The sequence below is a fragment of the Rhipicephalus microplus genome, chromosome 9 (assembly GCF_043290135.1).
Source record: "Rhipicephalus microplus isolate Deutch F79 chromosome 9, USDA_Rmic, whole genome shotgun sequence".
NCBI classification, from domain to species: Eukaryota; Metazoa; Arthropoda; class Arachnida; order Ixodida; family Ixodidae; genus Rhipicephalus; species Rhipicephalus microplus.
In genome coordinates, this window is record NC_134708.1 from 56,742,598 (window position 1) to 56,964,276 (window position 221,679).

Consider the following 221,679-nt stretch of genomic DNA (forward strand, 5'->3'; position numbering starts at 1 on the left):
ACTTTGCCTCCAATGTCAATTAGCTTGACTTTGAGGTATTTTGAAGCTCTGTCTGGGTCCGGAGTGCTTGCCACCATAATGTTCTGCTGCAAGTTGGAACAGATGATGTCATGCATGGCCTCCTCCTTTTTGACGCGGGCCGCCAGTACTATCACGTCTGTCACGGCTCCAAGGCCAATTCTCGAGATCTTTAATCCTCCACATGGTCGTATCACAATTTTGCGGAAGTCCTTGGGTAGTAACGACATGCGTCCAGCTCGCACGATTGTATGCTTGGTGTCATACCTACTACGACTGGCTCGAGCGTCTCCCGCAACGCCAGCCTTGGTCGAACCCTTGGCAGCAAGAACGCTAACCGCAGCTTGCTTATTCTTTGAGCGTCTCGTTTCAGCTTCCTTCCAACCCATGTCTTCCATGCAATCCTCTGGAGAAATGTCCTCTTCATCTACTCTGTATTCCATTCTCAGTTGCAGGTCCTGGAACGCGCAGAGCGTTGAGTCACGTTAGCGTCGGGTCGGCGCATCGGCCACAATCGCCTCCTTGGTTAGGCTTAAATACCCCGGTGGCGTTGCCGTGTTAAAATGTCCCAAAATGGTGTAAAAGTCCACTCACCAGCACAAAGGTGGTATCGGCTGATTTCTTGAGAACTTAGGCACACGATGGGAGTGAAAACTCGGCGACAAATTTGTGAATACCACAGGAAAGCATTCTTGAAAGCAGGAGCCGATCTTCGCGCGTCCGCACTGGTCAGCACCTAGAGCGTCTCCCCCCATATGGTTGGAAGAGTGCTGCCTTTTCTGTTACACGCGAGGTCCATCAGGGATGTCCATTGTCTCTTGCTCTATTTTTCGTCAGCCTTGAGCATTTTTGTGTGCTCTAGAAGCGGATTCGCGTATCCGGGGTGTTGCGCTTCCGGGTAGCAGTGCCGTGAAAGTTACATCTTTTGCTGATGACATAACCCTGCACCTTTCAGATGAAGATAGCCTTTCACATAGCCTGCGTCTTTCAGTATGTTAACATTTCAGGTGCCACGCTAAACTTCTCTAAATTCCGGTATTTGTTCATTGGCTGTCTGAACTCTAGATTTAACTCCACATTTCTTCATCAGCCAGCTGCATCTCTTCGCATTTTAAGAATTTTGTAGAACCACTACAGCGTTCGTAGTTCCGTTCGGTCAAACGCTTTCGACGAAGTAAAACAAGAAAAGTTGAGAACGCACGGGATTTTGACTTCTCGCTTTTTGAGTAGAGGTACCTTGTGCAGACAGTGTTCCCCGGTCGCATTTGATACCTTTCTCACGTGGAGCAGCCGCCTTTACACATCATGGGAATATTGCAGTCTGCTTTGTGTTCCTTCTTTTGGTCTGGTGGCACTGAGCTAGTTTCTCGTGCGGCGTTGGGCAGCAGCGTTCCCAGGGAGGCGTTGGGCAGCATCGTTTCCAGGAAGGCGTTGCTTTCCCTTCGGTATCAATACGCTACCGGCTACTGGCCCTGCGCTTCCTGTAGCGCCTCTTACAAGGAGAGGAATCCCCCGCGCAAACTCTAGCATAGTAGAGAGTTTTAGTACTGCGGAATGGTGCTACGTACGCATCACGCAAGCGCCTTGCGTTACGTGGCGTCGTTTGCCACTATTCGGCTTTTAGTACGCCGTAGTACCCACGTACGTAACGAGCGTGAAGCGTGTTGCGTCATCTGGCAGAACAAAATAGAAGCACGTGTTGTTGACAGCCAATGTGAGCCAATCCAAGTGTTATAGCCAGATTATGGCCATATTTTAAGCCACAGAGCCAGTCGGTGCTTGCCTTCGATGCCGCCATTTTGCAAAACGAAGTCTCGCGCTGTCGCGAATTTGTTCGAGAGTGGCGCGATCACCTCATACGTACGCACGCACGCATCTCATGCGTGCGTACGTAGCAGCTGCGTACGTAACGCGATACGTGCGCGTTGCGGTCTGCGCATGTGCACTACGAAGAACGTGGCGTCCTTACGTACGCAACGCCGCCACGTACGCAGCGTACGCAGTACAAAAACTCTCTAATATTTCATGGGTACTCACCTTCGGTATTAATTGCCTAATGTGCACCTTAATCGGATCCCACAATCAGTAACACTTCCTTGGTTTTATGCAACAGGTGTCACACTTTTTCGTCCTGTTCAGTCGAATTGTCCTGGGGTAGATATGTTGGACAATCCTATCATTGACACAACAGCCGCTTTATTGTTCCCGTTAGTCCTTCTGGCACACCGCAGCCGCTCGATTCGTGGGTTTTTAAGAGCGCTGATGGCATCATTTCTGTCTCGACACCTCCGGGACTTCACGTGGCGGCTGGGGTGGGGTGTTCTTCTTACCCTTGATCGCCTCGAAAGGTGGAGAATGGTACAGTCAGCAACATGTCCAAACTGCTACATACGGAAACCAAAAAAGTATGTTTGGAGACATTGCGTCGTTGCCCGTGTTTTCTGGAGGGCCATGCATGTTGGATTTGGCAGCCTCGGAGGAAATCGCTTTGTTTTTTTTCTGGGCGTTGTTCTCGGGACCACTTCACCTGCTTTCTTATTGTTGCTGTTGCCTACTGTCTTTGGCGCATTCGCTGTGAGGCGGCTGCAGCTGGTCATCCCCACCGCGCTCTCTTCCCAATTTTGAAGTGGCTGTATAAAGAACTACATTCTGGTTTGTCGGAGGAACTCGTCTTTCTCTGTGAGGAGTAATTGCTTCGACACTGGTACTGCATTTTGGTGTTCGTCAGCGAGAAACATGTAAAGCTTGTTTTCAGGCATGCCTTGTTTTGGTAGGTTATTGTTTCTTTAGTACTCACACAGATACCTCGTACATTCTATGTAGATACCTAACATATATATATATATTTACGTTTCATTTGTGTGTTCTTTGTTTACGATGTAATGTACATATGTAAACGTATTTTTTAAGTGTGAATACACTTTATAAGCGACGCCAAACCATCCACCGCCGTCGGCGGCGTCCGCAGTCTTCTCTCTATCTTCAAAAGAAAGAGGACTTGGCGGGCCGCAGCGCGACGCTCTACCGAATAAGCCACGGACGCGACGCTGATATCGGTGTCGCACCTCCGCTCTCCTCGCTCGCTGCAGCTGCGCGCGCACCCCTCTTTCTCGCGCGCCCACCTTCTCTCTCAGTCTCCCGTCGAGGGCGGGTCGTGCGATGGATGTCCCGGAGGCAACGCTATCATCTGGATATAAGGCGCGTTACTGCTGACACCGATATATATATATATATATATATATATATATATATATATATATATATATATATATATATATATATTTATATATATATACATATATATATATATATAGAGAGAGAGAGAGAGAGAGAAGACTGCGGACGCCGCCACCGGCGGTGGATAGTTTGGGGTGTTGTGCCACAGACATGTTCCTCGTTCGGGAGCACGTCTCACAAGATCGAGCCCTGTTCCGACGAACTGTCTCCCCCCCCCCCTCCCCGCGCCGCCTTCTGTGCAGGAGAACCGTGCAGTCCGGGGATAACGTCGTTTCCTCCGCCGAACCACTTTGCAGTTCCGGGTAGGGCTACGTCTCCCCCTCCGAGCCCGAGAACTGGTCTGAGGGAATGGACCAAAGACGCTATTTAAGGCCGAGCCGGCCCCATGTTAGGAGATTTCGCCCCAGCCGACGTTGTCTTGCTGGCCGGCTCTGTAAAAACGACAACCTGCTACAGTAAACGCTACTTTTGTTGCTGTTTTCCAAACGGATTGCCTCCCTGTTTCACCTTCGGGCTAAGGCTTCAGCGAAGTCCGCTAGACGGCTCGCCGCTCTCCGCCACCGCTACCATCGCGACAGAGCAAATTCCTAACAAGGTTGGCAGCTTCGGGATACAATATCCTGCGTTTGGCACGCCGGATCAGACCCCTGTCCTCAACGTTTTGCTGCTCTGGGACCCGCTACCCCGATCTCAACGGCTGATAAGTTGGATCGGATCTCCGAGCACGAGGACGACCGCCGTGATAGCGTTTGGCTACGCTAGTATACGCTACGCTGTTCTCATCGTTCGGCAAGCTGGGACAAGCAACCCCGGATCTCAACATTGGCAAGTTGGACCGGATCCCTGCAGGCCTGACGACACCCACGGCACTGTTCGAAGGCAGCCAGGAGTTGGACCATCGTCAGCTACTTAGGTTGGGTGAGTGTCCAACGTTTACTGTTCATTTCGCCAGACCTCTCTAGCACAGGCAGATGTTAGGAGAGTGGTTTGTGTTTTTTATTGGTTATAATTCAATATTCACGTACTTTAAACCACGAGATTAGTTTTGGAGTACGGTGAATATCAGTAGTAGAGCATCACGAGGGACGAGATCGCGATGGAGCAGTACCTGGTGCTGGACCTCCTGGAAATTTGTGGAGCCATGGGGATTTCCGCCGGGTCCGCTAAAACAAAGGAAGCGATTCTCGAGGTGATGCGGGCAGAGAATGTGACGGCCGAGGAAGCTGACGAGTTTTGGGAGCTCGTTTGTGAGCAAAAGCGGAAGGCCGAGGAGTGTCGCAAAAGGAAAGAGCATGCTCTCAAAATGAGAGAGCTTGACCTTAAAATTCAAGCACTTAAGTGGGAGCGAGCCAAACAGCAGCTGCACAACTTTCAGACAGGTGAAAACATCGCGCATTTTCTGGATGATTTTGAAGTTGTTTGCAGTAATGTGGGTGTTAGCCGCGACCTTTTGGTGGAGAAGCTCGCCACGTTGTTGCCGAGCAAGATCGCGCACGTTTTGAATTGCTTACCCTTCGAGGAAGCAGGAGACTTCAGTCATGCTAGACATGCCTTGATAAAATATTTTTTCTTTCGAGTCCTGCTGACTGGGAAAGTCAGAGCGATAGAGACAGCGCTGAAGCGCGTCGAAGGGTGCTAAAGGTAGACGCCCGCCGAAAAGAGCGAGAGGACGAGGCGCGCAGTAAGGCGATGGGGGCCCGTCGCACAGCGCTTCAGGATGAGGAAAGTCGCGAGGCATCTGACGTTGAGGCCCGTCACAAGGTGCAAGACACCGAAGTGCGTCAGAGAGATCCGGGCACTGAGAAGCCTCACGAAGAGTTAGGGGCGGAGGCCCATCGGAAACCTCGAGACGCAGAGGCACATCGTAAAGCGATAGAGATGGAGCCGCTGCACAGCGCACGCGATCAGGATGAATCGCGTCAAAGAGAGCATGAAGCCGACTTCGAAGGCCAGAGAATTAGGGCTATCCATGACAGCGATAGACCCCCACAGATCAAAAGCTCTCTAGGCGTGTTTGTTGGCTTTGAAGGCATCGGGAATCCCGTTCTGTCGCAAGCAGAGACAGCTAGCAACGGGCCCAAAGAAAGCCTAGCTAACCAGTCTAGAGTTTTGGCAGAACCTGTCGAAGGCAGCGCACTTGTTAATAAGTGTGTCGGGGCTTCCAGCGATCCTAGCCATTCAAAAAGGAAAAGGCCTCGGCAAAAGCGTAGCGCGGAAGAGACGAGAAGCGTCAGACATGTTAAAGCAGTTGTTAAGTGCCGCGACGTCTTCATTCGAGACGCCAGGTTCAGGGCTACGCGTAGGATCGCGAAAGGGTTCTATAGGAAATGTTTGAGGCTCATACCATCACTGAGACCGAGGTTAGGCGGGAAGCACATCAAGAAAGACCGAATTTCAGGGAAATTCGAACGCCGAGATCCCCGCCTGGTCTTATCCTTTTCACTGCCGCGTAGATGCAAGCAAGTGGGGAAACGTTGTGAACGCTTGAGCGGTAACGCGAGCGGTTGTTCTCCACCATGGCGAAAAGGTCGCTGGTCGAACCGGAGGAGTAAACGACGCAGTGCAGGTGCCCCTTTCTTCGAGTTAAGTGGGTGTACGTCAAAAGACGGTGCTACTAAGTTCGGCGAACAAGTTGGTTCGTCGTCCCATTGTCCAGACCACAACCCTCGAAAGCTGTGGAGTGCGCGACTCCCCGGAGTTCGTCTGAGATAGTAGCCCCGTGTACATGGACGCGACGGGGGCGGGCTGAGTTGAGTGGCGGGTTCAGCTTACCTCGACGCGCCCGAGTTTACATGAACTCGCACGGACGAGTTGAGGTGAGCTGTGATCGCAGCGACGCTTGGCGTCGAGGCGAGCCGAAAGCCCGTCTTCCGGTACCGGTTTCCGCTCCTCCAAGCCGGCGCTCTCGCCGCTGTAGGCTGCGGTTGTTTACGCAGTTGTCGCCCCGCCACCGCGATGGCTGTCTTGGTATTTTTTCTCAGTTTGCACCAGCTGTACTTTATGGTTGTGTTGGTGTCTTGGCTAACACTGCACAACACGATGGCAGCAGTGGTTCTGTAAGCGCAGGAAAATTACTGGCGGTAAGCGCAGGAAAATGGAGCACGAATCAACAAGCCGGCTTTGGTGCATTTAGGAGGCTGCCGAGGAACCCTCGGTGCAGTGAAGTGCGCTTACGGTCCGCCGTTGACAGCCTTGGGGGCAGCTCAATATAAATAATATTTTCTCGCGTAAAACAAAGATTCGTATTGAACATACAGAAATAAATATTGTTTCTGCACCCTTTGAAATGATCCAAAGTGTATATTTTTATATGGAGCGCCACACAGACCAATAAGTGCCTGAACATGAGCAATATTGCAAATTTTTGAAAGTTCATGTGCCAGCGCTTCCAAACTACTGTCTTCGCGACTCGTGTTTTTCCCCCACTTACCATCAACAATGCAAGCAAGCTATGCAGCTGCGTTGTCTCTGGAAAAGTTTAAAAGCTGTAAAAATTTCTGACTTTGGTCAAGAACACTGCATTGCTTCCCCGCAAAGCACATTAACATACACTAGTGGTGAATGCGTTTTAACAAGGAAATGCGGTTCTTTTCCTACCGACTGGAATAGTTTTACCGTGCTGCGTATAATATTTCACTTTTTCGAAGTTTCGTCGCAACCTAACTGCCACCATATTTAAGAAATAAAAATTTTCTTTAGAAAATTGGTTCCAAAAATGAAGTGTAGTAAAGTGACCAACCATTACTTTTTATAGTGTAATCGTAGATGGTCTAGCGTACTGTCTGGGATATTTGGCGTGGAACGACCCTCATCTCCTCCAAAACCCGAACACTAAACCCGAAAACACGTTCGAAATGCCTAAGTCCATTCAGGGATTCATGAAACACGAATTAAAAAGAGCGAAACCAACCCTGGACAACGCTTTTCCTCTGGGGGAAATTACATGTATTAGTAAAGGCACTTAATTTTTTGTGATAAAGTCAATTTACACCACTTGCAAAAAACCCAAAACAAAACTTACAAAGAATAAAATACCCGAAAGTATTTGCCTTTTCATAGTCGAACCTGGCTGTGAAGAACGCAAAATAAATGCAAGCGGAGTTGGAATGCTGCGCATTAGTAGACAATTAAGTGAATTTACGCAAATGTATTCTGATGGCGAGGTGACCAGAAACTTTATTAAAGCGTTCATGTGCACGTATTTGAGATTTCTGGCGCACAAGCCGATTTTCTGCTACGGGCAGAGCAAAATAGCCGGTCGTGAGAACGATAACCAACAAGCTCCCGTAGGACGTGCCAAGCAAGATTTAAACGTAAAAGTGATCTGCATTTACCGCATAACAGAATGATATCCTCGTTCTGTCATGCTTGCTATCGAGCAAATCACTCAGTTTTTCTCGTTGACTAAAACTAGCAACGTCATTATTTCATCATCTGTCCACATGGTGCGTGGAGCCCGCGAGGATGTCCTCGTGCCTAGCGCGCGCGTACCGGCCGACAGAGAAAGAGCAACGTCGGAGTGATGGGGAAGCGGAGACGGCGACGGGCGGGAGAGGTCACGAGCCGTCAACTCAGCGCGACCGGTTATACATGCCCTTTGTGAGCGCGGCGAGTTCGGTGAACCTACCCCCTGTCTCCGGGTCGACCGGACTCGCCGCGACGACTCTCCGCCCCGACGCGTCCGCTTATACATGGGGAGGGCGAGTCCAGAAAAGCAGTTTATTTCGACTCAACGCGCCCTCGTCGGGTCAATGTAAACGGGCCTAGTGCTGCCATACCATAATAACTTTTTCTAAGAATAACTTTTTCTAGTTGTGTTGCTCGCCGATGAGGAAGCAATGCGTTTGAATTTTTGTAGGTTTTACTTTCGTTCTCATAGAAAAACTGACATTGCTATGTTTGTTTCATTATTTTGTTTTCATAATATTTCAAAAGATAACCGTCAGTGTGTTTTATTTTAACAGAGAAGGCTGAGTAAAAGCTCCTGTTTAAAGTACGTTCTGGGTTTTGGATTACGTTTAAGTATGAACGTAAATGTAGGTCAACTTTTCACTTTGTTTTGTACAACGCACGCAAGTTTGATTTTCAGTCTTATTTTCTTAGTTTTTCAAGCATGCTTACTCTTGTCGTGATGATCGTTGGCGGCGCGCATTGATTGATTGCTTGTAGGATGACGAACCTTGTTATGTTTAACAGTCTGACACTTGCAAGCGACGCCAATGTGCGTAATTCGGAATTACTTGGTATACTAAATTGTAGTTTCGATGCTAAATTGAGCAATCCTCAGAAGCTTCAATCGTTCAAACTCTGCCTAAATCACAATTGAGAATCGCTTGAAAACAAAAAAAATTCTGCTTGGTTTAGCGGTGTCATGCACTGACACTTAGCTAAAGGAGTGTCAGCACTTTGTATTCCTCCTCAGATACATTGCTCGTGATGCTATTTTTTTAGCTCAGTTAAATCTCGAGGAAATATTTTCGTTTCTGCTGGTCTGGCGATTTGATCAGCATTTGGGGGGCGCTTGCTTTGGCCGGAGTGGTTCGCCTTTGTGTTCGACTCCGTCGTTCCAGTGAACCTCTGCAGGCCTATGGAAGTCTCAACGGGCGGAGAGAGCGGAACGGCTACCGATGGTCAACCCGCATCCCTCCTTCCGAGCCGCGCTGACGGCTCAAAACTCCGGATGCATTGTCTGGCGGCGGGGGTGCTGTTGTGCCACAGACATGTTCCTCGTTCGGGAGCACGTCTCACAAGATCGAGCCCTGTTACGACGAACTGTCTCCCCCCCCCCCCCTCCCAGCGCCGCCTTCTGTGCAGGAGAACCGTGCAGTCCGGGGATAACGTCGTTTCCTCCGCCGAACCACTTTGCAGTTCCGGGTAGGGCTACGTCTCCCCCTCCGAGCCCGAGAACTGGTCTGAGGGAATGGACCAAAGACGCTATTTAAGGCCGAGCCGGCCCCATGTTAGGAGATTTTGCCCCAGCCGACGTTGTCGTGCTGGCCGGATCTGTAAAACGACAACCTGCTACAGTAAACGCTACTTTTGTTGCTGTTTTCCAAACGGATTGCCTCCCTGTTTCACCTTCGGGCTAAGGCTTCAGCGAAGTCCGCTCGACGGCTCGCCGCTCTCTGCCACCGCTACCATCGCGACAGAGCAAATTCATAACAGGGGTCGCTTATAAAGTGTATTCACACTTAATATATATATATATATATATATATATATATATATATATATATATATATATATATATATATATATATATACTGGTTTTTTGTAACAATTTTTGGTGTCTCTGTGCATGTTGTGTTCTGTCGCGATGTTTTCTTGGATCGTAATTGATGTTCACTGTTTGTGAGAATAAACGTCTCTAAACACAAGATCCATAATTATTTCTAAGCGACCTTATTAGGTCTCAGGTTCACGGGATGGTTTTCAGCCCTCCCATAGTAGAATACCGAGTACTTTAAAATGTTAACCAGTTTTTTCTAAACCCCACGACAGACTTCGTGATATTTTCACTCACAGCTTCATGACAGTGTGATACCGGGATAGCTCAAAGTTCTTCCGTACGATAGTACACCTGTGCTCAAAATCACCGAACATTTGTTCTAAACACAAGACTAAACCTTTGTACACGACAACATTGATTCCGGCATTTACCACTTCCTAACTTTCCTGTCGTCAAACCTGCAGTATGCCGACGTTGTCTCACTGTGGAAAACAAAGCGATGCATCGAATACGATAAAGGCTGCAGAAGACTAGCGCTCTTCTCATCTGTTTTTCTCCTTTCCATAATGCGCATATATTTGGAGAGCAAAAGTCAACGCAGTTGTCGGTATTCAGCGCTAGCCCTGCTTCTTTCTTTTAAGGGCGAAGCTCCTTAAAACGGCACCCGTTTGTCCCTTGTTGTAGTCGTAGTCGTAGTGTGTAACCAGTTTTACGTTTTGACCTGCAAGGTGATGCCGGTGGGAGATTTCTCCTGTGCGTTGTTAAACAATAAAAATTTCGCAGCGTGCGCATTAATTAAAGCCAAATTCTCCTGTCTCTCTTTCCCCATTAGCAGCCATTGGCGTGTACCCTGAGCACTATCTGACAAGAAAGGGTTGCTACGCTCGCTATACTCGCTGGGCGTAACCTCCTTCGTTTTAAAAAGGTTTAGCGAGCGTGGGACCGCAGTGCCATAAATACAGTGAACTAGCATATACCATGAGCTCGAGGTGGTTAAAGGTGGGGAGTAGACACGAAGAGCGAACCGTAAGAAAATAAAAGCCGAATTCTCCTGGCTCTCATTCCCCATTAGCCACCATTGGCATGTACATTGAGCACTATCTGACAAGAAAGGGTTGGTACGTTATACTCGCTGGGCATAGCCTTCTTGGTTTTAGAAAGGTTTAGCGAGCGTTGGGCCGCAGTGCCATGAATACAGTGAACTAGTATATACCATGAACTCGAGGTGGTTAAAGGTGGGAAGTAGACACGAAGCGCAAGCCTAAGAAAGTGTGCGTGTGCCACCTCGCGTTTAGGCCTTGGAATGTCTGCTGGATGGTGTTGCTTCTATATGGGGAATATAAGATGAAAAGATGCGAGATGGTGGTACTTGGTGTTTTGAATAAATGGACGAACGGACGCACAGACAGATGCATGGATGGACGCACGGATGGCTGCACGGACGGATGGACACATGGACGGACGCAGGGGCGGGTGCATGGACGAACGCAGGGGCGGGTGCACAGTTGGACGTGCGGACGCACGGACGGGCGGATAGACGCACGGACGGTCAAACAGACATACGAATCAACGGACGGAAGCAAGAAAGAATGGACGGACGGATGCTTCGTCCGACTCTTCATTAGTCACTCCGTGGATATGCTGCGATTTTTTTTATGTCACGCGTTGTGTTTCGTCGTCTTCGACACCCCCACTGCGCTTGCTCGCACTTTGCTTATCGGGACGCACGCTTGCGTCTCATGCCAACTGTTTCCTCCCCCTCCCCTTTCTCGCCTCGCACGGTCGACGCATGCAGGGTCTGCTAGTAAAAAACCGACAGCTCGAGCTGCACAACCGTTCACTGACACCCCGTATATGTAGGCGCTAGATCGCACTCAAGAGTCCCATCGCTCGTTAAAGAAAACGATTCTTTATTCAGTAAATAACAATACTAAAGACGAAATAACAGCTCGGAATTATTAAGCCATCTCTCGCATCGCAAAGTGGACGCAGGCAGTGTATGCTAGTCAAAATCGATTGCCCGAGCTGCACAACTGTTCACTATCCACCCTGTATAAACAATTTCATGGTCTCAAGCATTGTACCTAAAAAAACATCCGGTCCCCTCATTTGCCAGCTCCTAACGTCAAAACTGAGAGCACGTCAAGTTCTTTTCAAGGATAAGGAAAATCTCTTTCGTTTTTTTTACAAAAAAGAACGTGCGTAACTACAAGGGAATTTTTTATAATTTTTATATAGGGCAAAAGAACATTTTGTTGAATATAATTTGTCAAATTAGGGAAGGATACTGTAGAAAATAGCGGGCAATGTTTAAAAACTTTTGTTGTCCACTGATTCCATTAAGGCACATCGTTGGACAAAGCCGGATATTATCAAGGGCCTGCATTTGTAAACAGTGAAATGGTGTATATGTAGGCACTGGACCGCACATCAGCGTAGCACCACTCGTTGGAGGCAACGATTCTCCTTCATTCAGTTGGTAAGATTATTAAAGACGAAATTACAATTAAGCATTCTCAAACCCTACTCGATTACGTGTGAAGAAGAAGATGTGCCTGCGGCGAGCAGCACCGCCAACGCCCGGCTCTCTCGGCTCGTGCTTCGGCTCGCTGCTGTGCTGATCTCTGCTGGACGGTTCTTCACGCTGTCTTGCCGTTGTCTTTATTGACTAATAAACCTCGTCACATTTGGTGGAGGTGGAGAGTGCTGTTCATCTCCGTCGCTACACCCTGGAACTGCGAAGCTGCACGCTAGCGCCCGTCATGACTGACAACGCCAACCCATCGGCATCGTCGCCCCAGTTCAACTGCCCCGGCCATCCTAGGCTACGGGAACCGAAGGTCTTCAGCGGTGCGGATGGGACCGACGTGGAAGACTGGCTTGAGCACTACGAGCTGGTGAGCGCCAATAACAAGTGGGATGAAGCCGACAAGCTCGGCCATGTCATATTTTATCTCACCGGCGTCGCAGAATTGTGGTTTACCAACCACAAACACAACATACCCACATGGAGCGTCTTCAAGACGTCATGTGTTGAAGTGTTTGGTCGGCCGGCTGCCCACAAGCAGCGGGCAGAACAGCACTTGCGCGTCCACTCTCAGCAGACTGGCGAAAATTTCACCAGCTATATTGAGAATGTCGTCGACCTTTGTCGACGCGCGAATGACACCATGCCCGAATCGGACAAGGTCAAACACATCCTGAAGGGCATTGACGATGGCGCATTTCAAATGCTCTTGGCTAGAAATCCGAGCACAGTTTCTGAAGTCGTCAGCTTATGTCAGAGCTACGACGAGTTGAAGCAACGCTCTCACTCGACAACCTCAGTGTGGTGGTGAGTCGCTGTCCAGTTTCGACACCATGCCTGACAATTCACCATTGCTTCAGCAAGTCCGAGCCTTCATCTGTGAGGAAGTCGCCCGCCAACTTTCTCTAGTGCCTTTTGCTCTAGAGAAAGTTGGCGTCTACCCGCCCGTCTACCCAACCCGCTTCGCACTGCTATATCGGAAGAGGTTGCACAAGCTGTTCCCCTTGCGCACTACGAGCCGCCTCCATCTAGCCATGTCCACAGCCCGGGTGTCGCACAGCCGGTAAGTGCCCCTATCGCCTATCCGCCAGCTATTCCGCCTGCGGCCGCGCCCCTAACGTATGCAGCGCAGCCTGTGGCTCCTCCTGTCGCCTGTTCGCAAGAGATGCAGCCCGTAGCCGCACCGCTCACATATGCAGACGCTGTGCGTAGGCTTCCGCAACCGCCCTACACCACGCGCTCACAGCGCGCACACCCGGCTGCTTATACTGCACCTTGGGCGGCACCACCAGTCGCCAATCCATGGAGGACTCCTGATAACCGACCGATTTGCTACGCCTGCTTCACTCCCGGACACGTTGCCCGCTACTGCCGCCGTTGACCTCAGACGTTCGGCAACTATGCCCGGTCGTCGCATCCCGGCAGCCAACCCTTCGACCAATACGGGCCGGTCTCGTCACCTCGCTATGCCCCTACTGACCACCTTGACTTCCAGCCGCAGCGCGCACCGTCTCCTCGTCGGCGATCGCCCTCCCCTATGCGTCACCGGCCCGGACCTTCCGAATAGGAAAACTAAGCACCGCAGTTCAAGAGGCAAGAACTGCGCCGTTTTCGAACTGTCTAAGCCCTCGCCCCTCTCCTGCTAACGTGGTCGGAGTAAGTGTTGAAGGTTATTGTACTTTCGCCCTTGTGGACACCGGCGCATCTGTTTCTGTTATTGCCGCTAATCTCTGCCGTTTATTGCGCAAAGTCACGACGCCGCTTTTGGGACTGTGGCTCCACACCGCAAGCGCACAGCAAGTAACGCCTCTCGCAGCCTGCACTGCAAGAGTGTCCAACGAAGGCAATCTTTACATCGTGGAATTTATAGTTCTCGCTGTCTGTTCGCATCCCGCCATAATGCCGTCATCGACTGCGCTTGCGCCGAAGTTGAGTTTTCACCCTTGTGTGATGTCCCATTACTTGACGCTCTTCATCAGCCGGCGAAGTTGCTCGTTCATGATGATACCGATATTCCCCCTGGAAATTTCGCCCTTGTTTCCGTTTCATGCAACGCCTACACTGACGCTACATGCCTTTTTATTCCTTCCGATATCTTCAGAGTCGTCGAGCTCTGCCGCTGCCTTTCGCAACAATTGACCTTGCCGCCGGAAGAAGCAATATGTTCGTAAGCAATCCGCTTTCCACACCTGTCACTTTGCTTGCGGGGGAATGTCTTGGCCGCGTGCGGGATCTCGACCCTTCGGCTTTGGTTGATGTCCCGGATGACTACTGCGACCACCCAAAATCACTGTCGGCACTCGTGAGGTCGTTCAAGAATACGTTTTCTAGCGCCATTGCCGACACTCTCACTCCCACCGAACACGCCGACCTGCTGGATCTTCTGCAAGAGTTCAGGAGTTCTTTCGATGTGTCGCAGCCTCAACTGGGCCGCACGTCACAAGTCAAACATCATGTTGACACCGGCCTACACCAGCCACTGCGTCAAAGACCATACCGTGTCTCCGCTGAAGAGCGCCGTGTCGTCAACGATAAGTCGAAGATATGCTTCGTAGAGACGTCATTCAACCATCTCACAGTCCCTGGGCGTCTCCTGTCGTCCTCGTGCATAAGAAAGACGAATCTATTCGATTTTGCGTGGACTATAGTCGTTTGAACAAGATAACCTGCAAGGACGTCTATCCTTTGCCGCGCATTGATGACGCCATCGACACCCTTCACGGAGCGGAATTTTTCTCGTTGCTAGATTTGCGGTCTGGCTATTGGCAAGTCCCAATGGCAGAAGCCGATCGCCAAAAAACGGCATTTATTACACCAGACGGACTATACGAGTTTAACGTCATGCCCTTTGGGCTTTGTAACGCACCTGCCACGGTTGAACGTCTTATGGATAATACGCTACGTGGCCTCAAGTGGAATATGTGCCTCTGTTACCTCGACCATGTCGTGGTTTTCTCCCAAGATTTTCCTACACACCTCCTTTGCCTCAGGCACGTTTTGCCTTGCCTGACCAACGCTGGCCTGCAGCTTAGCCTGAAAAAATGCCGCTTCGCTGCACGCGAGCCCGCCATACTAGGCCACATCGTGTCCAAACACGGCGTATTACCTGACCCAGCAAAACTTCGAGCAGTCGCAGAATTTCCCAAGCCGATGACCATGAAAGAACTTCGCAGTTTTGTAGACCTATGCTCGTATTTCCGGCGCTTTGTTCGCAATTTTGCATCTATCATGTCACCAATAACCCAGCTTCTTCGCGGTGACGTGAACCTCTCCTCCTGGTCCCCTGCATGTGACGTTGCCTTCACTACTCTACGCTGTCTGCTCACCTCCCAACCTATTCTTCGCCACTTTGGCCCGACAGCTCCTACCGAAGTGCACACCGACGCCAGCGGCGTCGGGCTAGGCGCTGTCTTCACTCAACGAAAGCCCGGCTATGCAGAATACTTTGTAGCCTACGCTAGCCACACTCTGACGAAAGCCGACACTAATTACAGCGTGACAGAAAAAGAGTGTTTGGCTCTGGTGTGGGCGCTTGGAAAATTCCGGCCACACTTAAACGACCGCCCGTTCGATCTAGTAAATGATCACCACGCGCTTTGCTGGCTCTCCACTTTGAAATACCCTTTTTAACGCCTTGCGCGATGGGCACTCCGCAACCAGGAGTACGAAATTCGCATCATATACCGCTATGGACGCAAACACTCTGACGCTGATGCCCTGTCCCGCTCACCTTTATCACCAGATCCGACGTGTGGAAACACTCGCCTCGAGACCTTGTCATCGCTAAATCTCGACTCGATTGCCACCGAACAACGTCGTGACCCGTGGATCGCATCTCTCATAGAATATCTATTTGGCACGCCCAACCTTCCAGTATCTCGATCCCTCCGACGTCAAGCTTTCCATTTCGCCATCCGCGATCAACTCCTTCATCGTCGACCTTATGCTCCCGATGGCCGCCGGTGGCTCATGGTCATTCCACGCACTTTACGATCGCAAGTATGCGCCTCTCTTCACGACGATCCGCAATGCGGCCACGCCGGAGTGTTCAAAACATATGAACGCCTTCACCATCGCTATTACTGGCGCGGCATGTACAATTTTGTACGCAAATTCGTGCAGTAGTGTCCTGACTGCCAGCGACGCAAACCAACACTGCCACGTGCTACTGGCGCATTGCAGCCACTTTCATGCCCTGCCAAACCATTTGATCGCGTCGGCGTTGACCTCTACGGCCCCCTTCCATTGACGTCAAATGGTAATCCGTGGATAATAGTGGCAGTTGACCACCTGACACGCTACGCCGAAACAGCCGCTTTGCCGAGCGCTACTGCTCAGGATGTCGCCTCTTTCATTTTACGTCGCTTTATCTTTCGACATGGTCCACCTCGAGAGCTCCTTAGTGACAAAGGCCGCGCTTTCCTCTCCGAGGTCATAGAAACTCTGCTTTCGGAATGCCACTTCATTAATCGGAAAACGACAGCATACCACCCGCAGACTAACGGGCTAACGGAACGGTTCAACCGCACGCAGGGTGATATGCTCTCAATGTACGTGTCATCTGATTATAGCAACTGGGACCGTGTTCTCTCATACGTCACATTCGCATATAACACCGCAGTTCAAACCACCACGGGATTCTCACCTTTATTTCTTCTCTATGGACGCGAGCCTTCCCATACAATCGACACCCTACTACCCTACCCTCCTGATGCTTCCGAGTGCCCACCTGTCTCCGATGCTTCTCGACAAGCCGAAGAGTGCAGCCAGCTCGTCCGTGCGTTCACCTCAAAAGAGCAGCAACGCCAGAAAGAACACCATAGCACCGCCTTTTCAGATCCCAGCTATGCCCCAGGGTCTCTTGTGTGGCTCGCAATTCCACACCGAACACCGGGACTCTCCTCGAAACTTGTCTCCGGTACGTGGGGCCTTACACCGTTTTGGAGAAAACTTCTCCAGTCAATTTCCTAATTGAGCCAGTTTCCAGATCGGACGACATGCGCCGGCGCGCACGTGACATCGTCCATGTTTCCCGACTGAAACCATACCGTGAGCCTCTGCCTGAATCTTCTTAAGTCGCCAGGATGGCTCCTTTTTCAGCGGGGGCGATTGTGAAGAAGATGTGCCTGCGGCGAGCAGCATCGCGAACGCCCGGCTCTCTCGGATCGTGCTTCGGCTCGCTGCTGTCCTGATCTCTGCTGGAGATCACGTTGTCTTGCCGTTGTCGTTATCGACTAATAAACCTCGTCACATACGCAACACTCACGCCATACCCCTACCTTATAAGAGTGGGAGCTTGGGCTAGTTGGTATGACATTACGACAGTTATAGCGCGAGAACAGAACGACGACGCAGAGTCCTTCGTGTCCTTCTTGTCTCTGGGTCGTGCTGTTCTCGTGCAATAACTATCGTTATTGCGCGAGAACAAAACGACGACCCCCCCCCCCCCCCCCCCATCTGCGACTCACTCACTCGAGTTCCCCTCGCGGGAAGATGCGACCCGCACTTTCGTGTTGCCTTCGTTGTACCACGCTGTTTTTCACATTAATACGTACCAACAGGCTTGCACGCTTTGAATTCGTTTTCTGTTGCTTTTATGGAAAACAGATGTTCTTCTTCCCAGTTATTCTCTAGTTTTTATGAACTTTCAGAGAAAGCATGAGACACTTCTTTGTTTGTTCGTTTGTGGCCTTTCAACTCTCCTACCCACATTGGCGCATTGGCCAAGAAAACTTGTTGTAGCCTATGTAGGCTAACTACCAAACGATTGTCTTCTCGTTACCTAAATCTGAAAAGAATAAAGAAGAATATAATAAACATTAGTCTTTATAATAAATGAAGTAAGCGTAAAGAAGTAAATAAAATGAACCAATAAAAGCTAATGAGTGTTAATGCCACAATGAAAGTCGAAAATTTTGAGCTATTTAGACAGTTGAGTTTACCCTACCCGACCAAAAATCAGATGTATACGTCCTATAATAAAAACTTGCCAGCCGGTCTTTCTTTTTCTGCATGACACATTAGGACAAAGTTCTTTTTTTTTCTGTTTATGACACGTATGAGAATGTATAGCGCCCTCAGAAACTCCGTATACTTTGTATTAGTGTTCCCACCACGCACACCGCCAAACGCAATTTCCTACAATAAATATTAACCCTAACTCATTTCAGATGCTTTTTCTTTTTCGCTTTCGTTATAAAGCAAGTTTGTGTGCTGGTTTCGGTTAGGCTACATTATTTTTTGAGCGTTCTTGTGGAAGCAGCCGTAAGTCACGCGAGTGCTGCCAGAACCACGCGAGAAGGCTTTGCTTATTCGTTTTTTTTAACTATATTATTCTCTTTCTATCGCTGAGACTCAAAAGAGCCTTGGCCAAACACTTTCCAGCCATATCGTCTTTCCAAGTAGCTGCGAATCTGTCAGCAGCATGCCTTGCTCCTCTCAGAACACTGGTGCAGAGTGGTTTATTATTGTTTATTATTAGCACTTGTTTGTTTCCCCTCACTCCGTGCTCCATTTACGCTTTCGCGTTGTTGATTTCCGGCCAACGCGCAACAGTGTCGGTAGCAGAGGCCATAGAGTATGCTAAAAGTAACTAGAGGGGACTCTGGCGCAGCGATCATTCAGTGACCACGGGAATGATGGGTAGTACACAAATTTGCCTAGTCTTCGTACTTGCGAGTGGCGATTTGCACTTGTGGCTTCGTCTATTGCTGGTATAGGTTTCTTTCTAGAAAAAAAGAACAAATCTTTTTTTAATTTTGTGACCAGAATTGAAACGGTTAGCCTAAAATACTAAAGTGGTGAAGCGCAACCGCTGAACATTTGTTGATTTCTGTTTCGTGAGAAAACAACTCCAAGCCACACGAAGACACACGGAGCCAGAAGCAGGTCAGAAGCACGAAGATTAGACAAATCTGTTTGCTACCCATCATTCACATGCTCGCTGAAGTGCCGTGAATCGCAGCTCCCACAGACACTAGCGCCAGAATTCCCTCTAGTGTATATTGGGAAACTCTATGGCAAAGGCAAATTGAAAGCTGTAATACTCGAGCAATGGACGGATATAGGTGTTGCTTGAAGTGTCATCATAATCATTCTGCCAGTTGTTCGAGAAACTGTGTGAACACCAATGACAGTGAACTTGTAGTATCAATGAACATTGTGCATAACGGTCGGCTTTTCGAAAACAGGTTCCAAGAATTGCAAAGCTAAGTATTCCAAATGAACGCAGTTAGGGTCTTCAGAAATCAGGATAAATATTTATTTCTTAAACGCCTGTTTAAGCACGAATAAATGGCAAGTTTTATAAAGAGGCATAAACATCACGGATATTGATTACGTAAGCGCGCGGTGCGGATTGTGTTATTTTTGTTGAAGTTTCTATTTATAAGAACGTTAAGTAAGATTCCCTAGGTTTAAGGTTGCAACGAATTGAAAACGAGATAGAACTAACCAGTAAATACAAAAATACTGCATGGTTTACTATTGTCAATAAAAGGAATAAATGACTTGGCCTCGTGACGTGCCACAATAGCACAGCCTTTGTTTAGCATCGCTATCGGACCTGAAATTCTGTCAGTTTCACTGACAAATTTGCTCTTTTCGGGCACGTATTCACAACGGTTACTTTGTTCCGTTTATTGAACAATATTGCAATCGCATTGGCATTGTAAGAATGTCTCATGAATTGCTGTATGAATTACCTACAGGTACCTTTGTCTGTAAAATTTTGCAACGCGTAGGTTTCCTCGACCCACTGTAATTCCCATAGTGTGCCCTCAGGCCACTTGAAAGTAAATAGACGGATTACTCAAAAAAAAAACAAAAACGCCAGGCCTGCGTGGAAAGCGCAGCGCAGTCACAACGAAAGCTAAAAAAGCGGCCATTCAGAGCCTTTTCTAAACATTTATTGGGTAACTGCCGCAAGCATACTTGCTTGATGCCCACTACGGTATTATAATAAATATATTCGTGTAGTAGGCCAGCATTCGCTATGCTATTTCTCATCATTCTTCTGACAAGCGTGGTATCCGCTAAACTATTGCGACGACCTTTGGGCCCATTGTTCATGCAGTGGCTGACGACGATGAAGAATTATGCCTGAAGTGGGTATGTGTCACACAGGCAATAGCTGAACAAAAGCAAGCTTTTGTAATGGGTTGGAGCGATGAACGTCCCACTCCTTACACTATTCACATTGTGCGACTACTGCTTGTTATTTCGCTGTTTTAAAACAGTTTATAAGTCGTAATAATGCGATTGCTTTCCTGACATGAAGCCTGCCTAAGGCAAGTTTGCCAACAAGTCCCAAGCACCGGCGTGGCTCGGTGGTAGGATACTGGGCTGGCACCCAGCTTACCCGCGTTCGAGTCCCATCACTAGTACTAGTTTTATTCACAAACTTTGAACGATGTGGTTACAGACACCAGCGGTGGCGGCGGCGGACAACTGCGGCGCTGAGCGAGAGCGCCGTAGTTGTCCATAAGAGCTTACGCTGTAATGTATAAAGAATACCGACCTCACAAGACATCCGTCGTGTAGATGACCTTTGCGCAGCTAACGGGAGAACAAACGCCAGTAAACATTCTTTTGTTTTTCGCAAGCAGACTCTCGCCTATGTTGCACAATTGCAAAGAGGACGAACTGGCGGGTACATTGCTTTTGCCTCACTCGACAATCGCCACATCTCTGTGGACGGCGTCTGCTTCTTCGGAAGGTCTAATTCTCCAAAACACATCATCGACCTCTTCGGAGTTCCTCGCATGCGTTGATCGGACTCCATTATTGTTTACCAGCCAAACCTTCGCAAAGCCGTCGCTTCTCGTAGAAGCACGAATGCCGGGCCATTGGAGCGTGCGGCCTGGATCTCCAGTTGTGAGAGATACTTAGCTGCTTTCTGTCGATGCCTCGTTGCAGAAAGCAGAACTTTGTTCTCATGAAGCCGTCCTTTGTTTGGCACTAATCTGGGCCAGTCACAATAGCTGTTTACGGTAACGCGCAGGCCATGCAGTGAATGGCAGAGAACCTTGTTGAAACGACTGGTGCTCGTATAGCAACAGCTATGGCTTCGCTTAGCTGCTCGAAGCAACAGCTAAGATACGGGCGTTATATTCTTCCATTAGGCCGTAGCCCACCTCCCGAGAGGCTAAAGACACCAGTGCATAGGTACTGGATGTGAAGGTGGGAAAACGTTTTCGAGGGATGTGTCTGTAGGTCAGTTGATCACAGTGCCTGCTTAATTTTCTTCACACGAGAAGAGAATACTGGGCTTGTTGGTGAAAGCTCACGTCAGTTGCATCTTTATACAACATTAATTGTTAAAGCTACATTAAAAACCTTTAATAAAACACGTGCGTTTGGTTCCCAACACCTTTTTTTTAATTATGGGTGAGAGGGGGAAGGAGTTTCAATGCATCCCCGCTTAATTGCATCCCCGCTTCCATCTTTCAAAATACTAGAATGTCTACTGCCACGTGCCTCAAAACCACAACGTTGGTCCGGCACATAACTTGTCTCAAACACGCTCACAATACATGCATGTTTCTGCTTTCAGATATATTCTTCAGTGACGTTGATAAAAAAACACACAAAAGCAGTACAGCTTTAACCATTCTATCTGAATTTAGTTACTCCAACAATACCCAATATGTATCTGTTTATTGATCTCACGTAATATTAGTTAGCGCATCTGAAGTCATAATTCTTTCTGCTTTGGTCTTCATAGCAACGTTGTCAAACTCGCCATTTTATTTGTCAACTTAGACATCATTATGTGCCAAAAATGAAAAGTGAATATATGAGTGCCGGTCATTAACGGTAACTGACTGGTTTTCCAGAGAAGGAAAGCGGGTCAGGGGTACACAGAAGGTCAGGTCGGCAGGTGAGATTAGGAAGTTCGCAAGTATAAAGTGGCAGCAGCAAGCACAGGACCGAGTTGACTGGCGGAACATGAGAGAGGCCTTTGTCCTGCAGTGAACATAGTAAGGCTGATGATGATGATGATATGAGCGCTACATTGGAAACACTTGGAGCAATAGGGATCTCATCTGTATGTCACAGGCCTCACGCGCGAAAACATTGTTCAACACTTTGCGGCGAGTTTCCCAAGCCCGACCTCTGGGTTAATGAAATTAGTGTACGCTTATATTGTGTTCAGCAGTTCATCTTCAATACTGAAGCCCCGTGTAGCAAACACCACTTCCTAAGAGGTATTAGAATGTCAAAATTCAGTAACATAAAAAGGTTTTTTTTTTTCATCGACAAAGCGCTAGAGTCGTGAAAATTCACTTTATACTGAACGAATTTCATAGCCTGGGAGTGCAGCCACCTTGTGTTAAATTGTTTTCACCTGATGGCACACACGCGTTCGGTAGGTTAGCGCAATTGGCTGAGTGGCCGCCCAATGAATGATGGCGCTGGATTCCGGAGGTGGCACCAGTGGCATGCACCACCTGGCAGAAGCGGTGTTACATGGGCTCACACAGAGGGTAGCTGATTCTTTCATGGACGCTTGGCATGGTCAACGATGGTCGGCTCTCGGTGAAATTTATGGGTGCGATGCCAGGGCTCGTTCCCGCGGACTTCCATTCTTAGTATAACGTCGGTGACACCACATACGTGGCACATCGCGTGCGTCGTGACATTTTTGTGCTATGCTTTCTGTGTGTCTTATTGACATTATATCGAGTGTTAGACATAAGCCAAGCTATTTCTAAGGTTTGGCTAGAGAGCTCACTAATACGTAATATCTGTTAATAAACGTCCTGATGTTCCTTACAATGGCGTATACTATGTCCGTTCGTCGCAACAGTAGCGCTCTTTAGACCCAACAAAGGCTAGCCTAAAATACAGAATCGCAAAACCGGCACACACTGGGTTGGTGACAGTGAAGTGTGGTCACCTGCGTCTCCCTCTTTTACCTCGTATATGTGTGCCGAGAAACCTTTTCAGTGGCTTCCAGTGAGCGCATTTTCGGTACTGTTGTTGTTTTACGAATAGCCGAACTACAAGTCCATGCCATGACATCTGCCACACCATGACGTGTTTGCAGAACATCTTCGTTCAGTGAAAAACTTACGACTTCCCCACATACGAACACGGAAGAGCTCGACACCGAGGCCCAGTCCTGATATCAAAACGAAAGCTATCTTCCTGGCATTCTCGTCCGAAGAGCCAAAACCTCTGAACCTATATATTCAACAGGGTTTTTGTTGTGGTTTAACTGGCTTGCGGTAAAGACGTTGATAACTTTATGACCTCGGCTACTCTACTTCTGTAGGTTCCGCTGCTTGAAACAAAACGAAAAAAAAACAATAAAGTACATGGCTGCACAAAATAGTGTGTGCATGTGCATGTGCGTGCGTGCGTGTGTGTGTGTGTGCGTGTGTGTCTGTGTGCGTGCGTGCGCGCACGCGCTTGCGTTTGATATATAGAGAGAACAGCTGCAAGCGAACTGTGATTTACTATGTCACTTCATTCAGTATGTGGTGTTTCCTTCCTTACTTTGTAGATTCGCTAGGGTAGGCCCAAACTTTTTCTCAATGCATAATATATAAAATTGGAGCAGTCTAGGTGATGTAAACTTTATACACTCCACAAGAAGCCATGCAAAACAAAACAGAGCCAAAAATGAGCACGTGAAGGAGGCGCTCAACATATATATATATATATATATATATATATATATATATATATATATATATATATATATATATATATATATATATATATATATATATATATATATATATATGTATATATATATATATATATATATATATATATATATATATATATATATATATATATAAAATACGGAATCTGGTAATTCAGTTGCACGAGTTCACTTTGGTATAAAGTGTAATAAAAACCTTTCACACGGTTTTGGTAGAGGTATAAAAGTGTTCTAACGCTTTTATAAGGCTGATAAATGAATGTGGGAGAGCACATCACAATTTCAGTTTCTAAAACGATGCTTTCTGAAGCAAATACATTTGGGAAGCTGAAACAACCTGAGCTGATATTGTTGGTTTTATTGCCGCATACGTTCTGCAACAATTATGTAGATGGTAATACCTGGCATTTGTTCGTGAAAGGAAAATTCGGTGGTACACAACGTGCTTAGATATAGACGCGTACACCTGCAGATGAGTCGAATTTATTTATAGCCATCTATAGACGAGGACCATTAAAGTTATGATGCAACGTTAAGGCAGTTTCCTAGCAGCAAGTACCGGTTTGCTGCCGTCTGTCTTGTGCGGATAAATTTGTTATGAAACCCCGGTTCGTGTAACCTCCTTTTATCGAGGTACTTGAAAGAGTTATTTTTTATTGACTGCTTTTATGATTCCGATGCCAATTAGTTCCATCCTAAGCGTCTTCTATTAATGGCAACCAATGTATGGACAGCGGGACGGCTCAATGCTCTCCATACGAAGAACTCGAAATCAGTAAACACTTTTTTTCTAAACACTCTTATTTCGCCGTTTTTTAGGTAGATAAAAAAAAATCAAGTTTTTCATAGCTCCATACGCCACTTAGCGCAAGGACAAGTGGGTCATACATGAAGCGTCTTCTCTTTGCGTGAAGCTTGTAATGAGTTGCAGATTTCAACGGCAGCAGTGGACATTGTACGCGAAAATCCCTGTGCGTGAATGGGGATTTTCAGAATGGGTCTGTTTGCTTGGGCACCATCGAGGCTGAAGCCCAGATCTTTCTCCTATATAATTCAAGACATTCCAATAATTATGAGAGAAAAAGAGAGAGAGACTCAAAACGGGGGAAGGCAGATATGTCAATCTGTGCTATGACATCCCGTTTGCTACCGTACACCACAGGTAATACCAAAAAGGAGATAAAAAGATGAGCGGAGAAGAAGCCAAGCGCTCGAATACAGATAAAAAGGAAGTTTAGAAACGGGCGTACACTAACCTGTCCTTTGGGCGCGGCCACGGCAGAAAAAGAGTTCATTAGCCCTTAACAGACTTCGGACGCGCCAAGAGTTTCAGTCGACATTCCAGTATTTATTTTGCAAGATTGCGAATGTATCCTTGACACACGGCTGCACCGACCCGTCTCATCGACTACAATTCCCGTTCCCTGTGTCGATGCATGTGCGACATGCCTCATATGTATATGTGCGTATATGCCGTTCTTTGTGGCATTTTCACACATACTTTTTACTATATGTGTATTGGCCAATACGACATATTCCAGCGTATTAGTTTTGACAAGGTGATCACGTACGTAGGTTTTCCGATTGATATTGATCGATATGTGGGGTGTAACGTTCCAAAACCACCATATTATTATGAAAGACGCCGTATTGGTGGGCCCTGAAAATTCCGACTGCTTGCGGTACTTTAACGTGCACCCAAATCTGATCCCACGGGCCTACAACAGTTCCACCTCCATCGCAAATGCAGCCGCCGCAGCAGGGATTTGATCCCGCGACTTGGGGGTCAGCAGCCGTGTGCCTTAGCCACTAGACCACCGCGGCGGGGCTAAGTAGGTTTTCTATGTGAAGGAATTGGTAGCAGCCTCCTAATTATGATGTATCAGAACAAAACGTTTGTCACTTGCTAATGCCCGTCATACGGTAATTGTGAGTGTAGTTTATACATTGAAACTTTATGCAGTGAATATCTTGACAATCTTTGAACCCAGAAAAAGGAATCTATGAAATTCTGCAGCAACGCTGAACAGGCAATAAATAAGAGTCACATCACATAGCATCAAGCACTTTGACCTTCGAAAGGCACTTTTTAATAATTCTAAGTTTGAGGAAGCTTGTGTGAAAAAGCATCGATTATTATTTCATTTGTTTTGTATTTAGGATAATGACGGTGGTGCGTCATTGTACGCACCCAAATGACGTTTCTGCGTCCAAAAGTAGATCGAATTGACAGGTTCTGTACGGAAAAAGGAGAAAACGGTGTAGTTGGCGCTCCCTGCTCAAGAAGCGCGAACTTCAAAATCTACATCTGGCTTTTGTTATTTGAAGAGAAATGGACCCAAGTCTCTCTTACTAGCAGCGGCCATAAATTACGGTATTTTGCAAGCTCAAACATCTATCAGCAACAAGGCGACACGATGATCTGAACAAGTAGTTTGGCAGCAATGGCTGTAGCATCACCAAACCTTCGTCTGTGATACGTAGCGCCAAAGTTTTCGAGGGCCGACGAGGCGGCAGAAGCGTGGACGCATTACGAAGCCAACAGAGCCTGAACAGTGCAGTTAGTGCTGCCTTGAAGAGAACGCAAATGCTGCGAGCACATGGCGCCGATTCGCGTGTACTCAATGAAATCACAAAGAAGTCATATATGCTATATTCGAAGCATGGTTTCCTGCGCCATATATTTCTCAACTTAGCCCCAGGTGCCGAAACATATCTAGGTCACATAATGTTCTGGCTTCATTTGCGATTTAATGCTCGATGTCATTGGTTTTTCAAAGAAACTTCAGCCGTCATGTCACACTCATTCTTAAAATGAGCTGAGCTCCGTATACATCTGCTTTTCTTCGCGATAATCTTTTGCATGTCGAGAAAGAAAACGTATTGCTACGCAAACGGCTGCGCTGGATTGAATCGAAGTAGCATTCCTTCTAGTGTGACTGGGCCACGTCAAACGTAACCGTCATGCGCCTTAATAAAACTGATGTAACTATGACACACATATGGCTTTGCGTAATGTCTCGATTAAACGGCACTACCATCAGTACAGAAACACACGCAGGAGATTGCTGTGATTTAGCGGCCGACATATTAGGTCTAGCCATGTAAACGCGGGAAGGAACCCTTTAAAGACGAAGATAGTTTCTATCTATCTATCTATCTATCTATCTATCTATCTATCTATCTATCTATCTATCTATCTATCTATCTATCTATCTATCTATCTATCTATCTATCTATCTATCTATCTATCTATCTATCTATCTATCTATCTATCTATCTATCTATCTATCTATCTATCTATCTATCTATCTATCTATCTATCTATGTATCTATCTATCCACTTAAGTCTGAGTGCTCTCGTGATCACTCCTTGACATGGCGGGAACCAAAAAACGCCAGGCCTGCATCAAACACGCAACACATTCTGAGCGAAAGCAAGAAAAGAGGCGTTCCAGAGATTTTCCAAACACTCTTTGGGTAACTGCTACAAGCACACTTGCTTGGTACCCACTACATCGCAAATAATCATAATTGTAGTGTAGCAAGCCAGAATTCACTGTGCTATCTTTCGCCATTCTTCAGAAAATTGTGGTCATTCGTCATTCTTCAGACAAGTGCTAGGAATTTGGGGCAATGTTTTACGCAGTGGCTGACGACGATGAACAATTATGCCTGAAGTGGGTATGCGCCACACTTAATGGGTGATCGAGGACAAGTTTTCTAATGGATTGGAGCTTTGGGCGATCCACTCGTCACTCTATTCACAGTGTGTGACGCCTGGCTCTTGCTTTGAAGTTGTTAAGTGCTTTATTACTCATAATAACGCGCTTTCTTTTCAGCCATCAAGCCTACCTAAGGCCAGTTTAGAAACAATTCCAAAGCTCTGACGCGGCTCAGTGGTAGAATACTAGGCTGGCACGCAGCAGACCCGAGTTCTAAGTCCATTGTCTCAGTAGCGTTTTTTTTTATTTACTAAGATCTTTTTCCGTTCAATACTGGCTACGGACACCGGCGGCGTATGTGGCGGACAACTACGGCGCCAAGCGTGACCCGTGTTTTGATCTTATAACAGCTTCTGCTGTAAATTAGTATTTGAAAGTAAGATCGTTTGACAATTATAGAGCACTAATAAAGACAATAATAATGTCACAATCACATTTCCTACGTCGTAAAGCACTTCCTGCAAGACAGTTGCGCATACCCGGACCACTGGTATGCGGTTATGTATCACAAGTGATTGACACATAGTATCTACCCAGGAACGACGAAAACACACATGGGCGATTTTAACGCGTTAATGTTACAAAAAACCTGACATCAGCAGCGTTCATCCAAAGAATGCAAATGAAAAAATGTCAGGATCCCAGCAAGAGTTGAACTTAAGCATTCTGCTTGGCAGTCAAGCATCTACCACAGAGTCACGCCAGCTTCTGGAACTACTTTTGAAATTGACCCTAATGTTCGTAATACGTCAGCTTCGGTATGGAATGGCTAACCAATATCAGAAATATTCCGTATGTACTCATGTGATTCAGCTGTCACGTCGGGTTAACGTGAATTGCAATTAGGTGCCTTGCGCTAAAGTTGATTTTATATAGCAGCGTCCAGGGCTACGATTCTGGCAAGTACCAGACCTTCATATCAGTTTATCGCTTTTGGTGTTGCTCATACCCATGTCCCTTTTGCCATTGTTGCGCAAGTGTAAAGAACTGGTTATATAGTCATCTGAAATTCTTTAGAATATGTCTTCGCGTGCCACATCTGTACATATATTCAGTGTGACTATATAAATTGCCACTCTATAAAAATGTTACAACATGGTCATCTCTACTTCGCATGCTTCGAACATCAATTTCCCAGGTACGTGGCAACTGCCTAATTAATTTTTCCTACAATTGAGAGCTGCGCCGTCCTTAACTACGTCCAACGCACGCAAAGCTCCCAATCTTGCTCTCTGCTTGCGGTGCATTCCAGACCACTTCTCACAGCCTCTGACCCGTTTTCCTGTCACGCCTTATATTTGTCTGTCTGCAACATCGAGTGACGCCTTTTTTTTTAACTTTTCCTCTCAAAACGCCATGACCAGAAGATACAACACACTTCTTCAGTTTTTCTATTTATTGTCCAGAATGCGTCTAGGAGCAATTCTTGAAACGTAGCAATACAATGTTATTCACTCTCTCGTGCACAGTGTCTAGTCTGCTTCAAGGGCTACATGTCATTGGATTTTTGTCTGTACAGCAGCGTCGTTGTATTATGCGTCTCGCAAGACATTGACCAAGCTGGGGGAATTCGAGATGGTGTAGCTTAAGAACAACAACGACAAAAAAGAAAACAATGCTGAACAGCTCTTTGAAAAAATTTTTGCGCGTGGGATGTCAACCCTGTGCAACAGCGAGCTTCAGTGGCAAGAAAAACGCAAGACGACGCGAATACCGGAGATATATGCGCGACAAAAGTGATGGGCGTTGTAGTACAAGTGAGGTTCGATGTGAAGTTTCAGATGATGTAGAAAATTTTGGGTCGAGCAGAACTGCTTGTCGAACTAGCTTTGAATTTTCGAGCTCTCATAGGTACGTGTTCTGCGTACCGTTCTCTCGTTTTTAGTAAGCTTTTACTGTGCCTTCTTTTCTCAGTATGAAGTAGCAAACCAGATATTTTAGAGGCAAAGCTCCTTAGGCCATGGTTAGTTCCCTCCTTGTTGTAGTAGTAGTAGTAGTAGTAGTAGTAGTAGTAGTAGTAGTAGTAGTAGTAGTAGTAGTAGTAGTAGTAGTATGAAGTCTTGGTAGTGTTAGTTGCGACATCGTTTATTTGAGGCTAGAGCTCGCAAAACGAACGGGCAGAGCCAGTGCGCAGACGATGACGATGATGATGCCACAGGGTGGCTATGAGGACAAAGAGACAAGCGAATGATGGTGATTATGATCATGCAGGGATTATAACGATGTAGGTAGCAAACGCCCACACTAATTCCCCCACTTGGAAGCGGACACCTTGGCAGCCGTAGGCCAAAGTGACGGGGAACGTCGCGTGAAAGGTTTCATGCGAGAAACGTCGAAAATCTCGGTGTGGCGGTAACGGTGGTAGGTAAGGGCGACAAGTGGTGTCACACGATAATTTACCGGCAAAGTCTGTTTTGAAACTGTGCTTCAAACTATGCATGAAACTATGGCCTGATAAAGCGCGGTTGGAATTCGTCACAGAGACCAGGAGTGCGAATGGGTGTCAAAAGCAGCACCTCGTCATCAGGTTGGAAAGACACAACACGATGGGAAGCGTCATAGATGATTTTCCGCTCGTGCTGTCTCGCTTCATTATTGATGCGAGCCTGCTTGAGAGACTGGGCCAGGCGGGGAATGTATTCTTCGCTAGAAAACTGACATGATTGCCATGGCTGTTAAAGAAGGAGACGTCGAGAAAGGTAGTCGGGGTGCATTCGTACACGAGATGTATTGAAACAACCTTCAGAGACTAGTATCAGTGTCCTATTTTTCAATAAAATTTGCCTTGAATGTCATGCTTACTGAAAAAAAAAGAATAGCAGAAGGACGCACTTTGAGCACTATCTGACAATAAACTGTTGCCACGTTAAACACGCTGGGCGCAACCTCCTTCATTTTAGCAAGGTTTAGTGAGGGTTGGGTCACAGTGCCATGAGCTAGCGGGGGTGAAAGGTGGGAACTATACACGAAGCGTAGGCCCTAGGAGAGCGGGCGTGCCACTCCTCTAGTCTGGCCGTGGCACCTCTCGTTTAGTCCTTGGGATGTCCGCTGGATGGCGGTACTTCTATATGATAAATATATCACGAAAAGATGCGAAATGGTGGCACTTGGAGTGTTCACTAGATAGACGGACGCACACACGGATGGATACATGGACGAACGCCGGCACTGACGCATGAGTGGACGGACCGACGGATGGACGGATAGACTCACGGATGCCCGCACAGACGGACGGACGCTTGGACGAATGAAAGCGAGATTGAGCGGATGGACGGAAGCGTGGACGGACTGATGGACGCTTCGCCCCACTAATCATCATGCTCTCCGTGGATACGTTGTGATGTTTCATATATTTGTTTCTTGATATGGAGAAGGCATATGTTACTACTTAGCGATTTGGCATCTTGCAAAACCTCACAGAATTTGGTATTGGAGGCAGCATGTTAAGTCTAATAGAAAGCTACCTAATTGATTCCACCTGCTGCGTAAGAATAGAAAATGCTCTGTCCAATTCATTTATTCAAGTGAGTGGTGTACCGCAGGGCGAACTATGTTGTACTCTTTTCTTGGTAAAACGAACCTCTGTACGCTCATTCATTCTACGACACATGTTTTATTCAGTTTACATCAATGACGCACTAATAGGCTTTAGATCATGTAATATTGCAGTGTGCGAGTGGCATATAAAGCTAGGTTTCAATAACATGTCAACCTAGGTCAATGAGAATGGGCTGAAACTAAACTGCCTGAAGAGCTCCGGCGTTGTTAGAGGCCTAATTCCTTCCTTAATGCTCATCTACAACGGTACTGCATCCCTCTCAACACAACACGAAAAATCTACGTGTGATTTTAAAATCAAAGCTTACTTTTTCTACTTTTATATGTTGCCTAAACACCTAGAAAAACAAATGTCTGAAAACCATGAACATCCTTAAAATACTGTCACACACAGCATACGGTAGTCATGGAGCATGCCTCATAAAACTTTACAAAATCCTTTTACGGACACACTTCCACTGTGGTTCTGTGACTCCACATTCTGCCACCCCAAGTGCATTTAGAATGCGCGATCCCGTTCGTAATCTTGGTATCCAGCTGGCTACTGCTGCATTCAGGACAAGCTGCGTTGCGAGCCTCTATGTGGAATGTGATGAAAAGTCGCTCCACCAGCAAACTTCGTTTTTAAGCTTTATGCACTTCCTTAAGATACTCTCTGATCTACAGCGTCCCACATACACCACTACAAATGATGTGTGTTTAGCCGCACCGTGTACTCGCCGACCTGCAGTGAGACAGCCCTTCTCACTACAGGTGAGAAACTTAAGTGAGGTAATCTATGTTCCTCCTGAGCATGTAGTAGTGCTCCCTGCGAGGGCATTGCCACAATGGCAGTGGCAGGCATTAGAATCCGACATGTCTTTTGTGGAGGTAACTTAACAGGTGCCACAAACACGCCTACAAGTGCACTGCCAAGAACTTAAGTTAAAGTACTCTTGCACTGAAATTTTTGCAGACGCATGAAAATGCAATGTCGGCGTGTCCTATGCTGCTTGGGGTCCATCGTTCTAGGAATGTGAGAGGCTTCACTCAAAGGCGAGTATTTTTATACCTGAGGTTTACACACTCTTTTCTGCTTCTAATTATATTTATAGTACTAGGTTTCAGAGGACGGTTATCTATACAGACTCATTTAGTGTTGTAGAGGCTTTAAAGTCGCTAAAGAGAGACGAAAAACAAATTCTTGTCGAGCTCTTTTCAGTTCTGCGCAAAAAATACGTAGCAGAACCATGTGTATATGCCGGGTCCCATGTCATAGGGGCATTGAAGGCTATGTGCTTGCGGATAGAATGACAAATTCTATAAGACAAAAATCTAGAAACCCTTCTATAGGTCTTCCTGCTTTATTTCTTAAAATATTTGTGCGTAGAAAAAGGAGGGTCTGCTGGCAGCGTTTGTGGGACACTGTGAATTCTAAGAAGCTTCACCTAATAAAACCACAGATAGAAAAACGTCCTCTTGGTAGTAAAGTGCCGCCAACTGAGGTCACTATCTGCCTACGAAGAATAGGCCATATATATGATGTGCGCACCTACCTGATGCTTGGTAGTGACTCCCTTGTCTGCGGGAAGTGTGGTCCTTCACACTTTATTGGAGTGCCGCAGAATTGACACACCAAGAAAAAAGTACTTTCTTCTAGAGTACAAGGAAATGATACCAGTACACCCACTGCTATTGCTTGGCTCAGACCCCTTGTTTAGCAAAGGCTGCGTTTTAGGTTTCCTGAAGGAATGTCAAACATGGCGCGTTATTGCCCTAAGAGCACCCTATTTCAGCCTCTCAGGCGAGGCTGCTGCTGCGGCAGGTTTTAAGGGGCATATGTCTGCGGGCCCTTGCGGTCAAGGGCCTCGATGAGGCATAGGTGCCATTTTCTTGAAACGAAACTGCAATTTCCTTGCAAACTCTCTTTAATCTATTTGAACCTTTTTATTGCTTTCAAATGTAGCTCATTGCTCTTCCTTGTAAATGCATCGAGAATCCACTTATTGTATATTCGTTTTAGGCCTTCTTACAGCCATAATATCAATAAGACATCGTTAGTTATGATTCATGGTTCATCAAAATTCCAACATAAATCGACATGGCGCTCTTTGGCCAGGTTGGGTTTCTCGCACCACAAAACACCAATACGTCATCATTGGTAGGTTGACGAGAGTTTACGTTAGTTGAACCGAGCAGCGCCGCTTTGCTATTTTAAAGCAATAACTTCCCATGCCTACGAAAGCTAGAGTAGCTGTTTGGGGGCCCTTCGTCGTATAAATGTAATCGAGTTGGCGGGCCCGTTTAACTCGAGTGATTATGCAGTGAATGGTTCCGGCATGTAAACCTTAATGACAATTTTTTTTTAAAAACACGGGACTGAAATAAAGGGGCAAGGCAGAGAGCTTAACTAAAAAGTTCTTGTGGGCCATTTTTTACTACATAATTAAAGAAGAGGAACAGAAGGGCGATAAAAAGATAGAATGGAAAGAAGAAGAAAGGAAAAAAAGAGTGAAAGCCATGCACAGCAAGTCAGAGGCGTTCGCACAAACCTCAAGATCTCAAAAAACAGAAGAGTGTCTTCACAGCTTTGATAAACGTGGGCGGCTGCTTAATAAATAAACACAAGTGGCTTGTATGTGTTTAGAAAAAAGTCAGTAACAATTTAGAGTACTAGGTACTCTACTACGGCAGAGCATAAAGCCGTTTTGTGGGCCTCACACTTGATGGGGCCCTGTTGACAAAAATTACGCCGCGAAGGAGTTCGCATAAGCGCTCCACAATGAGTGCGTTGTGCCTAACAAACCCTAGTTTTCAGCAAACACATAAGCACTTACTCAAGTTTAGCTTGAGCTTTATTTTTGCGACTCATCTCTAAATTTTCCAGGGAAATTACGGAACCATGCCCCGTAATCTGCTTTCATTGCCTTCCTTCAATTTCTGATTTCAATGCCGGGGTAATGAAAGCAGACTGCTGCATAGAGCTACTTCCTACAAAAATAGCTAAAAAAGATGCAGCAAGAAAACTACGAGAAACTTGGGCTAAGTATTCATAACCTCTGTCCCACTAGTGAAGAAAAAAAAACCGCAAGACTGGGCAAGTTTGCTTAAACCTATTGTGCTAACAGAATACGTCTTACGACGCATGCATGTGGGCCGTGCCATTGTAATCACCTTCAGTGTAGGGTGGCTTAAACTGATTATTATAGACTGAGTATCCTATTTTTCTCGGGCTCTAGGGTATGCAAGCTGCTTCAATTAATGAAAAACTTGACTGGCGCTATGAATATAAGGCTGTATAGATTCGCGATTGATAGTCTTTTTTCGACGTTATGAACCAGAATAGCCCTGGTTTCCTAATACAATGCTTTTAACAGATTGGTTTTAATATGCTTGGAGATTCTCTGTTGTCGTCCTGAATCAATTGCTTGAGTGAAGAGAAGTCTTATAAAGAGATGGAGAGCCGAGCCTGGCTGTGCGAACGCACGGAAACAAAAGAAAGGAACATAGACCCTTCAGCAGAGGAGGCTAAGTTTGTGTACGCAGCTTGTTTATGCTAGTTGTTTCTATTCGCGTTCAAGAGAGAGCAAGATGTTTTGCTCAAGTACTGGAACTTCTTTATGTCCATGTGTGTGGACTATAGTGTGCCTCGTATAGCCGTAATCGATGATTTTGGTTAAGGCCCTACGCTATCCGATGGGTCATTGGACAGATCGCAATTCATAACAAAGGTCCAAGTTATTACTTTTTTCCCAAAATAAATAATACCCAGAACTAATTTCAGACGTATTTTAAGCATATGGTTTTTTTTTCCATATCAAACCGGAGCATGCTCGACTACACAGTGTTTAGGTAAATGTCGCCTATTTACAACGACCAGCTGAAACTCATAGAAAACAATTATTTTAATTTTCTTTATTGTAATGTAATACTGCAATTATACTACGGCAATTTGATGAACTTCCCGATAGTGAACTCTAGTTCGTGCATCAAGAGAATAGCATAGTCTTGCAAGGAAGTGGGAAAGGTAAGGGAGGGTGACGAGAAAAACAATGTAGAGGCGAAGGCTTAAGCATAGCATAGCCACGCTTTGTACAGTATAAGGGAGTCAGGGAAGGGAGGTTGATGAAGAGGGAAATGTTTTCAAAGTTAAAGCTTGGGATAGTATTGCATATTATGATGTAGAAAAGGGGGATAAAGGAAAGAGCGGGCGAAGAGGAGGAAATGGAGAAGGGAAAGGCCACCAGCTCAGTTGTTTCCTTAGACTTCGCACCTCTATAGCGTGGAGGTGCACGAGTATTCTTTTTATCTTATCAGTGACTGAATAGTCATTCTCAGTTGATCGATCAACGATCGATGTGAACTGTGATTACAACACTTGACAAGTTGAATAAGAAAAACGAAGCTTAGAGTTTTTAAAATGGCAGACGCAAGTGTTTGAGTAGAATGAGAAAAGACTGCATGCCCTGATTTAGAAGGCCTTGATAACAGCGATCAACTAGAATTGTGTATTAATTCTATCATCCTTCTTTCTCTCCATGGGGGTTTACTCAGCGTTGTCAACTTTACATTGAACCTGTTACAAAGATTTCGCAGTCTACGCCGGCTGTGACACGCAGTTTTCTATTTATGCCAACGAGGATATCTAGTCATATTACCGGGGTGTATGCTTCATGTTACCAGACATTGCGACATTGAAGTCTATACAGAATCCGTATGGCGCGTATCACCTGTTTATTCTGACTTTACTCAATCATTATTTGAGCCTCATTTTGTGTTAGAGGATGGACAATAGAACATTGCTACTACAGCGCGTGTGTGGCATGTCGCGCACTATTTTTTGGTATTTCGAGGGCATTGGCAGTTAGCAGAACAGCAATTATACCTACTAGATAGAAAGTTAGACAGTGTCACATAAACATTTTGTAAATTGATCTGCAGCTTTTTCATTGAAATGTATTACCCATGTTCCTTGCTTTAGAAGTTGGTTAATTAATCATGCACAGTTAGACAATCAAGCTGGACACAAAAATATTCTTCTTACTTTATGCACTTGTAAATGACACGCATTTGGCCTCATCGTCGTTCAGCTCGGTCACTTCGGCATGTTTCTCAAGTTGGGCTACGACTAGCTGCGTCCCCCATAAAGCATTTTCTCAAGAGTGAAATCACACAAAGAATGATGTCACCTACTATGCTCGTCTCTCTCCTGTTCGGTTTGTTCTTGAAGGGAACAAAGAGAAAGAGAGATAGTTAAGTACGTTTATGATAGATGTTTATAAACACGTAAATAATAATGACAAATAAAGACCGACAACATTTTCATAAATGTATAGTAGCATACAGGGGCATATTTCAAGATGGCCTTCATGGCGAGGCACTTTGAGCATTTGAATAGTGGGTATATTCCTCCACTAAACAACAATCTTTAGCGAAATGAAAAGCGTTACGATATAAAAAATTTTAGCCAGTGTGAATAGGCATTTGAACGCCAATTTACTTGCGATGCTGACTGCCGTTATCGTAGTTTCCGTGACTCGATGCATAACAAAACTTGGACTCTTCACCAAACAAAAAAAAAAAGAAAAAAAGCAGAGAAATATTTACGGTGCCAAGGTGCCAGAAAAACGGCTTCCGCGTCGTTTGTAATTAATCAAAGATGCTGTAATTCCTCTTTTCTTTTTTGTTTTAGATAACGGTTTTCGCCTGCTGCTCTCAGACATACCCTTAATGCCATATATCTTGCAGAGCTTCAGTGGCCGTGACACGTCTTGGCACATTTTAACTGCAGAACACTTTTTCCTCGCTCTATTTTTTGGTTTCTAAACTCTCGCATGTGTGTTTTCTCGTGAAGTTTTTAAAATTCCAGGGTATCATCAGAAAAACAGCAGCTCGGAGACACAAATCCTAGACAGCCTCTTCAGCCTGCCTTGGTTGGTACTGTTTGCTTCTTCTACATACATAATCACCTAACAAAAAAGCTCGCTTCACAGTAAAATCAAATATTTATACATTTTGTGCGCTTCGTTGCCGAAGATACTATGTTATAACTTATCGCCGGTTCTACTAATCATGTACTCTCCGCTTTCTTTTGTTTTATTGATCTTCATTGTTTTAGTTTTTGTTTAGCCCGCCTCCCTTTTTTTTCCGGTAAGAAGCGGGAACTAATGATATTTATATTCTAACAGCGAAGCTATTTAGGTTATCGCTAACTTTCTCGTCGTCGTAAAACATCTTGAACTGGAACGCACTCCCCTCATTCTCGTTACTTCAAAGACGTTCAGGTGAAAGGATTGGGCGAGCCCCACTACCATGTAGAGGAGTTGCGAGTGTCAGACGAAAAGGAACACTTGAATATAAGAGCGAGTGAATATGCATATAGAGAAGTAAAACTAATAGAACAAAAAAAGTAACAGAAAATAGAAAGAAAAAGAAAAAAAAATCGCAGCCATTGAGCAGAAGCTGACACGGACAGCGCTGACTTTCAACTAAATTTGTTCCTGGAAGACAGAAGCATACTTAACATACGAACAGAGGACCTCGTTACTGAGCTGGCCTTTTTGTTCACACTAAAATATATGCACTTCGTATCAAAGCATTGCTAAGTGAACAAAACATTTCGAAAATAAAAATATAAACGTTGAAAACACCAATTGACACGTAACGAAAATGCCAACTCTCCGCCAACTCTCCCAATATTCCAACTTGCTTAGAGAAAGAAAGCTCACGGAAATAAATGGACAGAAATTAAACAGATACAAATCAAATAAAGACATAACAAAGACAAAGCGATGAAAGCGTAGAGAGAAGGTAAGAAAGAAAGAAAGAAAAAGAGGTAAAAAGAAAGGTAACGAACAGAAAAAAGTAGTAATTGTGAAAAAATTCAAAATATTTAGGAACTGAAAGAAATCATAAAGTTGATACAGAGAAGACATACGATTAACCGAGAAAAGAAAAAGAAATAGAAAAATATACAGAGTAGCAAGAACGGCCACGACGCTCTACTGTTTCCTCAGATTTAGAAAAACGTAGGTGAAGGTCTCATGTGTTTCCAAGACGCAATTGCTGTTTTCTTCTAGAGCGCAGCCCCTAAGCGTCCATGCCTGCATAGAGCGAAATACCTCATTCGTCGTGGTGCTAGGCTACCTTTTAATCACGGCGTCGCTCATAATTATCTCTTAGATTTGCGACGTAGAACCTCAGGTGATAGTATCATTACTTTGTTGTCCCTTGACATATGCGACTGCCGCGTGCACCGCAAGCCACATGATTTTCTTTATCCACGGCAGGCTCCATCAACACGTTGTGATTAACTAGTTTTTATTGGCGACAACAGTAACAGTGTTATCGTGAAGCGATAAGCCAGTGTAGTTAAAACAATCTTCGACAAGTCAAGATGAACCTGGCAGCTTGAGCCCGCGAGGCAAGTGCCGCGCCACCGACGAAACAGAGGGTCATCGCAGGCGCTGACATGAACCAAGTTATTTTCACAATGAAGTGAAAAATGGGGAGGCACTACAAGACCAAATCGCCTACCTAACCGTCTCCCCGCGGGTTATCTTCGGACGGTTTTCTTAGGAGCGAAGCTCTCAATTAACGCGATGTGTCGTACGTCCCGTGTTTGTAGTAGCAGCCGTGTCTTGTTTAGTCCCTAGAATGTCCCCTGGAATGCGGTACTTGTATATGATGAATATATGACGAAAAGATGCGAGATGGCGGCACTTGGAGTGTTCACTAGATGGACGGATGGATGGATGGACAGACAGATGGTCGGATAAACAGACAGACAGACGTACGAACAGACGTATGGATGAACGGATGGACGGGCACACAAACGTTCACACGCACCGATGAATGGAAGGACAGATGCATGGGTGGGTAGACGCATGCATGAATGCATGGATGGACGCATGGATGAACGCATTGACGGAAGCACTGAGCGATGGATGGACGGACAGACGCACGGGCAAACGGATGGATGGACTGGTGCACCGACGGGAACAACCGATGGACACAACAGATGGACGGACAAACGCACGGGCAGACGGATTAATGGACGCATGGATGCTTCTCCCCACACATCATCAATCACTCCGTGGATATGCTGAATTTTTTTTTGAAAACAACGAGCAACACAACTGATGGACGTACTTTGCCGCTGATCCCTAGTAAATGAGCTGCTTGAAGAGAGGCTGAGTGGGGCCGACATTAAAATCTAGAAATGCGTGCAGTTGAAGCACATGGTAGGCGCCGTCACCAAGATGATACCGAAGTGCACCTGAAATAAAAAGAAAAAAAAAGACTGGTAGGAAGGACCGGTATACCACCCTACACTGGGAAGAGGAACGAGAGAGTTTTTAAGTAGGAATAAGAGAGAGTGAAGAGAGAGTAGTGCCCACGCACACAAGAATTCATACACTTCGCAGCCCTTTTAACCCCGTCAAAGGAGAAGTGAAAAGATTATTCTTCAAGTGTACATCATTGTCTTTCTCAAATTCTTTTTGTTAAGCCAACTGCAGAACAAAACCAACCATGTGGTAGCGCTTCGATTTTGCGCCTGAAAGGGTTGTAACCATCGGCAATTCTTTTTTCAAAGTAGATTGGCTGAAGTTGTGGGAATCCTCTGCAGACCAGACTTACTGCTCACTGACATCGCATTTGAAATAGCACCGCTGAAGAGGAGCACATACAGTCGCGGAGTGTTTTACTAAAAATACTCAAATTATCAAGAAAAAAAGACATTCGAAATGTGCTAGAAAAGTGATGAGACGGAGTTTGTTCTTACAAATGTTTTTTTAGCTTTTTTCAAACAACACTGCTATACCATTGATAGTAGTTTCTTTCGGCAGCTGGAAGAGGTTTTCTTCACACTCTTGGTAGCAACGCTGAAAGTCCTCATCGGGTTAGACTGTTAACTGGCTGGTCACAGTCTTTTGGATGTTCTCCGGAGTTCCAAAAAGATGTCTTTTTAGGACATGCTTGAAAATAAAAAGTCTTAAGGACTCAAATCACGTTAATAGGGGTTTGAGGAACCACAGTAACAAGTAAGTTTGCAGGTCAAAACGTGCCTTGTAAAAATGGCCATGTGAGACGGGGCATTGTCATGACGAAACATCCACTTGCTCGTGACGTCTGGTTCCACAGGAACAACTTTTTATTATGATAAAATTGCCTGTTAAAATTTGATGAATTGTGAAAGTGTTTAAACTGAACTCTTCAGACGTGATCCTTATTCCTAAACGAGGGTGTGATCGCACTAGAGCCCTCCGACGTTCAACCTTTTCGTCAGTTTCTGAGGTTGCAGGTCTCCCTGCACGATGCTAGTTTTCAACGTTTTCTTAGTCTTTCAAAAAGAATTTGTGCCAACAGAAAACTTGTGCCCCTGATAAGCATTTTTTCCCATACACTTAATTACACTCCTCAGAGGTCACCTTCACGATTTATCAAGTTTGACGCAAATGTTTATGTTACATCGCTGCTTTAAAGCATAGGTGCTTCATTTCTGAGCCCCGGGCTGCGGAGTAACAAAAACACAGCTTCCCTTATTGTGCTGTCAGTACTACTGTGTAATCTGTATGAAGCTGTAACTCAAGCTGACGAAGTGGAAGAGATAAACAAATCAGTCTAGCACAACATTTGTTACAGACAACATTGCCTGATCGACCGCAGTGTTGCAAGTCTCATTACTTTGATAGCACAGATAGTTCATGCAAGGGTTCGAAGCGTCGTTTCGTCACTATGTTCCCACTTCCCGTCAACGATCCCTCAAAAAACGAGGAACTTTGAGAATGATGGCTCTTTTCACGTTAAGTATAGGGTGTGTCAAGCAAGTGACACTTCAGCCTGGAAAGCACAACCACAAGTAGTATTTATCATCTTTCCTCGTGAGATAAACGAGCCTTTTCTGTGCTTCTGTTTTTTAAATTACGTATTGCAGTGCTGGAGCAGATTCCCATAACAAGATGGCATGTTGTGTCTGGTTGTGTTTATCCGTGTGTGAATATGCTTCAGCGCTAGAGTGTGTTAGTTACCTATCACTGGTTTGCCCAGCAACGCGTTCCTGTGTTACCCGAAGGCAGAACCTGTGTTATGCTACGAGTGAAAATGTGAACTTTGGCAATATTTGAGCTTCTGCTTGTCACGGTTGCAATTGAGTTGTTCTCAATTTAAAAGTGTGTTGATGGTGTAGTTCTGTATAGAAAGTAAACAACAGGAACGCACTGCGGCAGAATAGAATAACAACAAGGGCAAAAGGTCCCTCCTGTTTCTCGGCGTCCTTCATTTTTCATGGTATTGTTCTTTTGGTCTCCTCCATTGGAACATGAAAGAGTGCCAGTTTATTTTGCCATGTCAATCCTGGACGTTTATATAAACGGTGACATTACTTGTCACCATTAAAATACTTGTTCTTGCTCACAAGGAATGCCGTGCATAACTTGTGCAAAACACACATAAAGTATTCAAATAGTTAACTCACAAAGAAAACGCAACAATATGACACTTCTTCATTAAAAATAAACACGTTGTTATTGTATTCTGGGTGTTTCAAACACATTTACTTGGGCTGCTAATGTTCCTTAGAATGGCGAATGGTGTTTATAAGTTCTCCATGTATCTGTTCAGTCAGTAGGATACAGGAGGGACATGGTGTTGTGCTAATTATATATCTAGCTATGCTTTCTGCGATGGTGTTGGTGTTGGTGGTGATGCTGCCGCAGGCAGGATTGGCCTGGCAGTTTTGGCAGCCAGTTGCTCCGCCTGAGCGATTTTTTCCATCCCGTACATCTCTTTATAGACCACTTGAACCTGTCTCTCATTGAAAACGATCAATAGACATGTGTTTATCTGTTTCCCGCTTTCTTCCTAATCCTAAATTTCGCCACGCTAGTCCATATGAGCATAGAGGGTACTACCATCTGTTTAGGATCCCACTTCCTTCTGTCTTTCTAGCTACCGCTCACGTTATCAAATTACACACTTTGATAGGTATTCTGTTTTCTGACCTCCCCGCCTAAGTAGTGCTAAGCCAAACAGCTCTTAACTTCTTTATAAGGCACCACCTATGAGCTGCAGAATTAGTTTCGGGATGACCTCGAAGTATTTATATTGGCGAAATGTCTTGAATAATATGACCTATATGTATTTTTTTATTCTTTATTGAATGATTGCCCAGTGTAGCCCAAAGGTGGTGACAGAGGGACTACTTGTCGAAAAAAACACGCCTTCATTGGTACAGCATGCTTGCGGACTGGTTAAGTGATTCCATTCCTTCATGGAAAAAACTAGAATTGAATTGTCAAACAAAAATATATCTGATGTGGCATACAAAAATTTTAAAACAAAGACCATTGCACAAACACACAAAAAGACTGTGCAAGAAAATTTTCGAAGTGCCGGTTTTGCTAAGAATTTCTCTATGTGAAAGCTTTCACCGCAGTTCCTTTTTCGATTTTGTGGAGTAAATTCCCATCCTAGTTAATTTTTTACTTCGGTACTAATGTCATTTCGAATAGTTGTACCAAAATCTGAGCCCTTCACTCACAAAGTTAGGCCGCCTTTTCTTCAACCATCAAGCAATACTTTGTTTTGTTTTGTAGTTATAACTTCGATTATTTTTAAGCTTGACCTTAACTGCCCATGAGTCGTGTATAGCTTAATCAAGCATAGCCATGCTTGCTTTGCAAGGCAAGCGCTATCTCATCTTTAGCACGCTAATTGGTAGCGCTCACAGCGTGAGCTATTAGCCTTCCGGCGTCGCGCCTGGCATCATCTAGCCGGAGGGCCTACGTGAAGTTCCGCTAGATGGCAGGACAGTCGGGCACGTTCGGATGGAAAAGGTTCTTTGCAGTCAAAGAGGCGCAGGAGAGAGAGACAGACTCTCTCTCTCTCCACTTCTGATTCCGGAGTGGCGTGGTGCAGCCTGCATCGCGGCGTCACTCTCGCCGGCAGCGCCGCAGCCAACGAAGCAGCAACTTGGACGCTGGATGCGGCCGACGTGAAGGACCGTGCAGAGCGCGCACTTTGGGAACGGCATGCGAGCGGGCGCTCGACAGTTGAGTAACGAGGCACCCACCGGTTGTACTTGGTTTGTCCCTCTAGTGCGAAAAGCTGGAGCGTTTCTGTGTGTGCGTTAGGAAGTGATAGCGTGACAGAGAGTGGCACATCTGTTCTGGAAGCAGGTCGCCGCTATTTGTCTTCGAGACGCCAGCGAAGTAACTGCGCCTCTGAGTTGAGCACACAAGAAGAAGAAAAAAAAACTGCCACTTTGGACGAAACAGAAAAGCACAGGTGAGAATCACGATTGTTCAGCCCTCTTGCTTTATCGAAGAAACACGCTAAAGCTAAACGTTCTTTTTTTATTACTTAGGTATTTTTGACTACTCCTCTTGAAAAACATTATGTTTTGAAGATAACGCCTTTAGCATAGGGCTACTACTTTCTTAATATCAAACACACGATAAACACATAGCGGCAAGCAGTAAATAGAGAATAGAACCCACGACCTACCACATTTGATGTGGCTTGAACCCTTGAATTGAAATCTTGATGGTAGTCAATCGCTTTACCTTCACAGCATACGAAAGTATAGTCTCTAAACATCTAAATGCGTAGAATATGGAACAATCAACAATTCAAATATAGAGAGACTCGAACGCCGAACCTAAAAGTCTATACCTCTTTAACGACGTTGGAGATGAGCTAGTGGTACAACGCCTAGGTATGTTTAAACAACCCAAATGTACATTTTACACACAAAAAAAAAATATTGTTTTTCCGCTTGATGTTGTTGTTGTAAGCCTGTAATGATACAGTTCATATCTGGCATCTTTGTCTGCTCTAAGTTGCAGCAAAAAAGAAAAGTTAAACCCGTCGAGGTTGTAGTGGGTATTACGATAAAGTGTTCTCATAAAAACGCCGTTCTCTGTCACTTCTTTGTCATTGCTGAAGCAATTACAAAGAGCCCCATATCACGAGCCAGTTAATATTAATGCCGTATTTTTCTCTTCTTTTTTCATGTCATCTATTTATGCGACTAATGGCAGAAAGCAGTTTTGTAAAATGCGCTTGATATGCCTGTCACTAGGCGAATCAATATACTTTATGACTAAAACATTCGATCGAAAAGTTAATGTCTTTTGTTATCTTGGAAAAAAACACCTGATTACTTTCAGTGAAACATTTGAATTTAAATTATGGGAATTCATTAAACTCAATCGCATTAGACTTAGAACCGAATTCCCAGCGTTAAAGATAAATACGTACCATAGCTAAACGTTATGAGTCATGTTTTCTTCATTTTGTGGTCTAGCTTTGACCAATTATATAAAGCGTCATATACTTTCATAGCAACTCCTCCTATTAGTAGCTACGATTGTTGGCATGCTTTATGAAGAAATTTGAATGAGAAGCTTTTACTTGTGTGTACTCGTCTGGATGCTCTCATGATCACCACCGTGACTGTGTATACACCAAAACTAGTACGGGAGGGTAAGAGGGTTTGTCAAATACGATTCGCTGGCCAAGACATGAATCATGTTACTTTCTTCTCGCGTACGTCGTCAATACATTCCAAGAAGAAACAGTGGCGCATATTTGGGGGTGGGTATGTACGACGGGTATGCGCTATGTGCCACAAATATTAGATATTTTAAATCTACCCAGAAACGGTGAGAACAAAAATGAGTAAATCTAACAATTGAGCGTTAAGAAAAAAAGCTGTCATAGGCAGTATTGACTAGACGAATGCCAACAATATATGTCAGTCTCCAAACAGGAATCAAACCCTAAAATTCTGTGTCGCCATGCAGTATTCCACCACAGAGCCATGCCAGGCCTCCGGTAGAATTTTCAAATAGGCGCCAATGTTCGTGTAACGTCAACTGTGGTTGCTGTACTGACTATCCGATTTTATAAACATTACATATGTACTCCTATAATACGGCCGTCATGTCGGGTTAACATAAATTGTAATTTGGCACTATCCACTGAAGTTGATTTAGGTAGCAGTGCCGAGGGCTACCATTCTCGCGTGAACCAGCGTAAACACCAGCGCTTCGTTTCAGGTTACCTCATCTGGTGTTGCTAATATCCATATTGCTGTTAACATTTTTACGCAACTGTAAACAACTGCCTATATAAAACATATGTGGATGTTTAACTGATGTGTGTGCGTGGATATGCACACGTATTTAGCGCCATTTCATAATATCTCACTCAATAAAAAAATGACGATCTGCATACTTCGCATAACAAATCCTAAAGTACTTGTGATCTGCCGAAATTTTCACAACATTCCTTCTTTCCTCCATAAAGATGGCACCGGGAGATACACTTGTAGCCATCATTTTCAGCCGTCATTTTCGTCGTGTGAAAGCAGGCGAAGTGGCACTAAGCTAACTCGGTATCATTCGACGGTAATGACGTTAATCTTGTCGTGCGATTGGGTTATTCGGTAGAGACGTGACTTACGTACATAAAAAATATTCCATCGCTGAAGCTTGCTGTCTCTACCACCAGAAGCTGAGAATACGTCGAACAAATGGCTTCATGGGCAAACATGAACAGTCTCAGAACCACGGCAGCGGCGGTCCGAAAAAGGCTAGGCGAGAGAGACGCTAGAGTTAACTGCGGATGTTCATTCACGAACTATATAGGGCCCAATAAACCGTAACTGTAGTCTTTCGCACAGTCCTAGAGTTCTAGTGGGCGTCCGAATCAGCGCTTCATCCCCAAAACTGAAGAAAACATCGTGATGCGAGTGGTCGTAGCGCTGTTTTCGATCTTGCTGAGCAGCTTATGTGTTCAGGCGAGCACGTTGCCAGCATTTGTCAAGTCTGGGGACGAACTGCTCGGAAAAGGTGGCCGAGGCGTCAGCGGGAATTTTGAGAAAAGAGACGTCGATGGTGAACGTTGATGAACGGCCGTACACGAGATAGAAAGAAGAGCAGCCAGTTGTTCTGTGGACAGCGGTTTTGTGGGCAAACGTTACAAAAGGCTTATTGTACCCCATATGTCGTGGTGTGCTTCGACATACATTGACAACATGTCTGTTAATGTGCGATGAATTCTCTCGTTCAACCCATTCGTTTGAGGGTGGTAAGCCGACGTTGTCTTGTGCACTCTGCCACAAGTCCTCAGTAGGTCTTCAATGACGGAGGAGAGAATATTCTCGCCATGATCACTCAACAGGACACGAGGTGCACCATGACGTAATACAATGGCTTTGATGAAGAAATCAACGACGTCTGAGGCAGAACTTCTAGGCAGAGAAGTCGTCCCAGCGTATCGTGTCAGGTAATCAATGGCTGTCACGATCCATCGATGACCTGCTCTCGTCATGGCGAGAGGTCCGACGAGGTATATCCCAACGGTGGCGAAAGATGTCTCGGGACAGGGAATGGGTTGCATTCGGCCAGCCGGACATAAAGTTGGTCGTTTCCATCGTTGGCATACAGGACAAGATGTAGCATACTGGGCCACAAATGTAGAGATAGAGAGGCCAGGCCAAAATAAACCGTGCTTGAGGCGGCTGTGAGTTTTGTTGAAACCCAAGTGGCCTGCACGCGGGTTGTCGTGAAGGGCTTCGACAACCTGACACAAAAAAACGGGGAGAACTGGAACCTACTGGTTTCTATCAGTAGTGTAGACGTAACGGTGTAGCATATTGTTGGCAATCTTAAACTGTCATCGTTGTCTTCGCTATCTGGCTTTAGGAGGGAGTTATCTGCCACCTAGAAGTTCGATAATGCGCTTGCATTATGCATCATCACGCTATCTCGAGGCGAAATGGGCGTAGCAATTTTGAAACCTACTTGTCAGAAACCGACAAGTAGGATAATGAGTGGGTGACGCAGCGTGAGGTTCATATGATCACGATTGACCAAACAATCTTCACGGCGATAGTGGCAGAGGGCAGTGAGAGAGAGCGTCCGCATCTTGTTGGTTTTTTTCAGATTTGTAAACGACGTTCGATTTGTACTCCTGCAAACGGTGTACACAGTGACCCAGTCAACAAGATAACTTTTTGAATGAAGATAGCCAACATGAAGCGTGATGATCTGTAACTACTGTGAAGTGGCGTCCGTAAAGATATCGGCGAAATTTTTGTATGGCCCAGACGAGTCTAGACGAGTGCTAAGGGGGTCCATCACTCAGGCGAGTCCTATACGTCGTACATAGAAGACGTCCTCGCTTTTTACCGCCGCGTCCACAGCTCGATGGCGGAGAATGACTGCATTCGACGTCTGCTCAAAGACATCAATTCTGTGACATTCAACGCTTTGGCAGCAAAGAATCCTACCAGGGTCACGGATATCATCAGTACTTATCAGCGCCTCGATGATATCCATCTAATCCGCTTGCAAGCTGACGTTCCGGCCCCCAGGGCAACGAACGACAGTGAGCTACGTACGTTGATCTGTTCTACTATTCATAAGGAACTCCAACTCCAAGCTGCGTCGTGCTCTCTTGAGCTGCGCACGACACCTCTTGGTGGTGTCTTCCGCACCATCGTGAGGGAAGAGTTGGCGTCCATGGTGTGCCTGCAAGTTTCAAACCCGTACACCACAACCCCACCACTTGTAAGGCAACGCTTAGACCGCAATACACTTTTTTTTACCCACCGAGACTGAGTACCACAACCCACGCCAGCGTGGTGATGATGAGTATATTTACAATGAGTAGATGGAGTACATAGATAGCGCTCACAATATATATATATATATATATATATATATATATATATATATATATATATATATATATATATATATATATATATATATATATATATATATATATATATATATGTATATATATATATATATATATATATATAGGTCGTAATCTTGCTCGTTGTATATTTTTTCTCTTTTTAAATAAATGTATGTAAGAGGAGAGGTTGGTGCCAATGCGTGGTGCCGGCTACTCCTTTCCTCTTGCACAAAAGTCAACATCGCACATTTTGTAACAAACACAAGGCTCTACATACGTACATAGCACTACACTTGCACAATAAGTTCACGTTTTTCAACACTGAGTGTCCACACCACACTGAAATTTCCACACTACGTAGAAATGTGTCCGCACAACACTGAGTTTTTAAAAACACATGTAATCACGCCAATTTAAGTGTTCACACAAAACATGAAAGTTCAATAAAATGTCTAACAATGTTATAGATTCAGCAAGATAACGTCTTATCATTTTCCTGTTTAATCACGGAGTAACCTACCCGCTGCTGTACGGAGATTGTTACCCACCTCAACGTTTTGTAAAAAATTTTTTCTATTCCTACCTCTCTTCCTCTCTCTGTGTGTATTATTGTTCTGCTTTTGTTCTATTTGTTTTCTTTCTATCTTGTTCTAGGCTTTATTCTTTCATGGGTTTGTTTCCTTTATTCTTTATTCTTATTGACTCCACCAGCCTACCTGCTTTATAGTAAGTAGACTGTGCCGAAGACGACAGTCCCATCAATGTGCTAGTATTGGGGAAGAAACACGCAAGATAAAACGACCTAGAACAAATAAAAGAATAACAGAAAGAAACCTAATCAGAGGCACCATGTATATGTAGTATATGTGGCGTATAAAGAATGAGCACAGTCTGAGGGAATAGTCCTTTATATACATCGTGGTCTCACAATGTACCGCAGATAGAGTTCGTACAGATAGATTTCTGTGCACATACATATAACATTGGCAGTCAATTCATGTCCTGTCTTCGATTATTGTCCATTATACTGGTAGCGTGGCTTTCTTCAGAGGATCGATACCAACTGCCTCACCTACATATTCCTTACGTTCTTGTGTGTCGCGAGGCCCTTCACATCAAGCTGTGCAGATGCTGAGACGAATTTTGTGACAGCAGCACTGTTTGCGAGCGCAGCTAATTGAAAGCGACCATAGCCTAGATTGGCCGAACTTCCATTCAAATGGCGGCTACTACCAGTGAAAGGATTCATTACGCCATGGTAATTCCCTGGAATGGCTCACGGGAAGCTAGTGACTGCATTTCCATACTGCATACTTTCGGCCTTTCAGTGTCGCAGTTGGCCGGCGCACTTTCCAAGCCCATCAGCACATTGCATTTGTCGCTTTGAAGGCGGAGAATCGTATGCCACACTACGCGTTGAGTTATTGAGGGTATTATCGGAAGATTGTAAGCGAATTTCTTCGTAATTAATGGCTTGCCCTGACGCCACTTAAGCTAACTTTTTAGAGCAGCGATATAATGAGACACGAAGTTAGTGATGTCGCGTTGATATTTTTAGCATTTTGTTCGCGCGTTCTTTCTCATGAATACAGGCCAAAAGCGTTTCAGCGCTGTCTTTATCCCATTTGAAGCAGAGTAATTGTCACGTGATTAAGCTGTCTCGGCATCAACAAAGCCACTGTGTCGGAGTACCAGATGATTAAAACACTATGCATGACGTAACGGGCAATTTCTCATTTGTAGAAGCAACATTCAAACTTTATTTTATTTTGGAGTAAGTGCGATGGTACCAATGAATTAGGTCCCGCCAACATAAGTGTTTTATTCGCGGCACGTCAAGTTAGAAATTGAGCCTTCTATGTGTATCTCGGATTTATTACCTGCTGGCATCACTTGGCTGCATGTAACTTCAAAATAAATATATAAATAAATAATAAATAAATAAATAATAAATAATTAAACTAGAGGCATGTACAGCCAGGTGAAGTCTGAGCAAACTGTGCAGCCGAAGGGCTGGTGCTGCCATTTCGCAGGCGCTGATAGAGTTCTTTTATAATATTTTTCCTCTTCTTCGTTTGTCCTTCCTTTGTCATCTTTCTTTACCTTTTTGTATATTGCCTTCTCTCCCTTTTTTTCTGCTTCTGTCGGAACTTCAATATCCTGCCCCATGCTACGCTACACTGCACATGGCTATGCTATGGGCTGCCCTCCGGCTGCGGCAGCTGCGATTCCGATGGAGGCGGAAATGTTGTAGGCCCGTGTGCTCAGATTTCAGTGAACGTAATGAACCCCAGGTGGTCGAAATTTTCGGAGCCCTCCACCACCGCGTCTCTCATAATCATATGGTGGTTTGGGGACGTTAAACCCCACATATCAATCAGTTATGGTCTAACCTCTCGCCCTCACCTTCTCCTCCTCCTTTTTATCAGACGAGTCTTTCTGAACTTCATTTCTAATTGCCAGCTCCTTCATATGCTACAGTGTGAACGGCTACAAGCTTCTTATCATACACTTGTTTCCTGTAGCTCGAATTCACCATCTTTTATGAAACGATTCCACGTAGGAAACAGAAACAAGTCCAACAATTATTTTTTTTTCTGGTGAATGTGCTGAAACAAGGTGATAGTTTTGGATGGTTGATTTTGAAGTTTCAGTGCCAAAAAAAAAACGCGAAAAATATGGCTTTATGGCGCCATTTCTGTGTATCTTTATTGCTCTCAGATTGCAGTTTGAAAACTGCAAAAATGTGCAGAGAAAGAAAGAAGAGCAGTGATGAAAAACTACGAAAACTCAAATGATAAGAACATAGGCACACCTAATACCGTACGCCTGTTGATATATTTACAAGGTAGGCAAGTCCACACTCAGTGCATGTTGCTAGTTTTGAAAAAAATATAAGATATAATAGAAGTAACAATATGAAACATACAAAACCACAGTTTTGTTCTTAAGTTGAGCGATAATGAAGCAGTCTTTACGAAAACCAGAAAACAAAACAACTTGCAGCCTCATGTAAGCCCGCATTGTTGCAGGTAACGAAGTGATATTGTTACACTCTCGATCCTTACCTGGTTAAATCACCTGATATCTCCAGCGAGCTAGGTATTTACCGTGCAGCGCGCATTTTATCGAATACGAAGTCAAGTCTGTAGCTTGCTGCACTTGATGAGTTGTCGATGCGAGACACTATGCGGTGCTGTAATTATTACATGGAAACCGATGGACCTAATAGGATTCTTATGCAAACCCTGTCCTTATTACCGCGCACTACATGTCTTTAGGTCTTCTTGCTTTCAATCTGCCACATTCTTTCACCCATGTTGCGTAGCAAACCAAGCGTCTTCTGGCTGCTCCTGCCTACCTTTCCTCCATTTTTTATCTAGATCACTGGGTCAACATTTAAAAATAGGGCCATTATTTAGTTATGGTGTTTCACATAAATTTAACGCACAATTCGTTAGCGTGTTTCCGAGGAACTTCACAATCCACAAACTTAAAAACACGACACCAAACTCTTGATACTTGGAGAAGCACGAAGAAAAACTCACAATGCATTTGCCCAAGGTTCCAACACGAGAGCCATATTCATTTTTTTTTGTCTTCTCATTCAATGTATTCACAGTTCCCGGGCTACTTCTATATAGTTTCTGTACACTACCTTGTCTCGCACAGCCACAAGCATCGGTGACACTGCAAGCTCTTTGCACTTCCTCTGGTACTGCATAGCCTCCATGACTAGCGTGCCTTTCACCTAGCAATAATGTCGTGGAAGAATGTAACAGTGACATCATGAAAACGTCACTGTGAACTGTGTAATCGTGTTTACGTCATATGGTAACGGCATCACGTGATGATGATTTTTGCATCACTCGTGATAACGCCACCGGACACCGACGACACCCACGCTTTCGACCAATTTTTGTGTATGATGAAGCATACGTATAAAGTTTTTGTGTGACCTGTAAACATTTAAGGTTTAACCGTGTTCATTAACGAGCGTTATGTAGCCCTCCTGTCAAACAAGCTCCTCAATAAGAATAAACACTCTTCATTAGGCTTTTGTTATAAGTTTTATTTATTTAAAACTAAGACGTATTAAAGATATTTTCAGATTCAAAATAAAGTGAATAAAAAAGAAACAGTCACTATCGACCCTTTGAGTAACAAGTACTCAATGAGCTTCATTCGCCGAGTATGTCAATGAGCTGACGAGCAGAAACATTCTCCTCGCATATCCATTTCTGTAAAGTGGCGCCGACAGTAAAGCCATCTCCTAAACAACCCTGCCACATCACAGTTCCGTACGTCCAGGTAATCTGCGAGCAACTGGGGAAGATCTTGGGGCAGACAGGTATATCGGGATGGTACATGCGAAACCGCGTCAACTTTTGGAAGACTCCTCCGACCGCCAGAAGACCAGCTACCGAAAACATTTCCTGGGATAGTCAACGAAGTTCCTTCAACTGATTGCAACGTCAGTTACATCAGCAGGAATGAGTGAGTGAGTGAAGCAACTTTATTAGGTCCACAATAGGCACAAGTTAACTCGAGCCCACCTGTGAGAGAAAAACTTTCTGGAAAAGATACGTCATCACCGAAAAGACGTTCGTAGCTTCAGTGCTGCACGAACTGCTTCCCAGAATACAGGGAAAAGCTTGGCCAGCGCATAAATCTCAACGCCACCCCAGTCATCGAAACGCAAAGTAGCCACAACAAAACACAATTATTAGAATATCCGCATACTCAAATGACCCTTGGAAGCATTAGCCAGAAACTGGAACCCTGTTAAGCGTGTTTCTACATGCTTTCTGGAACCAATGAAGAAGACAACGCATTAACTAATGTGACGGGAAAAACGAAGATGGAGAGGTAGATAACCGCTAGAAAACTCTAGCTACGGAGCCGGCCAGACAGAAAGCCCCTCCAGAGACCAAATGCGTCTCGAAATCTCGGGCCAGTTTTACAATTATAAGCTAAACACTGAACAAGGCTGGAAAGTCTTTATTCATATCATATCCAGCAGAGATGCTTCTGCCAAGTATATTTACTTTAAAACTCCTCAGTGTAACTACAAAGGGAAATGGACAAAAGGGGATACAAAATTCATTTATCTACACTCTAGAAACATATAGTAAGAAAAACGTATTCCCCATTAAAGTTGTAATCACTGCAAACGTGTAAAATTTTACCTCGTTCACAGATGCTCGTTGAACAACGCTCCTGTTGAACAATGTTTTCCATGTACTTCCATTTTATGCAATACGAAATTGAAGTGACAAAGATCTATATCTTCTGTGAAAGCGGGACGTTCCCTTTCTGTTGAATTTCTCTGGCGAGCTGATTTACATGAACGGATGTCATTGTATTGCAAAGGAACGCGGAAACAGAACACAGGACACCAAACACCCCAACAGCAAACTCAAATCACCGTGTGGCCGACCGAAAGTCTTGCTTCCAAGCCAAGAGGTGCATAACACGCAAAACTGCCCACTGTGCTGCGTGCTGCCTTTGTGTGTTAAGCTTCAGTTGTTTTGCACCAGGACTTTGCAATTGTTTCACATTCAATTCATGTACCCAATCGCGCTCCTGGTGCCCTGCGCTTCTCGTTGTCTGTGATCTTTACTGCAACTCAGCTTTCAGCACGCGCAATAATAAGTCGCAATATCGGAAGTTATTCGTTCAATAAAGGTATCCCCCTCTAACAGCCGTGAAACGTTTTTTTCTGGATAAGAAAAGTCGTAGGGAAGCATTAAAACCATTCCGGAAGACAGATGCGGCACCGAGAAAACCTCCTAAATTCTAACCTTCGATCTTACGTAATGTACGTGTAGGTAGTCGATCTGCTATATAGCAGACTCTCCAGGCTGTGCCCTCGAGAACTGATAAGGAACGGACATCTTGTGATCCGTTATGCCTCCACCGACGAATCGAAGCCTCGTAGAATGCATTTCACAGGAACCCCGTTTCATGTCGCCGCCGAGGTAGAGTCCGTCAAGAACTTTTCCGCGACTCTTCCATACGCGTCCTAGTTCTAGTTCATCGATTTTCTTGTTCCACCCAAGTTTGTTGTTGCCTTTCAAGTCTCGGACCACAAGGCTGTAACATGTCGTCGTTTTAATCTGTTTTTTTTTCTCCTAAAAGTCTGATTTACCAGTCCTGGCCTCTTTCGAAGCACTCAGCGTTATACGCTCACTTGGATTTCGAACATGATATATAGCTTTCACGGGGGATTGTATAGTTCCGTATATTTTGGGGAACCCATCAAATTTCTGAAGATCAGTATTTGTACAGCTCTTGATTTTCCAATGGTAGATCGAATGGCATGCGTGGCCATTTCCCCGTTTTCTTACTTTAGTGTATATAGTAGACTGTGTGCCCAAAAATAAGAATTCATTTCGGACTACTTGGCACATATTTCTGATGTAAATGTAACAGCCTAAAAACGTATAAGAAGCCCCACTCTGAAAACACTCTTCGCACGCATCGATAAAGTAGTCGATAGTCAGTACTTGAGTGCTTTGTGTCTTTTAAGTGCTGCTGCTTGGAAGTTGCGCTGTTACTCTGACTTCAACGCCAAAAATATAATGGTACCAAACTGCAGGAAGGGCGCACGCAATTGGAAGCTAATGTGTATTGTCCTTTCGATGCATATTCTAAAACGGTAATATCCTTGTTGCGATATCAATTACATGAGAACTTGAGGCACATTTCCGCCATCGCCGTTATGTTTCGTATAAAGTATAAAATAGTAACGCCACCACCCATTTTGTATGCCCTACGTGAAAACAAATAGACAGAGACAGAGAATAAATTGAGAAAAATCCACAGAACTCAACAAGAATCGCAACATTTGGTTTGCTACCCTGCACTAAGAAGAGAGGGAAGAGAGATGGCATATGAAAAGGAAAGTAGAGAGAGAAGTAGACGCATGAAAAAAAGTACAATAGCGGTGATGCTATAGACTATTCAGTAGGGCCACAGCCACGCAGAAAGTTCACTGAGACCTTGATTGATTATCTGTGCGAAGACACATGATGTTGGCATTCGAGCACTGACTGTCCTGACAAGGGTATGTCGTCAAGGCGGGCTAACGCAGCAGCCAGCGGCAGTCTGTACGCCCTGTAACGAGGACAGTGAAAAATGACGTGCTCTATCGTTTCATCGCTGCCGCAATGTTTGCAAGCAAAGCTGTCTGCGTGAATAGTCATTGAAGACGGTATGTGTAAACAAATGCTCGCGAATGCTGCTGACGGGCATGGCCCAAGTGTAAATGGAACACGCCGGCTGGCTCCGTCAGGCTAAAAAACATGAAAGGCCGTCTGGTGTGTACGTGTGAAGTGGAGGAAGGGAGCTGCGTCGCTCAATGCGAATTTTAATCAAACGGAGGTGGTCTAGCGCGCTATGTTGGCAGACATAAGCTTTTTTGTACGTGTGGTTCTGTTCCCACTAACTTAGCGTTTTATTTTTTTTAAGAGGTGGTGATTGAGGTGCAGCTCAGTTTGATCGATGAATGCCTTTTGGAAGCAAAAAATGAAAGAGTTGCGTCTCAGTGCCCGGGATGTTAACACACCTACTTTTATTGAAGGCTTTCCTACCCTGTCACAGAAGACCAGACATTATGTGGCCAGCAAAAACGCAAAATGTTATGTAAGCTTTGCACTGATGCTTCTAAGACTGCACTGAGAGCACAGCTGGATGGCCTTCATTGTTTTTCTTTACTTTCTTTCTTCATACTCTTTTTTCTCCATTTCCTGTATCTCTATACTGCGCATCTTTTTTATTCATGTATTTCTGCCTATTTACTATATTTCTTTCTTTCTTCGCTATTTCTATCCTAAATTGCTGCATTCTCTTTCTTTCTCTCTCTATTTGTTTTTTCTTTTACTTTCTTGCGCTCTATTTGTTCTATCTCTTTCTTGTGTCTGTTTCTTTCTAAATCTTTCTCACTCTGTGGTTTTTTGAGCTCATATGTCTTGATTCCCCTTATTTTTCTCTAAATTTCTCTTCTTATTTCTTCCCGTCTCTGTTTTACATCTCAACTTTTCTATCTTTTTCGCCGGTTGCCTTCGGTCTGCTGCTGCTGAACGCGGCAGTGGAGCTACCAAATGTTCTAGCAGCTACCCATTCGCGGAATTTTTCGGTGAGATCGCGTAGCAGCTACACGCTGGCCTGTAGGTCCCGACGTGTCAGTCGCCGGCTGCCGCCTACCGCGCACCTTGCACGATCTCAATGAAGTTTCGCACTCACTCAGACACCACCACACAAACTGAGGAATGTTCCACAGCTTCACTGCGAAACATTCCCGAGATCCGCATCCTTGACCTACGGGCCCGGTGAGGATGCCAACGTGCCTTCGTATTTGCGTGCCTTCGTGTTTGGATAGGCGCCACTGTGACTTGTCGTACGCCCGATGCGGATCTTGGAGGACACTTAGAAAAAAAAACGCGTGGTTGCCATGTACTCCGTTAGATGTCACAGCGATCTAAACGACACTCAATAAAAAGGTCCGCTTTAAAATACTTTTGTTGAACCTTTCGACGTATCAGTTGGCCATATCTTACGCGAATTTCAGTTCAGTGCTGTGTCTCGGTATGCTTTCTTGCGTGTTTCGTTTATTTGCGCTGGTAAATCTTTCTTAATCTAGAACCAACTCGCCCAAGCAGCAGTACTAAGCTCCGACATCATATGCATCCTATGTAACTCTCAAACCAGAAACATCGATTTCATACAAGTTGAAACAAACTTGGAAAACCAGAATTCGTTGCTTCATCAGAGTTTCTTGAAAAGCAAAAAAACAAAGCGCATTTTGTCGCTCGCGCCACAAAAAAAAAAGCTCAGAGTTCTAGCAGGAACTTTGAAGGCCACCTCAATGCGTTGTGAACAGCCAAGCGAAAGAGTTAGCGTCATGTATCCAGCGCACGTATCATGCGAACCAGAGTGCAACACCCTGCAGGCTTTAACTAATGATCACTTTTGCTCCGGGGAGTAGGAAACTAATATCCTGGGGACATCAGTTGCCGCACTCTGCTTCTGCCGAGTGATAGCTCGCTGATCCAGTTTTAGCACTTACGAGGGAAAAATTAGGCTGGTGGCATAGCGATGTTCTCGCCAGCATGAATGTCACGTCAAACGACGCTAATCTCGTTGTGGACGTGGCGAGGAAACGTGATACAATGAGCTTTTGCGAGAACAGAGTCCCGCAAAGGCGCAACTATCCCTTCGCCGGATGTAGGTCAAAATGTTTCGAAACTTGGTGGAGTAATTTCAGTCTTTCATGAGAAAGCAATGTCAAGCAAACAGATCTTTTGAGATGGAGGAGATAATAAAAAAGCGAAATACACAATACTACGTGTACTTTCATGTGTGCTTCCAGAGTAACGGAATTCGACGTCAAGTTCGAAGGACGTCGGACAATCCGATGATGGGCTGAACAAAGATTCTGACGCACGGAAGCAATGAAGACTAGCGAATCGCTCGACGTCTATAGAAGAAGATTCAGCACCGAATTTATAAACTCGAGTCACGAAGTTTGACTGCGTTTTGTGAGTCGCTTCAGCCTCTCAAATCTTTATCCCAATTGGGGAAGACGGTGAGAGGTCGCCACATAAAACACACTCAGTGATCCTTATTCAGGGCTCCCATCATTTCTCAACAGAGATGAGACATTGACGGAGCAGATTTTTGAGCTATATTACTGGGCCAGTCGCGGTGCCCAATAGCCTGTTGCCTTCGACCAGCTGTCCACAAACAAAGGATTCCCGCATCGATTTGCACTTTTCCATCTATAAAATCGAAGCAGCACTACATTTGTGTGAACCCATGTCGGCACAAGAGCCCAATAGATTTTCATAAAGAGTAATGTGTCATGTCGGTAAACGTGCGATAATCCTGCTCCTGGAGCTGTACAACAAATCCTGGCAAGATGAAGTGCTCCCAACAAGCTGGAATACAAGTCGCCTAGTTCCACTTCTGAAGCCAGGCAAGTCATCGCTGCAGCTCTATTGCTACCGTCCGATCGCATTGGCCAGTTATGCAGGCAAGGTTACGGAGAAGATGAGCCTGGAACGCCTGTGGTGGTACTTGGAGTGCAACGACCCCAACCCAGAAACAACGTAGTCGACCTGGTTAGCTACGTTCAACACGACAAAGCCAGAAAGCATCTCTGCGCATCTCTTTTCCTAGACGTAAAACGGGCATATGATGTCACACATGAAGCAATTCTCACCACCCTCGAAGAGGTAGAAGCAGGTAGTCGGATGTATCGCTCGATGCATATTTATCTGTGCATGCGATCCTTCTTTGTGAGCAACAAAGACGGTCAAAACCTCTCCACATTACAGCTACTTGTTTCCATCAAGTTTGCGTATTCAGCCCTGTGCTGTTGAATCTTACGCTGTTTGCCCTCATTGAGCATCTGCCAAGCACAGTCAAGCGATCAATGTACGCGGATGATATGCGCGTGTGGACATCCACCGTAAGAAGCCTGTAGTTGCGAGCAAGAATTCAAAAAGTTACCAGTAAAACAACACGTTACCTCCGAAATCAAGGCTTGGAGATTTCTTCTCAGAAAAGGGCCCTGGTAGCTTTTACGTACAAATATATAAATGAATACGACATAAGCAACAATAATGAAACTGCACCTACGTTCGATTGTGCAAGTTTTTGGACCTCATAAGTGGCAGAAACGGCTGATAGGCATCTGTCATATACTGAAGTTCCTTTCAGGGGGAACTTGAGGAATGTCACCCAGTGCAATGATTCAGCTGTACAGGGTACCTTTTCTCATCTTCTTGTGGTGCAGCTTACCTGCATTGACCAATGTAAGCAAAACAAGCCTACGAACGGTACGAGTGTTCAGGCCAAGGCACTCCGGATTTGTCTAGGTTTGCCTCGAAGTGCGTTGATGGTCACTTTTCTAGCAATCACGGCCCATATTGACATTTAGACACTCAGTGCAGATATAAGACATATTACTAGGACACAACGCCACCACCTAGCCCCTTGAACAGCCGAAAGACCGCGTTCATCATTTCACCCAACCGTAACCACGTATCACGTCTCTTTGCCAACACGCTTCCCACCCGCCGCCAGGTCTTCGACTCCTTTTTGGTGCCTTACTCAGGTTACGATCAGGCTAACAATACCTGGAATTCACAAAAAACTGTATTAATTGTCAGCTGCTCCTAAGCAACTTGCTCTACTCCTGTCGTATGATATGTACCAAGGCTGTGTATACGTATACGCCAACGGCTGCGTTTTACAGAACAGTTCAATGGTATCTGTTGTAATACCAATAAAAGCCACAACTACAGAATTCAGGACCACCCACCTTACGGCGTCAAAGGCAGTTGAGCTCGCAGCTCTTAGTGTTACATTGCAATTCATTAGTGATGAAAGGGCACAACAATTGACTATTTTCAGTGATTCCATAGTAGCACTTCAACCCGTTCTCCCACCTTTACGCCACGGCCTGTACGAACAACTGGTGTTCTAAATTTCATACGACACACACAATTTAACTGAGCAAGGACACGAAATAACCTTTCAATGGCTTTCAAGTTATTTAGAAATAATTGGCAATAAACGGGCCAATTGAGCTGCCCGTTCTGCCCTTACTGAAAGCAGTAGGATTTCAATTCCGCTCTATAATGAGCTGACGCTGCTCGGAAACTCCACATGCTCGCTCGCTAACGCACTGAGTCGAAATGCAACGAACCAAACTTTTTAGAAACACGAATACATGACCTAGACACAACTCCCAGTCTTCGAGTCACTCCAGGATTTCGCTGAGGTGAAGCTACCTTGCTGTAGAGGTTATAGATGGGTGTGGCACTTACGAATGCGTACGTGTTCCGCATAGGAATGAGCGGCACTGCAGCCCGTGAACATTTAGGCAATGACGAAACAGCCGGGCATGTTCTGTGTGAATGGCCACAGTACAGCTCACAGAAACAGTCACACTGCCATGCACTCGATCAACTGGACAGCCAAACTCTTTCGGTACAATCCTGCGCTATCGAAAAGAATTTAGGTCACAGTAGAAGGCTGTGAATATGCTCTTTCGTTCTCTGCGTCCAACCGGTCTCTCTAAACGACTGTGATCGGAACGTCCTGCTTGTGTGTGCACGTGCATTCTTTTTTTATTTGCTTTATCTCTCGCCTTCTATACTCCTTTGGACCCTTATTTACCCATCCCTGTAAAGGGTAGTCAACAAGTTCTACTAGATTCACCTCCCTGTCTCTCCCTTTTAATTATTATCTCTCTCTCTCGCTCTTGTCTGCTTAAGCTAGCTGCATCTTCAGTACACACTGTGACTAGGGAGAATTTAGTACGTCCAATTCCGACACTCAATGACTGAAATGAGGGCCCGTGGACAAGTCTACCCATGACATATGTATTTCCTAACAACCGTAAAGGAGCTCTACCAAACTTCTCTACGGTAACCCTTTGTTGTTAATTTCTTATGTTGAGCCGGAGTATATCCACTTTTTGAGCTATGTCCAACACATGGTACTGGGGTTACAGTGCTTGGTTGTTTAAGAGAATTTCTTTCCAGATATATCTTACATAACTTATGTGCACACAGAAATATATACAATGATGATCATGCGTATGTACAGTGCAAGCTCTTATGTACAGCGAAAATAAATTATTTGCGTATGCAGTCATGTACAATGCAAAAATTCTACAACAAGAACGGGACATTTATTATCTTCGAGATGATGAAACTTATATAAACAGTAGAGGCTGTATGTACAAACAAGGGGCTCTTTCACAATGTAAGGTGATGTTTTTGCATCCACTTGTGCTTTCTTGCTGTGTGTTTTAAAAAAAGCTGTTAACAATTTGGAGTATTAGAAACTCTAATATGGGAGAGCACAAATCATCCCAAACTGCTGTGTGATTAAAAAAAGTGACTAACGATTTTGAGTGCTTGGTACTCTATTATGGGAGAGCAGAAAGTCGTCCCAGGGTAACAAATTGTGTGTAAAAAGAAAGTAGTTAACGGTTTTGAGTACTTGGTACTCCACTATAAGAGATCAAAAAGTCGTCTCAGGGTAACAAGTTGAACCAGAAGTAGAGGGATTGTTCCAGAATGCGGGGGCGTCATGCCGATGGAGGTGAAATTGTAATGACCAGCGTACTGTGCAATGTCAGTGAAGGTTAAATAACATCATTACGTCTAAGTATCCGGAGCCCTCCACAGTGGCCTGCCCAATAATCATGTCGTGGTTGTGACGCGTGAAATTCTGCAAATAATCATTAATTCAGTCATAAAGTCACACGGGTATTTGAGCATTTTGTTCACTGACTTGTTTCAAAGTGAATAGAACAAGTGAGGCGCCAACCAAAGCAAGGGTCTGTCTCAAAGCTAAGCAAAAAAAAAAAAACGTAAGTCTTAGTATAAGCTCAGAATTGCCGTCATTTCACACAAAAAAGAATAACACGTAAAACTTCCCTATAAACGTACAGATAACACATGAATGTCCGCAGTATACACAGTAGTATTACGAAACACAAAAATGATTCTTCTGGGACTCGCTAGGTGGATTTCGTGCCGACTGGTTGTGCACCCGCGATCTCCGACAACAGAGCAGCTCTGGCCGACGGGGCTCGCCCTACGCCATCTCCTGACGCCTTCAAGAACTCTCGAGGAGTGGTGCCCCGTCCTCGGACTCCTGCGACCATGTCTATCTTTCCTATCTCCTCCTTACTTCCGTCGTTCACTGTCCCTGTGTCTCGCCCTCCCCTTCCTCTCTCTCTATCACTTCACCTTTTAATCCCTCCTTTACCCCCACCCCTCGTGAGTTACTGTGGAGGTGTCTTCCCCCGAGAGACAGTTACGGGGTTCAATTTTCTTTTCATTTAAAATCACCCCCCTTTCTCTTCTAAAAACCTTTTCAATTTTTTTCCGGCATTTTTATTCGGAGACCTGCGTGGTCAGTCTCTCCGCTGCACCAGGTAATTCCATAGGTAATGTCATCAGGTAATTTCAAGTAGGGTGATGCTCGACACAAAAATACGATACGTGCATAACAAAACTGCATGGTGTCGACACACACTGAATATGCGTTCCGTCTCCACTTTGTTTAGCTATACCGCAGGACGCCCGGTTGCACTCACTTTACACATTTGGGCCGTAGCAACTGCAGTGTGTGCAACGTTTCGGCTTTTTCGACGTGACGTTGCCTCTACAGCGCAGTCCGATGTCGCGTCTAGGACGGAAATGAGGGCTTTGTACTCTAACTAATGCCTTCACTGAATTACAGAACGATGAAGCGCCATCGGTGGGACAGCATCGAAGATATAAAAATCCGCTTTTCCACGTTGCGTACTTCGAAAGGCACCTGCAAGTTTCATCCAGAGCTGCGGCCATGTTTGTAGAATAACAGGTAGAGCTGTTTCGTTCATGGTCGACCTGTCACGTTAAAAAACGAGATTACATCTCAGCGACGGTGACACCTTTTTTTGTGGTTAAAGTGCACTGCCAGGACGATTCGGCTACTTCGACGTGTGATTTCCAGCGTGTAAGCGAAACCGGCACTTTAATACTACTACGACTACTACTACTGCATATAATAATAATAATAATAATAATAATAATAATAATAATAATAATAATAATAATAATAATAATAATAATAATAACCATGGGGTCTTAGTGCAGGCGAACGAAAAAATAAAACAATGCAAATATATAATAAAAACAAAAAATAACAATAAAAAATACAAATAATACAATACAGGCACTCTCCAGAAACATCCAATAAAGAGAAAATAAACAGGAAAAAATAAATCAGCGCTAAATGGGAAGAATAAAAAGACAAGAAGAAACTAAAAAAAAGGAAGTGAAAAATTAAGCGGAATACAGACATGTATGCAGAAACCTTCTTGAAAGACAGTAAGTGAATACTTTGTACATTGACAAAAATTTGGTTAAAACGGTGCATAGCTGAGATAACAAAAAATGATGTTGGACAGTGAAGAGCACCAAGATCATGAAAGTTAACATTATATACACTTTGTATTTTGTGAACAGTAGAGGGTTGAAAGAAGTTGGCAGGTACATGACGTGTTCGATTCCTAACGTTGATTTATGGGGAATCCGAAAATTTATACAACTGAGAAGTAAAGGACAGGATAGCATACCGTGAACTAGTTTGTAAAGAAATGATAGGTCTGCGCGATTTCGTCGGCAGTGAAGTGATAGCTATGATAATAATCTGGCAGTGTTAGAACGAGATCCAGAGTTATTTCTAGTGAAACGATGATTGTAAATGCCTATAAGATTTTTTCTAGACTATCTCATAGCGTCGCCGCCAGATTTACGATGCCGTTTCAGATCACAGATGCATATTCGAGTTGAGGAAGACATATGACAGTGTACAATTTGTGGAAGGCTGTAGGAGAACTGAATTCTCGAGAGATCCTACAGCTACAGCCGAGAGAACGAAGGCCACGCATGGCAGCACGTTTATTGTGAGCAGAAAAATTCAGCATGCTATCAAAAAGAACGCCAAGATCACTGAATTCATATACCTTACATAAAGACATGGTATTCACAGGGCATAGAAATGATACGATGAATATTTTGTGAGATATCCTCATTAATTCGTTCTTTGAGGTATTCAGACAGGGGTTATTGTTATCACACCATTAAGAGAAAAAACACAAATTTAACTGCAGCAAGCGTCAGTCGTTGAATGAATGAATTTCTTTAAATATCTTATTATCATCAGCATACTAGAGAAAAGAATAATAATGAATTAGAAAACATAATAATAATAATAATAATAATAATAATACTTTATTGTACGAAACACAAAGAAGCGGGCCTGTTTAATTCCCTAAGACTTGTGTGACTAGGCCAGGCAGAGCCGGTTACAGCGATGTGGATACAAGGTAACAAAACTATTGTTTGCTTACCAATGCACAGACAAACGATTGACACCATTACTTTTTTACAGGAAGTAAATAAGAAAGAGGAACAAAAGAGGGACACACAGCATACGTGGCATACAAATAGACCATGTGATTTTAAAGCTCTGCGAGTAAGTTCTTTGCCTTTTTGAACTCGCTGAAAAAAAATTTGTCGGGTAGTTCATTCAAATTTTTAGAATATGTACACTTCTACATGCTTCTCCACATCTGGTAGAGAACCAGGGTACTATAAACGCTTTTTTTTCTCTCAGGGGTCGACGCGTTACATATGGCACTTTAAAGTCATCACATCAATTGTATCTTAGAACAAATGTCTTGATAAACAAATCCTGGAATACACAAAAGCCCAAACCCTGAAATATAGTACTCGCATCTATCTTACTACCGTAAGCTACACTTTTTAAAATATTTCGAAGTGAACTATCAATGCGTGTTGTCCAGCGTTATGAGCAAAATGCAAAAACTGTTATCCCATACCTCACTGCACTATATGCTAAAGAATAAACTATCATTTTTTCACTGGTAGAGGCACCAAACTTTTTATATTGAAAAGCAGACATGCCACACTTCTCAGTTTGGAACAAATAAATGCCATGTGATGTTGCCAAGACATAACACTATGAATATTATTGGTATAATAATATTATTATTATTATTATTATTATTATTATGAAAAATTTTGTCATTGTCATGAATGGCGGAGGAGACTGCGGGCAAAAGTCGCTTCAAGCTCCAGCTACCTGACAGAGACCCGAGGCCACCTCTTGAATGCAGGCAGCGATAGCACAAGTGCGACTTGACTTTCTTTGTCAAAATTACGTACACTACTGTCAAATATTTAAGGTAAACTGCGTGGCCAATCTGTGTTGCCATTTAGGCTGTGGACTCTTGCGGGATACCGAGGTGTTTGCGAAAAAAATAAAAAATAGAAAAGTATTCCTAAGGCGTTGGCAATGGAGGATAACATGACAAGAAAGGATTGGTGCGGCTACGCACTAGTGGCGCGAACTCTGAGAAAACGGCGCAGCTGGAGTCCTACCCTCCGGCTTTCCTTGCTCCTCATCTTCACTTTCCTTTTTCCACCTCCTTGTTGTAGTATACATATTTATTTATTTATTTATTACAAGTACCTACATCGCCCATTGGGCATTGTTGTAGGGGGGTTACAGTAGAAGATAGAATACAAAACAGCAAAATTAAAAGCAAATAAGTCGTGCATTACAGTATACACGAGAAATCAACACTTGTAGTACAGCATTAGAACAAAAGTACAAAACACAGGATTATACAACGAAAGCAGTAATTATACATATAAAAAAAATCAACAACTAAGAGAAGTACAAAGCCAACGTTGAATATATGGGTTATTTCAGCAGCTCAAAATTCTGTTTCAGTGGCTGTTAGGAAATTAAAATCAGAGAATATTGGTATTTTTAGCGCGTTCCAGTCACTAATAAAATTTGGAAAGAAAGAGTATTTAAGGACATTCAATCGACAGGTATATTCTCTAATTTTATATAAGTGATCTTTCCGTTCGGACATATAACTAGGCGTCTTTATATACTATACTAAACCAATACGTATACCACAGCAATACCTATACTGTACATATATATACATGTCAGTACTCTACACGCATATACTATACCTCTCTATGCCGACCGCGCTTCGGCTGCATGTCTCGGCGCATACCCGCATAGTGCGCCGCTGTGGAGAGTGTGGGCGAGCAGGAGTCGAGCAGCTGGTGACGCGTTTCTACAGGTGACACGCGGTGATGTCATCACCCAGCCAGGTTTATTCTGCGCGAACACAAATGGCCTAACGTTCGAATTAAAGAGCTTCGCGGCTAAAAAAAAAAAAGAGAGAGCAAGCTGCCGACATCGCACTGGAATTTCGTACTGGCGAAACAATAGAGAGGCACATTGCTTCACTGCACGGATTGAGACTCTCTAACGTAACGCTTCCAGAATACAATTTACCGATTTTCTCCCGCATAACTTCAAATAAACGTTCTGTTAACTCTCTCCACACACAAGATTATCGTCTTTCAACGACACTTGCAGTGAAACATGCAAATACGTGGCCGTTTTTTTTCCCCAGAATTAACTCGGCTAGAATGTCTGTGTGTGCAATCTTGCCAAATGATTCAAAACAGTTGAAAATATTCCGTTTTTTTAGAATATTTCCTGCTATTGTAGCATAATTAGCGCTGATGGTGGGAACTGTTCTTTTGGGCGAAGCTCGATCAAAATAATATCAAATATAAATAGGCGCAAGTGGCAGTAGTTGTCACCGTCAGCTATAAAAGTCTACGAGCCATGAAGACGATTTGCATCACAGTTCTTTTGGCAGGCCGTCAATCATTGAAGCCTGCGAGACATGAAGAGAATTCGTATGACAGTTTGTTTGGTGAGCCGTCCTCGACAAAGCAAACACAACCTACCTTGCGTCCTCTTAATAGGTTCACTTCCGGCGCCCACCCCATTATTTGAGTTGACACGACTAGAGAACGACAACCTGTCATGTATGGATTGTCGGGTTGCCATGTCCTAACAGAGACTGTTTGCCTCTACGCAGCTTTGACAGGCAGGCCTGGCAATCGCGTGTGTATTGTTACATTACCCAAAGAACGAGACTATTTTTTCTTTCCACTCGCATGTTTGTTCTTTGTTATTTACTAGCACAACGGAAGGCGAGGTGAATGCGACGAAAAAAAAAAAAACCCGGAGGCAGTGCCCGGAGGTTTCAAAACCAGCCGTGTGGATCGATCATTATCTGTGTGTTCACACTTGTTATTTGACGAAGGTGCATGTTGTAGCTTCTTTGTGCGAACAAAGATCCGTGGGTGTCGGGGATTGAACAAAGCGGGGTGCCTGGTTGCATCGCTCACAGAACTGAAATTCGTGACTATCTTTTATTGGTTTGCAGCTCAGTTGTTTTGTTGACGCTCGATAAAGCGCGGTGTGAAGTATTCGCGAAAGGAAAAGTCATCATTCTGTCAAATTTTCTATTCAGAAAGTGTACTTTTTGGCAAGCCTTATACGCATTAAGAAACTTTTGCCCCCTCGCGTATTGTTCGTGAACAAACTTGACTGACTTAAATGGAAATGTTTGTTTCCGCAGAAGGCACAGTTATTTAGAAGTGACTGAACAATAGAGGAATCTTTACATCTCGTTCACTAGCGCCTTAACAGTACTACTCCCGTGGAAGCTGCCAATATAGCGGTTTCTTCAATGTGGGCGGTTTAGTGGAACTATTGAGTTGAGACTGTAAAAGAGCTTCATATTGTTAATACGTGCTGAATGTGTGCAACACGTGCACATTCGCAAAAACAAGAACAAGGAGCCAAATGACATTTCGACCTCCGATTAATGTGCCGCGATAGAAAATTGCCAGTAAGGCTAGTTAAATTCAAGCGTAAAGAACAAACTAATAAATGGGGACAAACTTCTGGCCGTGAAGATTTCGATCATTTTTGTTAGTTATTGACAAAATGTGTAAGTGCCATTTCAATGGCAGGGAGACAGGGGCGAGGGCCGAATTTTTTTTTTTTTGAAAGGGGCGGGGGTGAGCTCTAACGTTGCTCTGTAGTTTTCAATCTGTTGATCAAAGTGGTTGGAAGTGTGACTAGTCACCCTGGTAGAGCGAATGCCACCAAGAACCGGCACTCGAATGCGTACACTCTCTTAGCGTACTCGTAGCAGAAAATTTCATCCCGCAGTGTCTTCCACCGGGGATCCATTTCACCGCTCCAGTCGCCCCTCCTATCGGCTCACCCTCTCCACCGAGCCACGCTTCTATCTCAACTAGACACGACATCGAGAGATCGGTGCCGGCACCACGCGGACATTTGCAGACGTAGAATGGCCACTTAAGCAGAGCTTCGCATTTGTAACAGGTCACATCATCCCTCGTATAATCCATGAGCGTAGCCAGAAATTTTATCTCATACGAGAGAGGGGCGTTCAATCACACTCAATGTATGTTCGTTCGTACATTCAGATGTGTTCGTGCATATATGCACAAGCAAAATTGAAAACAATTCAAGCGAAGTTCAAACCCCGCGGCCCCCTTCCTGAAACCTGGCAACGCCACTGATAAATTCATCTAAAAAAGTCCGAATACGCAAACCTTCTTCTTCTTGGGTTTTTTATACGTTTGATCGCTCTATGATATTTATACAACCGCATGGCATCTTTGCAATACCCTTCACAGTGGTGTGGTGGCTACTGTGCTCTACTTTTGATCCGAAGGTAATTGGGTCAGCAGTGGATGGAGGCTAAAGTGCTTGAGGTTTATGTGCTTAGATATAGCTGCAGAGACTAAGAAATTCCAGGTGGTTATTATCTCCGGATTTCTCCACTGCGTTGTCTCTGATTATCATTTCAAGGTTTCGGGATGTTACACCGCAATACTATCATGCTTTTTTTTTTTTCGACCACGAGGTTTCCGGACCTCACCTACTGTTGTCACACGTGCGAGATCAACCGATCTTTGACCAAGCAATGACGTCACGTGTTCAGGGTCAGATGACATCATTTGGCGATTTGTGATGCCCTGGCCTAGTCGAAGGATGATGCCGCTGCGTTGCGAAAATTCAGAGTTCTTCCATTGCTGTTCAGATGGAAGTCTGCGAAACCAGCGGCTGCGCGATCCGCGGTGGTGCCTGCACGTAGTTTTCGAGCGAATTCAGGCCTGAGCAAACATGCCCACTGCAGCACTTCAGCGTGGATATTTCTCATGCAGCTCCGCACCCTCTCCCAATAGAGAGAGAGAGAGGGCATGTGGCTACGCGAAGCTGCGCACCCACTCTCTCTATAGGCAAAGGGCGCAGAGCCGCTTCGAAATTCCATGTATAGGCCTCCCAACCTCGGCCAGGGGGCGCTGCGCCGCACGCGTTTCGCCGCCTTTTTAGCTAAAGCTGGTCGCTCGCTGCACCGCTCCCGCCTTGTACCGGTGCTATCTCAGCTAATTCGCGTGCTCTGCAATGCGCTGTTGTCTGGTCGCCCTGCACATGCAGCGTCACCTGTGACTTGCTCCGAAGGTTCAGAAAGATTATAAAAACGTTTTTGCCGTGTGTTTAGACAAAAATGTTTAATGATTTTGAGTACTTGGTACTCAACTAAGGGAGAGCAGTAAGCCATCCCTAAATAAGAACAAGACACTTTGATCGCTTGTGAAGAATCTCAACGGAACCAACAGCGATTTATTGACAATGCGAGACCAAGCAAGTGAAACATGATGTCTTTAAGAGAGTGCTATGTGAATGTCGATGGTGAACAGTCCCTTATTTATGAAATTAAATGTGAGGTGACGGTGCGAATTCTATATGTACGTTACAGTAAAACGTGCATTCGCTGCGGAATTCGTGTCTTATAGGAGCTGTCGGCAAACTACTGCCATGCTTTCGCGTGCGTATGTATGTAGCGTTCAGATTTTTATGGCTTGAATGCCAAGTTTATCACCCCCACCACTGTGGTCTAGTGGCTAAAGTACTCGGCTGCTGACCCGCAGGTCGCGGTATTGAATCGCGGCGGCAGTGGCTGCATTTCCGATGGAGGCGAATATGCTGTAGGCCCGTGTGCTCAGATTTGGGTACACGGGTTAAAGAACCCGTTTGGGTTAAAGAACCCCAGGTGGTCGAAGTTTCCGGAGCATTCCACTACGGCGTCTCTCATAATCATATCTTGGTTTTGGGGCGTAAACTCCACATGTCAATCAATCAAGTTTGTCTCGTGGCTTTCAATGTATTAGGGAATCAGTGTGAGGAGAATAAGCTTGCGTCTCCCCTGTTCAGTTCCTGGCACCATTTCAATGCGATGTGTTCAGTTTCATAAGAGTTTCACTTTTACCAAGCTTTTCATCTGATTTCGAAAATGTCCTATTGTAAGTTCAATGACACTTTAGATTTCTTGCGGGTTCTTTGAAAGTGTAATGATGCCCACAAAAAAAACTATTTGATGTCCAATTTGACCATGGATGTTTCTTGCAGCGCATGTTTTATTTGAGATAATATCCACTCCTGATCACGCCACGTGTTCACTGATTCGAATGTCGATTTTCTTGTTTTGACAGGTCGCTTGGTCGTTGTCTTATCACACAATACCCACTAGGATCGAGCATGCATGATTTGAGTTACGCCGAGATTTGCCCTTGATAAGTGCGTCAAACTTCGCGAAACCATCAAAGATTTTATATATGCCTTGTTTGTTTTTTCAACTCGTTTTCATACCGGCAGCTTTATTTCGCCTGCTTGTCCAAACGATGTTTGGTCTTCCTCTGCACACGTCTAGCAGTCCGTAAACCTTCTATGTCCTTCGTGCGCCGGTACCTTCTTTCAGCTCGTCGTCGCAAGGCTTGAAGCCGCTCCAGCTTGATGCCGATGTTCATGATTCTTACAGGGCATGGGATCGTACACACAGTCTCTTTTAGAGTGTTCTTGATGGCCTCTTGTATATCGGATGTGTTCTTGGCATTGGTCTTCCATACGGAACTGAAAGTTTTCCGGTCTACTCTTCACCATGTCGTGCACTTTAGGAGGCGACAATCCTCTGATCTTGACGTATCTTGGAATGTGATCACTCCCATGCGTTTCTATATCCGTAAACCATTTAGTATGTTTCACTAGGCTTCGCGAAGCAAAAGCCAAGTCGAGACAGCTACTGTATGTGGGGCCACGTAAAAATGTAGGACTGCCATCGTTCAGAATTCCAATGCTGTATCGCTTTCTGCGAGTCACTCGACCCTCGTAAGCCTTCATCTCACATATGGAGGATGGTAAGAGGTTTGTGGTCATCCCCCATTGAGAAGTCACCATTCAGGGTCTTAGCGCTTTACCAAAATTGACCAGATGTGGATGTTGCTGAAGAGTTCTGCGCCGGACTATCAGGGCAAACTACAGCACTTAGCAGCTCACCACTTTCGAGCAGTTGTCCGCCACCACGTGATTCCGGTATGAACTTCACGTTGACCATTCAGGAGCTCAAGGCAGACTCGCTTCATGCAAACGTACCTCTTACCAGGACCTGACGGAATCTCCTACAGAGCCCTGTGTCATCTGGGTGAGCGCGCGAAAATAGCTCTTCTTCAGCTATATAATGATTGTTGGCTAGAGGACACAGTTTCCTTAAGCTGGAAAACTAGTCGTCTAGTACCACTGCTAAAATCTGGCGAATCACCATTGGAACTCTCCTCCTATCGCCCGATCGCATTGGCTAGTTGCGTGGGTAAAGTGATGAAGTGAATGATTCTCGGCCGACTCGAGTGGTACTTGGAGTATCATGAGATCTACCCAAATGCCATGGTTCGCCTTTGACGTGGTCGATCATCGATTGATAGTGTCATCTACCTAATCACGTACGTTGAACACGACAAAGGCCATAAGCGTCTTTGCACCTCTCTGTTCCTTGACGTCAAAGGAGTCTATGACAACGTTACACATGAAGCCGTCCTTACAGCACTAGAAGAGATTGGAGAGGGTGGCCGAATGTTTAAGTGGATACGCAGTTACCTCCAAATGCGGTCCTTTTTTTGTGAGTACGGAGGCCGGGAACACGTCTGCACATTTCAGTTGTCGTGGCGTCCTTCAGGGTGGTGTACTGAGCCCGGTGCTATTCAATATAACATTAATCGCTCTCCATACGCACCCACCAAACAATATTTATCTATCAACATATGCTGGTGACATCTGCATCTGGACATCTATGGTAACTCGCCTGCAGTTACGAGCGAGAATACAGAAAGCTGCTACTGAAACTGCTTTGTATCTCCGCAGTCGAGGCCTGAAAATTTCCTCCGGAAGTGCGCACTTTTGGCATTTACGGGCAAACGCATGTCGAAAAACAGTGTCAATCAACGGTCAAAATATACCATATAGTCGATCTCACGAATTTCTGGGTGTCATAGTAGACAGAGACATATCATGGAGCCCTCATATGTCGTATTTGAAAAAGCGATTGACAGGCACATGCCATCTTTTCAAGTTTCTCGCTGAAAAGACTTGGGGAATGCAGCCTAATGCTATGTTACGACTGTACAGGGTGCTTTTTCTTGGCTTTTTACGATACAGTCTGCCTGCATTATCAAACGCTGGCAAAACAAGTCGACGCATAATATAAAGCGTTCAGGCACAGGTGCTTCGAATATGTCTAGGTCTGCCTCAGGGTGCCTCAACAGTGGCGACTATAGCTTTAGCCAAAGACCACCTCGTGCAGACCCATATTGAAATGGAAGCTTTGAGGACGCACATAAGGCATGTGGGCTGGACTCGCCATCACCACCTAGCCTCTCTACCAGCGGATAAACCTCATACTTCCTTTTGTCGAACAATAACTACACATGGTGAATCTCTACCTATTGGTTTTACGCCCGCGGAGAGACCGTCAATTCCTCCATGGTGCCTCAAACAGCCAGTCATCAACCTGACGATACCAGGCATCCAGAAAAAACGAGATTTCTCAATACCAGCCCTCAAGCAACTCGCCTTACTTCTTCTGTACGAGAAGTACCAAGACTACACCCACGTCTACACGAACGGCTCCGTCCTGCCAAACAGCTCAACTGCGGTGGTCGTTATTCCAACGCACACTACAACGATCGAATTCAGAACAGCTCATGCAACCACAACAACGGCAGCAGAGCTTTCAGCGCTTCGCGCTGCGCTGCGTTTCATTAAAGACCAAAGCACGCGATGGTGGACGATTTTCTGCGACTGCAAGGCGGCACTTCAGTCACTTCTGTCAAATCTACGCCGTGGTCCACACGTTGGTATTTGAAACAGCAGAAATGCTACACCATACAACAGAGAAAGGACACCACGTAATATTTCAGCGGTTGCCAAGCCACAGTGGAATTATCGGTAACGAATGAGCTGATCAAGCTGCCCGTTCAGCCCATACAGAAGACATCATCATCATCATCATCATCAGCCTGACTACGTCCACTGCAGGACAAAGGCCTCTCCCATGTTCCGCCAGTTAACCCGGTCCTGTGCTTGCTGCTGCCAATTGATACCCGCAAACTTCTTAATCTCATCTGCCCACCTAACCTTCTGTCTCCCCCTAACCCGCTTCCCTTCTCTGGGAATCCAGTCAGTTACCCTTATTGACCAGCGGTTATCCTGTCTACGTGCTACATGCCCTGCCCATGTCCATTTCTTCTTCTTCATTTCAGCTATGATATCCTTAACCCCCGTTTGTTCCCTAATCCGCTCTGCTCTCTTCTTGTCTCTTAAGGTTACACCTACCATTTTTCTTTCCATTGCTCGCTGCGTCGTCCTCAATTTAAGCTGAACCCTCTTTGTAAGTCTCCAGGTTTCTGCTCCGTAGCTAAGTACTGGCAAGATACAGCTGTTATATACCTTTCTCTTGAGGGATAGTGGCAATCTACCTGTCATAATTTGAGAGTGCTTGCCGAATGTGCTCCACCCCATTCTTATTCTTCTAGTTACTTCAATCTCGTGGTTCGGCTCTGCGGTTATTACCTGCCCTAAGTAGACATAGTCCTTTACAACTTCGAGTGCACTATTACCTATCTCGAAGCGCTGCTCCTTGCCGAGGTTGTTGTACATTACTTTCGTTTTCTGCAGATTAATTTTAAGACCCACCTTTCTGCTCTCCTTGTCTAACTTCGTAATCATGAATTGCAATTCGTCCCCCGAGTTACTCAGCAATGCAATGTCATCGGCGAAGCGCAGGTTACTAAGGTATTCTCCATTGACTCTTATCCCTAACTGTTCCCAGTCTAGGCTTCTGAAAACCTCCTGTAAGCACGCGGTAAATAGCATTGGGGAAATTGTGTCCCCCTGCCTTACACCCTTCTTGATTGGTATTCTGTTGCTTTCTTTATGAAGCACTATGGTAGCAGTTGATCCCCTGTAGATTTCTTCCAGAATGTTTATATATACTTCATCTACGCCCTGATTCCGCAGTGTTTGCATGACGGCTGATATTTCTACTGAATCAAATGCCTTCTCGTAATCTATGAAGGCTATGTATAGGGGTTGGTTATACTCTGAGCATTTCTCTATTACCTGATTGATAGTATGAATGTGGTCAATTGTTGAGTAGCCTGTTCGAAATCCTGCTTGTTCCTTTGGTTGATTGAATTCTAATGTTTTCTTTACTCTGTTAGCAATTACCTTTGTAAATAGCTTGTATACTACAGAGAGCAAGCTGATCGGCCTGTAATTCTTCAAGTCCTTGACTTGAAGAATTACAGAAGACAACAACCTGCCAATACCTCCCTCAAGGACGGACGCTGCTAGGATGCTCCACATGCTTGCTCGCCAACACTTCATGGCTCTTTGGAATGAGCCTCTCTTTACGCATGCAAGATTACGATCCCTTGATCCAACGTGAAGCTTACAGCTTCTAACAAAAATTCGACGAGGCGACGATACTGCTCTCTGGAGACTATGGTTGGGAGTCGCGTTTACCCGTGCGTACGCGTTCCGCATAGGAATGGCCGATACTGCCGACTGTGCACACTGCGGAGATGAAGAAACAATTCGACATATTCTGTGCGACTGCCCTGAATACAACCTGGAAAGACAACACCTTTTTAATACACTAAACAGGTTAGATAACCAGCCTCTGTCAGAAGAAAGTATACTGCGCCATCGTCAGGACTCATCGTCACAGAAGAAAGCCGCGCAAGTGCTACTTGGCTTCTTGCGAACTACTGGCCTGTCGAAACGCCTCTGAGTGGTTTGATTTTGTGTGTGCGTGTGTATCGGTGTTTTTCTCTTATTTATTTTTTAACTCTCTCTTTCTCTTTCAACCCCCTATTCCCCAACCCCAGTGTAGGGTAGCTTACCGGATACTAGCATCTGATTAACCTCTCTGCCTTTCCTTTTTTCTTGTTTCTCTCTCTCACTTAATTCACATGTGAATCGGGCGCATGCTAGGCTATAATATTTGACATGCCAAAACAATCATATCAATAGGAGGTGCACCATAGTGTGAGACTCCAGAATAATTCCAGCCACCTGACGTTTTTTGTGAGTGAATGAGTGAAGTTGATTTTGTTAAACATATCCAGAGGAGGCCGAGAAGGGGCCATTCCGACCCTTAATTCAACCTGAAGGCTCCTCCTAGGATCGCGCTAGCGGCCGAAGGCTTGTAGCGATGTCCTGGGCCCTCTGGACCATCTGTAGTTGCTGCTTGTATTAGTTGCTCTTGAGGGCGCACTGCCAAGCCTCTTGGGTATTTAGTTGTGCTGCGCTGTGGGTAAGGCACAGCCAAAGCATGTGTTCGAAATTGCAATAGGGATGGTTGCAAAAGCAGCATGTGGGTGGTGTGGCGGGGTCGACTCTGCGTAAAGTGGATGGTATTATGTACGTACGTGTTTGCAATCTTTTTGGAGTTATAGCTTGTTCTTTGTTAAGTTCTGGGTGTCGTGCTGGGAAGGCACATCTTTACCCCGGTAATGTGAACATGCACCTGAGTATATTTGAAGTGGAAGGCACGAGGACAACGGATAGAGGGTGTACACGCACAGATTGTTGCCTCTGTTTACATTGATTGTCGTACCAGCGTACGCTTTAAATATGCAACACCAACACGCCCTGTCTGTCATTTTTGCACCCATTCCCGATGGAGGCGGAAATGTTGTAGGCCCGTGTGCTCAGATTTGGGTGCACGTTAAAGAACTCGAGGTGGTCAAAATTTCCGGAGCCGTCCACTACGGCGTCTCTCATAATATTATGGTGGTTTTTGGACGTTAAACCCCACATGTCAATCAAATCATTCTTGCACCAATGTATGAGCGCATTGTTAATGCGTTTCGCTCCCATAAAAATGCAGCTGGCGTATCCGACAATCAAACTCACAACTTCGATCCTAGCATCGCAACACCTCATCATGCTAACTTATTGGTAGGTGTTGCTTGTAAGGCCTGTACGTATAAATGCTAAGCGCGAACCCACATTACAAATCTGTTTACACTGAGTGGCGACAAGAAGTCTATAGCCATCGGCGGAATAAAACACTTGCAGGGCTCAAAGTAGGGTATGTTAAGTATATTAAACTAGCAAGCTCCACTGCTTTCACACTACCAATGGTTGTCTCGGAAAGCCAGAGCCCAATAACGAAATGTACAGCGTTTGTCTATTTGCAGTTGTTTCAAGGTACAAACACGCTTCCTGTTATTAGGAGCCCAGCCATTCCATTTTAGGTAACTAATAGTTTGTAGTAGTGTGCACGACAAACATTTTTGAATGTAATGAGACCACGGAGTATCGGCGAACTGCCATTATCCGCTCTTGATGCCTTCACATCGCGCACTGCTTGCATTGCAAACGGTAGAGCTTGACGGGCAGTTTTCAGGTCTTCTTCATGTTTAAACTTCTGTAGCAGTTCACATCGCAGCAGTAGTGCGTGCCTGCTTTCGAGAATGACGAACGAGCGCTGCCCATAGCGTGCAAAATGTGAGATAAGCGCCCGAAGGAACACGTTTGCTGGGCGTGCAATGGTAAAAGCCAGCAAGAGTGGCCCGTCCGAGTGACCTCAGCTTTCCCGTCTTTCCGCTAGGGTGGTGCACAGCGCTGCGCAAACTTGAGCCTTTTTTCCCGATTGACACGCTGCAACGAGTACGTGTGGAGAGGCCTTCAGCGCGGCTGCACGAGCTGGCGCTTCAGTTTCCGCTTTTTTTCCTTAGGGCGTACGTCGGTATCCATCACATGGCACATCTGAAGGGCAACTGTTGATAACAGCGCTGATGAGACAAAGGGGCACAACGATTGCTTCGAAGTGCCGCAGATGGCTATGGCAGTACTTGTCGAAGGTTTTCGCGAGGGGCGCCGAAAGCCGGTTTTAGCCATGCACACAATCCATCGGGATTTCGCCATAGACATGTTCACAGTGGATTTTTCATGCTCGCCTATGGAAAGCGTTTTAAAGAAGTGTTAAGCAATTTGGAGCGCTATGATTTCCGCCTTGAGTTTCAATGCAAATTATAAGCTAAAGGTCGATTACGTCTATATAAGTTTCGCGTGCTCTACTTTGGGGGAGCACAAGCCATTCCGGTTCATGAGTGCACCACTGCGCTGTGGAAATAAAATGAAGTTTGTAAAAAAACTGTGTGCGCGTACTCCATGAGATCATCATTGCTGCCCTCGAACAACGCCCTTTGTTTTTTTCCAAATTCGCAAAGCAAATCTGAACATGCGACTAAAGTGATCCCATCGCGCACAGTAAAACTACTCTTTGCGTAAGTCTTTCTCTTGAGATCACATTGCCATTTTATAGGAATAGGAAGAAAGGCAGAATGGCTGCCCAAAAAGAAAATGGAGTAGGAAACATATTTATCTTTATTAACACTCACAGTTCTAACTGTGTTCCATTTTTGAAATAAATATACCTTCTTAGTGTGCAGGGAACGTTTCAGAAAAAAAAACCGACAGGACAGAGCACACTGTTTTTAATATGTTAACTGCGCACTAAAAAAAGTATATTACTTTCAAAAGTGCAATACCCACCAGCTCAAGTACCCACTCTAATTGTGGCACTGGCGCGGTGGTCTACTAGCTAAGGTACTCGGCTGCTGACTCGCATGTCGCGGGTTTGAATCCCGGCTGTGGTGGCTGCATTCCCGATGGAGATGGAAATGTTGTAGGCCCGTGTGCTCAGATTTGGGTGCACGTTAAAGAACCCCAGGTTGTCGAAATTTCCGGAGCCCTCTCCTACGGCGTATCTCATTAACATTTTAACGTTTTAGCGTTAAAGAGCTCGTTTCACAGAAATTTCGGCGGCAGCGTGAATGTCGGCAATGAGGTCGGCAGTGAGGTCGGCGTCGTTTTTTGTGAGCGAAAAATTATCTTATGCGTGACCGAAAAATCGAGAACGATGTAGATAAAATACCCAAATGATAACAAAAATTGCCCGCAGCTTCCCTCGGGGGAACACTGAGGAGGATGCGGAGCATATAATTGGTTAACGGGGTGTTAAAGTGCAACTGACTTGGGTCGATGGCTAAATTGGTTAACGTGGTTGTGAAATGGGGTGTTAAATTGTGACTTACTTGGGTCGCTGGCTAAATTGGTTAACGTGGTTGTAGGAGGGGTGTTAAATGAGTGAACACGTACGACACGTATGCGAAAGGGCGGTGTTTATTTATTGCGACGAACTTTGGGCACGATGGCTTTTTGGTCGGTAAAGTGAAGAGTGAGTGGATCGGGTTGCAGCGGTCGTAGGTCGAAATTTGCAAAGACGTGGTCGATGCAGGTTCCGCGAATGGTGGTCGGCTGGTGGTGTTTGCAGTCGTCGTGCGTTGCGCGTTTCAGCGAGTGTCGCGACGCCATGTATTCGACTATCCAATGCGGTTCCGCCACACTTTGGCCGGCGCTGGTCGAAGGGACGTCGATCATTGCGACCTCGGACGTCGATGCGCCGTACAAACCAACCGACGAGCGGCAACTGAGCGAGCGAGCACCGACCTTGAGTATATATACAGCGCGACGGCGCATGCACTGTCAGCTGTCGAATGTTCGAGAAGGGTGAGAAGCGCAACGGCGCATGCGCGCGCGTCAGCTGCCGATGTTCTCGAAGCGTGACGGCGCATGCGCGCTACATTATACAGCTAGCGAATGTTCGTGAAGAGGAGAAGCGCACGCGGTGTGTAGAGGAGGAAGGGTGCACAGATGGTGGAAGAGTGAAGCGCGCGCGGTGTGTAGAGGAGGAAGGGATGCACAGATGGTGGAAGAAGGAGGAGGAAGCTTGCGGACGGCGCCGCACTACAAGCCTCGGGTATTAGATGCTCCGCATCTAAAAGTCCTGGAGCAGGGTGGGTACCCTACCAGGGTTGTTTGTATTTAGGTGGGGATCGAATTTGGGTTGCTTGCGTGGCTAACGGATCTTTTATGCCAGACGGCCATGCCCCTGCTTCTGAAAATAGTGTAAAAAGCTTCCTCTGCCGGGAAATGCAGCGGAAGTGGCCTTCACGATTCACAAACACACGCCCCCTATATACATGCTTCACACTGCAACATGATATATTGCATTATTGTAGTGCGGTATAAACGGCGATTTACCATGAGAGTCAGAATATGTCTTTATCATAATGGCTCTGTGGTTGAAAGCAGGTACCCCACTACAAAAGGCACACACGAGTCTTTTCCTTTCAGGCCACGTAGTAGGTGCGTAGCAAACTCGAAAAAGTTCTATGCACTAAGTGTTTGACGTACGCAATAGGATTAGGTTGTCGCTATCGCATTCAACTCCTAAAGACGAGGCTTTAGGGTCTCCTAATTTTTACTATACCTCACCAAAACTTTCTGTTGCAGCACAGCCAGGGCTACGAAGCCAAAGCACACATTTTTATTACGCTTCCTGATACTCTTCCGTACGCTATGTTTCATATAATGCGGAGCTTTAAAGGAAACTTAACACAAAGTAGAGTTATTATGTTCAAGATTCATGGCATGGTTACTATAAGAGCTTTGTATGGGCAGTATTCTAGATTTTTGCTGTTTATAGCTTGTTGGTGTCATTTAATTTTTATATGTGAAGGGTTTTTTAGCGAATTTCGGTGACTTTGAGCGTATCTATCTATCTATCTATCTATCTATCTATCTATCTATCTATCTATCTATCTATCTATCTATCTATCTATCTATCTATCTATCTATCTATCTATCTATCTATCTATCTATCTATCTATCTATCTATCTGTCTTGCCGTCTGCGGCTTTTAGCTCTCCTAGCCGTTTCGATAATGATATCGATACTAAACTTGGTATGGCATAGCATGAGTGTATGAAGAACATATTTGACCAGTCATAACATGAAATTCAAGACGTGCATGTCATGAATGCATGATTTACATTACATGGTCCTGCAGCTCTTGCGGTGGTTTCCTTCACATGACATGTTGCAAAACTGATGTGGTATGACATGATTGCGTGGCAAACACAAGTGAGAGACCCTAGCATAAAAATCATGACATTCGTGTCATGTAACAACATGACTACAAGCCACGCTCATGATGCGCTCGCGGCCGTTTCGCTAGCGTCACATATACCAAATTGGGTATTACAGTACGTGAATGAATGACGAATGTATGTGACTGGTGCAAACATGATAATCATGAGATGCGTGTCATGTAAAAGCATGACAACTTGGCACGCTCATGATGCGCTGGGAGCCGTTTCTCTAGCTTCACTTATATAGCAAATTTGGTATTACGGGACGTGAATAGATGACGAAGGTATGATACTGGTGCAAACATGATAAACGTGAGATGCTTGTCATGTAACAACATGACTACATGCTACGCTCATGGCGCACTCGTGGTCATTTCGCTAGCTTCACACGTACCAAACTTGGTATTACGTGACGTGAAAGGACGACATAGGTAAATGACACATCCAAACACGATAATAACGACATGCGTGTCATGTAACAACATGACTACATGCTACGCTCATTATGCGCTCGCGGCCGTTTCACTAGATTCACGTGCACCAAATTCGGTATTACGTGACGCCAATAGATGACGAAGGTATGTGACTGGTGCAAAGACGACAATCTTGAGATGTGTGTCACGTGAGAACATGACTGCATGCCACAGTCAAGGCACCAATACAATTCAACGCGACGCGTTGCGCTTGCTCGCCGGCGTTCATTTCGTCGGGTCACGCCAGCGTTGCCACGCCAGGCGCCGGTCCTGCCATATATTCGCAGGTGCGCGCCGCGCTGCGTTGCTTTGACGCATGCGCGTTTCAGCGCGTCCGGCATCCCTCCGTCACGAAAAGAGGGAGACGCAGTGTTGTCTGGGTAACGCAGCGGCATGTCGCATATCGCGCCTTTTGCCGACGGACCACGCTGACGGACGCTGGTCGCGCTTGGCGTCAGACTATAGAGTACCCGCGTTTTCTTAACGTAGCGTCACTGTGCCCCGCGTGCGCACGCGTCAACGGTACATTGGAGTATATTGTACCCTTCATGATATTTGGGTGCACGTTAAAGAACACCAGGTGGTCGAAATTTCCGGAGCTCTCCACTACGGCGTCTCTCATAATCATATAGTGGTTTTGGGACGTTAAACACCACAAATCAATCAATCAATCAACCCTTCATGATGCGTTCGTGGCCGTTTTAATAGCTCCACATATGCCAAATTTGGTATTACCTGACATCATTAAAATGTGACTGGTGCAAACATGATTATCCTGACACGCGTGTCATGTAAGAACATGACAGCATACCACGCTCATAGCGTGCTCGTGGCCGTTTCGCTAACTTCACATATACTAAATTTCATATCACGTGACGTGAATAATGACGAAGGTAAACTTCTCGTCGTAACATGATAATCATGACATGGAATTCATGTACGGCATCATTTACTTCCACCTCGTAACGTTGTGCTCACTTTATAGTGACATATCGCAGGGTAGCAAACCGGATGTGCGTCTAATTAACCACCCTGTCCTTCCTTGCATCTTTGTCTCTCTCTATATTGACATATCTATGTTTATCACTTTTGCTTCGCATGTCATCGATTCCCGCTGTACGTGGGATCTGCCAATTTTTTTTAAGTGTGAATACACTTTATAAGTGACCCCAAACCATCCACCGCCGTCGGTGGCGTCTGCGGTCTTCTCTCTATCTTTAAAAGAAAGAGGACTTGGCGGGCCGCAGCGCGACGCTCTACCGAATAAGCCACGGACGCGACGCTGATATCGGTGTCAGTAACGCGCCTTATACCCCCTCCCCCTTCGCTCGCTCCTCCGCTCTCCTCTCTCGCTGCAGCTGCGCGCGCACCCCTCTCTCTCGCGCGCCCGCCTTCTCTCTCAGTCTCCCGTCGAGAGCGGGTCGTGAGGGGGAGTAGAGTTAAAATCCGTTGGCATTCGCCAGTGAGTTAACGTAAACTCCCCCGTGCGATCAAATTGCGATTCCCAGGAACCATTACACCATAAAGGCACCATAGTGTGATTAATAAATATAATAGTGCGAATTTATAAATACCCCTCATAGCATCACCCCGTGTGTTCTCACTTAACCATTTTCACCCTCGGAGAAATGCTTGGGAGTTTCTTTTGTAATCATGCGTGTGGTCGTTTCTTTGAACGACAGCCCTTAATTTTTCCGTCACGCCAAAAGGCGGTGAAAGAAGAGGAGGACATCTTCGTTCCTCTGGTTCAAGTGAAGTCCTGGCTGCAGGTCTTGTTTTGTTCGTGACAATACTATAGTGGTTTTGGGACGTTAAACACCACAAATCAATCAATTAATCAACCCTTCATGATGCGTTCGTGGCCGTTTTACTAGCTCCACATATGCCAAATTTGATATTACCTGACATCAATAAAATATGACTGGTGCAAGCATGATTATCCTGACACGCGTGTCATGTAAGAACATGACAGCATACCACGCTCATAGCGTGCTCGCGGCCGTTTCGCTAGCTTCACATATACTAAATTTCGTATCACGTGACGTGAATAATGACGAAGGTAAACTTCTCATCGTAACATGATAATCATGACATGGAAATCATGTACGGCATCATTTACTTCGACCTTGTAACGTTGTGCTGATTTTATAGTTACATATATATATTTATCACTTTTGCTTCGCATATCATCGATTCCCGCTGTACGTGGGATCTGCCAATTTTTTTTTGTAATCATGCGTGCGGTCGTTTCTTTGAACGACAGTCCTTATTTTTTCCGTCACGCCAAAAGGTGGTGACTGGCTACATGCTAAAAAAGAAGATATTCGTGTCCGACGAAAATAACACATCCGCAGCAATGTTTATGGCACCATCGCTAATAGTACTCGCCAATAGGTCAAGTCTACCTGAAAAAAAAGCTGGTAAACTGAGACCCTTGTGTTAGACTTGAGTCAGCAATGAAATGTTTAAGTGCACAGTAAAGTATACGTACATTTATAAATTATAAGCGCTTTTGCATCGGAATGCAAAAAAATAAACGCACTGATGTTGATACTGTCACGACTACGATTAAAAGTAATTGCTTTAGAGCTCATTATATCCACCGTTTAGGGACGAAGTTTTTTTCGCCGTGGTTCGTTCCCTCCTGAGTAGTAGTAGTAGTAGTAGTGTGTAGCCGCGTCTAGTTTTTGAGTTGCTGTATTGACGACATTGTTTGTATACGTCCTTAAAAATAATATAACCAGACGGTGTTTGTGGTTTTCGTAGCATATCCACATTGTGAATGATGAGTGAGGCAAAGCGTTCATCTGTCTGTTCCAAGGAGACCTACATACATACATACATGCATACATACATACATACATACATACATACATACATACATACATACATACATACATACATACATGCATACATACATACATACATACATACATACATACATACATACATACATACATACATACATACATACATACATACATACATACATACATACATACATACATACATACACACATACATACATACACACATACATACATACATACATACATACATACATACATACATGCATACACACACACATATACATACATACATACATACATACATACATACATACATACATACATACATACATACATACATACATACATACATACATACATAGAGATGATTCGCGGTACTGACGCTTCGCCCCACTCATCGTGTTTCACTCTGTAGATATGCTGTTGTGATTTTTCCTCCTTTTTCTTTTTGTGCCATGAAAGTTTGACGAGACACAGCTTGTCTTTTGATAAGTTTTTAAAGTACTAATTTTAAGTCATTTACGCTAGATGGCGTGAAGACAATACCCACCACCACACAGAAAACTAAGCAGACCTCAAGCTGACGCTCAGGCTTCTTCACGTTGGGGCGTACCCTAACCCCACGCTATTGAAGAAGATTAATCACAGTCAACTAATACGCATTTCTTCTGCCATGATATAGCTAATATAGAACGCATGCCCTGGCGGTGCCCCGCCTTACGGCGTGTTGAAGTCATCACGCCTTCTAAATGGGAAGGTGCTTCTACCAGCTCCGAACTTGAACAACTGTCATGGACAGTTAAACCGGCCCGCGACGCTGCAAAGAGATTTCATCTTTCTGTTCCGACGTGGGAGCGGCCCGCAGCGCTTTCCGAAGGACCTAATAAAGTTCATTTACTTATCCATTTAGGCTAAATCACTTTCATGTTAGAAAAGGAGATAGCCAGTTTATCAAGCTGGAGAGAAGAAAGTACTACCGGAAGATGATTTAGTGTGGACGCAGTAACGGTTGCTAGACATTGTATCGCCAGCCTGACACAGACGCAGACCTCGTGCTCAGCAGAAGCCACGACGAACTCGTAATCGTCCTCTTCCTCACTACAATGGCCCCTAGGAGTGAAGAGGAGCCATCATGGCGACTAAGGCACGGGTTGAATCAAAGGGTCATGATATGGCTTGAGCCGGGCAACATTCACCCTATCACAACCACGATGTCTCAGGTAGCGGGATGTCGTCACAGGTTCAACGACGGAGTTTACAGAGAACGTGCGGAAACTTTGTTGAAGGTCCCGGGCTGTGCTTGGGACATCTTTAACATGTCTTACCTTTTTTATACTCTTTCTCTCTCTCTCTCTCTGGCAGTTCTGGGGATATGGAAAGCCTTCTGAGCTGTGCACATAAATCTGACAATCGTCTTCGTCCGAACTGCTATTCTCAAGGCAGGCTGTCTGCGATCTGCGCTAACGACAGCAGTGACGTTTTCTTCGCCTTCGCTAGCCACCTTGTTATCGACATGATGCATTTATGACTTCGTAGATGTGAATTAGCCCTACACACGCGCAAAAACGCCATTAACAACGCACGTGCACTAACTATTACGCCTCCAGCGACGCCCTCATCCAAAATGCACGCTCGCGCTCCTCACCTCGCCCTGCTCACCTGCCGGCAGCCACGTGATTGGCCGGCTTGAGTCACGTGATCTATCCTCTCACTCAGATCGCACCACGCTTCAGCTTCGAAGTCAGAGCGGTCAGCCGCGCTTCAAGTCAGAGGCCGACGCTCTGAAAGAGCCAACCGAAAATAGTCCGAGTGTTCAAATACTACCAACCGAAGGCGCAGCCACTTTTCAGAGCGCTCTAGAGCGCTTGAAAACGCCCACTTGAATGCGCCATATAATATAGCGGGTTCCTGACAACGCCGCGCTGCCACGCTCCTTTGTCAAGTTTTGTTATCGCCCCAGTACATGTGTAAGTGCTGCCTTGCGCAACTACGCTGATTGGCTAAAGAACCGTCGAGATAATCGCAGAGCTTTTCAATGCGATGACGATCACAATGGGAGCCTTACAGATTTTCCTGGAAGCTGTGTGGCCGATAGCGATAGCGCTAGAATATTTGAAGGCACATGTATAAATGCCAACGCTCGTCATCGCCTACCAGTTTACCGACAGCCGACGCTCTGTTCTACGCTCTCAGTGTCAGTGTCTTGCTGTAATGTAACTTTCCGTTTACCGTGTACGGATTGAGGTGATCAAACAGTTTCAACTGAACATCCAGTCTGCTCCCTGTGTCCACTTCAACACCACGTGAAAGCATGAACACTGCATTTCTTAAACTTTGTAGTTTATATTTCAAATACTCTAGCACGTAGGTTAGCTTTACAGCACTTCGCCGCAATGGTCTAGTGGTTACAGCTTTCCAATACTAACCCGGAGATCGTGAGGTCGAATCCCAGCGGCGACTGCATTTACAATGGAGGCGAAAATGTTTGACGCCCATCGACTTAGCTTTAGGTGAACTATAATTAACCTCATAGGGTCGAAATTTCTGGAGGCTACAACTACGGCATCTTTCGGAATCGTCTCGTGGTTTTCGTGCGTTAAATCGAGTGTAATACTATTATTTGCTTTAATAATGCTTTTTGGAGCCATAGCCATTGAACAGGGTCGGTTGTTTTTGTCAGCATTCGACGTTTTCTTGCTGCAGTCGACCTGTTCAACCTGTTTGTAGCATTTATCTGCTACTCCTTTCTGTTGCACGCCGCTTATAGATTCATGTTTTCTCCCGTCATTCCTATCACAGCACGTTAAGGCTACGCGATACGCTCCTCCCTACTATGGAGGCGTGTGCTAAAGTAGTTTTTATTTGCGGCTGGAATTTAAGCAGCTCGAGAACACAAAATATCACACATGCACAAAAATGGCACAGATTTTAAAATGTTCACACCAAAAAAGGAAGACTCACTAAATGTTCAGAAAGGGTGCCAGACATGTCGCGTTTACAATGGAGCCCCACCACATAGCTGGTCGAAGTAACTATAGTGCGTACGCCTAAATGTGTTCCTGCTGCGCTCTAAGTAAACAATGAAGCATCTCCTTTCGGCCATTATACGTGCATTTTATATAGCATCTATGCGTGGATGCAGATGAATACAGTACTGTTGTGGCCAGCTGCTCCCTTCCCACGCCATTAGGCACACGCGAACAACTGGGAGCTGGAATGCAGAATGAGTGCTCTAGTTGGGCGTTTTTTTCTATTGCAGGCAGCAGTAGTATCTCGTGCTCTCTCCTGGTGTGTTCTTGACGTGGACTTTTTTTATCTGGCATGTTTTCGTTTTGTTCTCGGTCATGTTCGTACGTGTGTCTTATGAGAAGTTTTCATCGGGAATGCTACCTACAAGGATCGGAAACATAATTCCCAGTAATCCTCGACAGCGTGCCTTTGTTGATTAGGTTGGCTTTTTCTACATGCACGTTAGTCATAGCAGGCAAAACACGTTTTACAGGAGAAAAAAAAAAGTCTAGGTGTATTCATTGCAGATTCTGTACTTTTCGTTTTCTAACTTCTAATTTGGTTCATCCATCACGTGCTCTTGTCTTCCCTTCACTTTACTTATTCCTACTGGTCTCCCTTTCCTGTACCCTATGCTTTCTGGATGTGAACACGAGGCAACGTATAATAAATGGGTACTGAGACGAAAATCTTGAGTTGTGGCCTTTTTGCATCAGATTGAAGACCAAGCACCCAAAAGCCTAGTAAATGTAGTGGTAAGAAGAAGCACACCCTTAAAAAGAGGTCATTTTGTGCGCTTTTGAAAGATCGTTTTCATTCTTACTGTGCGCTGACGTCACAACATGGTACGAGCTTCTTCTGACTTGGTCACGCAAAAAATAATGGCGTTTCCATGAAGCTTCGCACCGTGGATCAATTGGGGACGCGCGAGCAACCAGTTTGATGTTTTCGTCATACGCAAGCGGTAATTGTGGTAGTTTTTGTACCTGACATCAAAAATGTATTTTACTGTGTCTTTTTACAAGAATGAATCAAACGTTTCAACTAAATAAATAAAGCCTGGCTGAAGACCTCCCTGCCTAGAATACAGTTTCTAAAACCCTCATATTAGTTAAACAATATATCAGCCAATATTGTCTAGAAAATACGTTTCATGGCACCAATTTTTCAGCAAAAAAAAGAAGTACAAAAAAGACACATGAAGTTTGTAGATTTCTTGTTTATTGTAGAATATCTCTGTAAATTTTGAACAAGGGCGTGTCAGGCAGTAGAGCGAGTTCCTCTTGATAGCTTTCGACAAAATAAATGCCTATTTCAAAAGTATAAAACAAGCAAAAATAGCTGCTTAGGCTAAATAAATAAATGTCACATGAATTTCCTCGACGCAGTTACAATAGTTTCGTACGAAAATATTCACTATGTTCTCTCGTGTGCTAACTGCACGGCATATTTTACTAATTGTCTTGTGCCAATTCATCATCGGCAAATGCTGAATTCGTAACTCAAGCTCTTGCTCATAAGGAATCACAAGGGCGCTGGCGCATTCCTTCGTTGATTGAGAGTGGTTTTACAATGCATGCATTGTCTAGGAAGGAGCATATAAATTTTGCCGGATTTACATTTTTCTTATCTATTTGCGTGTTTTTATAGGCGTCAATCATCACATCTCTGATTTGTGTGTTTGTGGGCCTGCTGAGGGATATGTCTTAATTGCTTCTTTATTCATTATCCCCGCTCATTCTCATCTCGATGATATAACTGCATCTTGCTCGCTGCTAGGAAAGCAGGAAAGTTCACTATAGCTACACACAAAAATATTCATGACAGGCCTACGTATGTAAATTGAACGTTTGCACAGTATGGTTTCTCCAAATGTTTGTCTGAGCTGCGGGGCTCTGCTCAGTTTGCAGTGTATTAAAACGCCATTCCACTGAGGTGCTTTGCTTTTTGACACGGCTTTGTTCGATTTTTTTTTCTTGCTATGCTCCCCCTTGTAAATACACTGTATACTTGGGTTAGGGCTGCACTTTGTTTTCGAATAATAGGCCCATTCGTGGATCAGCCGCTTGCAGTTTAGAATCTGACAGCACACAGGAAGGAAAGAAGTAAAAAAGTGGGAATAAAGGAAGGTTAACCACTTCTCAAACCAGCTGGCTACCCTGTGCCTGGAAGGGAAAGGTATATGGTTAAATATAATTGATATGCCACAGAAAAAAAATAGGAGCGCAAATTAATGACAAGGAAAGATTACGACTCTAGCATTGGTCTCCAAGAATAATTATCAGCAAGAACCGCAACGCTTTCAAGGCCTTCTGTGCTAAGACAGACTTAGCCAAGGTTGAAAACTCTTTCTTACGACAAAGGGAAGGCCTTTTGTGCTAAGAACAGACTCAGCCAAGGACCCAGAACCCTTTCTTACGACAAAGCGTGATTACGAAGTACGCCTAAAATACCTTATTCTAGAGTTGTAGAAGCGCACCATATAGCTTGTGCCCTGGTACGCACTTGGCAGCAGTTTCGAGCAGTCGGCAGGAGCGTTTCTCACATTGTAACAGCGAAGCGAAAGTTTATTCTCTCCACCACTTTTGTAAGTACCATCAGCTTTTGGATAACGGCGAATTTTGTGTTTTCTTTTATCCATATGTGGCTTTCCTGGTTCTAATTATTAGATTTTACACTTGTAAAAATCGAGTCTGGCACTAACTGTCGACGTGATCGTTTTCTTGTTCCGGCATGTTTTAGCAAACATTACCCAAACAACAGTACTTGGCTGTGTATAGAACTGTGGTGAAGATTCAACCCGGCAGCGCTTCCGTTTCAGACCGAAAGCCGTAAAGATACTGGAGTTGAAAACAGAGGGTTGAAATTGAGGTACCGCTACTTCACCCGGCTCATAGAATAGCTTAGCACTAGTCTTGAACAACGCGCCGTGCACCAGGCTAAACGCCTTCCTATTGAATAACAGGCATTCACAGTTGTGTGCCGATAGCTCACAAAACTACAATGCTCTGTCAACTACGATTCATTCAGTAGTATTTGCGGCTGCATAAGGAGACTAGTACTTTCCTACATATAGCAAAACTCTTCGCGACTTAGCCCAAAACAACAAAATAGAGAGAAGGCGTGAGTTGGGCGCTTCATGGTGCAGATAAATAAGTGCCCTATTGAAGGGTGGTATAAAAAAAGACTATAATTCAATGCAGAATTACATCTCTCCATTTTCAATTGCCGAAGCCAAGTTTCGTTCTTTACTCTGTATGTTTTTATTTGTAAACAAACAGAAAACGGGAAGCACATTTTCGCACATTGTCGCAGGTATCAAAATTTACGGTAAAACGTTCTCACACCACCTTTACGAAAACATAGGTTTGAGCTTTCTGGAACGGTACTATCACTTCCTGGGGGCATCGGGAGAGAGTCATTTCCACGAGGGTATGTAAGAGGAGGGATTTATTCTATAAAAAAATAAAAAAAGATTGCCATTTTAATATTACATGTACGTGCCTTTGTATTTTTTAGTACTACATTATTTCATTTTTACTTCGTATTTATAATTTTGTAAAATTTTGAAATTATTTTGCTTTGTTTTTTTCTTGACGTTCGACAAAGATACCTCTAAGACCACTAATTTCTGCACTTGCAAAAAATTGTCTTATAAAAGTTTTTATGATGCCATTGCCACAACATTTATGGCCGATCTTTGGTGGGGGTTCGAACTACACATCTAGGTTCTAATTAATCAACCAAGAAGACGATGAGGTTCAAGTGGGCCTTCTGTGCCGGAGGCAGTGACTCTCTTTTTCAATGCTTACCGTGTTTAATGGCATCTGTTGTCATGTAGCTCAATGTACTATCTGAAATGTTATGCCTTGTGACAAAACGCAATCATTTATTTGTAACTATGTTGTTAACGCAAGACAAAAATTGTTGGAGTACGCTGGAGTTCGCTGGATCGATGGAGAATGCAGTTCGCTGGAGTACGCTGGATCGGGCCTGTTTCAGGCCACCCTCTCACTCACTAGCCTCGCTTCATTCCTCTGTGGCCTCTTTAACCGTGCTGCAATGGGACGAAAGTTCGGCCAAGCAATACTGGCCGCGCAACTATATCTTAGAGTACTTACTTCAAGTACAGCTGCCCAATGCCCACTTTTCCATATTTCTTCCTTTTGCCAATCAGTGAAGCATCCACTGTGCATCTGCAGGGCAACACGTGTTATAAAAAAACAGTCGTCTATGCAGGTGGCTACGTTTTGTATGTATGCGTGCTTTGTTGATCATTATAGAGTATGGTTGAGTCACTTCTAATGTGTGTGCTTCTAAACGATTCCCTTGGTGTGCAATGCACATACTTTAACGCTGCGCACAATTTCACGCTTGTGCTACGCAAAATTGCATTTGTTAAGGAGACTCTTCGCAATAAATGATATTCGTGTAGGTTTTTATTCTTTTTAAAACAGTCCCAAGCAATAAAGGGGGACTGTGGTGGAGCACGGAAGGGCTGGGTGCGATTCTCACTGAAATGAAGGTTTGCCTTAATTAATATAAATATTTATTTAGTTAGTTAGTTTGTGTGTTTGTTAGTTTTATAGTTAGTTAGTTAGTCAGTTAGTTAGTTCCATCTATTTCGAATTTTCACTAACAGAGAGCACAGATTGCTTGCTCACTATAACGACGCCACCACCAACGCCACAATTACTGCTAAATGAACTGTATAACTCTGTCGCGTTGTTAGCGCCATGCTTTAAAAAATGGTCGTCCAATGCTGGAACCATCAGTGGAGGTATTGTTTTGCTTGTACTGCTAAGCTTTTGCTGCTGATGCTCGGTTTTTGCTGATACAGCAAGGTATATATGCTCAGACTTCGAGAGAATTCACGAGTCATGTCACGTGACTAGCTATTACATGATGTTGCATGATTTCAATCGTCTGACGTGATGTTGCGAGATGTTGCCATGTTTTTAGTCGCGTAGTAGTTACATGGTGTTACATTATTTGAGTCATGTGTCCAGTTACGTGTGGTTAGGATTTTGAGGCAAATTTCAACCATCTGTCGTTTTAAAGCATGCCCTGACAGTACACGGGCCTCAACCATTCCACCCCTGTCAAAATGGCACCACCGCCACTGGGATCAAGCCTTTGACCTTCGGGTCAGCAGCTGAGCACTTTAGCCACTACTTTAACGCGGCAGACAGCTCGTGCCATAGTTACGAAACGCTAGACAGAGAAAGAGAAAGAGAGAGAGACAGTGAGCTCCACAAACTCCGCACGTTATTTCTTACAACTTTCATTCAAGTTAAATTGTTTTAATTATTCACTTATTGCATTTTATTCACATCTGCTGCCACTAATATTGAGAGGTGCGGCTTTAATGCACTGCACTCTGAGCCTTTATTTGTTTGAGGCTGCGCAGTTCATGGTCATGGCGGAGAATAAACTCGTCGATGCAAAGCGGGATGGATGGAAGAGCATTCGCGACTACCTTTAAAAGCGAGCGGAACCAGCATATTCAAAGTGGTTCTGTGTTGAGCACGCGTGCTTGAGTCATTCAATCAGGATTCAGAAAAAAAAATACTGTCTGATGTATTCGCAAAGGCAAGTAGACACCTTATTAATGCACTTTCCTTCCCGTGTTCTGATATATGGCGTTCATTAAGCATACAGTTCACGTGCGCCTTCAGACATGCTCTCGCCGTAGCTTCTTAAACACTGAGACATGGCTGAAGACTTCTGGACCTTTGGCATGCCGGCGAAAATATCTTGAGTTTCATTTATTCCATACAGTACCGCATATCTTTCATGTAGTTGCATCTGAAATGAGCACCTAGCAACGTGTTTTGTTGCTCTTGCCTCTCGAAGCGTGCACTCGTGAAATTCGAGAAAGGTTGGTGGCATGCGAAGGAAGTGATTATAACGAGGCACAGTGAGAGTGTGTGATAAAGAAAACGAACGTCTGTCTTTTTTACCTGGAGTTAGCGAAAATTGCGGAGTACGACATGATATGCCTGGGATTTTAATTCTCAAAACAACCATATGATTACGAGAGACGCAGTAAGAGAATGGAAGGACGGGAAAAACTTTATTGATTGTCCAGCAGAACAATGGCCCAGGCCCAGCTCTGTCATGTCGGGACGTCAAAGTCTTGCCTCTCCGCCGCTTCACGGGCCTGCTGAACTGCCGAATGTTGGTCGACTGCGAAAATTTGGACTACGTTGTGTTGTTTAACGCGCACCTAAATTTAAGTGAACTGGACTCAAACTTTAGTCTTCGTAGGACGGGATTCAGTTTCATAACCTCCGGGTCAGTATTGAAGGCCCAGAACCATTGAGCCACCGTGGCGCACAGTACAATGCAGTGGACGGGATGGCTTGATATTGCCGCGTTCTTCGGATCGAAAACGCTACTGTTTCCGCATTGTTGTCTGGATCAACAGTCTCGTAAGGGTGTGCTGAAAATACGTCTTTAGGCTTTCAAGAATCAGGTCGCGAAGCTCGGACAGCATCTCGAAGGATAACGGCAACACGAGAGGATTCAAATACGGAGTGTGCGACGAGACTGGTGCTATAGGGAGAACGGAATGTTTACTCTAGATAGCCAATGTTGGGGTCAGACGGAAAGTATATTGGGATACCCACAGTGAAAATGCAGTGACATCACGTTGGGATGAAGGGGGTCTTTAGTCTGCCGTGGTTGGTGTGTTGAGTTGACTGTAGAAAGCACTGTGGTTGTCGTAAATCCCGTTCAATGTACGCGGCCGCCACGTCTGTGACGTGCGAAGTCCGTGTTCATCGACCCACAATAAGAGCATGAATGTTTTCCTGATCATAAAGCTGCACGCCTTACAGTTCAGTCATCGCGTTGCCACAGTGTATCTGACTGCGCGAAGGCACTCGGCACTGGCTGCTCGTAAGTTTCGCAAACGTGCATTGGCCTATTTTTTTTTTCAGGCTGGCCGCTGTTTTGTTTTTAAATCGTTAATAATGCTGTTACAGGTTTATTGAAAACAGAAGTGTTAAAGTTACGACCACTGTTGCGAAGCGTAACGACGGCCAAAGAAAGATATCGTCTTATGTTAGCTACATCGCTCATGAAACAAACATTCAAAATAATCTTTTGAAAATCAGGTAAAGATGCAAACAGCTGGTATAATTGAAGCTCGGTGAACTGTTTCGTGAACGTAACGACGTTATTATATCTTGCTCGTACCAATCGTTCACTAGAGTTGAAGTACTTTTTATAGCTGTAGCGTATAGCAGCGAAGGTAAGTACGCTCGAACGAGTGAAAAAAGTGATTTTGAAAAGTATTGCAACACTGTCTTTCCTGTACGGCATATAAGCTTGTGCAGAAATTGTTCGCGTCATGGCGACGCCTTGTACTGAAGCTTCTTTTTTTTTTCGCTTCATTAGTAGTAGTCCCTTAGATAAAAACAAAATGAAAGAATGAAAATTCCGCGCCTCACCGGTGCAACAATTTACGACTGCTGCGAACCGAAGCTAAACGTTCACGAATGAAACTGGGGTAGCAATTTACTGCTGTGGGCTTGCGATCCTGATGAACACTTAGAACGGGTTGTAGACAGCGCCATGAAACGGTGGGCCTCGCAAACTTCCGCAGCGTGAAAGCTCAGATACACGGGTGCATACGAAGCCTGATCGATTCAGTCTGCGGGCTGTGATATAATTTTCTTTTATATTGTATTCCGTTACATTTTCACTTTCACCTGAAATATTTTAGTGCGGAGAACTGGCTTTTTTTTGAGACCTGTTCACTCTCCTTTCGTTGGAAAAGCTTCCGTCATTTATGGTGCGATTTGAAAATATCGTGGAGGAATAAATTAATGCAACATGTTTCTAACATTAGTCTCGTTTTAGGTTTGTATCTTGCAGACTGAAGCTTTCTTTGTAATCTTGGTCTAAAAATGTGTAGGTACAGAAAAATCAAACATAAAAAAGAAAATAATATCGTAACATTTTTGCAAGCGATAAGTTGGGAGTACGGGGCCGAATTCTCAGAAGTTCACCTTCGTAAAAGATTTTTTTTGTATTTGTAAACCGGCTTCCCTAATAATAGGAGCCGCATCCAGTTGTTCTGAAATATCCTGTAATAGAAATGTCTAGCGCAAAATGCTCTTGTCAAGAGTTACCCAGAATATTGTCATGATAGTTATGTAGTTTTTAACGGTTTATTGGGCCCTACATTAGAGCATGCATTTGGCAATACGTGCGGCGCGCGCACGTCGCCAGTAATGCATTACTACAACGCCGAAACGTGATTACAACATTAAAGGGGACTTGTGGCCTCTAAACACGTACAGGTGTTGTTATGTCACTTGGTTGCTGAATTGAAAGTCACTGATTTTATCTCGGTGGCGGCAGTTGCATTCTGAAGTGATATTTTGACGTGCAGAGAAGGTCCCAGCTCATTATCTGACTGCCTGACTTCATTTTGTATACTGAGGTGCAATACCTTAATTTTCTGTAGTAATAATATATCATGTTGATTTTCATTCGGAAGTAGCTGAAATAACAGAGGCCCGTTTACTTAGATTGAAGTGCGTGCTGAAGAACACCAGATTTTCAAATTATCTGGAGCTCTCTATGACGGTGTTCCTCATAATCGCTTCGTGGTACTTGCAACTAAAAAATCTCAGATAATAATAATAAAGCAACTTGAGATCACACTCCTTCAGACTGCAGGAGAGATGTCATATACATGCTGAACAATAACGAGCCCATTTCCACCACAAAATACTATTCTTTGAACATACCATCTTCTCAGCTTTCATCTTTCGCCTCGATGTCGCTGTATTCAGCCTTCCCGACTGACACAATGACTACAGTGCGCGCAAGCTTCTTACGTGGTTGAGCTTTGCGGGAAGCTGCGCGGCTATCCGGTCATTGTTCCGCTTTCCTAACAATGTGATCATTGTATTAACCGTCCGTATAGGCGGACATTATGATAAGGCAGCGTAACTGTCAATATAGAAGTTATTGTCGACAACGAATCACAAAAAAGGTGGGCGCATTGTGTCACTTCTGAGGGCGCAATGCCACGTTTTCTTTTTTTTTTCTTCTCTTTTTACTGCGTTACGTTCCATTGTACACGAGGCAGCCAACGATATTGCTGCTGCGTTTTTTTTTCTGCTTTCTCACGTCTGCGTGTGCAAGCGGCCGACCTCGTATGCATTTTTGCATATGTCCTTCATTTGCTTGCAAAAAAAAAGACGTGTTCCTTATTACCAATTTTCTTTACCCTTTTGATTCTCTAGCTGTCGGTCTGCTCTTATCTCTATTAACGAAAGCAACAAGTTCGAAGTAAATGGCTTAATATTATCTGGGTTTTACACGTAAAAACCACGATGCGATCATGAGAGACGCTCTAGTGAAGGGCGCTGGAAATTTGCATCATGTAGTGTTATTTAACGTGCACTGATATTCACAAAGGTGGAAAGGTGGGCATGTTGGTGTTCCACGATTAGGAATGGTAAGAGCGCAGTGAATACGAATACACAAACAAAAGACACACACAAACACATAGCGCTATGTGTGTGTGTGTGTCCGTTCTTTGTGTATACGTATTCAGTGGGCTCTTACCATTCTTATGCAATTATATTGCACAGTACATGGGTTTCTATTGTTTCGATTTCGTCGAAATATGACGGCTTTGACCGCAGTCGAACCCGCGACCTTATAGTAGGCAGCCAAGAACCCTGGCCACAGTTCTACCGAGGTGGACCGCAGGCGATTTCAAGACAAATAGTTAGAAACTAGTGTACGCAGCCTTCTGAAGAATTCATTTGCTCGAATGAGACTATAGTTCACACTCAGCTGAAACTTGGTATTCTGTGAAATCTGAAAAAAAAAGAATTGCGACATAGTGCGTAGAAGAAATGTTGAACTATTTCAAGAACTTTGTAGTGAACTATGGTAGAGCATTGAACTGTCACTAAAAAAAAACAATGAACTGAATCGACTGTGAGCAAAGAGCGGTTTTGGCACTTCAGAACTGTATATAGTCGTGGTAGAAATTCTGAAATTTTGTGAAACATTCTATTGTTCTCAGAAACTGCTCATGTTACGTGCATAGACATTAATTTTTGAGCGGACTGGTTCATGTGTCTACATAGCGAAGCTACGCCTGTGAGTTTGAAGGTTATACACGAACGACTTCCAAGTTTTTAGTGTTTTTTAGCCAGATAGACGCTTTTCTATCTACTACCATTCACATGTGCCGTACTGTTGGTGCGATTACGACGCATAGCGTAATAACTTTAATTGCATAAGCTTCCACTTGTGATCGGCCTTTTCTGCTCGAAGGGAAACGTTCTCTGGAATGGGGTTAAATTGACGGGTCACTCCTTTTATCGGCGGTGGCAGCTTGTGTTATCGTCACTACGTACAATCTAATAAAAATAAAATAACGGCATGTCCACGAAGTGACTCATGATGTGAGGTTGACGAAGTGGGATCATTCAGTGTTACCCTAAATCACCATTGACCTGGACCACTCACGCATGTAAGTGAGTGGAAACGTGGTGCAGCGTTATATACATTGTTTAATGGTCATAGCTGGTATGCTATTTCGAGTTGTGAATTTCATTTTGCCTTCATTATGGGTGCTTTGTGGTACCGTATCTAACCTGAAGTTGGCAAACGCGAGGTCTGGGCTCGTTGCTCTGGCAGTTCTTAGTTGTTGTTTTTTTTTGTCGTACAAAATGCATCGGTTAGCACATCGAGATGTCATCTAATGCACAAGCCAGTCGTTGTCCATGATTATCCTCGTCATCAGCGTCATCGTCGTCACGTCTACGGCACGTGCAAACGGACAAACGTCGACCTTATGGAGCTATGTCCCTGAAAGAAATTATTGACTTGATATGGAGATCCCTGACCTGCCACGTGACGTAGTTCTTAAAAAGGACACGTCCCCGTCGTTTGAGATCATTACTCATACTATCTTCGGACAGTAATGCGACACGCAAGGAAGTTAACATGACTCTTTAAAAAAAGTATTTTGCTAGGCGACTCAGGACTACTTGAAAGAAATCACGAGTATCTTTTTTTTAGTGTAGAAGAGGATAACATAACTTATCTCTCAATATGCATGCAACTTTTCAATCAGTTCCCCTTCATCAGTTCTGTGTTTTAGAGCATCATCTGTTAAAGCAGCGCCGTCAGAAAAGAAATCGTGACAAAGCCGTCAAGTTTTTTTGTTTAAATAATCAATTGCCCGCGGTAAAAGTTTTTGTGTCGCTTTAACATTACTTCTTCGAAACGCGATAGCAGAATCGTTTATTCATTTTTTGAAAGGGAGGCAATAATTACTAATTTCTGAAAATAATGAGAACTGCCAAAAAATGATCGAGAAACTTAAGAAGCGCTGTGAAAACTGAAGAGACCTTCAGAACCACTGTGTAAACTAAAGAGACCTTCAGAAGAACAGTCTAAAGAGACCTATTGACGAGTACATTTTTTCTTTTTCTAGTTGTTATTCTTCATTTTGTATTTTCACTCTCCTTTTTCTTTCTATTGCTTTCTCTGTCCGCCGAAGTGAAGCAGGGCTTAAGGTCCACGGCTTCTGACTCAAAGGTCGTGGGCTCGATTCCTGTCACAGCGGTCGCATTTCCAAAGAGACGAAATGGTAGAAGTTCGTGTACTTCGTTATGTCAGCGTGTGTTGAAAAGCACCGTATGGTGCTTCCCTATTTATTTCCCCCTTTCTCTTACTTCCTATTTCTTTTTATCTGTGGCGCCCGTGGCATCGACCGTGAATTTCCGCTTCAAAAACTCCTGTCATATATTCATGTGCCACTAAAGTTGGGTGAATTCCACTACTTGCCTCACTGGTGAAAAAAATTAGTAACAAGCGATCACACGGGTAACCAACACTGATTAGGCATTGCACGACGCAACTTGTCATGTTAAACAGGGAGAGAGAAATGAAGATGCAAGGAAAGGCAGGTTAACCAGACGCACCTGCCTTTCCTTGCATCTTTATTTCTCTCTCTCTCTCTCTCTCTCTCTCTGTTTCACTCATTTACAGAGTGCTTGGGTGGTGACTGAGTGCATGCTGCTTCATGATTATGGACATTTTCTGTTAAAGCGATAGCCTTAGAGAGCTCGTGTCACAGACATTCTGCCGTCGCCTTTGGCACCGTTGGTTGTGAGCTAAAAAATGTCCGTGAGCGAAAAATTGAGAATGAAGCAAACAAAAATAAAGAATAACATCTTCGATTTCATTGAAGATCGAACCCTGGCTGTTTGCGTGGCAAGCAGGTGTCCTATCACAAAGCCACGATGTTACTTGCCGCTGCTTCGGGAAAAAAAAAAAAACACCACATAAATGCCATGTTGTGGAAGGAGTCTCCTTAACGCATTTTGTTCGACAGATGTGACGACAAAAACGAGCCCATTTGGCGTTTTGTAGGCGAATTTGGGAGGCCAATAAACAACGTCGAAAAAGGCCGGAATAGAGCAGCCATTTCCGCTAAAACACGCAGTAACTTTCAAACAGCTCTAAAAATGGGAAGTTGAAAGGAGCATGCGAACAGTTGGTTGGTGTGGCTGCTGCCACTGAACAGCCCTCTTGCAAAGTTTTACAACTGCTCACACACAAGCTTTGAAGATTTAATCAATGATTTGCAGCGCCAATCTTCAGCCATTTAGGGAATGCTTACAAAGTCCTTCCAATCTATAGAAAGTTTCCAGGAAGTTCACGCTGAATACTTGAAGTATGCCATTTCGTAGTTTTGCATAAAAGTGCCTAATCCTCGTTCTCACAAACAGTGCAGCGTCCTAACTCTCTAAAGCGCTTAAGATTTAGAGCGGCATTTGCCGACCAAGGTTCAGAGTTTATCTCTATACATTGTTCCCGAAATTTCAGACGTCTAATGTCAGTACGACAGTGGATTTCGGGCCGTTCTTAAGCCCAGTCGAGCAAAGCTCCTTTATCGCACCTGTCGTGGGAGAGCTTGGCTCTTTAGTGTGCATGCAGTGCATCTACTTTGATAGAATCCTTCGTGCGGGCGTGGCTAAGACGATGTTTGACGCGACGGGCATGAAGGACGCACCCTAGAGCGAAAAAAAAACCCCTCAAATTTTGTTGCCCTATCACCAACATCTTTGTTGCCTTCTTTTTTTTTCTAGCCCTTTCTTTCTTTCAGTTCTTTATTGTTTCTCGGCTGCTGAACCTCAAGTATAATAATAATAATAATAATAATAATAATAATAATAATAATAATAATAATAATAATAATAATAATAATAATAATAATAATAATAATAATAATAATAATAATAATAATAATAATAATAATAATAATAATGTTATTATTATTTTCGCATTTCCCAGTGCTCTCTCTATTATCTTCTTTCATGTCGGGAGTGGCACCGTGATGGACGTGCTCTACAAATTAAAACTTCACTTGCAACAGGCAACCAACCACACTAGTGTTGAAATTGTAGCCCAGCACCACTGAAATGCGACGACGTGAAATTCAGAGTCATATCAATAAAATATCAAAGCGCCATATCCGAAATGACAAATTGCCGACAATCTCGTAGCAGAAAAAGCAACTTTTTTTTTAAACTGCGCATGGCATGTGAATAGGCAAGTGACCAGCCCACTTGCAGAGACACATTTCAGATGCCACGTTTTTCTGCGTACCACCACGATATGAACGTATTTATAAAATAACTGCTCGGTGATTCGTGGCTATCTATAAATAATTGCAAAGTTTTTACAGACAGACCGTAAAACATAAACTAAAACACGCTTCATTAACCATTAAGGCTTTTCGGGTCATTGTTTTGCAATCGAATGAATCTCACTACGACAAGATCATCTTTAAATTAGCTTTTTTGTCTTTTTCAGTGCAGACCACTGCCACGGAATCGCGGCTGAGGGAAGCAAAGAAAAGCGTTAGCATTGTCTCAGAGAATGACACTGAGACGACCGCAGTTTATAAAAAAATAGCTATATTCAAGCCGTTGCACAGGAAATGTAAAGCTTGTAAACCCGTATCTGATGCGCCGAGGGGGTCTGATCACAAGTTATGACCGCTTGCATAGATTTTGCTTATGCGTATATTGTTACTGCTCACAGAGAGCGTAGTACCTTGCGCGATCGCTCAAGTCTATAACCTCGGGAGACCCAACGTTCCGCCGCAGAGAAATTTATGAAGCCCGAAAAACGGGGATGCGAGGAATTCCGCATCCAGGGCTCTCGCAGCCGGCTTCGGAGCTCGTATGCAAATGTGCCTAAAGGGACCAGGCGCTATAGTTAAAACAAACCATTCCTTCGATACTTCGCGATTTAAATATAAATATTAGTAATACAGACAGCGTTCAAATTAAAATTTATTATGCACAGTCCTGGATATTTTTTGGTCGGGGTTTTATAGCTTTGAACTGGGTTTCCTGAGCTCTGTCTAACTGACAAAATAAAGTTAGCTCTTAGACAAAGGCGTATTTTTTGGAGGGAGCTTTTATTCAAAAAGGCACACGCGATCCCTAATGAGACAGCGCAACGCGACTCGAAGTGAAGGTCGTCTACTTTTGTTCTTCGTCAATTCTACTGAATCCCCTCCGCCCCACACGTTTTCTCTTTCCACGACAGCTTTCCGAACTCCTAGTGGTTATGCACTGTATATTTGTTGCGGTGTCTAGATGAACTTGTAGTCTTCAGGTCGGCTTGCCAGAAAAAAGACATGCAAACAGTCACAATGTCTTTTATGCGCTTGCCTAAGGCGGCTGGAAGCTTTTTAAGCCGGAAGTAAAAGCATTGGTGCATACGAACGTGAATAGGTAAGTAGAATACATTAGAGCTCACTCATTCTCACTCAAGGAACATTTTTATTTTGCTCCTAGGTCTGAGACGGACTATGACTCACAAAAACGTTTCTCAATGGGACTTTTTATGACTCAGACTCACTAAACTTTTCCTTAACCTGCCTAACTTGTACTGTAACTTGCCTATATATCGAAGACGAAGAAGTGTGTTTTGAATAGGAGCTGCTTCTGCTAACTCCGGCGTATTTCAGTTGTAATTTAAGTCTGTTGATCAGTTTCCGCTGCTCCCTTGGAGGGGATGGAAGTAGACCACCCCGGGCGCCTGCCGGCACCAGCGGCGTCAGCGGCGACCGCCTCCAGGAAGCGGATGGGACAAGCCAGCGACAGCGACAGTTAAGATACTCATGCTTACTATCTCAGCAGTGAGGACTTCTCAGATGACGGTTTCCAACCTGTGCTGAGCCGCAAGGCGAAGAGAAGGAACATGAGGACATCCTCATCCTCAACTATTCAAACTGTAAGTGAAGCGCCAAAATCGAACGCTTTTACCATCCTGTTTCTGCCTGCACTTCCTACCGTCAGCATGAAACGCCTTAACAGACAGTCTGTGTCGAGGTCTCTGGAAACGCTCGTGCCAAATGAGATCACGGACATAAGAGTGAACGCCAGAAAGAATATACTGGCTGTGGACGTTTTGCACGCAAGTGCGTTGGGCGTTCTGCGCAGTGTAACTGACTTGGACGGCAACCAGGTGCGCTCTCATGTTCCCTTGGGATGTGATGTAGTAACCGGCGTGATCTACGACATTGATGTCGCTATTTCCAATAAGGACTTACAGCTTCTTGTCAAGTCAACAACTGATACTCCAATTGTTGATGTCACCCGGCTAGGCAAGTCTCGCTGTGTGAAGATTGCGTTTAAGAGCACATCACTCCCCTCTCATGTGAAGGTGGGGTACTTCAGACATGCTGTGCGGCCTTTCATTCCAAAGCCTCTCCAGTGCCGTAAATGCATGAAACTTGGACATGTGAGCAGCGTCTGCGAGAATTCGGTGGTATGCCACCGCTGCGCCGAGCACCATGAAGCGGATAAGTGCGTCGCAACTGTCAAGAAATGCTCTAATTGCAATGGATCCCATGAAGCCACATCGAAGGACTGCCCGCGGATTCAGAAGGAAATTGCCATCTTGAAGGAGATGGTGCGCGATCACTCATCTCACCGAGAAGCCGCAGCTAAAGTCAGAAGGCGTCGTTCACGTCGACGTCGGTCTTCGAGGACGCCCGCTACCTCCTCGACACGATTGCGTGATCCCTCATCAGTACCACCTCCTTTGCCTCCCAGACCACATGCCGCGGGAAAGGCTGTAAAGGACAAAGCCAGTGAGCATACCCTGACTGCGACAGAGTGGCCTGCACTGCCAAGGGAAGCAGCATCAAGCGAACCGAAGGAGCTTCATGACGGCCAGTCCACGCTCCCGGTTCGAGATCTTTCCAACCAAGACAGGCAAGTGACTGCAATCGTCCCGGTTCGAGATCTTTCCAACCAAGACAGGCAAGTGGCTGCAATCGTGCAATCATTAATTGCCACGATTCGCACGCTACTGAGCAGCATACAATCTCCGTCTGCTAAGAGTGCACTGCAAATACTGGATGCACTGAATCCAGTTCTTGCTAACTTCGTATAAGCACAATGGCTCAACAAAATCTCCACTTCCGCACTGAAGTTAAAAGTGCGTCGATTTTTCAGTGGAATGCCAGAGGCATGAAGTCCCGTATCTCGGACTTGCGCCAATTTGTTCGGGCCAATCAATTCCCTATACTTGTCATATGTGAACCAAACGTGTCAACGCCTCATAGATTGTCCGGTTATGAAGCTTTTTGTTCAGCCGCTTGCGAAGAACGTAGCAAAGTAATTGTTTACATTCGCACAGACTTGACTTATCTTTCGCACCCAATAAGTTCAAATGACGACAATCAGTACGTGTGTCTTCGTGTGAAGAAGAATGCAGTTTCGTTCACGCTTATTGGTGGATATATATCTCCGTCATCGCGATTTGACTGCGACAGATTAAAAGACATCCTAATGAGAACCGATGGGCCTTGGATCATAACCGGTGACTTCAACGCCCATCACATGCTTTGGGGGAGCACTAGGATGAATGCCAGGGGCCGGAACATTGTTACATTCACTTCCGATTACGACCTTTCCATCATGAACGATGGTACCCCCACATATCTGCGGGGTCTCACGTATGGCAGTTGCCTTGACCTGACATTGGTGTCACGGTGCTTCTCTCACAAAGTTAAGTGGTTTTGCGATATTGAGACTCATGGGAGTGATCACATACCCACCTACGTGACGATCGATGGTATCGTAAAAAATTTCTCTTCCGGCGTTGCAATTGGCACTGACTGGTCGATGTTTGCATCGCGTGTTGAGAACGCTTGCCAAGAAGGCCTCGCCTGCAGCCTGGAAAATACCATAGTGGAAGCTATGCAAGCGTCCAAATGTAAATTACCATTTTCGTCTAAAGTTACACAGTTTGACATCGAACTGGAAAAATTACGAGCTATACGAAGGCGTGCAGAACGACGATACAGACGCACAAGATCAATTTACGATCTGAGGGAAGCAAGGCGGCTCCAGAAAAAGATTCAACGACGCATTTACAAACTGGAGAGCGAACGCTGGAAAGCATTCTGCGAATCTCTAGACCCTCATAAACCGCTGTCATATATCTGGAGAACAGTTCGTGGTCTTCGCTCCTCTCCACAACAACGGCACCCTTTTAGAGCTTTGGCACTCCATCATAGAAAAACAGAACTCGAGGTGGCTGAAGAATTTTGCACGAGAGTTGCCGGGAATATTATGAACGAGAGCATCGACGCCGTGATCGTTGCTGAGACGCGATTACCAGAAATGGACACTCCGTTCACCATGGAAGAACTGGAAGGTGCGTTAGTCGCTTCTAAGCGCATGTCGTCGCCAGGTCCCGATGGTATTACTTATAGTGCGTTGGGACACCTTGGACAGAAAGCTAGAAAAGAACTTTTAACATGCTTCAACAACTCCTGGCTCAGCGGCAGTGTTCCCCGAGAATGGAAAATAAGTCGATTAATACCACTTTTGAAATCGGGAAAATCACCATTGGACTTGACAGCGTATCGCCCTATTGCCCTCGCAAGCTGCCTCGGAAAAGTGATGGAAAGGATGGTTCTATTTCGTCTCGAGTGGTAGTTGGAACGATACACCAAATACCCTTCTTGCATGGCAGGCTTTCGTCGGGGCAGCTCCTCCATTGACTGTGTCCTTGATTTGTCGACATTTGTTCAACAAGAAAAAAGTCGCAAGCGCATATCAGTGGCACTCTTTCTTGACGTGAAGGGTGCATATGATAATGTAGCTCACGATGCCATCCTCACTTCTCTCGCAGCGATGGGCGTTGGTGGACGAATGTTTCAATGGATAAAAGATTATATAACTGGCAGAGGTTTCTTTGTACAAACATATGAGGGTACAACTGCCCAACATTACACCTACTGCGGAGTACCTCAGGGAGGTGTTTTAAGCCCCACATTGTTCAATGTGGCCCTCATTGGTCTGGTGAAGGTTCTGCCAAAGTCGGTGTGCCTATCCATATACGCCGATGATATTTGCCTCTGGAGTGCTGCATTTACTCGCCCTCAGGTGCGTGCACGAATACAGCGGGCAGCAACACTCACAACAGCCTACCTTCAGAAACAAGGCCTAAATATATCAACTGTGAAGTGCGCGTTGATGGCGTTTACACGCAAACCAATGACGCCATACCCTGTTTACATCAATGGGCAGAGTGTCAAATATGCACGGACGCATCGTTTCCTGGGCATAATAATCGACAGAAGTCTTTCGTGGAGCCCACATTGTGCGTACTTGAAGAAGAGACTGCTATCTATTGTGCATATCATGAAATTCTTGTGCGGTAAAGCATGGGGAACTTCTGTGGCCTCCATGCTACAGCTGTACAGGGCCCTATTTCTGGGTCTATTGCGCTACAGCCTGCCGGTACTGACTAACACTTGCAAATCGAATATTCATTCATTGGAGAGTTTGCAGGGTCAGGCACTGCGTATCTGCCTAGGACTGCCCCGATGCGCTTCTACTTATGCCACAATCATGCTTGCCAAAGACCATCCGGTCAGGACATATATAGCTGTGGATTGCCTCAGAGCGCACATTCGACATGCTAGCCGTGTCCCCGACCACCACTTGGCCCTTCTACCTTCCGGAAGACCACGTGCTACGTTTTCAGACGTCATAGCAAAGCACCTAAACAGCATTCCATCAGGATATACGCCAGCTGCGAGAACGGCATGCCCTTTGTGGTGCCTCGACCAGCCGCAAGTACGTCTAGAAATTCCGGGAATCAAAAAGAAAAGCAGTCACTCCAGAGTAGCATTGAAGCAAGCAACACTGCTATTATTACATGAGTTGTACTTAGACCGAACGCAGATATACACTGATGGGTCCGTCTCATCCAGCAGCTCATCAAGTGCCGCTGTAATTCCGGCTGCAGAAATGACAATCAAATTTAAGTTGTCACATATGACTACATCTACGGCATCAGAGCTTGCTGCTATAAGGGCTGCTTTACAATATCTCGTTCAAGAACGTCCAGGAAAATGGGTAATATTCTGTGATTCGAAGGCAGCGCTTCAGAGTTTGCAGTCTGCCATGCGTAGGAGGAGCCATGACCAACTGGTACAAGAAATAAGACATTGCCATCTTGAAGCTCTAGCACGAGGGCATGATATTATATATCAATGGCTGCCTGGACATATCGGTATTACCGGAAATGAACTAGCCGATGATGCAGCCCGCTCAGCCCATGAAGAAACCCGTGTAGTCCCGATTCCTCTATCAAGGAATGATGCAGCAAGACAACTTTACTTGCTGGCTCGAGATCTCACACGCACGTTCTGGTCGTCTACCAGCTTCCAAAGGTGTCAATTTTATGAACTGGATCCTTCGCTAAAGCTAAAGCTACCATCACAACTTTCCCGCTCCAATGCGACACTTTTATGCCGCCTTTGGTTGGGTGTTGCATTCACAAAGGTGTACTCCTTTCGCATTGGTATGGCGGACACTCCTACATGCGACTACTGCGGAGATGAAGAAACCATCGAACACGTCCTCTGCAGCTGCGCTTGCTACGACACACAGCGATGCCAGCTACGGATGGTTTTGAATCGACTTGACCCCGGACCATTTTGTGTGCGGAAGATACTAGGACCTTGGGCATCTGCCTCAGTTGCGCAGAAAGCAACTAAAGCACTGCTTCTTTACCTTAAGTCAACAAACCTGAGCGACCGCCTGCGAACTGTGTGTGCTCACCGAGTGTGCTCGTGATTGTGTGTACCTTTTCATCTTTGTGCAACCTCTTTTCTCCCCTTTATCCCTTCCCCAGTGCAGGGTAGCAAACCGGATGTGCGTCTGGTTAACCTCCCTGCCTTTCCTTGTATCTTTATCTCTCTCTATCTGCCTATATATCACTTCGTCAGACTCACGCAACCTCATATTCATGGCTTGACCTGAGCTTGAGTGAGCCGTGGTGAGTCGACTCATGAGGCAGCTTGCCTCATTTGTAGAAAAACGCTATTATCAGCATGAACGTGTGTTTTCTCAGAAACTGGGATAATCCGACTAGCAGCTGCCAGTCCACTAAAAATTAAAAGAGCATCAGACTGACGGGAGGCTTTCTAAACAGACGTAGCCAGTAATAGACAAAGAACTTTATCAAACCGACGGAATTAACCCTGTGAAAAACACTGCGGCTGCACGTTTCACCTTCGCTGAAGACTTCATACGGAGTGCATTAAACGTGTATACAATGAGAGAACACCAGTCCCGCTGCGTTGGTCTAGTAGCCAAGGTACTCGGCTGCTGACCCGCAGGTCGCGGAATCGAATCATGGCTGCGGCGGCTGCATTTACGATAAAGGAAGAAATGTTGAAGGCTCATGTGCTTTTTTTAGAAATGTTGAAGGCTCATGCGTTTTTTATGATTCACATAAAAAACAGCGCCAAAAACGAGAGACAAGAAAAAGAAGGAGACAGACAGCGGCACTGAACTTACAACAAGATTTATTTGCCAGAACCGCACAATATATACTTGGGCAGCTTCTAACAAAAAAAGAAAATACAAAACAAACAATACAGAATCCACCTAACAACCACATAGTCATTTTCACAACGCACCATGGGCAGCACGTGTGCTAACGTGCCGAAGGAAATCTATTTCTTTTAATGATAGCGCAATCGAAGGCCTGCTGACACATGCACTGCCCAGCCTTTCTATTTCTGAAGCCTCATAGATTTCACGTATCAACTGGTCCCGATGCCGCCTGATGACGGTACAAAGCTGAAAATCAGGGACACAGCCGCAGTCTCGGCAATGAATGCCGAGATGGCCCGAAACTGTAGAGGAGACGTTGTGAGCGTGCTCTTTCAGCCGCTCATTTAAACACCTGCCTGTTTGGCCGATGTACCACTTGCCGCAAGACAGGGGTAGTGAGTACACCACTCCTTCAATGCATGGAACGTACTTCTTTCGATGCTTGACTTTGCAGCCTCGCTCGCCCCTTGAACCAGGATTCACGGCTCTGCACAACCTAGCCAGTTTTTCTGGGGCAGAAAAAACCAGGTCTACGTCACACCTGCTGGCTACTTTTTTGAGATTGTGGGTGACGCCGTGGATATAGGGAATAACGACGAAGTTTCGTTTCCCACGTCCCTTATCCTTTGTACGGTTCTGAGCATTATTTTCTGGGCTCGTTCTGATTTCTCTGAGTAGACACTCAGCAACGGCGGTCAAAACGTACATCGGGAAACCAGCTTCTGCAAGGCGTTTAGTTTGCTTATTAAAGCTGGACAGATCCTGCTATCAGCGAAAGTCCTGCTATCACACGATTCTGTCCAGCTTTAATAAGCAAACTAAACGCCTTGCAGAAGCTGGTTTCCCGATGTACGTTTTGACCGCCGTTGCTGAGTGTCTACTCAGAGAAATCAGAACGAGCCCAGAAAATAATGCTCAGAACCGTACAAAGGATAAGGGACGTGGGAAACGAAACTTCGTCGTTATTCCCTATATCCACGGCGTCACCCACAATCTCAAAAAAGTAGCCAGCAGGTGTGACGTAGACCTGGTTTTTTCTGCCCCAGAAAAACTGGCTAGGTTGTGCAGAGCCGTGAATCCTGGTTCAAGGGGCGAGCGAGGCTGCAAAGTCAAGCATCGAAAGAAGTACGTTCCATGCATTGAAGGAGTGGTGTACTCACTACCCCTGTCTTGCGGCAAGTGGTACATCGGCCAAACAGGCAGGTGTTTAAATGAGCGGCTGAAAGAGCACGCTCACAACGTCTCCTCTACAGTTTCGGGCCATCTCGGCATTCATTGCCGAGACTGCGGCTGTGTCCCTGATTTTCAGCTTTGTACCGTCATCAGGCGGCATCGGGACCAGTTGATACGTGAAATCTATGAGGCTTCAGAAATAGAAAGGCTGGGCAGTGCATGTGTCAGCAGGCCTTCGATTGCGCTATCATTAAAAGAAATAGATTTCCTTCGGCACGTTAGCACACGTGCTGCCCATGGTGCGTTGTGAAAATGACTATGTGGTTGTTAGGTGGATTCTGTATTGTTTGTTTTGTATTTTCTTTTTTTGTTAGAAGCTGCCCAAGTATATATTGTGCGGTTCTGGCAAATAAATCTTGTTGTAAGTTCAGTGCCGCTGTCTGTCTCCTTCTTTTTCTTGTCTCTCGTTTTTGGCGCTGTTTTTTATGTGAATCATGTTTTGTAGCATCAGAGTGTGTACACCGGCGATGCCTACGGTTCATTCCTGCGTTCTTGTTGATGTTAAGCGCGTGCAGACAAAAGGGCTCGTTCTTTGCCAAAGCAAGGTAAACCGAATGGCTTGCTCTGAAACCAGCTTCAATGATTCATATTGCTATGTTCTCGAACATCTGTCCAGAAAAAAATTATTTCATCATAGGACGCTGCTAACATTAGGTACAGGGTCTATAACACAAAAAAAAAACGGTAACATAGGCATACGTGTAAGGATTAGGTAGATGAAACTTTTTCATCAGAAAGTCCACAGGGTATCCTTGACACGTACTAGAAAGACAAAGAAGACAAGCCTCTGCTGTGTTGCTGTTACTATTCGTCTTTGGGTTTTTATTCAAATCTGCTCGTACTGTCGCCTTCATGGCGGGTACGATGGCGACAGCAAGGACGCATGCTCCACACCCCTCTTCTGCCAAGACCGGGTTGTGACCTGCAAGCGCCAAGTAGGACTGGTGCGCTTGAGCATCTGAACATGGCGTTGCCAAGGTCATCGAGCTGCTCTGACGGGGATCACGTGGAATCTCACGGTGGATATGCGCAGGCCACGAGCCGCCGATTGAAGAGAAAGCTTCTCAGGACTTCAAGTGAGAGTGACCTCAACCACAATGCATCGTCCTCTCCGCATACGTGCACGATTACCCACGTCCCTATCACTGCTACAGGCAACCTGAATTCCCTGAATAGACAAGCTCTCAAGGCGTATCTTGAAAGAATAGCTCCAGGATAAATAAAAGATGTCCGCAATAATACCAGAAGGAATATACTCGCTGTTGATGTTTTTACACGAGCGAACCTCAATGCATTGAAGTCTGTGACTCATATGGGCAACATAACTGTGCGCTCCTTCATTATAAATGGAGGCTGTACTGTTGTTGGTGTGATTTCTGATGAGGACAAGGATATCGATAACAAGGATCTGTTAACGCTGATATCCTCGACTGTCACTATCACAGACGTACACCGTTTTGGACAGTCTAAATGTGTGAAGGTAGGTTTTGAGGGGGACACATTGCCATGACATGTGAAAGTGGGCTATATCAGGCATGCCGTCCGCCGATACGTACCTAGGCCATTACAGTGCCGCAAAAGTCAAAAACTTGTTCACGTTAGCGCGATCTGCGTGAACAGGTGAACGTGTCCCCACTTCAGCGAATAATATGAAGAGTCGTCATGCGGGGTATCTAACCTGAAGTGCTCTAACTGCGATGGCCCGCATGAGTCGACGTCGAAAGATTGCCCCATAATAAAGACTGAAATGACCATGCTGAGGAAGATGGTACGAGGTCACTCTACGCACAGAGAACCGGCTTCTAAGGTTCACTGTCGCCAGAGGCGCTCTCATACCCACAGGAGGAGGTCAGCATCGACAAGTGCACGAAAGCCTGTTTTGCCTGATGAGTCAGCGAGAGATCATCTTATATCTGAAGCGGTATCTCAACCTCGAGTCACACCTTTTTTAAAGAACGTGATGGAGAAGACCTCTTGGCCTTCTCTACCGCCTCAGAGTGCTGAAGTGCAAGGGCCAGAAAACCGGCAATGACAATTTTTTCATAGGATGTGCAAATCAAAGCGATGCTTACGCAGTTGATTTGTGTCTTACGAATGCTGCTTGTTGATCTCAAAACGTCCGTTGCCAAGGCTGCAGTGCAAAGCTTGGACTAGAACCGGTGCTTGGTGCTATCTAAAACCAACAAAAATCATGGCGTTGGCAGCCTCACCGTCATCACTAGTGGAAGGATTAGTCGTTCTGTTATATTACAATGGAACGTTCCAGGGTTACGAGGTCACCTCGGAGATTTTAAACAGAGAATGCAGAAAGGTCGATTCCCTTTTGCTGTGATACGCGAGCCGAATATGACTTCACCCTTCAGACTGTCTGTATGAACAATTCAATTCCCAGACAAGTGGAAACCCTAGCAATGCATTACTATTCGTGCGCTGTGACCTCACGTATTCCCATAACCAAATACCTATGCATAGCAGCAATGAGTACGTTTCCATCACGTTGAAGCTAAAAAGATGTATGATATCAAGCATTGGTGGTTAAATTTCACCCAGCGAGAGATTTGCCGCTGGACACCTGAAACTTGTCATCGACTGAAGTCAAGGACCTCAGGTCATCGTAGGTGACTTCCATGCACATTAGCATCTTTGGGGCAGCTGCGTCATGAGTACTCGGGGAAGAAAACTTCTAGACTTCTAGCAACAATGGCCTCTATATTCATAACGACAGATCACCGACATACCTCTGTGCTCAGCGCATACTAGCTGTCTCGGCATAGCTATCGCTTCTCGTTGCCTTTCAACGTCCGTCGCCTGGTGTGCAGACATTGAAACATATGGTAGTGATTATCTTCCTACTAAGGTACAATTATGATAGTATACCGGCTTTGCGAGAATTCGAAGGCGATGCACAGATTGGGAGGCTTTTGAAGAAGAGCTAGAAAAGTCTTGTAGCTCTATAGTTTCTCCGAAAGAAATTCAAGAAAGAATTGCCACAGCAGTACAGACCACTACAAGTGTTGTTACAATATCTGATTACAAGAAGCTGGTTAATTTTGGTATACTAAGAGCTGCGGGCAGTTCGTCTTCGAGCTGAACTCAAACACAGGCGAATGAAATCGATCACAGACCTGAGGACCTCTCGTAACGTGCAAAAGAAAATTTCGAGGTACTTATAAAAGCTTGGCCGCTAAAAATGGAAGTCATTTTGCACCACCCTAGACCCACGAAAGCCACTGTCTAAGATATGGCACGTCGTACGAGCTGTACCATCTTCTACTGAGCAATTACGTCCTTTCCGTGCATTAGTCATTATAAGGACATGCAGCCAGAAACAGATAGCGGGAAAATTCTGCATGCACCTTTCTGGCTCTTCAACAACGAATGAGTCACTAATTCGGTGCGCACCCCCTGCGGCAGACGTTCATCTCGATCATCCTTTCACGCTGCAAGAAGTTTGTGCAGCTATGTCCACTTCGCATCGTTGCAGTGTACCTGGGCTTGATGGAATCACATATGCTACCCTGCGCCACCTTCGTCTTCGGGAAGCCGAAGAACTGCTGTCTTTGTATTACCTTTCTTGGGCATCTGGAACGGTACCGGCACACTGCAAAACTAGCAAGATCGTGGTATTGCTGAAACCAGGCAAGTCTCCCTGTGATATGTTATCCTACAGACCTGTGGCGCTAGCAAGTTCTGTAGGAAAACTCACGGAACGAATGGTTTTGACGCACTTGGAATGGTTCCTAGAGAAGCAATTGAGTGTATCCAGACGCCATGACTGCCTTTTGGAAGGAAAGGTCATTGACAGGGTGATTCATATGGTAACAACCATTCAACATCAGAAATGGCGCCGCTGATTAACGGCTGCAGTATTTCTTAATATAAAAGGTGCATTCTATACTGTTCTGCATGACGCCATTCTAAATGCTCTTGAAGACTATAGCATTGGTGGTCGCATGCATCAATGGATAGCCAGCTATCTTCAAGAAGGAACTATATTCACGTCTACTGCCGCCAGTGACACAAATAAGCATTCAATGTATTGTGGCGTGTCTCAAGGTGGAGTCCCGAGCCCAACATTATTTAATATCGTACCTGTTGGCCTTGTTAAGAAGCTCGTTAGTCTAGGAGGTGAATTCTCGGTGTCTATGTACGCAGATGACATTTGCATATGGACCACGAGTCTAACACGATTGCAAGTGCAAAAGAAACTACAACGTGCTGTATCGACAACTTCTGCATACCTCAGTATTTGCGGACTGCGACTGTCTCCGACGAAAAGTGCAACACTGCCATTCACGAAAAAGTCCGTGGCTTGCTACCCCATAATGATCGATGGGAACATGATATCTTCTGTAACTCATCACATGCTCTGCAGAGTTATCATTTATCGTGATTTGTCTTGGTCAAAGCACATCTCATCGCTAAAGAAAGACTAGACTGCTTTGTCCAGGTCATTCGCCATATGTCTAAAAAATCACTAGGACCATCTAAATTATCTCTAATGCAGTTATACCAGGCACTTTTTGTTGGATATTTTCGCTACAGTGCTCCTGTTCCCTCTCGTGCTTGTACATCGACTGTACGTACACTCGGGGGAGCTCAGGCGCATGTCCTAAGAATTTGCCTAGGAGTACCTCGACGTACTTCTAGATGGGGCACTATTGCAGAAGCACGTGCTTGTCCAGCTCGTATTTACCTTCAACACGAACCACAACGAGTATATCTGAGGCTACTGATAAGGCATCGAGACCATCCACTGGCAGACATTTAACACACACCATAATGCTGCATACTCAGAATCTCTTATGTCGCACTTTGATCTGCTGCCTTCAAATTATACACCACATGTGATCTCCGACATACCACTGTGGACGATGCCTAAGCGATCGTGCGACTTTCGATCGCAAGGAGAACAAAGAAGTCAAAAATACCAACTGCCGGTCTCAACCATTTCGCCTTGTCGTATATTGCCTATATGTATAGATATACAGTGCACATTTTCGCAGAGGGCTTTGTCACGCTACCCTCCTCAGCAGCAGCTTTACTGCGCCTCAAAGGGGAGTCACTCAATTCTTCGAAATAGCACACCAGACATCATCTACTGCCGCTAAACTGACCGGCGTTCAACAAGCTGTGTGCTACATTTTACAGCGGATTTCAGTGAAACGGACATTACTTTGCGACTCCTAGCCAGCACTCCAGCTTATTAGAAACTACATAAAACAAGACACTGCATAAAGTCCCCTGGTGTGTGACATAATGAATATATTGAATGAGGCATTTCAATCCGGACATACCGTTGCGCTGCAATGGATTCCCAGTCATTGTGGTATAGCTAAGAATGAACAAGCTGATGCAGAAGCGAAAATGGCGCAAACTAGCAGCGAAATGATATCAACTAACTTTTCTCGTTACGCTTTGGTGTATAAAGGCATGAAGACATTTATGCAACCACTATAGAATGATCCGGAGTACCGCGACGAGCGCATTTATAGGCTTGACTCTTGTCGTGATTTTCGCCTTCCATTCCGACTGAGGAGAGACAAACTCTACTACATAGACTCTGGCTGGGTGTTGCATACACGTGACGATACTTATGCAAGATTGGACAAGAGCAAAATCCAAACTGCAACTTGTGTGACACACCAGATACTATTAATTACATCCTGTGTGTGTCCTTTATACGCAGTTGAAAAACAATCTCTTAAGCGCCTCACAGATGACCTAGATTGCCAACCCTTTTTGGAAGAGAAACTTTTGGGTGCTTGAAAACGCGTGGACCACGCCCACCACAGCTTTAAGGGCCTGCTCGCATTCCAAACAAGACAGGTTTCGATTGCCGTCTTTAGATTGATGATTGATTGATTGATATGTGGGGTTTAACGTCCCAAAACCACTGATGATTATGAAAGACGCTGTAGTGAAGGGCTCCGGAAATTTCGACCACTTGGGCTTCTTTAACGTGCACCCAAATCTGAGTACATGGGCCTACAACATTTCCGCCTCCATCGGAAATGCAGCCGCCGCAGTCGGGATACGAACCCGCGACCCGCGGGTCAGCAGCCGAATACCTTAGCCACTAGACCACCGCGGCGGGGCGCCGTCTTTAGAGGATCGGGAGATGTAGAGCCTTATGGGCGTGTCCTACACCAACCGAGACATTATGTGCAGTGACTCATTGTGCTACACCACAATCAATCCTCATCAACCCTCTTCTTTTTTTCCCGTTCCCCATTACCACCGTGAGGAGTAGCAGGCTAGAAATCCCCTTTTCAGGCCGACCTCCCCGCCTTCTTCTGATTAAACCCCTTCTGCTTCTTCTCTTGACAAATAATACTTTGGCTTAACACCCCTGTGTTTAGAGAATTTTATTCTGCATTTACAAAAATTAAATATTTAGAGAACTTGTACTTTACTATGGGAGAGCAAAAAGCCGTCCCGTCCTGTGCGTTTAGAAAAAGGGGGTAACAATTAGGAGTACTAGGTTCCCCACTGTGGGAGAGCTTAAAGCCATCCCGTGCGAGGTACTACGTTCTTAACTCCTATGAAGACGATTCCTCAAAAGTACTCGATATACTTTACTATGGGAGAGCAAAAAGCCGTCCCGTTCTGTTTAGAAAAAAATTATTGTCACAAACGTCCATAACACCCGACAGAACATTTTCTTCTTAGGCATACTCTAACGATGATGACAAAAGAGACGTCATTCACATGAACATAAATATGAGATGACGTTGAAAGAACATGTATATTCGATGGTTCACACAAACACAACCACAAAAATTCTGTTTAGAACAAATTTATTTACAGTATGTACAGAACACAAAGGCTTCATACCATTCCAGTAACAGGGAACATACACATTGGTACATCTATGTATCACGACCAACATCACAACGTTACAGTGAAGACATTTGCTCTAATATACATGACAATGTTGACATACATGTACACAAGAACTCAAGGCGATATCATGATACAATGGTATAAGGATATGATAGATGCAATGAAACAAAATTTGTAACAAATGAAATCATATATAACAACTCAATGGGCGCTGCTTAGCACAAAATCGGTCGAAAAATAAATTGTATTTTTTTCGTGTTCCACCTTGACGAACGGGCACGACCAATGCCACAGAAACTCGTGCTCCCCGAGGAAGAAAAGCTCCTCAGAGAGGAACGCGAGGATCTCTCGTCTCATTCTCCCCAGTATCGGCCACAAAGCACGCCGGTGGCAATTGGTAGCTACGGCCTCACATCGGTTTCCTCAAAAGCTCAACAGCCCCGAACTATTAACAGAGCGGAGAAGTGTCCACGCGGAAATCGGCCGTTGGACACGAAAGTTCGCACACCTTGTCCCCGAAAACCAGCATTACCGCAGGCCAAAAAAAGGCGGGAAACCACATATTCAATCGTCGCGTGTCGATTGGTCTCTACCATGACGCAGTTTGGGCAAGTGGACGTGAAAAGCACCGGCCATCGCTGCAACCGATCTCGCGTGGGAAGCAAGCCCCAGCGCATCTCCGGACAAGGTCTCTGGGATGCCCTGGCAACACTGCGGCCTTCAGTGGTTTCCAAACGCTGTTCATTGAAAATTGACGATAATGGGCACCAAAGGCCACAGAAGGACGGCTATTGTGTCTACCACTTTAGAATTAGCCACCTCTATCTCTGGGAACATAGCTTCCAAACGTCGGTGAAATGCTAGAAAGGCTCGACACAGAGATTAATTCAGTGTATTGGGAACCCTGGTTAATTTGGCTATCCGGCAAGAACACGTAGTGATGAACCCAGATGGTAGCGAGCCAGTGTCTGAACGGGCATGCCATCGTTGCTTAGCATTCGCAATAGAGTGCGGAGGCCCAATGTAGAAGCCGTGATGGAAACGTCGGGGAATGCAAAACCGCCTTGATCTCGCGGTTGAGCTAACGCTGGCCGAGATAACAGTTCTGTGCCACCAGACCTAAAAAAGTGAACTGATGCAGCTTTGCTCTTTCCTGCAGACGTAGAGTGGTCGTTTAACAGAATGGCAAAGGTACCAAAATTTTCCTAGGTACACCGTTTGAGTTAAGTATCGGCGTTCCGAGAGAGGAAGTTGGAAGTACCTGGCTGCTTTGATATCACTTTGAAGAGTTTGTACAATGGATGACCAGATGCTATCCTGTACACCTAATGCAGTGCAAGTAATTCCGAGTATTGCAATCTCAGGTAAATACTGTAAAGGCGACGTCATGTTGATACGACCGCTGGGGTTCCTAATGAAAAAATTCTCGCTTTTAGAAAAGTTTAACCTTGCACTGGAGATGATGCCGAAATCATGGAAAGTATCACGAGCATGCTGCAGCGATTGTTCATTCTGTGCATATAGAGTAATGTCATCTGCATATGCAGTGACCTTTACTTCAGTGTTACCGGGTAGAGGTAAGTCACGAATCTGCGGGTGACGTTCAACGGCCCTTAAGAAAGGTTCTAATGCAAGAATGAATAACACTGGATAGAGAGGACACCCTTCATGGACCACACGCGTGACTAAATGCGTGACTCTCACGGGAATCTGAGTAAAGGATACTTTCTGAATTAGTGTACATTGCGTGGATGAGGTCAATTAACTTATCCGGGAATCCGAATGCATGTAAAACATTTATATGTAGCCATGTTCTATGTAATCAAAAGCTTGCTACTTATCTAAGAAAACCAACAGTCCTTGCACACATCGGCTAGTGATGTATTGAAGGATGTCACGCGTTAACCACGTATGGGTGTGTATTTCTTGGTCCGGAACAGGACAGACCTGGTGGGGAGCAATTAATGTTGCAGGAGATGGACTGATTCGGTACACCAAGATGTTGGCCAAGAGCTTGTAAAGTACATTGAGCAGGGTAATAGGGCGCCAATCTTCTGGTCGCGTGGACATTGGGTCTTTCTTGGGAACCAGTGTTATACGGCCTTTGTGGAAAGAGGTTGGAAGGGTAATATCTCGGAAACACTTGCAAATGACGCGTCACATAGTTGGGCCAATGATACGCCTGAACTGTACATGAAACTCTGCAGGAAGTGTGTCAGGCCCTGGGGCCAATCCCTTTTTATTTGCGTATAATGGGCCATTTATTTCATTATCGGATGGCGGTGATAGCAGAACGTCATGTGACATGTTGGAATCATGAGGTAAATTTTTTAGCAGTAGATGCGAAGAAGTGGATCCTGGGTAACAGACATTATCAACAGATTGAGCCATTGACTGAAAGTTTTGAGGAAATGCCTGAAAGTCGCGCGTACCCGCAGCACCTGAGCTGTGTGTTTAGAAAAAGTGGGTAACGATTTAGAGTACTAGGTGAGCTGAACGTCAAAATAAAGATGAACTTCTATTGAGACCAGAGTATCAGAGCCTAGTGTAAAATGGTAATTCCAACACAACCTCATTACGCTCCCAGGCTTTTGTCTGACTTCACCTTCTTCTTTTGTCTTATTTCGATGACTGGTTATGACGGTTCTAATAGCAGTTAACATGCTGTTTCCGCAAACGTTTAAAATTTTAAACAAATATTACATTATACGTGGAATAATTTAATTGGCAAGCTAAATACCGCCACCACTCACACTGCTAGCTTGACTGCTTTGCAGAACATGGCGAGAAACGTTTCAGACGCTGAACTAGTGCGCGTTTATTCTAGGAAATGAAGCAAAGATCACAGACGCGAAGTGCGCAGATGCTAGTGCAGATCAGTCTACTCCCAAGATTATGTCCGGATTTTAAGTGTGGATACACTTTATAAGCGACCCCAAACAATCCACCGCCGTCGGCGGCGTCCGCAGTCTTTTCTCTATCTTTAAAAGATAGAGGACTTGGCGGGCCGCAGCGCGACGCTCTACCGAATAAGCCATGGACGCGACGCTGATATCGGTGTCAGTAACACGCCTTATAGCCCCTCCGCCTTCGCTCGCTCCTCCGCTCTCCTCGCTCGCTGCAGCTGCGCGCGCACCCCTCTCTCTCGCGCGCCCGCCTTCTCTCTCAGTCTCCTGTCGAGAGCGGGTCGTGAGGAGGAGTAAAGTTAAAATCCGTTGGCATTCGCCAGTGAGTTAACGTAAACTCCCCCGTGTGATCAAATTTCGATTCCCAGGAACCAATACACCATAAAGGCACCATAGTGTGATTAATAAATATAATAGTGCGAATTGATAAATACCCCTCATAGCATCACCCCATGTATTCGCACTTAACCATGTTCACCCTCGGAGAAATGCTTGGGAATTTTTAGGGGCAAAGCTCCTTAAGCCGTAGATTGTGCGTCCCCAATGTGTGTAGTAGTAGTAGTAGTAGTAGTAGTAGTAGTAGTAGTAGTAGTAGTAGTAGTAGTAGTAGTAGTAGTAGTAGTAAGTAGCCACCTGTGATTTAGTCCATGGAATGTCCGCTGGATAATGGTATTTCTATATGATGAATATATGATCAAAAGATGCGAGATGGCAGTACTTGGAGTGTTCACTGGATAAACAGACACACAGACGCATGTACGGATGGACGCACGGATGTACAGACAAATAGGTAGACGGACGGACGGACAGATGGGTGGGTGGATGAATGGACGGAGAGACAGACAGACACACGGACGGTCGGATGGACGTAAGAACAGACGCACGAACAGACGAATGGATGGACGCATGAACGGATGGATGGGCGCATAGATGAATGCAGGGACGGACGCACGGATAGACACACAGAAGCACGGACGGGTGCAAGAACAGTCGGAAGCAAGAACTAAGAGACGAACGGAAGCATGAACGAACTGACAGGCACTTCGTCCCACTCATCATCAATCACTCTGTCAATATGCTGTGATTTTTTTTTCCGGTGAAAATAACGAGCAAGGCTTGTTCATTTTAGATGCGGAGCATCTCTTGCTTGCACTGATGTCGCGCGCTTTTCACTCTCCACTTCCCTCCTACCAAAACAATCCTCCGAGCTTATGTGATTTGTGAATAAGCTCTTGAACAAAATGTATATACTGCATCAGTATGTAATTATCTGTGTAAAGTACATTGATATCTCTATAGTAAACGTTCTGTATGTAATATGTGTATAAAATCACACCATAAAAACTCTCATATGACGTCTTTTTGAGAGAAAGCTCATCTAGGCATACAACGTGGCAAGACATTGGTGAGATAATAAACATTTTACTTTATGAATTTTCATTCTGCGTGTTAACACACAAGAAAAAATGGCAGCATATCCACAGAGTGAATGATGGAGAGTGGGGTGAAGCATTCGTCGGTCCATGCGTCCGTCTGTGTGACCATCCATGCGTCCATCCGCCCGTCCGTGCGTGCGTCTGTTCGTGCGTCCATCCCTGCATTCGTCCATGCATCCGCCCCTGCGTCCGTTCATGCGTCCATTCATGCATCTGTCTGTGTGTCCATTCGTCGATCTATTCAACACTTCAAGTACCACCATCTCGCATCTTTTCATCATATATTCCCCATATAGAAGCACCTCCATCCAGCGGACATTCCAAGGACTAAACGAGAGGTGGCACACGCACAATTTCTTACGGCTTGCGCTTTGCGTTTACTTCCCACCTTTAACCACCTCGAGTTCATGGTATATACTCGTTCACTGAATTCATGGCACTGCGGCCGAACGCTCGTTAAACCTTTCTAAATCCAAGGCGCATGGCAAGCCGGACTACTCGGCCTACGAGCACATTTTTATTTCATTTTTCATTTTATTAGAGACATTTCTAGGGAGTGCTACGTAAGTGTTCAATACACAGGAGCTATACAAATGATCAGCACGTATGTTAGTTTTGAGATAGATTATGTGTTACACTTTTGAGAAGTAAAGTCGGGCAAGTAATGGCCGCAGTGCTATGGGAAAATTCGCTCCATTCAGATGTTGCTTCTGGAAGGAAGAAAGCAGGAAATGTTTTGGCGAGGGTTTGTGGACGGGCGGCTTGTATTATATGTTGTTGGAGTGGTGAACATGTAAGAATATTTGCAGATGCTCACCCCCGTAGGTTTCCTTTCGTTGCCAAGTACATTTGTCCGTGAGTACATGAAGGAGTGTTACAGTAAAAAATAACGTCTTTTCTTCGACCCACCTCGTCTGATGTTCAGTCGCCTTTAGGAAACGCACTCGAAGACTTTTTATTCCTGTCCGTGAGAGACCACGAAATCTCCAGTCCCAGGGGTCAAATTCAATAATATTGTTTCAAAACGCGTTTTGCCATCGGCCAGCCGGCGTCACTAATGATATGCCACGCGTCATAAAAGGCTGAAAGGGCCACTCACTGGGCCCCATACCAGAATTTAGTTAGACCGTAGAAGTTGTTGGGTGTCCGATGAGGAACATTTTGACACAAATTTTTTTGAATCGGTTCATTACGGGCTACGGCCGACGCCATGCACCGAGACGACGTCGCGGCAACAGTCGGTCGGCCTCGAGGGAGACCCGCGCGCGGAGCCACACTCGCTCCCGTACTCGTTCTCGAGCCCGCTCTCGCAGCGCCGCCCAACCCCGTTCAGCGAAGCCTCGCAGCACGTCGACGGCCCGAGCCAACCGCACAGCTGCAGCCAAAGGCGGAGAAGAGGTTGACCCCCATAAATTGAGGTGGGTGGACGTCGCCTCTGGACGCGCGCCCAGCGCACCGATAACGCGAACCGAGACTGCCATTGATAGATACCCAAATGTAGACAGACGCGGCAGCTCTGCTTAAAAACGCAACAGCGACCGAGAAAGTCTAGTGCAGAAACGATTGGATCAATTCGAATCAATAATCCAAGAACTACAGCAGGAAAATGCAAGGTTAAGAAACGAAATGGCCACGTTGAAGGGGTAGGCCCCGACAGTTCCCTTTCCTCCTCCTCCTCCTCCTCCTCCTCCTCCTCCTCCTCCTCCTCCAACCAAACCCGTCGCAGCCGACGTGGCTGCTAGTACAGCCGAGAGAGTGGAAAAAGTCATGGAGGCTAAAGACGCGCACCCCGCACCCACCAAACGTAAGGCACTTGACCCGGAACAATTCGACGTCAAATCACAGAAACGCGAGGAGAAACTCCGCGAACGAGTCGATAGACTCGACGACAAGGTAGACGCGATGATGACCCAACACGCGCAGCGAACTGCGCAACTTGACAACGCAATCGCTCAGCAAACCGCACAAACCGAACAGTTGAGCATTGCAATATCTCAGCTCACAAAAATGGTCGCGACGCTGCAAACGCGCATAGACAATATCGAAATGCGACTTCCGGGCGCAGTGGGTTGCCCAGTACGAACGACTGGGAAACCGTACTTTAGGCCGCTACCCGACGAAGAGGCGCAGGATCAGCCGGACGGCAAACCATAACACGTACAGTCACCATGGCTCGACACGAAACCACACAAACACAACGCCCACAACAGCATAACACACGGAACACGTTCGCTATCTGGTAGTGGAACTGCAGGGGGTACAGGAGGAAACGGGCGCTTCTCCAACAATTCTTACGTAGCCGGCAACGACCGGACGTAATACTATTGCAGGAAACCAATGACCCGGTCAAGCTGGCGGGGTACAAATCTATAGACGAAGCTGTGACCGCGGGAGCCCCACCGGCCGCTGCAACGCTAGTGCGACGCAACCTCACCGTGGCGCAATGCGAACTTATGAACGTTAGCATACCACATGTATTCATAGAGCTCATCCCGGCGAAAGGGCGCGGCCCCGGCCTGTTTGTGCTGAACGTGTATAGCAGACCCAAAGCCAGGCACTGATTTAGCACGTTACTGCGAGAGGCGCGCGAGGCAGCTGCCGACGGGCCCTTGCTCATCGCGGGCGACTTCAACGCGCCCCACGCGGTGTGGGGGTACGGCTAGGAAACGCCAAAAGGTAAGCGCCTTTGGGACGATGCGCAGAATGAGGGCCTCGAGCTCATCACAGACCCTTTCGCGCCTACGCGCAGGGGCAACAGCGTATGTGCAGACACCTCACTCGACCTCACATTTACCAAGAACGTTGCCAGCGCGCGATGGCACAATACACAGGAGGACCTGGGTAGCGATCACTCAGTGATCGAGATCCAGGTCAACGCTGAACCTCACCACCGCGTTCATCGGGAAGGTACCAAGGGCAAGAACCACTGGCTGGTGGATTGGGACGCGTTTCGCAAAGTCCGGAAAGAGCAGAATCGTGGCACTGCGGCTATTGAGGATATAGATAGCTGGACTGCGACGCTCAAGGGGGATTTAGAAACGGCGACGTGGGAGGTTCCGCCAGAAGCACAGCTCGAAGTGGTAGACAGCAAACTCCTACACATGTGGGAAGCCAAGCGCAGCCTGCAAGACAGGTGGAAGCGTCAACGCCACAATCGAACGCTGCGCAGACGCATAGCACGGCTAAGCAGGGACATGGAAGAGCACGCGTTACAGGTATGCAAAACGCAATGGGAAGAGATCTGCAATGGGGTGGAGAACCAGCTGGGACGGGCCAAGACGTGGCATCTCCTTCGGCACCTCTTGGATCCAGAGGAGACGAAAACATCGCACGCACATAAGCTTAACAAGTTACTGCACGACTACAAAGGCACCCACGCGGACTTTCTAGATGACGTGCGAAGCCGTTACTTTCAGTCACGTAGCCCCCTCGCGCACTCGGCATACGCCTGGGAGGATGCGGGTAACGCGGAGCTAGACGAGGACTTCAGCGTTGCAGAGGTGAGGGCGGTGCTGCACAGGCTCAACACAAAGTCGGCGCCAGGCCCGGACGGGATAACCAACAAAGCGCTACGTAACTTGGATGATGAGTCGATAGAACAACTGACGGCTTACATGAACGAGTGCTGGAATGCGGGCGCTATACCGAACTCGTGGAAAACGGCGCGCATAATCATGATCCCCAAACCGGGCAAACGAGCACAGATTGACAACCTTCGACCGATATCCCTGACGTCCTGCGTTGGTAAGGTCATGGAACATGTGGTTCTCGCTCGCCTTACCAACTACCTCGAGGACCGAAACATGCTCCCACACACGATGCTGGGGTTCCGTCGTAACCTTTCCACGCAGGACGTTATGCTTCAACTCAAGCACAATATTGTAGACAATCCCACACGATCCACCAAAGCGATACTCGGGCTCGACCTCAAAAAGGCGTTCGACAACGTTAGTCATTGCTGCGATACTTGAAAGTATATGAGCGTTGGGACTGGGCGAGAGAATGTACCACTACGTACGGGATTTTCTTACTGGCCGCCGGGCCCGATTAGCGATCGGCGGACTAGAATCGCAGGACATATACATGAGTTGTACGGGCACGCTGCAAGGCTCCGTAATCTCGCCCATGCTCTTTAACCTCGTGCTTGTCGGATTACCACGAAAACTCGCTGAGATAGAAGGCCTCGACCATAGCTTGTACGCTGATGATATCACCCTCTGGGTTGCCGAGGGAAATGACGGCCACGTAGAGCAAAGGCTGCAGGAAGCCGTCGACGTGATGCAGGACTACCTTCGCGATACTGGCCTCGAATGTTCCGCCGCTAAATCGGAGCTCCTGCTCTATAGACCATCGTGCAGGAGCCGTAAACCCAAAAACGCCGATTCCGCATTCGAGTGCGCATATAGAGAAATTAATGTACGCACATCAGACGGCGCTGTCATCCCACAAGTTAACACCATTAGGGTAATGGGCTTGCGCCTGTCCGCCAACGGCCACAACGGCGAAACCGTTCGCATACTAAAGGGCGTGGTCAATGAAACAATCCGGTTGCTGAAACGAATAACAAATCGGCATAGCGGAATGAAGGAAAGCAATACCATTCGCCTGGTACATGCTTTCGTTATGAACCATATAACGTACGTCGCCTCCTACCTCAAGTGGAAGGCGACTGAACGCACCAAACTAGATTGTCTCATCCGCAAGGCGTACAAACGCGCAATCGGATTACCGGCCAATACCAGCACGGAAAAATTTCTCGAGCTGGGAATACTCTAGATGAGATAATCGAAGCACAATACTCTAGATGAGATAATCGAAGCACACAACATCGCCCAGTACGAACGTGTGGCGAAGACCAGAACTGGTCGATACATCCTCGAGACACTGGATATCAACTACCATACGCAGCGCGGCGAAAAGGTTGGGATGCCAAGACGTATTCGCGAACGCATCGTGGTTCTGCCGTTGCCTAAGAACATGCACCCGACACATCACATCGGTTGGCGCAACAGGCGCGCCCAAGACCTTGAAAAGAAATTCGGCAATAGCAAAGACACAGTTTAGGTGGACGCGGCCCGTTACGACTGCCACCGCGGCTTCGCGGTCGCGATCACGGATCATGTAGGAACTTGCGTCACGAGTGCGACGATAGGCACGGAAGAGACGAAGGCGGCCGAAGAAGCTGCCATAGCCCTCGCGATAGCCACCACGGACGCGGAGGTGATAATAGGCGACTCGCAGGCGGCTATACGCAACTACGCCAGCGGCCGGATCTCCCGCGAAGCGGCCCGCATTCTCCAAATTCACGAACGCAACATCTGCCGCAAAAACGACAGTTTCCTCGTGTGGACCCCCGCCCACACGGACCGTCCGCTTGCGGGCAACGCGACTGCCCACACTGCGGCTCGAGGACTTATACGCCGAGCTGCAACACCTGCCGACAGTCCCGATGTCTCGCACACATCGGCAGCGATGCGGGAATAGACGTGGGGGGATCACATGACCACTTTCAGAGACATCACGCAACACTACAGACTGAACAGATGCAAATATCCACCACCCCACGCCAAACTAAACAAGAAACAGCAGGTTGCCTGGAGACAACTACAGACACACACGTACCCGAATCCGGCGATCCTTCGCCTCTGCTACCCAGGCAGTTACACGTCCGACGCGTGTAAGGTGTGCGGAGCCAGAGCGACGCTGCAGCACATGCTGTGGAAGTGTACCGGTAACGCGCAGCAGTCCCCTACGAACCCGGTAGACATGGCAGTCTCGAACCGCGAGGCGCGATGGAAGGCGGCTCTGCTCAGCCACGACCTTGCCGATCAACTGTGGGCCGTCCGGCAAGCCCAGGATGCCGCCCGGGTCCAAGGACTCGAGGCCGTCACCTAGGCCGGGGTGCTTGTAGCCCCACCCCGCTCAATGACGCCGGACATGTTCAATAAAGTTTTTACTCACTCACTCGGTTCATTACTAGCCGAGAATATTGTTTTTAAGAAGCGGCGCAAAACGTTGATGAGAAGAGGTGAGCTCAAAATCCTTGCCGCTCCTCTGCGTAGCCTTCGCAAGCCAAAACTCTTCGCTACCCTCTGCGGCATCCGACCAAGAGGTCACGTGCGCATGACGTGCCCGAACAAGCCCAACCCTCATGCACGCGAGTGGCGTATATATATTTTTTTTTAACACCGTTGTTTTGAGCTCTACTGCCTGTTTCTGCGGGATGGTTTGGAAACGCTGGCTTAGAGGTGGTAGAATAAATGAGCACAATGAGTGCACGAACGCGTAGGAGCGTTCCGCGGCTGTCGTTTGCTCGATGCGCTGACCGCGGGGACAAGAACGCATGCGAAACGCCGGGCACATTAGCCCCGCATCTCCTTGCGATTCACGGGGAAAAAATGAAGAATAAAGAACGCTCGCATTCCCTTATTGCGCCTCATTATTAAATGCGAAGCCTTTCTTAGCGAACTTCGGCAACTTTGAGCGTATCTATCTATCTATCTATCTATCTATCTATCTATCTATCTATCTATCTATCTATCTATCTATCTATCTATCTATCTATCTATCTATCTATCTATCTATCTATCTATTCAATAATGGTATCGATACCAAACTTTGTTTGGCATACCATGACTGTATGAAGATCATATCTGAATAATCATAGCAGGAAAATAATGACATGTATGTCATGAATGTCATGATTTACATTTCATGGTCTTATAGTTCTTGTGGTGGTTTCGTTCAGATTGCATGTTGCTAAACTGGTTGGTATAGCATGATTGCATGGCGAACACAAGCGACGCACCCTAACATGAAAATCATGACATGCGTGTTATGTAACAACATGACTACACGCCACGCTCATGATGCGCTCGCGGCGGTTTTGCTAGCGTCATATATGCCAAGTCGGTATTACAGTACGTGAATGGAGGACGAAGGTATGTGACTGGTGCAAAGATGATAATCATGAGATGCGTGTCATGTGAGAACATGACTACATGCCACAGTCAAGGCGGCAATACATTTCGACGTGACGTGGTGCACGTGCTCGCCGGTGTTCATTTCGTCGAGTCACCCCGGCCTGGCCATGCTAGACACCGGTCCTGCCATATACACGCAGGCACAAGCCATGCTGCGTTGCTTTGACGCATGCGCGTTTCAGCGCGTCCGGCGTTACTCCGCAACGAAAAGAGGGAGACGCAGGGCCGTCTGTGTAACGCATTGGCGCTATATGCAGCATGTCGCATTTCACGCCGGTTGCTGTTGGGCCGCGCTGACGGACAGTGGTCGCGCCTGGCGTCAGACTATATGGTGCTCGCGCTTTGTTAACGTAGCGTCTCTGTGCCCAGCGTGCGCGAGCGTCAACGCTACATAGGAGTATTCTGGGCCCTTCATGATGCGCTTACGGCCGTTTTGCTAGCTCCACATATACCAAATTTGGTGTTACGTGACGTCAAATGATGACGAATTATATGACTGGTGGAAGAATGATAATCCTGACACGCGTGTCACGTGAGAACAAGACAACATACCCCGCTCATAGTGTGCTCGCGGCCGTTTCGCTTGCTCCATATATACTACGTTTGGTATCACGGGACGGGAATAGATGTCGAAGGTAAACGACACATCCAAACATGATAATCATGCCACGGAAGTAATGTACGGCGTCATTTACCTCCACTTCGTAACGTCGTGCTTATTATAAAGCAACATATCAACCTTTCTCATTTGTGCTTCGCATATCATCGATTCCCACTGTACGTGGGATCTGCCATTTTTTTAGAGATGTATTAATTTCTTCAAACAACAAATACATAAAAGATGCATTTTTTGTTAAATACCTTTCGCCAGGTCAAGTGCCACTGTTGGCAACGTCAGAGCATAATCGTCTACGTAGAGGACTAACGTCACTGCATTGCCGTGTACGTAGGGCGATTCATACGCGCACGCCATGCCCGCATTCTCTGGGCGCGCGCCGGTGAAAGGAGGAGGAAGAGAAAAACTTTATTCATCCCAAGAGGGAAAGGTGCGGTGGTGGAGTGTCAGAGGAGCCTACCCAGCGTAGGTCTCCGCTTCCCTCTTGGCCCAATCCAAGATCTGGTCCAGGACCTCGGGCACCGAGCTGCACATAGAAGCCTCCCACTGCTCCTTACTATTAATGTGTAGAGAATTGGGTGGTGGGTTTCGAGTACACCCCCACATGATATGGTCTAGGTTAGCTCTTTGTTGACAGAAAATGCACAAAGGGGAGGGCTATATCGCAGGGTGTATAAGATGGCGAAAAGATGGGGTAGGGAACGTTCGGGTCTGTAACTGGCGCCATAGTATTTCATGGTAGCGCGAAGCTCCATGATGTAAGGGGGGTATATAGTGCGCTGTAGGCGGTAGTGATTTGTTATATCGCGGAAGGTCAAAAGACGATCTCTCGCGCTGAAAAAGGCCGCGTGGTCTAAGGCGCCATCAGAGGCCTGCGCTCGGCCGGTCATTCCTCGAGCACAGGTATGAGCCGCCTCATTGCCACTCAACCCCGCCTACGCGGGCGTCTATATGAGAGCAACGTCTTGCGTGGGAGGATGTTTCTTAAGAATTGAAAGGGCAGTTGATGATATGCGACCGGCGCTGAAGTTGCGTATGGCAGTTTTGGAGTCACTTACAATCATAGTGATATTGGGGATGGATAGACCTAAAGCGATGGCTGCCTCCTCTGCCTCCTCCGAAGAGTTGACAGTGACGGATGCCGTTGTGAGCGCCTTGCCGTTATAGTCGACAGCAGAGAGGGCATAGAATGAGGAGGATGGGTATTCTGCCGCATCGACATAGGGCACGTCATTGGCTCTATGCAATTTTTTCTGAAGAGCTTTTGCTCTTTGGATTCGGCGCTTAGTATGATATGTTGGATGCACGTTTTTAGGAAGTGGCGGTATGAGTAATTGTTTGTGTAGGTTTTGGGGAATGCTATATTTAGCATTGGTGTGTGAGGTAAAGTTAATTCGGGTAGACGATAAAATGTGGCGACCTGCGCTAGTGGTCGCGAGCTTTGCGTATTGAGCTGTTAAATGGGCTTCACGGATTTCACAAAGGGTATTTATGACTCCTGTATGGTGGAGTAGTGCGTTAGAGGTATTGATTCCAATGCCTAGCGCGTATTTCTAAACTCTGCGGAGGAGGGTGTTGACCGATTCCTCTGCTAATTTAAGGTGAAGGTACGGAAGGGTATATGTGATTTTACTAATCACAAAAGCTTGTATTACACGATCTAACTCTGACTCTCGGAGCCCTCCATTTTTTCCTGAGATTCTTCCTATCATTCTTAGGGTGTTTTCAATGGTATTGCGTAAAGCTTCGAGTGTGTACGTATTAAGTCGGTTGTTTTGGATAAATAAACCTAGCACACAAATGCGTGATACTGTAGGAATGAGGCACCCATTTATGTGAACTTCGATCATTGGAACGTGTTTGTTCCGACGATGAGTTGGTAGAAGGAGAAACTCTGATTTAGTTGGGGTACAATAGAGATTCATCTGAGATGTTAGTGCTGCTATCGTATCTACAGCTGTTTGTAGGGTGTCTTAAATGTGTCCATCTGATCTTCTTTTCACCCATAAGGTGATATCATCGGCATAGATGGAGAAGTTCAAGTCAGGGATACGTTGAAGAGCATTGGGTATAGGTAGCATAGCCAGGTTAAAAAGGATTGGAGAGAGCACTGACCCTTGAGGTGTTCCGAAGCTGCCTAGTGTATAGGGTGAGGAATGTTCTGGTCTTAATGTTAATGAAGCTATGTGGTCTGTGAGGAAGCTTTTGATGTAAGAGTAGATTTTAGCGCCACAAGAAATGCAGTTGAGGCCAGCATATATAGCTGAGTGTGCTACGTTATTGAATGCTCCATGTATGTCCAGACCAAGGATTGCCTGAGTATCCTCGCTCTGGTTAGGAGTTATGATGTCGTGTTGAAGGCGAAGCATCGCATCTTGCGCGGAAAGTGAGGGCCTAAAACCAATCATTTCTGGAGGCAGCAGTGCATTATCCTCCACGTGTCTCTGGAGTCGTGCAAGCACGACATGCTCCATAGTATTTCCGAGACACGATGTTCAGGAAATGGGCCTCAGATTTTCTACTAAGGGAGCTTTGTTCGGTTTAGGTATAAATATGACTCTGAAAGGAAGCAAGAGTAGCGTTCATCTTGAAGTTGTACTCATTTCTGCGGTGCGTAGCGTTGCAAATTTTGGTAGACGTAATTATGAACGCCTCATCTACGCATTGCACTCTTCAGCTCAAAATTATGAAACCTAGTGAGTAGCCCTTTAAATGTATTATTTAATGTTTTTAAAGAAGTTAGTCTTTCTTGGAGAGAAGGAGGAGGAGGATACAACTTTATTTGAAAAAAAAATCAAAGTTAATGTGGTTGGGCCCCTTTTCTTGGGGACCTTCGAGGCAAAAATTTTGGTCTGTCTGTCTGTCTGTCTGTCTGTCTGTCTGTCTGTCTGTCTGTCTGTCTGTCTGTCTGTCTGTACAATTGTCTGTTTGTCCACTCTTAAAGCCACCGGGTACTCGAAACGGCTGATCCCATCCGCAGCGCCCAACAATGATGCTCAAGATTTAGCGTTCATAGTTGTGCAATTGTAAATTAAAAAGCAATCATTGCGCATGTCTGGGGCACCATAACAACACGTATATATTCTGCATGTGCGTCTTTTACTAGAAAAGGCATAAATAAGTAATTTTAAGCTACCGTAACGCTTATTACGCTGCGCTGACCATGCAACGCTTGCACAAAAAAGGTGACTGTTTCCAACGCTTTGCTAAGACGAGACGGCGGTGGCACCTACCCGTCGCCTTGCGTTCTACATCTCATCACCTCTGAGACAGGCATGCACACCCGTCCACGCACTTCGTTTTCCAATAAAACTGCCAGATGGCGCTCATGTCTCACGTGTGACGTGACTTGATGCGCTCGTTCGCCTCTACTCTAACGCAGCGCCTCCAGAATGCCATTCACCGATTTTCTTGGGCAGATAAATGTTTTTTTCACTTTCTTCACAAGCAAGACTCGTATTTCGACGACATTTGCATATTAACACTCAGATACGGGGCCAATTTTGTTTTCTAAATAGGATTTCGCCTATGCGGGCCTGAAATGAGTGATTGTACGAAGCATCCAGGGTCCATCATCGGGTGTCTTTGTGTGCCGCATGAGGAGTGACGCAAAAATAAATCGCAGCCGTTAATGTTGTGAGCCGGAAAAGAAAGTCAAGAAAGCATGGTGCGTTCGTTCAACTACATACTGATGCATCCCACGCGAATAAACATATACTTACCCGGAACAAGTGATATGAACAAGTCAACAAGTAGTTCTTGCACGTTCACGAGCTACTACGCTCTTCAAATTCGCATCCTCGCGCACAGATGCGTGGAAGCACGCTTCTTTATTCTTCAACTATTACTAGTTTTTCTATCCTCCATTTCACCATGCACATTTCGGAACTTGTAGGATTTCGTGACATTCGCGCTGTGAATTTCGAAAAGATTGATTGATTGATTGATTGATTTGTGGGGTTTAACGTCCCAAAACCACTCTATGATTATGAGAGACGCCGTAGTGGAGGGCTCCGGAAATTTAGACCACCTGGGGTTCTTTAACGTGCACCCAAATCTGAGCACACGGGCCTACAACATTTCCGCCTCCATCGGAAATGCAGCCACCGCAGCCGGGATTCGAACCCGTGCCCTGCGGGTCAGCAGCCGAGTACCTTAGCCACTAGACCACCGCGGCGGGGCATTTCGAAAAGATGATGTGATTTTGATGCAGTGCAAGAATCTGGAGATCTCAACGTGTTCAAAGAGTGAAAAACAGCGCTTGCACTAAAGCTCCAATGCTGGAAAAACTCTTGCAGGAAGGCCAACCGACACATGTTCCAAATTGGAGACGAAGAGGCGCTCATGTAAAATCACTCACGTATAAATCACCATAACCATTGAGTACTGCCTTAACCTAACATTATAACGCGCATCCGCCCAGCAGAAGCCTTATCAAGCTTACTTAATTAGTCTAGTTCATCAGAAGCAGTACAAAATTGTGCCACTAGAATAAATAACTTTCTACACATTCTACATCAGTATTTCATCTCTGAAAGCAGAATGTATACGGTCACTCTTTTATCTTCGTCGCCGCACTGATGTTATAGTCTTTTATCATAGAGAATTTTTTTCGAATTGTACAAACGGTAACCCGATATAGCAGCCACAACACATATATATGTGCACTCCAGCCATCCATTTGCCCACTCATTATTGCGTGTTGCTACATTTCAGGCTAGAATTCTGACTTAGATTGAGAGTTGTGAAAAAATGTAGTACAAGATAAGCACGCAATCAAATCACCGCAAATACTATCACGCTCTTTTCTCGAGCAGTTGCAGGCTAGAATGGCCTGACCCGGGACATCTTCTCCATCGCCTCCTCTCCTGCTTTTCAAAGCCGTGTTGCTGATCACCTTCAATACTATAACCACATTTACTGATTGCTGTTACTAAAAAGGTCAGCCACAACCCTTATTATATAAGGGGCCTTTCAGGTAATTAGCTGTACTAAACTAAAGTGAACTATTTTGCGAAGCGTCCATTGCTGGCTGTGTATGCTAGGTCTTTGCCAGACCAAAAAAGTTCGCGTACTGCAGAAGCGCGCTGGGGTCCCGCGTGCCTCTCAAGTTGAGTATTAGCCAGGCTGACTTGGCCTACTCCTACACTACCACTGCCACCACCAACGTAGCCGACAAAAAATGGCTAGAATAAATTATGCGACATTGCCTTCCAAAACGTTCACACAAAGAAAGAAAGTAAAGAAAAGAAGGAAAGAAAGAAAGAAAGAAGGAAGGAAAGAGAGAAATAAATAAAGAAAGAAAGAAAGAAAGAAAGAAAGAAAGAAAGAAAGAAAGAACGGCTGATAGCGTTTTTTTTCAGCTCGAGCGATTTCGCAAGCTTGGATCATAAATCTTGGCTGGGGTCATTTGCATAGACACCAGCCCGGAACATATAGATAAATCGCGGCAAGCGAGGTCTCCTTGTGGAACAATGTTTTCGCCTTTCAGAACTGCGTGGCGGCTTCCTTAATGATGAGTGACGACTGTACTCCTCAGGGAGACCGAGGCTCGGAACGAAGCCCGAAAAGATATTGCGCGTTCTACGAGTCATACGCCGTCGCTTGGATGTCTTACCTGTTGTTCTAGATGCGTATAAGCGGACATCTTGACTCGTGTATATTGAGCGTTTTCTTGGTGGTCCTGGACTTCCGCCGCCCTTGCAGAAAGGCGAATTCATCGTAGAACGAGAGAGAAAGAGAGATAAATGAGGCAAGTACAGGGAGGTTTAGCAAAATGAAAACATGTTTTTTGCTACTCTATACACTGTGAGGAATAAAAGCCAATGGTTCACTGACGGAAAAGAAATAGCAGGCCCGAAAAAATTAGGAAGAAGGTTGCCTTGGGTTGCGTAATCCTCGGTCACACTATTCCTGGAGGCCACATAATTGGTGCTACCTAGGCTAGACATTTACCTTTTATTCTGAGTATTTAAAACTTCTCGCTTCATTGCACATAGGTATACCAGCTATACTATGTTGTTCTAATCATAGCTGTGCTCCCTGCAACTCTTGTCTCTTTTAATCTACCGTTTTTGCTCTCTATTTATGTCGTTCTTCTTTCTGTACTCTGATTTACATTTTCCCTCTATTTACCCTCCTCATTAGGTTTTTGTCCCCAAAGAGAGTTTGTATGTCTTCTATTTGGGCTCTTAGAAAATAAAAAAAGAAAGGTAAATTACCTTTTGATTTTCTAGGAGTCAAGCTACCACCACTCCTTTCACGGCTGAAAATACCGGTCATTCCCAGGGGATAACTTTCGGCTTCGCCATCGACCATGATGAAGTGTTGCAATGTGGTGCAGTAATCTGACAGAATTAATTGCGTACGTGACGTTGATGGGCAAAGCTTATACATTTTTTACAATATAATTCATTCCTGCAGATTCGCTAGCCATTACAGGTTACGCGAGAAGACGATATACACCGCTGAACGACAATAAAGAAAAAAAAAAGATTAACGTTGAGAAGTGCTACATTGTCTCGCAAGCGAGGGCGACCACCGTCGTAGCTTTGTGTTGTAAAGCATCGAACTTCTTGTTCGAAGGCTCTAGGTTCACTTGCCTATGGGCAAGTTTACTTTTGTTCCGCATTAATGGCTTTACATTTATTCCATTCTTACACTGTTACAGTTAGAGCACTAATAATATCATCTTTACGTTCTTTGATTTCTATTTCCCGTGGTCACATTAACTTGTGTTTATGAACGGAGCCTTCGATTCATTTCCCCTCTTATTGTACGGCTCTGTAACCTGACAAAGAAGTAAAACAAGTATCCCAAGGACGTTTAAGTCATCTTCATGATGAGTGCTATAATCTCTCAGAATTTACGATGGAAATAGTTTTAAGACAATGTTGTTGCATTCCCTAATAAACCGGACGTTGAAAGTTTTACAAAGTCATTGAATTCTTTGAAACAAGAAGTGAAAGCCTGGGGGCATAATTTTGGGCACAAAAACTGTCTTTCGGGTTTTGATTTTTCATTTTGCGGGGACCGTCTTTTGCCTAACTCAAAGCAGTCGCAAGTTAATTTTGCCTGATTCACTCTTACTGAAAACCGTATCGACAGATTTCTGGTGCGCACTTTTTCGCTAAATATAGCCTTGAAGTTTGGTGTGTGCTAAAATGTAATTCTAAAGCGGAATTATGTAAATGCTTTGGCAATTTTGCTATTTCTAAATTGCCTACATGTGGCTTATCGCAGATGTACTGCAATTGTGCAAAACGGTAAATTTAATTTTTTTAACCTTCATGTGTGCAAGAATCTCATTTATGTTTTTGTCCCCAAAAGACTCATTTCTTCGGGGCCACTACTCTGGGGTACAGCCACAGTGATTGTTTCTCAGCCATGATCAATTTATCATTGAGGTTAGTTTGCTCGCTTTTGCCGGTTTTGATGTCCAGTGACCGACAATTGCTAACAAAACCAAATATATTAATTAACTGTAGCGCCTATGAACGTTACTTCACAGAAAATAATGCAAATATCCCCTCCTCCCCGTTACTCCGCGCGTACTCAACAATCAGGTATAGATTATAGCCAGTTTAAACAAGAACAGAAACTAAGTATCAGAACTTATCTGTTCATTTGCGAATTTACACACTCTATATACCTTTAGAAGACAAACGTTTTCCCGAGAGTGATCTGCATCATGCCTGAATTCTCAGTTCACAAAAAGACGCCCCACCACCATAGGTCGGCACTTTGAGAAACTACTCACTCATACTCACTCACCGCAATTTTTCAGCCTTCACCCTCACTCACGTTCATACTCACGTCTACTCCCATTCATAGGCCATCACTCACGTTCATGCGCCTACTCACACTCACTCCCACTCACTCACGTTCATACTCACTCCTTCTCACACTCAAAGTGCTCTCTCACGTTCATACTCACTCCTACTCGCACTCATGAGTACTCACTCACATTCATACTCACTTATACTCACACTCAGAGTAGTCACTCACGTTCATACTCACTCCTGTTCACACGCAGAATACTCATTCACGTTCATACTCACTCCTACTCACACTCATGAGCACCCACTCACGTTCATACTCACTTCTACTCACACTGAAAGTACTCATTCACGTCCATACTCACTCTTACTCATACTCGTGAGTACTCACTCACGTTCTACTTACTCCTACTCATACTGATCAGTACTCACTCATACTCACACTCATCACGTTCAAATGAGTATAAATGAGTGTGAGTGAGTGTACTATGAGTGAGTATGCCGAGCTATGCCCACCACAGCAATCGTTACAAGAAAAAGGTGTGCAGCAATGTGTGCACAGCAAAGGTGTACAGCAATTTGTGCAGTTCCAAAAGTTATTAAACAGAGGACAGAGGAGCAGTAACAAACCCGGATAGCAGCAGCAGCCTATAACACAAAAGTATTGTGAACTTAGTAAGCAGTGCACGAAACATATAATGCGAAAAATGTTCGCACATGATTTAATAATGAATAGCAAGCTTGAGAATAAGTGTCATGATATTTGTATCCTGGCAACCATAATTTAGAAAAACCACGCACGACAATCAATTCTAAATATTTTTATCACGGTAATAAAAACAAAAGAAAGAAATTGTTTGCCTGGTTATTGCATCAACAAGGCTTGATTGAAAAACGTGTCCAGTCTTTCTCGAAAGAGCTTCCAAATAACGTTGCCATGCTTGTGTTAAGGTAAAACTAATCAGATGGCATATTTAAAGCTATGAGAAAAAAAAAGAATAGCCAGGTTTTAAAATAACCGTGGGCATTCTCATTAGACTTTGGACGAGCGTGGGAGGCTGCAGCGCTGTTCCTCGAATAAGGCGCTTTCTTTCTCTCCGCGTAAACAGCGCAGCGTGATCATGGTGTGAGAGTTCAACAAGCGCTTGTCTTGCTAATATTACGTGTTTTGTTTGCATAAGGAAACGACAGAGGCGTCGGCTCACCGTGGCCAGAAACATTTCTCGAAGACTGGCAGTCTCTTTTTTTCTTTCCCAAGAGTGTAATTAAAGAAAAGGACGGTGCTTTCTTCTCAGAGCAAGGGTGTAGCTGCAGTGTTACAAAGCCCAACTTCACCTAGCCACATAAATAAGCAAAGTTTCTTTAAGATCGTGGCTCGAAACAGATGCTTGCACCACTGAAGTTGTAGGCGAATATTAGCTATGAAGTTAGGTACTGGTCCTTTTAAGGTTCTTGATAGCGAAAAGAATACTTTTACTTGAAACAGCTTCACTATGGCTTTGCTAAAAGAGAGGATGAACACACAGTGTACCAGAAAACGCTTAGAACAAAGGTGCTCGTCTCACGACTTGGTTTGCGGTAGAGTAATGGAACGCACGAAAGTGGCTTTGCTAGTTGTAGTGGTCTCGCTTTTTAAACTAACGTTTCGTTGAGTTACACAGGGTGCATTGCTACAGCAGTCAACTGCTAACGTTTCTTTGAATGTTTGTCTAGTCGCATAGTGTCAATTTGTTGCCATCCGAATCATTGCTTCGAAACTTTGGCTTCTACTGCATTTATTGTGCAGGATCACGTTGACATTCAGCGCATTGCAAAAAGAAAATGTTATAAATAGTGGCTTCACATTTAAACATCTCGTAGAATGAATAGCACGCACACAGCAGTGCCAGCGAAAGACGAGGACGAAGACCGTTGTTGGTGGTCGTTATTGATCCGTTTCGGAAGACTGGTCGCTTCGCCTGTGTTAGTTCTTCAATAAACGCGTCACAGACTCTACGATAAACGCGTCCTGTCAGTCTAATGACCGACATGCAGTTTTGATTGCGCCTTGCTGCTGGTTTACCCGTATGCCGGCAGTAGCGCTTCAACTAGTTGAGCCATTTTTTTTTTGCGTTCTCAGCGCACGTGTTGTGTTTTGGTGTGTCTCTATGAAAGCAACATTAGCACAAAATAAATTTATTTTCAGGTTTTCTGTTTCATTGCCCAAAGAAAGGGCAAGAGATTGATTATTGTCATCGACTATTGCTTTTGTATACAAGATGTCACGAAACGGTGCTGATGTTCGTAGAAAACCTCATTTGCGCGTTAAACATCAAGTGTTAATGAGACTGCTGCAAACTTACGTTTATGAGGCACTAAAGAGATCTACGAATCATGTGTACTATAGACACATTCTCTTTCAAACGTCTGCCGAAAAAAAAAAAACTTTATTACTGCAATTGCTCATCAGAAGATGTATATTTGGTAGACGTAGACAATATTTTGGTGGTTTCAAACTTTTTCTAGGAGCTCATAGGTCGTTGACCCTGCGTTGCATTTTTAAGGAGCGTTATACGGGCTTACAAAGCCTGCACAGCTGTCAAGTAAAATAACTAATTAGCGCTTTGTGTTTCCTAAGAAATATTTTTCAGCACGCACCTAATGTTGTACTGATGTTATTTTTCTTACATTTATGATGACAAAATACGCTACCTATGCAGAAGTCATTGAATCATTAGGTAAAACCACGGTAACGTCATTGTAGTTTTCCCTTTGGAAGAAGGAGAAACAAAAGAATAGTAGGCCCGATCATTTTCTAGATAAAAGGATCATGCAGGTTATTATACACGCTGAGATTGTTTATTAAATGACTGTTGTTTCCAGTAAAAGATAATGTAGTACCTTGGCGGTATTTTCACCAACCTCCGATAAGCACCTTTGTCTTAACAATGCAGTGAACATCAATAGTACAAAAGGCAAGAGCAAGTACGTGACCACTCAATTTATGACGTCCGGCCGTTTATTGGCAGCTACGACACGCCGTATGTCAGGGATTGCTATATTTCACGAAATGACTATATATCGCACCACTGTCAATTTTTCCTCCTCATTCGTTTTTTTCTCGATAACTTCTTCTGTGTTATACCATTTTTTTCATGTTGGTGGTGATTCTCTTTCTGCCACTGCACTGCAACTGCAGTGTTTAAAAGTTTTAAACTACTTCTCTCGAATAACGACGGTCGGCGTGCACCGCTTTGAAGCCGCTAGCTCAAGGTGACCTTGCCAATTCCACAGGTTTTTCGTCAATTACGTGAACACTTTTTGGTACTTCACTGTGTTTGTTTTTAGCACAGCCATAAATATTTCAGTTCACTGCACGTAGCATAAGTCTTATTTCCGTGTGGGCGTGCATAGTTTTATGATGTAAAAGGCTGCGCAGTATTTTGCGATCGATAATAAGCTGAAGGGTACAAGAAAGATGTGTCCACAAATGATGATGATATGTGGGGTTTACCGTCCCAAAACTACCATATGATTATGAGAGACGCCATAGTGGAGGGCACCAGAAATATGGACCACCTGGGGTTCTCCAACGTGCGCTTAAATCTGAGCACACAAGCCTACACCATTTCCGCCTCCATCGAAATCGCAGCCGCCACAGCCGGGATTCAATCCCGTGACCTGCGGGTCAGTAGCCGAGTACCTCAGCCACTAGACCATTGTGGTGGGGCGTTTGTTGATAAATCATGCAGTATTAGGGCGGTAGGGCGTAGTTCATAAAAAAAGATAGTTCAGAAGTTCCTGGACATTGAGACTGGCATTGAGAGGTACAAAAAATTATAAAATGATAATAGAATATCAGGACAGGGAGCAATAATCATTGAAAAAAAAAAGAAAAAATTCGCGGAACACAGCATTAAAGAGAGGGAAGTAGAAAAAATAGCGTAAATAATGTTATAGATATAAGAACTGTTGAAGTAGAAAAAAACGAGAGAAAAATTATGGAGGTTGAGAAAGTTGACCGGGAAGCGAAGAAAAAAATTATAAAATCTGGGAAAGAGGAGCAAAAAGTAGAGAAGAAAAATGATTGAGCACGTTCTTCAAAGTAAAGCGAGATGTTTAACACTGGTAAAACTTCAAGTGAAGATTTATTCTGCATAAAAATTGTCAATCATTTAGCAGAGTCCACTTTCTTGTTTACTACCTGGAATCACACGTTGACAGATCGCAATATTGTTGTGCACAATTCATTGTGCCACTAGAGCATGACCAGGAGTTTGTTTCATTTTGTCAACTGAACATGTTTGGGTGTCAGCGTTTTCCATTAGTGAAATACTGCGTTTTCTATTCCAAAATACTGAAAGAATATCCTGCTATCGAACTTCTTCCACATAATTTCACGAAATAAACGCAACGTCTTGGTGACGTTTCAAATATTTTCCACATGGCAAGCGTGAATCGATTGCAGTTATGTATTGCTTGGCATAACGCGAAATGAGGTGGAGGATTGACGGTGCCAGCCACCCCTTCGGTATTGAATTCAAAATGTAGTTGCGTATATGCCTGTATCAGAAAACTCGAGCCAAAGTGATTGAAATCAGGGAGTCGAATACTAAGGCGTTATTAAATGCATTCTGCTTATTTGTCAACCGGCGCACAGAGTTAACTAGTTTGGCTGTTAGCGCTTACTTATTAAATAAAAATTGTTTTCGTAACTGCCTTCATATTTTCGAGTTTCGAACGTCGTTATGTGCACCTTATTTTAAAGCACCGTAAATAGTTTTCCTGTTCGCAACGTCGTTATTTCTCTATTTACTTTATCTGCGTTTCAACATTGTGCCGAGAGAAGTTATGCATATATTCGGAGCTAGCTAGCACAAACGCCTTCTGTACTTACGAGGACAGCACAGTGTTCTTTTGATTAGTAAATCATTAAGAAATATGTAAGTACAAACATGTCTATTTAATGAATATATCTGGTGGTTTTCATGTCAAAACAACCATATGACTGCGAGGCAAGCTTCTGTCGAATCTCCGATAATTCTGGGAGTCTAGTTTTTGCATTCATGTGCACCGATATCATACCGTCCACGAACATCGAGCATTTTAGATATGTACGCATATGTGGATGCGTGGACACTGTTTACATACGTACGCCGTATCATGCGAGATCTTCTGACATATGCAGATATGTAGCTATGTTCAAGTATGTCAGTATCTCGTATGTAGGTATGTATATAGGGCCTTTCTAGTTTCTCTCCTTCTCTCACTCTTGTTTCGGTCTCAGATAACCATCATTCAGATGTCAGCTGCTCCATCTAGATAGTGGCACGCTGTGAAAAAGGCATCTTTTTTAAAGACGATAGTCTTTTTTGGGGACCTCCGAGCAAAACTTTTGGTCTGTTTGCCTGTACATTTGTCTGTTTCTCCGCGCTTGACGGTACCCTAAACGACACCAAAGTGGTTAAACATACTTCTAACGGCCGACCCCATCCGCAGCGCCCACGAATATTCCTCAAGATTCAGCGTTCATACTTGTGCGATTGTCAATAAAAAACAATTATTGAGCATATCTGAGGTACCATAACAACAAATAAATGTTATGTATGTGTGTCTCTTACTGGAAAAGGCATACATAAGTAATTCTAAGGAGCGTAGCCTTTATCACGTTGCGCTGACCATGTAACGCTTGCACGAAAAGGCAAGTGTTTCCAACGCTTCGCTAAGACGACACGGTGGTGGCATCTACCCGTCGCCTTGCGTTCTGCACCTTATCACCTCTGAGGCAGGCGTGTAGGGCGCGCGCGCTTCGTTTTCCAAGATAACTGGCAGATAGCACTCGTCTCTCACGCGTGACGTGACTTGATGCGCTCGTTCGACTCCGCTGCATTCTCGAGGCACTCTAACGCAGCGCCTCCAGATTACCATTCACTGATTTTCTTGCGCAGAACATCAAATAAATATTTCTTCACTCTCCCCACACGCAAGACATTCATCTTTTGTCGACATTTGCAGATTAACATGAAGATACGGGTCCCATTCTTTTCTTTATTTCTTCATGGTCTACCTTCTTCACTCTGACTCACCCCATTCGAAACAGCAGCCTCTCAAGGTCCCTCGCTCCCTCCCCCACTTTTTCAGCTGCCCTCTCTCTATTTGTTTCGACTGGAGGAGAACGTACGACGCATACACAGACCAGCGTATGGGAAATTAGCTGTGGCCTTCAAAAATACAAGTCCGCTTCTCGAAACGTGGGCTCCAGCCCCCAACCCCTGTTTATAAACTTCTCATCGTAAGCTTCCTTATATATATGTATAAGAAAAAGAAGTGTATACTTAAGGGCTCGTTTTTTCGTTTTTTGACACATTATTAATTAGATCTCACAGACAATAATGCCAAGAAATGTATAGGGGAAGCTATTAGACCATTTGTAATGTAAATATGAAGAAATAAAAGTGGGTGAAAAGATAGCTTGCCATGAGCAGGAACCGAGCCTACGACCTTCGAGTATCGCGTTCGATATATATATATATATATATATATATATATATATATATATATATATATATATATATATATATATATATATATATATATATATATATATATATTAAGCAGCAGCTACCTCAGGTGTGTCTCCGTGGCTACGTCCCTGGTTTACAGATACCTGAAGTTATAAGCCTGTTAGACCAATATAATGGGTTTGCATATATAAAATGTCCATAGACAGGTATCCTAGTAAATTATTTGTTTTTGTTTTTCAGCAAGGAGTTAATCGAAATGCGTGGAAGTACTGGTGCACACATGTCAGTGTCTCCATTTATGTAGATTCTGGCACCAAACCCACAGTTCTATTGACATCTTTTGAAAAGTGGCTGACTGTCTCAGGCCCTATAGAGATCACTTCCTTGTCTCTATAGAACACACTTATCAGATTAGTGAGCAATATTTATGTTAATAATGTTGTAAAGCTTCCTTTAAATTTTGTTGGTGAAAACGTTTCTCCTAAATTTTTAAATTTAATCTTCTTCTGCTAGTTTATGGTCTTGTGCTAAGTTGTTTTGAGTTTTTTTTTCGTTGTCATTTTTGAGCCTATTATTCTCTGTCTCAAGTATTCTTGCCTTTTCATTTCACGCAGCCTAAAGCTCTGATACATCAGCATTGTTTTTGAACATGTCAAGATCTCCAATTACGTCATCAATTGACTGATAGATAGAATAATTGATTAACTGAATTTAAACTAAATAAGAAGGGTGTCCGACTTACACGGTGTTTCTCTCACCTAGAAAAAATAATTGAAGGCTCAGCGTAAGGCGACAGTGTATAAATAACGCCGCTGCCGATGGCCTCGATAGCCGATAAACGCAGCGCAAGCGTTGTCGGATAAGTGAGAAAGAAAAAGAAATCAATACAATACGTTACGAAACTGCGTCCGAAGTTGTCACGAATTTTAAAACAGATCGCAATATAAACCAACAGGGCAAGGAACAAGAAGCCTAAAAAAACTTGTGGCTCCGCTAACCTAATAGTGTGCAACGTGGTCCTACCAGGAAGAGGGGAGAGCATGATGCATAAAAACAACAAAAAATTGTAAACAGCTGTCGTGTCAAGCCGATGTTTTGAAAAGCGGACACTTCTCCCTCAAGGCTACAGCAGAACTTCCTTCTACTGTTCTAGCCTTGAGGGAGAAGTGTCCGCTTTTCAAAACGTCTGCTAGACAGAGCCCCCTGTTTAGGGATATTTCATTGCAAGGTTTGATATTCTCCTTCCTATCGGGTTTTTTTTTTTTTGAAAAATATAGGTCACTTGTATGTTTCTTACATCATTCACACTTCACTTTGGTCCTACATTTTTTTTCATTTATTCAATTCTTTAGCAAGGTGGTATCTTTAGTCATCGCCCGCAAACGCCTTTGTAAATAGCACAATAAACACATCATTTTGCGACAGCTGACAATTTTCTTTATGTTACAGCGGCGCGTCCCCGTACAATAAATGACGAAAATAAAAGGAGGTAGTGCTGTATATCTTAACTGCCACAGAGCGTGACAGTGAGTTTGTCTGGGCCTGTGTCCTTACCATTAAACAGTGTGGCCTGCTCAAGAACAACAACATCAACATCATCATCAACAACAACAACAACAACAACAACATCAACATCATCATCAACAACAATAGCAACAACAACAACAACATCAACATCATCATCAACAACAACAGCAACAACAACAACAACAACAACAACAAACAACAAAACAAGGGAGAAACTTGTAAGAAGTAAACTTACTCCACTGAGCTGAGTTCGCCTCACCTTCGCATTTATCGTCGTCTCCACGCTTCTCAATTAAAATTTAAAGCACACCGTAGAGGCCAAATAGATCTAGCTCAAGGGGGCGTTCGTTGCGAATAAACTTCAACGGGTAGCTGCAACTCGCATCCCGCTAGTTTTTTTCTGTTTTGTTTACTTACTTCTTTTAGAATTGAAATACTGTTGTAAATGTAACGTCGAAAATAGAGAGGCAAACTTGATTAGAGCGACAGTTCTACTCTTCGCACTACATAACTAGAAAACATTCCCTGAACATAGCCTTCAAGCTCAGCTGAGACCAGCTCCAGACAAAGAAATTCAGCAAAACACTCATGCGACATGTTCATGAAAATAAACAGCGGCCCAAGAGGAGTGTTTCTTGTCGCCACCGCTAGATTTGCTGGCTGCATTCAGCGCCGGCGGCTCTGAGCAGTGTCGGTGCGCTCTGTTTAGGGGGCAAAAAGTTGGCTCTCTTGTCGAAGCGTTTAGTGAAGGCGCTGTAGATTTGTCGTCTTTTTTGTGCCTAAAGCAAGACATGCAGTGAAGCTGAATTTCTGCAAACCAATGTTCTCTTCATTTCTTCAAAGCAGTAATCAATAGTGAGCCTTCACACGATCAAACTGATTTAACCATGTTTAACCGTGTTCACCCGCAGCAAACATTTAGAGCGCGACTCTCAGGCACCCGTACCCAGTTGACCGGCGTTGCCGTCACCGACGTAAGTGTTAAAGCGAACGAGGATGAAAAAGAGGGAACGTGGACTCCGTCGATATCATGAGCCACTGTCCTCCAACCTCGTTTACTCCCTTCGTCACTTAGGCTTGCCCCGCGCCCGCTGTTAGTGTGCATACACTGCTTGCACAAGCACTGTGGCTGGCTTCGGTTGTCGTGACAGGCTTTTCGGTGGATAGATAACGCTGCCGTCGGCGTTTCACACTGTACGCTACGTCTGCACTGCGCAGAGTGACGTGCGTGGCCCTCAAGCGCCGAGTTTTTTATGCGGCAGTCTATACGTAACGAATGTTTGATTTCTACATCTGCGGATAGCCAGGACTTCAAAAAAGAGTTGGCGTTGACCCATGATGAAGCAGCGCTCGGCATTTATTTTATTGACTATTGTAATCGTCGGTTAACTTTATGAAGAGGTCAGGAGTCACTTTTCTTAGTGGTCACCAAATTAGCTCAGCAGCCGGGTTTATTTTCATAAAAATTGATTTGCAGCAAACATTTATTAAATTCGTCGAAGCAAGCAAAATGTTGTAAGTTTGGCGAGAGCTTTACACTCTTTTTATCTTGTCTTGCACCGACGAGCACACCGGAAACTCTACAGGAAAAAAAAAACTTACACCAACTGACATCATGACATTGAGCGTGCGTGGTGAAACGGGATCGCTCTTTTCCGTTGTGTATACCACCTGTACTAGTGTAGCTACTGTCCAGCTTTATTAAACTCTAGATTGCGGGGCCGGCACAAGGCAGCTCCCTGGAGCAAAAAGTGCATCCAGTTCATTTGAAGTTCTCGTTTGATTTCAACCATTGACCAATGACAGGCTATCTACGCTTGGACGTCAAATAGCAAGCTCCGGCCACTCCAAAGAGGATGAGCAAATGCAGGCCTTTGTATAAAAAGAAAGTTCCTCAGAACATACCAATCACGTTCCCTGCTTTTGAGGCATCCTTGTCTTAACTTCAATAGTTGCTTGAGATTTTCATATCAGCATCTGCTTGCCGAAGAATTTACTTGTTCACCAAGGCAGAGCTGTAGTTGATGACCCAACTAAAGGAGCAAGCGACGATGACCAACCCCGGGGGAACGGCGTCCTCAATCTTACGTGCACCACTAAGCTCGTTTATGAAGCAAAAAATGATTGCTTTGATTTCGTATTGGTGCACATAAAAGCTGCAAAACATAGTCTAAATTTTGATAATTTTGATAATTTTGATAATTTTGATAATTTTTATAATCACACACACGAAAAAAAATTCAGTTCCAGCATCTACATTGCTTTTCCTTCTTTTGTTCTATTCTTTTCATTCCAAATGGTCCAGTATTCATTTCAAGTGACTGGAGCTTGGTAGTGTGCATGAGGCAGAGAAGGTTGCTGGAATGGAGTACCGAAATCTTACTGAACAAATCATCAAAACAAGCAGCAAGCCAGTTCATAATTAGGAAGGCATGTCTAGAAAAAGGAAAACCCAGCATTGCGCTAGTACATCCTGAAGTTAAGTACCTGAAATGAACATCATGTAAATCTGTTTTATTAGTCGTCCAATTGAGAATGAGTGCTCAGAAAAATAAACGATGTTCAGGATACTAAGATATCAGCACTACTTTGTCGAGTGAGCAATTGTTTTTGTCACCTCGAATAACTGTGACGTGCGCAATGGCGTTGCTTCTTCCTTAATGTACCAAGAAACAATACATGAGGACAATAACTGCATATGCAGTACTATAAAGCACACAGTGTTTTATGACATGCATAATATTCATGTTCCTTTTTATTGGGGAATCAAAATTCAGGGTTCGACAAAAGTCCGTATTGTCAGAAAAATTCCGTGATCGGCGTTCGCTATATCTCGTCATATTTTCCAAACAGTTCAACAATCTTCTTCATATCTTGTTGATCGAAAACAAATGTATTTGCATAAGTTATTGGTTTGTGTTATTCCTATTTGAAAGTATTCGAAGAGTATTTTATGGAATTCAAATTTTGTTTTATTTATTCGGATTTGTTACAACGTAGAAAATTTCATATTTACCCTGCTTCATGTCTACGCGCTTATCCTTATTTATTTTTTGTTAGTCTTTCTTGCTGGTAATATATAGAAAATAATTTATCAATACAGATTCAACTATTTGTGTTTTGATAATTCAGTATAATACAATATTTCCATACAGCATTGCAGAGTTGGTGCTAGTTTTGCCTCTATATACAGTAAGCTCATATTGACTACAGTAGCAACAGAGTCTTCAGCCTTAGCAGCAAAAAAAAAAATATTTCAAGTCCTAAATGTCTTGAGGCTTAGCAGAAAAAAAAAGTATTGAAACTACTTCAGAAACTTGCGCGGCAAGTATTATAACCTAGAATCGCTTTTGAACAGATTTTAGTGACAAGCTATCAAGCGTCTCATTTAAGCCGTGCAAGTAGAAATCCGAGCAAGTCTTTTGAAACGTTGAGCCCCCGCTTATGCTTCTGGCGCTAATTAGGCAAAAGGACACGAGGTTTCTTCGAATTTTCAAGCATGTGAATACAAAAGCGACAGAGTGCCACTTAACCAACTCTGCTGCAAGAGTTCCTGGTAAACATAGGTAAGGTAGTAATTTATTCTGTCAAAGTTCATTTTAACCACGACTTACTCTTGAAAACTTAGCAAGCCAATTGTTTTTTTTTACGTAAGCTCGGTTGAAAAGTTCGTTTTAAACGAACTAATTTAATAAATAAAACAACTAGTTAGGAAGATTGGTATACGAACGCACACACACACACACACACACACACACACACACACACACACACACACACACACACACACACACACACACACACACAAACACACACACACAAACACACACACACACACACACACACACACATATATATATATATATATATATATATATATATATATATATATATATATATATATATATATATATATATATATATATTTGTTTGTGTGTGTGCGTGTGCGTGTGAAAGCTCTCTTTGTGCAAGTCTCTTCAAAGTAAATGCCGTGCTTTAACACTCCGTCTCACAAAAAATAAAAAAAAATACGTTTCATGACTGGAACACCGTACTTCCTCAGTTTTCTTTATATTGGTGTATATTATGCCATACACACATAAGAAACAAGAAAGGCACGTTCAAGAACGATCGCTTTGAAGTGCTTCGTAGCAATGGGATTGGGAAATCTTCGTGAGAAACTTTCGCATCGCAAAATTACTGAAAGAAACTGCTACCGGCCACTTTGATCGGCTTTAACTTTTTGTTTCTTTATACAGATAGCTGCAGTTACAAAACAAATGAACCATGTTACACTGGAACATAAAAACCAGGACGAAAAAGCGAAGCAGGTTTCCATTACCGAAAATAAAATGGAAAGAGAAAACCATGAAAAAAAAAAGGTGGGATGGCAACGTTGGCGGCGCTGTTGGAAACTATGTCAACACTTTTCTTTTTTCACGACACGCCCACGTGAGAAGCTTAAGCCACAAATACTGAATTCTCCTGATATTAGGCATGTACCTCATCGGAAATACTTGAAGCCAGAGCACGCCTTTGATCGGACGGATAAGCGGAGCGTTTCGGCATTCGTCACATGGTTGTGGGTGGCGAAGTCCAGCTTCAAAGATATATGTTCCTTAGCGTAGGAATATTTTGATACACTGTTTTCTACAGTTTGCAGAAATCTAAAAGGGATAGGGGCCTTAAACCTGTCATAAGGAGTTTCTCCGGTCACTAAATGTTCACACGATTGCAGTCGCTAGACACGATCACGACTTATAAGAGGCGCACCCCAGAATGGCAGTACAAGCGAAGAAAAAATGCCTGACCATAGAAATGTTGCATAGCGATCCACACGTTTCTTATGAAGAAGCAAAGGTAGTTCTTCGTGGAACTAAATTGAAACGTGCATTCATAGAAGCAGTTGAAGCAGCTTCATTGCATCTAAGGAAGGCCCGCGTGCTCAGATTTGGGTGCACGTTAAAGAACCCTAGGTGGTCGAAATTTCTGAAGCCCTCCACTACGGCGTCTCTCATAGGTATATGGTGGTTTTGGAACGTTAAACCCTGCATATCTATCAATCAAGAATCTAAGGAAACAAACGTGTACAAATGCGCGCTGTGTCTTGGTCTTCTGCGACAAAAATTATTTACCAACAAAAATCACGATTAAGCAAAATATGTCGAGTGACAACTCTATTTTGCTTGGTTTTGTAAAGCATAAAAACCATTCGTCTACGGACATTAAAGTGTCTTTCGTGTCTTGGCTTTGGCAAGGACGATGAGTTCACACGCTTCGATTGCGTGCCGCGACAAGGGAACCATTGTGTTTCACGACTACACAATACACAGATGCTGAATGAACACAGACGATGAATGAACTTCGTTGCAGCCAGCGCCTATATTGTGCTGGCAGCACGAAATACTGACGTCTCATACCAGCCGTTCGCTGATGCTCTATTGTCCGCGTTCACCTCGGCTGAGCCTAAAGGTAACATTCGCCAAACAAATCGTTTTATTCTTTTCTAGCCGGAAAGGCACAGCTGTCATTCTACAATCGCTGAGGATCGAAAGCAGCCTCTTAGAATTTACTGCACGCAGCGATGGTTCTTCGCTTCATCGCGATAATTTTGGGCTTTGCGCTGCTTCGTAGAATACGTCTTCGTAATCACTTCCTTACAACACTGGAATAATTTGGCAGCCTCTAAGCGTCTTTGCACATAGATTGATTGATTGATATGTGGGGTTTAACGTCCCAAAACCACTATATGAATATGAGAGACGCCGTAGTGGAGGGCTCCGGAAATTTCGACCACCTGGGGTTCTTTAACGTGCACCCAGATCTGAGCACACGGGCCTACAACATTTCCGCCTCCATTGGAAATGCAGCCGCCGCAGCCGGGATTCGAACCCGCGCCCTGCGGGTCAGTAGCCGAGTACCTTAGCCACTAGACCACCGCGGCCGGGCTCTTTGCACATAGATATTTGAACATTTTTCCCATATGAATATAATAAAATGATGCGGATTTCACCAACAAGTGAACATGTTTTCAAGGTTTTCAACAAAATCCATGGCCCGATAAGCCACCACTGCGAATCACAAACTGTGGGCCAGGTTGTGATGCAGACTTCCGTACTATTTGTCTAAGCAATACTTCTTTGTAGAATACTTGGCTCTTACTTGAAAATTCGACTTACTGCGCAAGCTGAAGGAAAATAAAAACACTGCGTATCCACGAAATAAATTGTCATGACTCGACGAAGCAGTGCCAGTGTTTGGTGCTACCGTAAATCACCCACGAAATTGACCACTAGTGCAAATCAATGAGTGACCAAGCGGTATACAGTTATATGCTTGGTTTATTGATCATAAATCGTATGTTGTGTTGTGTTGACAATTTTGTATTTTGTTCAGTTCTGCTGTGGAGATCTTAAGGTTCATAATACCTCGGCTACTCCGTATCGATAGGTTCTGCAGCGGATAAAAATACTGAATTGTAGCCAATATTAACAATACTTAAAGAAAGAGAAAAAAAAGAACAAAATAGCACACTGAAACCAGTTAAAATAACACGTCAATATTCAGTGTGCTTGCATAAGTTGACACTGTCCTCAAATGTTCACGTGCACACCTTTCCAATTTTACCATAAGTATATTACATTATATATGAAATTTCGTTTTACCTTCATTACTCGCCCCGCCGCGGTGGTCTAGTGGCTAAGGTACTCGGCTGCTGACCCGCAGGTCACGGGTTCGATTCCCGGCTGCGGCGGCTGCATTTCCGGTGGAGGCGGAAATGTTGTAAGCCCGTGTGCTCAGATTTGGGCGCACGTTAAAGAACCCCAGGTGGTCAAAAATTTCCGGAGCCCTCCACTACGGCGTCTCTCATAATCATATAGTGGTTTTGGGACGTTAAATCCCACAAATCCATCAATACCTTCATTACTACTGTTTTGTGGTATCAGATCCAGCTTGAAGTTGGCAAAGACGAGGTCTGGGGACATGTTGCTTGTTTTGCAGTTATGCTAAATGCATCGTAGAGCATATCGACACGTCATGTACAGCTGAAGCCAGTCATTGTCCGTTATTGTTATCGTCTCAATTTTCATCGTCATCAGCCTCACTACCATCTTCATGGCGTATAATCAATGCACCTTGAATGTGCAGTGCCGTGATGGCAGAAAGAGAATGTGCAGCCTAGAACACGCTTGTTCTGATCATCATCAGCGCTATCGTCATCGTCTTAACGTATAGCGAGCACTTTGAATGCGCTGGGGCATGATAGGTGATAGAAAAAGCGCGGTTTTGAACGCGTGGGTTCATCGTCCTACTCCTCGGCGTCGTGAGCGGCGGCTACGGCGCACAAAGCCAACGAACAATAATCATGCTTAAAGCTGTATTATCACTGTGAACGTGATCATGGACGGATCAGTCAACGTGACAAGTAACGTGATTCGGATCCCTCCGAAGCTAGCACTCACACGACAGCGTAGCATTCGACGTATACAGGCGAGGATTTCAGCATAAGTCCCTGATGATCCCAACCGTGAATTGGGTCTCCGCCATTTTACGAATCGCTCCGCGTGGTCTGCAGCGGTCAAGCGGGAATGGGTCACGTATGGAGTGCGCGATTCCTGGGGTCTAATCGCAATTTCTTCCGTCGTGTGAATATAGTTTAAGGAGATTTGCCTCTGATATCTGTCTATGGAGAAAGCTGTCTGTGTACGGCGCCGGCTATTCTCTTTTTCCGTAAAGCCCAACGAATATTCAGCCACGACTGGCGTTGAACCGGTGATGTCTAGCTTAGAATCACAAGGTCACAGCCATAAGGTCATCATGGGGTGTTTTCGGGTACGTAGGTAAGGAATTGCTCTACGGCAACTAAAATCTAAAAGGGCGCCGACAGATGGAAACAACGTTGTGGGATAATCAGGGTTAACGGTGGAAGTGCCTCAGACTGGCTGGCTGAGGTATCGATGGGAAGACCTATGTTTTTCTAAGGGCTCCTCTGAAAAAGATAGGTCCTCCTATTGAAACGTCGGCCAGCCAGCCTGAGGCACTTCCGCTGTTAACCCTAATTATCCCTCTGCGGCGACCAGAAGGTTAAAAGATTCCTAGACCCTCCCCTTTGCTTGTTGAAAAAACGCTTTCTACGAACAACAAGCGCTGATATAAACTGTTCAACTAAACTTTGTGATTGTATACACGGTGTGTCAAATTTACCATCAGCACGCGATGTTCCTATTTTGTAAAGTGCGTTCTACTCAAACAGATGTCATTTCGTCATTTTTGTTTGGCAGTTCGGTAGACGGATTCATGTCGTCAAACAGCAAACTGCTACTATTGGTTGATAGCAAGGACAAATCAGGAGTGGCCTTCAGATCAGCCATGGTATGTTCAGATTGCCATGGTATGTTGCCATATTCAAGCGCCACTCTTCATAGCGCGGTGCAAGTGCACAGCGTTCGAGCATAAAATCGCGGCCGTAGTGATTGCATTTTCAATGGAGACTGAAATGATTAAGGCCCGTGTGCCTCGGTTAAGCTGCATGCTAAAGAACACAAGGTGGTAAAATTTTCCGGAGCGCGCTACAACAGCGTCTCTTATAATCGTATCATGGTTTTTGGAAAATAAACACCTGTAAATAATAATAATAATAATAATAATAATAATAATAATAATAATAATAATAATAATAATAATAATAATAATAATAATAATAATAATAATAATAATAATAATAATAATAATAATAATAATAATATGAATAATAATAATAATAATAATATTATTATTATTATTCATGGTATGCTATACTGCCCTTAACTTCTCAGATCTGTAAATTTTCATATTCCACGTTATTTAACCAGAGAGAATTGACCACGCCATGTACCTGCGAACTTCATTCAACACTCTTTTGTTCACAGAATACAAAGTTCCTGTAAGGTTACCTTTCATGATCTCGATGTTTTTCACCGTCAACTGTCAGTGTTTCAGTTCTGCACTCTTAACATAATTTTTTGCAATGTACAGATGCTTCCCTTTTCTGTTTTTTCAGGAAGGTTTCTACATAGTTGTGTATGTTCCCTTTTATTTTTAATTTCTTTTCTACGATTCTCATCTTCCCTCTTTATATTATTCCCAATTTGCTCTGACTTTTTTCTTTGTAGTTTCACTCGTTCTTTGAGTTTGACGAAGAGTGTATATATTCTATTGTTTGTTGTGATACTTGACTTTTGCGTGCGCCTGTACAAAGACCTCATGGTTGTTTCAAGGCACGTTGAATGATCGATTGATTAATTGATTTGTCTATAATATTATTACCATCAATATTATTGATACTACTATTATTGCAATTGCTCTTTAACGATAGAAATGCGCATGGGAATTACGCTTATACAGAGAGGTTGCGTTTACGACGTGCGCTTATGGTTGTGACGTGCACAGACGTAGCTCTTAAAGCGTGCGACAAACCCTCTAAACTGTGTTCGTTGATGGCAGATTTAGGACATTTTTCTGACCATCGGCTCAAGAAGCAATGAACTCCGCTGCTAAAGGTATCCGATGTTTACTTCGGAAAGTTTTTCAGGAACCCTTTCAGTTAGTTTACCTTCAACAACATCGAAACTGTGCCCTCGTATTCGGTCTGATGTAGTCGAGTAAGGCAAGGTGGAAAGAATGAAACACTTCTCCACGTTTTACCCATTTTGCATACGTATAGCTCCATGCACAGATACAAACACTGCACAAACATCGCTAAACAGTGGTTGTACCTCGCCATCTCCATTTTTATTGAAAAAGTGTGGTCTGTGGCCCTGTTTAACCCACCTTGTCAGAAAAAAGCTGCTAAGCCGAAATATCAAATATCATTTCTACTACAGACCGAATAAATTACTTACTTATTCTTACTATGTATTAATAAAACGTGAATAAATGATTTGCGAATGAAAGAAGAATGACAGCAACACAAGTAATTTACAATTCTGCTATAGTGAAATCATCGTATAAAACGGGAACTAAACAAAAATGAGCGCTGAAAAAGTCTTGTGGCCTTCTTTTTCTTGTGCCCACCTTTCTAGCCCTTTTGCGCTGCTTGAGAAAAGAAACGTGAACCGATCCCATTCGGCCAAATGTGTATTTGGTTGACTTAATTACACAAACTAGTTGGCTCGTCCAGTACATTTTCTCCGAGTATTGCATGAAGCGACGCGCAATGGGGTGTTCCTCGAACTGTACCAAACAAAATGGCGTATGTGAAGTACTCTTTAGAAGCGAGTGGCAGTAAATGGGACTGCAAGACTAGCACTCCGTCACTAAGAGAGTCCTAGAGGCGAGCGAAACGTAAACATGAAATGGTGTTCCATCTCGAACAACGAAACGTAAGTATGCTTGTAGAAAATGGAATTGCGCCTCAGGCGTTCTCTCTGAACAGCTGCCCAGCTAAAGCTTCATTGCTTTTTTTTTAAGAGGAGCAAGGATATATGAACTCCTAAATAAAAAATTATGTTATTCTCTAAATTTTACAGCCCAGCACTACAAACAAACAAAAACAACTGAGTCTCAAGGTCCTCTCCGGGGAAATATACCCGCGGTCTTATTGCTTGAGCGCACTGAGGGCTTCGTTGAAATGTGCACAAAAACATAATTTTGAAGTGCTGCACACCTACCGTCATCCCATTATCCGCCTTTCGCTAAACCAAAAAAAAACAATGCTACAAAAAAGAACTTTTGAAAGTAGATAGATGTTGAGTCGTATGTCGTCGTCAAATGAAGAAAAAGAATTTTAAGGAAGGCGCTCACACCTTTCTCCTGTAAACACAAACGTCTGCGGTATGAAGTTTGGGTAAACTTGAAGCATTGTTCAAACGAAAGGCATTCATGTGAAAAATTGTGAATTAGAGCTTGTTGACATTCTACACTTGGGTAAGCAAATATTTTTAGGTGTTTTCTTCAATAAACTTAGATATAAATACATTTGGGCAAAAGTACTGCTGTGTATCTCGAAATGATACATCTGAACAAATAAAAACATGGCAAGGAATCAGCTTGGTTTTATTCTTCTACACGATTAGAACCATCTAAAATATTTTTTTTACAAATGCTAAAAAAGAGATGTTTAGGCACAAGTCGCGTTTTGTCTCATGTTCTATGTTGGAAGGAACAAGAAACTGAAACAATGTGTATGTACTTTCCACACTTCTCCACAATACAGCCTTTAAGCTTTCGTTTTTAACATGTTCAAAAAGAAAAAGAACAACGAGACATAACGTGGTTTTCGAACAAGTAGGGTGGCTTAACCAATACCATAAATATGAAAAAAAAGCAGATTATAAACAGCAGGAATGATTATTGTGCTATTTTCTTTGACGAGTATAGTTTTCGGGAGGCAGCCTTTGTGACAACCTGCATGTTTGTGTGGTGCATGTGCAGTCTTCTCATGGACATTCCACTTGTGTAGCGCTACCCTTGCCCTAAAGCACATACGTGGCAAGAATAATGTAGACGTCACTCTTGCGGTTTCCGGTGCAGATGCTGGCGCCATCTTCGGCGGAGACAGGCCAACTTCCTTGATCCAGCCAGCGCGGTGCTACAGAGGATAGCGGAAGCATTGCAGTCGTGGACTCCTCCGTTAGGTGGCGAAATGTCGCTAGCGCGCTTCTGCTGGGAATGTCACTCTGTATATGGTGAGATACATGGCATGCCTGTGCTGATTTTCCTTTCTTTTCAATCGTTCAGTCATTTTAAATGCGAAGCATTACTGTGCGCACTGCATGCACACTTTGACTATCTATCTATCTATCTATCTATCTATCTATCTATCTATCTATCTATCTATCTATCTATCTATCTATCTATCTATCTATCTATCTATCTGTCTATCTGTCTGTCTGTCTGTCTGTCTGTCTGTCTGTCTGTCTGTCTGTCTGTCTGTCTGTCTGTCTGTCTGTCTGTCTGTCTGTCTGTCTATCTATCTATCTATCTATCTATCTATCTATCTATCTATCTATCTATCTATCTATCTATCTATCTATCTATCTATCTATCTATCTATCTATCTATCTATCTTGTCGCCTACGTCTGGGTACTGACGGTGTCATCTCCTCAACTTTGGGTGAACGAAAGTTATTAAAAAAGGTTAAGAGTGTTTCGCAATTTTCAATGTCTGGTTATGACATGACTAATGCGAAAATGCCATCGTGTACGACGTAAAACTCTTTCCTTCTTACACGTGTGGCACATACCCGTATACCCCGGGCCATGTTACGCGGGTGTACGCCACCATTGTTTGACAGTTTATATATAGCGAGGAACAGTGACAACAGAGAGTGGTAATTTTATAGCAAGAGTGTTAATAAGAACTAGCATTGGAAGCCTTTATTCGTTGAAAGCAAGGAATAAATGTTAAAGATACAGCAGGAGTAGAACCCAAGAATTCTGCGTGTCAATCATGTGTCTCCGAGGCTCTGATGTATTCTACACCAGAGCCACGCCGGGTCTCGGAAATTCCTTGGAAGAAGACCCCACGCAGCTGTAATGTTAGTGAAATGTCAATTGTGGTTGTACTGCTAGTCATTTGATCATATAAGCATTAGCTGTGTACTCGAACTTGAGAGAGAAAGAGAGAGAAGCAAATGAAAGACTACGAGAATAGCTAAGTTGCCCCGGGTTTACCACTCTGAATGGCGGAAAAGGGAAATGGGAGAAAAGGAATAAATAATGAAAGAAGGAAGAAAGAGAGTGCTGTTCGTGCTACTCCGACTTGAGGCTGACGAGAAGGGAATGGAAGAAAAAGATAGGGTGAAGAACAGTTTCGCAATGAACAGTATACGATAGGAAGAAATAGGAAAGATAACTCAGGGTGCGGAGAATCGCGGTGAGGGTTAGAAACACGGAGGCACGGTATGGCACTGATTAGGACAGATGAGTGAAGTAGGAAGGGGAGTAGAAGCTTGCCGACATTCTAGGGAAGGCCATCATCTGCATTGTTTCAGGCACTGCGCCGCGCTCCCGACCGGGTTGCAGAAATTAGGTGCCTTTTCTCATCTTCTAACCACTACCACCACCACCAGCAGCAGTTGCCCCGTAGCAGTGAAACTTTTTTTATTTTATTGAAAATTCCGCAGAAGGGTAGGACATAAACAGTGGGTTAATATGCAATAAATCAGGTTGTCACAATGGTGACTGTCAAGTTACTTCTAGAACGCCCCGAATGCAGTTTGATGGGGTGGTGTTATCCGCAGCTTCGTGGGAAAGGCCGTTTCAGCATAGTGCTGCTTTAAGAAGAAAAAAAAGAAGCATAAAATATTTTATTACGGGCACAGGGGTGAAAGTTCTGTGGTACATGGCCAGTATGAGAAGGCTTGTGAGTTCAAGGAATGATTTGCTAATAGCGATCAAGGGATGCATGAGAAATGAAACTTGTGAAGTAATGACATGGTTTCAACAAATTGTAGACGAGACAAATGTTATAAGTTACAGTCAGCTTTCAGGGATGAAACACCGATGTTTTATGAATACGAAATTTGAATAAGTGTAGAAGCATAACTTTGACTGTATTCTAGAGAATTTCGGAGCCATACTGCAGGTGGGTTTCAGATGGACATTGCATATTCTAACTTTGTACGCGTACTGTTGGCCTTCATCGCCGAAAAGGAGGCAAGGACTCTTTTTAGCGTTTCGGTTTCAGATTCACTGGTGATAGTGTTTTGATGTTACTACTGTGCTAAAAAACTTGCACTGTTTTTTTTTGAAATATCAAAGCGGCGATTTACTATTGGCACGGTGGGGCACCGATCCTCTCATGCCACCCGATCACCTTCACTAATTGTAAAGTTAGTTCCAATCATTCCTTTAATTAGAACTGACACCACTAGCTGACTTAAGATTTCTGCCGCCACAGTAAACAATAGTTATGAAGGCAGCCACTGAATGTGTCATGTGCCTCATGTTTAATGATTTTTTGACATATTTCTTGAATGTCTAATTTTATGGTGTTCGGATGGTTGCATCGACGGTCACGGTGACGAATACCGATCATGATGGCTGCACTTTGATGAAGGTGGAATGCAAGAGGTCGGTGTTGCTTCACGGTAAAACAATCCAGGTATTCGAAACGTCCGGAACTTTCCTCCGTGGCGTTCCTCATAAATATATGGAGGCTTTGGAATGTGGAACCAAAACAAGTGCGATCACAATTCCTGAAATATACTATATAATCGTGTTTCGTTGCAGCGATAAAAGAGCTATAGGCTGGACCACATGAGCTAACTGATTAATTCCTCATATACATAAGGTGCTTTCATGATGTAAAACCTAAATAAGTGTGATTACATTTCTTGAAACACTCTATGTAACCGCGTTCGGTAGCAGTGTTAAAAGAGCTGTAAGGTGGACCACATACGTTTGCTGAATAATTCTTCCGTCAGTATATACAGTACTATGCGCTGAACTATCATGAACAGTGATGGAGAACGGAAAAGAAAGAAAAGAGTGTTAGTCATACGAGTGAAGCCCACCGTACTTACAATAAGGCTTTCGCAAACGCGGATGTCCCCTACTTTGAAAATGTTACACATCATGTATTCTGGTCAATACCCAAGTAATTTTTGTCCACATCTTGGGGAAATAGCCTCATTAGAACACATGCTCTGGCAGTGCACCAAACTCGCTCATTTATCGAACATCACCTCCGCCAGATGGGAGGCGGCAATCCGCAGCTCGTCCTTGGCAGATCAGCTCTGGGCTGTCCACCAAGCCCGCGAGGCGGCTTAGGAGCTTGGCATCTCAGTCCCCACGTGGGAGCTGCCCGCAACACAGTGATCTGTGTTCTGGAGGCCCAAATAAAAGTTTATCCAATCCGATTCAACGTGAGAGAGTAACATAGGCTTTAGTGTGCACTGTGGCGTTCCATTTTTGAACCTTCTGCGTGAGCTTGCCGGTTCGCACCGAACAAATGCGTCTCAGATAAAAGCTGCCAACGGCGTAATTTGAAGTCTCGGCAAGTATTGTTGCGTGCGTGGTCTTGACTCAGAAGGCTACGTGTTGGGTCGACGCTGCAGACTTCAAAACAGCTTGGCTGACAAAGTTTGGCTGCGTGACGTCATGGTCCCCCTTTTCTTTTTTTTCCTCTGTGAACATTCACCAACTGGCCCCATTCATTGCTTTGTTCAACGCATAAATTATAGGTTCCAACTGTTTTAAGTGTGGTCCTGGAGCAACGCATGACCAACCTTTTGGATGCTCTAAACCTTTCCAGGAGCTGTCGGTGTAACCTGACGCTTCAGGACATACTTCCCGATGACCCTAGAAAGTATGACAAGACGTCGCCGCCCAAGAAGAATGGTGAGTGGCAAACGTTTATATCTTTTCTATCTCCGTAGATGACGTCTCCTCACTGCACGACGTTCTGACCGTGGACATTGCAAGTGATAAAAGAATTAAATGCCTCTAATGTAGACTTCTCAACTCACTGCATTATTTTTTATCACTATTGAACACACAAACACAGTGTTGTATAGAGTAAACTATTGTATGCTTATACAGCCATAAAGTACCCTAATTGTCGGAAGACCTTGCAAAGAGGGGCCGCCATAAAAGGTAAAACTATAGCTTACTAGAAGAGGTGCTTTCATCATAACATTTTTATTACTTCTAGAAGTATAGAGGAACACCGAATGGGACGCTGAAAACAAAAAAAACAAAGAACGCTTATTTCAAAATACGTTACGATGAATACGAAGGAAGGGTGGCCGGCTAAAAAGAGCCTATCTATCGTTTTCTGGAAACTGAATGAGCAGAAAAAACAAAACATCATCAACTGGTCACGTGATAATGTGGGATCTGGTTTTGTACGTGAAAATAATAGCGATATGAAGGCTCACCTTCGTATGCGTTCATAATCGTTGTCAGTTAGTTTAATAACTAATTATTGGTAAGCTACATAACATTAACAAGGAGAGTGTAGCGATGTACTATCGGGGCATCTGGCTGCAGAACAGGAAGTCAGCAGGGTTCAGCATGTTTTCAGAAGATTTACTTAATGCAAATAGGTAGAGACGAACAAAGACGGAAACAGGGAATGGCCGGAACTTCATGAAATATTATGAACTGACATGTAATAAATACAAATCGGGCATGGAAAGAATAGAGAGTGAGAATTAATAGCTTAGCTTCGTCATAGATTGTATATTGACGCCACAGCTTGTTGCCGTGGAAAAAAAATAGAAAAGTGGCACTTGGATTGAGCAGCTGGAAGGTGCAGACAATTAGAACACGTTGCCGGTGATGTGTGGAGAGTCTGGCCACACCCAGATGTTTCTGCGGCAGTTAGGTGCACCTGTGGAACTATAGTTTTCGCACCAGATGCGGCGACATCATAGTTCAGATGTACATAATATCTCGGTAGCGTTAAAGAGCTCGTTTCGCACAAATTCCGGCATGGGTGTCTTCATCATTGGCTGTGAGCTAAAAATCATCATCTTAAGCGTGTCCGAGTGATCGAGAATGGCGCAAATAAAATACAAGATAAAGAAACCCCGGGTCATATTTGGGACCGAACCAGGGTCGTTTGTGTCCTAGTAGAGATCGAACCGGGTCGTTATCGTGGCAAGCAGATGTTCTGACACACGGGCACCACTCTGCTTCTAGATACTAGTGCAAAAAAGTTTATCTGCTTAGAAATGCAGAGAAAGTAGCTTTCATGCTTCACAAACAAATTCGTCCTGTATAAATGCTTCACTCTGCCCCGCCACGGTGGTCTAGTGGCTAAGGTACTCGGCTGCTGACCCGCAGCTCGCGGGTTCAAATCCCGGCTGTGGCGGCTGCATTTCCGATGGAGGCGAAAATGTTGTAGGCCCGTGTACTCAGATTTGGGTGCACGTTAAAGAACCCCAGGTGGTCAAAATTTCCGGAGTCCTTCACTACGGCGTCTCTCATAATCAAATGGTGGTTTTGAGACGTTAAACCCCCCAAATCAATCAATCAATACATGCTTCACTCTGCAATATGAAATATTGCGGAAATAATGCGTGCTACAAGCACCATTGCAAGAAAGTTTCAGATCCTGGGATTTGATAAAGACTTCGTGGTTTAAATCCGGTATCCCACTACAAAAGGCACACATGTTACTGCGCCTCCTTTAAGGCCACGTAGTGGGTGTATAGCAAATTCGAAAAGCTTTCATGCACTAAGTATATCAAGTACACAATAAGAACATGATATCGCTATCTTGTTCGACTCCTCCAGGGTCCTCCAGTTTTTTTTTCCTGCTCTGTAATTCTGTTCCCAAATGATCGCGTTAGCTATGTTCTATAGTGTAGCTGTTCCCATAAAAAAGATGACACATTGACTTGAAGTTACATCATTAGGTGGGGAAAGACTTTTTGCAGCCTGTAGGGGAGACGACGCTAGGGGGCCAGTCGAAGCAAACGTGCCTCGCGTGAGCTCCCGCCTCGACGCCTCATCTCACCCGGAAAACCTCATTGCCGCCACCTATGAAGTACTGGACCGTTTTCTACTAATCAAGCGCAGTCGGTGGATAACCGGTTTTTTAACCGTAAGTCCATATTTCCTGAAAGTCTGCTTAGTTGAAGATCCAAGGCGAAGAACGCTGCTCTAAGCCTAAGCGGCGTCGGGCCAACGGCCCGACGAAACGCTACTCGCGTTTCCGCGCAACGCGCGAGAATGGCTGACGACGACGCGGCTGCGTCAACCGGAGCCACAACATCGATCGAAGAAAAAACTCAAGGCGGAGAAAATGCTACCAGTGTCTCGCAAAAGAAGCCTTTTGACAACGGGGGATGGTTCACTGCAACGTACCACAACTCAAGGCTGATCGCCGTTCCGGAGACCGGGGCCGAAGCGGTAGACAAATCAGCGTCGAGCCAACCTAAACAGAAAGGGAATCCTCTCCGAAAAGAGAAACTGCCTCCACTGCCGAAAACCGACTTCAAGGTCATCATTAGACCGAGGGATGGGCTCAACATCAGTCAATTAAGCACGCATCAGATGGCGCGCGCTATAACTATGGCATGTGGTAACCCAGACATCTGCAACGAAGGCAACCTGCTTATACGGCTGCGCAATGGATCCAACATCGCCATAATCAGCACGCCAAGCATGGAGACCGCCAACATTGTGCAGAGCCTTCGAAGTCTACATTTTGGTGCAAAAGACTATGCAGTGATGGCTTACGTAGCCGCGCCGGACAACTCGTGCAAGGGTGTGATTCACGGACTGGACGCCGGGACCACGCCAACCGAATTACTTGCCCATCTTCGGGTGCGTACCCAAGGAGTGAAAATACTTCACGCAAGAATGCTTGGAAAATCCCAAAGTGCCGTCATTACCTTCGAGGCCAAAATCGTCCCTCGCTATATTTACTACTACGGTGGTGAAACACGGTGCTACCTCTATCGATCATCGCGGCAAGTTTGCTATATATGCTTCAAGCCTGGGCATAGGGCAGACGTATGCCCAACACCAGACGCTGTTGTCTGCTCAAATTGCACCGAGCCAGTCATAGAGGACGGACACACCTGTGAGCCCCGGTGCGCACTATGCAAGGAAGCGCACCCTACGCGGGCAAAGGAGTGCAAGGAATGCCTCAGGGGACCGAGAAGCCCACAACCAAGAACAAAAGAGCGGACGGCCGCCGGAGCACAAGGCGCTGATGGACGCGGCCGGGCCCGGAAACGCTGGTTCAGCAGGGATGGAAGCTCACCATCCAGGTCCCGATCAGCATCGAAACCACGGTCATGGTCGAGATCGGCGTCCAGGACCCGCCAGGCTCGAGAAAACAAGAAAAAGCAGCAGAAGAAACCCTCCACCAGGAAGGAAGACGACGGTATGGTGAGCAGGAAAGCGCCTTTTTTCTCTGCCTCTTCCACTGCTCCAAACAACATGAATACACAGACAGTAATAGTCGGTAAGAATGGCAGTGCGCCACCTAACGACGAAGTAAAAGATTCAAGGCAGACTATTCAGACACTCAGGACAGAAAACGCCGAACTCCGGCAGAAACTAAACGATCTCATAGATGAACTGAAGGCCCTGAGAACAGGGCAAACCAATGCTAACCCCCAATCAGACTTAACGCTGACAGCCACCGTAGGGCGCCAGGAATTCCCAACTACCATCGCTGCCATAAAAATGCCCTGGCAATTCTTGGCAAGCTCATCTCTAACATCCAAGATGAGGCGCGCAAGGATAGAGAACGTCTGGTGCAACTTACGGCCATGAAATCCAGAGGCAAACCCTACGCTCGTCCATCACCTGAGTATGGCGAGCAGCCGTAAATGCTCGGTCAAGTTGGAAACCCTCGAAATATGGCAGTGGAACTGTCGTGGAATCCGTCGAAAGCAAGGTCTTCTGAATCAATACATCAATAAATGCAAAACTCCACCAGACATCATCGCCCTCCAGGAAACCAGCTGCTCACCGAAACTCACTGGCTTTTCGGTTTATGAGGGTCTTGGCCAAAGTAAGGTCGCTACTTTGATAGCCAAAGTGGTCACCGCAATTAGACATGACATCGATGCAACAGACATTGACCACGTTCTCATTGAAATCATAATGAAACAAAGAACCGACGAAAGCATATTTCTCCTCAATATCTACAGCCCACCAAGCCAGCGGAAAACCAACTTCAGCTCCCTTCTGCGCAAGGCACAACAAGCAGCAGGCAAAAAGGGTCTTGTCATCCTTGGAGACTTCAATGCGTGGCACAAGAGCTGGGGATATGTCAAGGAAACTCAGAAAGGCAGGGATTTGGCCAGAGAAGCTGATCGCAGAAGGCTAAGCCTCACAACAGACCACACTCAACCAACGCGAGTGGGGAATAGTATCAACCGAGATACGTGCCCGGACTTGGCGTTCGTCAAAGGTGTCAGGGAGGCCCGATGGAAAGACGGCGGGGAAACGCTTCGCAGTGACCACTGCATTTTGCGCATCCAGATAGAAACCCTCCCGGTTAAGAAACGACATGGCCTGGCTCGACTTACAGACTGGGAAGCTTTTAGAAAAACTAGGGCGGAATTCGAGGATAAAGAAATTGCGGACATTGAGAGTAGGGTCTCGGGAATCAAGGCAGACTGGAAACGATTAACGCGAGAAGTTACCCTATCAACAATCACGCCCGAGGTGGACAAGCATCTCCTACACCTCTGGGACGCCCGCCGGGGCCTATTAAGAAGATGGAAGCGGCAGAAACAGAACCGCAAACTAAGACTTAGGATCGCCGCTATCACCAGGGAAGCCGAAGAGTATGCGACGGAGCTGTCAAGGCGCAACTGGGACCAAAAATGCAACGAGCTACAAGGTACACTAGGTTAGAAAAGGACATGGGCCTGCTGAGGGCCCTCATAGACCCAACCATGACCAAGACTGAAACCTGTATGACGACTCAAAAGATTGCACACCAATTCAAGGGCACAGACCGGGAACTGCTAGAATACATAAAGCTGCGCTATATTGGCGATACAACGAATATTGACTGCAACCTGGCATACACTGGTGCAGCTAATCCCGCTCTGGATGAACCCATTACCACAGAAGTAGTTCGACATGCTATGCTGTCGGCAACAAAGAACACTACGCCAGGAAAGGATGGCATCAGCAACGCTATGATACGGAACCTCGATGACAAATCTATCACAAGGTTTACAGAATTCATCAACAAACATTGGGAGAAGGGTACCGTTCCAAACGACTGGAAACATGCGGAAATAATAATGATTCCAAAGTCTGGAAAGGCTCCAAGTTTGGAAAATTTAAGACCCATTTCGTTGACTTCGTGTTTGGGAAAAGTATACGAGAGAATCGTGCTTCATAGGCTAGAGACCTACCTGGAAGACAACGAACTCATGCCGCACACCATGTTTGGCTTCCTAAAATGCCTCTCAACACAGGACGTCCTCCTACAAATCAAGGAGGTGGTGCTTACCGATGTCCCAAAATATGGCGAAAACGTACTACTTGCACTCGATCTTAAGGCTGCTTTCGACAATGTCAGTCATAAGGCTGTGCTAGAGGGGCTTAGCAAATTAGGCTGTGGAAAGCGAATACACAACTACATCAAAGCTTTTCTCAGTAACAGAACCGCCACAATCGGTATAGGAGGCATCCGCACTGATACGTTTGATACGCCCACAAAAGAAACACCCCAAGGTTCTGTGATATCGCCGATGCTGTTCAACATCGTTATGATTGGCTTAGCTCGGAACCTCGAAAACATTGAAGGACTCAGACATGCCATCTACGCAGATGATGTTACAATCTGGGTGACAAGAGGATCTCTAGGCCAAAAACAAGATCTTCTGCAACGCGCAGCTGATACAGTTCACGACTACGTGCGTCAATGTGGCCTCGTCTGCTCTCTGGAGAAATCAGAAGTTCTGAGAGTGTACAGACGAGGATACCATCTGCAAAACTCTATAGACGTCTATATAGGGGGGAAGAAGATTCCAGAAGTGTCCCAAATCAAGATTCTCGGCATGTGGATACAAAGCAACTGTCGTATAGACCACACCATCAGACAGCTGTCAAACACTACAGCGCAAATCACGAGGATGATCACCAGAATCTCTAACAAAAGACGGGGTCTGAAGGAGGAGGACACTTGTAGGCGTGTACAGGCCCTCGTGGTCAGTAGAATTGTTTACAGTGTCCCCTACCAAACACCACTCCCACAGGAAAAAGAACAATTAGAGGCAATCCTCAGAAAAGCCTACAAGTGCGCCCTTGGTCTACCTGTCAGCACCTCGACAGAGAAATTACTTGAACTCGGGATAAACAGCACAGTGCAAGAACACATCGAGGCGCATCTTTTTGCGCAGAAAATGAGATTAATGTTGACTGCTACGGGCAGGCATACGCTGCAGACATTGGGCATGAGGGATGCTTGCGGAGAAATCAATAACACGGCGAGCATACCAAAAGACATTCGCCAGATCATTGAAGTCAGCCCAATACCTCGAAACATGCATCCAGAAATCCATAAGGCTCGAAGAAAAGCCAGATCAGAAGCACAATAAAAAAATTTCAAGGCGAGAACCGACGTATTGTACGTTGACGCGACCACATACAGAGAGCACTCTGGGACAGTTGTAAGCGTTGTTGATCACCAACTTAGGGAAGTCAACAGTGCTTCAATTAAAAGCAACAACATCCTCGAGGCTGAGGAAGTAGCGATCACGCTCGCCATCACACACCAGAGCGAAGAGTCTACTACAGAAATAGTTACTGACTCGCAAGAAGCGTGTCGACGGTACAGCAGCGGACGCATATCCAGTGCTGCCATCCGCATACTCAAGGGAAGAAAAATCAACTTCTCGAGCTGCTCCATTACGTGGACACCAGGCCATGAAACTGTGACAGGGAACCAGCGTGCCGACGCCATTGCCCGAGAATACGCCGACCGGGGGGTGCACAACGACGAGGAACCAGCCACAGTTACAAGACGCTATGGAGCAATTTTAGAACACCAGAGAGCCCTGAAGAGGATTTACCCCCCCCCCCCCCCCCACAAAGACCTCAACAGAGAGCAGTCGGTTGCCTGGAGACAGCTGCAGACTAATACGTACCCCAATCTCAGTCTTCTGAGTAAAATCTATCGGGGAATATACACCAACAAATGCCCGCTATGCAGAGAACACCCCACACTTTACCACGTAACATGGGCCTGCCAACACACAGGTAGTGCCAAGAAACTGTACACCAACACCGGAGCAGTGGGAGGCTGCGCTGTCCTGCTCTAAGCCTGAAGAACAGCTCAAGCTGATCGACAGAGCTTGCAAGATGGCAAAGGCAACAGGGGCCCTGGACTGAGGGCTCCACCTTCACCGGAAGAAAGCTATTTGTAATAAAGTTTTGCATTCATTGCAGCCTGTACCTGGACAAAGAATCTTCTTAGTACATTCCAAACCCGTTACGGTGATTGAACAGGTCGCTGGTTTAAATCCCGGCAGCGGTGGCTGCATTTTTAACGCAGGTGAATATGCTGTAGGCCCGTGTGCTGATATTCGGGTGCACGTTAAAAAAAACCAGGTGGTCGAAATTTCGGGAGTCCTCCACTAATGTATCTCTCTAAATTATTTAGTGATTTTGGTACAATAAATCTCACATGCTAACTAATAAATTTGTTGATTGATTTTCAAACAGTGATTGCGCAGTACCGATATTTATTTAAACTGTGGTTCATACAAAAGTATTAATTCTTTGGAAAGTCTGTATATATCTCCCGACCTCGCGCTGCACCTTTGTTTTGGTATTTTGACAACTTATCACGACTTCAACATGTCGTGTCAATACAAGAAAGTAGTCCCGGCGCGGAGGTCTAGTGGCTAAGGTACTGAGCTGCTGACCCGCATATCGCGGGATCGAATCTCGGCTGCGGCGGCTGCATTTCCGATGGAGGTGGAAATGCCGTAGGCCCGTGTGCTCAGATTTGGACGCCTGTGAAAGAACCCCAGGTGGTCAAAAATTTCCGGAGCCCTCCACTACGGCGTCTCTCATAATCATATGGTGGTTTTGGAACATTAAACCCCACTTATCAATCAATACAAGAAAGTACCACTATCTATTTTTTCTGGCTTACGCAGGCCGCCCAACTGTTGTGCTATTCCACGTGACGGTCATGAGCTTGGATTCTATCGACGAAGAATCCATGGTAAGTAATGCGGCAAATCATTGAACGCTTGGCTATCTATCTATCTATCTATCTATCTATCTATCTATCTATCTATCTATCTATCTATCTATCTATCTATCTATCTATCTATCTATCTATCTATCTATCTATCTATCTATCTATCTATCTATCTATCTATCTATCTATCTATCTATCTATCGAATATTCTGCTATGGTAACGCTCCACTGACTGAGTGTTGCTTTTATAGCGTAAACACAGACACACCACAAAAAAAAATCGACACCACACAAGCGCTGACTATCAACTGTTAGTCAGTGCTTAGTTGCTAGTCAGCGCTTTTGTGTGTCGTCCTTTTTGGAAACACCTTTTTGGAAACAACTGGACTACATACGCGGCTATAAAAAGTTTCTCAGCCAGAAAGAACACTACATACTCGCCTCTCTATCTCACCATCGTCATCCATTAATCTTTCTTTTCCCCTTTCCCTTCCCTCAGTGTAGAGTAGCAGGCTAGAGCAAGCTATCGCTCAGGCCGACCTCTCTGCCTTTCTGTAAATAAACTTATCTCTCTCTCTTCATATGTGTTAGGTGAAAGCTGAAAGTTCGTTCTCCACACGCCCTAACGTTTTTCTATTTATGCCTTCATTTCAGTTAACACATACAAGTAACGTCCCCTAGTACGTTCCTTAGCTTCACTGCAGTGTACACGATTTTGCTTTTATGTTTTGTCTTGCAAAAAAAAGAAGAGACTAAAATATTCCTACCTATTTCGTGCAAGTAAGTGTAACATTTTAGCGAACAAATTCCGTGCTTAGCGAACATTCAGTGGAAAAAGGTGCGGTGTTAACACGCTGAATACGTTCGTAACGACTGCCGCACCTACTGAATCGAGTAGCTCTCAAGGCCGCAGCTGTACCCATCTCTGCGGTTCGTTCACAAGGAGGCGGTGAGGTGGTCTCGCATTGGGTTGCCGTGCCGCTTGGCCAACTGGCGTTCATTATCGATCCATTGGTGGCGTGAAGATGGCGCGAGCGCTTCCAGAGGGAGAAGGCATATGGTACTGGGCTTATTCACTCTCTCGCTTGCTATTGCCTTAGCATCGCCGTCCGCCCGCCTCGTCTGCCTTTCTGCCGGGATGCCTGCCCACCGAACCGGAAACGCGAGAGCTTTCACTTTCCGTGAAGTACGAACACATGATTGCTGGGCTGGCCCAATTTCACGTAACCGTAATTCGTAAACATACGCATTGCGGGCCTGCGGGCCATTCCGTTTCCAGTGAGGGCTTCGGTGTTTTTCGAGCAGTAGAGTGAGGATAAATATCCATCCTGATCTTTAAATACGGATCATGCGTTAGGTTTTCAAGTGTTTTCTATGTGAAACGGTTTCACTGTCCGTAACATAGCAATTTATGGGTAAATTCTACTGATTGCTGGTGTCACTCAGTAAACAGTTATTGGTAAAATTTTGTGCGAAATCGAAGTTATTGATCTATTGTGTAATGTTTGTAGTTTTTAAACATCGATAGGAAACATTGTTGTGTCGCGTGTCGATAACAGTGGTACCCAAGACACGTTATGGAGGTTAAGCAAAGCGGAAACAATAGGTTGGTTTTATTGTAAATCACAATTACTTTTGTTTAATACAGAATTACATATACAATCTTTGTACTGTGAGGTCGGTACAGCTATATAGGCGGGGTTATTTTTATTATACAAAAAATTACTTAAAACAGCTGTTAATTAACAGGATTTAGCTGGAGTTGTCTTTCCGTACTACATGAGAAAAATACCATGACACCATAGATCTCGCTTATTTGCTCTGGCATCGCTTCCGGTTACTCAGTGACAAGGAAAACCCTAAAGAACGCTGGGACGCAGCTTTACGCAGTCCTGCATAAAATGGACACTTAAGGGCAGTTCAACGGGCCCGCGAAGCGGCTGAATGGCTAACTCGTTCGGTCCTAACGCGGGAGCGTTAGGACTGAAAGAGTAAGCCATTCAGCCGCGCTTGTGTCCTAGACCGTTAGGACTGGTCTAGGACACAAGCACGGCCTACTGGACAATATTAAAGTTATTTTATCTATCCATTCATTATCAAAAGTCAACATTAGGTGCATGTTGCCAAATAATTGGCAAGGACGTATTGAGTGAATATAACGGTTTAGGTCTGCAGGAACACATGAAATCATAGAGTCGATTTCCGTGGGGCTTGGGATGGAAGCCCGTGGTATGCGACAACATGCGTTCATGTGCACTAGGTAATGAGAACGCGGTATATATAATGAAGATACGGGTTTATATTGTTATATACATGAGCTTATTTCGATAGTAGGTCATGTTTTGATCTGGGTCAACTGAAATAATCTCTAATCAGTAATTTACCAGAGCGTCGCAAGACGCTTTTGATAGGTAGGCCTAGCATGGTCAACCGAGTGGCTAATTATGCCTGAGAGCTTCCCCTTTCTTTCCCCATGACGATCAGGCCGAGTAGTGAAAAATCAAATAAAAATTTAACGCATGAGCTTCGAAACTACGACTAACAATACTAAACGGCCACCCACAACATGAAGAAGCATGTCTGGCTATCAGCCGTAGTAATATCTGCCGCACGTAGCTAATGTTTGCATTGGTGAAGTGCTAGCAAATGAGTCAGTGGACTTACACCGTTTGTCTGGCTGCTGTGGTGCACGGCATGATGCGTGGTATATGATCATCATCCCTTAGAAGTTACAGTCTCACAACATGCAAAAAAAAAGCGTAACCACCGAAATGGCTGCGAATATAATAACCGTGAATTCTTGCCCAGAACAAGGCTGGCTCTGTAGCTGTTCAAAATCAATACAACTTGACTAACTCACAGATTCTGGGCCTCTGCATGCGCTGTTCCCTGCAGTTCTGAAGGTTTTGTTATCAGCCCAATGAAGAAATGTTAGAGGCGCACGCATTTGTAGCCGCAATGTTCGTGTCTTAAAAACGTTAATCCTCGAATTACAGCAGCTTCGAGGTTGGTGCTTTACAAATTCATACACTTATGAACAAGCGTAAAATCTGGTCTTGCTATTAGGCGGTGACGTTGTTGACACGTACACAGTTCAGCATGAACTTATTGATGTCCATTTTTTTCTATTAAAACGTCAGCTAGTCCGGGCCCTACAGTGTTTTTTTTTCCTTGGCCTTGCGTACAAGTCCAAGCAGTGTGCCACCATTTTTAGCAAGTAGTCTTAACGACTGAATCAAGTTAGCTGCACTAAAAATAGAAGCCACTCAATGCAAAGTTCTCGTCCCCTTCTTGTTAAGCCTGTAATTAGGCCGTGCCTTCTGTATAATTTACGATGGCTCTTAAGGGCCGATATTTTCATGTGACCCTAAGCAAAAGACGACGCTAGTGACGAGGGCCTAGTTCAATGAGCATGTCTCCCTTGGCAGTAACGTATACGCCTGCAATTGCGGCTATGGCAGTGCCAGGCGAGTTATTTCAATCTCCATTTCGTCTCGCCGTTGATAGGCGCGTTGCACGAAGAAAACATTATTCGCTTCGGCGTTGGAATGGTTGCGGATCGTGAATGCTGATGCGAAGGTCCGTGGGTTATATCGCGGGCGCTGTGGTCACGTTTAGATGTAGGATAAGTACTGGAAAGGTCCGGGTGGTGTGCCGTTTTGGGGCTCGTTAAAGAACACCAAATGGTTCGCAATCACGCAGCATACTACTGCTGCTTATCTTCTAATCCAGGTTTCCGCTTTTAAAACTATAAACTTGTTTTCGCTGAAGTTATATTTACTGGTAATTCCACGTTTTTTCTCCTACTATAGCACAAGAACAGCTATATATGCAATCTAATAAGTGATGACAAAATGCGCAATGAATCTACAGAGAGATAGATAGAAATGGAGAGGAAAGGCAGATATAGCTCTCGTACGAAAGACCGCAGCAGAAATTGGTGCCGAAGGGCATCTTGAAAGGCCTGCAGGTACGTGTTACGGCACTGAAAAGAGCGCGAAGATGAGGCAATGGGTACAACAAGGACAACGCGAGCGTCGACGAACAACTTTGTGCAAATGAATTGCAACTTTAAATATGCTACACTAATAACAACGTCAAACAAACGTAACACTGCCATACGGCGTGGTAAGGAAGCAATAACTATAACCCACATGTATTTATTGTACTTATAACCCAACAAAAACGCAATCTCATTTTAATGGAGCGCCATTGACGTCTCACTGACACATGTTTTCTCTTTTTTGCTTGATTACAAATGAAAAAAAGAAAGAACTTGGAAAGAAGCATTGCAGAACGAGAAAGTTAGAGCATAGCACTTTGCTACAGAAAGAAAAACATAGAAATCGCAAATAGAGAAAGTAGATGCCAAGCTTCACTTTCCCACATGTTTCTGATAAGTGGAGCGCTTCTCTTTCTTATCGATTCAATATCCATCGCTTTATCTGACTCGAGGTTCCTGTCGCAGACGTACGCGGCGGACATTTTCTTCTCACAGTCGTGGAAGGACCATCGGTTACGGTTGCCAGACAACATGACGGCTGAGTACCGGGTGCTAGAGACCGACTGGCTGGAGCGGGTGTGGCGGCCCGACTGCTTCTTCAAGAATGCCAAGCAGGTCACCTTCCAGACGATGACCGTGCCCAACCACTACATATGGCTCTACAGGGACAAGACCATCCTCTACATGGTCAAGTGAGTAGAAAGTTTTTAAAGACGATGTGCCTTCTTGGGATACTTCAACGCAAAAATTTCGCTTGGTCTGTCTGCTAGTCGGTGCGTCTGTACAACGATTCAGCGACCCGGTGAAAATTTAAGCCCTTGCTCAATGTCCACCCATCTTCATCATGCAGTGGCGTTCATACTTGTGACATTGTAAATCAAAAAGCAAATATTACGCTTTTTTTGAGGCACAGCATGAATATATACTTATTAGCTATGTGTTTCTTTATTCAGAAAATGCATACATACGTAATTGTAAACTATGCAGTGTTTATTACGCTGCGCTGAGAACGTGACGTTTTTACCAGAAAAGCGGGTGTTTCCAACGCTTCACTAAAATGGCACGGTGATACAATCTACCAGTGGCCCTACGGTCTGAAAAAAACTTAGTTTCTGGACATTACTGCCAGACGGTGTCCATATGTCGCGCAGCGCCTCAATACAGAAGATCGACATCCTTTGCAGTGATGTACACAGAAGTGGGGCGAATTCGTCTGTTTTGAATTGTCGTGCTTCTTCATTTACCAAAGTCAACAAGCTAAACTATTATAACCCGGTGGCTTGATAGCGCAAGCATGTGTCTAGAAAACATCATCGATTATTTAGTGTACTACGTACGAGCGTAAAGCTCCGGAGGTGCACTAGCACTGACGGAGAGCCAATAACCGCCCCAGAAATCACTCGAACATCGCCGTAAACGACCACCACAAAGGCTCCACGATTGTCACAGATATCCTTCACATTTCTCATCAAATCTGTGTGAAAATTTGATCGGGGGGTACTTATAAATATCTTGAATGTTTGGCTCTTTTTACATCTATATAAATATTTCTCTGGATTCAGACAGGTCACCATTAGAACCTGAACTTGGCAACGTTCAATGCTAATCCTTATCTAGTGAGACAAGTCAAGGTGTACTATTCGAGGAGCTAGAGGGTGTAAAATGGGATGTTAGAGACCTAAGTGAGGTTAGGAGGACAGATGAGGCCTATACAGTTCCACAGAATGGGCACATCATGTGCTATCGTGGCTTGGCTGACAGAAGAAATCTGGGAGTGGGATTCCTTATTCACAGAAGCATAGCTGGCAACATAGAGGAATACTGTAGCATTGTTGAAAGGGTGTTATGTATTGTAATTAAACTCAATAATATATACACGATGACGGTGGTACAGGCTTAAGCGCCTACATCCAGCCCTGATGACGTGTCAGCTGAATACTTCTATATATGAAGACTTCGAATCGGCAATGAGTAAGGTAAAAACACACTATACTATACTGATGGGAGACTTCAATGCCAAGGTAGTGAAGAAGCAGGCTGGAGACCAAGCAGTAGGAGATTATGGCATCTGTGCTAGAAATGCCAGAAGGGAGCTATTAGTATAATTTGTAGAGCGCAATAAATTACTGATCTTGAATACCTTCTACCCAAAACGAGAGAACCGTGAGTGGGCATGGAGGAGCTCGAATGGCAAAAGTAAGAACGAAAGAGACATTATACTGAGTGCACACCCTGGCGTCATGCAAGATATAGAAGTGCTTGGCAAGGTACGATGCATTGACCATAGAATGGTACGGTCTCGAATTCACCTAGACTTGGAGAAGGAACGACACAAACTGATATGCAAGAAACCAATCAATGAGCTAGCACTGAGAAGGAAAGTACAGGAATTAAGTGTCTCGCTTCAGAACGGGTATTTGGCTCTTATCGAGGAAACCAGCCTTAGCGTTGACGAAATAAATGATAACTTGACGAGTATCATTACGGAGTGTGCAGTGAAAGTTGGAGGTACGGTAGTTACGCAGGGCACTGGAAAGCTGTCCCAGGAAGGAAATAATCTAACTAAGAAGCGTCAAAGCATGAAATCCTCAAGTAAAACAGACAAAGAATGAAATTGGCAGAGCTTTCGAAGTTGAGTAATCAACGTAAGGTATCCGATGTAAGAAGCTATAACATGGAGAGAATTGAACACGCTCTGAAAAACAGAAGAACCATCAAAGTAGTGAAGAAAAAACTTGGGATAGGCAAAAATGAGATGTACGCTCTAAGAGACAAGGAAGGCAAAATAACTATCAATATGAATAGAATAGCTGAAATAGCGGAGGAGTTTCACAGAGATCTGTATAGTAGCCGAGACAACCAAACTATAAGAACTGCAGTACCCAGATAGTACTATAAGAACTAGCAGTAACCCTAATGGCACCCCACCGGTAATGATAGAAGAAGTCAGAAAAGCCTCGGAAAGCATGCAAAGAGGCAAAGCTGCTGGTGATGATGAGGTAACATCAGATCTGCTGAGATACTGAGGGCAGATTGTGTTAAAAAAACTAGCCACCCTTTTTATGAGGTGTCTCCTGATGGGAAGATTACCAGAATCTTGGAAGAATGCTAACATCATCCTAATACATAAGAAGGGAAATGACAAGGTCTTGAAGAAATATTGGCCGATCAGCTTGCTCTTCATCATATACGAGCTATTTACAAAGGTAATTGCTGACAGAATTAGGACAACATCAAGATTTATCAACCAAAGAGCAAGCAGGATTTGGAAAAGCTCCTCAACAATCAACCACAATCTTACCTTCAATCAGGTAATAGAGGAATGCTCCGAATACAGCCAACCACTATACATAGCCTCTATAGATTACAAAAGGCACTTGATTAGGTAGAAATATCAGCAGTCATGCATACAATGTGGAATCAGGGTGTCAACGAAGCATTTATAAGCATCCTGGAAGAAATCTACAGGAGATCAACTGCTACCATAGCGCTTCATAAAGAAAGCAACAGAATACCAATCACGAAGGGTGCAAGGCAGCGGTATACAATCTCCCCAATGCTATTTACTGCGTGCTTACAGAAGGTTTTCATAGGCCTAGAACGGGAAAAGTTAGGAATTAGATTTAATAGAGAGTTTCTTATAAGTTTGCGCTGCGCCGATGACATTGCATTGCTGAGAAATTAAGTGGATGGATTGAAGCTCATGATTACGGGTTTAAACAAGGAGAGCAGAAAAGTAGGTTTTAAAATTATTCTGCAGAAAACGAAAGTATTGTACAACAACCTCGGAAAAGAACAGCGTTTCGAGATAGGCAATAGTGCACTTGAAGTTGTAAGAGACTATGCCTACTTATGACAAGTAACAGCCGCGGAGCCGAACTACGAGGTTCAAGTAACTAGAAGGATAAGATTGGGGTGGAGCGCAATTGGCAAGCACTCTCAAATCTTGACAGGCAGATTGCCACTATCCCCGATGAGGAAGGTATATAACAGCTGCATCTTGCCGGTACTTAGCTATGAAGCAGAAACCTGGAGACTTACAAAGAGGTTTCAGCTTAAATTGAAGATGATGCAGCGAGCAATGGAAAGGAAAATGTTAGGTGTAATCTCAAGAGACAGGTAAGAAGCAGAGTGGATTAAGGAACATACCAGGGTTAAGGATATCATAGTTGAAATTAAGAAGAGGAAATGGACATGAGCTGGGCATGTAGCGCGTAGACAGGATAATCGCTGGTCATTAGGGGAACTAACTAGATTCCTTGAGAAGGCAAGCTGGTTAGGGGAAAAGAAAGTTAGGTGGGGAGATCAGATTAAGACGTTTATGGGTATAAAATGACAGCAACAAGCACAGGCCCGTGTTGAGTGGTGGACCATGAACAATACATTTGTCCTGCAGTGGACGTATTCAGGCTGATAATGACAATGAAATATTGATCCAGAATAAGATGAGATTTTACGCTTAATATCTGCCATGTACCAAAGAATAATAGAAAAGTTCATCAGCGAAACAGGTGTTTCAATACATCGAATAAAAAAATACCTTCTGTGTGATTCAAAAAGGTTGCAAAAAATAAAAAGAAACGATACGTTGACAAGCGAGGGTACAGGGACAAGCACAACCTTTTAAATTTCAAGCATGTCGAACACACTAGGCCGCGAACTACTTTAGATGGTATTCGCCTTTCGGTCAGGGAAGGTGAATGTACGAAGTGAATCTAGGCCTGCCTGGTTGTGGTAGGCTGATGTTTGTTCAGTAGCGGCAAAAGTGGCAATTAAGTGCGCAACATATACAGATAAATGTTTTTTTTATTTGCCATCTAATGCACCTCTGTGTGCATATCTTTCTGTAACAAAGAATTGTATGCCGGTGCATGTTTTGTTGTGTCGAGATGCTTTTTCGGGATGTTATTGATGCCCACTTTGAGAATAGATTTCTCTAAATCCAGGTGCGCCGGCGAAATAAAAAAAAAACGGTAGCCGTCATGCCTCCATGTTTGAAAACATTGAAAGGCTCTCGAAACGATTCTCGTGAAATGCAGGCTCACCTTGACGCTGTCCTGCGCAATGAACTTCGCCTCCTACCCGCACGACACGCAGACTTGTTCTTTGCAGATGGAAAGCCGTAAGTCGAAATCATTTCCTTTTTTCTTCTTTTACCCACGTACTCACTGCAGGAATTGTGATGAAAATAGTCCCTCGGCTACTCTGTTTCCTTTTGTTTGCTGTCCAGAAGAAAGTAAAGAAAACATTGTCACAGTTTTACCGGTATGGCAAAGCAATCAAGAGGATAGCAATAAATTAGAATGGGGTACGAAATTCGTCTACCAGACAACTCCTTTAGGATTGCGTTTTGTTTAACATTACAAAATGCTGGCGTAAAGAAATAGGGCCGCTCCAGGGAGAGAACTGTTTTTTGTGCCACCTGTCGCCTTAACTTGAAGCAAGCGGGGAGGGCTTAGAACGCACAAGGGTTGAAGCTCTCTTGAGCTTTCAGCCGTGTAATTTTAAAAACTTGCCTTACTTTGTTGGGTAGTTCAAACAGAAATGGTCGGTCGGCCGGTCAGTTGGTTGGTCAGTCAAAATTTGGGGCGCAGTCTGCTCCGGGGATAGGCCTTCTATCCGACGGTGTCTTATAGTCATCGAGACTCTGCACGTGCCCTCTTCGTCTTATTCTTTCTCCCAGGCCTTTTTTTGTTATCCTCTATTTCGCTCAAAAACACGTGTGCCAATTTTTTGAGGATGACCAATCTGCACTTTTCTGAAGCTAGGCAGCTTAATTTCGAAGCTTCCTTCATATATTAAAGTTATTAGGAAAGCTTGCTTTTCCATGTTTTCTTAACTGTTATAGCCTGAGAAAGCCACGAACCGAAAATTGAGCCAGTGTTGCAATCGTTTACGTATTGAGTAAGTCGGCGTCAAATTTGGTCATCAACTAGTGAGTGTGTGGCGTTAGTAACCGAGCCACGAAGAAGCACCTAATTTGCTCATAAGGGCTCATTGGTTGGAAAATCACAAAAACAATTATTTACCCAACAATTCTTTCAAGTGTGCTCGTGAAGTGGCATTTGACACTATATTAGAAATGATAGGGGCCCAGATTGTGACGCGAATAGAAATAGGTTTACGAAGGTATGGCCACCTCAGCGTCCCCCACGACTTCAGTTAAACGCGTTCTTTGGGGCTCCCAACTCAAAAAAAAAAAAACTGCTACAATGGTGGCGTTCCTGTCTTTGGGCATATTTGAAGAGATAATTCCCCAGAAATAAGCAGTTTTGGTTTTGTGTGCGAAGTACGAAGGAAACTTTTGTGTGGTTTCCTCCGTTGTACACGAGAACGCTCGTCATATTTGTCGAGATAGCCCACTCAATCACGCCTTTTGGATGAAAGTTCACATTTACTGCCCAAAAAACGCAGCATCCATACCGCCCCTGCGAGGCCCTTTCATGCTCCTTCGCCCACTGTATAACCGGCCGGTGCGCTTCATATCTGCTTGTAGCGCGCCCATCATAAGATTTCGCAAGCTTTCGTTGACACACAGAACATGCCAGGTGTGCGGCGATGTGATCGACTTGGACTTCATTCAGCACGTAAGCGCCACGGCAACTGCAGGAATTCGCCTCAAAGCTCCATACAATTGCTATCGCGTTAATGTATACACAGTGGTGCTTATATAGATAATTATAAAAGTGAAACTAATAAACTAACCTCAAACTATGATGTTTGTAGACGAGAGTTCCCTCTTTACTACAAAGTCCAACTACACATGCATTTGCTTAGCTTGAGTCCGGATATAAGCAAAAGGCGTAGCACGCCGCCCTAAACAAAGCTGCTCATGATTACAACTTTACCGCAAAGCTAAATTTAGGTACGAAACTATTCGTAAATCGGCGTCTACGGGTGAATCTCATGCGCCTGAATTGATGGGCACCGTTTTGTATTACTACTGCGTTTGAGTTCTTTCGCGTTCGAGAAGTCATAGCAGCTGGATTTGCGGCGACCGTTTGTTTCCAATGTGGAAGACTTTCAGTGGTAATCACAGGTGCACTTATTTGTCTGGCGTAACCATACAAATATATATTTAGTATTTCTAAGTACCTTACAGGTTGGCGGCACCTTTAGAGTGTCGTGATCAGTTGACAAGCGTACCACTACTCCGAATACGAAGGAGGCACTGCGATTTATGCTTAATCACTTCAAATACGGTAATGTCTAACGGGCTTAGTAACTTTAAGGCTTAGTATCTTCAAGGCAAGGAGGCACTGCGATTTATGCTTAATTTGTTCAAATACAGCAATGTCTAATGGGCTTCGTACCTTTAGGGCAAAACGTATTTTCTGTGATATAACAGCGAAGCCGCACGTGAAAAGGCCACTCGTAAATCCATGCACAGTAGCTTACTCTAGAAAAATTATCTTTGTTTTTACATGAAAAAGTCACCATAGCTAGCCAGACTGAGATCAAACAAAAGCTGTCAAACTGGGCAAATCTTTTCATGTTACTGTGACGTTCGAGCTTATGAGTAACATGAACATCTCCATGAGCAGTTACCAAGTTAAGAATTACCTAATTAAGCAAAAGACGCACTGGGTATAAGCTACAGAAATGCTAAGCCCTAATACTTATCGCTGCTCCCTACTACGGCCACTATCTACTACTAAGCCTACTGGTTACCACTCCTCCGAAAATAAACATAAAATGGTAAATAAATAATTAGAAAAAAGAGTAAAATCAATTTTTCAATGAAACAAGAAAATAAATCATTAGCAGATTATAAATAAAGGTGTAAATAAAGTAGAAAGTAAATGTAAAAATGCACACCGACTCAACTTGGTCTTAGAAGGCTTCGCTTGCCGTCCATTATTAGAGATATAAGTTGTTCTTGAATTTTTATTTTTCAGTGTCGCATACGACAGACGACCTGGTATTCGAGTGGAACGATCGAGATCCACCCGTGGTACACACCGATTTTCACCTGCCTCAGCTCGACCTAGAGTACACTGACCCACAAGACTGTACGGAGTCCTACTCGACAGGTAATAGTACCACTGTATGTTTATTAGACCACTAATGTTTTTCAGAGAAAAAAGGCTGCTTAGGACACCTTTTGGAAATATTGCGAAAAACAAAACAAAAACTTTTGTAGAGAGAATATATGACCTTCACAACACGACGACCCTCCAAAGCCATTCCCACTTCAATTATATCTAGCGCGGTATGGGCGCAAGTAATGATAATTGTATAAATCGTTGAGTTTGACGTTTTAAAGCTACGGTGTATTTATGAGAGATGTCATAGTTGAGGGCTTCAAAAATTCCAATTACATGGGGTTCATTACCGTGCACCTAAATTCAAGTACGAGGCACTCAAGCTTTTTTGCCTCCATAGAAAGTGGCGCTACTGCAGCCCGGATCCAAATGAGCCATCGGCGCATCAGGAGTCCAGCGCCATAACCAGTATACCACCGTGGCAGGTTTACGGGCACCAATTCGCAAGCTTGTTTCTTTCCCTAGCGAAACTGGTCGAGCCCTTACTTCCCGTTTTAGGAATAACCATGAAAGATCTTCTCACAAAAATAGAGAGATACGACTCGCGTTCAATGCGGAGGTATAATATATACAAATGATATTGTAACATAACGGTATTATGAAGACGCGTTAACATTTGGCATGGCTGCTAAAAAAATTTTTTATTGAGTGCACTGAAAGATTGTGAAAATCAGGGGTCGTTGCAGTACCTGGTGTAGCGCATCGTATTGGAACCTCGCTCTTCTTTCTCCATGGCCTCTGAGATCCGTTGCCGCATCGCGTATAATACAAAGTTGACCCAAGATTGCAGGTACGCCGTGGAAGATGAACGCTGGCGTGCGAATGCCGCTACGGGTCAACGAAGCCAGAGATTAATGTCAACTCCATAGATTTGTAGAGAAAGTGCTTTAGTTAAACTTATGTAGTTCGAAAACTTATAGAGTGCCATGGGTTTTTTCACTGCTTACATTACTCCTTGTTTCGGTTTTCCCAATATACAAATGAACGCATAGACGAATATACGCACTGCTCCAACGTTTCTTTGAAGACGCCGCTTATTGTTATCTATATTGAGTGACTCGATTGAAAGTCTGCATACTGACCATGTGTTTGGTCTGCTCAAACAAAAGCTTTGAACTCGTCTATAAATTTGTGTATTTATGCAAAGTGTAATATTTTCGTTTCTAAATTTTTTTCTTTCGCAACAAACAAGTGGAAAGTGGTAGCCGTCACCAAGTATCGGTAACAACTCCTGCGTGATTTTTTTTTCATTTTATTAAAAAAACACGTTCCCTTGTATTTTCAGGAAACTTCACCTGCCTTCAGCTCACGTTCAAGCTTAAGCGACGACTGGGCTACTACATGTTCCACACCTACATCCCCACCTGCCTGATTGTCGTCATGTCCTGGGTCTCGTTCTGGATAAAGCCGGAAGCTGTACCGGCCAGGGTGACGTTGGGCGTCACCAGCCTCCTCACCCTGTGCACGCAACACGCCAAGAGCCAGGCCGACCTGCCTCCCGTGTCGTACATCAAGGCCATCGACATCTTCATGTCCTCCTGCACTGTGTTCGTGTTCGCCTCGCTCATGGAGTACGCCGTCGTCAACGTCGTCCTCGAAGACGGCTACAAGCACTTCGACGTAGTGCGAAGACGTGGGGTGAGTTCATGGATATGGTGTACAGCCACTGAGGAATCGAGCGTGAACAAAAAATACGAAGGTCAAACAGTCTTTGGATGCCTTAAATCGAGAGCACCATAACGCGTCGGTGCCTATTTTCACGGGTATGAAAAGTTGTTTTAGTGAAGCGCGATGCTACATATGCAAAGCGTTCTGGCAAAAACAAACGCGAAAAAGTGTGCTTGAGTTAATGATACAGCTTGGCCCTATTTTAATTGTCTATAACTGTACACGATCTACTACACAAGAAAACAAAACCTTGGCTAGTATTCTATTAGGTGTAGTCGATACCTTCTGTCTATTTCACGAAGAGAACATATGTGAGGCCTAAAACTTATCTTTGCAGCTTTTACTCTGTTGTATGTTGTATTGGTAATCTTCCAATTTTTGGCCCTCAATTAGAGAAGAAAAAATGAGAGTACTCTGAGTCATTGATTGCTTGAGAATCAATACCTTACACCAACGACTCAGTAGAGCGTCTAATTCACTGAAATGTTAGCTTTCTGTGTCTTTATTTCTGCGCTGACTCATTTAGAGTTCCCGCCAGCGCCGCCCATCACATATAGGACATTCAGTGGGCCATACGAGGCAGGAACAAAAACACACCAAGACATCACTGTTTGTTGTTTTTGTCTATTCTTCGACCTTGTCGAGTGTTGCACATTGAATCATAAATGAGCGCCACGTCGCTCACTTGTTAGTCCTTTGTCACGACATACACTTTTCTGCTCACCCGTAGTATAGAAACACTGGGAAATCTACGGACAACGGAAAATTCTCGGACCATCACTTGGTCTCACCACGTAGAGCTCAAGGCTATTCTTCCAAAGTGCACGCTTGTAAACATATTGGTATATATTTTGTTGCAATTCTGTTTTTAACGTCTCCATCATTGTCATTTTCCGTATAACGTCGAAATGGACAACATCACCCAGTGCATCGCCTGTATGAAAGAGAGTAAGCATGGGAAAGCTGCAGAAGGAGGGGAGGAGAGAGATGAAACTTCACGGCCCGTTCTATCAGTTAAAGGAGCCTGAAAGGTTCTTTGCGTGGAAGCACGTCGCTTGGGTAGCCACTGTGAACTTTGATCAAATGGGTGTCGCTGCGTCCACTGACTCGCGTTATCATGATAGACGCCAGTAGATAGCTCCTACACGTGTACTTCCTGTTCTCCTACGTTCGCTTCACGTCGAAGTGACAAAGAATGTTAAAACCACTTCACTACCTGGAGTGGCCGTATTCCCTTAACGCAAGCGCGTTGTATAATTAGGTGATATTGCATTTTAACTGAGTAAGCTGTTAGCTTTATTTCGTATAACATTCCAACCTGCTTCAAACGCATTCATTACTTCGGCCTCGTGGCGAAGCAGTAATTTCATTACTTTTATACCTCGACGAACTGCCATCAAAACCAATTTCTATTTGTTGCAGGATCTGGATAATCCGTCCGAGCCAAGCCGGAAAGAACAAGGCCGACTTCGGGCTCTGCTCATCGACAGAGTGTCGCGCGTGGTTTTTCCAACGAGCTTCGTGTTTCTGAACGTCTTCTACTGGTTCTTTTACGTGGTCTTCGCGTGACGCCAGTGCATCGCCGCAAAAACGACGACGGAGCCTGACATGCAATGCTATCGCACAGCTACTAGAGATAGTCAGCGCGTCCTTTATACGCGTGTATATAAAGCAACAGTGTTATCGGAATGCATGGTTGCCCCACGACGGTTGTGACACCTTGCAAAACTTCATCTAACCGCAAATTTCAGGCTTGCATCATCACTGTGAGAGAAATTACGTAGATACCCAAGGCGCAAATACGTCGTAGCCGTGTGGTTCCGTATCAGGTCCAAGGGCGATAACTTCGCCTTGCGCGTCGTGTGTTATAATTACCAGTTAAATCGTGTGAGTGCAGCTATCGATCGCGACGGCAACGGAAAGGAAACGCACCGGATGTCTCCGTCATGCTGTACTCTGAGCTGACGTCACTTTCCTGGCTTCGTGTTTACTGAGACTAGTTGGTGAAATGTTGAAGTCTACCATGACGCACTATTTGACGCACTATATGACGCACCATGATACGATTTAGCTGACAGTACGGGTATTGCGCCACTCCATGGTTCCTTTTAAGCACGTTTACTACATCAGCTAGGCCAATGTTCTGTCCGACCCGTTTCAAAGGCGAGAGTGAAAAATTATCGTCATTTTAATGATAATCACAAATCATTGTAATGGCATGCAAAGGTATTCTCTCGTGACATATACAGGTACGTGGAAGGTGCGTACCTTTCAGAGGTCGTGAGTTTCGAAGTAGGTGGTAAGTATTATCAGGTCAGAGTCCGCCGTGGACAAGGGCAGGGTTGGAATGCTGGTGAATAAATAGCGGCTACGAGATTGGATCAAGAATCGTTAGAAGAATGAACATCCCATTAAAAATGAACAAGCTTACATGAATTAAAACGGAAGATGACGCTGCGAGCATATTAGACTAATAACTTTAGTAATATATGACTCTAGATTATGGGCTAGGTTACTGCTATTTGCCCCTTCTTTAGAAGAAGATACTAATAGCCAACGTCATGGTTATTATCATCTTCAAGGTGCATCATCATCTCATGGTTACATGTTCAGTAAACAGGTATTCCGCTTATGCTTGGATGTTTGTGGATAAAATATTTCAATTTTTTGGACTCACAGACACCTGACGCACGCAGCAAATTATCGGCATTTCCTCCTGCACAGTGAGATTTGACTCGACTTAGCTTCACAGAAGGTCCTTGGACGGGTATAAGTGCACACGTGACGTGATCATTGTGGACCGGACGCCGAGAATCGTGCACATGGCTACAACGAACTATCGTGTTGCGTTTCAACAGACTTGTTTGGCGCCTACGTTGCTGACATTGTCTCACGCAAAATATTTTGTCTTTCGGAGCCAAGCCACACAATAAAGAAAGCGATGGTTTCATGCTTCAAAGAGGCAGTGACGTACGTGGCAAAATGCTCTTCATAGTGAGTGTCTTGTTTAGCGGCCTCTTAAACAAACAATAAAAATGGCAGGTGAATGAAGTGATACAACAACGTGCAAACAAATAATGTCATGGTATGCGCGTGCGCGGTCTTCTAGGCAAGCAGTCCTCGTCCCGCGGTTCATCGAGATTGGCACCACCTTGATCGAAACGCATGGAGTCAGGTACCTAGGTGTTTCGATTGGCGCTTGGGCGCACAAAAGTAGTAAAACATAATCAAGAGTTGGACCATGTGTGTTCGTGTGCTGGATAGGCGTATTTAAAAAAATTGCTCACTATATATATATATATATATATATATATATAACATCTGAGCTGTTTAGGTTTTACTTTCGGCAAGCGTTGCTCGGAAATGCTCGCCCTTTCTCAATCTCGCCATGTTAAGACAGGGTAAATCTAGTATCGTTTATGCTACAGTGCATACTAAAGCCATTTATATGCACTAAGCCACCCCTTGCATACTGAACTACAGTAAGGTACTATAGCATACCGCAGTACAATACAGCAACACATCGGCAAGAGATGTAATGATGAGCGATATGAGATTGAAGAAGAGGGGGAAAAGTGAAGCATGCTATAAACATTGCAAAGTATAGTAGAGAGCAAGGGGACTGAAACGAAAGTTATTAGAGGCCGAGCTATATTAGGGTGAGCGGAACAGAAACAACGGAAACAGATAGTAAAGCATGGCATATCCATGCGTCGTATAGGACAGCAAGGTATGGGGAAAGGGAAGCGAGGGCAAAGAGGAGTGATGTGACGGTTAGGAGAGAAATGGAGATAGGGAGGCTAAAGCATAGCATAAGCCATGTGTAGTATAATATATCGAAGGAATAGGAAATGAAAGGGAGCTTGGCAGTATTGTGAGCGAATCGAGGAATGAAAAGAGGGAGAGAGAAAGTAAAAAACAGCATAGCAGGTAGTGCAAAAAAAAAGGCGAAAAGGAGGTTAATCAGAAGTAGATATGGTGAAAGATAGAATAATCATGCATAGTGTAGTAATAGTTGAAAAAGAGAAGTAAAGAAGTGAGGGTGACGAGGAGGGGAAGGTAACCATCTCCTCTGTTTCCTCAATCGTCGCATCGTTGGCGCATACCTGGCCTTTCTATCCAGCTTTTTTTTTTTTCTTTTTGCAGTGCGTGATTGCCATTAGTGCTGGTGAAGCTCGGCGTTTCTCCTGATGCAGCCGTGAGCACATCGAAGGGCCTGATTGATAACAAGATACGCATATACACCACGCAACAACAGCAGAAGAAAGCAGATTTAAGCTAGTTTTTTCCCCCGCTAGGTAACTCTAAATGCAATAAAGAGTAACGCGCGTGCCCAGATATTAGTTTGATTTTCGCCGCTCCATATTTCACCGGTGAGCCATGGCAAGTGGACGCCTTTACGGAACTCGGAATTATTCTGTTCGTGCCAGTAGTTCCGCAGTCAGTACGCTTAACCGGCTTAACTTAAATGCTCCGCCACGGAGCCTCGTCTCGCTTCATTAACGCCAGCGACGCCAAGCGTCGGACGCGGTATGTTTGCTGCAGCTCACAACCGATGTAATCAGGGCAGATCTTCGCTTGGCGTCCGCCTAAATGGTGGGCGGAATACTCTAATTTAGCGGGTTCGTTTTCGCTATGTTTTGCTCGTGGCTATGCCCCCGCAGCCACCTGGGATATTTGTTGCTCTGTGCTTATCTCGGCAATCGGCGACTGTGTGCGACAACTCGCGCATCGTTCGAAATGATATAGTGGTAAATCAGACTGAGCACGTGTTCAGTGCATTTCATATTCATTTACAGGGCAACCTTTATAAACGCCATGAACATGTGTTTCCTGTGCGTTACCAATTTATCGTTTCTTTGAACTGGTGGCCACAATTTCAAACTAGAAGGGTGCGTGAGCTGTCCCACGCAATGGTTGATGGCCGAGATAAGCATACGGCGATGAATTTCATAGGTGTGCGTGAAGATGCAGCCGCTAGCGAAGTGTGGCGTAAACAGGGCTGCCAAGTGAGTGCGTTTCACTTACCGGTCACTCCGAAGTGCAACAGAAATTAGCCAGTCAAATAGGACTGCGCTCTTTGTATCGTTAGCTGCAGCAAGCATACTTCGTCTAACTCTTAGAGGCACTGACGTCAGTCGAAGCGAGTCGAGACGTGTGGTGAGGCATTCGATTTCAGCGTGCTTACGATTGTGCATGTAGTGTGTACCTGCCCGAATGTTACAAAAGCACTGGTGCGAGGACCACGAAGGTTGATGTATTATCGTGAGCAATATGAGCTCGAACGCGCGTCGAATAGTCTCGAACCCTACATCGACTGATTTGCAGCGGCCGCTGTGGGAAACAAAGTGAAAAGAGCAGCGTGCTTACGGTAGCTGTCGACACTCCCTCCACGATATCGTTGCTGCAGAAAGCAGGCTATAGCGCGTCAGCTGCTAGTGGCTGCTGTCGGTGGTATGAGTTCACTTCAACGCGCACATCCACAACCAGTTGACCCAGGAAGCTACAAAAACATCGGCTGTGACGTAGCCGGCCGTGATGCACAGGCCGTGCTTTCATTACATCTAGATGGTGTTCGCTAAGCATTTTGATACGCATCTTTGTTGTTGGTCAATTTTTCATTTTCGTGTTATCGTTGCTAGTGGCCGAAAACACGCGATTAACTGCCGTTTAACAGCAACGATCATGCGAATGGTGATGCGAAAGTGCCAACAGTCAGCGGAAGAGCGCCCTCCTTTCCCCTCCAGTTTCGGCAGCGCCATCCTCGTATCACGTTATCGGCATTCTGAGGCTCTTGACCACGCCCTCGCGCGTTCGAACTCATATTGCTCACGATAGCACAGCGGTGAACACTGTTAGGGTGAACACGCGAGCACGTGGCCGACGGCACAGTCAGCGCCCCGTTACGGTCATCACTGGAAACATTGCGCATGCGCATCACGCCTTCCGTGAAATAATTGTTTTACTACACGCAGGACGTCATGAATACACTTGTTCGTCGTCTGCTAGACGCATTTTTGTTTTCTAAGCCCATGCAACCTGCATTTTAAGATTTCCTTAAACATCTGTGCTTGAACAGAACAAGATAAAAAAAACTTGTATATCTATGGGGGCGTGCCTATTCGTTCCCTTCAAAGTTGTTGTGCATGCAACGCCGAATATAAAACAACCAAACATCTTTTGCAGCCGTTCATTCTGTCGCCAAATCGTGTTATGGCTAGGGTTCTTGATGATGAGCGGCGCTGAATTGTCGATCTTTCCCTGAAGGGTTATTTCTAGCGGCATATTGGTGCTTTAGTTAATAGGCCCCTGAAGACTGTGAACAGGATGATTCAAGCCTACAAGTATGAAGGTCGCATTCAGGATGCACCCCGTGCGCCCCGCCCTAAAGCTACCTCAGACGATGAATACGCCCTCATAGTTGCAGCTGCTGTTCGTAACCCTTTCTTGCCAGCCCCAGCAATATGCGAGGACTTGAATGTGGACGTTTCGGACACCACTGTTCGACTTCGCTTGCGTACTGTGGGCCGTCGCAGCGCAGAAGCCAATACTAACGGCGGCACACAAGGACGCACGACGGCAGTTCGCTGAGTTGCACGAAGCATGGACATCAGAAGAGTGGGGTCGCGTCATCTTTTTGGATGAGTCGACGTTTTCGACGCGACAAGACCAAAGATTGCGTGTTTGGAGACTACCAGGCACACGGTGAGGCAAACTTCCTGCTTTGAAAAGCAATTGTTTTAGTTAACGTCAAAATGCCACGCAGGAACGACCGAGACAACGTGCAAGGTGTTTCTGCCAGTGGGAGGTCGAGTGTGAGCGTGTGGGGTGCTGTTTCAAAATATGGTTTAGGGCTCCTGCAACGTTTACGTGGGCGCTTATCGTCGGAACAATACTGCAACATTTTTAACATTGCGCTGTTGCCATATGCGAGCCGTTTATTCTCAGACGGTGATTACCTGTTCCAACAGGACCGGTCACCGTTACACACGGCGCGGGCTGTCAAGGAGTTCCAGGCGGAGCAGCACATGCAGCTACTGGAATGGCCTCCGAAAGGAGCGGACCTGAATGTGATAGAAAACGTGTGGGGCTGTCTGAAAGCTTCTTTGGCAAGGAAGCCCCTTTATTCCGCGACTTCGGACCAGTTGTGGGCGCAAGTCAGCAACGAGTGGGAAAGGCTGAAATCCGATCGGGAATATGTTCGATCGCTTTACGACTCGTTAACGTCCAGAATAGCTGCAGTCGTTGCTGTAAGTGGTCACATGACTCGCTATTAGATTTGCTCATGTTTTTATATTTGTTCTCGTGGTCTTGTTTAACTTCAATTGCAAATGTGCAATTTTCTTGAATAAAAAGTTTAATAATTATCCCTCCTACACTCACTTCTTTCCTTCACGCGTCAATCTTCAATCCAGATGGATCTTGAAATGCAGAAGGTATCAGCTTAGCGAACAAAAAATGCGGCTAGCAGACGACGCACAAGCATATCGATGACGTGATGCGCGCGGTGGAAAGAGTGTTTCGCAAAGCACATGCTGCGCATATGCAATGTTTCCAACGATGGCTGTTACGTGGTGCTGATAGTGCCGTCGGCCACGCGCTCGCGTGTTCACACTAACAGTGCTCACCACTGTACGTAGCTGCCATCAACATTTTTCTTCTATTGCTGGTCCCGAGCTGTTCTGACCCCTTGCTGGATAAGGTGAGTGCGGCTTAAAGATGTTATTGGCAAGAACGACTGTTATTTGTCTATATTTCATTACCTGTGACCTTTTTTAACAGCGACCGAAGCGAAAAATCAGGTGTCGAGGTTTTTGTTCCAGCCTACTGGGGCGTGCATCGTTGATGGCAACTAGGGTACTTCAAGCTATTTGCTTGTTCACATTGACTTGAAGGCACGACATGTTCACTTCGTGACACGTGCTACTCGTGCAGTCTCAATCGCTCTTGTCTAGAGCATTGTACGCTAGAGCATTCGCATTTGCTACCTCTAATCAGCTACGAGCTTCCATGCATGATTCAATGACAGCGCTAGGACATAAGACAGTACGACTATGTTCGGTATCTTTATGCTCTCGGTATCTGCATATATTTGCAACAATGGGCCACCGAGGTGGCTGACTCTGGTAATGACTTTCTGCTACGTCAGGTCATTCTGCGAGAGTGACAGTATTCGCCCTGTCTATATGCACTGCTCTTGTACCGTCCTATTCACCTTGTATAGCATCATACCGGGGAGGTGATTACATTGCTCCTGCTGTTTGTTTGGTTTTGAGGTTTAGAAACACAGGAATCTAGCCTACCTCCTCGTCAACTATTCCTCATTTTGAAGTCCATTTTGAAGTCTTTCAGCAAGGATCCAATAAAGGTTAGGAGAAATATGAAAATCTAAATTTACAGAAAACATTCTATGCCCCTGTGAACACTAGCGTGCATGTAATGTCAATAACTGCGGGGGGTAGTCCGCCAAGGTTTTCATATTTAGTTCCTTCTCAGCAGCAGCGTTATTAGGGAATTTTAGAATAGCGCACCGTGACTCGTTGCGGTGCGGTTGCTGCCACTGTGCGTCGTCGTAACAAGAGCCGCCTTTCGCGTTCGCAGCCTGCTCGCAGAATATCTGAAATAGAAGGTGGCGTGTGCTTCCCGCATGCAGCCGGCGAAATGCTGTGTGTAGCTTCTGTCCATTTGGGTACACGGTCAGGGCTAAAGTCCCTAGACTTTTGCCTAGGCGGAGCAAACACTATTCTAAAGCTCATATGGTGCCCACAACTAAAGCAACGCCCGCAACACCTGCAAACGTTACTCTAAAACTTCCTGTTGTCTCTCGTAAGCAGGATGATTTTTTTTTCATGACGCTGTTACAAAACACCTTTCATAAGCATGTTTTGTGAGCATTTCATAAAAGGTTGTCTCATAGGGCCCGTCTCCGTAGCCGTGATATGCTTTTCCGCCACCATGACGCCAAATAACTTACTCTGTGAGAATGGAATTTCGAGCTCGTTGCTTATGCATAAATTCAGCAACAGTGTGCAACAAAAATTAAAAAAAAATAAACAAAAATCGGGCGTCTTTTTGGTTGTCCGTAATTTTTCGCTCTCCAGTCCTCGTAAAATTCTTACGCCTGGTCAAAGGATTGCTCACGTAAGCATCAACAACATTCCACCGAAGGGATCACGTGCAAGTGGGCCTTACGACTGCTGGTCGTCTAAAAGCAGCACACATTTTCCCTCGAATGTTGCTTTAAGCAGGCGACTACCAGACGCTGCGACCGTGGTCATCGGTCACTGCTCTTGCTAGAGGCAGGCATATACTCCATGGCTTATTGCCTAGGCACTCGCCAAGAACAGCCTGCCGCGTTTTATTGAACAGATCGATAGAGAGATCCAGGTCGAAATACACAGCGCTGACCCTTTTCCGAAAAATGTTCGTCGCGAGCGTGCGGTGAACCGTATCGGGAAGGCATGCTTATCGATCACGAACTCGGCACGCGAGCCGTTATTTGCTTGCCACATGTCCTCTCTTGCTGTGCTGCTGCTCTCTGTCACGTTTTATGCAACTTCTTCTGTGTTCCCTTCAGTTTACATGTCTCTTCTAACGTTCTTCACTGATACCACGCATGTGCAGTGTACAGAGTGAAAAAATGCGTTATGTGATGGGTGGTACATACATGCTTCTTGGCGGGGTGGAAATTTGAACGACGGGCACATACGTATTGTGAGACAAAAAAAAAGAGTGAATCGTGACGAGCGTGTGGTGCACTGGGGACCATTTTTATCGTAAATCACCCGCGACATTCACTACTCGCGCATGTAATTGAGTGACGTCTTCTCGTTGAGCCACTGTTTCTATCGCCCCCGACGTAAGAGTAGCATAATGCTTTCGGCGTTGCTGGTTTGCCTCTACTTCTCGAGATCTCATCTTCGGGCAAGCTTGCTGTCTGCGTAGACTTTTGAGCCACCACAGGCCGTGCTCAAGCCTTCGGAGCAGCAGCTTGTTGGCGTTGCCACTTTGCCTTTCGTGGCTGAGAGCGCTATCACGATTGTCTTCAACCAGTGCAAAAAGTATGGTCTGGAACGCGCTTATTATGCATCGCCATCCATGTCATCGTACTTGCCGGACAATGAAGAATGGCAAGCCTAGGCTGAGTTGCTTTGCTCCCCCCTCTCCTTTAAAAAAAACCAAGCCTTTTACTAAGCGGCGTTTGTCTGTCTGTCTCTCGGTCTGTCTGTCCGCATGTCCACCTGTTGGTCTGTGCGTCCGTCTGTCCGTCCGTCCGTCCATTTCGTGAACACTCCATGTACCACCATCTCACATCCTTTCATCATATACAAGTACCGCCATCCAGCGGACAATCTAAGGACTTACACGAGAGGTGTCTACTACATACAGGGGACGCTCAACCCACACCGTGAGGAGCTTCGCCCTGGAAGTCCTTTCAGACGAAAAAAGCGTGTTATCGGAAATGGCTCCCGGTTCTATACAGCAGAGGCTTGTTTTAACATTCTGGCAAAGTTACAGTGCAGCACTACAAACCGCGTAGCTTCCAAGAGTGTTTAATATTTAACAAAGGGATCGCGTGTGTTTCTGCGGGTGGTATTTAGTTGTCCTGGAAAGCCACACCATTTATAGAGCGATACTGCAATTTTACCAAAATGTTCCAGTAGGTCTCTCCTTTATAGATTCGGGGTCGTTTTCGATAACTAGTTATTAGAAAAGATACGACTTTTCTGACCTATTTCCTATTCAGTTATGACAGGCTGGTGTTCTTGTCACCGAGAGATGGCGCTATGTTGGGATGTCCCCGATTCTTCGGAATGGGCTAAGCTACCCGGCTGTTAACCCACAGGTCTCGAGATTGATCTCCTGCTACGGCAGCTGCATTTTCGATGGAGGCGAAAATGCTGAAGGCCCGTGTGCTCAAACTTGGGTATACGTTAAAGAACCCCGGTGGTCGAAATTTACGGAGCCCTCCAATAGGGCGTCTCTGATAATAAATCATATGGTGATTGTTGGACCTCAAACAACACAAATCAATCAATCGGTCAGTCTAGTCAAAATTACAGTAAACAATACCTTGCAAGAGAAAAAAAAAACGCCAGGGCTGCGCAGGAGGTGCAGGACAGTCACAGCGAAAGCTTAAGAAGCACGCCCTATCAGAGCCATTTCTAAACGCTCATTAGGTAACTGCTAGAAGCACACTTGCTTGATTTCCACTACGGCATTGATAATAATAATTGTAGGGTAGCATGCTGGCATTCGTGATGCTATTGTTCGTCATTCTTCTGAGAAGCGTGGTATCCGCTAAAATAATTGAAGAATTCTGTGTCAATTGTTCATGCAGTGGCTGACTACGATGAGGAATTATGCATGAAGTGGGTGTGCGCCACAGTTAATAGCGGAACGAAAACAAGCTTTTGTAACGGGTTTGAGCATTGAACAACACACTCGTTACGCTATTTGCATTGCGCGACAAGTGGTAGTTTTTTCGCTGTTTTAAAACGCTTTATAAGTCGTATTAACATGATTGCTTTCCGGAAATACAGCCAGCATAAGGCTAGTTTTCTAACAAGTCTCAGTACCGGTGTAGCTTAGTGGTAGAATACTGTGGTGGCACCCAGCAGACTAGGGTTTCGAGCCCCACTGTGCCATTGCATGGTACTAAGTGTTTTTTTTTTCTAATTTCGCGCGATGTGGTTACGAACACCGGCGGCGGCGGTAGTGGTGGACAACTACGCGCAGTGCGAGACCCGAGTTATGATCTCATAACAGCTTTCACTGTAAAAGGCTGCTTTCACCTTAGTGTAGTCTTTTGAAAATACGTTCGGAATAGTTGACACTGTCTGAACCATTGGTGTTTGTTCCTCGTTATTTTTTTGTCTGCTTGTTCAAGTTACGCGGTTTATATCTTAGGTATAGATGTCAATCAACTAGCCCTCATTCAGTTAGTACTGTGGTAAATGTTTGCTTTTGAGTGTTCCTACTCATAACAACATCAATAGCAAATCTTGGCTGCCAATTTGACACTGTCCAGAATGCTTTCGTTCGCTAATGGCACCATGTGTTTGTACAACGAAAATCCTCTCCTAATGGGTTTCCCTAGTTTGTTCACGGGAGCTCATTAGGCCAGCTGGCATCGGAAGCTGCATGGTGTCCGAGAACCTCATTATCAGGAAGCAATTAGTTCGCGCGCTTTCCTCGAGGACGAGAGTAACCCTCCGCGATTCAAATGAGTGACCACGCCATCTCATTATCGGGTGAGCAAGCATGTAATCTCCTGTAACATCGTCTCAGAGATCCTTGGTCTTCGCCTTCTGGGACACATCGAAGCATTGGACAGTTTAGTCATGAGGCTTTGAATAAAAGACTCCCCAGCAGTTTCATTTGCACAGTGAAACTTTATAGTCTGGTCAAAGACAGAGAATTCAATATCTTAGATAAATATAATACTTGGTGCATTGTCAAAGATACTTAAATCATGTAAAGCTGTACGAAGAAAAGAAATGCAAACTTAAAGATACAATATAGAGGAACGATGACTAGGTTTAGTTAGACAAACTGCAATATGGAAACTCTCTCTCTCTCTCTCTCTATATATATATATATATATATATATATATAAAATAAGGGAAAGAAGTGTATACCTAAGGGCTCGTTTTTCCGTGTTTTAACACAATATTACCGAGATCTAACAGACAGTAATGCCAAGGAATGTACAGGGGAAGTTATTAAAACCAATGGAATGTAAATAAGAAGAAAGAAAAGTGGATGAAAAAATTCCCAACTGTGAGCAGGAATCGAACCTACGACCTTGGAATTACGCGTTCGATGCTCTAACCACTAAGCTATCACAGCGGCCCTCCCTCCATTCACTTTTTTTAGTTTATCTGTGAATTTAGAAGTAGGAGCGACAGTCATATATATATATATATATATATATATATATACATATATATATATATATATATATATATTGTCATTTGTTTCGCTATCGTGTAGTTATTCTTAGCCGAAAAAAAATCCAGATTGAAGTTTTATGTAATGTGTGTGTGTGCGTGTGTGTGTGTGTGTGTGTGTGTGTGTGTGTGTGTGTGTGTTTGTGTGTGTGTGTAGAATTGTTTTGTCCCTTATGTTTTCCACCTGTGTCTACCTATATGCAGGTGCATATAAACTCTTTACAATTGGACACTAATTTAGTAATTCTCCGTAAACTTAAATAAAAAAAATGTGTCTAAACCTCGTGAAGGCTTCAGAATTAGTGGAACTGGTGGCGTCGTGATTTTTTCCCGCTTCAATTTCTTTTGTAACTTCTTGTTATACCTCACTATAAACGGCTGTGCTTGCTGTCACTTTTCTTTATCTTTTTTGTGCCCGTTTGTATCTGACTTCTTTCTGCGAATCTGTCTATTTCTGCATAATTCTCTCGTTTTCTTTTGTTTTTCTACCTTTTCGTTCTTCTCTCTCTTTTGGAACACCTCTCCTCCCCTTCTTCCCTTTATTTCTATTTCTCTTTCCTTATTGTTTGATTGTTTTTCATCTTGGTCTCTCACTGTGCACTCGTTCTCTGGCCCATTAGGACTATTCCTTTCCACGCAGGACAAGTCGGCGCTATTGTTTTAGGAGAGAAGTAAAACAACAAGATGATGACGGCGATACCACGTGTCGTTTAATGATGACGATAGTCATCAGTTCATGACATGTGACAAAACAAAAACATTGAGCTACGCTAAAGAAAAAAAGTATTGGCAAGGAAATTTAGCCGTACATTCCTTCTATCTACATTTTCGTCTTTCTAAAGACTACTGTATCTCCAGGATTTGAGCGAAACCAAGATTTTCAGTGTAGAACAAAGAAAAAGAAATGTGCACACAAAAAGAATCAAGTTATTGCGATGTAGGTGTTATGACTGGGTGCCTGCACCGGAAAAAATTGTCGCTGCTTTTCCGTGACAAAGCGATGTGATCTCGCAGGCTCAGCAAAGTGAAGAAAAAAAAAGGAAGCACCGCGCGCATAGGACACACGGCACCGGGCAATACTCGGACATTCTCAGTCTGCCGTCTTCTAACGTTCGCGCGATCGTGACCGCGTAGCCATAAAATATTTCTCGCTTGTACTCGCAGAAAGTCGATAAGAGGCAGCACAAAGACTGTGAGAGACACCATGGGAAATGAGGTCTTTCTGTGTGGAGACAGCATGCGCGAATGCCGACTGCATTCCACAGATAAATCCAACGGCATGTCTCAACTCGGTATGCAACTAGAGTTATGCCGTTTTCCCAGGTCGCGGCTTTTTCTATGGCGCAAATTTTCAAGATACCAACGGCTAGTAACTCGTCACCGCCATCTTCGAAGCTGTTTTCTTGGTTGGAGGTTCCTTTTGAAAAGGGACACTATAAAGTCAACAGTTTTTGGCGTATTAGTAAAGTACAATTTGGCGATCCCAAAAACACCAATCTTACCGCGACACGACGCTTAATAGGTGAGAAAACGCACAAGAAAAATAAAAATGCTGCCCGCGAAAGTACTTTAAGCATCCCGCTCCAAACACCATGACGCGAGAAATTTGGTAGGTGTGTACAGGTTATATCAGGCTTCCAATCAATAAAAATGAACTACATTGCTATTTGTGAGTGCCACAATTCTAGCATACGAAGTTCTAGAAAATTTCATTCAGCCAAAGCCACGAAAATATCGCAAATACATTTCAAATCTTTTCACGTCACACGTGGAGAGATTGGCAGAAAGTTAAAACAAAATGAAACTTCAAGCTTGAATTTATCCGCTAATAATCAACGTACGACGCTGAAGCCTATAGCATTAGAGCTCTCAGAGGGCAGTTTGTCGATCTAAAGCAAGTCATTATTCCTGTTTAGTGTCCCTTTAGGAGCGGAGCACTATAGGGACTTTTTTATGCTGTTGTAAGCTGTCGTAATCGCTTGGCGTCACGCAGGCAAAACGAGGCATAGCACAGCCACTTCTACAATATTGAGCGTGCACTCGTACGAGAAAAAAAGCCCTTCCTGCCTTTTTTTGGGCGTCTTGATAATATCATGCATGTCTGTGGCATGGTACTCTAGTGGTTAAGGTACGCGGCTGCTGAACCGCAGATGATGGTATCAATTCCCGGCTGCGTCGGTTGACTTTTCGGTGGAGGCGAAACTGCTGTAGGCCCGTGTGCTCAGATTAGGGAGCATGTTAACGGTAGTCGAAGTTTTCAGAGCCCTTCACTACGCCGTCTAGTATAATCATATGGTGGCACTCAACCGTTAAACCCCACATATGAATCAATCATCATGATATCATGCACACTTGGCGTGATAATGCCAAAACCACGTATAAGGTTGCAAGAAAAAATAAGGTTGCAAGAAAAAATTTTAAAAGAAAGAAAAACAAATGAAAATATACTATAGAGATGAAGAGAAAAGAAAAAAAAAGACACCACGAAAAAGACTGTAAACGAGGGAAAGCAACTAAGAAAAAGGAAGAAGGAGAAGACCGATTTAAAACAATGAATAATCGCCAGCTCTGCAGTTCCTTGAGGCTTGTCCTCAGTTGTACGAATGGACCCTCATTGGTTTTTTGCTCAGATCGCTTCAGAGATCTGTGGTGAAATTCAAGCAAGCAATTATTCGGTAACTTCGCTTCGCCATTGGTTGCTCTACTTCCTTGATACATGCAGCATTGCGATGGACCGACTAATTTGTGCCTACAATCAAATCTGCTCCTCAATAATTGTATTTGTAAATATCATGAGGTCGTGGCATTGACGAAGGTAGCAGACTGTATGTACAAGATGAAACTCTTTTTTTTCTTCGGCCAAACTTGTGGCCGGTGAACAAAGAGTCAAGTCACAGCGATACACGCTGGCACTGATAGCAGCGAACATAGCGTCAGGTGTCGATCAACTCATAAGCGGTGATGCGCGTCCGCATTTATACATAAGCTATCGAATATTCGAAAGTTATTGCTCGCGGCGGCTTTCGTTTCAGAAGAATCTGTAATATTGGCGTTCTTGCATAATCGCATCGGGTGGCTCTACGATTATCTGCATGGTTCTTGGTCAATCGGCGCGGCTTGTGCAAGTAAGCACCTCCACGTGTAGTCGGGTGATGACAAAACTTGAGAAAGGAGTGCGGCAATATAGATGTTCACCTCGAGATGTCTGAGAGTGCTAATCTGTATATTACTTGTAGTAGTAGTAGTAGTAGTAGTAGTAGTGGTAGTGGTAGTGGTAGTGGTAGTAGTAGTAGTAGTAGTTGTAGTAGTAGTAGTAGTAGTAGACTTTTATTTGGATAATGGGTTTCAAATGTCGCTGTTTGTATCTACAGTGGTACACCAAAGCAATCCGAATGAATCCAAATATTTCAGATTATTCATACTGTGATACTGGTAATGTTTACATCTGCCATGACTTTCTGTGAAAATATTTTTGTTTTATGGTAAACAAACAAAACTACCACGTTGAATAAAATGGAAAGAAACATGGACATTTGCCTACAAGAAGCGATGAGTACTCCCCTCTAGCACATCTGAAAATATCCGGTGAGTGGGACAGGACGTTTGAGCTTTGACGGGCCGGTAAAGTTTAGCAAGAAAAAGGAACTGAATGAAGCAGCGCAATGTGCCGTGAAAAAAATAAATCCCGAATCCAGGCACCCTCCGCAAAGAATTTGAAAATGAACGACCATGAGTTATAATTCAGGCTATGCAGAAATTTGAATAGATATGCGAAAAAGGCGAGTGGGGAATGCCATGCCGTTTGTATTTTCTATGCCTTACCTTCCTTTTTTTGAAATTATAAATTCAAAACAAGGTTTAAGTTGACCTCCTAGACAATGCCGGTTGCATAAGTACTCGAATTTTGTCTCTAAAGAAGGCTTTCTCGCACCCATTCATGCCCTGGCCATCTTTACGTGAGGGTAGACACACTGAAAAGTCCTTTGAATATTTTTTTATGGATCACGACTTTGCACGTCTTCACAAAATGGGCTCACGTGTTCCTGCTTCACAGGAACACGTGAGTCTACTTTGCAGATCGCTATAGACACAATTAAAGAATGTAACATTTAAAAAATTTTTTTTCTTTTTAGGGTATATGCTTGACAAAAAACCAGCAAATGATGAGGTCAAGGAATGTGTATCGGGTGTTCATTGCACTGTTTTAGGTGCAGGGCTATTGCTGCAAAGTCGTGGGTCTCGAAAGAGAGCAATTATTTCTGAAGAGAGCTATGCGAATGGGAAGCTGGGACATACGAATACAGTAATATAAAATTTTAATATTCTTAGTGGGCTGGGAAGCATATACAATTCGCAGAGTTTTCTATATCTTCAATGAACTGGCTAACTCTTGTGACCTTGCCCCGCCGCGGTGGTCTAGTGGCTAAGGTACTCGGCTGCTGACCCGCAGGGCGCGGGTTCGAATCCCGGCTGCGGCGGCTGCATTTCCGATGGAGGCGGAAATGTTGTAGGCCCGTGTACTCAGATTTGGGTGCACGTTAAAGAACCCCAGGTGGTCTAAATTTCCGGAGCCCTCCACTACGGCGTCTCTCATAATCATATAGTGGTTTTGGGACGTTAAACCCCACATATCAATCAATCAACTCTTGTGACCTTCCGCTCATTTTTTTTCTCCTCCTCCTATATCTTCACTGGGGACAGGAAGTTGGACAGTAGTCGCAACGACTTCATCTAGCGCACTGCAATATGTTTTCATGCATAGACACTAAACGCTCCAAAATACGTGTGGCAGAATGCAACGGGCTGATTTTATTCAGGTTCATAGGTGTAGGGCGGAAAGTAACGGTGGCGGGGTGGGGTGTGTGCGTTTGTGGCGACTATGATTAGGCACTGCTCAAACAACCGGGCGGCTCGCTTTGTCACACTCTGCACGAATAGAGCAAATTACTCCGCAGCGGGGCACGTACGGTGTGGAAAATGGTTGCATATATACGTGATTGATATGTGGGGTTAAATGTCGGAAAACCACCATATGATTATGAGAGACGCTGTAGTGTAGGGCTCCGCGAATTTCGAGCACCTGCGGGGTTTTTTAACGTGCACCCATACCTGAGCACACAGGCCTATACAGCACTTTCGCCTCCATCGGAAACGCAGCGCATATATACCAGAAGGATGCCAATATACACATCTGTCTATCGCAAGCACTCTTCTAAAACTATGTCGACATGCAATTGTTGCAATTTAAAGCGTCTAAACTTGATAAACTCGAAATCATGAGGCTTTTATGAAGGGAATACTGCGACAATAGTTATCTTGAGTGCCTTTTACTAAATATACCTCACATTGTATCATGCTTTGCTATTGAAACTTAGTGATTGAGTTAATAGGAAGGGAAATAATATTAGATGGTGGAGTATTACGTGTCAAAAGCGCGATACAATTATAAGAGACTGTAGTGACGGGCAATGGAAATTTCTACGAGCATAAAGGCACCCCTATTTATCTAGGCGCAAGGCTCTCCAGTATCTTGTGGCCATCGAAATGCGATCATGGCGATCACGATTTGATCCCGCGACGCCGGGGTGTGCAGTTTAGCCCCAGAGTGACTACTACACAAAGGCGCGTTTATGGGAATTCAATCTGCAGGCACATATTGTGTGTAATAAATCCCTTAGAAATTACGGTGATGCGTACAATTGTGCTTACTCATATGCTGTGCAGCGTACTCGGTTTTACAGTGATCAACATTACTATCTCTAACCACCGCAATGTTGTCTGTACATGACAGTGGTTGCGTGCATTGCCTGCACAAGTATAGGCAAATAAAACTCACAAGACTGATTAATGAAACGTTGTGAGTCATCCACTGAGCCACTTTAAGGAAATGTAATCGGGGCATGATGTTTACGGGGAGGCATAATTATGACAAGTGCAAGCGTAGTAGTAGTGGTCAGTTGAGGAAATGGCATCTATTCTTGCAGTCAAATAGGCATCACGGCGCAGCATCAGGGAAACGGGAAGTGGGAAATAAACAAGATATCCGAAAAAGAGAAACAGCCAGGATCCCGTTCATTCATGGGCAAGCCCTATAGTTAAGGAATACAAGTAATTCCAGGACGCTCAACGGAAAGTGATAATACCGGTCGCCTCCACAAACTCCAAAAGGCTCAGGGAAGGCCGGAGTTTGGGATTCTTTGGAAACGGCAGTTCTTTGGTGGTCGTCTGAAACAGCCTTCCTTTTCGTGTGCGGGCAATTGTGGGCCTTGAGTGTTCCTGCAACAGCACTGGGCATGCATAGAGAAGGTGCTTAAGGGTCTTGGGGTTGCCGCGATGTCAGCAGGCTGGTGAGGTTGGGCGTTCCATGGCGTATACTACAAGCGCGCCTCTAAGAGGAAGCATAACCGACACTGAGCCATGCCCCCTAACTAGGGCTGCAGAAGGTGACTTTTAAATGCGAAGCATTTCCTAGCGAACTTCGGTGACTTAGAGCGTATCTATCTAGCCACCTACAACTTTTAGCTCCCCTGGTCGTTTCGATAATGGTATCGTTACAAAACTTGGTATGGCATAACGCGACTGTATGGCGAGCATATTTGACTTGGCGTAACATGAAAATCATGACATGTATGTCATGAATGTTATTATTTACGTTTCATGGACCTGCAGCTCTTGCGGTGGTTTTGTTCACATGGCATGTTGCAAAACTGGTATGCTATGACATGATTGCATGCCGAAAACAAGTGACCGACCCTAACAAGAAAGTCGTGACATGCGTGTCATGTAACAACATGACTACATGCGCGCTCATGATGCGCTCGCGGCCGTTTCGCTAGCGTCACATATACCAAGTTCGGTATTACGGTACGTGAATGAATGACAAAGGTATGTGATTGGTGGAATCATGATAATCATAATATGCGCGTCATGTAATATGACTACATGCCACGCTCATGATGCGCTGGCGGGCGTTTCGCTAGCTTCAGTTATACCATATTTGGTTTTACGGGACGTGAACGAATGATGATGGTATTTTTTTATTTTTTTTATTCAGAATATTGTCAATCCCTTGATGGGATTATTACAGGAGTGGTGTCACATTGTACATTGTAAAAACAAGCAACACACAGACTATAAATACATGTTGCAAGCACTTGAAATTTCTAGCAAATATCTCAAACACAGTGTAAAACTCATCGTAGTGATAGGCAAAGAGTCTTCATGAGTATAAACATCAGATGAATTGCTGGGGCAAGCAAAAACAAATACAAAACGTAATTGTACAGACAGATCTAAAACTTGCGATATCATCGATTCGGGATATCACGGCTAAATAAAAGTTAGCACACATTCACTCGCTCGATTAACAAATTCATCAACTTTCGGCTGTGTCATCACGGTGGGGTGCAGGGCATTCCAAGCGCGTATGGTTCGTGGAAAAAAAGAGTGGCCAAAAACATTGTTCTCGAAGAGATACTCATCAAGTGTGTGACAATGCTCATTTCGTGTTTGGCGCTTATTGTTAACATAATTAGCCGGATTCATTTTCAAAGAGTTGTGTAGCACCAGATACAAAAAATCTCAGACTATGAAGCTTGGCGCGGCTCGACAGGGTGGGCAGATCCGCTCTTATCAAAAGAGCAGTAGGTGAGTCGGTACACCTATAACGGTTATAGATAAAACGGACTGCTTTACGCTGTATTCCTTCAAGCTCGGCTACATATTTGTTTGTGAAGGGGTACCAGGCCACGCTAGCATATTCGAGGATTGGGCGGATAAGCATGGTATACGTTAACAGTTTTGTTCGGGATGTCGAATGACGAAGGGTTCGCTTGAGAAAAAGCAACCTGCCCAGAGCCTTCTTTGTAATATGTTCGACATGCGCAGTCCAATTCAAGTCGGACGATACCAAGATGCCTAGACATTTGCAGGCAGCGACGTTGCGAAGTGGGACATTTCCCAGCGAATACAAAAAATTTGCCGTCATTTTTTTTTGTAATTGACACGGTGACAGTTTTCTTTGTATTTATTTCCATTTGCCACTCTCGACACCAGGTTTCGACCTTTTTTAGCGAATCATTTAGTTTTAAATGATCCTGGTAGCTGTCTATTCTCTTGTACAGAATACAATCATCTGCTGATTGTATCCTGTACTGGTTCATACCAGTATCATACTGGTTTGCACCAGTGTAATACTGGTGCAAACATGATAAACTTGTTATGCCCGTCATGTAACAACCTGACTACATGCTACGGTCATGATGCGCTCGCGGCCGTTTGGCTCGCTTCACATCTACCAAACTCGGTATTACGTGACGCGAACGGATGATGGAGGTATGTGACTGGTGCAAGCATGATAATCGTGAGATGTGTGTCATGTGGGAACATGACAATATGCCACTCTCAAGGTTCCAATACATTTCGACATGACGCGGTGCACGTGCTCGCCGGTGTTCATTTCATCGCGTCACGCCGGCGTTGTCACGCCAGCCACCGGTCCTGCCATATGCTCGCAGGCGCACGCCACGCTGCGTCTTTGACGCATGCGCGTTTCTGCGCGTCCGGCGTGTCTCCGTCACGAAAACAGGGAGACACACTGTTGTCTGGGCAACTCATCAGCGCGAAATGCAGCATGTTGCATTTCGCGCCGGTTGCCGTCACGCCGGACGGACGGACTTTGGTCGCGCCGGTCGCGCCTGGCGTCAGACTAAAGAGTGCTCGCGTTTTGCTAACGTAGCGTCGCTGTTCCTACCGTGAACGCACGCCAACGCTACATTGGAGTATATCGGGCCCTTCATGATGCGCTCACGGCCGTTTTGCTAGCTCCACATGTAACAAATTTGGTGTTACGTGACGTCAATTGATGACGAAATATATGACTGGTGCAAACATGATAATCCTTACACATGTATCATGTGAGAACATGACAACATACCACGCTCATAGCACGCTCGCAGCAATTTTGCTAGCTCCACATATACTAAATTTGGTATCACTGGACGTGATTAGATGACGAAGGTGAACGACACATCCAAACATGATAATCATGACACGGAAGTCATGTGCGGCATCATTTACCTTCATTTCGTAATTTTTTGCTGATTTCAAAGTGACATATAAACATTTATCATTCGTGCTTCGCATATCATCGAATCCCACTGTGGTTTGAATCGGCCATTTTTCTTTTTTCATTCATCATGACACAAAACTATAGTAAAGGATCGGCAGCTTGAAAAAAACAATCTAGCTGTCATAATTGCGCAATTACTTTGACGTTGAAGTCCATTACAATCACTACCAAACGCACGTGTTGTACTAGGACAAATTGACGGGTAGGCACAACTGACCAATCTGCTCGTTCGTCCAATACATTTGTGCGTTAATTATTGCCGTCTTTGATCGTTGTCCACCCCTCCACCTTCCAGTACTCTAATACAGTCAGGCCGATGTTTCCGAGTTGAAGTTTAGGGATGGTTTACTGCTCTCCCATAGTTGAATACCAATTACTCTAAATTGTTAAAGCTTTTTTCTGAACACAGTACTCTAAATTGTCACTAACAGAGGTGACGTTTGCACCATGCGCCGACAACCATGTGTCAACAGGTAGGCATGCTAATGTGGTGACATTTTTGTTGTCATAGCGCTATATTTGTTGACACAGGCTCAGGAAAAGTGAGGCCCACGGGACGGCTTTTTGCTCTTCCATAGTAGAGAACCGAGTACTTTAAATCGATAACTTTTCGTAAACACATGCCATTAATTACTGTTTAGTATGGCTTGTCTTCCATAACAGAGCCCTAAGTTCTCTGAACTTCTTCGTTTTTTTTAAGCAAACCTGAAACAAAACATTTGCATAATCGGGACGGCTTTCTACACTCCAAATAGTGTTCAAAGGTTTTGAGTAGTACGAAGTACTCAAAAACTTTGAACACTATTTGTTTTCTAAACGCGCACAGTTTGTTGAAGGGTTGTACGTGGCCAATGCTCAACTCGATTTTCAGCATACTGCTGTCCCGCAGTAGGGTACGTAAAGTGCCCTCACGTTGATAATTTGTTCTAAACACTGTGAACTCTTTTATGACCTTTGGGATGTCTTCACGCACTGCCGAACCTGGTACTCTAAATTGTGAAATGCTTTTTCCAAACACATTTAACTTTCAACCGACTTCTTGTAGAACTCGGCTTATTCTACAAGACCACGTCGTTTGCCGTGGTGGTGCAGTGGTTATTGCTTGACAGTCTATTCGAAAGGCAAGTCTAATCTCCCGTTCGGGGCAGTCGCACTTCGCTATAGGTTAAATGTTATCGAGGCTCAGAAACATTAGGGAATCCAGTGCAAATAAGAGAGAGAGAGAGATAAAGATGCAAGGAAAGGCAGGGAGGTTAACCAGACGCACATCCGGTTTGCTACCTTGCACTGGGGAAGGAATAAAGGGGAGAAAAGAGGTTGCAGAAAGATGAGAAGGTACACACAATCACGAGCACACTCGGGGAGCACACACAGTCTATAGGCGGTCGCTCAGGTTTGTTGATTTTAGGTAAAGTAGCAGTGCTTTAGTTGCTTTCTGCGCAACTGAGGCAGATGCCCAAGGTCCTAGTATCTTCTGCACACAAAATGGTCCAGGGTCAAGTTGATTCGAAACCATCCGGAGCTGGCATCACTGTGTGTCGTAGCAAGCACAGCTGCACAGGACGTGTTCGATGGTATCTTCAGCTCTGCAGTAGTCGCATGTAGGAGTGTCTGCCATACCAATGCGAAAGGAGTACACCTTTGTAAATGCAACACCCAACCAAAGGCGGCATAACAGTGTCGCATCGGAGCGGGAAAGTTGTGATGGCAGCTTTAGCTTGAGCGAAGGATCCAGTTCATAAAATTGACACCTTTGGAAGCTGGTAGACGACCAGAACGTACGTGTGAGATGTCGAGCCAGCAGGTAAAGTTGTCTTGCTGCATCATTCCTTGATAGAGGAACCGGGACTACACGGGTGTCTTCATGGGCTGAGTGGGCAGCATCATCGGCTAATTGATTTCCGGTAATACCGATATGTCCAGGCAGCCATTGATATAGAATATCATGCCCTCGTGCTAGAGCTTCATGATGGCAATGTCTTATTTCTTGTACCAATTGGTCATAACTCCTCCTACGCATGGCAGACTGCAAACTCTGAAGCGCTGCCTTCGAATCGCCGAGTATGACCCATTTTCCTGGACGTTCTTGAACGAGATATTGTAAAGCAGCCCTTAAAGCAGCAAGATCTGATGCCGTAGATGTAGTCATATGCGACAACTTAAACTTGATTGTCATTGCTGCAGCCGGAATTACAGCGGCACCTGATGAGCTGCTGGACGAGGCGGACCCATCAGTGTATATCTGCGTTCGGTCTAAGTACAACTCATGTAATAATAGCAGTGTTGCTTGCTTCAATGCTACTCTGGAGTGATTGCTTTTCTTTTTGATTCCCGGAATTTCTAGACGTACTTGCGGCTGGTCGAGGCACCACAAAGGACATGCCATTCTCGCAGCTGGCGTATATCCTGATGGAATTCTGTTTAGGTGCTTGGCTATGACGTCTGAAAACGTAGCACGTGGTCTTCCGGAAGGTAGAAGGGCCAAGTGGTGGTCGGGGACACGGCTAGCATGTCGAATGTGCGCTCTGAGGCAATCCACAACTCTATATGTCCTGACCGGATGGTCTTTGGCAAGCAGGATTGTGGCATAAGTAGAAGCGCATCGGGGCAGTCCTAGGCAGATACGCAGTGCCTGACCCTGCAAACTCTCCAATGAATGAGTTTTCGATTTGCAAGTGTTAGTCAGTAGCGGCAAGCTGTAGCGCAAGAGACCCAGAAATAGGGCCCTGTACAGCTGTAGCATGGAGGCCACAGAAGTTCCCCATGCTTTCCCGCACAAGAATTTCAGTATATGCACAATAGATAGCAGTCTCTTCTTCAAGTACGCACAATGCGGGCTCCACAAAAGACTTCTGTCGATTATTATGCCCAGGAAACGATGCGTCCGTGCATATTTGACACTCTGCCCATTGATGTAAACAGGGTATGGCGTCATTGGTTTGCGTGTAAACGCCATCAACGCACACTTCACATTTGATATATTTAGGCCTTGTTTCTTAAGGTAGGCTGCTGTGAGGGTTGCTGCCAGTGTATTCGTGCACGCACCTGAGGGCGAGTAACTGCAGCACTCCAGAGGCAAATATCATCGGCGTATATGGATAGGCACACCGACTTTGGCAGAACCTTCACCAGACCGATGAGGGCAACATTGAACAATGTGGGGCCTAAAACACCTCCCTGAGGTACTCCAGAGTAGGTGTAATGTTGAGCAGTTGTACCCTCATATGTTTGTACAAAGAAACCCCTGCCAGTTATATAATCTTTTATCCATTGAAACATTCGTCCACCAATGCCCATTGCTGCGAAAGAAGTGAGGATGGCATCGTGAGCTACATCATCATATGCACTCTTCATGTCAAGAATGAGTGCCACTGATATGCGCTTGCGACTTTTTTCTTGTTGAACAAATGTCGATAAGTCAAGGACTTAGGCAATGGAGGAGCGGCCCCGACGAAAGCCTGCCATGAAAGAAGGGTATTTGGTGTATCGTTCCAAGTACCACTCGAGACGAAATAGAACCATTCTTTCCATCACTTTTCCGAGGCAGCTTGCGAGGGCAATAGGGCGATATGCTGTCAAGTCCAATGGTGATTTTCCCGATTTCAAAAGTGGTATTAATCGACTTATTTTCTATTCTCGGGGAACACTGCCGCTGAGCCAGGAGTTGTTGAAGCACGTCAAAAGTTCTTTTTTGGCTTTTTGTCCAAGGTGTCCCAACGCACTATAAGTAATACCATCCGGACCTGGCGATGGCATGCGCTTAGAAGCGACTAACGCACCTTCCAGCTCTTCCATGGTGAATGGAATGTCCATTTCTGGTAATCGCGTCTCAGGAACGATCACGGCGTCGATGCTCTCGTTCATAATATTCCCGGCAACTCTCGTGCAAAATTTTTCAGCCACCTCGAGTTCTGTTTTTCGATGATGGAGTGCCAAAGCTTTAAAAGGGTGCCGTTGTTGCGGAGAGGAGCGAAGACCACGAACTGTTCTCCAGATATAAGACAGCGGCTTATGAGGGTCTAGAGATTCGCAGAATGCTTCCCAGCGTTCGCTCTCCAGCTTGTAAACGCGTCGTTGAATCTTTTTCTGGAGCCGTCTTGCTTCCCTCAGATCGTAAGTTGATCTTGTGCGTCTGTATCGTCGTTCAGCACGCCTTCGTATAGCTCGTAATTTTTCCAGTTCGATGTCAAACTGTGTTATTTTAGACGAAAATGGTAATTTACATTTGGACGCTTGCATAGCCTCCGCTATGGTATTTTCCAGGCTGCAAGCGAGGCCTTCTTGGCAAGCGTTCTCCACACGCGATGTACACATCGACCAGTCAGTGCCAATTGCAACACCGGAAGAGAAATTTTTTATGATACCATTGATCGTCACATAGGTGGGTATGTGATCACTCCCATGAGTCTCAATATCGCAAAACCACTTAACTTTGTGAGAGAAGCATCGTGACACCAATGTCAGGTCAAGGCAACTGCCATACGTGAGACCCCGCAGATATGTGGGGGTACCATCGTTCATGATGGAAAGGTCGTAATCGGAAGCGAATGTAACAATGTTCCGGCCCCTGGCATTCATCCTAGTGCTCCCCCAAAGCATGTGATGGGCGTTGAAGTCACCGGTGATGATCCAAGGACCATCAGTTCTCATTAGGATGTCTTTTAATCTGTCGCAGTCAAATCGCGATGACGGAGATATATATCCACCAATAAGCGTGAACGAAACTGCATTCTTCTTTACACGAAGACCTACACGTACTGATTGTCGTCATTTGAACTTATTGGGTGCGAAAGATAAGTCAAGTCTATGCGAATGTAAACAATTACTTTGCTTCGTTCTTCGCAAGCGGCTGAACAAAAAGCTTCATAACCGGACAATATATAAGGCGTTGATACGTTTGGTTCACATATGACAAGTATAGGGAATTGATTGGCCCGAACAAATTGGCGAAAGTCCGAGAAACGGGACTTCATGCCTCTGGCCTTTCACTGAAAAATCAACGCACTTTTAACTTCAGTGCGAAAGATGAAATTTTGTTGAGCCATTGTGCTTATACGAAGTTAGCAAGAACTGGATTCAGTGCATCCAGTATTTGCAGTGCACTCTTAGCAGACGGAGATTGTATGCTGTTCAGTAGCGTGCGAATCATGGCAATTAATGATTGCACGATTGCCGTCACTTGCCTGTCTTGGTTGGAAAGATCTCGAACCGGGATCGCGGACTGGCCGTCATGAAACTCCTTCGGTTCGCTTGATGCTGCTTCCCTTTGAAGTGCAGGCCACTCTGTCGCAGTTAGGGTATGCTCACTGGCTTTTTCCTTTACAGCCTTTCCCACGGCATGTGGTCTGGGAGGTAAAGGAGGTGGTAATGATGAGGCTGGCAAACGGGTCGAGGAGGTAGCGGGCGTCCTCGAAGACCGACGTCGACGCGAACGACGCCTTCTGACTTTAGCTGCGGCTTCTCGATGAGATGAGTGATCGCGCACCATCTCCTTCAAGATGGCAATTTCCTTCTGAATCCGCGGGCAGTCCTTCGATGTGGCTTCATGGGATTCATTGCAATTCGAGCATATCTTGACAGTTGCGACGCACTTATCCGCTTCATGGTGCTCGGCGCAGCGGTGGCATACCACCGAATTCTCGCAGACGCTGCTCACATGTCCAAGTTTCATGCATTTACGGCACTGGAGAGGCTTTGGAATGAAAGGCCGCACAGCATGTCTGAAGTACCCAACCTTCACATGAGAGGGGAGTGATGTGCTCCTAAACGCAATCTTCACACAGCGAGACTTGCCTAGCCGGGTGGCATCAACAATGGGAGTATCAGTTGTTGACTTGACAAGAAATTGTAAGTCATTATTGGAAATAGTCACATGAATGTCGTAGATCACGCCGGTGCAAATAAGAAAAATCAAGGAAATGGCAAGTATCTGGAGATGGTCCCTACGGCAGCTGTCATAGCCTGAATGGCTTTGTGACTCCATTTGCCATAAACTAGATGAGCCATCAGGTCAAACTTTTCAGTCTGGTAAGAGTAGAGCGTCTGAGACATGTCCAGTCACTTAGAAACTGGGACAGCAGTGTCTATTGCAAACAAAAGGACAAGTGAAGAATAAAACAAGAAAAACTTCGATTTAAGACAGGACAAAGCATTTATTCATTTTCAGTAATGATTGTCCAAACGACAAAAAAAAGAAAACAAGTTGACTTTATGGGTGACGTTTCAGATTGCAAACAAAATAGGCAGAATATAAAAGTACACAATGTGATTTTGTCGACGAGGGTTTTCGTCGGCATACTAGTGCATCCCCCCACTACCCACCCAGCCCCATCAAAAAATGGCAGCATATCCACGGAGTGAATGATGGAAAGTGGCGCGAAGCATCCGTCCGTTTATTCGTTCTTGGTTCCGTCCGTCCATGCGTCCGTCTATGTGACCGTCCATGCATCCATTCACCCGTCCGTGCGTGCGTCTGTTCGTGCGTGCGCACGTCCATATGTGTGTCCGTCCCTGCGTTCGTCCATGCATCCGCCCCTGCGTCCGCCCATGCATCCATCCGTCGGTGCAGCCATCCGTGAGTCCGTCCATGCATCTGTATGTGTGTCAGTTCGTCCATCTATTCAACACTCCAAGTACCTCCATCTCGCATATTTTCATTATATATTGCTGACATAGAAGCACCGCCATCCAGCGGACTTTACAAGCACTAAACGAGAGGTGGCACACGCACACTTTCTTACGGCTTGCGCTTCGTGTCTACTTCCCACCTTTAACCACCTCGACTTCATGGTATATACCAGTTCACTGTATTCATGGCACTGCGGCTCAATGTTCGCTAAACCTTTCTAAAACCGAGGAGGTTACGCCCGGCGAGTATAACGTAGCAACCCTTTCTTGTCAGATAGTGCTTAATGTACATGCCAATGGCTGCTAATGGGGAATGAGAGACAGGAGAATTCGGCTTTTAGTTACCGCGCATGCTACGAATTTTTTATTGTTCAACAACGCACAGGGGAAATCTACTACCGGCACCACCTTGCAGGTGAAAACATAAGACTAGTTACACACTACGACTACGACTACGGGGGACGAACGGATGCCGCTATAAGGAGCTTGGCCCCTAAAAAGTATTCACAGCGTATTTTATTTGTGTGGTTGTTTATCATTACACTTAACCCTAGAAGCGCCATTACAGGAACGGATCAACAATCGGTACTTTGCTTTAAAAAACATACACGCGACATAAATGTGAATGTTATTTCAAGGACAATGGTTTATAGTGAGACCACTTACCTAAGAGGACTAAACAGGAAACTTAGTCTTCTTTGTGGATGCGTTGATCATTCTCAGCCACCTGCCGAAAGATTTCTGCACCTGGCGCTAAAGTGGGAGGAACTTCACCTGGGAGGAACTTCACCTTCACTACCTCCATGAACGGCGCATCTTTGACCAAGCTACTAAGTCATGCGATGACATCATAATGTGACCTGACATCATATAACCTTAATGTAAAATCGTAAGACCTTAATAAACTTTGCAGATCTGTTACGTCATTACTGCTTTATATAATTATGTCAACCCATGATGATCTTTCGCATCACTTTTCTTGATGCCCCCGATGCGAGACGCCGTTAAAATAATAGCGTTCGATAAAGTACAGCCTCCAAAGGTATCGCACATCTAAAGCGGGGCGAGGCAAAAGATAGACAGCGCTTACCTTCAAAAGCGAAGTTTATTAGGGGTGAAGCTTCTTTGGTGCGCACCCCTGTGTATCCGTCGCCGCCGCTGAAGCTCTCCGCTGCATCGCCTCTCGCACCCATTTCCCACTTGTGTCCTTCTTTATTCGTCTCTGCTCTGACTTCTTTTTTAGGAGCGAAGCTCCTTAAGGCGTGGGCTGTGCGTCCCCTGTATGTAGCCACCTCTCGTTCAGTTCTAAGTATTACGCTAGCCACCGCCCGATCTAAAGGGTACAGCCATATCTATCCATCCATCCGTCCATCCATCCATCCGTCTGTCCGTCCGTCCGTCCGTCCAAAAGATGCAAGATGTTATAAACTAGACGGCGGTACGTGTAGTTGATTACGAAAGATGCGAGGTGTTATAAACTAGACGGCGATACGTGTGGTTGATTATGAAAGATGCGAGGTGTTATAAATAGGAATGATGCCACATATGACGCGTGTCATCGTTCGATATAGTGCGGCGACGTACGCTAGGAGGAGCGTTGCAATAAAATCGAGTGGGCAAAATGTACGGAGGATTCATGGTTTACCAGATTTACCTCCGGAGCTTCACCCACTCATCATCATTCACTTCGTGGATATGGCGGCATTTTTTTTTCTTTCTACCAACTCTACTTTCACTTCCTCATCCGTAATGGCGTTTAGCCTCACCCCCGTGACGGGAGGCAGGAAATGGCGTCCTTGTGTTTTCTTCTTTCTAAACCACTCTCTCTGTTTGCTCTCTCCCCTAGGCTGGCTCAGGCTGCACTGCTGCACAATCACTCTGAGTCGCTCCCGCCACTGAGCGAGCGAATGCAATCCCCAGCCGATCCCCGCCCTACCACACTTGCTCTATGAGGTTGGCACGATGTCCGATGCAAGGACAAGCAGTGCTGCGGTACCATCTCGCGTCATGCCTCACGGGTACATAAATCACGCACCGAGTGCGAAGAAACGTGTGACGCGTCGGGAGCGGCTACTCTTTGCGCGTTTCGTTGCGCAGCGGCAGTCAGCGCTTCGTCTGTTGTATGTGTGCCTCTGTTGTCCTCGCCTTTCTCACTTTTTCCATCAGATATGTTAAAGCAACTAGCCCGCAAGGTCACCCTCCCAATTATCTTCGGCAACCCGTCATTGAGAGCATCGGTGCGGTGACGCATCCGATGCTGCGGGACTCAGCAAATGAAGGACAATAGAACCGCAGCACCGTAAGTAGAATTGTCAGCTGCATGTGCTGGCTCGTCGGCGGAGCTGTGAAGCAGTGCTGGTTCTAAAAAAATCTATCAGTGGCTCAAATTGGCTCTGTCAGGATGTACTTAGCATGAGCTGATGGGGATCCAGTAAAAGCAACAAGTCATGCTTGGCAATATTTACTAGCACCAAGTCTTTCGTATGCCACAGTCTACCTAAACACACGTCACACACATATAGAGACAGATTTACGAAGCCCATCTCGAAGATCCGATTCGCTATGACGCTTTCGCTAAGTTGCACCATGTCGTCGGTCAATCAGCCTTTGGCTCGGCTCCGTTGCTCGGCCTCCAGGTATTATAAGCACTGGGAGCTTGCCTAAGTGATGCAAAGCTTTCCGATGGCGGCGGGGATGTTGTAGGCACGTGTGCTCAGATTTGGGTGCACGTTAAAGAACCCCAGGTGGTCGAAATTTCTGAAGGCCTCCACTATGGTGTCTCTCATATTCATATGGTTGTTTTTGGGACGTCAAACACCATATATCAATTAATAGCGATGCAAAGCAAACCCGAAAGCACGTGGCTAAAACAAAGTAAACCTTTCTTAGAAATAAATTGCACCATATCCCGCTTAAAGTAACTATGTGTAGATGAAAAGAAGCAGGCGCTAACGCTCACAATGGCATTGATGCTGGCGCTCATTGCGCCATCGCGCAGAACAAAAACCTGCGCATCTACCGGTGCGCAAGCGCAGGTGGATGCGCACGCGCCATCTGGGCACTTATTCTGGAAGTGAAGCAGAAGATGAAGAATTTTATGACTAGAGCACTTGCCATCACTCCATGATGGCGATATTCATTCGGTCCCGACACATTGCAAAACAGGCAGCTGAAAAGATACACAACAGAAAAAAAAGCACTGGCACTGACATAGCCCAACATTCCTTTCTTATCCATCTTTTTTCTTGCTAATGCTTAGTGAATCTGCAGGCATTGAGCAAAACTAAAAATGCCAGTGTAAGAAAGAAAACTCCTTGAAAGCTCCTTGAAATCCAGAAAGAAAACTCCTTGAATAACGATTTTCTCCTTGGGTGCCTGTGCCGGAAAAATTGTCGTTACTTTTCTGTGATTAAGCGGTACCATCTGTCAGCATCAGCAACTCGCAAAAAACGAAGTGCCTAATGCATAAGAGACACGGCACTGGGCAGCCTCAGATATTCCCTGTCTAACGTCTTCTAGCGTTTGCTCGTTCATGTATGTGTAGCATAAAATATTTCTAGCGTGCACCGGCCGAAAATCGATGAAAGGGAGCAGGAATGCTGCGAGCGCCACTAAATTAATCTGTAGGGAGGTCTCTCCACATAAAGACAGTATACGCGGATGCCGACGGCATTCCACGGATGGATCCGCTGGGATGTCTACCGAGCATGCAGCTAGAAGGTTTTGTTTTTGTCTTGCGGCTGCCCTCTGGGATGCATTTTTTGAAATCATAATGGCAGCTCACTTGTCAATCAGTTCGAGTTTACTTCGCTCGTTTCAGATTCCACTTTTTTAGAGGAGGTTACTAGAAGGATGTTGGGTGGAAATTGAAAAAAAAAAATAAAACTCGATTCCTTCGTTAGCCCCCTGTTACATCGGTCGGTCATGCTCCCTAATATAAGAAACACCGGTCTTGGCACTTTACACTTTCGAAGCAATCTGCCTCGTAGCAATTATTTTGATTGTATGATTTGTGAAGTTTAACGTCCCAAAACCACCATATGATTATGAGAGACGTCGTAGTGGGAGAGCTCCGAAATTTCGACCACCTGGGGTTCTTTAACGTGTACACAAATCTGAGCACACAGGCCTACAACATTTCCGCCTCCATCGGAAATGCAGCCGTCAAAGCAGGCATTCGATCCCGCGACCTCCTGGTCAGTGGCCGAGTACCTTAGCCACTAGAACACCGCGGTGGGGCTCGTAGTTGTTGTTTAATGCAACTAGAAATGCGGATGTCGATATGCTATGTGAGCTCTTAGCTTTAGTGCATCGTAGAATGCGCAGCGAGCGGAGCAAGGCACTTCAACCGTGGTTTCTGCTAAAATGTTTCTGTCTGAAAAGGGAATTAAAAAAGTTTGTGGATTGTGTGACGAAAATTGTAAGGCAAATTCTGGCACTCTCGCACTGAAAAAGTAGAAATAGGAAAGCACAAGGAATACATGTTCAGAAAGGCATAAATTTGCGCATATGAATAAAAGGCGGTCTTGGGGTGTCCCTTTATTTCCATTTTGCATTGAGTACATTTCTTTCTTGGTAGTATTAAACCAAAAGGATGACTATCTCGACCTATTAGTCGATGTTTGCATAAGCACTGAAACGTTCTCGACAAGGATGGCTTTTTCGCATTCAAGCGCGCGTTGGCGAATACACTCACACTGAGAAGTCCTCTCACTCTCTTTTTTTTTGGTCCTCACTGACAAAGAGCTCACTCTATTTATATGGACACGTGGGCCTACGTTCGAAACCTGTATGCCTTCATTATAAAATCATCGCACGCAAAAAACAGTAATCGTTTCTTTCTGAAGACACGTTTCGAAACGATTTTAATTAAAAGCTGCAGACAGTGAAGAAAATGAAGGTATAAGGAACGTTAATTGTACAATTTGAAGTATGTCGTAATTATTGTGATATAGGTCTAAAAAAAAAGTAAAGAGGACGAAAAGACAACTTGCAGCTAACAAGGGACGTAACCTGTAACCATCGGATTCGAAAGTCGCAAGTTTATTCCTTGAGAGCTGCAAGTTGTCTTTTCGTCCTTTTTTCTCTTTTCAGTTTACTATATTACGCCTGAAACAGTATAGTTAATGGTCTTTATACCTTCCTTGACTTCTTTACCGGCTGGTTTGTTTGATTAAAGTTGTGTCAAATAAATAAAGAAGGCTACAAAATATCATCGTTTCATTCTTAATTGCCCAAGAGAATCAGAAGTGTCTCTCCCTCTAAGACTTTGCGCTTTTTCAAACGATGTGATTCAATTGATACGAACTGTTTTACTGATGGAAGACAGCTGTGGAAGAAATCTGCTGCAGGCACATCTTTCTGTCGCAAGCTCCCATCCTTTAAAATGAGCCCTTGGGAAGATTGTGACGACCGAGAATAGTAACGCATGCTTTCCCTTTTTTTTTCTTTACATTGCATGGAAGGTTATGCTATTCACGGTGGTTGCTATATCATCTTTAATGTCAGGAAGACTGTTCTGAGTTGCAACGACACTTTTCGCCTTGCATTACGTTTCCATGCATGGTTCCCCACTGCGTCACCTGCATTCGAGTATCAGCCCTCGTACGTTAATGAGGTGTGGTAGAATGTAGCACATGGAGCTGAATTTAGATTAGGTCTTATTGTACGCAAAAAAGCAGATGAGGTGAACTGAAGTATTTGTGTTTCAAAATGGCTGGGTGGCTTACTTTGTTATCGTCCATCTGAATAGTGTAAAGAATTTGGAAGGGACGCGCTTATCGGCGTACAACTATGTAAATGTTGCCACATTCTTTCTTGAAGTCTTTTCATAGCATCTTACACTTTCAGAAATTCTCAGCGCGAACCACGCCTGCAGATTTCGAGGAGCTTCGGGCCTCTACTACATCGTTTTGTTGAGATGACGCTCACTTCACGAACATTGCGGATTGTTCTTGAACCTACGCGGCCGCTAGCGATAACGCTGAAATATTGCATGGCACGCGTACAAATGTCGACTCGCTTCACCACTTGTCACTTTATTGAGGCCCAATGCTCTGTTCCCCACTTTATGTGCCATTGTGTTGCTGCAATTCGACTTTCCTTTTACCTGGCCACACGTTCGGCCAAATAAACAGTTTCATGTGACCATCCAGTCTGCTCCCTTTGTCCACGTCACGATCCTGTTACAACATGTACGCGAAGAAGCTAATAAATTTTTGTAGTAAGTATACTGTTCTAAAACGAAGTCGACGGGAGATGTTCACGATTGTCACGGTCGTAAAGCGTGTCAACTAGAATTTGCAGACATTTGTATGGAAATGTACTGTGAAAATAGGTGCATATAGCAGCTTGCAGTGGAAGAATGCTCCGCAGTTTATCTTATAGCCCAAATATAGCTTCACATAGCGGAAAACTAAATAATGGTAAACGCCGGAGTTTTACCTAACAAAACCGCGCTTTAATTATGAGAGACTTCATGGTGTATAGGACTCCGGAAATTTCTACGACCGCTAACAGGCACCTCAATCTAAGTACACGGTCCTCTATCACTTTGTCTTCATAAAAATGCGGTCTCAGCAGCTGTGATTCAATCACATGACCAAGGCTTAAGCAGTCGATCGAGATACATATTGACTAGGCCACCGCGGTGGGTTTGTGGGATGTTAATCTGCACTGCGTGTAAAAAAAACTTTTTATAAGTGACGAAGCTGCGCACGATTGTGCTTGCTCGTATCCTATGAAGCCTACAATGCTTTACAGAGATTATCTTTATCAACTTTAATGAGTGCACTGCTTTCCTCATGAAACATAAGCGTACTTAACAATGCACCGTGACACATTAACACAGCCACCTCAAGGAACTGTATAAGCGACGTATGATGCTCACGAGGAAGACTTGATGAAGGCAAGCGCAAACTCGGATATCTATGACGCATGTCAAGCTACCTGTTATGAATGCGTGTCTATTGTGCTATCTTACGTTACAATGTAGCAGCAATTAGCTGAACGATGGTGAACTGAGTGCATCGAACACCACTGGAAAATATGTGGCAGTAATGGATATTAAAAGGTGGTCGTCCTTGCAAAATAGCGTTGTGTCGAAGCTACGTAACCGCCGTTTTCTTCTCCAAACTTTTTATGATGGCTACCAAACACATGTGTGCACTGGCCCAACTCAGTCGGTCGGCATAATGGATGGTAATGAGCAATTTCTATACCCTTCAGCTGTTTGGATATGTTTTGTCATGATGCGTTCACTTGTTTAGTAGCCCGCGAGGCGTTTTTTTTAAACCTAATTGGAGCCATGTGGGGTTAAGGGTGTCTCACTGCTCTCCCATAGTTCAGTACGAAGTACTCTAAATTGTTACAATATTTAGGAACGAAGCTCCATAAGCCGTAGGTCGCGCGTCTGCTTTGTATGCAGGCGTAGTAGTAGTCAAAGTAGGGGTATTATTGGCAGTAGTAGTAGTCGTAGTAGTAGTAGTAGTAATAGTAGTAGGAGGAGAATTTCTAGTTGTAGAAGGTAGCAATCTCCGAGGACGGACTAGTGGAGTGGTACGTGCGCACTGTTTCGAATTGAGGAGCAAACCCGAGCACGTTTAGCCCAAATCAAAAGATAATTGTTTCTGATGAAATAACCTTCAGAGACGAGTATCGGTGACTCAGTCTCCTATAAAGTTTGCCTTGAATTTGAATGCGATACCATTGTAACCTGGTCGGAAAGGGAGATGGTCTCAAACATCTGCGCTGCCCCGCCATGGTGGTCTAGCGGCTAAGGTACTCGGCAGCTCACCCCCAGGTCGCGGGTTCAAATCCCGTCTGCCGCGGCTGCATTTCCGATGGAGGCGGAAATGTTGTAGGCCCGTGTGCTCGGATTTGTGTGCAGGTTGAAGAACCCTAGGTGGTCGAAATTTCCGGAGCCCTCCACTACGGCGTCTCTCATAATCATATGGTGGTTTTGGGACGTTCAACCCTACATATCAAATCAAATCATCAAATCAAACTGCTGCTGCGATTACGCCACCAATGGAGCATGCAAATTTATCCTGACACACATATTCAAAAACAATGATTTGTGGCAAATTATTAGAGTTGATCGTTCGTTTTAACGACTATGACAAAGCCTTGATTTGATTGATATGTGGGGCTTAACGTCCCAAAACCGCCATGTGATTGTGAAAGACGCTGTAGTGAAGGATCCGCAAATTTTACCCACCCGGGGTTTTTTAACGTGCTCCCAAATCTGAGCACACGGGCCTACAACTTTCTAGCCTCCGTCAAAAACGCAGCCGCTGCGGGTCCACAGCCGAGTACCTCAGCCACTAGATCACCACGGCAGGGCTGTGACAAAGCCTTGCTTATAACCAATATACTAGAGTCTACAATCAACACAGTCTAAAGCAGCATTCAAGAAACCTAACACTAAGCGTGGGTTTCCAATCGCCGAGAAAAAAATTGGTGCATAGGCTCACAGAAAATTATCCCGGTAGTTTTCCCACAAGACCCAATCTTCTAGCTGGTTTCTCATCTGCACATTTATTGCCAATGCTCACATCTTGCCTGCAATACAAAAATCAAGCCAATCTTCAACCACCCAGTGAATTTGGCTCTTAGTCTTGTTCACGTAAGCCACCCTTTGTTTTTCCGTCAAGCAGCGCTTCTGGGGCTCGTCACTCTTACTACAGACCTCACGATATCGCTACACGTGCGACAGACTCCTTGAAATACCGGCCAAACATCTTGTGAAGCCATTGCTATTTCGAAAGCGATCATACCTAAGAAGCAATTAGCTGAGTTCTCTCGCAGAAAAATTAACATTTGGAATCAAAAGCACATGAAGCCATGTTTGCGGCGATATCATCTTCAAAAGTTGGCCCAACCGTAAGTCCAAACAGCATGGAGTCACCAGTGAATACAAGTCCCATCGATCATAACGAAAGGCAGGTACTGCTTTCTTAGACGCATATCATGCCTGCATTCCACTCGTAAACTACGCTGAGACTACTAGCAGTGCATACATATTGAACGGCAATGGCCACCCGTCATTTTCACAGCGCCATGTGCAGAACAATCAAAGTCAAGTCTGCAAACGTATGCGACAACAAGAGAGACTGCAACAAAGGCAACGACGAATAAACACTTCAATGAAAGCACACTCACGACTCGCAAAAAATAGCGAAATAAGATTTTTAACTCAAACACTATTTCAAGGTGTTTTAGCATAGATAAACGTCGCCAGAGAAGCATTTTGCATGCTCCCGAAATTACACCGAGAACACTAACAAAACGCCTAGAAAACACGCAATCACTCAGGAATCACGCCATCACAATCTGTCAAGAAGCGCGTATCGTAGATGCAAAGCGTCTTTTGTAGTCACGACGCAGAATACAACGCATCAGACATTCGACCTTCCAGCGCTAGAATGACTTCCAACGTTGCTCGTTCCTCACTAGAATCCACAAATATGTCAATACCATTATCCACGTCGAAGGCATGGTGGTACCTCGCCCACCCGAGTTCACCATATCATCGGGCTGCCCTTTCCTGTGAAGGATTTGTGCAAGTTTATGAAACTACCTGGTGACTTAGAAGTATATTTCACATTTTTTCTTAATGTGAGACTACGCTTGGCCACATTTTGTGGTTTGTAGCTCCCGTATTCCGCATTTCTTGGGTGAAAGCATATATATATATATATATATATATATATATATATATATATATATATATATATATATATATATATATTTATATATATATATATATATATATATATATTTATATATATATATATACACACACACACACACACACACACACACACACACACACACACACACACACACACACACACACACACACACACACACACACACACACACACACACACACACACACACACACACACACACACACACACACACACACACACACACACACACACACACACACACACACACACACACACACACACACACACACACACACACACACACACACACACACACACACACACACACACACACACACACACACACACACACACACACACACACACACACACACACACACACACACACGCACACGCACACGCACACTTCTTTCCCTTATTTCATTGAACGAGGGTCTCGTACTGGCAGACTTGGTGTGTTTAGGTTGTATAAGAGGGACAATTAATCAGCTGCCCGCTCACAATAAGTTCACGTGCTACGTGACGCCAAACATGCGCATAAGAGTGTTTTCACACTCGTTGTTTGGCTTATAGATGGCGCTGACTGTCGCTCCTACTTCTAAATTCACAGATAAACCCAAAAAAAAAGGATGGAGGTAGGGCCGCTGTGATAGCTCAGTGGTTAGAGCATCGAACGCGTAATTCGAAGGTTGTAGGTTCGATTCCTGCTCACGGTTGGTAATTTTTTCATCCACTTTTCTTTCTTCTTATTTACATTCCATTGGTTCTAATAACTTCCCCTGTACATTCCTTGGCATTACTGTCTGTTATATCTCATTAATATTGTGTTAAAACACGGAAAAACGAGCCCTTAGGTATACACTTCTTTCCCTTATATATATATATATATAGATATATTTATATATGTATAAATATATATATATATATACACAAATATGCGCACGCGCGCGCGCGCGCGCGCGCGTGTGTGTGTGTGTGTGATGATACACAGCTTAGCAGCCGAACTTTATTTGCTATCGGTTTCGACTGGTAAAACCAGTCTTCCTCGGAGACTATATGAGCAAAGAGATATCCATATAGCCTAGGATACACCTCGTAATGTTTTGTTTGAAGACATTTTAATTAAAAAACACATCTTCAAGTATTAGTTTGCCATAGAAACAACCTGAAGACCGAGATCGTTCTGAAAATCACCAGCATCATCAGCCTGACTACGCCCACTGCAGGGCAAAAGGCGGCTCCCATGACCACCAATCAACCCGGTCTTGTGCTTTCTGCTGCTCTGAACAAGTGTGAAGCTAATACGGTGCAACATTTTGCCGTGATGCTATTAAAGCCGATTTTTCATGTTGCGATTCCTGGCATTGTCACTATCACGGCGTCAGGCTACAGTATCGCTTCTGGTGACTTCATGCAGGACTGTTGCTATTTTTGAGGACGTGACCAACTAAAACCTTTAGAATAGCTGCTTTTGCATCAACGGAAGCACTTAGCATAGTGTCCGTGAAAACATCACGATATACTGCACAAGCACTGGACGACTAATTCGTAAGGTCCCGTTACATAAAGGTGCAGTAAAAACAGACGCCGAATGATTAAAAAATATATTTCAAGTCATTTTCTAGGGTTCAAGTACACTTAACAATACATCTTTTAGGTCCTGGTGGCTTGGCCTTTCATCTGACGACAAAGAAAACACAATTATCTTGTCGGTACGCCAATTAACACATACATACATGCTTTCGTACATGGAGTCCTGTTCAAAAGTTCGCAGTCCACGCTTCCGTGGAAATACATGGGATAGTGGCCTGGGAATTTTCGACCACCCCTGTACATACATACATACATACATAAATACATACATACATAAATACATGCATGCATGCATGCATACATACATACATACATACATACATGCATACGTGCATACATGCATACATGCATACATGCATGCATGCATGCATGCATACGTGCATACATGCATACATACATACATACATACCAGTTATAGAGACAACACGCAATAGCAGTAGCCTGCGTGCTGAGCCTGCATGCCTGTCGTGCAGAAAGATATACATTGACACCATCGGATCCTTGGCCTACAAGAAATCGCTTGTATTTGCCCACAAAAAGTGTCTTTCCACTGCAATTTGTAACGAGTTCATGCAAAAAACAAGAGTATATCCATAAGCGTATGAAGGAATGGAACACACATTGCCGTTCTACGCAGGGCCTCTTGTTTGCAAAAAATCGAAAGAATAGTAAGGGGAAGATCGGGCGCACCAGATTTTCGAGTTATTCGTTTCATTATCCACCTGTTGGCCTGTTTCGTTTCCGGTGCCGAGTGAGGAGGGATGAAGGAAAGTAATGTAAAACGTACAGAAAAAGAAAAGTTTCCGCGGGTGGCTTGAAATGCGCTGCAGCGGCTACCAAAAAAATAAAAATTAAAGCTGGCTCATTGTGAGGGTTCCCGTGATATCAGTGAGACAGCCGTTATAGAAAGAGCACTATCTTCTGGAAATGATCCGCAACGAACGGGATTCGTTGAAGGTCAGAAAGGAAATCAAAATATAAAAGTTGAGGCTCACCATTAGCTTAGCGGAGAGGAAGTTATAGGAAGGATCGGGCTCATGGCCATCAGAGGAAAAGTGAAAGAATGAAAAAAAATCGTACTGAAAGAGGCCAGCGTAAGTTAAGTAAATGCCGGAAGAGGAAACCAACATTTCACGAAAGGCGGTAGAAAACCAGTAAAAAAGTATTTTATCTTGCCGGTATAAATTGGCAGCAGCAAGCACAGGACCGGGTTAACTGGCGGAACATGGGAGAGGCCTTTGTCCTGCAGTGGACGTAGTCAGGCTGATGGTGGTGGTGATGATGATGTTGATGATGATGATGATGATGATGATGATGATGATAATGAGAATAAAGGGTGAAAGCAAAAGTCAAACGAAATGAGCAAGCCTTGGTTGTTCTGAAAAGCGAATTGAAACAAAAAGAATACTACAAAAAGTGGTACGTAATAGCGCAAACTTGGAAAAAAAATCCGTGAAAAGAAAGAGGGAGCTGGAACATCGTAGCTCAGGACCTTTATGTTTCTTCTTACTTCTTTGTGTATGATCCTTCTATTCCAAGTTAGCAGTTTTATGTACCCCTTTGATGTTAACTCACCCAACCACAAGTGTTACTCAACCCGATGAGGTACGTATTGTAGCCAGAGAAAGGCAAAATAAACTAAGAATACATAGTAGACGAGCCTAACCCATTACTTGGCTTCACGTATGGTCAGTCTCACGCCGGGCTTCGTGCTCCGGTTCATTCCTCGGGCTATATTCACCTTTCATACCACTTACG

The 221,679-nt window shown here is 44.8% G+C and overlaps 1 protein-coding gene across 1 annotated transcript; it reads left to right on the plus strand.

Moving 5' to 3' along the window:
- The first annotated feature begins 42,895 nt into the window (after window positions 1–42,895).
- LOC119163312 (glycine receptor subunit alpha-2-like) lies at window positions 42,896–181,889 on the plus strand. Its single transcript, XM_075873693.1, has 9 exons — window positions 42,896–43,235; window positions 154,093–154,247; window positions 157,820–157,905; window positions 166,161–166,228; window positions 170,676–170,902; window positions 175,250–175,332; window positions 178,109–178,243; window positions 179,541–179,893; window positions 181,346–181,889. Exons 2-9 carry the CDS (start codon window positions 154,231–154,233, stop codon window positions 181,490–181,492), a joined length of 1,116 nt encoding a protein of 371 aa, XP_075729808.1. The 5' UTR covers window positions 42,896–43,235; window positions 154,093–154,230; the 3' UTR covers window positions 181,493–181,889.
- The last annotated feature ends 39,790 nt before the right edge of the window (window positions 181,890–221,679 follow it).

Bases quoted from the DNA above. Each gene is read 5' to 3' on its own strand.
- LOC119163312 (XM_075873693.1), top strand. The intron at 178,244-179,540 runs GTAATAGTACCA...TTGTATTTTCAG, and splicing joins TACGGAGTCCTACTCGACAG to GAAACTTCACCTGCCTTCAG. The intron at 179,894-181,345 runs GTGAGTTCATGG...TATTTGTTGCAG, and splicing joins ACGTAGTGCGAAGACGTGGG to GATCTGGATAATCCGTCCGA.